We start from the raw sequence: 288,358 nt of genomic DNA, 5'->3' as shown, positions 1-288,358 counted from the left end.
GGGTTAACCTTCTACTTAGGCTTGAGCTTTGTCTCATTATAGGCATCAGTGTTATTGTAATGGTAGAAAGTTAGCAGAGTAGATGTATAGCTAGTGACCAACTGGCATTAACCAAATGCCAGTTGGTCATTACAGCCAAAAGGGAAATATATATATGTAAAAAAACAAAAAAACATTTACCCTTCATTTTCACTTCACAGACTTACGCAAGAAGGAATCAGTCAGTTTTATTTTCCCACTCTCATTCTCCTTTGAAACACTGACACGAAATGTGTCAAACCCTACAAATTACTTTTCATTAATTTCAGATACCAGTCAGCAATTTGACTGACCCTGAGCTAAAACTTGCAAGTCTGGCTTACTCAATTCATCTTATAGATTTTTTTGCATATGTCCTTCGCAAAATTGAAATTGCGCCCCCGATATGAACGTTGGAAATTGGGTAAAGCTTAAAACCATGTGAATAAGAAGTAAGTTGGGAGTTGATTAAACATTTCCTGTTGACAAGAATTATATATCATTCATGAGTCGTACAGTTAATTTAGACTGCTCTGTGAATGCTGACTTCAAGGATTAGATCCACGGGAAGCTTAGATGTGAAAAAGAAGAAAAGCATGGCCAAGTATGTGTGCATCATTGTTAATCCCCCGATTCTGCTTTCAGGTTTTTTAATTAATTAAAGGATGCATGGCAGAAATTGAGCCGTAAGCTCCAACGCTGTGCCTTTTTAATTCCACCTTCATGTTTTATGACCAGTGCCTGAACGCCTGGTGATTCTTTCTTGGGCAGCACCTATCTCTTTCTTCTTGCCTTTCTAAAGTGTGCATTCCTTTCTTTATCACATTTATCACAACAGCTTCACCTCTCACCTGTAGTCACTCCCATCTCCTACTGTATACTCGCACTCCACACCTACTTCATTTGTCACTTCAACGCTATCTATTTATGGTATGATGTATTTATTTTTACTTAGGATGGTGTAATGAGCATTTTTCTGTATCTCTGGAGTCTTTTCATGTCATTAGAAATGAAAAAGAATGATGAATAATAGATCTGATGATGAGATATCTCCAGAAATATGTCACAGAACTCTCAACAGTGAGATGAGAGGAAAGAGACAAGGTGCTTTTCTTCAACAGGACTGAATATCCAACTAGTTAATACCTCATGGCTGATTTCAAATCAATCTGAAGGACACCTGACAAATGTGAGTGCAATTTATTAGCACCCACAACTTTACCATGACTATTATAATTTGTTACTCCCAACTCTGAAGAGGTCCTTTTTCTTTGAGCTGTGTGACGTATCTCACACCCCAGCAGGGTTTGTGAGCGGGCTAAAGTAAGCACAAGCCCCCTATTGGTTCTGTGTGACTCCTGAGGCTCGCATGCCCTGCCAGTTTTTCTCCATACACAGCGCTCTCAGCTCTGTCAGCTTAATTGGCTCGCCTCCCATCAGCTAGATACCCCAACCCCATCCTAATTGGCTCTCTTTTAGCTACCCAGCCAATGCTATTGTTCAGGTACACAGTGTGTCACTATGGATGCGGTGATCATTCACACATGAATTCCAGGACAAGAGGCCCATGGGCTGTCTCTCAACCAGTTTCCTGAACTGCAGTTATATTTCTGCCAACAACAACAACCACAACACCGCTTAAAAAATGCTTCTCCCTTCAGGCTGATACATTAGTCTCTTCCGTGGTTTACTTTATTCACAGTCTGCTTTTCTTTCACATGTAGCACCCCATGCCAGCAGCTATGCCATCCCCGCCGCGGGTATTTAAGTTCATCCCGTGTGATGTTTACCCGTGATGATCGTGACTGAATGCCAGTCAACTCACAGGACAAAGACCGAGAGAAAGCAAAGCCAGTGGAGTGTGTGTGAGTGAAGACAAGAGGGAATGCGACAGAGAGAGGAAGACAGATGAACATTCCCACAGACCGCATAGACTGGAGCCAAGTCTGGTTCTGTCTGAGTAAAGGTAGTCAGTGTTACCCTGATGAGTGCCACTTTGGCCCCAGCTGGGTCAGTTTCTTGCCAGTGTGTAATGAGCCCCAATGAGGGTGAACTCCCTGTTCCCCGGTGCCCTGGCCTGTCTCCACTAATGAGCTTCTGAATAAATCAGTGTTGGTATCCCCTTATCCCACCCATCTCCTGGTCCTACATCCCTTTTCAGTTCATTTATCCCACCGTGCCTGTCTCCACTCGCCTAGCCTTAAGCACTCAAGAGCACCTTACATCCCCAGCCAACATTTCCTCTCTCCTAATTGTGGGTATTTGTTTGTGGGACAGTCTGGCTTTCCCATGTTTGAAGACTGTGATATTTAAATCTCTTCATGTGTGACTGTCACTGTTGTTGCAGCCTGGAGCTCAGACTGATTCTTGTGTTTAAAAAAACAAACAAACAAAAAAACCAAGAAACTGAGTGGTACTCTTCTGCTATTTGTAGCTTCTTTCCTTCTCACCATGGCTACTGGATTTACTATGATAAATAAAGAAATAAAACTGCCTCTTGTTCCTGCATGCACCATTAGTCTGGTCCTAATTTGCTTCCCATTGGAGCGTGGGGGTGTGAATGCCTGTATTTGGCATCTGGTAGACAGACATAGGCTGCTTTATAAAAGGTGATGATGAATATTGCCAGGGATAGATTACTGGACCACAAACCTGCCCACTCTGCCCCATAAATAGTCTGAAACAGTTGGACTCTCACTGGTCAGAGCTGTGTGCGAAATAACCAGGGGACATGCAGAGCTAGATAAAGTAGGCCAAAGCATTTGGTTTTGGTGGTGAAGTCATACTTAGCAGGCTGACTCACAGAATCCACTGGGAATTCAATTTAGAAGATAAAAAAAAAAGACAAGAATATATTAAGCATTTTGTTTGCGAAACATGATCGTTCTAACCAGGGAATACATGGCCAATACATTTCTTGGTCAGAAAATTAACCAACAAGTAAGAACTTGCCGGTAGAAATTAGGCTCTATGCCATGGTGGCCACACTCCAAACAACAGCATTATAATACAAGTAAAACAAAGAAAATCAACATCATTGGCAAGTTATGGGAGAAAAGACAAAACAAAAACACAGAAAGAAAGAAAGCCCTGAGGTAAGAGCAGTTACTTTACAGTACAGTCAGCACTGTTGTTCCCCACAGATTGCCTTTCCAAGGTGACTGACCCCTGAGCAAATGTTACTCGTCAGAGTATTGGCTGCCATGCATCAGGTTCAAACATTGTTTTTCTTTCACCTCAACTGATTCGTTTCTTCACAGATTGCCTACCCCAGAAAACTTATCAGTTGGCTTGGAGAAATCAATCATGGGGTGACACCATCCAGACCAGAGTGTTGTTTGCGAATCTGTTGTCTGTGATGCCTGCAAAACCCCCGTTGTGATTGCCAAGACTCTCGATGTGTTGGTTTTGGAGTTATTTTTCATTGTAGGTCTTTTTCCTGTCTCCTTGGCTCTGATTTTTCCCTGCCTCTCTCCTACCGCCTCTCTCTCTCTCTCTCTCTCGCTCTGTCTCTTTTCTTTTTTCCTTTTTTTTTCTCCACTGTTACACTTGTCTCTCAATACAAACCTTGGAGTGTACTGATGTAAGAAGTGCCAGTGTTTGGGTTTTTTTTTTTGGAGATGCTAACAAACAAGCTTGCCCCACAAAGGTGACTGCCAAGCAGGGATTAATGCGAAACAGAAAATATTAGTGCTCAGAGCCAGCTTCCAGCAGAGACACGGTGCCTAGTCAAGTGGTCTCCCCACTTTGTGAAGTGATTCATCTTTTTTTCCTTCTTTTAGAGTCCATTTTCTGCATTGTTTCATGTCACTTGCCGTCTCTTATTTTAGATATAAGAATCGTCAGTACATGTTAATGATCCTGTCATACTGTAGATAGTATACCTGTAAAAAGCAACCCAAAATTAGAAAAGTAAATGTAATAAAATGAACATTTACTGCAGGCATACCTAATAAAGTGTCAACTTGGTGTAGTAGTTTAGATTTTTATCAAAACCAAAGAAACAGTCGGTGCAAAAATACAGAGACAGGGAGCAAGACAAGAGGCTTTATCCTATTTTTTATTTATTTATTTAAAAAAAAAAGTTGCTGATAAGTGTATCGGTGGGTTTACATCTCTCACACCAATATGTAGACTATACATGTGCATGCGCTGTGAACTGTCAATGCCGTGCCTTACTGCTCTTTAATATTGCCGTTTAAACTGTGGGCTGTAAAAACAAATTTCCTTTTGGAGGGCAACAAAGGATTTGATCATATCTACTGAAGGCTTTTTGAAGACTGTGTTTTAGCTAAACAATGACGATGTAATCCATCATGCACTGGAAAAGAAGAGTAGTGATCCAGGAATAGTTTAAGACAAAAAAAAAAAAAACAGCCTTCACGATAAAGGAAGAAGCATGAAGCCTTAGGCAGCATGCCATTTGAACAATGGCAGCTATATCAGATAATGGATATGCTGGTCAGAGTCTGAGCCTCATGTGTACTTAATGAGAACTGTTGCCTACTGACGTAGAATAAGGGTGCAGTTTGGCATCGTTCCATATAGTTAAATAATTGTAAGCTATTGACTTTATAAACTGTTTTCACATTACACTGCCCTCGCTAATTAATGAGAATGAGACCTGTTCCATTTATCCTTGCTGAACAATTACACAGCAGGTGAATTTATTAACTGTAGTTAGTGGTAGCTCTGCAGAAATGGCTAATAAATGTCTTTTAATTGAATGAAATTTCCTTTTAATCACAATGACAGAAAATTGTGTGGGTTTTTTTCTTTTTATAAAGAAAGCAGATGAGTGTGGGTGAGTTTGCTGTTGAAGCGTATGCCTGTTCTGATTTACATTTGGAAAAATAATGTTCAGATTGTCCACTGTGTATACTTTGCTCCTAACTCATTGGCATTCCCTCACCAGATGCACAGCTATGTTTTGGTTCAGTAAATCCATACCATTACTACAATCTTCATACATACAACATTTGTAATGCATAATAAGTTGCTCCACAAGACGGAGCGCAGCGGCTTGCATGCGGTGCAAATATGTGAGGGAACTGGCACAGAGTTTGACTCACAAAATCGCTTGTAGCCTCAAGATGGACCGTATCGTATGTATTGTATGTAGTGTATCCAGTACTTAAAATATAGATAGATGGCGCATGTATGTATAAATACAATCACAAATAAGTAAACACAGAAAATGAGTACAGCTAACAACCCTGTCTATCTGCACACAATAACACCTGGTGAATGAATTTTGGAGTAAGTTTTCTGCATGAACCCAATAAGTAGAATTAACAGCATGACTACAGCAGGCACTGCAGATATAAAGGATAAAAGCAATGAAAAGAGAAAAAACACACTAACTGATGCTGAAACACACAGTTTAACACACATACAAAATGTTGTGCTGGTAGGCAATGCAGTGATTGTTTACAGTCTCCTCTGGATGGTGAGTTACAACAGGCTGTGAGTATGCACTTGCACTCATCTGTCTCAGCAGCATTCTGTGAGCCTTGGCTCTGTGAAGTACTCCATAATCTGCCCTAGGTTTAACTTCTTTTCTCATTCAGTCTGGATGAAAAGTATAACAAGTCCAGCTTTTTTGTTTCTCTGTTGGTTTTTTCTTTTTTCTTTTTCTTTGTGTTTTTTGAATATGTTCATGATTGCTGGGTGGCTACTACAACTGTAATCTTTCTAAATTGGATCTAATTGGTGTTTTGTTGTGTAACCTTAACACTATTTTAGGCAGCAGGAATGCAGGAATGTCCAATTAAAAACAGTTCCAATTTTGTAACTGCATAATAGTACATTTTCTAAAAAAAACCAAAAAAAAAAACAAATAAAAAGAACAATAGATGATAGCATTACTGGTCTAGAAAAAGCTTATGAGTGTATACACACCTTAATGTTCTTAAAACCAATAAATAAATCATTAATTTCTGATCCAAAGTCTTGGTTAATTACTTTTTGCCACTGAGATGTTAATTGTTCTGCTCTTATCTGATTTGATTTCAATTAATGACAATAAGTATATTAATTTCCTTCACTTCACTTTTGCTTCTATTTCAGGTCAATTAATGTGATGCTTATCAAATTAATTAGCAGACTTTAAATAAATGCAGTACAATCAGCCTTTTTTGTCTTCTGTGTCTGATAGAGTTTTAAGACTAACTTAGAAACTAACACCTTACTGTAATAATCACTTATAATTTAGTATTTTTGTGTTCAGTTGCACATATTCTTCTAATTTCTAGTGCTAGCTTTGATCCCCTTGCCTTTAGAGCTGCCTTTGATTCAACAATGTGCTATAAACATTGCTCAAACATTTCAGTCCGTATTAACATGATAGCACCACACAGTTTCTGCATCACTGTCGTCTCTGCATCCATGACGTGAATCTCCCATTCCACCGCATCCCAAAGTGGGATTGACATTTGGTGACTGTGGAGGTCATTTGTGTACAGCAAAGTCACAGTCATGTTCAAGAAACCAGTTTGAGATGATCTGAGTTTTGTGACATGGGGTGAACGTGGGGACCAACAACAGGTAAGCTGCAGAAACAATGCTCAGCTGGGACTAGGGGACTCAAAGGGGTACAAATAATATCTCCTACACTACTGCATCACCAACAGCAGACTGAACTTTGATACTAGGCAGAATAGATCCATGCTTTCATGTTGTTTACTCCAAATTCCACTAAATTCTGATTGTACCATTCAAATATTACAGGCAGGAGGTCATGAGAAAAATGTGTTCATTTTCTTTAATGTACAAAATTATACCTTTAAAAAAAAAAAAAAATCTGACATCTGAATGGAAAAAAGGAGAACATTTAAGAAGTTACAATATCTGTCCTTTTTCAGAAGGGCCACAAAGATCATTACCATATGATATGTAGTCTGCAGTGTTTTTTGGTGACATTGATACGGAAATGTTTGCTGCCCCATGCATAATGGCATGGATATTTACACCCCCGTAAAATAAAATATAATAGACTGCAACTCAGCTGACTGACTGGATGGAGAGCCCTTGCTGAGGGTGACTCAATCCTATGCAGTGTTCCTACTACCACTACTTGCATCTCTTGTCCTTTCCTCTCCACTTCTAGCTGCAGCCACCACTGCTGCTTCCACCTCTCGGATTGCTATATTTGTGACTGTGTCCACTGACGTGGAAAAAGCCATCATCTGGGCCAGTAGATCTGGAAATAGAGTACTCGTCGAGGTCGGCCAGAGACAAGCCTTGTACTGTGCAGCTCACCCAGCCAAGTGTGCAAGGGGCAATGAGTTCCAGCTTAGGAGAGCCGGGGGTCGCTGCTGGCTATTTTCTCGAAATTCACTCTGGGGCCTGTAGTGGTCTAAAGCTAAGACAACACTTCCAAACTGACTGAATGATGCTTTAGACCTTTGGATATCCATGCTTTGAGAAATACCTAGAAACACATCATATGAGTTGATTACTGCCCTAAAATTTGAATTTCTAAATGGTTAGGTGCACTGGAAGCTGGAGGCACAAATCAATAAAGCTGGCTAGAAGCATGGCAGCTAGCCAGTCAGGCCAACTGAGAGCTTTTGACATTTCAAATTAGAGCATAAAAGGAAATGAGCAAAAATGAAAGGGGTATGGAACAGAAGAAAAAGAAGTAGCATCATATCTGACGACATTGATTAAATATGCAACAATCAGTATGATTAATGCTTTGTTGCTCAATGCAGCAGTGAGGTGACAACACCTGTGGTTCCAGAGTTTAATGATGTGTTTTTTTAATGTGTACATGTCTGTTATTGACTACCTAGATTCTTCAATCAATTATTGCTCAATAACCATTTACATTAACCAATTGTTCGGCGTGGACAAGATTTTTTTTTCTTTTTAGAATTCGAAAGTTACCAATCACTGTTGCTAAACTTAAAAAAAGAAATAGATATAAAGCGTTATGAGTGCCATTTCCTGAAACTGCCAAATAAATACAAAACTTATTGTGCGTGCGATATTCAGTGCACTTTACTATTAATGCCCAAACATCTGATTTTTATTTTTTTCCATTCTCATAATTATAGATATGTTTTTTAGCTCAATAGATTTAAGGGATCACAGCACTTAGCTCTCTGTGGAGTGAGCTAGTCTCTCCTCCATCCCACTCTAAAATGGCCCTCAGGCCAATACTGTGGCATAGTTAATGGAGTGTGCCTACATGAATTATTAACAGTGCTTACATTCCCTTTATACTTGCCATTCTATCGATAGTCAACCCATGGGTATGTGGGCGAATTTTTACACATAAGGATGAATTGCCCTTTTCACATACATGCTGGTCCCTCTCAGATAAATATCTATGATTATGTGGGATGAGCTGAGCAGACAGTATTGAATAAAACATCTGTTTTGGAGAAAATAAAGCTAAATAGAAAAATATCCTTTCCATAGTTACAGTCAGCAGATCTGATTTTAGGTGCTGTGACAATGGTACAGTACATTGGGAAATTACACTGCTCTCAGTCCTCTCATTGTTACACTGTAGGGACACCTTGAGGTGTACATTAGTAAAGCATACTTGGATTTATAGCGTAATATTCCACGGGGAGTAATCCAAGAAGTAAAATCAATGACCAAAAGAAAAAAAAAAACAGCACATACATACACTGTAAAACAGCTCCTGTCTTGCAAAGTGCCTGTAAACCTTTTTGGGCTGCCATTGCTAGACCTGGCAGGATATCTCTGGAGAAACTCACATTAAGAAAAGAAAAAAAGGAAATGCAGCCTCCTTCAATTCTTATAAGGGACATAGGGGGGTAATAAAGAAGCCATTCTCTACTCTTAAGGCAGGAACCACAGTATGACTGGATTGCTCCTTGAGAAATTCTATCCTCCTTTGGGCTAATCATCTTGGTTGCTCAGCTACTGACTGCAAGTGTGTGTGTGCGTGTGTTTGCGAGATATAGAAACTCCAAAGCAAATGGCAACTTATTTACTACAGGCAAACTAGAGAGAAACCCTTTAAGCCATTTCATGTTCAGTGTCTGCTTGTAAATAGTCATGAATTAAAGCGTTTCTGGAGGTGCCAAAGATGCCACTGTATTGATTATGCAATAAATAGAAGAGCAGTGTGGGGGTTTCAGACATATTTAACACATTTTGTTGCTCACAGTCTTCACTGATCCCATACTTACATCATATATTGTTCCTATGCTGGATCCAGCAAACACACAAACATAATATGGTTTCAGTTATAAATCCTTCATTTATGTTTGATGGTTTGGGGTTTATTCTTGGTCTCCCTTATTTTTACTTAACGTTTTATTTTGAAAATACTGTAGTTTTCCATGTCTTTACTTCACTCCTTTATTGTCTTTTTTCTCACCGTGTTAGTGTCTGACTGAGTTCACCTGTTCTTTATTAGGTTCAGGAAGTAGAGTGGGTAGCCTACTAATTGGAATCGGTTTGATCTCCAGTCCACATCATGGTGCGTCTGCGGGCAAAATGCTGAACCCCAGTTTGTTCCTTAATGTAGCTTGATTAGAATAAAAAAAGCACCATATAAATACCAGTCCATACCATTAATACATTATTAACACTGGGCTCAGAAAGGTACTTAATGTGACCTGTATCTAAAGCCAACGTTATATGTGTCAAAAACAGGGCTGGCACAAAGGTAGGTCAGTGCATCTCTAATTAAAATTTTGGTGGGAGAGGTTAAGACAAAAGTCTTTTTGTTGGCAGTTCTTTGACACAAATAGAATGCAGGAAAAATTAAAATAAATGAATCTCCGCAAAGCTAAGAAAATTTATTCACTGCGGGCCCCAAGAAACTAAGAGAGTAATTAGCTCAAATGTATTCCCATATGTAATAATCAAAATTTTGTGATAATTGCTAAAGATTTTCTTCCCCCCTCGTGGAACATTGTGAATCCGGTTGTTTGTGTACAGGAAACAGACATCATAATGATAAAGTATGCTAAATATCCCAGCTTTAATAGCAACCCAAAAGTGATGAATGTGTGAAAAATGTCTGATATTAAAATTAGCTAAAGCAATTTTCTGTCTCCAATAGCTCTGTTGTTCGCTACTATATCCCTTTTTCACCACTGTTTCTTGTTTTATTTATCTCAAAATTCCTCTCTCTCCATCCGCCTCTTACCCTTTCCTCTTGCCTTTCCAAACAGTCTCCTCTTTGTACTGCCAGCCAATGTTTCTCTTTTTCTGACTCAGTCAGCTCATGTCCCCTAAGGGCTCTGGGCATGCAGGTCTTCTGTCTTCTTAGCCTTTGTAGGTCCCCATTTGACTGTATGAAAATAAGTTTCTACAGGCTGTTAATAGACTGCCCACTCTTTTACATCTCATCACTCTGTCATCACGAGCTTGATTGCTCACAGTGAACACATTCGTCTTTGCAGTAACCCCTTCTGCGAGTGATCCCTTTCCCTTCCTTGTTGGATCCGAGACCCTGCAATAAAGGCACAACACACTCAGAATGTCCATTTGTTTCTCCAGGCATGCCTGCACATGTCTATAAATGATTCCATGTACAGTTTGGCTTCCAAGAGCTCTCATAAAATGATTTACACTCCCAGGCAACTTTTTTCTAGTGGCACAAATTCTATGGTAGTCAATATTGACAAGAAAATCACAAGTTCTGCTGTGTTATTCATTTTTCTGTCACCAGTGTAGCTTGAACTATAATACAAAAATGCATTATATTTAAGCCTTCTTTTGACAAAAGGTTGTAGTAGTTGTAGTTCGACTTACAATAAAAGATTGCCACGTTTAGCTTTCTTCATTTTAGTTTTTTTCTTTTTTACATATGGGTTGTGTATTTGGTCCTTTACTTTTTAAATAACTACACAAAATGAATGGTAATAAAATGCATAGAACAGAAAACGTGATACAATGCAATTCTAATAACACATTTCCTCTGGATAGGCCAATGGAAAATATTTTGGTCACTGGGATGTGACAAAGGGGCAGTTCCCTGAAATCCATTGGAGAAAAGCTATTTTTAAATGGAAATTTATGGTTTTCTCTTTATTTTCCAAGCGCACAAACTGAGTTCGTGGCCAAAACTATTCTTATATCTACACCCAGCAGGGCTCATTTGAGCTATTTCTGTTCTTATGCTAATTTGCCAGTAATTGTTGAAGCCACACACTGACATAGTAATTCAAGTGTCCATATTAATGTGCCCTTACAGTAACAATTTCTATTTCCAGCGTGTCAGCACCTCTTGGCAGAGATGGTATCTTTAAAAATATGCTCTCACCCTCATTACAGCGCACAGAAACACTAAAATAGAACAGCTTTTTGTACAGCCAAAAAGAACAGACATACTGACAAAGTTGCTTCGCTGTGATGAAATATTGACACTTTGTACTTAAAATTGTACTGCAAAGTAAATTGCTTTTGTCCAGTATGACGCTTATGGATCTTGACATTCAGCAAATTTAAAATTGACTGTATTTATTAAAAAAAATTCAATAAGAATTTGTTGGATTTTTGTCTTTGCTTCTTGTTGCAAATTCTGAGCAGCACTGATAAGCAGAGGTAAGCAAAAGCAAAGGGAAAATCTCTAGTTCCACACAGCAAGACATAACCCTCATAATCACGAAAATATCTTTTTTAGTGGTTATATAGGAACACCAAGCTGACAACGCAAAGCAAACATGAAAACCAACCTAAAGACACTTCCAGTCGCAAACACGTAGTGACATAATTGTAACTGCGATTATTGAATTTAGTACACCAATGCATTTACTGTGTTACTGACAAATGTGACATGATTTAAATGTGTTACTCCCAGCACTAGTGCAGATGCTAAAAAGCAGAAACAGCAGCAGTATTCAGAATTTATCTAGTACTACAGATGAGGAGTGAGCATAAACTGAGCGTTGTTTTTTTTTTTTGTTTATTCATTTGGGGTTTTTTGAAAGTGCCAGGTAATTTAAATACAACCTTTCAAGAAACTTAACTCAAACTACTTTTCTGCAGTTTGTCACAAAATGTGTCTGCTAGCTAATTTACAGCTGCTTTTATTTCCCAGGCAGAGAAGGAAAAAAAGTGCTCACATGTATTGAGAGGTGGAGAAAATATTTTGAATTTATATTAATAATAAAATATACAAATCTTTTGTCTTTAGAGATTATTTTTAAACACAAGGACTGCTCAAAGAGTTAACTTTTATAACATAATGTCTTGTTAAATTTGATTTTTGTAAAATGCCTTGAAAATTGAAGTACAGGCTACCAATTTAGTTTGCTTTGGTTTTCTGAACTTGAATAAAAAAATACTAGGTACTTTACCAGTGTTTTATTAAGCACACACAAAGTAGCTCTGCTGATAGCCAGTCTCACAAATACAGGGAGTGCAGAATTATCAGGCAAGTTGTATTTTTGAGGAATAATTTTATTATTGAACAACAACCATGTTCTCAATGAACCCAAAAAACTCATTAATATCAAAGCTGAATGTTTTTGGAAGTAGTTTTTAGTTTGTTTTTAGTTTTAGCTATTTTAGGGGGATGTCTGTGTGTGCAGGTGTCCATTACTGTGCATAATTATTAGGCAACTTAACAAAAAACAAATATATACCCATTTCAATTATTTATTTTTACCAGTGAAACCAATATAACATCTTCACATTCACAAATATACATTTCTGACATTCAAAAACAAAACAAAAACAAATCAGCGACCAATATAGCCACCTTTCTTTGCAAGGACACTCAAAAGCCTGCCATCCATGGATTCTGTCAGTGTTTTGATCTGTTCACCATCAACATTGCGTGCAGCAGCAACCACAGCCTCCCAGACACTGTTCAGAGAGGTGTACTGTTTTCCCTCCTTGTAAATCTCACATTTGATGATGGACCACAGGTTCTCAATGGGGTTCAGATCAGGTGAACAAGGTGGCCATGTCATTAGTTTTTCTTCTTTTATACCCTGTCTTGCCAGCCACGCTGTGGAGTACTTGGACACGTGTGGTGGAGCATTGTCCTGCATTAAAATCATGTTTTTCTTGAAGGATGCAGACTTCTTCCTGTACCACTGCTTGAAGAAGGTGTCTTCCAGAAACTGGCAGTAGGACTGGGAGTTGAGCTTGACTCCATCCTCAACCCGAAAAGGCCCCACAAGCTCATCTTTGATGATACCAGCCCAAACCAGTACTCCACCTCCACCTTGCTGGCGTCTGAGTCGGACTGGAGCTCTCTGCCCTTTACCAATCCAGCCACGGGCCCATCAAGACTCACTCTCATTTCATCAGTCCATAAAACCTTAGAAAAATCAGTCTTGAGATATTTCTTGGCCCAGTCTTGACGTTTCAGCTTGTGTGTCTTGTTCAGTGGTGGTCGTCTTTCAGCCTTTCTTACCTTGGCCATGTCTCTGAGTATTGCACACCTTGTGCTTTTGGGCACTCCAGTGATGTTGCAGCTCTGAAATATGGCCAAACTGGTGGCAAGTGGCATCTTGGCAGCTGCACGCTTGACTTTTCTCAGTTCATGGGCAGTTATTTGGCGCCTTGGTTTTTCCACACGCTTCTTGCGACCCTGTTGACTATTTTGAATGAAACGCTTGATTGTTCGATGATCACGCTTCAGAAGCTTTGCAATTTTGAGACTGCTGCATCCCTCTGCAAGATATCTCACTATTTTTGACTTTTCTGAGCCTGTCAAGTCCTTCTTTTGACCCATTTCGCCAAAGGAAAGCACGTTGCCTAATAATTATGCACACCTGATATAGGGTGTTGATGTCATTAGACCACACCCCTTCTCATTACAGAGATGCACATCATCTAATATGCTTAATTGGTAGTAGGCTTTCGAGCCTATACAGCTTGGAGTAAGACAACATGCATGAAGAGGATGATGTGGGCAAAATACTCATTTGCCTAATAATTCTGCACTCCCTGTAAAGCTAAAAAAGGGTCCAACGTATGACGCAAACATGGCAAAGTTCACTTCTGGCCACTAGTTGCAAATTATATTGTTCTGGATGTCAAAACCAAGCAAAACCAGATACAGAACACCGACCAAGGGAATGTTCTAGATAATGAGATTAATGATTTTGCTGTTTTGAGCTTAAAGTCAGTGTTTTTAGTTCCATGAGAGTTTTTAACCTGGCTAAATTCCCATGGTAACGTATGCTCAGCACATAACCTGGACAGGAGCAGTGTTTGTTCAGAGTTTTAGTTTTTAGAAGGAATACGTTTCATGTGTGCAACTTTTTAAGCCATACCTTACTAATGCCACCAAAATGCAGCCAAGTTGAAAACATAGAGCAACACAAACTGTCATGGTTCTCAAGATCTGGAGAGGTCGTGGTGTGTGTATTGTTTGTCTTAACCTCTCCCACCAGGGCGGAACTGGACCTTGGTTCCCCGCCTCTGAACCCACCCTGAACACACACCTGTGGCTCATTCACACTGATCCTGGCAGACTACTTAAGATGGCAAGAGAGGCTGCTTCCTCGCTGGATCATCACATTACCAAGTGTCAGTGTAGTGTAACCTATGAAAATGTTCCTTTGATCCCCTAGAGTTTCCTCCTGACTTTGTTTTTTCCTCTGTGTACAGGCCTTCTAGACTCCCTGCCCGTCTTCCCTGCCGTCTGGATTTCTGTGGATGTGTGTGAGTGAGCGTGAGCTTCTTAGTGTGGACATTTTTGAGTTACGGATCGAGTGGAAGAAGAGCGTGTGTGTACCCCCGTCTTGGACCTTCCCTTCGGACCCCGCCCTACTCCCTGGAGCCCCGTGTTATCTGTTCCACTGTATATATGTATATATTCTCACTTGGTGTCACATTTCAAATAAAACCTCACCCTCTCTCTAAACTTCAGAGTCCTGCGAGTGAGTCCTCTGCCTACTAATCTGTGACAGAACGATCCAGCCAGGATGGACTCAGCGGATTCTGACCCTGTTCAACGGGCTCTCCTCACTCAGGAAGCCCTGCTGGAGCGGCACGAGAAGATGCTCCACCATATCAATAAAGAGCTCTCCGCTCTTACACAGGGTCTCGCCCAGCGCACACCCCTGGTAAGCTCGCCCTCTCCGAGCGTAAACCCATCTCCGCGTGTAAGTCCCTCTCCATCTCCGAATCCCCAGGCCGCTGCTGCACCCCCCGACCCTCCCGCTGCCTGGCTAGAGGCCCCGGGGAGGACGATGCCTAGCCCCGAGCCGTTTACAGGAGAGCTGGAAAAATGTTCGGGTTTTCTTGCCCAAGTCTCCCTGTTTTTCCGTCAGCAGAACAGGACGTATGCCAGCGACGGTGCCCGGATTGCTTTCTTTGTTCAGCTATTACGAGATCGCGCGCTCCAGTGGGCTCAGGCGCTATTGAAAACCCTGCCGAATATCTCCTACCTCGACTTCCTGACTGAATTCAAAAGCGTGTTTGAAAGGGATGGCGGGCCCTCTGCTGCTGCACAGCGTCTACTAAATCTGAAACAAGGTAAACGCACTATGGCTGACTTCTCAGTTGACTTCCGCATTCTCGCTGTAGAAACCGGGTGGAAAGAAGAGGCAGTAAAGGAGGTTCTGCTCAACAATATTGCGGAGGATTTGAAGGATGAGCTCATGACGAGGGAATTACCATCATCTCTCAGCTCATTAATGTCCCTGTGCATTCACGTTGACGAGCGCCTGCGAATGCGCCGTGGGACGCGCCACTCAGTTTCCCAGAGTGCTCCGCTCAGTGTTGGGATGTTTGCCGGTAGTGCTGCTTCACCACAACAGCCGGCCTCGGTGGATGTGAGCCCCGGCGAGGCAGAGCCGATGCAGATTGGACGTGCCCGGCTTACACCAACGGAGAGGCAGCGCCGTTTCATGGCTGGTGAGTGTTTATACTGCGGCCGTCACGGACATTTCATCGCCGTCTGCCCAGCACGAGCAAAAGGGCGTGCCCGCCAGTAGAAACGGGGGTACTGGTGGGCGAAATAAACATCTCTCATTCCCCTCCTCATCTTTTGTTACCAGCTAAGCTCACTGCTCACGCCACCACTCACTCACTCAAGGCTTTGATAGACTCAGGGGCCGAACAGAGTTTTATTGATGCATCACTCGCTAAGAAACTGGGCCTAACTATTGAACCTCTGCCCCATGCTCTTCGAGCCTCATCTCTGAACGGACAGCGTTTGCCTGATGTCACCCATGTTTCTGAACCAGTCACCCTGTGTTTGTCTGGAAATCACACTGAATTAATCAGTCTGTTTGTTTTCAAAGCTCCGCTGACGCCTCTGGTTCTGGGCTATCCATGGCTGTTGCAGCATAACCCACTGATTGATTGGCAGGCGGGCTGTGTGTCTAGATGGGGGGAGGGTTGCCATATGACTTGCTTAAAATCAGCCATTCCATCCATTGGCTCCTCCGCATCACCCCCGCAGACTCCTCCGGACCTAACAGCAGTTCCTTCAGTGTACCATGAACTAGCGGAGGTGTTTAGTAAGGATCGCGCCCGTTCCCTTCCCCCACACCGGCCTTATGATTGTGCCATTGACTTGTTACCAGGAGCTCCGTTGCCTACTAGCCGACTCTATAGCCTGTCACGGCCAGAAAGAGAAGCCATGGAGGAGTACATTACTGATGCTCTGGCTGCGGGACTCATTCGGCCATCTACCTCTCCCTTGGCATCAGGATTTTTCTTCGTGGACAAGAAGGACAAGTCCCTCCGGCCATGCGTTGACTATCGGGGCTTGAATGCAATCACTGTCAAGAATAAATACCCGCTGCCCCTGCTGACCTCAGCGTTTGAGCTTCTCCACGGGATGAAAATGTTCAGTAAACTCGACCTCTGCAGTGCTTACCATTTGGTTCGCATTAGGGCAGGGGATGAGTGGAAGACTGCCTTCAACACCCATCTGGGACATTTTGAATATCTTGTAATGCCTTTTGGATTAACAAATGCCCCGGCAGTCTTCCAAGCCCTCGTAAATGACGTCCTCAGAGACTTCCTCAACCACTTTGTTTTCGTCTACCTGGACGATATACTCATCTTCTCCAGGTCAGTGTCAGAGCACGAAAGACATGTCAAACTGGTGTTACAAAGATTGTTGCAAAACCGCCTTTTTGTCAAAGCGGAGAAGTGTGAGTTTCATGTAACCACTGTTTCTTTCCTTGGATTCATAATTGAGCAGGGAAACTTGAGACCGGATCCTGGAAAGGTCAAAGCGGTTTTGGAGTGGCCCACACCCCCAAACCGCAAACAGCTTCAACGTTTTTTGGGGTTTGCAAATTTCTATCGCCGTTTCATCCGTGACTTCAGCAAAATTGTCTCACCTCTTACTCACCTCACTTCCCCTAAGGTTCCGTTCCAGTGGGGACAGGCAGCCGCGGAGGCGTTCATTCATCTTAAACAACGGTTTGCCTCCGCTCCCATCCTCTCCCAGCCGGATCTCAACCAACCCTTCATCGTGGAGGTGGATGCTTCGGATGTGGGCGTGGGGGCCGTCCTCTCTCAGAATACTGAAGGTAAACTCCATCCATGCGCTTACTTCTCTCGTCAGCTTTCACCCGCAGAGCAAAACTACGATGTTGGCGACAGGGAGCTACTCGCCATCAAACTGGCACTTGAGGAGTGGCGGCATTGGCTAGAGGGGACGGCACAGCCTTTCATTGTGTGGACCGACCACAAGAACCTCGCCTACCTTCAGGCAGCAAAACGCCTCAACGCACGTCAAGCCAGGTGGGTGCTTTTCTTCACCCGTTTCAATTTCTCCATTACTTACAGGCCCGGGTCCCGAAATGTCAAACCAGATGCTTTATCACGTCAGTTTTCATCCTCTGAGGGGGATCGGGGGGTGGCGTCGATCTTTCCTCCGGGCTGTGTCATAGGAGGCCTCACTTGGGAGATTGAGTCAATGGTGCGGCAGGCCCAGCGTACCGAACCTGATCCGGGGACAGGACCCCCGGGGCGGCTCTACATCCCTTCGTCCGTACGATCCCAGGTGCTCCAATGGGCCCACACAGCAAGATTCTCATGTCACCCTGGAATCCAACGCACCATTGCCTTTCTGGAACGCGCCTTCTGGTGGCCATCTTTAGCCCAAGATGCCCGAGAATATGTTAAAGCCTGTACTACCTGCGCCCAAAATAAGTCACAAAACACTCCTCCCGCAGGCTTACTTCATCCACTCCCTACCCCGGGTCGACCGTGGTCACACATTGCCCTCGACTTTGTTACTGGACTTCCACCTTCGGCAGGTAACACAGTAATTCTGTCTATTGTCGATCGCTTCTCTAAAGCAGCACATTTTGTAGCATTACCCAAGCTTCCCACAGCCCTAGAGACCGCCCAGCTGCTTACCAACCACGTGTTTCGCCTTCATGGAATTCCCTCTGACATCGTCTCTGATCGTGGGCCGCAGTTCACATCCAAGGTATGGAAAGAATTCTGCTCATCCATTGGTGCCCAGGTCAGTCTCTCTTCAGGGTACCATCCCCAAACCAATGGGCAGACGGAGAGGCTGAACCAGGAACTGGAAACAGCCCTGCGATGCGTGGCCTCGACAAACCAAAACACCTGGTGCTCGCATCTAGCCTGGATTGAGTACGCTCACAACAGCCACACCTCCTCCGCCACTGGAATGTCGCCTTTCGAGGCCTCGCTTGGATATCAGCCGGCCCTTCTCCCATCTGTGGAAGGTGAGCATCTCGTTCCCTCTGTGCAGCACCACCTCCGCAAATGTCGGCGACTCTGGCGAGCTACCCGTGCCGCCCTCCTTCGAACCAAGGAACAGAATCAACGGCTAGCTGACCGTCGGAGGTTGCCCGCACCCACCTACACACCGGGGCAAAAGGTATGGCTCTCCACGAGGTTCGTCCCTGTCCGCACTGAGTCTAAGAAACTCACACCCACCTTCATTGGACCCTTTACCGTCGAGGCTGTTGTTAACCCAGTCTCGGTCCGTTTGCAGCTCCCGCGTAGCATGCGTGTCCACAACGTGTTCCATGTGTCTCAGTTGAAACCACACCTGTCCAGTCCTCTGTGCCCTCCTTCCAGGCCCCCGCCACCCGCCCGGCTCATTGATGGCCTGCCCGCGTATGCCATTACGCGAATCATGGACTTGCGGCGCCGTGGACGGGGAGTTCAGTATCTGGTGGATTGGGAGGGCTATGGCCCAGAGGAACGCTCTTGGGTCCCTAGGTCGGCCATCCTTCACCCGGGTATGGTCCAGGATTTCCATCGCGCCCATCCGGACAAGCCTGGTGGGTCGCCTGGAGGCTCCCGTTGAGGGGGGGGGGGGGGGGGGGGGGGGGGGGGGGTACTGTCATGGTTCTCAAGATCTGGAGAGGTCGTGGTGTGTGTATTGTTTGTCTTAACCTCTCCCACCAGGGCGGAACTGGACCTTGGTTCCCCGCCTCTGAACCCACCCTGAACACACACCTGTGGCTCATTCACACTGATCCTGGCAGACTACTTAAGATGGCAAGAGAGGCTGCTTCCTCGCTGGATCGTCACATTACCAAGTGTCAGTGTAGTGTAACCTATGAAAATGTTCCTTTGATCCCCTAGAGTTTCCTCCTGACTTTGTTTTTTCCTCTGTGTACAGGCCTTCTAGACTCCCTGCCCGTCTTCCCTGCCGTCTGGATTTCTGTGGATGTGTGTGAGTGAGCGTGAGCTTCTTAGTGTGGACATTTTTGAGTTACGGATCGAGTGGAAGAAGAGCGTGTGTGTACCCCCGTCTTGGACCTTCCCTTCGGACCCCGCCCTACTCCCTGGAGCCCCGTGTTATCTGTTCCACTGTATATATGTATATATTCTCACTTGGTGTCACATTTCAAATAAAACCTCACCCTCTCTCTAAACTTCTGTGACACAAACTGTGTGTTGCATTATCAGATTCACATTCGTTCAGCTGGTGATGCAGAAAATGCTTCAATATTTTATGCTCTCTTCGGATCTGCTGCTAACTCTTTTTTTACACTGAAGGAATTGCAGACACAAAACAGATTAATAAATTTATCAGTTGAATTTGTAGGTTATTTATCAAAAAGAATACCTGTGCAATCAAAAAAATTAATCTGCAGACAAACTACAGTGATTTCCACGTCATTTTTATTAGCCGGCAAGAAAGTGTGAGATAGTAAAACACTGAGTAATTGTTAGATTTGTATTGTTGATTGTCATTTATGCTTAGAAACATTTACCCACATATGCTTAGAAGTGTATAACCATTTGTAGATTGAAAGAATGTCTCATCCTAGGAGGTCTGTAACAGCTCTGTGTAGCATGAAGGGGGAGTGCGTTCACTCCCTCTACAGAGTGTTCTCCTAGGAGAGGTCGTATCTTTTCTTATTGATTTATGGTATAGCAAGCACACGTATATCTGTTTAAGTATAAGAGCCTTTTGTTCAGATGGACCGCTAGACTCCTGGCACCAGCTTTGGGGAGTCTTCACAGGGTCACATCTGGACAACACACACACACACACACACACACACACACACACACACACACACACACACACACACACACACACACACACACACACAGTATTCTTTGTTCACATGTATACCTATGTAAGATGTCATATGTTAATGACCCTATGCATATTCATGTAACCACAATAAAAGGAGTGCTATGGGGAGCCTGGCTGAGAGTCTGACGGAGGTCAAGTGGTGGAACGACACTCGGCTCCAGCCAGCTTTCCCTCATGCATGAGTAAAACCAGCCTGCTTGTGTCTTGCTTTGCAGTGTAACTATATTGTCTTCAACGTTCCAGCGGATAGGTACAAGCTACAAACCTATCATTAATCATTAATGTTTAAAAGTATCAAAAGTTTCAATTTGTGACACTGGAAATTAACAGTAGCACCGTGGGCATACTAAGCAGGAAAAGAAATAAAAGTTGTCCTAATCTTTTCCACTTGAGGTACTTTTGATTATCATGACTTCACATGATTAATGATCTTCTGCAGCATTTCTATCTTGTCTTATTCACAGCACCAGTGTATTTTATTGTTATTTGTTTACTATAACTCTGTTTTTATGTCTTTATGAGCAGAGCAGAAGAAGAATCAAATGACTTGTCAAACATTTTATGTGATTTTATGTGAAGAAAACGGTCTGAGTTAAGATTGAAAGTTGATACCTGTAATCTCTGACTGGGATTTTAGGTTTTGTCAAGCCCATACAGCTTCACACAAAGAAATCCTGACTATTTTAAATTTAAGTTTACAGTCAGGACAGGATTGCAACCTCTCAAACAGTTTATTTACCAAGAGTAACCTTAGGCAGCTTGTGGGTCAGGGCAGTTTGCATAAAGGTTGTAACAAAAAAAAGGTTGGTTGAAGGTGGAGTGGTTGAGGAGTATGGGTCCGACAGGCAGGACTAAAGAAGACAAAAGGAAAGTGGGACTAACCTCCTATTGAGGGAATACTGTGTGAACAGACAATATCTATTTACTGATAGTATTTAGAAAAAATGCTGTGAATACACTAAAGCACTGATGTCCACCATAAGGTCGGGGGGCCAGAACTGACCTGGCAAAGACCCCAATCTGGCCCAGCGGGCACCTTTGAAAAATGCTTACATTTTGAACTTTTAACTGTATTTTCATAAAATTAACCACTAAAATTACACTACTACACTAACCCCCTTCACACACACACACACACACACACACACACACACACACACACACACACACACACACACACACACACTGTTTCATATTACACTAAATTAATATATAAACAATGAAATGACAGAAATGTTTCTGTTTTTTTATTTACACTAAAGAATTCAGTTTTTCACAATGTGTTCCACAGTTAAATAAATAAAATATGACTTTTTTGTGGATGAATAAAAAAATGTTCTGCTTTGTATTATTTATATTACAGTTTTTCTCGATTGCTTAAACACTATAACCAGGCCTCTAAACTAAAATTTCAAAACCGTAACGCTACTGTTCAAAAAGCTCACCCATTTCCCTGAACTATAAACACTATTCCCTGCTTTGACACATGACTCAAATTTGGTGAACTGTTACTGCAAAACTCTACACACAAATCCCTACATTTTACAGTGCTTACACCATGTAGTCATTTAGAAAGCACTAGCATGCAATAATGTTAACTTAAGTCAGCATAGCTTGAGCTCAATTAGCACACAATTAACCAGGTGGAAACACTAGGAGTCAAAATTTAGCACACACCAATCAGAACCTGCGATAGATAGATAAAAGGGCCAAAGTCAGCTCATTCAGGTTTGAAACAATGGATCCAAAGAGATGCAAAGGAAGAGGACGTGGTGGAGAAAGAGGACGTGGTGAAGGAGGTGGAGAACGACGGCGACAAGGAAGGGGAAGAGCAAGGGCAAGAAGACAGTCAGTCTCGGATGAAATTCGAGCCACTTTAGTTCACCATGTCCTTGTCCATGGGATGACTATGAGGGAGGCTGGGCAACGAGTACAACCAAATTTGAGTCGCTTCACTGTTGCCTCCATCATCAGAACCTTCAGGGAGGAAAACAGGTAGGTGTACTTGCAGTAAGACTGCTTTGTACAGTAATGTTTACAGTTTTTGCCCATTGCCTGAACACATTTTGCAAAACTTTGCTCATTGTGCCAAAACCCTAAACACAAGTAAACATGACACAACACTGGGAAATATACCATTCACATCTGCACCAAATTGAAACTCTACTCTCAAAACCTAAACTCTGCTATCAAAACCTAACATTCCTTTGTCAAAATGTAACTCTGTTGACAAAATGACACATACTTGCATCATATGCAAACACCTACAGAGCAGGGGGAACACACTAGTCTTCTTTATATAAAGCACTGCAGTCTTTGATTTCCATTGTTCATTCAGAAGGCATATTTTCAGGAGACACATTTGCAAACAACCAAAAAAGCAAATAGGCCTACTCAATATTGTACATTGCAGTACCATGAATTCAGATAAAGCAAAAAAAACAAAAAAAAAAACAACCCATAATACAGTAATAGAAAAAACACTATACTGTAAACAAAAAATCATGACAATTGTGCATACGTGGGCTCATGGATCCCGCCGTCTGTTGGGGTCTGGCCACAGGACCTCATCAACATCGCAAGCAATGTCTTCTCCCGCTAGGCACCGGGGAAAATATCCTCTTCCATGTCAAAACCATCCATGGATTGCTGTCACCTGAATGTCGCCGCAGGCCTGTTCCATTGCCTGCAGAAGAGGCATGCGGGCATGTAGTTGGCGGTCATATACACGCCATCTCCAAGCCGAAAAAAATTCCTCTATAGGGTTTAAAAATGGTGAGTAAGGGGGCAAGCATACCACTTCAAGTTGACTGTGGTTGGAGAACCAGGCCTGGACCAGAGCAGCCCGATGGAAACTGACATTATCCCATATCACCACAAACCTGGGCTGATCTGGTCTATTCTGTACAACTATATCATGGAGATCTAGAAATGTGAGTATATGTTGGCTATTGTATGGACCTAGTTTTGCATGATGATGCAGAAGCCGTCGAAGGCTTATGGCGGCACACAATGTGATATTTCCCCCGCGCTGCCCTGGAACGTGCACAATTGCCCTTTGGCCAATTACATTACGACCCCGTCGTCTTGTTTTGCACAGGTCGAATCCAGCTTCATCAATGAAAATGAATTCATGAGGCTGTGCAGCTCCATCCATGGCCAAGATTCTCTGTAAAAAAAAAAAAAAAAAAAAAAAAAAAAGAGAGAACATAAGACTGTACTACAGTGCTACACATACACAACCCTCACCCCATCACACGGGTACCTGTGTAGCTCTCAGAATGTATTCATGTGGTACTGATATGGTACATATTCAGCTCGAAGTCCTTTGACCCTGTCACTGTTCCTCTCAAATGGTACTCTTTAGAGTTGCTTCATGGTGATGCTGTGTTTTCCCAAGATGCGTCTGATGGTGGTGATGCTCACATGGTTTATGTTGCTGAACACTTGCCTGTCTGCAAGTATTTGCTTTCGTAGCTGGTGGAGACGGATAGCATTGTCTGCCCTCACTAGGTCCACAACGGCAAGTTCCTGCCATTGTGTGAACAGGCATTGGCGTCCTCCCCCAGAAGGTCTTCGAGTCATTCTAGAGAAATACAACCACATATTGTCATTGGTTTGCTTATTTTTCTTACAGTACTTTACTGTATGTACTGTATCATCCACTGTACAACACTGTACTTCAATATAAGTAATCATGGTATGTTTCACAGAAACTACTACTTTGGCTGCAAAAGGAGCATTAGCACCCTGCAATACCCTGTACACTTGATATGGTAACTGTAGAACAGTACTATAAAAACCATCTGAGTAGAGTAGAAGGCAGTGAGATGAAGACAGACCTGTTTTCTAGTCGGAATTTTCTTATTACAGATGCCACTGTGAAACGGCTTAGATGTGGGTGGACTCTCTGCCCAGCTTCCCTCATAGTCAGGCCGTGGTTGATGACATGGTCCACCAAAGTTGCTCTTATATCATCAGAAATATGGGTCCGTGCATGGCCTCTTTGACCTCCTCCTCCTCTTCCTCTTGCTCTCCCTCCATCCATGCTTGCAAAGTTCTTGAAATGGCTAAACTGAGGGCTTTTTGTGGTTGGCTAATTGGTGTTCAGTTTTGCAAGTAAGTGCCTTCAGGTGTATATTTGAGTGGTTGCAATTACCCGATGTGTTTTGTATTTTGGATACATGTGTTTTCCAAATGGCACCCTGAAATTTCATTTTTGAACGAAGTGTCTTATGTATGAAATAGAGTGTAGTATGCAGGACCATGTGTGTTGCATAAAGGAGTAAGTGTGTTGCATAATTGCAACCAGAGTGCAAAGCAGCACTTTTGTTTAAGGTATGGGTACATGTGTTTGAGGTATGGTAACAAAAGCTTCAAGTTGTGTTACTTTAGTATAAGCATGGGTTTATAGTGTTCAAGCAACGAGCAAAAACTGTAAGTTACTGAACTTATGTGTCTTGAGTTTCAGTATGTTTCCATTAGTTGCCTGTAAAATGAATGTGTGACAGTTACAGTAATGAGTGCTTCTATTTTTGTAGGACACAGAGACGACCACCTGGTGGAGGCAGGTTACAGTTTTTTCTGATTGCTTAAGCACATTTTTTGTAACCATTGGCTAATTTTGCAAAACTCTTCACACAAATAAGAAAACCTGTCACCCAATCATCAAAACATTGTAGTTCTCTTGCAAAAGCAAACACAGCTAGATTAACTCTTCACACCTTCGTAAAAATGGTGTTTCCGTATCAAACAGTACACACACGCCATCATCTCCTAAGCACACAATGCGCCAACTGCACACTGATGGTATGAATACAAAACACATCTGGCTTTTGCTTTCTCTGTGCACAAGGTAGGCTATGTCAGTTTGAGCTCATACTTCTGTCATAGATCCATAAGCATAGAGGGATCCAAACTTCAAGTACTGGTGTTTATTCAAACACATCAAAACAAACACAAGTGTTTATTTCCAAGTATAGGATTATTTGCAATCGCCATAATGACTATATGGGTTACTTGGTCTGCAGTGAACATGCTTCCTCTGCCCCCAGCATCTGGTCATCTAGCAATTCTGTAAAGTAACAATTTCAGTATTTTTACATCAGTGGTATTGGTGTGTTTCTCATTGGCATATGGCAGTGCTACAAATCTTTGTGCGAAGTGACTGTACTAACCGATTCTCATTTCAAGATGTCCTTATGGTACTTGCTACAGTGTAGCGGCTCGAGTTAGGCTGGACCCGTTGGCCAGCTACCCTCAGGGTCATTCCACGGTTGATTACATGGTCCACTATTGTAGCTCTGATGTCATCAGCAATTCTATTTCTTACTCTTCCTACCCTTCCTCTCCCCCCTCCTCATCTTCCTCTCCCCCCTCCTCGTCTTCCTCTTGCTCCTCCTTGTCCTTGTCGTCCTCTTCATCCTACTTCTTCACCTCCACGTCCTCTTCCTCCTCTACTTCTCACTCTTTCTGCTCCCTCCATTGTACTCCGCACACAGAGCTTACCTGTGTTATAGTGCTTAGGCTGATTGCAAAGTGAACTAATTATCTAAGAAAGTTTTGACATGTGAAAGTGTGCCAGACAGTTGGCAAATTAGTGTTAATGATAGCCATACATGTGTATACTTTTGCTAGGAGTGTGTTGGAAATTTGGTAATTGAGTGTTGTGCAGTGAATTGTGCCTACAGTTTTGCAAAGTGTGTGTTACAAAATTGCAAACTGAGTGCAAAGCAGTTTTTGTGCTTTTAGTTTTGCAAACTCAGTGAGTGGTTTTGCTATAAGTCTGAATAGTTTTAGAGATTGTGCTACAGGAATCACAGTTAGGGTTTAAGCATTCAGAAAAAACTGTAAGGCTTTTGTCGGAGGAGCAAGAGAGGGAACTTGTAAACATGGTAATTGCAAATAATGTAATCCGCCTGCAAGAGATTCAAAGGAGAGTGATTGAGGATGATCATCTTTTTCGAGGCATAAATGCCATCAGCCTCTCCACAATTGACCGAAAGAATCAATTCCGGATGAAACAGGCATACCGAGTCCCTTTCGAACGAAACTCTGACAGAGTGAAAAACCAACGTGTGGAATATGTTCAGGTATGAGTTTTGATACTGTATAAAGTATTGTGTACCATCACAGCATGGCAGTTTATGCTGCCATTTCAGCACTCTTGAACTGTGGTTCAGGGTACCGATTGACTCTACTGTGTTATGTGTTTTGCAGAGAATCTTTGAGATTGAAGGACGGCCTGTTCCCCATGAAATAATCTTTGTGGATGAGGCAGGTTTTAACCTGACCAAAAGAAGGAAAAGGGGGAGGAACATAATTGGCCATCGGGCTATTGTAAATGTCCCTGGTCAGCGTGGGGGGAATGTCACTATGTGCGCAGCCACCAGCCAACGAGGGGTACTCCACCGCCATGGCGTACTAGGACCCTATAACACTATGCTTCTCCTTGCTTTTCTTGATGGTTTAAGACAACATATGTTCCAGCTGGACTACAGGGAACCAGCACAGCCAGAGCAGCCTCATTACGTTGTTGTGTGGGATAACGTCAGCTTCCATCGCGCTGCTCTGGTTCATGACTGGTTTACCAATAACCCAAGGTTTTCTAATATCTTTCTGCCTGCATACTCTCCCTTTCTAAACCCGATAGAGGAGTTATTTTCGGCATGGCGGTGGAAAGTGTATGGCCGAGAACCTTATGTCCGTGTTCACCTCCTTCAGGCCATGGAAGAGGCCTGCCTAGACATATCAGTAGATGCATGCCAGGGGTGGATCAGGCATGCAAGAGGATTTTACCCCCGCTGCCTGGCTGGGGCCAATATAGCCTGTGATGTGGATGAGATTCTCTGGCCTGACCCAGACCAAAGACAAGATGCTGAGGTGGGATAATGTTTCTGGTGTGTGTTGTACTGTATAGTACATGAATGACAATGTGCCACTGTACATACATTGGTTGCGTCTTTTGTGTTTATCATGTGACAAGGGTTTTGAAGGGGAGAACCATAAGCAACCTATTTGTTTTGGAACTATTGTTTTGAATTAATTGTACCAGTGTGCAAAACTCTGTTGTAGTGTATGTGTTTTTGAGGGCTTGTGTTTGATGTCTGAGGGCAAAGTTTGGTTTTTCAGCAGGAGTGAATAGTTTTGGGTGTAGAGCTTCATTTTGACCTGGAAATAGGATGTTTGGGAAATTGAGTGAGATGTTATGGATTTGTGTTTACTGTTGTGAGGATATGAGGCGTAGTTTCAAGAAATGTGTTTTAGCAATCGAGAAAAACTGTATTAAAGACAGTCTGGGCAATGAGCTACCAGAGCTTTCTGCTGTACATTTATCTGTAACAATTTAAGGCCAATGGGTCCTGCACACAGAGTCATTTCAATAAACAGAGCAGCATTCCCTCTGCATTAAAGCAACAGCTTTAGAATTTGAAGATATTTGTTCTTTTTTCACTTTGTTGATGTTAGGTAAGTAAGAGCATTGTATAGAATTGTGACACTGGTAACACTGTAACTCTGTTGTATTTTTCAGAGTGACGAAGACAAGAGTGGCTTCATGGGGTCTTGTTCTCACTGTAAGCAAAATAACTCGGCAGCCATCTTAAGATAAGATAAGATAAGATAACTCTTTATTGTCATTGCACAGTCATACATAGTACAGTAGTACAATGAAATTGGAAAAACTGTCCTACGTCGGCACTACATATAACACAACACGACACGATATGACACATCACAACGTAACAACACAACACAGTATATTAACTTAGTATAAAAAAGAAGAATAAGTGTATGTGTATTGCACACTGTTATTATTGCACATTAATTATTATTGCACCTTGTTATAAATATAAATATTATTGTTATCGTTTTAAACATTGTTACCTCCCCCTAAAAAGTCCAGGGAGGTATCCAGTCAGGTCAGCTATTTCCATTGATCAGGGCTATTGCCCTGTTGTAAAAGCTGTCCTTGAGTCTATTTGTTCGGGACCTCAGCAGCCTGAACCTCCTGCCAGACGGCAGCAGCTTAAACACCCGGTGTCCTGGGTGTGTGCAGTCCCGTAGGATGCTGCGTGCCCTCTTGAGACAGCGAGTGCTGTACAGGTCCTTCATGGAGGGAAGAGGATGTCCAATGATTTTTTGGGCCATGTTGATGACCCTCTGGAGTGCCTTTCTGTGTGCTGTGGTGCAGCTGGAGAACCACACACCGATGCAATATGTCAGCACACTTTCAATGGAGCAGCGGTAGAAGACGGTCAGCAGCTCCTTCTTCAGGTCCATTTTTCTGAGGATTCTCAGAAAGTGGAGACGCTGTTGGGCCTTCTTTAAGACCGCAGAGGTGTTAGAGCTCCATTGGAGGTCTGTGTCTATGTGCACACCCAGAAACTTGAAACTGGAGACCCTTTCCACGCACTCCCCGTTGATGCTGACAGGCTGCAGCTCGGACTTCCTCCTTCTGAAGTCAACTACCAGTTCTTTTGTTTTGGTGGTATTGAGGTCCAGGTTGTTGTCTGCACACCAATCTGACAGCCTCTGAACTTCAGCTCTGTATGCAGTCTCATCTCCCCCTGAGATGAGCCCCACCACGGTGGTATCATCTGCAAACTTGATGACTGTGTTGTCTGGGTGGGAACTAACACAGTCATGTGTGTACAGAGTGTACAGTAGGGGACTCAGTACACAGCCTTGTGGAGAGCCGGTGTTGAGGCTGAGGGCTGAGGAAAGATGAGGCCCCACTCTAACTCTCTGTACACGGTCTGAGAGGAAGTCTCTGATCCAGCGGCAGGTGGTGGAAGGAAGTCCAATTTCCAGCAGTTTATCTATTAGTCTGTCCGGGAGTATCGTATTGAAAGCAGAGCTAAAGTCAACAAAGAGCAGCCTGGCGTAACGGCCCTGCACTTCCAGGTGAGAGATGGTGGTGTGGAGCGTTGTAGCAATGGCATCTTCAGTTGATCTGTTAGCTCTGTATGCAAACTGGAGCGGGTCGAGTGTGGGTGGCAGGCAGGACATGATGTGACGTCGGACCAGTTTCTCAAAGCACTTCATTATAACAGGTGTTAGAGCAACTGGTCGGTAGTCGTTGAGGCTGCTAATGTTAGTACGCTTTGGCAGTGGGACAATTGTGGCTGACTTTAGGCACGGCGGGATGCAGGACTGGGACAGTGAAGTGTTGAAGATCTTAGTGAAGACCCCAGCCAGCTGGTCTGCACACTCTTTTAGGACCTTTGCGGTTACCCCATCTGGTCCGGTGGCCTTCCTGGGGTTCACTGCCCTCAGTGTGCGCCTCACCTCATATTCCTGCACTATGAGGCTTGGGCTGCTGCTGTCCGATGTTTTTGCTGCTGCTGCCTCTGGTCCCTTCACCTCAAAGCGTGCGAAGAAGTGGTTCAGCTCCTCTGCAAGCTCCGCGTTACCCTCAGTCAACGTGGTATTGCCAGGTTTGTAGTTGGTTAAGTGCTGAACTCCCTGCCATACCTGTCGTGAGTTGTTGGTGGTGAAGTGGTCTTCGATCCTTCTCTTGTACGCTGCCTTGGCCTCTCTGATGCCTCTTTTCAACTGAGATCTGGCTGCACTGTACTGCATACCATCACCGGATCTAAAAGCGGCGTCACGTTGCTTCAGCAGGACCTGGACCTCTTTAGTCATCCAGGGTTTCTGGTTGGAATACACCCGGAGACGTTTGTCCACAGTGACACTGTTGACACAGAAGTTAATATATGAGAGCACTGATGTTGTGTGCTCTTCAAGGTCCTGATGTTCGAACACGCTCCAGTCCGTGTTTTCAAAACACGGACTGGACATCTTGGTAAAACCCTGCTAATTTCAACAGTTTTAGTTCTTCAGTCCCTTATGCAAGCATTTTGGTCAGTGCCAAAACATCAGTGTCCTGAAGTCTGCATCGAAGATGGTGGATATATGACAGACTTCTCAGATAGATTTCTATTCTAGGTTCTGATTGCTAATAATGCATATGGTGTGAGGTTGCCATGCGACCAATGGAGACCACAGAGTGAGTTTGTCCGCCCAGTAACTTAGTGCATAGCTTGGCATGATGTGTTGCTATCACACTTAAACTTCTACTTTCATATTCTGCCATGTGCTGCAGTACTGTAATTATTTTACAAGTAATTAGGATTGTCAGGTAATTATGATTTTCACAGTACACTATGCTGATAGTGATGGGGATTTGATGATATTTTGCCTGGATAACCCACATTATTTTCTCGTCTTTATTTTACCCACTCTTGATAAGGGAAACTGGTTATAAGCTTCTTTTAACTGATTGCTCCTTAGGCAGAGTGTTAGCAATGCCCCTTCAGAAACCATCCCAATCTAAAAGGGGCATCCCTCTATCTCAGCCTCGCCAAATTGAAATAATAATTCACAACGAATACGCGCAAAAAAGAAATGTGTTATTAATCAGTATCTCCCCACTGGACGAGTACCTGCAGAAATTTTATTAACTATATTTTGAGCACATTGCTCTTCTATCACCTCTTTGGAATACACTATATTCCGAGGTGCAGCTTAATTGCTTCCATATTTCTTTGTTACCACTGAAAGACATTGATGAGGGGATTTTAGTTGGTCTCTTAATAGAACCCTCCTCTGTGCACTCATCATTTCCAGAGATTAACAGATGTGTTTGATACATTTATTACCTTATTAGCTCAGGGAAACACTGGACCTACAATGTTTTGTATGCCAGCTACACCAGACAAAGTTCTGAATATCACTAGGAAAAAAAAAACTGAGGGAAACTGATGTTGTAAGCAAAGCCACTGCTGCCAGATGGCAATAGGGGAATGAAAATCAGTAAGTAAAAGGCTAGTAAAAGCTTCAGGTCATGATTAAGCGAATTGCTGGATAAAGCACACTACTGCAAATGCATGTTGCACGATGATCAACAAATGCTGGAGACCACAGGATATATTAGTTTCTTTCTAACAGGTTTGGGATTATCACATATGAATACAGAGGATTTGCAAGACTCAGTACATGTGTATTTGATGACTGCTGTAACCTACCAGAAGTACAGAAGTAGACTTTAAAGCCATCCTAGTAAATTCTATTAGTAAGCATGCCAGCGGTCCTTACCTTTGACCAGTGTGTTGGTAGCTGTTGGTAGCTGGTAGACGCACTGCAGCTTTATCTCACCTAGTAATACAACACAAACAGAGTTTGGCCTAGAGCAAACTAGAGTCATCCACTGCAAAGATACATGTCTATTATCTTCAGAGATGGAGTGCCTATTTTAGGCAGATGAATGACTGAACACGAATGAAAGGAGACAGATTTTGAGTTTTCTTCTGCAAATATATCATACAGGTCAGCTGCTTCTCATATTGCAATTGTTGCCAGGGAAGGGAAGAAAAGTGGGAAAAGGGAAAGAGGTATTTTAACACTACCAGCATCATTGCCCTCAGGCATTTGGGTAGGTATGTTGGTTAATGCACACATCACAAATGATCACAATTTGTTAGACTGAAGAAGAGGAGGTACGAGATATCCAGCGTGTGTGTCTCAGCATGCCTGTGTGGGTGTGTGGGTGTGTGCATGTGTGCGTGCACACAGATGCTTTGGATGACTCTGACTTTGGAATAGAAGGAGGAGGGGAAAAAAAACCTGCTGGTCTCCTCCCGTTCTTTGCCCTCCCTGCCCACACCAGCCCCCCGAGGAGGTGATCGGACGCGTCTGTTTCCCGGAGATAAAGAGCTGCTCACCACATCCCCAGAGCTGGGAGAAGTTGGCACAGAGCATGCTGGCAGTCTGCTCATGTAACAGACCCTGTCACTGACACTGAGAGAGAAAGACACAGAGAGAGAGAGGGAGGGTTAGACAGAGGGGTGAAAGGGGCTGAATTAGAGTAGAAAGCGTAGGTGAGATGTTAAAAGGGTGCATTCTGGCTCGCTACCAAAAAGATTTAAAAAAAAAGAAGAAGAAGAAAGAAAACAGTGGAAAAAAATCAAGTTCAAAACCTGTATTATAGTACTCCATGTAATATATATATATATGGATGTTTATTTGTTTTACTAGCATCAGAAATAAATAAATACACAAACAGCCTTTTTACCTGGACCTCTGCCAGGTCTGTACAAAATCAATACATCTTCAAGGATAAAGTGTTTCCAAAAGAGAAGGCTGAAGGTTGTCCTCCTGAATCGATTGCTACTTTTACAATGTCCATTAGGTGTCATTTTGGATAATTCACTAAATTTGACAGCACAGCGTGAGCTCAGTAATGTAACAAGTCCTCTCAACTAAACAGCGAAACACATTTTTTGTCTGTGCCCACAAAACGATCCATATTGTGCTCATTAATCACTAATGACTCATCAGAGCGACTGCTGAATTACCACCGCTATGGTAAAGTTCATGTAAAAAGAGAAGTTCAAAAGTTAGCAAATGCAAATTTGCTGTCTTGCTGAGAGTTAAATGAGGAGATTAAACAAAAGCAGACACAGCATCACTGGCTCTCTTTTTAGGATGTTGTATATTATTTATTTAATAAGAACAACACAAAATAAAATAAAATAAAAACCCAACAAGTAGCAATGAGCTGATAACTGCTGATAACAGAACAGAAAATAAACAAGTTGAAAACTAAGGGTGTCTCCTTGGGTAGAGGTGCAACGCTTCAAGCACATCTGCTATTTTTAGATGCTTCTGCGATACTCGCTGGAACTCTCTTCAGTGTGGCAAAAAGGTGAACCCTTCAGCTTGAATTTCATTCTGGAGAAGAAGGTGAAGTTGCAGTGAGGCAAATTTGGTGAATAGGGTAGATGGTGGGCAAGTTGGTGCTGCTCAGAAAAACAAACAAAACAGAAACCGAACAAGTGGATGGCATACTGGCACACACCAGAGTTCATGAAATTTCTGCTGAATTTCCTCCCACACCTCAGGATATTAAAGTAGAACTCTATGTTGGCAGTCTGACCCTAGAGGCCTGAAAAAAAAACCTCAAGCATTCTCCTGATAATGTGCCTAACCTGACTGCTGCGCTGCCTTAGAGCATAGACACTGCAAACCTGTTCCCTAAAAACTCCCGTTTGGTCTCTGGGTCGTACAGACTGAGCTCTCTCCAGTGATGATCCAAAATATAAAAGTTGTTTCAGTTTGACACAGAAGCCGGCTCTCAGTGCGAGCTCAAGGTCTGTGCCGTAATTGGAGGGTACGAAAGTGTAAGTGGTCAGAACAGCAGCAGTGCTGGAAGTGGTCCAGTCGAGCACAAGAGGAGACTGACCAAAAATTTAAAATCCTTTAATGTTTTTATTTGTGTTTTTATTTGCTGAGTCTCACTAATCATGTCTGACCAGTGTTTGATCACACATTTTACTGTCTATGCTATTTAGTTTCAACAATTAGTTAAATGTTTCCGGATAGTGTCGTCTCAAAAAGCTTTAGGCAATGCAGAAAGAACAAAAGGAAAAATCCATGTTGATTATTAAAATGGTGTGTAAATGGCATACGGTACACTCTCGTTAGCTTAATTTCAACATTAATCTTGTATAAAGTTTCCAATCTAAGGGTCCTTTAAACTTTTTTTAAGTGCATTCATAACAAAGATGTAGTTTTATTATCTGCTCTGTAAATAATTCCCATATTTCTCACTTCTCCCATCTCTTTATACATGATTACTTTCTGGGGGCACATGGATCAAGTATAGATGTATGCACACAAACAAACACTTGCACATGGAGATCCATCAAGTCCAAGCTCAATATCAGCTTTCCATCAGAGCCTCTCTGCTTTCATTTCTTCAAATGTAGGCTGTCCCATATGCTCCAGCTGAGGGAATATCAATATACCGACTATAGTGTTCATAAAGATCAATACCATAGAATATGGTCTCTCTCCCTCTCTCTCTCTTTCTGTTTCCTCTTTTTTCCCACAAAGTCACTGTGACACAAGTCATACTGTTTTTCCCAAAACACTAAATTAGAAGTTTTGTGAGCAACGGTCTGTGTAACACGAATGAGGGAAAAATGCCATTGTCATTTAGTTGAAACTGTTGGAGTTTTTTCAGCAATTTAAAAAAATTAATCCCTTTTACAGCTGTACACTAAGTGGCAGCGGGTTAGCAAAGCTTGCTAATTAATTCTTAACAGCTTGACTCTGAGTTTTTGCCTTCTGATTTTCAGCGATCGTCCACCTTAATCGGTTGTTTTCGAAAGAAAGAAAGAAAGAAAGAAAGAAAGAAAGAAAGAAAGAAAGAAAGAAAGAAAGAAAGAAAGAAAGAAAGAAAGGGCAGCTGGATGTGCTGGGTTTAAAGAAAATTATGCACTTGGGAAATGTTTTACTAAAGTTGGTTGTCATTCAAAGTGATCCACTGATTGAAATGGCATTCAATGCATGTTTGAACGTACAGCCATGTGTAAAAGTACTGTAAAGTAGAAATTGTTGTTTTTTATTTGGACGGGCAAATATTTAATTCTCTTTGAAACTGATGAAGATGAAGGTGATATTCTACACCACAAGCAAAAAAATGATCTTTTTTCATAATTCATTCAACAAAAATGTCATTCAATGCAATAATAAAAGCGAGTATACCCTTGGTTTCAGAAGCTAGTATTGTCCAGTCGAATTTCCACCATCAGCTGGAATTTAATGACTGTTTTTGTCATGCAAAGATTCTTCACATTCAAAACATCTCAGGTCTTCTTGCTTCTGCTCTTCTTTTTATCATCCCCCCAATAAAACCAAAAGTATGCACAATTTATTTTTTCTTTTGATGCATTTTTAAGCTCGTACCACAAGTTTCCAATTTTTATCCATTCCTTGTTAAATTTGTTTTTGATTTGAAATAAATATCAGTATGATCCCACCAGGAATAATTATTCTCTTATCCTTTCAGACAGATGGCCCTATATGATGTAGCATTCAGAATTTGAATAAATGAGTGCCATCTGCCCTCACACCATATCGTTTGGGCCTATAGCTGACCACTCTCATGGGACAAATGGGTGTCTGCTGCTAATTACATAACGTAATTTGATGAATCACATAATCTTGTTCGTGTTTACATAATCCATGTCCACCAGATGTAATTTCTGGATCAGATCTCGTTTATTAGCTTAAAGATTGCTGAATGAGAGTCTGCTGAGCAGGTTTCAGTCACCTGCACCCAAAACCAATGCTGATGACAACTGGTGCGATAACTAAACAAATAAGAATGAAATTGCATTGACAACAAGAAAAAAATTTGTTAATTAAAATAAAAATGAAACAAATGTAAATGGGCTGTGACTGGTGTTCTGTGTCTCTTTGACTCTGTTATCTGTGTACAATTAATTTCGAGCATGATCATTTGACACACTGAAGATCAAAGGATCTCTGTGGGGCCTCTGATAGAAGGGATAAATATTTCCAAGCTAATTATTGATTGGTTGCAACGCTCCCTGTAACCAAGTGTTGCTCATGCTGAACAGTGATGATAAGCAAGGCGCTGTTATCAGTATCCATTAATGACGTTGTTATTTCATTTTATGAGTCGGTTTCTCGCTTTTTTGTGCCCCTTGTTAAACATTTCTTTTTAAGTTGTCTGTTGTCCTTAAATCTTTCATGTCACAACTTCCAAATTAACTTGCTGCACCCGTTTCAATCAATACCCAATTATTTGAAGTTCATTAGAAACCTATTATTGCTTGACAGTACACTCATTAAAACTGTGACATAGCTCAATAATTTAACTGCATGACGCATAAGATGCATAGAATAGTATTTATTTATTCATGTTCTGTAGCTGAAATTTAAAAAAAAAAACAAATCTCATCTTCAGTGTTTGTTTTTGTATATAATTTTACATTATAGACAGAGAAAGGTTGTTCTCTGACTATAACTTGAAAAATATATTTTTTAGAATCAGTTAACACCAACCCCCTGCTAAGAAATCGGTTCCATGACAATGTGATGACGTCCCTTCACAATGTGTCAAAAAAGAACAATTTAAAAAAAGAACCATAAATAAAATAAATTAATGAGTGTCAGTTAGTGTGAGAATATCAGTTTAGCTGTTTTTGTAAGGCACAGTTTTCTGCCACAGCTTAACACATTTATTAGTAGTTACTGGTATCAATCTTTTTTAATTTGAAGCTCTTGTAGGGTAGGGTCATAAAGACAACCACACAACCCAATCACACATTTATTGTGCCAGCAAGCTTGATCTTGAGGGAATTCTCTCAAAGTCTCTTCACAGTCAGCTGTGTCTGGAACACCAGTGACCGAAGGTGCTTAGTGGTTCATTCTTCTCTGTAAAAATGGTGAAACCATATACAATTTTTTTTCTAAAATTAAAAGGAGCATTATTGGCTTTGTTACCTGCCTTGAGTCAGAAGATTCCGATCTGTAGATAGATTCTACAGATATTCTATATTATTCTTCTTAATTTATTCTTCTTCATTCAGCCAGTTCCTGCTGGGTAGCTAATGTGGCTATTTGTGCATATGAATTAGCAGGCATACTTTCAGCTTTAAACCTGTCTGTTATCAGAACGGAAAACTGCATTTGCATGTTAAAGTGTTCCCAGACAAGATGCTAAACCATAAAACCTACTGGAACAAGAAGGCATCGGTGGGCAAGAGACGAAAACAGGGCGTTGTTGGAATGCTACTACGCAAGTAACCCTGGCGGAAGGGGCTACATGAATAGATGGCCCCAACTGACCGAGTGCTCAGTGAATACCTCAGGCAGCAGAAACCCAAGAAAGAGGAGGGAAACGAGGAACCATCATGGAAGGACAGGCCCCTGCACGGTATGTACCACCGGCAGATAGAGGAGGTGGCTGATATCCAGAAATCCTACCAGTGGCTGGACAAAGCTGGACTGAAAGACAGCACAGAGGCACTAATCATGGCAGCACAAGAACAAGCTCTGAGCACAAGATCCATAGAGGCTGGGGTCTATCACACCAGGCAAGACCCCAGGTGCAGGCTGTGTAAAGATGCCCCAGAGACAATCCAGCACATAACAGCAGGGCGCAAGATGCTAGCAGGCAAGGCATACATGGAACGCCATAACCAAGTATATATATATATACATATTTAAATATATATATATATATATATATATATATATATATATATATACCCATATATATATATATATATTAGGGGTGCAACGATACACAAAATTCACGGTTCGGTTCGGTTCGATACTTTGGTGTCACGGTTCGATATTTTTTCGATACAAAAAAAATGTTCATGCCTTTTTAATTTGTCATTTATTAAAATTATAAATATATATTTTAACTCAAAAGTACAGTTTTTAAATTTAACCCTAACCCTTGTGCGTGTTTTTTATTTTGACAGCGAATGCGCACCTGCGGACCACTTATGTGCAGCCCTGGTTATTTAGCTCATCATATTGCAGCCACAGAAATTCTTTTGTCCATGAAACCATAAAGCTGCACTTTCTTTTTGCCTTATAGTCTGATTTGTCATAACTTCTCCGTTTTGTGGTAAGCTTTTCTTTGGCTGTCACTTCTTCACCCTGACCTGTCTTATTTGGCTCAGCAGAACTGAAATGCTTTTACACATGCACTCACATAAGCTCAGCGATTCTCTGCGCGATCAACCTCTCACATGTTTAAGCTTGCTGCGGGAGATTTCACTTGTCATGTTTGCATAGTAAGCTAACGATTAATAAGACGATGTCAGAGGAATTGGTGCACAAATTATCATCACTCACAGATCAGTGCTGTCACTCTCTATACACAGTTCGCACGATTGCAAAGTGAAAGCAAAAGAACAAGCGCAAATTCAAACGCGATTTCAATATGTCACATATTGACAGTGGCTCACCGATGCCAATGACATAATTACCCAGCTACATTTCTGAAAGAATGCAAAAGCATTGACCTTTATTTTTCCTACAATAGCCCGACGGGCAGGGAAGAGATAGATTTTGGTAGCCCGACTGAAAAAATCGCTAGCTCCGGGACGTCGGGCTAGCGATATTGCGAGCCCTGTATCTGATTGAGGAATCACTCATCTTTGGAAAAGAGAGTTTATTACAGAGAAATGGCTCTTTCCAAAATAAAAGCTATACTATCCGCTTCTTCTGGGCTATATTCTCAGCAGCATAAGGAGAATCATGTGCTAACAGCTGTCTAAATGACTCGGCTAAAGTTAGTAGCATGCTTGTTGTTTTTGTCTTTGCACTAGGATGATGTCGGCGTAAATGTGCAGTCATATTCGTTGTGTTCCCACTAGTGCTTTCAGGTTAATCTCGTTGAAATGACCTTAACGCCACAACACGGCAAATCTCCGTTAACGAGCTACCGCCGATCGCTCCGTGCATGGGGCTAGACGGCCAACACGTTAACGAGCTAACTGCGCTAACACACTAGTTCACACCAATGTAATTGAGCATTGCATGGCACATCCAACATACTGTTTTACTTTAGTCCATGACTCGCTTACCTTCAGGGTCATACGTCACATGAAAACCAAAATAATTCCAAACGCCAGATCTGAATGATGTTCAATTTGCCTGTTACAAGGAGAGCTTAACTTCTGTCTCGCTAGCTTGCCCTGCGCTCTTCCTTCTGACTATGCTGTCTGTGTTGAGCGCTCAGTGAATCTGCATTCGACTACTCCGCCTAGGCTGCACTGTCGAGCCTAGGCGGAGTAGTTGAATGCAGATTCACTGAGCGCTCAACACAGACAGCATCGTCAGAAGGAAAATTGATAAAATAAATTACAAATGTTGTATTGTTCGATACATATGCGTACCGAACCGAAAGCGCTGTATCGAACGGTTCAATATCGATACGAATATCGTTGCACCCCTAATATATATATATATATATATATATGTCAGCTGGATAGCGTAGTGGTTAGACTACACACCTTTGGAACAGAGGATCGCAAGTTCGATTCCTGCCTGGGGCGTCTGTATCCAGTAAGGGTCCTAAGGCTAGACCCCCTATGCTAAGCAAGCCTACCGCAGACATGAGCGAGACAGATAAATATGAAGGCATGCCGGCTCGGACGTCGCCCGGATCAACAAGGTCCGCGTCAGGTGTTGAGGAACCAGGGCACCCTGACGAAAAGTGGGCTACTGGAACAAGAAGGCATCGGTGGGCAAGAGACGAAAACAGGGCGTTGTTGGAATGCTACTACGCAAGTAACCCCGGCGGAAGGGGCTACATGAATAGGATGAGGGACCTATGGATTCTTCGATACCCAACATCCACAATGACGGCGAAACAACTAGTAGCTCAGTGTTCCAACATTCGAAAGAAGGGACTGCTCTCACAGCTAGAGATTGACGAGGTACAACACAAATGCTACGGCAAGGAGGAGTCAGGACGCCAGGTCAGGGGGGAGATATCATCACCCCCACCCGAGATTGGGTACGTAGCCCCAAGTGCGATAGGAGAAGGATCGTTGAGTGCGAGAGGAACTGACCTGAAAAATAGGATCATGGCCAAGCTGGAAACCTGGATCCCCTGTAGCCGGTTACCAAGATTACGTGAAGTACCCTCAGAAGGTCTGCTAGATGATGTTAATGCAGCACTACGGGCAATACCTACAACCACGATTACCGACACTAACAAGCTGATCTACAATACGGGATCAGTGAGATGCTTGGCTACAAGTTGAACAGCCACAAGGGGCAGTACCCTCCATGGAGAAGGAGGCTAGAGGGCAAGATCAAAGTAGCACGTAGGGAGGTTAGCCAACTAACGGAGTTGCAGAAAGGTGCGACAAATAAGGTGCCTAAGAAATACAGCAAGCTGTCCATACCTGAGGCCTTGGAAACTGCCAAGCAAAGACTCACAGCCTTGGCCAGCCGCTTGAGGAGGTACACCAGAGAGATAGAAGGCAGGAGAATAAACCAGTTCTCCACAGAACCAGCAAAGGTGTACTCTCAGTGGCAAGGGAACAATAAGAGAACAGCACCACCAAGGCTGGAGACGGAGCAATACTGGAAGAGCATATGGGAGAAGGATGCAACCCATAACGGCAATGCTCAGTGGCTAGAGGATCTGAGGGCTGACCACAGTGACCTCCCTGAACAGGGTCCAGTAACCATCACAGTGGCAGATATCCAAGAAAGGGTCTCCAGTATGAAGAGTTGGACAGCACCAGGGCCCGACATGGTTCACGCCTACTGGCTGAAGAAACTGACTGCACTCCACGAGCGTCTGGCAGCACAAATGAACCAGCTGCTAGTTAACGAGAGACACCCGGAATGGCTAACTGAAGGCCGGACGGTCCTGATCCCCAAGGACCCCAAGAAGGGACCGGTCCCCTCCAACTACCGACCAATAACCTGCCTCAGTACTACATGGAAGCTCCTGTCAGGCATCATATCGGCTAAGATGAACAGGCACATGGGTCAATACATGAGCGGGACACAGAAAGGAATTGGCAAGAATACCAGAGGCGCAAAACACCAGCTACTGGTAGACAGAACAATCAGCCGAGACTGCAAGACCAGACTGACCAACCTGTGCACTGCCTGGATTGATTACGAGAAGGCCTATGACTCAATGCCCCACAGCTGGATACTGGAATGCCTAGAATTGTACAAGATCAGGAACTCAATGGGGATGTGGCGTACAACACTAGAGGCCAACTCCAAGCCCATAGCACAAGTCACCATCAAGTGCGGGATCTACCAAGGAGATGCTCTGTCCCCACTGCTGTTCTGCATAGGCCTGAACCCCCTCAGTGAGATCATTAACAAGACTGGCTACGGATACCGACTACGGAACGGAGCAGTTGTCAGCCACCTCCTGTACATGGATGACATCAAGCTGTATGCCAAGAGTGAACGAGACATCGATTCACTGATCCACACTACCAGGCTATACAGCAATGACATTGGAATGTCGTTCGGACTGGAGAAGTGTAGTCGGATGGTAACAAAGAGAGGGAAGGTAGTCAGAACTGAGGGGACTGAACTACCAGAAGGCAACATTGCAGACATAGAGGACAGTTACAAGTACTTGGGGATCCCACAGGCGAATGGGAACCATGAAGAGGCCGCTAGAAAAGCTGCAACCACCAAGTACCTGCAGAGGGTCAGGCAAGTCCTGAGGAGTCAGCTGAATGGTAAGAACAAGATCCGGGCCATCAACACGTACGCCCTGCCCGTGATCAGGTACCCTGCTGGGGTAATAGGCTGGCCAAAGGAGGAGATAGAAGCCACTGACATAAAGACAAGAAAGCTCCTTACCATGCATGGAGGGTTTCACCCCAAGTCCAGCACCCTGAGGCTGTACGCTAAGCGGAAGGAAGGGGGCTGGGGACTGGTGAGTGTCAGCACCACAGTCCAGGATGAGACAACGAACATCCAAGAATACATTGGGAAGATGGCCCCAACTGACCGAGTGCTCAGTGAATACCTCAGGCAGCAGAAACCCAAGAAAGAGGAGGGAGACGAGGAACCATCATGGAAGGACAGAGCCCTGCACGGTATGTACCACCGGCAGATAGAGGAGGTGGCTGATATCCAGAAATCCTACCAGTGGCTGGACAAAGCTGGACTGAAAGACAGCACAGAGGCACTAATCATGGCAGCACAAGAACAAGCTCTGAGCACAAGATCCATAGAGGCTGGGGTCTATCACACCAGGCAAGACCCCAGGTGCAGGCTGTGTAAAGATGCCCCAGAGACAATCCAGCACATAACAGCAGGGTGCAAGATGCTAGCAGGCAAGGCATACATGGAACGCCATAACTAAGTGGCCGGCATAGTGTACAGGAACATCTGTGCGGAGTATAACCTGGAAGTCCCGAGGTCAAAATGGGAGATGCCCCCAAGGGTGGTGGAGAATGACCGAGCTAAGATCCTGTGGGACTTCCAGATACAGACGGACAAAATGGTGGTGGCTAACCAACCGGACATAGTGGTGGTAGACAAACAGAAGAAGACGGCCGTAGTGATCGATGTAGCGGTTCCGAATGACAGCAATATCAGGAAGAAGGAACACGAGAAGCTGGAGAAATACCAAGGGCTCAGAGAAGAGCTCGAGAGGATGTGGAGGGTGAAGGTAACGGTGGTCCCCGTGGTAATCGGAGCACTAGGTGCGGTGACTCCCAAGCTAGGCGAGTGGCTCCAGCAGATCCCGGGAACAACATCGGAGATCTCTGTCCAGAAGAGCGCAGTCCTGGGAACAGCTAAGATACTGCGCAGGACCCTCAAGCTCCCAGGCCTCTGGTAGAGGACCCGAGCTTGAAGGATAAACCGCCCGCAGGGGCGTGCTGGGTGTTTTTTTTTATATATACACACATATATATATTACATATATACACACACACACACACACACACACACATACATATATATATATATACATACATATATATATGGAAAAGTTCATGGGGGCCGAATACTTTTGCAAGCCACTGTAAGTAAAGAATGTACTTTTGCCACCATTGAGATTAAGTTTGTCTCTCGATACTTACCTAAATATTTTAAAACCTGACATTATGACACATATTGATTTTGAGGGATTTGTGATGAGAGGTTCTGTACCAAATCAAATTTCCCAGTTGTTATAAATTGATTACAATCTGTCTTGGGTATTACAAAGAAAAATAATACCACAAATTGCTTATCCTCAATATCAGGGGAATATACTATCACCCTTAACTCAAAGGATTCCACCCCAGGTTTGAAACAGTTTGCAGTGTTCAGAAACTAGTCAAACAAAAAATGTCCAGTCTTGTTCTCTTCTCTAGATGGCATCCTCAAATAACAAGGTGGTTAAGATGTGTTAGAGATAACAATTTCTTGAGGTTGTAGGTTCAGGTAAGTTGGAACTGATTTTACTGTTATTGTCTCAAGTAGGTTCTTAAAGTCTCTTGCAAGTATGGCAACCAAGTGATTCAAGTTTCACAGGTTAGAATCCAAATAGTTTCCTCATGGGCGATGGGTCAGGCAGGCACACTGAGGTTGATTTCTGCAACAAAGGAGAACAAGAGAGATAAGTATGTAGTACATTTCACTGCTAGGTAAACAAGCTTCTGCTACTAAGAGACCTAGGTCTCACTATCACTCAATATAGCTCAACACTCCAGCAAGTAAAGGAGAGGAGGAGTGAGGTTATATACTACAGGTGAAATGTATATGGAACCAGGTGTACCTGTGGAAACTATAGCAGTTATCCCCACACATGTGAGGAATTAAGCACAGTTAACCCATACACACACATAGAAGAAGAGCAAGTGATGAGGCTGTAAGTCTAGTGTCAGACTTGCAGCCTCCATTTCTACCAGCTCATGTTTCTACCTGTGATGTGTTTTATGTGCTACTTAGCGATGGTGGTGACTCTCAAAGCATAGCCAATGAGTACCCAATGAGAATCGAGAAGGAAGGAATCGATAAATCATGTCAATAATGAAATCGGACTCGCTAAATTCGTATTAATTCCCATCCCTAATGAAGATATTATAATGTCTTAATGTTTTTTAGATTGGATGTCCAGTGAAATACGTTTCCTACACATCTCCAAAAATTATTTGTTATTGCTTAATTTTTATGGCTTGCCTTTAAGGTGGGTCAACACATTGTTCCTTTAAAGACCACTATTCAAACCTTTAGAGGTAACAAACTTGTATTTTGTTGCCCTGTTACAACACAGTTTAAATTTTCATTAACTATCGTCCCATGTTTTTGTTCCATGCAGTATTTGCCTTTTATTCAAACAAAATAAAACAACAAACTGTGCCATGGGAACTAGAATAATCCAAAAAACCTCTCCGTCTCACTGCTGCTGAAAGGCTGAAAAAGAAAAAGGAAAGCTAAGGCAAAAAAATGTGAAAATAATAGTAATACTATTTCAGGTTTCAATACCTTTAAGTTAAACTTAAATGGTGTGATCTCAGAACACAAGGAGAGTTTGCATTTGTTTTTCCTTTTCCCTTGTTCCATTTAAATGAATTTAAATTTAAATGAAAGTAGGTTGACCCTCAACATGCATCAAATGTAAAAGCTAAACAATTTCAGATACATCCTCCTGAAACTATCATTTAAATGTACAAGTCTGTTCTGAATTCACATTACAGTGAATCAACCTCGCTAGTTGGTTTGTTTGGATTCACCTATGGTTTTATTACCATCAGCGGGTTCTCTTTAAGGAGTGACCAGATACCCCCAATTGTACTCCCATTTCCAGTGTATGCGAAAAGACCTTTATAAGCAGTTAAGCCTCTTTTCTAAAAGTACCTCAGGTCGACTCGACTCATGTCTACTAGATTTTGGTCGCTTTCCTTTACACTTGAAAATGAAACAGCTACAATCTTTGACATCATTTGTATGTGAAACAAACACAACACAACAATGGAGGATGTAGAGGCAATGGTAATCCTGTTGTTTGTACTGTGGCTTTTTTGTCAGACCTGGGGTCCATGGAGTTGGTTTTCGTGGAGGTTTTTGTGAAGGAGTCATTCTAATGACACATTGAGGGACACCACTGACTGGCCAATTGATGGCATGAAGTCTACTGTCACCCAGACCAAATGGAGAATGAGTGGAGGACTGAGGTGTGGACACTGACGAGGAGAGCAGAGGGGAGCATACAAAAATTAAGCAAACAGGTTGAGACCAGACTAAGAAAACTATGAATGAACTATTACAAGACTAGAGAGACTGTGATAGCTATGAACAGGAAACATTACAAGACGCAGACATGACATGAATTTAACCAGCACCACAGAGACATAAAGCATGACAGGTAGACATGAAGCAGGGAGACTTAGAAAAGGGGAGAAGACGCAAAGGGATCTGCAAAGCAAAGGACTAACACAGCAATTTAGGTATAGTAGCACTTAATAAGGTAAACTAAACTCAAACCAGAACATGAATAGAAAACTAAATACAATAAAACTCAAACACTGAGTCACACGACCCAGTACCATGACAGTCTACCAGGTAACAGGTAATGGGAAACCCCAAAAAACTGGGTCGAGTTGGGTCGAGTCAAGGCAAGTAACAACTACTGTAGTGGAAAAGAGGCATTAGTAGATAGTCAATCATCTCCTACAGGTTGAATATGTTGTTGTCTGAATCTTTCAGCCTCCTGAATGTTACTGAATGAGTGCCTGGCACCATACATCATAAGGATCTGTTTCTGGGGGTGTGAAAAAATCTGTAGGGAATACCGAAGCTTTGTAGCTTGTTTTTCACTTTGTTGAATTGGGTATGTAGTTTACCAACTTCAGATTTCATGTCCCTAAGAATAATTACAGGCGAGCCTTTGTAAGCCAGATGGCCTTTGGTTCTTGCTTTATTCAGAATTTTCTTATTGTGCCTGTAGCAAAGTTGATGAACAGTTAAGACTTGCACATGTTCTCCTTGCTGTGGTTTTGGTCAGTCACTGGTGATCGGCATGGCAAAGTTTTCACTGTCGAGCACTACTAAAAAATTCTGCTGCAGATCCACTGCCCTCTGTAATGCCGATTATGTGCAGGTTTTGTTGACGGATTCTGCTTTCCAGATTGGTGCATTTGGCTTGTAAGTTCTTACGCTCATTAATCAGATTTCCATGTAGCTTTTACGAAGTTGCAGTTTTAATTATCACTTCATAGAGTGCCATCTCCATTACTTTCTGTGTTTTTGCCATCTTTTTCTGTGATGAGTACAGGACTTGTGTTTTCTGAGTGTTCATTTCACACTTTTTAGGGTCTTCCCTGAGTGAGGGTATGACCTTTTGTATCTCTTGATGCAGGCTCTCAATTTGCAACTTTACCCATTAGTCCCTCTAACTGAGCCAAAATACAGAAGCAGTGTGTGAAAAAGTAAGCACATCCTTATTCCTTCTATAGGAATTAAAAGGGTAAGTAGCAGCCAAGTGCTGCTAATCAAATCCACTTAATTAACAGATCATCAGTGGTCTGTGAGCACCTCCATAAAAGCAAAAGTTTGGCCAATTTGCCGGTCTGGAGCATTCAGGTGTGTGTTGACGTAATGCCAAAGAAGGGGTTGTAAGGCCATTTCCAAACAATCTAAACTCTGACATTCTACAGTGAGAAAGATTTTTGTGGAAAACATTCAAGACAGCTGCCAATCTGTCTTGATGTCCCAGCAAATACACACCAAGGTCAAGCTGTGAAATGCTCAGGGAGATTCCAAAAAGCCATAAGATCAACATCTCAGACTCGGAGTCTCTACAGGGCTTAGTTAGCATGTCAAATGTTAAAGTTCACAATAAGGAAAAGACTGGACAAGTTTGTTTATAATGGGTTGCCAAGGAAGAAGATGGCAGCATGACTTTGCAAATGTGCATGTGTTTATACACCTCTCTGCATTTATTATCTACTATTAATCTCTGGCTCTCTTCTACAGCATGTCTTTGTCCTGTCTTCCTCCCTTCACCCCCCACCCCTCATGGCGGATAGCTATGCCTGGTTCTGTTGGAGGTTTCTTCCTGTTAGAGGGGAGTTTTTCCTTCCCACTGTCCCCAAAATCCTTGCTCATAGGGGATCTAATGATTATTGGGTCGTATAATTGGTTTTTTTTGCCCATAAAGTCCAGACAACAACCTGACTGAAATCCTGTGGCAAGACAAACTGTATGTAACATGTGTTGTTAACATGTCTTGCTGTTCATCTAGATTTTATTTACAGAGACTTTGTTTTAGCTGCTGTTAATCCTAATCCTGCCCACATTTGGCTATTATTTAATGTTTCTAGTGTTCCAAAGATACAAAGCAAAGTCAAGATGTTGTACCATCTTAAAGTGCCACCTGAACAGTTTTGATAAGCCTTGGTATTGATTCTTGAGCTCAGCAGCAGAAGTGGAACACCAGTCTTGCAGAAGATATGCCCTTTTTTGATGTTTTGATGATGAAGGTGGAGATGTAGTGAAAGCAAAGCTAGCATATAATTCACCTAATGCTCATACTCAGCAAACAAATCAGTGACCCCGTGAGCCCCCACAGATGGAGGCATTATCCACTGTTTCATCATAAGATTGACCATATCATAAGATATGGTCAATTTGTACACCATAAGATGAAGGCAATCACTCAGAACAACTGTGGATTGCTTTTCAGTCCCTCTTCCCTCTAGGCAGGCAGCTGCAAAAAAACTAAAATCAAAATATCCCTCAAAGTTTAAGAGAGCGAGATGCACCCGATTACAAAGATCAGCAATTAAATGTTTGCTTCAGTTTGTCAACTTTAAGGAATTAGACAATGAAGCCGGCATAAATTTTACAATGGCAGATATTTTGATTTGTCAGCTTGTCCAGATTTCTGGACATTCTTTGTTTGTGAAGAAGGTTTAACTACTTAAATTAGTATGAAATCAAGACATAACTGCACTTTAAAGATCAGAAACACATGGCCATGTATACAGGGTTGTTAATAAGGTTGATTTAACCTGAAAATCAGAGCCTTAGAGGACTTATAAATGGACTCTCAAGAGTCATTTTCATTAAAAATGAGTCAGCTGAAGGCTTCAGCCAGATATTCTTACTGAGAAACTGTGAAATTTATTCAAGTTTACAGCTGCAAGCATGGACCAGCCGTTTGTCAACCGTGTCTGTTGTTCGAGCTTCAAGTGTCCTTTATTTTGAAACCGCTTGTTAAGTCATATGGTATTAGCCCTGCCCACATACTGCACAATCTGAATCCTGTCTCCAGCAAGGAACAACAACAAAATCCTTTTAATCACTTCAACCATTTTAAAGAATGATTCAGTGAAACTGTCGTCGCTTGTAGATGGAAAATCTAGAGACATGACAGATGCCCAACATGGAAAAGCACCTGTTTGATTTGGCGGGGTAAATGTGTGTTGCTCTTCTTAAAGCACACACAACTGGTGCTTCCTAGAACTAATCAGTTCAAATCACAGTGATTGCTCTCAGCAGAAAATTAATCTAATTTTCTGTCAAAGCAGCTGCCAGTTACTTAAGATCTGATCTCTTTCATTCTTTCACTCTCATTTCTCTCCTCTCTCACTTTCCCGCTCTCTCTTTAAGCCTTGGTTAATTAAAATGGAAAGGAAAGGTTCTGCAGTCAGTAATTCGGGACAACTTATAGTGGAAGTTAATTATAGAGGCCAATGAATCATATAAAGAACATTTTCAACTCGTGGCTAAAAGAAAAAAAAAAAGTTTAAGCGGCCGATGTTGACCTAAAATGAAAAGGCAACACTTAAAATTGCTGTTTTAACAGAATACAAGATAAAACAAAAATGCAAATGGAACAACAAAAATGTAATTGTAATTAACAAAACCAAAACAACATTTGGACAGATCTGATTATGTTATGTATTGACATTGTTTTTTAACCTTTCATTAACCAGGAAGTGAAACTCTTGAGATTTTCTGCAAAAGGGTCCAGGGCTGACATAGGCAGCATTAACCTAGCATGTTTACAATGGCAAAAATCCACACAAGCACAGGGATAATGTGCAGATTACACATACAATACTGCAAGATTTTAATAAAGGACTGACACACCAACAGAAACAACAAGTATGCCAATGTTTCTTGGTATAGCTCATCCAGGTCCCTGAAAGTCCAGCAGATGAATGCACATCATTCACCAAAAGATATTTTGTCATTTGGTGTTTTGATATTGAGCAAACAATGTGGCCAAAATATCCTGTATTTATTGTGAAAAAAATTGTTCTGCTACTTAGAGATTCCCAATTTGTTTAGTATGTTGAAGGTTTAAAGCCATTTGTTTTCCACACTGTAGAACTGCCACAAAAAGCTATGATCTTCTTTATTTTATTTTATTTTATTTCATTTTATTTTCATGATATGTTTCCGCTATTCCTTGCTTTCACAGTAGATCCAGGCTTTAAACGCATTGTTCAGTGCATAAAACCCAGTTTGTATTCATTTTTGTACAGCGCTGCACTCACCTTACACCAATCTACCACCATCACTTGGATTATTTTTGCACCTACTGTATGTTCTCGACTTGACATGCAGTGCCGGTCTCTGCTACAATGCCTCTTTCCCACCTTTTTTGGACTGGATGTACTGTACAATAATTGTGATAATTATATCTCTGAGTAAAGGAGTATGAACCAAACACTGCATCGAGTGTTAAGAATTAATTTGTCAACACAACATTTACAATTGGGTCGCCTCACCAGATTGTCATAACAGGACGTCGAACAACTTTTTCTATTAAGAGGGAAACGCAGAAAAGGATGAAATCATGAGTTTGAAAGAGAGAAAAAATATTAGTACAAAAAACATAATTAAATGTCAGTCACACAAATGAAGAAAAAAAAACCCTTTACAATCAAAAGCGTTGAGAGTTTGAAATAGATTTATGAACACTGACAAAATATGATGTTTATCATCCAAATCATTCAAAGAGGCCTAATAAGTTTCAATGAGTTTACTGTAGCATGCCGCTGTTTCAACATCCGTGCACTTGCATTATGTGACATTTCATTATTTGATAACTGAAAGAGCATCTGTACTGTTTTGCCCTATCTTTCAGATAATCAGTGGATGCTCATTCCCTTCTTTGTGAAGTGCTGATTCTACCCCCCAAAATGAGCATGGAAGTCAAGCATGAAAGGAAAGCAGGCACGTGTTTCTCAACTAAAAGGGGAAAAAAAGAAACAGACACGGAGACATGTTTAACATTCATTCATTTGTGTAGTGAGATGAGTGCATGTTTCAGTGTGATGACACAGTCTTTCAGCTTTCATTGATTCACAGAAGAAAAAAAACTGCTTATAGTGGCAGTCGGGGTCCATTAACTGTGATACTCTTCCAGGATGCTTGTTGTGTGGACCATTATTAAACTCCAGTTAACAGCTGCAGTAGACCATATTAGCCGAACAGAGATTCTTTGTTCATGACAGCTTCCCATATCCCAGCACAGCAAGAGCACTAAGACACTTTCTACCATTGTAAGACATCTGCTTTCAAACGTTAAGATTTGCTTCATAGCCTCTAATGGAGTCTCCAGGGTAAACATGTACGCTTCTGAGACTTGTTACATGCTAACCTCTCAACATTTTTTTATTCTTTATTTAATCTGTTTTTAGAGAACTTTAATTCTTTGATTTTTTTTTTTTTTTTTTTTTGTTAACATGGGAATGATTCATCCATTCTTTTAAACTTTCTCATCAAGTTAGCGCATTATGTAAGAACACATTTATTGGCTCGAAGCTGCACTCTCACTTCTGAGTACCCAAATGAGGACAAATGCTCACAGCAAACTGCTGATCATCTGTCTGGTTAAAGTTAGACTGCAATCCTTAACCAGGATATGAAGTGAGAAGCTTCTTTTGAATACAACTTTATTTTGCTATTTTATGTTTATGGCACCTCGGCAGATCGATAAATGGATTGGTGGTGTGGCTGCATGAACCGGATGCTGTACCGGTGCATTGTGGTGAAAAGAGAGCTGAGTGTAAAAGCCGATTTACCGGTCGATCTACGTCCCCACACTCACTATTGGTCACAAGCTCTGGGTAATAATGGAAGAACGAGATCGCGGAGCTTTCTTTGATGGGTGGCTGGCCTCTCCCTTGGAGATAGGGTGAGACTTAAGGGGATCAGAGTAGAGCCGCTACTCCTCCACATTGAAAGGAGCCAGAATGAGCACCTAAATGAGGTGTTCTGGGCATGTCCCACTGGGAAGAGGCCCTGGGGCAGAACCAGGACACGCTGAAGAGATATATCTCTCGTCTAGTCAGGGAACGCTTTGGTGTTCCCCTTGACATGCTAGAGGAGGTGACTGGGAAGAGGGAGGTCTGGGATTCTTTGCTTAGGCTGCTGCCCCCGCGACCAGGCCCCGGATAAGCAGAAGAAAATGGATGGATGGATGTTTATGTCTTACCAAAGGAGCCAGTGCTTCAACAATCAGCCAATAAGTGCAGTCATCTTTATCAAAAAAGCAATGCCAATAGGGAGAAAAGTCAAGTGAGAAATATCAGTATATTATGTGGTATCATAGTGCATGTATGGAAACACTTTGATCTTATGGCTGCCTTTATTGCAGTACCAGCACCTGCTGAATCTGCCTGCAGTAACTAATATAAGATTTTCTCATTACAGGCTTTGTGATCACAAGGCAGAAGCAGGAGCAATAAAAATGAAGGGAAACGCATGCAGCCTAGCAGATAAGGTGGTCTTGATCAATAGCTTCAAATTCTAACAAGACTGACCCCTTGGATATTAGCACTAATCTGAAAGAAGGCTCAGTAAAATTGAAGTGGAAGCAGGGCAATGATTATCCTCACAGTGAATATCACTTTCTAAGCAATCATCAACAGTGGTGCTCACATAGAGTTACTGCTCTGGATTTGTTAGAAATATGCCATAAAGTGTAACATGAACCAGAGAACTTGTGTTCAGTGCAGCCTAATGTAAATATTTAGATAGTTTTTTTTAAACAATTTAATTTAATACACCACATATAAAAAGCCATACCAATATACTTCATTTTAGAAAAGTCAGTGATGCCTTAGTAAATAAAAATTCTCAATGCTACACACAGTTCGTCCAAACTCATCTTGTCAATTGCATGTACAGACAGGAGATAAAAAGAGCATATATGAAGTTATGGTGTTGAGCTAATAACAGACAGAACAAGGTTTTATTACTTCTTTAACTTTTTTATACAAGAGGAAAAACTGCAAGGACTTTCAGGGAGTTATGCATCAATCAAATTCATTGGATACATTTTGAGGCCAACCTTTAAAGTCACCCTGTTCTGCACAGTTAATTACCGAACTGGCAAACTCCAATAGGACCAATAATTCTCAAGATCAGGCCACAGGTCGCTGGCTTCAAATAGCTGAACTGGAATTACGATCATCACTTATGGGTGGTATCTTCAGTTCTTGAGGTATATGTTACTTAGATGACATGATCTATAATACATGATTAAAGTTTGTGTTCAGATAAACACAAACATATTTTGTGACATGACACAGTGCTGTTTCATTTGTTGATATATACTATAAATAGTGGCTAATGAGCAAGTGTGTCTTTCTTCTGTCAGTGTTACTCTTGAAAACATACTCAGCAAAAGTCTTGATCTGCCCCTCATTTCTTTATATTTGTTCTTTCCATGGAAACTTTCATGTAACTTTTAAATTGGCTCTGAGCAACAAACACCATTTTACAAACCACAGGCCTGTCACTTTACTGGAAAACTGTATAACAACTGACCGGAAAAATTTATAGATAAACATAAACTACTCACTGAGAGTCGGCACGGGTTCTGCTTAAGCTTATAAAGATCACTGGCACTTTTAGATTTAATAAAATTCATAGACAAAAAACAATATGTTGTTGGATGATTCACAGACTGAAAAAAAGTCATTTGATACAATACATTAGGATCTATTAATAGGAAAACTGTAAAGTTATGTTGTTGGGAAAGTTGTTATTTAAGAGTCAGGAAGCAGTTTGTGAAATGAATGGTTGTTGGTACTTATGTATGGACATTGCTTGTGGTGTACCCCAGGGGTCAGTTTTGGGCCCTAAATTGTTTAACTTGTACATCAATGACGTTTGTAAAGTGTCCAAAGTATTAAAAATTGTACTATTTTCTGATAATGCAAACATGTTCTGCTCTTGTGATGATCTGCAGCATTTATTGGATGAGATGAGTAATCAAGTACAAATGTAAATATTAACATAAATGGTGCGGATATTGAACGAGTCAATGAAAATAGATTTCCTGGGGTAGTAGTAGATGAGAGTCTAACTGGAGAGCGCATATAAGAAATATGCATTCCAAAGTATCAAAGCAGGTATTAGACTGTACATCACTCCATATTCTCTACTGTTCGCTGGTTTCACCTTACTTAAGCTATTGTGCAAGTCTGGGGTAATAACTATAAAAACACATTAGATTTACTTTTTATTCTTCAAAAAAATAATAATAATAGTTCGCACCATCCATGCAGGATATAGGGATCATACTCACTATTTTTGCAGTCTGAAACAGCAGATCTAGTGGAATTCCAAACAGCACAGTTCTGTTCAGAGCAAAAAAAAAAAAAAAAAAAAAGAATAAACTACCAGGTAATATTCAAAGCATGTTTGTTTTTGAGGGAAGGAAGTTATAAATTAAGAGGTTTGTCTAGAGGCAAAGTTATTGAGTCACAAAAACATAATGATATGATTTGTACTTTATGTGGCAAATATATTGCATTAAAAACATGTTATCATTACTGCAGTTTATATCAGTAGGGAAGCTGAATAAGTATTAACTGATAACTTATGGCGAAGGGTGGGATTAAATAAGTGTGCACTTTTTCCCACTCCTTTTCAAAATGTAACTGAACCAGAACAGGTGAATCTATATAGAAATGCTTTATTTTGTATTGCATCTTCACCTTCTGTCACGATGAGTTGTGTGGCTGTCAGTGGCTGGACCCACGTGCAGGACTCGGAGACAAAACATTAACTTAAACGACGGCTTTATTTGCTGGAGAGTCACCTTTGGACGATGCATAAACAACAACTTAAACTAACTAGACAGGAGATGCTGAAGGAAGACGACCATGGATACACACACAACAAACGTGGAGGACGCAACAACTGGCAGGGAAAAACACAGGGCTTAAATACATACTGAGGTGATTAGGGAATGTGAAACAGGAGGAGAGCACAGCTGGGACTCAGACATGACAAGACAAGGGGAGGCAAAACTCAACACATTGACATAGTACACAGACTTTCAAAGTAAAACAGGAAACTGAACAGACGTGGACTAAACTAGGGGATACAGTGACAGAAATCAAACCCAAGAGAATCAAAACACATCATGAAAACAAAGATAACTAATACAAACAGAAAAACACTGAGTCCACAGACTCAGGACCGTGACAGTACCCCCCCTCAAAGGGCTGGCTCCCGACAGCCCCAAACAAAAAAGGCACAAAGCACCAGGCCAGGGTGGGCGGAGAGGGCCCAGGAAGGAGGGACAGAGACCAAACAAAAAACAAGGAGCACAAGAGACCAGAACAAACCAAAAACAGGTCAACACAAAACAAGACTATCCACGAGTCCATAGCAAAGTCCGGGAGTCGACAACACAAGAGCCGAAACAGTTCAGGGGGCCGACCATGCACACAGCAACGGCGGCGACGGGCAAACAGTTCCGGAGGCCGACCACTCGGAAGGCAGTGGTGGCCACTGAGCAGGTCCGGAGGGCGGCCGCGATGCCAGCGGTGGCGACGAACTCCTTCCGGAGGCCGTCCCTGAAGGCCATGATGCCAACTTAGCGGCCTGGAAAACGGCTGGCAGAGGCGAGGCGGAACAGGTCGAGCTGGCACCGACGGCGGCGTGGCAACCACAGGACCAGACGAGGCAGGACCAGACGAGGCAGGACCAGACGAGGCAGGACCAGACGAAGGCGGAGCTGAAGATGATGAGGATGCGGAGGCCGGACCAGGCGAAGATGAGGATGCGGAGGCCGGACCAGGCGTGGATGACGGCAGCGGGACGGCTGCGGAACCTGACGGCAGCGGGACGGCTGCAGGAGGTGATGTGGAGATGTGCTGGCTGGGTCCTCCAGGACCACCAGCAGATGTGAGGATGTGCTGGCTGGGTCCTCCAGGACCCTCAGCTAACGAGGCGTGGGGCTGGGTGGGCTCCTCGGACCCTCCAGCAGACGTGGCATGAAGCCGGACGGGCTCCTCGGGCCCTCCAGCAGACGTGGCATGAGGCCGGACGGGCTCCTCGGGCCCTCCAGCAGACGTGGCATGAGGCCGGACGGGCTCCTCGGGCCCTCCAGCAGACGTGGCATGAGGCCGGACGGGCTCCTCGGGCCCTCCAGCAGCCGACACTTGAGGCTGGCTGGGTTCTCCTAAACCCCCAGCAGACGAGGCAGGACGCTGGTTGGGTTCACCTGAACCCCCAGCTAACATGACGTGAGACTGGACGGTCGACTGAAACAGAAGTTGTAGTGGTGGTCGCAATGAAGGTCGTGCTGGGTGTAGTGATGGTTGTTGAACATGCAACAGAGCGGGTAACAGACTCTCAGCAACTCCTCTCCGGGGAACAGGGACGGGTACTGGGCCTGGTCGAACCTCAGCCACCGCCACCTGAAGAACAGATACAGGGCCAGGGAAGAGCTGTGTTCTGGCAGCCGTACCCCTGGGGGCCGGTGTGGGTGCAGCAGCTAGCTGGACCGCCGCTGCTCCCACCCGAGGAGCTGAAACGGGTGCAGGAGTCAGCAGGGTCTCAGTTGCCCCCACCCAGGGAACCAGAACAGGCACAGGCAATGACCGGGCGCCCACCATCCCCGCCCGTGGAGCAGACACAGGTGCAGGGATGAACGGAGCCATAGTCTGCCTGGGAACTGGAACCGGATGCGGAGAGCAGAGCAGAGGAGCTGTAACAGTCACTGGGAAAACCAGGTTTATGGCACCAGACATGGTTCTAGAAAACCGAGACTTACGGCAGGCTGACCTTGGTAAAACCGCTATTCTTAAGTTGTCCAGGTTGACGTTAGCAGTCTTAGAAAAAACGAGTTCAGGGGCAGTCACAGGTGCTGGAGGAATTATACAAGCGGTATCGGAAGAAACTGGGTGTGAAGCAACATAAAACACAGTCTTACAAAACGCAGCCTGGGAAGTTGCACACACAGTGTCCAGGGCTACTGGCTGAAAAGCACGGCGCACAGAGTCATACAAACATGATCGTGGATCCGAAACTTTAACTTGAGCAACCACTTCTGCAGTGTCCAAACCAAGTATTTTTGCCAGCTTGGTAACAGCAGATGACACCTGGTTGGTCTTAACCTGGACAGTCACAGGACGTATAGTCTGGAAGAGTTCACAATGAGCAACACAACCAGTCTTTGAATAAGCAGACTCTAGGCTTATGAAATTTAACTCGGGGGAGGTTATGGAAACATGAGGTTTATCATAGGAAGCCTCAGAATGAACTGGCTGGTGAGCCGCGTAAACCATGGGTGAAGCAACACCAACAACAGCCTCATGAGGTGTAGCCTGCACAGCATAGACGGAATGTGGTTGGGAAATTGAACTGTCCCTGTTTAGTTTAGCAGTAAGAGAAATAGTCTTTTGAGCTGCATCTTTAATGTCCTGAGTGAGATCATGATTGTCCAAGTCAGAAAATTTCATAACAGATTCACATATATAATCTACATCTGAAAACTCACTATTAACTGATCCAAAAACAGGTGGCTCGGAATCAACATAACCTGCCTGAGAAGCGAAAACAGAAACCCCAGTCTTTTCAGAATGAAACCCAGAAACACCACCCTCAGTTACAGGACACAAAACCTCTTTTGACTCTGAAATAAGGTCATCTGATTCCTGAATCTTCTCAAACTTTGAAGAAACAAAAGAGGGAAAATTAGAATGCTCAGAGTCCCGAAAGACAGCCTCAGAGTCAGCCATCTTGGGATCATCAGTTTCTGTCTTAGCAGACCCTGAGTTAACAGTCAAAAAATTAACCGACTCCGACTTCACTGGCTCAGAGCTAGAAATTCCCAGCGTGGAAGAAGCTGGGTGACAACTGTTCTGTTCACTCACCACGTCCAGCACTTCAGAGCAGGAATTGGACTCGGGTTGCGGTGAGGGACGGCGACGACGAGAACGTCGCTTTCTCTTAGAAACCGGAGCGACAGAAAAAACGGAGGGTGTCGGAGCAACAGTGACTGGTCCCTCATCCTCCGACCACATTCCTGCCAGGCATGAGGCAGGTGAGGGGTGGTCGGAACCAGACGTGAGGGAGGAAGGAGTCCGATGCTGCGACTTCAGCTGCTGCAGAGGGGCTATAGAATGCTCCGCCCGCTGCGGCGGCATGAGAGGGCTTGCTCGCTGTGACTGAGGCGGTGTGGATGAGGAGATGAGGGTGAATTGGGCCAGCTCCCGGGCTTTGACTGCCTCCTTAGCCTGGGTCAGCGAACGGCTGAACTCCGAGGCAATAGACAGCTGGCGCAGTTGAGGATTTCTGTCAAATATGGTTTGTATTGCATTCAGCCCGACTGAGAACGTCTGCAAATCTGAGGCGTGGCTAATGCGAGTCATCAGTCCGAGGATGTGAGCAAGGTCCACCTCTCTCTCGAGGTGAGCTGAGTCCACTGGGTCCATGTTATGGTTGCGTCCTTCTGTCACGATGAGTTGTGTGGCTGTCAGTGGCTGGACCCACGTGCAGGACTCGGAGACAAAACATTAACTTAAACGACGGCTTTATTTGCTGGAGAGTCACCTTTGGACGATGCATAAACAACAACTTAAACTAACTAGACAGGAGATGCTGAAGGAAGACGACCATGGATACACACACAACAAACGTGGAGGACGCAACAACTGGCAGGGAAAAACACAGGGCTTAAATACATACTGAGGTGATTAGGGAATGTGAAACAGGAGGAGAGCACAGCTGGGACTCAGACATGACAAGACAAGGGGAGGCAAAACTCAACACATTGACATAGTACACAGACTTTCAAAGTAAAACAGGAAACTGAACAGACGTGGACTAAACTAGGGGATACAGTGACAGAAATCAAACCCAAGAGAATCAAAACACATCATGAAAACAAAGATAACTAATACAAACAGAAAAACACTGAGTCCACAGACTCAGGACCGTGACACCTTCTTTCATTTTCAGTCCAGTTCTTGTACCCGAGGAGGAAAAGAAATCTATCAAAGACCTGACACAGGACATGAGAGATGCATCACCCTTTCAGCTGATCCATCTACTGTTTGCAAAAACCTCCTAAGAAATGGTCTCAAATGATGGTTGACTGTTAAGAAGCCATTATTAAGGAAGGGAAACGGGGGGTAAAAAGCCTGAGGTACTTTAAAATACACTAGAATTGGACCTCAGCAAGTGCTAGGGATGTTATGTAAGCATTACATATTATGTTAATTGAAACTTACTACCTGAACATTGCTTACTGAAATGCATTGTCAAATAGTTAAAGTTCCAGACAACAACACAAATTCTTATGTATGAAAATAAAACCAACAATAAATTAAATAATTAACAAAATTACCACAGTTAACACTGAGCGATCGCCACTGCGATTCCACTGTAAAAAGGCTGAAAGCTCATCACTGCCTTTGTGACCTTTGTTTGCTGTTGAGGTTCAGGGTCTGGCAGCTGGGCTGGAGTTTGTATACACACAGTTTTAACATCACTTTGGGATCTTGGCTAGTTTTGAGTTAGCACATTGACTGTGCATATGCTTGCAAAAAGCAAAAGTTTTTTGTTAGCAATACAACCCAGTTGTTTCTGTCATGAACGCAGTTTGTAATTCAACATTGTGCCCTTGTCCTTTTGTGCAATAAAAATAAAAGTAATGTCCATATCCACCCTGCATGCAGGTAACTTAAAAACCTGTGTAATGCAAATATCTGTAAACTAGTAAATAACTGTAAGCTGGAATCACGGAATTTAGTAAAGTAATGCATTACATAATTGCTTTACTGAAAAATGTAATGTGATTACAGTAATGTACACTAATGTGCTACTTTGGAATGTGTTACACACAACACTGCTACCAATTCAGTAAAACCATACTTTATATAAACCTGGATAGAGGAAAACACAATGGAACACTATCATGTCATCAGTCATGGATTAAGTACACAACTCAACATTATTAAATATGTTTGGGATTTTCTTGAAAGACACAATAAAAGGCAGCCAACATCCAATAAAGTCTGGAGAACTGTTCCTGAAGACTAATTAAAGAAATGACAAGAACGCCTGACTAACAGTTCAGCCTGTGTTGAAGAATGATGGTGGCCATACCACACACTGACTTTCAGGTTGGTTGTGATATGTTTGCACATGTTTCAATAATTTGCTGCACCTCTTCACAATTTTCCTGGCAAAAAAAAATTACTTTTTTTCCCCAAATTACTTTTGCACAGCACCATATTTTATTAAGAATTCATTTTGAATGAATATTCTGTATGAATATTCTTTTCTTTTCTCCTGTGTGTTTCAGTGTTTCAGGAATCTCCACTGTAATATAGTTTCATGATAACACATCATGAACCTCAACAGATAACACATCAACAGAGCCTACAATACTGCTTAAACATTCATGCACCATACTTTTTCAATCTCACATATTCCAGTCTTTGACATTTAATATTGGTATAGTGTATAATCTTTTCTAAACAGTTAAAATAAAAAATAAGTATTCAAAGGTGTAAAGTCTCTTGTCCTTGACAAGACAAGATACAACATTTAGGCAACTCATAAAACTGTAGAGCACCGGCTCACTTTATAGTCTTCTCCTGAAAGCACCTTTGAGTGCAGCAGTGCCATAAACAATGACCATTATTTGAGCGATAAGAAAGGATGGCAAGGAAAAAGCAATGTCTCTCAGTGGTTGTGTGCACTTGGGTAATTTATTAATTTATTTTTGTATAGAAGAAAGCCCCAGGGACCTGAATGTTTTTTTTAAAATCCATGATTAATGAAACATTAATCATAAATTTTGTAGAGGGACAGGAAGACTTGTCACTCTCTATTTGGACCCATTAGGAACTAGAGAGGAGGAGGAGGCAGGGAAAGGGAAAAGGGGTGACAGATTGTGTGGTGGAAGAAAATGATTTGGGGGTGGATGTCAAGGCAGGAGAGGAGAGTGGGAGAACAGCAAATGAAAATGATAGGAAAAAGCTTTTTGGAATTCATAACATCGTGACATAGCAAGAAGCTTTCGACAATACCATGAGGCCTTTATTTTAAAATCCCATTAAACCATCCATAAGACTGTGCGTGAAGCACTATTAAGGACAAAAAATGCGATACTGAAGTTTTAGCTTTACATTTCAAATGATAATGATAACACCTACACATTAGCTGAATTTAATGTACATAATGGGCTTAAAATGCCACAGTGTCAATGCAGTTACGTGTTGTCTCAAAACAATGTCATTCAAGGTTGTAGTCAAAAGTCTTCTTGCTTTTAACCAGTTTGAAATTTGTATTAAGCAAACACACTGTACTTTAAATCACCGCCTCCTTGAAATGAATTCATTTTGACACTTGTGCATTTGTGTTCAGTGCGTAATACAGTATATCCTCCCATGTGTATTCAAATCATAAGGCTTATAGAACTACAATAGCACTTGTCAATATTTGTGCCAGGTATAACAATCCCCTCTTTTCTAACTTTCCGCTGAATGCTAAGTGCCCAAATTGAAGTGAGAGGCAGCAGAAACGGGAGACTTTTCAACGGCGATGCCTTTGAGGCAAACATTTCAGCGTAGAATAAATGGGTAGGGATGGGTGGAGTGAAGAAATACAATGAAATAAACATGGCAGCTGCTTCTGTTGTGAACTTTCAGTGATTTCACAGTTCTCGGAATTTGTCAGCAGCAGCACCATTGAGTGACTGCTGATAACAGCAGTGGGGGCTTTGAGTGAACAACAAAACTCAGATATGTTAACTCTGCATACTAATTCAGTCTGCAGACAATATGCCAGATCTGACTTACTCAGGGCTGGATGTAGATGATGTTTATTCCAGAGTTAGATATTTAAATATATTCATGGAGATTAGCTAATTGTATACAGGGGGTCAGCAATATAATGTAAACACCATGTGGAACAGGATTTTTCTGTTAAGTTAAATCACAATAGGTCTGACAATTTCCACTTCGGGAGTCGAAAAGCATCACAAGATTGGCATGCAGTTTTATTCTGTAAAACTGAACACAGAAAACACACAACCTGTACTTATTTGACAGAATATAACACAATCCGGGCAGCAAAGCTTCGACAGGAGCACACTCACACATCCAAACAGGACACATTTCTAGTATTTTATATGAATGGAATCACAGTGGAACTGTGACGTTTAAGGGCTCAACCTCATTTTTGCCGTGAAATTTAAATCTAAGAAAGTAGTCTTGATCTTGCAAATGAAAATGGAATGAGGTTCTGATTCATTACTTTCCCTTGGCCAAGAACATTGGTGGGTGACTGAGAGGACGTGCTGTGCAATGGAACAGGATGGAACTAAGGTGATCTAATGGTCTTGGGTAGCAATCAAGAGGTGCAGAGGGCCACACGGTGAAATAGATGCTGAGGTGGTTGTTGGCATGTACTAGAGCAGAGTTTTCTTTTTTTGTATTCTTGCCATCACTTGCTCCTGGGCCAGGGTACAAAGATATACAGGGGCCAGGAGTGTCAAGTCATTTCCCCCCTCTGCATCAATCCAGCCCTTTGGCATAACTCACTTTTGACACTGATCCCATATTTGTCCGAATCTAAAACCTGCTTGAATTTTGATGGCAAACCCCATGCAGTCCTGACTGGAAACTCCAGCAATCCTGGTGGTTCATACATAACTGAGCCACATCAAAGACATGACAGAGTAGTTTGGTCTATCAAAGTCAATAGAAGGAAAATTATGGGAAAATTATGAATTCCCATTAATGCTGAATTCCCTTTTTTAAAATTGTTTTTCTTTTCGTCATTGTTTACTATGTGTTTTATTCTATTGTTAAGTGTCCTTGGTAGTCTTGAAAGGTGATTTTAAATAAAAATTATTATCATTAATAATAATAATAATAATAAATTATAAAAATAAATTGGACAGTGATTCCTGATGTATAGCAAGTGAAGTGTTACTCCAGCATATCAAAGGCCTTTCTTGTGTTTTATTAGAGGTGTTCACAGCTAGATATATTCCCACTGCTGCCACGTGCAGAGACACTCCATCATGTTGCCCCATTCTTCAAAAGCTGAAATAATGTGGCAGGGATTTATTATCTTACTCAGGAGCCAGGCTTCATTTGCACAACAGAGGCCACAATCCTCAATCTGGCATTGATTTCTTTTGATTTATGTGAAACAAGCAGTGTCAGGAGTGCATATTCATTGAGCCCACTGCCCCTCCAGTCTCCTTTGTTTACAATGACAGTAATGTGGACTGTTGTGACACATCGGATCAAATAAATACGACTGGAAACCATCTTCCATACCAACTCGCTTCCCTCTTTGTAAAAAGCTACGTTTCACTCAGTGCGAGCCCTAAATGAATGAAATATTTGTTGTTTCCAAGAATTCTATGTGTGCATTTGCGTCTGCTGTTGCAAATTGATAATCAAGAGTAAACTTCTGACAATTAAATGAAAAACACCACAGGAGCTGCAATTTGTGATTAAAATTAAGTCAGATATGGCTTGCAATCAAAACAATAAAGAAAGAAAGAAAAATGTGACAATGCCATTTTCCTGTTTGTCTCTTTAGTGTTTTGGCACAACTCAAGCTAATAAGAGATTAAATAAAAGATTTCCAAGGACATTTCCGCTTCAACCCTAACCCTGTTGCTACCCAGTGGACATCAGTGGGACAAGTTGGCAGCCATATGCGTTTTAAAAATAGTTCATCACTATTCAGAGTGATTCTGAATGTCACAGATGAGGCAATTATGTCACCTCTTAGGTTCACTTTAAGGGCGTCCATATTCAGTGAGCCATGTGGAAATCACTGCCCTTTTTATAAACAAAGGGTAAAAAATAAAAAAGCCTTTGACTCCTGAACTGTTTACATTCAGTGGATGTGAACACCTTCTGAAAGTCAGAACTTTAACTCATATACACCGTTTCATTTGAAGTCCAGTGCAGTGGAAGTGAGCCACAACTGTGAGAAAAACATTGTTTTTCCAGCATTGTTGTTGCTCCTGAAACCTTTCAATATTTAGCAGTCTCTCTAGAGTCAGACTTTAAAATCTCCATGTATATTATGTAAAATATATGATGATATCCAGTAAATAACCAGTTACAAACATGTTTTCTCTTCCCTTAGGTAAAACGTAATCAGAACTAGACTACTGTGTCTGTATGACAGTCTATCCCAAATAAAGCTTGTGTAGGCTTGGATAACAGGAGACATTGTTCTGTAACTTTCTATTTCATTGACTAACAGTTGTTTTACTTGTCAAATTCTGTTCCTAATTAGATCCAGTTGTCCTCTCAGTGCATAAGTGGGTGTAGGGAAGTTGTTATACCGTCTGTGAAATGATGGATAATCAAAGTTTGGACCAATGCTCGATTTTCTCCTGGCAGGTCAAGAAGGGTTCTCTTGTCTTACTCCTACTCTCCTCTAGAGAAACAGCTGTGTCTGTACTTGAGAGGTCACACTTAAACACTGGTGCAGTCTGCTATGGTTTTAATCACGACTTGTCACTGTGTTGCTGTTGTTTTGATGCTCGTTTGAAAATTTAAAGGGTATCGACAGCATCTGAAAACCAAATTGTTTCGTGTTATGAATGTTAGAAGCAAAGACACTGTGCTGTGATTTGTACAGGTTTGAAGGTAGTAGAGGTCATAAAAGGTTTTTGCTGTACTCCTATACAATTTTAATAGTCACTGCATCACATGACGCAAGAACGTTACCAACCCAGTACTGACTGAACAATATATTTTTAGATGGTAATAAATGTATTATATATAACACTTGTTTACCATTGATGTAATATATCTTGTGCTAGATGGTATGGCGAGCTCTCCATTTGCAGAAATTAAATAAATTATAAACCCCTAGAATTCAATGAAAACTACATGGTTAAGTATCTTGTTAGTGCTCTGAATATTAATTTGTTCTTAAGAATAGGCACTGCCAAGTCTTCTGAAAAGATTTTTTCCAAACAAGAAAGTCAAGGTAAAATCTTTTTTAAAAAAAAAAAGTCATGATTCATACCTGGAAAGGAATTGAAAGTAGTATACTTGTGGAAAGAAGAAATTTCATGTTCACGACAAGGGATAACAGAGTCTCTAAGACAAAATTAGGTGTTAATTTTATAAGATCAAAATAAATAATTGTACTTGTACTTAAATGACTTGACTCTTTTCCTGCTGCTTTGGATTTTCAATGTCCATGGTTTAAAAAGTCACTGGAACTTAATCATATTTTTAAATGTATCTGCAATCTTTTATGTTTGTACATCCAGTGGAATACATAGCTATTCAACCCTCCACCATTCATTTCCCTCTTGAAGCTGTACCTGACCCTGACATTGTAACTTTTCTTCAAAACGCTCCTTAACCACTTACTTAAATGATATCTTTAATAAATACAAGAAGGGCATGATTGCTTTTTGTATTGCATTGAAACCACTGACATGTCCACTTTAGCAAGTGCATATAAAATTGTCTTGTTTTCAGTAACAGTGCAAAGTTAGCTATCAACAGATACCAATAAAAACTGGTTTTCAACATGAGAACAAAGCTGGCTTTGTTGGCTTAGATTGAAAATTAATTTGAATGTCATTTTCACATCCAGTGTGATGCTATGGATTAATGTCTGAATTTACCTAGGTTTACACTTGTATAAAGCTACACAAAAGTACACCACAAATTTCAATAGTTTATAGAATCACTTTTAGAAGCAATAGGTAATCATTGTTTGTATGACTTTATCACTCTCCCTCATCATTGTAGAAGAATGTCAGACCCTTTTTTCCTTTTTACAGTGCTGCTTCAATTCATTGAGGTTTGCAGACATTCACTTATGCACAGCTCTCCTAAAGTCCTCACATTTGACCCTAGAATAAATGGTAAATGGTCTGTATTTGTATAGCGCTTTACTTGGTCCTAAGGACCCCAAAGCGCTTTACACTATAAACAATCATCCACCCATTCACACACACATTCACACACTGGTGATGGCAAATGACTATAAGGTGCTCTGTTCCTTTGGCTGTAAAACAAGCCCAAAATCTTGTCAGTTAGTATGTGTTTATGATGAGGTGCTGTGTTTGGTTTTTTCCAACTAAAGTCCTGTGCATGTCTCCACTTTGGTCTTGTCTGTCCAAAGAACATTGTTCCAGAAGTCTTATGATCTGTTCACATAAAACTTTTGCAAACCTAAGCCATGCTGCCATGTTCTTTTTCAAGAGAAGAGGCTTTCCTGGCAGCCTTTCCAAACAAATTTCACTTGTTCAGTCTTTTGCTAATTATACTGTTATGAACTTTAACATTTAACATGTTAACTGAAGCTTATAGAGTCTGAGATGTAGCTCAAAAGGGAGGTCTAGGCTTTTCTGCTTAGACTGATGCCTCCACAACCCACCCATGATAAGTTATTCTGATCATGCCTCACCCTTACATAGTGTTCCTCTTCTACACTTTTACAGTATGGTTTGGGACATTGTTGAGACAATATTCCCTTCATAAAGAGGGTTTCAACCTGCAGATGCATTTGGAAAGCATAAACATTGTAAATGGTATTAAAAATTGTGATAGTTATGGCTGTGTATGCTTTGATATTTTGTGTAAATAGGTACAGTGGGGCAAAAAAGTATTTAGTCAGCCACCGATTGTGCAAGTTTCCCCACCTAAAATGATGACAGAGGTCAGTAATTTGCACCAGAGGTACACTTCAACTGTGAGAGACAGAATGTGAAAAAAAAATCCATGAATCCACATGGTAGGATTTGTAAAGAATTTATTCGTAAATCAGGGTGGAAAATAAGTATTTGGTCAATAACAAAAATACAACTCAATACTTTGTAACATAACCTTTGTTGGCAATAACAGAGGTCAAACGTTTACTATAGGTCTTTACCAGGTTTGCACACACAGTAGCTGGTATTTTGGCCCATTCCTCCATGCAGATCTTCTCGAGAGCAGTGATGTTTTGGGGCTGTCGCCGAGCAACACGGACTTTCAACTCCCGCCACAGATTTTCTATGGGGTTGAGGTCTGGAGACTGGCTAGGCCACTCCAGGACTTTCAAATGCTTCTTACGGAGCCACTCCTTTGTTGCCCGGGCGGTGTGTTTTGGATCATTGTCATGTTGGAAGACCCAGCCTCGTTTCATCTTCAAAGTTCTCACTGATGGAAGGAGGTTTTGGCTCAAAATCTCACGATACATGGCCCCATTCATTCTGTCCTTAACACGGATCAGTCGTCCTGTCCCCTTGGCAGAAAAACAGCCCCATAGCATGATGTTTCCACCCCCATGCTTCACAGTAGGTATGGTGTTCTTGGGATGCAACTCAGTATTCTTCTTCCTCCAAACACGACGAGTTGAGTTTATACCAAAAAGTTCTACTTTGGTTTCATCTGACCACATGACATTCTCCCAATCCTCTGCTGTATCATCCATGTGCTCTCTGGCAAACTTCAGACGGGCCTGGACATGCACTGGCTTCAGCAGCGGAACACGTCTGGCACTGCGGGATTTGATTCCCTGCCGTTGTAGTGTGTTACTGATGGTGACCTTTGTTACTTTGGTCCCAGCTCTCTGCAGGTCATTCACCAGGTCCCCCCGTGTGGTTCTCGGATCTTTGCTCACCGTTCTCATGATCATTTTGACCCCACGGGATGAGATCTTGCGTGGAGCCCCAGATCGAGGGAGATTATCAGTGGTCTTGTATGTCTTCCATTTTCTGATGATTGCTCCCGAAGTTGATTTTTTCACACCAAGCTGCTTGCCTATTGTAGATTCACTCTTCCCAGTCTGGTGCAGGTCTACAATACTTTTCCTGGTGTCCTTCGAAAGCTCTTTGGTCTTGGCCATGGCGGCGTTTGGAGTCTGACTGTTTGAAGCTGTGGACAGGTGTCTTTTATACAGATGATGAGTTCAAACAGGTGCCATTCATACAGGTAACGAGTGGGGGACAGAAAAGCTTCTTACAGAATACGTTACAGGTCTGTGAGAGCCAGAGATTTTCCTTGTTTGAGGTGACCAAATACTTATTTTCCACCCTAATTTACGAATAAATTTTTTACAAATCCTACCATGTGGATTCATGGATTTTTTTTTTTCACATTCTGTCTCTCACAGTTGAAGTGTACCTCTGGTGCAAATTATTGACCTCTGTCATCATTTTAAGTGGGGGAACTTGCACAATCGGTGGCTGACTAAATACTTTTTTGCCCCACTGTATATCCCAGCAAAGTTGAACAAAATGTGGCTTCATGGATGAAATACTGCTGTACTCAGAAGTGGGAAGTTTCAAAGTAGCCAATCTGAGAGTGTTATTCATTTCTTGCAGAAGCAGTCCAGGATTTCTGCATCATATCTAATGTGTGTAGCTGTGAGGGACCAAGCAGCCAAAGCAAAGAGGACACAGGCAAAAAATATCTTCAAAAAGGGTTTTCTTTATTTTAACCCTCAAAAAGTCCAAAATTAACAAAATTAAAAATCATACTTAGCAGGCCCATAAAACAGGTCAACTAAATATAACTCTACAAAAAAGTAATTTCCAAAAACTTAAACAACAAAGTGAGACACAACTTAACTCACAAACTGACCTAATTACAAAGACACATGAGGGTAGCTTTTATAATGATTTGGCCAAACCATTTGAACACAATGGGGGGGAAAAACAAAACACACACTAATATTAACTAAGCACAGAATAACCTAACTAAACCTAAAACACCCCTGCTCCTGGTAAGCCCATGGTTGGACCTGCTGAGCAGGCATTTTGTCCCCAGAGTCCTCAGCCACGCCTTTTGCCCAGACAGGAAACAGCCACCGCCCAAACCCAGATAACTCAAAGAAAGAGAAACATAATTAATATAACAAAACATTTTAGAAAAACCACACAATGTTACTATGTGCGCCCCTCATAATACCAGTGTTAGGTTTAACCAAATGATTAATGAAGAAAACTGCAAAGCAAACTAATAAAGTGAAAAATGGACTAAATTACCCCTGTGTGGCTGATGCCATCACAGTAGCTATCTCGAGTGTTTCGATGAATGTGCTCATGTTTTGGTTATTGTTCTTCTTAAAGACCTAGGATGCTGCCCAAATACATATTTAGGGTTTAAACTATAAAACTAGGCATTTACAGGCATTTTTTGCGGCCTTTCATAATTTGAGGGTGCTCTACGGACGTAACCCTGGCAGATTTCGGGGTAGACTGTAGTAGATTTTCCTTGAATGATCCCTGTTTACTGCCCCATCAGTGGGACCAACAGGTGTCTGCCTCTGTGGGAACCTCAGAAAATGTAGTCAGAAAACATGACAATGTCTAGCTTTCCCTTTAATTACATTACCAATGTCCCTTTAAAAAAGGCACACGTATCACATCATGTTATCAAGCTTCCCTGTGTAGGGAGTAAAAGAATGTGATCGCTTTGATTTTGATTCACTGTAGGAAAAGTCATCTAGTTTATAAAATGGCATTTAGAATGTTTTTGCTGCTGTCAGTTGTAAAATCTGACAGGTCACTTGGCAACATTTGGGATTACTTAAATTTGTTTATCGGTACATATGAAAACATCTGCCTGATGTGAATTAAATCGCCCAAAGACAACTAAAGGCACCACAGTGAATACTAACAAAGTAGAAAGATTTGACATTTGCAGCTCCTCCCTTTCACTCCTACACACACAACAGATAAAAGAAGGTATTAAATTTGCTATGCCTTGCAGTGTTAAAATGTACCTAAAGGACACTGTGTGAACTCTCTGCCACACCTCCTAATTCTATTCCTCCTCCTCCTCTTCCTCCACCTCCTATATCTTCAAAGACAGAAAGAAACCACCAAGAACAGGGTTTAGGTCCCAGGAGATCCTCAAAGAATGGGATCTACTGACTGCATGTAATATTTCACAATTTAACCACCTGGGATGATATAGTAGCAGAAGGTGGGTTAGAGCACATTATTATAAGCAAGATAGTAATTTTCGATTTAAATGTAAATCAGTCTCTTTTTTTCAATTACTGTAATGCTGCCCTTCTTTTATTGTGCGACCAGGGATCAATAGGTCTCAAACTTAGAATGAACCCCTAAAATTATGCAAGTGTATGAAGCATCATGTTGGTGATTCACTGAAATCTGCACTGGTGATTTGTACTGATTAATAAAACAGGATTTACTGCCATGAAATCCTCAACTGTCTACTCGGTCTATTTTCCTCCATTATTTCATTTCACTTATACTGCTAATTACAACTTATGGAAATAGGAAAAACTGCCAAACTAATTAAACCATTTTTTTTCTGTCTTATAGCATATACAATTTAAAGAGCTATAATTAGACCATTGTTTCCATTGTATGGCCGATAAATCAGTAAATAATTCTTGTTACAAAAGGAATGGGTGTACAATTCCCTACTAAATTGCTCGCCAAGTGAAATTCTCTGCATTTCACATCTAACATGTGGAAGTGGTTTTTATGGTATTTTCCTTATTAGAGCGGCTCTGCACAGCATCATAGCTGCCATAGCTCTAGGACTCGAATTCTGAACAGAGGCCTACATTCCAGTTGGTTCTTCAGTATTCCTTAAATTTCTGATCTTCTCATATAATCCTTCCTTTCGGCTGTCAGCTTCTGGTCAGTCCCAAACATGTAGTCCTGCAGGATCTTTGTTCCGTTGTTGAAAACCTCTTTCAGTTTTGTGTCTTTGGACTTTCTAACCGATATTCCTGTACAGTGTGAATGGATAGTGAGTTCATGTCCTGTTTACTCTTTATATACAGGTGATGGTGTTGGGAGGTGGTTTCTTCAGTTATGACTCCGTATCCATCCACCCAATGTAATGATCTAGCTCAGGGGTGTTTGACAATACCAATAATCTTAGTATCACCTTGTCACTTTTAGTGTAAAATGTAGAGGGGGTAAGTTTCTTAGATTCAGTCTCTTTAGAGCAGCCCAGGGCCTTCTATTGATCAGCCTAACATCTGTTCTGCTCAGCTGTTCTTAGAAGAACCACACATTCTACTCCTTCCTGCAATGTCAAAAGTGATGTTGAAGGGAAAAAAAACAGCAATCTTCTTTTGCTAAAAAAAAAGAAAAGTGGGAACTTATACCCCAGAGATGCCCTGAATGGGGTGAAGCCCTTAGAGACTGAGGTTATGGTGTCGGGTGAGTGCTTAATCCAAGGCAGCAGTGAATATCAGGCAGACAGATTTGATGCTGAAACACAATGCAGGGCAGGTTCAAATTGTTGATTAGCTTGCACTGTGTGCCTAACCTGAGGATAAGATAATATTCACAGTTTTTTCTTTTTTCTTTTTAAAGACCCTGAAAACACAAGAGACGAACTGTGGACCCCAGTCTGAAAAACTACCACTGGCAAGAAACATGGACCACTGGGAGTTTAGCAGTTTCTAGGACCAAAGGCAATTTTGAAAGGGCAGTGAAATGAGCACCTTTAGAAAATTAGTTGACAGTAGTGAGCATGTGTCAAAGGAGCTTGCAAAGAAAAGCGTCTGGACTTCTTTAAGTTACTTGAAGAAGTGGAGAGTCCCAGATATAAACCTAGTGGGAGTGACCCCCCACAGAGGGACAAAAGGACCCCCTGATGATCCTCTAATAGCCTGAGCCAAGGTGTGAAACTGGGTGTGGGTCCCAATCAGCCAGAGTTTCGGGTGAGTTCATTGTGAAACCTGGCTCCACCTTATCATGCGAATTCCTGAGATCAGATGGCCCAGGATGTGAGTGGGCGTTAAGGCGTCTGGGAAGGGATCTCAAAACTGGATTATAGATGGCAGAGAGTTGGTGTCGTAAACCACCGCCTCTGTTCAAAGATGTTCGCTCACAGTGGACATAGATGGCTTCTTTCACTCCTCTTTCAAACCATCTGTTCTCTCTGTCCAAAATGTGAACATTGGCATCCTCGAAAGAGTGTCCTTTATCCTTAAGATGCAGATGGACTGCTGAGTCTTGTCCTGTGGAAGTGGCTCTTCTTGTGAAGTCTGAGCGTGTTGCTGGGTCTGAAATACACAGTGTATTTCAGACCCAGCAACACGCTCAGACAAAAACTGGTTCACCCGAAAGACAAAACGCCAAAACACAGACTTAACAATGTGGTGTATGCTGTACAGTGCAGCGAGGAATGCCCAGACCTCTACATTGGAGAGACCAAACAGCCACTTCACAAGCGCATGGCACAACACAGAAGAGCCACCTCCACAGGCCAAGACTCAGCAGTCCATCTGCATCTTAAGGATAAAGGTCACTCTTTCGAGGATGCCAATGTTCACATTTTGGACAGAGAGGACAGATGGTTTGAAAGAGGAGTGAAAGAAGCCATCTATGTCCACTGTGAGCGAACATCTTTGAACAGAGGCGGTGGTTTACGACACCAACTCTCTGCCATCTATAATCCAGTTTTGAGATCCCTTCCCAGACGCCTTAACGCCCACTCACATCCTGGGCCATCTGACCTCAGGAATTCGCATGATAAGGTGGGGCCAGGTTTCACAATGAACACACCCGAAACTCTGGCTGATTGGGACCCACACCCAGTTTCACACCTTGGCTCAGGCTATTAGAGGATCATCAGGGGGTCCTTTTGTCCCTCTGTGGGGGGTTACTCCCATTAGGTTTATATCTGGGACTCTCCACCATTTGAACTTAGAACTGAAGAAGCTTCTCGGATGAGAGGTGAAACGTCTTCAAGTAACTTAAAGAAGTCCAGACGCTTTTCTTTGCAAGCTCCTTTGACTATGATGACCTGGATGACTGAGAACCTTCACAGACAGTAGTGAGCATGACTTTCAAATAGAGGAAGTCGAGTAGCAAACTCTAGTATTATGTGCGACTAGGGCCTACCTCCAGCTGGCAGGGCCTAAAGAAGGCCTGATGCAGAACAATAATTAGACTTATTCCTAGTGCAAAAACTATACAAACAATATATTACAGACTGTGAGACATCCCTCCTAAAAAAAAATTCAAGGGGATTTTTTGTAGTTCTGTGTTAAGCCACTTAAATCTGACTTAAAAATCATTCAAACACAAAAAAAAGCAAATAACTCAAGCGCTTAACCAGTTGTCTCTACATATAACAGACAAATTAGCAAAGAGCGAATTTTAAATTTAGTTAACATTTTTAATTAAATATTCAAATTAATTATTGAATGGAATTAAAAATAAAATGTAGGCACATTGTTACTAGTAGCCTGTCACAAAAACAAATAACCTGTCCCATTACATTAACTGAAACTCTGAAAAATGCCAAAGATAACAAAGTTTGACAGGCATAAAATTGCATTTTTGTACCAATGAGATGATTTTTCAAAGTGCTATAGAAACTTGGCACAGCTCAACATGCGGTGTAGTGTGTCCTTAAAAATTACAGGATACTTGTCAAGTTAAAGACAAAAAAAGTGGCAGAACTAAATCACTATCTACTGCAGATGAACAATATCCAAAAGTCATGTCCTTAAGAAACAGGAAAAAAGCAAAGCAAAGACCTGAAACAGGACCTGAGAGATGCATCTACCCTTTCAGTTGATCCATCTACGGTTTACTGAAACCTTATCAGAAATGGTCTCAGTGGTCTCTCAGGGGATCTTTTCAAAACTGATTATTAACACAGAAAAGTACCATCGGCTTTTCATTAAACACTACAATGCCATCTGGAAAACTTCTGATTGGCATGACACTGATATCGAGCACACTGCCAATGCAGTAAAAGAATACCTGGATATGAAAACATACAATGGAATCCAGTTAGCCATGGATTGGCCTCCCAACAGCAAGGATCTGAACATGATCAAATCAGCATGGAATCACCTTGACAGACAATGTAACAAAAGACAAGGAAGATCTAAAGAAGAGTTTTGACTCAAGACTCTTCATAATACTGTACTCACAATGTCAGCAGAAGGGAAACAAAAAGATTGTTACAATGCAAGCAAGAAGGATTTCTTTTTTTCTTTTCAACAAAGAAAACATCTTCCAGAGGTGAGGAAGAGAGGAGGATTATACCTGCTTTCACAAAGTCTCTAAAGAGCCTCTCCATGGCCTGATGTTCTGGATATGCCAGACTGTAGAAGCGGCTCTTAGACATGGAGCTCCTGGAGGTACATCTATTACCCAATTAGAAGGTAAAGCATCTCTAAAGGTAGAGGTTTAGATTCATTATAGGGAGCAAGGACAAAGTGTCTTTCAGAGGACATTTGGACAAACAGAAATGACGGATGATTATTTGTGTTTTTTACCCACGTGTGCCCAACAACTATGGGAGTGTCTTGTGAGCTGAAAAAAAAATGGAATTTCAAGTAATCATCGTGGGTACAGTGTGGTGGATGAAAATCCATTTAAGATCCATTTAAACCTCTGTCAGAGATTTACAGTTAACAAACAGTCAGGTGAATAAACAACAATGAGACACTTGTGTAGGTTAACGTGCTGCACGGGTGAAAAGCTCAGAGCAAATCACACCGAACTGCAGTATTCGTTTATTTTTATAGGTTACATCGTCAATATGCAAATATAATCACATTTCCTGTTACGCAGGTCCTGATGCTGTCTGTGTGCAAGCTGTGTGTAAGCTGTGTGTGTATATATGTCACAAAGTATGTGTGTTGCAGGTCAATTTCTAAGAATAATATAATGCAAGTCAACTTCTGCGGATATGTATTTCTGTGCTGGTCTCTTGTCAGTGTCACAGGGTCAGCTTCCTGTTTTAACAGAAAACTGTGTCTGGTGAAATATGTATAACATAACTTTTGAAGCATAAGCAAATAAAACAATAAAAACTCCCTAACAACCTCCATCCATTTAAACCTGCTACACTCTTGAGAACATAAAAAAAACTCTGCTCTACCCCTGATTCAAACAGAGCGTTTGTCTGAGTAACTTAGAGACTGGATATAAATGTTGCTGGCAGCTGCAGGCAAGGCAGGGACTTCACCTGCTAGTAACTCCACACCCACCGGTGAGTGTCCTCTTTTGGCTTCCCGGGACAGGTGAAGAGAAAATGTTCCATGAAGTCACAATATATACACTCTCACCAACTAAGATCCAACATCAACTTTCCAGAGGTGAAAGACAGGCTCTGCATAGCAGCACAAGTTCATTATTCTACTCACCTGAAGAAGGCAAGTGAAAAGAACTGGGACAGGGCGATTTCCATGGAGCTACTGGCTGCTGATCGAGGCCTGGCTTATGAGTGAAGCTGTGCCCTCTCTTAGGAAATTGTCAGTCTGTGGTGAATCAAAGGTAGTGGTATCATCATGGGATATTCGTGCACATTTCATCAACCATTAGGGAAAATTCCCCAGGAAGTCCAATTTTCACGTTTTTAGCTACCATACTTCCCAGTAGTAATCCTAAAACTGATAGAAAGATATATTTCTTTTCTCAGTGGTGAATGATCGAGCAGCATTAAATACTAGTCAAGATTACAAAAGAAATCTGCAGCAGCCTAACTAACCATTATAGAGCTTGGGGGATGGTATGGTGGTTAGTTCTTGGATCAAAGTTGTTGTGTGAGCTAAATGCTGGTGGGTATTCTGTTTCTTCATCATGGTGTTCAGAGAGCATCTCCTGAATAGCTTTAAAGTCTGAAGAGAAAACACCCAGTTTGTTCTGTCACAATGACTGAAGGCCTTTACACACCCAACATGTAAAATTTGTGTGAATATTTTTTGGGGACTCAAAGAATTTGTGGCACTTATTTTTTCATATAAAACTTAATTTTTCCTTTTTTTTTTAACAGATCTTACCAATCACTCTACTGCATGTGGCAACATTTGCTTTCACAGCTCAAAACATGTACTGGAACTAAAGATACAGCGATATGAAAATAATAAAATAATTTTATTTTACCTCAGGCACATAGCTAGTTGCTGCTTCAGGTCAATCAGCTCTCTGAAATTATTTCTCTGCCTTCTCAGATATGGTCCCAACTCTGCTAACAAGAGCTCAAAGTGCCCCACTGAGATCCTGAAATATGTACGAAAGTGGTCGTAATACAGCTTCTAACTCCTGGATCAAACCATGAAATTCTCCCTGCTGCTGCCTTCTCTTGAAAATTGGATAAACCCAGAATCTCGCTTTCTTTCTTTTCTTAATTAGAAAACATCAGGATGGCCTCATCATCACATTTTTTTTGTAGTGCATTTTTTTAGGGTTTTTTTTTTTTCGTGCCAAAACCTTATGCTTTCTCTGTGTATATACAGTGCATTAGATGACAAGTTTGTATCCTTGTTGTTTTTTCGCAAACCGCTTGGTGCATAAAGGCCATGAGACTACTAAAGGACATATACAGTGGAGTAAATAATTTTTTCATACCCTGCTGAAAGAAAAGAAAGGAAAAAAAGAACAGTCTTTAAATCTTTAAATATCTGTTTAATAATCAAAATAAAGTTTTTATGATAAGATAAAAATATTCTGTATTTAAACACGTGCTGCAGCATGTCAACCAGAAGATAACTGTCGAGTTTTCTTTTCCTGGCATTGACATAAATTGTTAGATAATTTCAACAAATCTCTGGTTATCTGATTACACTGTCATAACGCTGTGCCTACGTAATTTCGTTATCTGGGTCCACAGCAACATCACACTGAAGAGCACTGAACAGAATAGATGAGGGCCTGTGCAAGGGGACTGGCAATTGAAGAAAGAGCAGAACAAAATTAAGGGGGCACATACATTAAGCATTTCTGACACTGGCAAATCAGTTTTCCTTAGCAATTACACCAAGATAGCTTTGATTTCATCTGGGGATGGCAAAGGGGGATTCAGCATTACATCTGTCAGCAAATACAAGCAAAATTTACAGCCTGAAGTGAATCGTGTAAGCTTTTGAGGATATTTTAATGACCTGCCTTGTCCTTTACAGGGTTCGCAATCTGATTATAAGTAGTGAGGACAAGAGGCTAATTGAAGTGTCACTCACCAATAAAGGATCTTTCTTTTCTCCTTTTTATTGTAAGTGAAGAAAATCATCTTTATTTGAATAAATCGTCATCACTTGAAATACACTAAAGCTGATATATAGAACTAAAGAAGCCATTCATTCCTGAAGGCACAGTCCCAAAACAAAAATTTTATATACTTTTAAGTGGAACAGAGGCAAAAGTTATTAATTCCATAAGTACACACTTTAAAATTAATATTTATGTGTACTTTACCTTGTGCTATTTTATGATGTAGCCAACTAAAATGTAACAGATGCTGCCTGCCTAGAAAAATAGACCAAAAGATAAAGAAAGAAAAAAAGAAATCTATGGTGTATCTATGGGGAATCTTTTATCAAAGGTCACAAGGAAATTATTTTGAAAATTGCCCTACCTGAAAAATATAAATTCCTTGTTTCCTCATTTATTCACATGCTAGCATTGCACCTTTAGAGCCTGATGATGGATGCATGGGTATGTTTTAGGCTCCAATCTTTTTGATTCTCATTCATGTAGCATGGGGTAATGTCACATGTCACTGAACTGAATTATGGATTTCTGCTTCACCTAGCTTACATTGGTATTTGTATTTGTGAGAAATTCACTTTCTGAAGTAAAGTCATTAGCCAATCAAATCACATCAAACACTCAAGTTCAGCCAAAGAAGTTGCATTATTCAAATGTCTTGAGAGAACAAAGTTCAGTTTGGCATCCAAATGTGGGAGAAGTGAAGGAGAAGATCACTGCAGCGAATAATCAGCTTGTTATATAAGAACAAAGTTACTAACAGGCAGCTAACTTGGCTAATGCTAGCTGCTAATCAAAGCACAGCAACGTTGCCTGCTGCTATGAGTTAGTGCCAGCAAAAACAGTGCAACCTGAGTGCATTAGTTTTTCTTGTGCTAGTCCATCTATTTATCAAACATTAAATGTTTCATTTTTTAAGTAATAGCTATTAATGTCAGTTTTTTTCGTTTGTTCATTTGAGAGGAGGTGGACAATGCAGTAGCATAAGTAGCCTACTGGACTGTATTGTTTTGAACACCTTCCATCTCAGGTCAGTGTGACATTTTCAGGGCCATTAATCAAGACAGCAGGAGAACAGGAGAGCTAAGAGGGCGTCAAAGGAAAATACATTCTGACCTAGATAAAACTCATTGAATGAAAAAAGTGCCATTATTGCACTTAGGATTCACACGTCCAAAAGAAGTAATAGATAACATCTTGACAGGTACTGGTTTAAACATATAAGGTGGTGCTAATTCTTATAGAATTAGGGCTAGCTGAAAAGGAAGAATATTTTATTCTTATTTTTGCTTTTTCCTTACTTACCTTTGCACAGATAGTTTACTAAGAACCAGCACCCAACCATTAGCAAAAATCATATTTTTACTAATAAGAAATGAATATACTATTTATAATTTAGCCCTCCTTTATTACTTCTATCTCTTCTGCGATAATTCCCTTCTCTCAGTACCTGACTGAAGACAGGCAATATTAGTGTTGCCTCTTCTTAATGTTTTCATATTTTATTACAACCTTCAAGCATTGTATGATGTGTGTGTGTGTTTTATTGCAAGTGGCTGAAAAAGTCAGCTGCAGGCTGCTCTCTGTAAGTTAGAGCTGTGAGTGCTGTTATGTACTCCTTATATACACTATATTGACAAAAAAGAATCCCTTTTAATTAATGAATGTGTTCTATGTTTAAGTAGCAATGAAAAATTAACATGTGTTGTTCAGCTACTGGATTCGGGACTCTTTAACAGAAATAGTATATGGAAGTGAAGACCAACATCAAAGAAAAATGCACAGCAACATGGGCATATATTGAACAGCGAGGTTCAATAATTTATTTCTTGAAACAAAATGAAAGATATGTGGATCCCAAGATAGCACCAGATTGCCCTTTCCTCCAGCTTATGTATTTAAATCTCCTTGGCAGAAAAGCTTCATACTGGGAAGCTCTACAAACAAAAGATAGATTTACTGGAAAAAGAGGTTAAGGTGTAACACAAACACCATCTAACAGGATTGTCCACACCTGCCAAAGAAACCTTTGGCATCCTTCACACTGGAAAGAATGCTTTTACTTTGAAAATATGATTAACCCAGTCACAGCATCAAGACAGACTTAATCCAAAACGTTATGTGCAGTTAAGTTTTAAATACACTTGGCTGCATATAAAGGATATACTACTGCTGGAATAAACAAAAAAGTTTTAAAAAAGATTTGTCATTACACAATCAGAGAGCCTTTGTTTGTTTGCAAAGATAGAATCAACCCAGTTGATGTAAAAGATTGGATCTAAAGAGCTAATATATATACATATATATATATACATATACATATACATATACATATATATGCCCGTGATCAGGTACCCTGCTGGGGTAATAGGCTGGCCAAAGGAGGAGATAGAAGCCACTGACATGAAGACAAGAAAGCTCCTTACCATGCATGGAGGGTTTCACCCCAAGTCCAGCATCCTGAGGCTATACGCTAAGTGGAAGGAAGGGGGCCGGGGACTGGTGAGTGTCAGCACCACAGTCCAGGATGAGACAACGAACATCCACGAATACATCACGAAGATGGCCCCAACTGACAGCGTGCTCAGTGAATATATCAGGCAGCAGAAACCCAAGAAAGTGGAGGAAGGCGAGGAACCATCATGGAAGGACAGCCCCTGCACGGTATGTACCACCGGCAGATAGAGGAGGTGGCTGATATCCAGAAATCCTACCAGTGGCTGGACAAAGTTGGACTGAAAGACAGCACAGAGGCACTAATCATGGCAGAGCAAGAACAAGCTCCGAGTACAAGATCCATAGAGGCTGGGGTCTATCACACCAGGCAAGACCCCAGGTGCAGGCTGTGTAAAGATGCCCCTTGGTAGGGTCTTGGTAGTGGTTATATATATATATATATATATATATATATATATATATATATATATATATATATATATATATATATATATATATATATATATTATACCAGTTTTTAAATTGTGTTGATAGGCCATGTAAAACGAAAGTTATAGTTATAAAAAATATGCAATGTTTGGTTTTCTTTCTGAATACTATTGTTGTTTATATTTACTGCGGGAAGAAACGGTAAAAACTGCGTTTTATAAGGAAAACGCTCGAAAGCCCTCTCCGCCTGTGAGCAAAAACAAAACCAAAACACCCCCCACCCTTTCCAATTGGTTGAAAAATGTACCATGTCGACCATGTAGAGGCGGGGGTTTACGACACCAACTCTCTACCATCTATAATCCAGTTTTGAGATCCCTTCCCAGACGCCTTAATGCCCACTCACATCCTGGGCCATCTGACCTCAGGAATTCGCATGATAAGGTGGGGCCAGGTTTCCGAAACTCTGGCTGATTGGGACCCACACCCAGTTTCACACCTTGGCTCAGGCGATTAGAGGATCATCAAGGGGTCCTTTTGTCCCTCTGTGGGGCGTTACTCCCACTAGGTTATATCTGGGACTCTCCACCATTTGACCTTAGAACTGAAGAAGCTTCTCGGATGAGAGGTGAAACGTCTTCAAGCAACTTAAAGAAGTCCAGACGCTTTTCTTTGCAAGCTCCTTTGACTACGATGACCTGGATGACTGAGAACCTTCACAGACATGTCGACCAATCAAAACATGGCATTTGTTGTTTAGGGAGGGGGGAGGTTTTAGGAGTGACGGCGGTGTTTTGAGATGTGAGAGATTAGCGACGTTTAGCGCAAATCTTGTGTAGTTAGTGTGTAGTGTAGTCAATAGTTTTGTTGTGTGTGTCAGAACAATGAGGCGACTGCTGAATGTTACAGGTGTTACAGGAGTGATACATCTCCTGTTGTCAGGCCTGCAGGTATCAGGCTTTTGATGTTCTCCTTTATCTCATAGTGGACAGAAATAATTTTTTGGAGGGGCACAAATAATTTGTGTGGCATCAAATTTGATGCAGAACAGCTGATTGTTCTGTAAATAGCTTGAAATGTTTGTTTAAAAAAACGCCTTGGCTGCATTTTTAGGTAAACAGCTGCAAAAGACTTTGTTGTTTGCAAAACTCAGTAACTTTTTTGAATAAGTAACTATAATTAATTGCCCAGCATTGGTCATTATATACTGTATTTTGCAGACAGAGAGTTACAGGACTCTCTCCCAGACCACAGACTCATACTCATAATACAAGTCAGAGCTTTATTTAAAAAAAGAAAAAAAAGAAAGAAAGTTGTGTTTTCAAAATTGGAGTTCAAGTTATTTTTACTTCCAATAGTGTTAACATACTACACAGGTCATGAAGAAGATTTTTTACAATTTTCATTGTAAGTGGGCTAAAGCAGTTAATTAAAAGTAGTCGAACATACATGTAAATGCTGTAATATGATTATTTTAATAAACCATGTAACTTGAATGGATTCGATGCTGGCGTGACTACAGTGGACACGTCTGATGTCGCTTACAGTGGTCCAAGGGATCGCTCAGGGAGTTTGTGTGTTCGCTCAGGCACATAAAAAATTAGAGGGAACATTGCACAGGAGGCGCCGCAGGGGTCGGGTGCATTGTGTGCCAGGTGGCGGCCAGGAGCGGAGGTCCTGGCGGACTGATCCCCGGCTACTAAGACTGGCAATTGGGACATGGAATGTCACCTCTCTGGTGGGGAAGGAGCCTGAGTTAGTGCGTGAGGTTGAGAGGTACTGGCTAGATATCTAGGCATGGCTTAGGTTCTGGAACCAGTCTCCTGGAGAGGGGCTGGACTCTGTCGCAGTCTGGAGTTGGCCCTGGTGAGAGGCGGCGGGCTGGGGTGGGTATTCTAATGTCCCCTCGACTTGCTGCCTGTACGTTGGGGTTCTTCCCAGTGGATGAGAGGGTTTGTTCCCTGCGCCTTAAGGTCAGAGAACGGGTCCTGACTGTCATCTGCGCTTATGCGCCGAGTGGCAGTTCAGAGCACCCTGGGTGGGGTTCTGGAAGGTGCTCCACCTGGAGACTCTGTTGTCCTACTGGGAAACTTCAATGCTCACATGGGTAACGACAGCGAGACCTGAAGGGGCGTGATTAGGAGGAACGGCCTCCCTGATCTGAACCCGATCTGTGTTTTGTTATTGGACTTCTGTGCAAATCACAGTTTGGCCATAACGAACACCTTGTTCGAACATAAGAGTGTCCATAAGTGCACGTGGCACCAGGACGATCTAGGCCGCAGGTCGATGATCGATTTTGTAATCGTATCACCAGACCTGCGACCATATGTTATGGACACTCGGGTAAAGAGAGGGGCTGAGCTGTCAACTGATCACCACCTGGTGGTGAGTTGGATCAGGTGGCGGGGGAGGACGCTGGACAGACCCGGTGCACCTAAACACGTTGTGAGGGTGTGCTGGGAATGCCTAGCAGAGGCCCCAGTCCGTGAGATCTTCAACGCACACCTCCGGCAGAGCTTCAACAGCATTCCGAGGGAGACTGGGGACATTGAGTCCGAATGGACCATGTTCAACATTGCCGAAGCTGCTGCATTGAGCTGCGGCTGCAAGGTGGTTGGTGCCTGTCGTGGTGGTAATCCCCAAACCAAATGGTGGACACCAGAGGTGAAGGGAGTCACCAGGCTGAAGAAGCAGTCCTATCGGGCTTGGTTAGCCTGTGGGACTTCGGAGGCAGCTGACAGGTACCGACATGCCAAGCAGAATGCGGCTCGGGCAGTGGCTGAAGCAAAAACTTGGGCGTGGGAGGAGTTTGGAGAGGCCATGGAAAAAGACTTTCAGACTGCCTCGAAGAGATTCTGGTAAACCGTCAGGTGTCTCAGGAGGGGAAAGCGGTGCTCTACCTGCATTGTGTATAGTGCTGGCGGAGCGCTGCTGACTTTGACTGAGAAAATTGTTGGGTGGTGGAAGGACCTCCTTAATCACACTGACATGTCTTCCGAGGAGGAAGCAGAGTCTGGGGATGAGGGGGATGACCCGCCAATTTCTGGGGGCGAGGTCACTGAGGCAGTTAAAGAACTCCTTGGTGGCAGAGCCCCTGGTGTTGATGAGGTCCGCCCCGAGTTCCTGAAGGCTCTGGTCATTGTAGGGCTTTCCTGGTTGACACGCCTCTACAATGTTGCGTGGAGATCAGGGGCAGTACCTGTGGACTGGCAGACCGGGGTGGTGGTCCCCATCTTTAAGAAAGGGGACCGGAGGGTGTGTTCCAACTACATGGGGATCACACTCCTCAGCCTCCCTGGGAAAGTCTATGCCAGGGTGCTGGAAAGAAGAGTTCGTCCGCTAGTCGAACCTCAGATACAGGAGGAACAATGCGGTTTTCGTCCTGGTCGCAGAACACTGGACCAGCTCTTTATCCTCTCAAGGATACTTGAGGGCGCATGGGAGTTTGCCCAGCCAGTCTACATGTGTTTTGTGGACTTGGAAAAGGCATTCAACCGTGTCCCTCGGGGTGTCCTGTGGGAGGTACTACGGGAGTATGGGGTGTCTGGCCCATTGCTACGGGCCATTTGATCCCTATACAACCGTTGCAAGAGCTTGGTTCACATTGCCGGTAATAAGTCGGAGTCGTTCCCGGTGGGTGATGGGCTCTGCCAGAGCTGCCCTTTGTCACCGATTCTGTTCATAATTTTTATGGACATGATTTCTAGGCTCAGCCAAATGGCGGAGGGCTTTCACTTTGGTGGCCTCAGAATCTCATCTCTGCTTTTTGCAGATGATTTGGTTCTGTTGGCTTCATCGGGTGAGGGCCTCCAGCTCGCACTGGAACGGGGTCTTGTTCGCGAGTGATGGGAAAAGGGAGCCGGAGATCGACAGACGGATTGGTGCTCCAAGACACGCTGGAGAGATTATATCTCTCGGCTGGCCTGGGAACGCCTTGGTGTTCCCCCAGATAGGCTAGAGGTGGTGGCTGGGGAGAGGGAGGTCTGGGCTTCTCTGCTTAGGCTGCTGTCCCCGCGACCCGGCCCCAGATAAAGCAGAAGAAGATGGATGGATGGATGGATGGATGGATGGAAGTCATTTCAATTTAAAGAGTTTACGTACTTAAGTGTTATGTTTTTTTTTACAGCACTAATATTGTCTTGTGTGTTGGTAGTTGTTGAGCTTGATTTTATTAGAGCACAGGAGTGTGTCTTTTATACACCCATCTGACATTGAACAACTTTCATAAAGTCTTCAGTTATTTCTTGTTAATTGTGTACAGCTCATCCAATGAACAAAAAACACATCCGTAAGTGTTGTGCCTGTGTGTTATTGTTTTCAAAAATTAGTGATGGGTGTAACTGAGGTTTTCAAAGCTAAATGAAATTTTTAACATCGGGATTAGTGTGCATACCATCAGTATAAAATAAAAAGATATTTATTTAAAAAATGCATAGTTCATTTTGTAGACTCATTAACCATGGTGGCGATTTGAAATAGTGTCTAGCATATTTGAAGGCCTGCATCTTTGTAAGGCTGTCTGAATTACACATTTAAATATACTGTAACACAACCTTCCTTGCATATAATTTTTTTTGGTCGTCACAGAGTAATTTGTGTACGGAGGCAAATGCTTGGCTTCGAGCATCTTGGATGCAAAGACTTTGAGGCTCATTCCGCATTTTCAATTAAGACTGCTGGCAAAACACTTACCTTAGGTTAACTGAATATTATTAGTGCTAGGCTAGTAATCGGCTGATTCGGCATATGTGCTTTTTCTGCACATCAGCATTTTACTTTTTTTAAGAAACACTCCATCTTCATGTTTGTGCTACTCACTTCAGAGTAACATATCCTTTGCTGGGATTACTTCCTTTGGAAATCTACCCCAAGGCATTTTATATTTCTATCTGGAACTCTGAAAAACGAAGAAGAAATAAATGTAGCATTGGGATGAAAAACTCACAATCAAATCCAAATTTTCACAAGGTGAAATTTGGATTTCTTACAATTTCTTATCCTTTTTTCCCCATTTGTTCTCACATTCATTTTTCTGCATGTTAGTTTAAAAACCAGGGAAGACAGTTATCATACCATATTCTGAAAGATACACTGGTTAACCAAATATGATTATAGTAGCATACATACATTTTGTCTTTGGTTAATATTTATCCTTTAGCTGTTGTATTCTCTCCCACTGTCATACGGAGAGTCCAAGCCTGAGGGTAAATCCATAGTTCACCACATTTCTTTTATTTACCACGCAGTGTGTCAGCTATGGGCATGCAATGCATGTCAACAGTTTAGCCATTAGATGTTAAACAACTTGTACCAATTTCCCTCCAAAGAAAGAATCCAACTTGACTTATGCAAAACCCTGTGACCCCTAAGAACCTTTCCTAAGGTGCATAATGCTGACTGCTGCTCTTTACCTACCTTCCAGATGAGCATGGCAAACAAATCTATAGCAGCATTTTGCATGTAAAAACCTAATTTCCACAGTGCAAAGGAGATGAAATTCAAATTGGGAAGAGTCAAATGACCCAACCGCCCTGGAGCTGTAGGAATTTGACTGAGTCAGAGAAGAGCTCCAGGCTAAAGCAGACTGTATACTTTGGTTCAGAAACACCATTTGGTCAGATTACATGAACAAAAGGACATGTTTGCACAGTAAAGCTGCACTGGATGTGATGTGAATGGGCATGTCAACATAGTGGAATTCTGATCACACTGGTTTGCCTAACATGGAGCTAAATATATTCTTAAACAATACTCTTAAGAGCCTGCAAAACACATCCGAATTAATTTCACTAGATAATAGCCAGTTTGGTAGCATAGAAGACATGCTGCATTAAAGCATGTGGAAAACAGCATGAATTTCTTCAGATGCTCATCCTTTTCCTCTTGGGTATATGTGTTCATTTATCAAATTAAGTGTAAGAGTGGCATTAGTTCGGAGGCTTTGGGGTAAACACCTTTTAAGCTTAAGAAGGTTCATAAAATGTATCTACCGTAATAAACAATTTAGCTCCTGAAATGCCATTCGGCATTCAGCAAGGTTAAAAGCTAATGAGCAAAGACCTTAAAGGGAATAGTGTTAATTATAATTTTAAAAGATACTGCAAAACTAATTTCTTGCCCAGTTTTTTTGTTTGTTTGATTTTTCTACTTTGATACAAAATAAAATTTAAATGAACAAAATTCCAGTGGAATTGGTTTTCTCCCAGTAAATGTCCTGTTCAGATGTGCTCTGGAGAAAAATAAGATGTCACCACGCTTTAAGCGTTCTCCCCGCGCCCTGCCGTATTGTTTAATTCCATTTATTTAGACCTCTGTTCTGCTACTTTGGAGGCTTGATTAGAATGAGAATCTTAGCCATCAGGGCTAGAGATGTAGCATCTCTAGGGAATCATCTGACTGACAAAGATTGAGTGGATGTCCTTCCCTGAAAGACAACTGGCTGATTTGTTAATTTCAAAATACAAATTGACGGTAACACACTTACCGTACACATGAACACTAGGATGCACGTACGCTTCTACAGGCAGATGTGCTTCAGACCTTTCAGTGTCTCAACAACGGATATGCAGGCCCAAGAGAAATAAACAGATATGTCACTTTCTATTTAGCTCAAAAACACGGTGGCTGTCTATCATCTCGACGTGTCATTTTTTTGAGTGTGTGAACGAGACTTTGCATTTCATCTGATGTAGAAGTGTGGAAAAGGGCGGGGAGGCAAAAGATTTCATGGGTGGAACAAAAAAGGTAAACAGTATACAGTAGCTTCAACACTTCAAAAATCTCATTTTCTCCATGGCAGCTTTGCAGTTACAAAAATACAGATTAATGCCCTAATCCATAAAGCATTATAATTTTTTTCTCCTTAAACAGTTGATAACCATGAAAATTACTCATAACCTCTAAATTGCATTTTTCTTTCCTATACTCTCAGTTTTGGATTGATTCTCAATCTGCTCCTAGTAATTTTTAAGCCTTCAAGCTTCAAAGGTCACTTTGTAACCAAACCTAATTAATTAAATTAGTTTGGAGCTGCTGCTTTGCTGCGCGGTGTAAGATGAGCTTGAGCTTTGACGAGCAGACATGAAAAAGTTCTGGATAAATATGATTTATTGCCTTTTCTCACTTGAAAGGAAACTGTTGGCTGCCTTGAATAATCCTGTCTCTTGAAAGTCAGAATAACATGAAAATCAGTCCTTTATACTTACAATACTGCAGCATAAGTATTGCAATTTCAATAGAAACCTGTTTTTCTTTGTTGTGCAGCTAAGTTAAATGATAAGGCCTAACTCACAGGCTTCAGATATATTTTATTAGGACTGGCTTTGTGTTATTTTAAACCATACCACAGTTGTAAAATGGCATCTACATAGCTGCATTGATTCCTGTTTTACAGGTTATCAAAGAGACCATGACATGTAAAAGAAAAAAAACCCTCCAATTTGAATATCAGAATAGTGGGAGTTGGGTAGCCTAACTCAGTATGTAAACATTTTGAAGTCCTTGAAGCTTTTAAACTGCTTTGTGGCACTGTTGACATCTGTGTAAAATCTGCTAAACTGAGACAAAGACTAAATTTGAAAGAAGAAAAGAAAAATGCAGGAGCAGTATTACAAATAAGTGAGTTTGACAGAGTTTTGTATGGTCTGCTCATCGTCTCTGCCGTACACTAAAAGCTTGAGGCATTATCTACTGCTAGAATGAGCTATATGGATTTTCATATTTTCTCTGAACTGCCTTTTGCGACTCCAAGAGTGTACCGGTAATAGAGGTGCGGAACTCCTTTAATTACAAATATTTTTAGCGCAGAGATCCAAATGCCATTAAACAGTTACTAGAGGACAAACTATCCTCCTGAATCTAAGGTTATTTGAAGTTATCGCCAATGTGTTACCCTGCTGGAGCTCAGCAGAGCAAAGTAAAAGCGGTTCACCGTGTTTCTCCATTTGTTGTTCAGCGGGAATGACTCTGTGTGCTGAAAACAAGTGAGCGCCGGCAATTTAAAATATCAATGTGGCAGCACACCACTTGACAATCGTTTACAACAGCACGACAATGGCCTTAGTCCCCGCCCATGGGCCTGATGGGCTAATGGTAAGTCCTCCTGTGGCACTCATTGGACAGATCGTTCTCCAACGGAGAAAAGCCTGTTTGATGTCAGTCAGCTCGATCAAGTGGACACAAATGTTTGGGCCCAGACTGGATTTTTAACACGTGCAGTGACTGTGCTCCAGCTGAAGGAAGCAATACCCTTTAATAGATTGCCCACATGACACCCATCAGTCACACAGATTATTTCCTCATGACTACATATGACCCACACATAAACTGCATTATTACCTGAGGACAGAATGACCTTGACTGCTATGATGAAGATGACCTGAAATTAAGAATGTGGGTGATTTACAGGCAGCAACATGCGATTAATGTTATACTTTGTTTCAGCTCACTTTCAGTTCCTTTCAAGCTTGTCCTTTTGACGGGGGATTATGGTCATAGCTGATATAAAGAGACTCTTAAATCCGGAGAAAAAAAGACTTCCCTCTCTCCAGAGTCTTTTAAGATTATGCCCCCTGTGGGTGCACTGTGGGTTTAAGAGCGTAAGAGCCCTTCACTAGACATCACATCTCCGCATGCATCAGCTCTGTGCAGGGACGTCACAAAACAAAGCATGTTGATTTTGTTTTGTTTTGTCTGTAAGAGGGTAGGGGGGCTTTTCTGGTCTGCTTTTAACTACTTGAGAATTTTGGATGTGAATGACACAAGCTGTAAGACTTGGCTAAATAAAAATTAAAGAATGGAAATGTTCCTGCCTCAAAATGAAGTCATAGTCATAATCTCATTTACAGTCTTTGTAATTTGTTTAGATATATTACGTCTGCCCTCCATCATCCTATACAAAAATAATCCAGGTTAAGGTTTGTCCTACAAAATGGAGGATTGTGAGCACTGGAAGTACAAATTTATTTGCCTGTTTACCTCCTTTACCCCCATTGCTCCATTGTTATTCTTTGTCCCTACTCATCATGTTCTTAGGCGGAATGCAAATCTGTTATCCTCTGATTCGGGCCGCAGAGGGGTTGTTTTTATGTGTAGCTGTTAGTTGCACTGATGAAAAGACCACCTGTCATCTGCTGGCCCTTTGATTAGATTAGGAGGTCAGAAGGATGGATTAAATTGATATAAAATAGACTAGGCCCTCATACAGTGCTTACTGTGTCATTACAAGAGCTCTGATCCAGATGTATTAAGCATTTCTCGTACTCATGTGGAGTCCATCCCCGTAGTACGGATTTTAATATCAGTCATTACTAATAAGAAAAAAAATATAGGATATACAATTTATAAAGTGCCAACTTGATTCATATAAATTGTGTTTTCAATAAATCATCCAGGGTCCTAATAGTTAAACACAGGATTCATAAAACCTACATCACCTCAATGATAGAATCACAGGCTGAGATGATAAAGACGTGGGCTGATGGTTTTCTATTCTATTCAATTCAATTCAGTTTTATTTATATAGCACTAAATCACATTAACAGTCACCTGTCAGGTCCTTAATATTGTAAGGTAAAGACCCTATAACAATACAAAGAAAACCCTAACAATCAGATCACCCCTACATGAGCAAACACTTGGCCACTGTGGGGAGGAAAAGCTCAGTTTTAACAGGAAGAAACCTTCGGCATAGCCAACTTTATGCTTCGTTTTAAGTCTAATCTTAATGGTAGAGAGGGTATCTGTGTCCCAAATCCAAACTGGGAGAGTTGGAAGTTCCATATACGAGGGACTTGAAAGCTGAAAGATCTGCCTTCTATTCTACTTTTAAATACCACTTCTTTCTACCTCAAACAGTTATCTCTAACAAACAAAGGCAGCCTGTCAGTCTCTCAATATGCAATAAAAAATTCTAAAAAGCAATATAGTTTATCCAGTATGTATGTGAATTATTTACAGATCTTGCTTACCTGCAGATGACACTGGAGAAATGGTATTTAAATCCATATCAGCTTTACAGGATTATAAGAAAGAAGGAAAGGAAGAAAAGTTTTTGTCTTTTAAAACTGATCATTTTCCTTTATTAGTTTCATGTTTCTTTTCCGGCAATTATCCATTTTTTCCTCTCTCCTCCTTTCCCACCCTTATTCATTATCTGGACATATATAAAGGTTCTGTTTTAAATATCAGACACCGAGCAGTACTCAGACTTGTACAGCGTTAATTACAGTAGCTGTGGATTAACAACTTACTGTGCTGGGAATTTAAACTGAATTAAAAGCAGGAACAAGGCTGATAAATTGACTAGATGGTTCATAACTAACTAACTGCTTTGACAGGTTACTATTTTTGATAAAGACCTGACCCGGTCCCAGACAAAGGGTTTGTTTTCTTTAATTTTAGTTGGTAAGCTGACAGTCGTGCCAAGTTTATACAAATGCGGTGGTGCACACATGGGGTTGCAATGCTGTAAACAAAAAAAGCGATTCAATAATTTGAGTCATGACTCATTTCATATATTTGTTCCTAACATTTTCTCAAGATTACCAGTGTTATGCAAGAATTAGTCACATACAAAATTGCAAACACCAGAGTCATTTGGATTGCACATGAAACAGTTTTTCATTTTTATTCTATCTTTATTGCACTAAGTCAATTTAATATCCATATGTAAGTGTTGGCTATGGTTGAGTGAAATCATTGCCAACAAGTTGGTGTCATGTATGCTGCTGTTAGTCTGTCAGCTCTCTCCCTTTAAAGAGGTCATGAGCCACGTGTGAGAAAGGCCAGCAGCCGGACAATGTCCTGAAATGACTCTCTGGCATTTTCGAGTTTCAAGAGTTCCCATGTGAAAACATCTCTGGAGTAATGGAGATGTTCATGACGCTGAAAACTATTTACCTTAAAATGTTTAAATGAAAAAATAATGTGTACACTTTCTGATGAAAATTGTAGAGCTGTACTATATACTCCATTGTCACACGAAGAGAGAACACAACCGACTAAGACATTTTATATCTATAGACACTCTTGTCCCCTGTTAACTCCATGTTAAATGTTAAATGGTAAAAGGCCTGTATTTGTATAGCACTTTACTTAGTCCCTAGGGACCCCAAAGCGCTTTACACTACATTCAGTCATCCACCCATTCACACACACTGGTGATGGCAAGCTACATGTTAAGTAAAAACATTTGCAGAAACTGGTATATCCCACCTTTCATTTCAGTTTAATTTATATAGTGCCAAATCACAACAACAGGTGCCTCAAGGTGCTTTATATTGTAAGGTAAAAACCCAACAATAATACAGAGAAAACCCAGACAATCAAACCAATGAGTAAGCACTTGGCGAGAGTGGGAAAGAAAAACTCCCTTTTAACAAGAAGAAAACTCCAACAGAACAAGGCTCAGAGCGGGCAGACATCTGATGTGACTGGCTGGGAGGGTCCCAGCTATTATAAGGTGAGAGACGGGGTACACCCTGGACTGGTTGCAGGGCTAACACAGAGACACACAACCGTTCACATCGCATTCACATCTATAGGCAATTTAGAAACACAATTTAGAAGCCAGAGTACTCGGAGGAGACCCGGTGGATATTAAAATGGTTTTTTGAACAGCAACAAAGTCAAGTACAAGATGTGGAATACTGTTACACATGAACCTTGCTTGCCCTGTATGAAAAAAATTCCCCTGTATTAAATATTTAACATGCATAACTAGGAGAACTTGTCAGTAAGCATGCAGTGCATTTGACTATTTTATGGTGCCTTGCATCATATCTCCTTGAATGAGTGACTATGAATCTAATTCCCCCTTAATAAAAACTGGATACTAATGAATCATACGGCTTTGGTGGTGAATGTTAATCTGGTCTTCATTCATTCACAGAGAAAAAGCTACAGATTCCAAAATCCACTTCTAAAGAATCCAAAAAAGGGATGTACAAAAGGACAAAGGTCTTAACGGGGAGGAGGGGCTGAAAGTGCAGTTTTTGTTTGTGAATGTCTGCATAATTTGTAGCTACAGAGGTCTCCTCTTATTCTCATTCTAATTGGAGCTGCACCCTCTCCCATGGCAGCTCTGGTTCCCAGAGTGAAGACCCAAGCCTCCCAGACTCTCACTCAGGCACACAGCCACCCAGACAGCCAGGCTGAGAGAGAGCGATGGAGGGAGGAGTCTAGTAGTGGAGCTCTATCCCCTGACAGGGTCTGCTGTGGTAAAGCAACAGAGAGAGAGCGAGAGAGAGAGAGAGAGAGAGAGCGGGCAAGTGAGGGCTGAAGGCACTCAGAATGGATGGGCAAAGAGAAACCGTGCGAGCGACAGAGGCAGAGTGAGCGAGTGTGTATTCTCAGAGTCAGCGGCGAAGACACAGAAAGTCTACAAGCTCACACCACAAAGAGAGCGCGCAAAGGCAGAGCTGACAACCGGCTACACTCAAGAGTGACACACAGAGGGAAAAGACACAGAGAGACAGGAGAGGGAGAGAGAAGAAGAAGGACCAGAAGAAGAGGAGGACAGAAGACAGACAACCAGCTTTCCTCTGGTAAAACAAGACTCCACTGAGGGACTGTAGCATCCCCCCCCCCCACACACACACACCACCACCACCCCCCAGCAGCACAGAGGAGCACTGTCTCATCTCGTGCATGTGTTTCTGCCTGCCAACTTCAATTTCACACTCGCCTACTGTTTTTCGTAGGTTTTGCCCCTCTCCACTCCGCAGTCATGATCCTCTGGGTCCTTCTGCTGCTCCCGTGGATCTCCGGACATGGTAAGTTTTTTTTCACGTTAAAGTTGCTAATTCATCACATCTCTCGTTCTCATGATTGCTGTGTGTGTGTCTGTGTGTGACTGGCTGGCTGAGAACTGTGTCTTTATACCCATGTCTTGCTGCTGCGACGTCTTTCTTGCGCTTGTTGCTGTGCCATCTGCGTGCTTTTCTTTCTTCCTTTTTAAAAAACAAAAAACTGTTTCTGATATAGCGCTCCCGTGTGCGCTGTGATGTCTGATGCAGAATGAGAAAGGAGAGAATTAAGAGCGAGAGAGAGAAAAAAGAAGAAGGGGAAAAAAAACAAAGTCTGTATGACTGTAGTGGAGGTTAAATAGTGCAGTTTGCACTTTTCTCCGTCAGTTGCTCATAGCTGTTCAGGCAAGACAAGTTAAATACTTCCTATGTGGGCTTGTTATTCCTGTCACACACGCAGACACACACAAACAAAGCCCCCTAAACCCAGTCCAGTTCAGTCGAGCGTTCACTCCTGAGTCACATTGTTTTGAACTGACAGCCCTTTCCACATTGACTTCAGCTAAAGGGAGGAGGGGGTCTTGGTGAAAAGAATGTAGAGAGAGAGAGGAAAGTTAACGGTAAAGTGCTTCAGAAGGCAGACCCATGCGGATAGCTTGGCAACCCCAGCCCTTTGGACAGTATCTGCTGTTTTTATTTTTATTCCTAGACAGTCTGTTTGTGGACAGAATGAGGATGGATTAGTTGTTTCCCCTGCTTGCCACCAGGTGGTTGTCTTTGGAAAACAATAGAAGTGAGTAAAGTAGTGCACAAGTCTGACTCTGTGTAACACCCCTGTGGCGCTGGGAGACGCAGAGACACACAGAGCTGAATCAGACTGTCAGAGTTCCTGCTGGAAGGTTTGCAGCATCATGCCCCCCCCCCCCCCCCGTTAATGAGTGTGCTGGTTTATACTACAGGGAGCAAGAGCCAATAACTCACCACCTCTTTACAGCGGTTTGACCCCCGTCACATTGGGCTGTATTCTAAAGAGGCAGTGGCTGAACAAATGCCTGTCTGTGTGCCTTTAGTTGTTTCCCACGGGGAGTTGTAATTGTGACCTTTTTATTTTATTTTCTGTTTTAAACCACAGCTCAGAAACTGCAAAAAACCCCAATACAAAAAAACAAAAAAACAAAAAAAACCCTGAGATCTCAGTTTGTTGACACATTGTTCGGAAACTGACAGCTCAAAGTTGGTAACATGCTGATAAAACAGCAGCTGTAAATGAAACTTGGTAAACAACATCATTTTCTTCTGCACTGAATTCAGCTGTTTCACATTATGATTTATAGTCTATAGCATAGGGGGGCAAAAAAAATGCACTGCTCGTCAAACGCAGCAATTTGCTGTGATTATATTTCTTTTCAGCTGACTTATTTTTCATGTAGAGGCAAATAGAAAATAATGATATCATAACAGACCTATTTGAAACTGACTGATGGAGCAATTAAGCCCCCTCTCGGCTTCTCTCATGCTTTAACAGGGGGTAGAGCTTTTGCAGATGAAGCGTCTTTATGGTTTGTGCTCTTCACGACAGCATATGTCTCGGGATACGGTAGCGCTAGTTGTGTAAATTGAAACAACGGGCAGTTGGAGCAGTGGAAGCGCTCTCTCTCTCTGTCTTTCTCTCTCTTGGCTTTGGGAATGGAAAGTTGTGGTCCATCAAACACCGTAGACGATGCTATTCCTGATTGTGCTGCTTTGCTGTATTCTTTTCCCCTGATTCCATAAGTGTTTCTGTGCCATCTGTGCTTATTGTGATGCAGAAATACATGATCGTTCATTAGTATCTCCCACTTTGTTATGCATCTGCTAAGTATTTTATCTGCAGTTGACTTAAGCAGTATATTCTGACTGTACTTGATTTCCATGTCTGGTGTAGATAAAACTAAAGCTGTGGAAGACATTCAACACTGAACATTAGAAGATCTCATTTTGTTTTGTTCCTAAATCTCAACATTTTCATTCCCATCATCGCAGGTTTAGCCCCAGTTGTGGGGAACAACTAGCACCAAATCTCATATATACCAATTGGAATGAGACGATTGCTACAACTGGAATGAGATGGGATTGTGCATTTCAGCACAGTTGGTTATTACCATAATATAAAATACCACTTTCCCTGCCAGGTAAACGGGGGATAACAGCCTACCTTCTCTATTCATGCCTCTTGGGAGAAAAAAGTGCTTCCCTGAAGCTTACTGTTGTTGTACAAATTACGGCTCTGTTTATGTGTCGAGCCGGTGTCAGCAGAAAGCTGCGAAAAACAATCTTGTTTTTATGAACATGGGGGACAGTGGGGAGTTGTGGCCATTGCAGGCATACACTTCGACGCAGCTATCCTGTGAGACAGCGAGAAAGAGAGCAAGAGAGAGAGAGGAGTCAGTCCAAAACGAGTGGCGCTGAGCAGTTTTTCCTTTTCTCTCTCTCTCTCTCTCTCTCTCTCTGTCTCTCTCTCTCTCTCAACTTTGAGAAGTAAATGGTCCAAAGCGAACAAGACGGAGAGGGGGAGAATAAGGAGAGAGGGAAAGCTGTTGTGAGCTGCTCTCATTCCTGACTGCACTGTTATCGCATCTAGGGCACCTTTTCTTTCGCTGTCACCTCTTCAGCCAGTGACAGATGACACAGCTCCAGTCAGAAATCTGGGAGACAGTCTCCAGGAACACATTCACCTCAGGCCAAACTCTTCCAGGCCCTAGTCCATCCCTTCATACCACCTCCCCGCTCCTCATTTCTCCTGCCGTCTAATCCACCGTATAGCAACTCTCATATTCTTCAGCCTGTTTGCGATTTCACTCCTCACCTTGCAGTGGCACATTTCCCTGTCATGTACTCACTGAGTGTCCTTCTTTGACTCTTTGTGTTTATTTGAATTTTTTCCCTCTTACTTTGGGTGATTGATTGTCTGTGTAGGGCAAAAGCTGAATATGTTGGAAAGGGGCAGTTCCTCCTATTGAATGTGCTAGACTCCGAAGAAAATGACCAAAAGAAAAACTAAACATTGCTAAGTGTACAGCCTTTTTTATATCCCTCTCATTGCCTGTATTTCCCTGCCCTTTTTCATGTAATTTCCTTTCTCTTCACAATGTGACATCAACATACAAAGTGTCTAATCTTTTGTCTTCTGTTAGGGTATCTTTAATGTGGGTTTTAGCCACTAGGGGTGTTGCTGCTGCACAGGAATGAAAATCCCAATCTTAAAATCTCCTTAAATCTGCTGCCCACCCCCGTCACCTTCATTATCTCCCACCACTTAAATATATCTGGTGTCGGAACTCCTGATTTTGCCACCAAGCCAGACTAAGCTGTTTCTTAGTCCTGGAAAGCACGTCTTAGTACCCCCCCAACAGCCCCCTTTTTCATTTACTACTGTCTATTAACTGCTGTCTGACGACTCTAAATCCGCTTTTCATGGGCGGCAGGCTTTGATACATATTTCTCCACCAAAGTATAATTAAATGTCTTTTCTATGTCATGTTTGGATATGTGGATTTTTTATAGATGGGAAATCACTCTTGCTTCTTCAGAGAGGGGAGGGAAAGAGGGGAAGAAATACAGCTCATGACTCTGCACAACACTACTCAAACAGAAATACCAATTTTCAGCCTCATTATTATGAATAGTTATTTGTAAGCAACACACTCTGCTGTCTAATGCATGGATTATGACTATAATAACTCAGAGGTAATTAATTATTTTACCCCAGTTCTATTGGAATGCTAAAAACGGTGTAAATTTTCCAACATGCTGTTCTAGAAGTCATATGTTCAAGAGCCTCCTGTACTGGTCGTGAGCATTGTCTGTATTTTGAAACGGTACAGGATTACTAAAATGCATGGTACGAGTCGCAAGCACGTCCTTGCCTTGTCCAGGTCATATGACTTTTCCACTAACCGTGACAGTCATGTAGTGAGTGACGGATGATGTCACCAGTTCATGATGGAGCCCAGTGGCATGCAGTCTGTTGCCTTGTTTGTGTTGCATGTCCCATTAAGGCTAGCCAGCTTAAGTCACCTCATCCACTGTGACTCCTGCTCATTTCTATGCCACGATAGATTAAGCCCACTGTAATCCCTCTGAGCCGAATGCCCTGTTGGATATTTATGGTAATAAGTAAACATATGAATAAATAATCTAAGAGGCTGCTGCTGGACAGCTGGAACTTGTAATGCTTCAATGTTAGGAATTACTTTTGGCATTAAAGAGAGATGCTATTTCTAAGAAAGAAAGAAGGAAAAAAGATTAAAAACAGAGTTTTGTTGATTGTTGTTTGAATAGAGAAATGAAGAAAAATATATTAAGATAATATTATATTGACATACATGTTTACAAATATTAAAATGTGAAACCTAAGTGTCGTTTATCCAGTGACTATGGTCTGGATGAAAACCTCATTTCGAGTCTGCCAGGATTCAGGTCAGCCAGGGAAGGGAAAATGATTAGTTCAGAGCCTTCTTGGAAAACCAGGCAATGATCTGCTCCTCTCATGCCGTCAGTCAGTCTGTCAACAAAATCAAGCTGTTTACTGTTGGGCCTCATTATCTATCTAGACGCTCTTCCCAGTTTTCTTTAGTACCAACCAATCAAAACCCCAAGGCCCTCATCTCCTCTCTTTCCGAGTCTCCGCTGCTGGATCCCATTCCTCTGGGATGAATTTATCCAGATTGGAGCACTCAGCAAAAGGGCATTATCCCGGATTACATGTCTGTTGGGCGGCAGTGTTAAGTAATTCAACCAGATGCTGTTGTGATCGCTGGGTCACCTGTGAAGTCAGGGTTAGCAGCTGCACTTCTTCACTCTGCTCTTTCTTGTCATGTCTCCGTCCCTCTGAGACTTTATCCTCGGAGAACAGAGAAGTTTTTTAAATAGACCAGCGCAATAATACCACAATATCAATACTTCACTAATGCTGAAGAAGCATGTGGAAGCCCTCTCTAACCCCAGTCAGGATTTTATTTGGTGACAGATTATGGGTAGGATTACCGGCTTCTAAATTGCAGTTTAATGCACAGGAAACAACAGGCTATGCTTTTTTTTTTTTTTTTTTTTTAAGGCAGCTCTACAGGACTGTGTGTTCAGATGTGGGGGTGCTGTATATAGAGCACTGCTGGATCATACTGTGTTATCTTTCCTTGGAGAGGGTAAACATTGGCATAACTGGGCCTCAAGAAATATATTGATGGGTTTAACGTGACTGTATCCTTCCTCCTTTAATCCGGGTCTTTCCCAGCTGTGGTTTTGATATATTTTTAACTTGCTGCTAGGATCTGTAATTGCTTGCGGAACATAGCTGTTGATAGCTAGACGGGTTCAGACAATGTAGGGATTAGCAGTTTGTTCCTAACTTGTCAGCATACTGCTTTGCAGACCTGAGGCATGAATAAGTCTTTTGTTTAAAACATTCCCACAGAGCGACTGCCTGTGATTAGTGTTTATTTTGGCCTACATTTAACCTTAATATATAATTCACAGTCAATTATGTTTTCTTCCCATCATGGTTCTGCAGATTTACTCTACAAATTTCATTTGAGAAAAAAAATCGATCATCTCACTCATAATGTGAGCACAAAGAATATATGTATGCATGGATTTTAAAATTCTCAACATTAGCATGCCTGGGATTAAACCACTGAGCATGACTTAATAGATAAGAAAAGACCACAAGGCTTTGAGATTATTGTTTAGTCATTTTCCAGATCATCCCTTTGTTCTCACAGACATTTGATCGAACAACACATTGAGTTAAACCTGCGTCCAGTACATTAGTAATAGGAAATTATTAGCTCAATCTTGTCATTTTGTTACTGGCAACTGAGCAGTTTAGTTAGTTCACAGTTAGTTTGCAACATCAACAAAGTGCATGCATGTTGTCTCTGTTGCAGTTTGAATCTGAAGAAAATGACAGATTGCTGCTTTGATATTATGATCAGGTGGGCACAGGATTGGATTTTGCTAAAAATCCAAGCATTCCTCATTTTGAGTGTTAGTCACACAAGATTATTTTTTATTTTTAAATAGTTGACTGTCTTTGCCTAACATTTCTGGCCCATTTTTCCTTAGGGTGGTGCTATCTCTGCAAATCTTCACCTCCAAGTTTAATTAAATTGCATGCAAGCATGATGCAGCACCGTACCTGTGTTGTTTTACTGCTCAGGGAATTTGTTAGCAAACCAGCCTAGCAATACATCGATTTTATGGTGAAAGGCTGTGCTTGGAAGGGGCCCCTAAGATGCATGTGACGCTTCAGCACAGCAGTCACTTGAGGAATTGGGTTGCTGATCCGATAACAACTTCCTAGTGTTTGGCTGGAAGTTTCTGGGACAGCCCAATATTACACTCTGGTGAACTTGCCCTCCTCCCCTCTCTCCCGTTTGTTCCCTATCTCTTTCTCCTTGTAGTCGTTCCGACATTCTCATGCCAAAGATTCATAACAATGGACGCAAGGAAAAGGTTTTCATACCGGACACTTCACATGCATTCTGTGTCCGCCTGTGTATACATGTGAGTACATCAGCGCACTTTTACTGTGCTCCTGCAATTACAGCTGCAAGCCCTGAATGGCAATATAAATGCAAATCAGCCTTTTAACGTGTACAGGCTCTATCTAAGGAAGAAAGAAGCTTCTCACCTGTGGGTGAATGTTGATGTTGATGTGTCTGCCTGGCATTACAACTGCTGCGCATGTTTTAAAAACTGGCAATGGATAGTAATGTATAGTACTTTAATTTGTAAGTAAACCTTGAGGCTGTTGTAGGTGTCTGGACCCCAATATAATAAAGAACACTCACGGGAACTGCTGTAAAGCATCATTGTGTGGGACAGCCTCCGTAGTGAGATGCCTCCTCTGCTTGTGTGCTTCCATTTTCGTAGATACATCTAAATTGTGCTTAACGTTGCTAAATGGATGAGCACAGTGGCTTCTATTTATTAAACGGGGTTGGAAAACAGTTCTCTCTGTGGTACCAGGCACCAGTGGTGAGAGGCATGGCTTTTTGAAAAGCTATTTGATCTGCCACTGATACCAAAAGATGTTTTATTCAGCAAAGCACATCTCACACAATAGCAGCACAAACTTGCTCTTGAGCCAAGCCAAACTTTTGAAATCTACTAGTGGGTGTTGGGGCCTAGGAGTGGGGTGGGGTGGGTGCATGTTTAATGCTGGCACCCACCCCAATACTTTCATACATGATGTAGATGAGCTTTTTTTCCCTTTTCTTTTCTTTTTTTTTTTTACCAGATGCCAAATGGGGCTTTGAGCCACCTGCCTGTCCCACTAAAACAATTAAGCAATTGGGAAGAAAGGACTGTTCGGTAGTGGGGATCTCAGTGTTAGCATACCCTCCCTTTTCCCAAACTCTTTTAGAACCCCTCGGTGTTGGCACTGTGCCATCTTCTTTCATTTCTATTTATCTTTTGGTTTCTGTGAAAGCAAGAGCAGTTGACGACAGCCTGTGTGTGTGTGAGAGAGTTTTTGAGATGGTAAAACACCATCCCTCTATTGGTCTGTTGGTCTCATGAGACACTTTTATGAAGTGCAACTTTTGTGATTGCGCATTTATAAAGCAAATATGTCAAATTTAAATATAGCCCCCATCCATTTGGGGGCTATATTTGACCCTGTGACCCTATGCAGCAATACGTTGCTTCAGGTTCTCCTCCCATGCTAATACATGGGAAAGGTTTGCGTGTAAAGGCACCGTGCAACGCTGTGTTACGGTGGTGACCCTTAAACTTGAATTTGTATTTGAGATCATGGGGTTCAGTGTAGTGCTACTCCTCTGTAATGAAAATCACAAATGTGCTGAAGTGGTCAAAAAAAAATATGCAACATTATGTGGAATCCCAATGAGACCTTTTGATTGCACCTTAAACAGTGGTTTACACAGCAAAGCTTCATCTGTCATAATACTCATATGCAAACACACTAAAGCATATATTTCATTACCTCATTTGCATTATCTGGCTGGCTGAGCACAATAATAGTTAAGAAAACCTTGAGTGTTAAGGAATGACCAGTATTTGTAGATTTCATTACATGCTACTTTATAAATAAAGGTTTGTATTGATCCTTAAATATTAATATATCCTAATATAAAGAAAACGAGCAAAAAACGCCTCTATTGATTTTAGCCTGTGCTTTTGTTGTTTTCTTTTTACATGGCACTGCTAGGATTCACTCTGCCCACTTTAATACTAGTCCTATTTTTATACGCGGCAATAATTTGGTGTTACAGACAGGATCAGCTAAAGGCAATCCTTATATATTTTCCACTGCTGTGGGTCTCTGCGACCGCACACCTCTTAAGGCCGTTGCTCCTCTTTTGTCTTAAGTCCTTTCTCTTTCTGCTGGGTTCTTTGAGTGGATGACAGAAACCTGATAGAGTAAACAAAGTGAATTAAAGTATAATTAATTTTTAGTGGCCACTCCAATATTCACTTTGCTGATTTGGAGGTTGAAGAGCTCTTGTCGCACTCTCTGATTTTTATTTTATTTTATCAAGTGCAATTTAATATTGTGGAGGCTGGCCTGGGCAATGAAAAAAAAATGCTAATGCACATTGGGGAGTTTAAATGATTTGCTATCCTTTCAAATCTGTTGGCAGGGGTTTCAATCTGGCTGGCGTCCTGGGGGAATTCACAGTGGTCATTGCTCAATCCCTGGGGGACATTAGCGCAAATCACAAAGGAGCACAGAAGTCATTTCAGTTTTCCACTTTCCTTTGGCCAATGCCCAATGCTAAATGGCAGAGGACTGGCTCACAGTACTGGGAACGGCAAATGCTTTCCCTCTCTCTATATCTAACCTTTTAAACCTGATTTAATCAAATCAAAATACCACAGTGCAGATCCATTTAAGACAACCTGAAGACAAACAGTTGAAAAGGTACCATAAGGCCTTGGCGTGAACCAAGGGCAAGGCCATCCATTATTTCTTGTGCAACCAAGAGCACAGGGACACGGGAAATGCCTTGCGGTGCATGATGATGGACAGACTCCACATCATAGATTGGATTAGAGTGGCAAGAGAGAGAGCCCTAAAAGCTGTGGCAGTTTATTGAAGCCTTATCTAAAGCGATAATGTTACTACAGAAAGGCCCATGTAATGACGGATGAGTGGACAGCACCCTGTAAAGAACTGACATCAGGCAAGATAGTTATGGCGAATAGGCAAGTCCACTATGGTCAACTCATCTTCCTTTAAGAGCAGGAAATAGGACTAGCGGATAGTCACTATAAAATGGACTGTCAGTTGCTGGCACCCTGGTTACCCTACAGTGTCATCATCACAGGTGTATCCAGTTTAGAGAGGTACAGTGCTCAGTGCAATTTAGATCCCATTACATCACTGATAACCACGAGGCATCTGGGGGGAAAAGTGTTATTGCAGAGATTTGTAGAATCCCTGAAGGCAGTGTTTGGTTTCATGATATATGAAATCTACATTTCAAAATTCCTTGTCTTTACCCGTAACAGTACTTTTCGAACATGCTGTGGAGTGTTGGTGAAGTGGTAAAGTTGTACTTAGGTGAAATTCCTGTTCTTCTTCGTAGCAGTATTGTTCTGGGATGACTAGAGGACATTCTCTCTGCTTTAAGGCAACATTATCCATCTAATAGCAGCCAGATGATAGTAATGACAACACAATGCCTTCCAAGGTAAACAGAGATATCTAGTTCTTAGGAAAGGAAACGAGAGGAGACGACAGAACAACAAAGCCATAAAAAATGGAAATAAATCCATCTCTAAAGGAATGGCCTTCTTGTCAGAAATTAAAACATATCTGTGTCTTGCAGCCCTAATCCCTAATGCCAGCGCATTTGTTGTCTAAGTAGAGTATTTGTGCATATGTGCGAACAAGCACAAATGTGATTATTTTTCACTTTGGCTGTATGCTAATTCTATTACTTTGCATTGTTTGCCTATCTTAGTCTCAACAGCTTTGGTTCAGACTACTTCCAAATGTTTGTTTTCAAAGGATACCGTACTGTTTGCGTTGTGCAAAGTAGCACAGTCATTTAAGTGATTATTCTTTTTCTGAATACCCTTATGTGACTTTTTAGCTCATGTCCCACTATGATCTGGTTGAGAGGAGTCATTGCCCCTGTCCCAAGCCTGTGTGACAGTGGCACAGCAGGACATTAAAAATGCAGCAGGGCAACTAAGGATGATCGTGGCAGCACACAGTTGGATGTTCAGAGTTCTCAACCAAACCCCCCTCCCCATCACCTCCAGTGCGTGGCCCCAAAACTTTCCCCAGGTTACTAGTATGCATTATTAATGCAGCTTTCATTAAAAAAGATGCAATTTGCTCAGACCAGCTGCACAACTGCAACACAGCCTCATTTGAAACATGGAGAAGCCTTCTCATAAATATATGTTGGATCTCCTGCAGCCCAAAGACTCTCTTCCAGATGGGTGTGCTCCACACTGAGGGAAGAGTTAATGGTTTGGATTTGCTGTCAGTCTTCATGAGCAGACTCCTAATGATTTTACATTCCTCCACTAAATGAGATGAGATGTTTAGTATCGGTGCGGCAGGCTGCTTAATAAACGCATTTATTTATTTCAAAACAATCAGTTCCTCTCACTCTTGTTCCTTATTAAATCTTTTTTTTTTTTCCCATAACAGGTTTCTTTCAAATACAGAAATAGTAATACTTGTGTCTGGCATTAGCTAAAGGACAGTACTTAAACCAGAGCCCCATGTGGGTCTGGGGATTGATATGGCTGTTGTTTACTCCAAAGCAGACATCTTTTAGCTTCTCCCTCAGCTCAGATCCTTTTGATCATCACCTCCATATTGGATATAAAATGGAGAATGAACAGCGCTGCTGCACAAGTGACTTTTAGAGTTCTGTGACTCTTTGAAGACTGCCAAACAGTCTTTCATCTCAAAAAACAGCAGCTGCCTCGTACAAAAGAAGTACAGGACGAAATAAGAGAGAAAGGCAGTATCCCGGGCTTGAAAATGAAACAGTAAAGATTGTGGGGTCTCGTTGTGATCGCATTTCCTCTAAGGCCTCCTGTGAGGAAAATGACATGTACTTCACGCAGCATTGATAGCCGGGCATCTGTCAAACAACCGGGGCTTAAGGAAGTGTGTGTGTGGGTATATGTGTGTATGGGGTGGTGGTAGGGGTGGTTGTAAATAAATAAATAAATGAAACAATCTTGACTCAATTTAAAAGGCACAGCAAATGACTGCTTTTGTGAAAGGATCATTTCTTTCGGCTTAAACTGGGCTCAATAGGTAATGCAGAATTTTCAGGCCAAGAGGTCCTGAAGTTTTCCTTCGTGAGAATTTGCAAGTGACTTTCAGTATTATGTTATCGAGCCGATTTGAAGAATGCCAGCAACATAAAAAGAAAAGAAAACAGAGACTACAACTTAAATGAGTTATTCTTGAATTAATGAAGGAACAGGATCTGTAGAGTTCCCCCACTGAGACATGAACCAGATTTCAACCCAGAGCTCCCTCGAGGTGACGGCCAGCATTTCTCTGACAGGACATCTGGTCCCAGAGCATGGTCACCAGTGGGTCGATGTCACCATCTTAATTGTAATGTTTCTCTCTTCCTCTATGAAAGAAAAAAAAAACAAGGAAAAAAGGGGAAAAACTAGGGCGGCTTTCCATAAAAGGAGAAAAGGAAAGGGGGAGCCACTATTTGCTGGGCCGTGTCGGCATGCCACATCATTTAAGCTGACAGCTCTAATAAATTACAGCAACAGATCGCTGTGAACAAACAAAGCTTAATGGAAATAAAGTGAGAATTATCAGCCAAGAAATAAAAGGAAAAAAGAATGAAATTAGTGCAAAGAGAGAGGATTAAGGGATGTCAGGCCTACATAGCACAGGCATTAAATGGGCAAATTGCCACTTTGAAAGATAGGAAATGTTTTGTTCTCATTATTGCTTCCTTTCAAAATGGAGAATAATGAGAGAATCCTGAGCAGACCTAAAATGTCCCTTATCAGACTCCTCAAAATCTGCCTCTCTGCATTGCATTTCTCGTCCCTTTTGTCTTGTTTTGCTGCTGATTTTTCTGCTCTGTAGGACCCTTGCTCCACCAATTCAGCCAAGCCGGAGAAAGCCTGGAAGCCTTTGTCATTAAAAAGCTTAGGCATGTGGAAGAGAACGACAAGAGATGGGAGGTATGTCAGGGGAAACGTTTGTCAGGTACCATCAGTATGAAAGCTGTTGCACATAGAGACCTTTGAAAGAAAGGCAGGTCAGAGAGGGTCCACTTTCAAGACCACTCCATTCTGTCTGAAAAAAATAAATAAAGAGGCAAATTGCACAAATAAGTAAAATGAACCAAACTAAAAATTGCTAAAGGGCTCCAAAATTTTCAGTAACCCCATGAGGATATGATCTGTCAGGTGCACAATTAATGTTATTACAGTTATTTTGACAGGATGAAAGCTCCCGCTTTGGCAAGATGGAGATGTTAACTGGAACAAAGGACAGGAATTAGAGTCAGATAAGCTTGATAGAATAAAGGTAATTGAAGCAGACCTTAATAATTTGCCCCATGAAGAGTTTAGGTCAATCACACAGGTTTGACTCAAGCCTTTGCAAATACCTGTTTTGTTCTTTCATTGTAATTGAGTGGTTTATATTCCCCTGCAGCACTAGATTAAATCCTCTTAAAGACACCCTTTATTTTTTGTATTATTTTCATTTGCTATGACAAAGGTGTGTATAGGGATGGGTATCGTTTAGGTTTTATCCCATACTGGTGCCAAATCGGTACTTTTGAAACGGTGCCGGTGCTCAAACGGTGCTCAAACCGGTGCTTAAACCGGTGCTTAAAGAATGGAGAACACAACATTGGTCCAAAAACCTCTCATGTTCAGCTGGTTTTTTGTAAAAAGATAACAATGTTAGCCTTTTCTGCAGCTATGGGGCATATATGGTATCACTCTTGGCTGGAAGCAGTGCTTAAACAATGGAAAAAACACAAGCTTTGTCCAAAAACCTCTCATGTTTAGCTGTTTCCCTCTTTTTCTTTGGTCATTTTAGCCTTTTTGGCCAGGGTGAAGGGAGTGTCTGCCATCAAACAAGAAGACAGCCGCATGTAGCTATGATGATGTTTGCTAGTTTACCTTACATGCATTAATGTAATAACGTGGTTAGCCTACTCAACGTAAATTACACTCGAACAACATGAAGCTACTCACGCAGAGAAGAACGGCTGCTGCTGCCATCATCATCATCCGTCATCATTTCTGCTACACTGGCAGGGCTAGGGGCCAGGACTCTACTCTTCGGGTTTTTGGGGGATGTTGCTAAATCCGGGTCCAATAACAGGCACCACACCCGCAGTAGATGTGTGAGGTCTTGCAGCAAGTTATCAAATACGGCGCATTTCTCGGCTTTTAAAAAAAAAAAGCTATGCGTCGCCTGGTGTTTCATCGGATTCGAGGTGTTACCTCCTTTGACAGTATCACAGTATCAGCTTAAAGCACTTGTTGCAGGCTGCTGAGTTTGCATATTTTGCTGTGAAGTACAGCCAGACTTTTGACCGCTTCGCCTTGGGCATTTTTGATCTGTAGCTCTGCTCTAAAAGAACGTACATACCTGGCCCCGCCTACTATCCTCGGAAACGTAAAATGATTGGCTAGAAGTGTATCACAGCTCAGGAAAAAAAAGCACCGAAATGTGCGCTGCTTTTCGGTCTGGTTACTACCGTTTATGTGCACCGGACACCGGTACCCATCCCTAGGTGTGTATACATTTTTCTTTCTTTCAGGTGCTCACCTTCAGCAGTCACCTGCCACCATCTCATCCTATCCCTAATATCCTGTTCTGTCACTCCGACAGAATGCACGTCCTCCTTCGTTACATCCATGTATCTTCTCTGTCATCTTCCTCTTTTCCTCCTGCCTGGAAACTCCATCTTTAACATCTTATGTCCTATATCCACTATCCCTCCTCTGCCCATGTCCATACCATCTCAACCTTGCCTCCCTAACTTAATCTCCAAACAGCACAGCCTGAGCTGTCCATCTGATACACTTGTTTCAAATCCTGTCCATCCTGGTCGCTCCCAAAGAAAATCCTAGCATGTTCAGCTCTGGCACCACCAGCTCGGGCTCCTGTCTCTTTGTCAGCACCACTGTCTCCAAACCATATATCATAGCAGGTCTCACTATCATCATGTAAATCTTCCCTTTCACTCTTGCTACTATCGTTCTGTCACAAATCCCCCCTGACACTTGTCTCCAGCCGCTCCACCCTGCCTGCACCCTCTTCTTTACTTTCATAGCTTAGGTTATGATTTTTGAAAAGCCATCGCAAGCTTTGTCAACAGTGGTTTTTGTAGAAGTAGAGAAAATACGTGCTGTCAAAGTTTAAAGAGGTCCCAAAAGATAAGAGGTAGAGGAAGATCATTTAGCTTTTCCCGAAAATAATAATTTTTTTTCTTCTTTTCTCTTTTCTTCTTCTTCTTCGAGTAGAGCGTTGATGCTATGGGGTGTTGTTATGATGCTGAATTAAACAGTAAAGCATTCGAGCCCTGCAGGGACATCCTTAACCACGAGCTAAGGTTTTTGTATTTTGTTTTTTTTCCCCTACTCCACTTTGTTAGCCAGCCAGGCTGGACTTCAGCCAAGGTTTGCCTACATGGTGGACATAGAATCCCATTGCTTTTAAAAAAATACATGAGAGGTCAAACACCACGAGACTCTCATTAAAACTAATTAAGAATGTCATTCAATAACAGTAAAACAGTAATAGGAACTGCTACCTCTCTATGCAAGCTAGCGGCTTTCAGAAGCACTTACGTAGGAATGAGGAGGGCTTTTATGGGAGAGGGGTGTGAGACGTAATATGAGTGCCTTGGGAATAATGTACGTCCCACTTCTTAGCTACATTCTTTGTGTATTTATGTGTTTGTACGGCCTTGTGTTTGTGTGTTCCCCCTTGTACCTGTGTGCATCTATGAATGCTTTGTGTATGGCGTGTACTCTAGAGAGGTTTTGCACTTAGGCTTAGTGTGTGTGTGTGTGTGTGTGTGTGTGTGTGTGTGTGTGTGTGTGTGTGTGTGTGTGTGTGTGTGTGTGTGTGTGTGTGAAGAGACCATGGAGGGCCGTCCAACAGAGAGCACTGCATTTCGAAAGGTGCCAGAATGAGTTTGTCACAGAGCGCGTAAACTTGAGGAGAAAGGGGACTGCAGAGAGAGAGAGACTTTCCCCAGGCACCCAGAGTCTGTCAGACTGATTAAGTCACACGGTTGGAGTGAGAGTTGGGAAACTGAACCAGAGCATGCTAGGGAAGCACAGGATGACAACAGAGAAATAAAGAAATAAATAGAAACATGCAAGTATTAACATGACTGCATATCACGTGTGCACTTACTTATACCTGGCCCCAGAGACTCATGCTGGGACACTGCACACCAGCCCACATCCCATCATGCCATCCTGCAGCTTCCTCACCCCGCGGCGACATAAAGCAGGTCAGGTCCATCTTAAAGTTCACAAAATGCAACATGACAGGACAACTCTAACATATGCCTGTGTGACAGTGAAGCAAATAGATGACTGATGGCAGAGTACTATGTCTTAAGGGGGAAGTGAGAACAGTATAAGGAAAACTGACTTTACATTTGTCTCCCTCTCTGCATTCGGTTTGCTTTCAGACAAGCAGTAGAAAACTGGGGCATGAGCTGCAAGTTTCAGCTTCGAATGCATGGATCTATGGGAACTTTTTGTAACATGAACATAACATACATCAGCCCACGTGCAGGCTCGGCTTGTTTGTTACTGCTGCAGAAATGCCAAGGACTTTTGAACCATCTAAAAGAACGGGCAGAGTACCATACCACATCACCCTGTCATCCACCAGACTAAAAGATGAACTTGTTTTTTTGTTCAGAGGACCCTGGCTGCTCTGAGGTGGCCTATATTTTCTTTCTATCTCATTCAATCAGTCTCTTTCTCCCATACTAACCACAGACCTGTCGGTATTTCGCAGAAGGGCAGCATCCGCAACAATACCAAAGGCTTAAAGTGAAATATTTTCTATTGGACTTCTATTTCTATAAGGTGAAAATGAGTTATGGCATAGAGTATTCTTCTACTATAACTAGATATGTGATAGACACCTAGCTATAGAGGTATTCTACCTCTATAACTAGTTATGTGGTAGGTACTTCTCACTAAATGCTATGCATCTCAACTTCATCCTCCCACGATTCGCCACCCCTGTACTGAAATTAACATTAATCGTCCTTTCTTCCAGAAGCTCTACAGTCTACAGTGCTATACCAAAGCACAATCTATGGCACCTCTAGCATTTAATGCTAATTGCTCGGTATTCAAAGCGAGAAAAAGGCCTCTCTGAATTAAGAGTCATTTAGTGAGAAACTGAGTTCAGCCTAGCACTGCGATGCCTACAAGCTAATTTCTCTGCTATCTTGCATAGAACTCTGGAAGTGTAGTTCTGAGTGCGCTTTTGCTACATTGTAATGCAAATTTAAACCCGGGCTTAGCTTTGCGAGTAATTACAAAGGTAGAGCAAAACAACACAGTTAATAGGTTCAAAGTATTCCATCAAACAAGAAACAAGAAAACTACCTTTGTGAGAAAATATGGCTTTTGACTGTGGACCCCATAATCAATGAGCACAAAGCAACACTTTGGTCTGTGCACAGATTTTAATTTGTCAGACAAGAACTTGATTCAGCTGTGTTTCTTTCAAAGGGAATTGAAACAAATAGATTTCTCTGTATTCAGGAGCACTGCAGGAAGTATTTTTCTTCCTCCTGCATCTGCGGTTCAAACAATGGGGGCAGTGTGTGCCTTTGATCAAGGGGCATGTCGATGTTTATGACAATAAGAAATCTGCAGTCTGTCCCAAAAGTGTTGTAACCCTACCTTCAAAGTGCACTTGCTTTTTTTTCCCTTTTCTTTTTTTTTTTACAGCATCTTCTTCTCTGCAACTTTCTTTACTGTCTTGACATTTTTTAAAGGTTATCAACAACACATCGCTGTGGAATCGAAACTCTGGCATAAAAATAGAAGAAATATACACGTCTTTCATTCATTCATTTTCATCTTTATTTCTATCTATGGATATTTGACTTATTAATTAAGTATGGCTTCATTTGTAAAATGTAGCAACCTGATGAAAACGGTGTCACAGTGAATGTGTGGGTGTGTTTCTGATGGCTGTGTGAGAGGCCAGTTCATCTCTGTTGATTTGTCCCCAGTTTTCTTGGGGCCATGCACTGACACTTCATTGTACCGTCTGTCTGTGCGCTGTATCAGCAAGACAGGCATAAAGAGCAATCCTCTATGACTGGAGCTGACCCCAGTGCTGTGGCCGGGTCAAGGTCTGAGCTAGTAGTAGTAGTACCAGCTGAGGTCCTCTGCCACTTGCAATACATATTTGGATAGGATCATACAAGCGCAGACAGGATTTCAGGGTCACTGTGACAAAAACTTGAACTTCGTTTCTAAGATGAGGATTATGCCTAATCTTGGATCAAAAACTTTTTTTCTGGTGGAGATATTTTAACTCTTCTTCCATTCAAAGACTAAGGGAGGGTTGCCAAACGCAAGGCCTGGGAGCCAGAATCAGCCTACCAAAGACTTCAATCCGGCCCTATGAAGGAGGGCATACGTTTTTGGATTAACTGCATTTTTTATAAGTTTTACAGCTTTTCCTGCTAATAATGGCCTCCTCCATAGCCGTGCTTCTTTAATTTATGCTGTTAAACGTCTTTACACTGACAGAAAGCGAGTTTCACTTGTCCAGCACGCTTAAGATCAAAGTGGATATTTTGAGTGGGTTTGACATCCCTGGACAAGGGTTTAATTTAAGTCCAGGAAGCTGGATGGTAAGGACCCCTGTTTATTTGTTTTTGACTTTGTGTTTATCGTGACGTAACCTCGATCTAATCGACAAAGGTTGATTACTTCAGTCAAGCAGATAATGTGTATGTGTATTTGCCCATATGGAAAAGATATATATAAATCTTATAAAGTTTGTATCTGTCTTGTGTGAAACTTGTATGAAAAGCATATAAGAGTGAAAACGGATACAAGATCCCTTGAAAAATTATATAATGAAACATGTATGTTTTGGATACTTACTAAAACAATGTATGAAAGTAATGAGAAAATGGCCACTTTCATGAGTAATCACATATAAGTTTTTACTATTTCTTTTCCATATGGGTGTCTCACAACTGTGACTTGTTTTATACAAGCTTAATTAGGAGCCTTTCAATGTGCTGGCCTTAAAAAGGCTTTAATTAAGACTTCCATTACACTTCAAGAGCGTTCAAATTAGTAGCTCTTTAAATAGGTTTTTGTTTGTTTGTTTGTTTGCTTGTTTGTATTTTTCTTGTTTTTTGCAGGCTTCACTTATTTGTTAGTTAGTCATTGTGTTAAATGTATATATAATGTGTATGGTTGCCTTATAAAGAAACTAATAAAATAAAATAAAAATGTAGTAATAAAACATATTTAACGGTATCTGCAGAAATGAAAAGAAGTGACCATTTAAACAGTGTGTTTTGCTTTTTAGAAATTGTAATTTTGGCCTGTAGAGACTTTAATATCTAGAGGTGGGAAGTTTGTTACTGTACTTAAGTGCCATTTTCAGGAATCTTTACCTTCCTTTTTTCGTGAATACTGAATACTTTTACCCCCTACATTTAAACAAATATCCTTACTTTGTACTTCTTAATTTTCAAAACAGGCTCGTTACTTTAGCTTTAAAGTACGATCACTGCGAGCCTCCAAACACCAAACATCAAAATTTGAGCCTAAACCGAAACACATGAAATGCGGTGGTGTTCCGTTTAATATTCACCGGGGGATGTCACATAAAAAGAAATGATGTGTGCAAAAGCCAGGGGTTAAAAGTGGAAACTGCGTTTGTTTGTTTTTGCCTTTTTGACACAACGACGGAACAACTGCAGGTGTCTAAAAGTATTTCAGCATCTAGCTAGCCCTACTGAAGAGGAGCTAGCATAGACGGATTAACATTTTTTTAAGTGTCTCACAGCATGTTGCTAGCTAAAAGTCCAGCTGCTGTACTTCACAGGGAGAAAAAAAAAGAGCTAACTTCACTCACAGATGGAGAAAGATAAGAAAGGGGTCAGGAGAGGAATATGAGAGGTTGTATTTAAAGGTAATGACTGCTCATTTAAAACTTACATGTAAGCCGTCATGTTTGGAAGTTAGATCATGGGTCTGTACATGTGACATTATGTTTTTTCATATTTTGAAACATGCAAGTCAAACTGAGGTAGACTAATTGTGTTATTTAAAGGCTGCAGGAAAATGGTCTGCAGGTTAGTGCAGGATAAACGGGTTAGCTGGTGTGATGGATTTACAGCAAAGAACAGTGTGTGACTGGTGCACAGTGGCTGTGGTTTCATGGTCAGACTAAGGATACAAAAAGGGTTGCAGAGATTCACATGACTTTTAGTTGATGATTCTGAGATCCATCGACTGTCAGTGCAGAGGATGGAAATCAGCCAGGACGACTAATGAAACATCTGCTGACATCATGTTGAGTTCAGCTGTGTCCATCCCAAAGAGCAGCAGGTCAGCTGATCACAGCCTGTACACTAAGAAAATCTACTGGAGCTCTCACTATAAATTATTGTGAGTTGTGTTTCCCCACACTGAGCTATTACAACCAGTTTTAGGGCTCCTCCACCTCCAATGCAACTTTAACCCCTGACTGTACTGATTTTCCTGTTTAGATGTAAAGTTGTCCTCAACAATGGCAACACAAAATTTTTATTTTCTTTTTCTTCAGATTCAAGCTGAGTAGAATTATAATAAAACAGTAGAGTTAAAGTTTATATTCCAATCTACTGATATTATTTTGTCATTATTTTAATAAAACACAAGGTTCAGTTAGCTTTGCACAAAAACAGAAACATCCTCCAAAGAGCTGCGTTCTTACTTTGAGTACATTTCAGAACCTGCACTTTTTTACTTATTTGAGTAATGAAGTTGAATCAACTTTTCAACTTTTATTTTGTAATGGTAGTATTTGTACAGAATGTCTGTACTTTTGCCAACTCTGGTAATATCACACAGTATAGTATGGACCACAGAGTATGTAGACCCCCATATCAATGTTCTGATCATATCTGATTCTTTTTCACTGTTGGATTATGCCGTCTGTTGTCTTTCTGTGTTACACTTTTGGCCTGAGGTTGAAAAAGTATCCAGGGGACACCAAAAACACAAGTTTTGCCAGTGGCTGTTGATCTTCACAGTGTTCTTTCGATTGAAGACACAGGACTCTGCAGAAAAATCACACTGTTGTTTCATCTGAGGCAAAAAGGTGTTAATATCCATCTGTATAGCAGGGCTGCGGCATATCATATTGTCCGTGATAATACCGGTATCATTTTTTATGTGATATAAAAATTTCACGGCAGGATGATATTGCTATTTATTTTCTCTAGTACATGGAACAATAAGGCTACGATGAAGGAGATGCTAGCAGCTGGTGATGTGCAAACTAAACCAGTGGAGCACTTGCTAGCTGCACTCCAATTAATTGGAAATGACTAAAATGAAATAGTGGGGAAACAAGAGTTTTAAGCAGTAAGCTCCACCCAAGATAAAGCGTCCCAGGTATCAAATATTTTTTTTAAATTTTTGTTAGTTGACAGTATTATGCAGGCTGCTGAAGAGCCAGTTTGTTTTTTGTTGAGCTACAGTGTTAAGCTGTGATTTTGTGCTCGTACATTTCCAAGGAGAACACTACCTTTGCTACTTTTGTGCTTACATTTAAATTACACTGTGTTACTGGATATACTGCCATGTCACTACTATTGCACTATAATACTGGCACTGCTGCTGGCAGCTTTTGAGTCCCTGTTCAAATTAGGCAGTCTGTCATTAATGACAGCCTGCAAGCTGCAAGCATCAATAAAATGTTCAATATTTTTTATTCTGTATAGCCAGAAATATCATTATTGCAAATTTTCTTAAAATGCTGTGATAGAATTCAAACTGTTCACTATATAGACAGTAGAAAATTTTTGCTGGTCCATTTACCACATTAGACTGATCGCTGCCTGCGTCCTCCATAATAACAAAAGAGGTCGAAACTAACTTACTTACTTACATTTTTGCATATTTATAATAAATTCACAGTTATGCTAATGTGACAAGCCAAAATGCGTTTTTTAAAAGACCTTTGCCAAGCACTTTAATGTATATTCACATGTTCAGTCTCACTGTCAGCCGGTCAATAAAACAATAAAACATAACGGTGCAATGAAAAGAGTATACCCACTGAGCCAGACACAGAGCCACGGAGCCAGCTCAGACTCTTTAATCCAGGCACCACTTTTTCTTTTGCTTCTTCTTGCAGAGTGCTCTGAACCTGCTGCGAAATTGAATTTTCCACCCCTGTGTGTACATGAACCAGCCAAGCACTGCATTGTCAGAGTACTCAATTAGCTCCCAAGGCGGAAGCCAAAATGTTTTCCAACAGCAAATGTATTCTTCACAGGGCAAGCTCTCATTAGCATAATGCTTCTATTCCTATAGCACGGAGTTAGAAACCTTCCCAAGGTTGAAAACAAAAACAGTCTAAAGCTTTAATATCAGTGTCCCTCCATGCCATTCCCCATCATACTTAGGAGTAGAGTAGCCTTCAGTGAAAAGGAATGTTAACCTCTGCTTAAAATGTCTCATTAGCATTAGTAAACACTCTTCTAGTGTGTGGCGCACATAGCAAAGGCAGTCTGTTCTTCTTTCCTTTTTTTTCTTCTTATGCCCAGGTTTTTAAAAAAATCTGAATTTCAATAATACAAGAGAAGTCTCTGACTTTCTTATAACTCATTAAAACAGATGCTTCAGTACTCTTGTTCTATTTTCTCACCAGAAAATCTAAACATACACTATGTGGGTCCACTTAATCTAAAGAACAAAAAAGATTTGAGATTTAAGACCTTATAATGCTTTCTGAAAATTGTATATTTGCAGAAAATGATTCATGTTGTTTACTGAATGTGCTGACATTGAAACAGTTGGCTGAAGCATTAGAGATAATCTGCAGCGACAAGTAGCTAAACAGTTCTCTGACAAAGTGACATTGAAGTCAACACAACTATACAAACTTTTTTCTTTTTTTCCCCCAGCTGAATGGCTGAAAGGAGGCAATAGAAAAGAGAAAAAAAAAACACGAAGACAAAAGCAAGCTTCAACAACTGGAGACAGTTGGTAGCAATGGCACAACTCTTACTCTGAACCCACGCACTCAATTTTTGTGTGACTGAAGTGACAAAGTGGCAGTAATGCACTGAATGGAGAGAAGAAGAAGAGGTCAGGGGGTTGTTGTCTTGCCCCATAGTGTCTCCTCACTCTCCTTACTGATGGTGCCGCAGACTCCAGATTTAGTGCTCCTATGTTTGTTATACGCCCTGGGTCTTGTATGTCGGCCCCAACACCCACACATACACATATACACATACATGACAGCTTCCATCACACAGGAAAAGCACGGATATCAACGTGAGGATTCGTTAATAGGTTGTTGTAGTGGGATTCACACTCACACCCTGTTCTGGTGTAAATTATGCCACCAGTCTTATTCGCAGAGCGCCCTACCACAAAAAATTGGGAAAGAATCAAAAGTCAGATGAGGTGTCACAAACAAAGGTGGCATGGTTTATTATTGTGTCTGTATTTTATTTTGATATATATTTGTTGGTTGACAAAGTTACCTTTGATCCCTACCATTACAAAAACAAAAAAGATTAGCATGAATGGAAGCGGCTGTTTTCTTTTTGCCCTGTGGAAGTTTGACTTGCAATAACACTCAATGCCTTTGAGATGTTGACCGTAAAGAATGAAAGTCAAAAGTCAACAATGTTTGTTTCCCGGAAGGCTGAAACATTGACAGGTTATAAGCACAGGTGTAAGCAGGAGGGGCTTGAGTGTATGCTTGAGCGCATGTTTAGAAAAAAGCGTTATTCTCAATCATCGGGCTTCAAAGCCAACGTTCCTGGGGCTTTTTAATGGAGCGCACAGATTAGTGCACCCTCAATAAGGCAGAGACAGCACCAGGATTAACCTTGTTTTAAATATGCCATGTGAGAAAGATTGGTTGACCTTAGTGCGGCCTATGCTTTGGACATACCATCACACTTGATAGAAACTGGCTGTTAATGGACTTCGCAGTGCCAAGAAACACCCTGATGACATATGCTCATGTTTGAGATTAATATTGTTTGCCTTCCAGCACTCACTACTTGCTATAGCTTCAAATTAATTTCCTTCTTTGGCAAGCCGCTTTGGCCTCTGTTCCATTCTCTGAAGCAGAATGCCTTTTTCTCTGAATGCCTATGATCTAATTCTGTGATCTGCTCTGGTTTCACCTACCTCAGTGAGTCAAAATCTTTACAGCTTCAGCGGTTTCACTGCAACACATGTGTCAATGCCTCTATTTTGAAGGAGGTATTAAAAAATATATATCTTACTTTAATCCAATTCAGAAACTTGCAGATCAGATGTTACATAATGTTTGTACAAGCGGTGATCGTGAGCCAAGGTTAGACTTCATCAGGTCGGGAGAGGAAACAGAGGCATTGCAAATAGCGAGGTACCTTTAATCCTCCCCATTAACAGAGTCCATTGACTGGGATTGGGGCAGTTGGAATCTCTGTTTGAGATGAGCTGTATTTCACGAGAAAATGAAACGGGATGATGGAGATCAGTGACAATATCGGTTGGATAATCATGCCCAAATCACAGCCATCTGCTCTCAATCTCCATCCCGATCTACACGCACTACCATCAATCCCTCCCCAGCAAATCCCTAAATCCTGACAATCTGTAGCACTCAGCTTAGGACCTATTTTAATCCACCTAGCAAGCCCACATTACTGGACAGGAAGGTACAACATCTCTTGGACCCTGTGTCCATCTAGAAACCAAATTTCTTCCTTCATATCCTAATATGTACTCTTTTTTTAATATATTCACGTCACTGTTTTCTTGTAAGCTTTTGTCTCTTAGATGAAAGAGGTGTAAACTCATTTTTATGTGGTCAAATCTAAACTTAACTGCTGTAAGTCAAGGCAAGTGCGGTTTCATGTTGTCTTCATCATCTGCTTATTTAACAACAACAGGAATAATAATTTGAATATCAGCAATGCAGGGGAAAATGCAAAACGAGAAGTCTTACCGATTACAAGGAGATGCCTCGACAGCAAGCCTGATGTGGGTGGAATATGTTATGTCTTTTTGCATATGTGTGTGTGTGTGTGTGTGGTTAGGGGGTGGGTGTACGTGTGTGTGTGTGTGTGTGTGTGTGTGTGTGTGTGTGTGTGTGTGTGTGTGTGTGTGCGCGGTTAGGGGGTGGGTGTATGTGTTTGTGTGTGTGGGTGAGTGGGGGTGGGGGTTCAAATACATACGAAACTGATGGAAAGTGGATGTCAAGAAATATTACAACAGTTCTGATGGCAAAAGAGCCAAACGGGACAGGCCAAAAAAAAAAAAAAAAGAAATATTACAACACAATTTAGTTTTCCTTTATTAACAGTAAGAGAGGATAAAAAGTGCATCCACCAATACCGCACCAAAGAGAGTATGTGTTACTCTGTCTGCACCATTGGAAAGAAAGGGTCCTGGCCTTGTGGCTAAAGGCCAATTTCAGGGACCTGAAATACCAATTGGCTAGCTGTTGAGTTTGATAGGATGAAGAATCCTGATAAATGAAATGCACCTTGACTTTTACTGATGAATCCACTTGGCTGCAAACCTCTACCCCACTACCTATTATTATCTGGAATCTGTGTGTGATTGGTGTGACCGCCATAGAGGTCAGCAACTAATATTTTTCTTTAGCACACCTATAGAGAAAATGTAAGAATGCAAATAATGGACTTTATACTCAATGAAATAACGTAAGTATATATATATATATATATATATATATATATATATATATATATATATATATATATATGTGTGTGTGTGTGTGTGTGTGTGTGTGTGTGTGTGTGTGTAGCGCTATTCTTTTTATAATTGAAATCTCCTGGAGGCTTATTGCAGCTGTATATTTCCTGTCAGTATATGTCTATTCAAAGGACATGGCACAGGACCTCTTCCCACATATTTTATCCTCCTACTTTCAGAATGAAAGAACTAATCAATACTAGCAAACTTTTTCTGCTTTGTTTACAGTTAGTTTAACTTTTTGGATTTTGAAAAAGCAATTGCTGATTTCAAAGCCTTACTTTAAAATGCTTATTTCTTTGAAAACTAAATAGTTCTGACATTGGGAGTTTTTTGATCAGCATCTACATCTTCTTCATCTTTATGTCTATTGTCATGGAGCATCCCAGTGTGCTAAAGTTGTAGTACATAGCTCGTGTCCTTGCTTAACAAAATAAGTGACTGTCTCATTTAGAGGAGCTTAGATTCTTCACATCTTGTTTTGAGACAATGTAGTCTCAAAGAAACTGGCAAGTACCTATGGCTACCTTTCCAACAATAATACTCCATGAGCAATTGAACTTAAGTAGGATTAGACTGCTGAGAGCAGTCACATTTGTTTATGTAATTCCCGTTAATGGAAGTGTGCTTTCTCAATATGAGCCAGGAGCTGTTGTCATACATGAACAGCAGCTGTGAACTTTTACAGACAATCCTTTCCAGAGAATGCAAATGTCCAAATCAGTGAGACATTAAAAAGCCTTTTTCCTGGTAGCCCTCAATTTAACAGTTTGTGATGGCCTGTTGAGCTCATATGATGAAAGACTATGTTATTGTATAGTGACATTAAATAATTTAGCTAGTAAGGACGTGTCCAGTACATTGTGCATGACTTGAGAAAGGTGTGACTGAAAAAATAGTGAGCTGTACATTATAGAACTGAACTGATTGAGGTACAGGCGCTGACTTATGCTATGTTTAAAACAGCCTTTATATAAGTAACAGATTACATATTGAAAAGCCAATCTGCTACTTATGGTTTGCATAATTGCCTAACAAGCGAAAGCCCCCAAGGTTGATCCCATGACTCAAAATCCCTTGGGGTGGCATCAGGAAGGGCATCTGATGTTAAAAAATATGTCAAATCAAATATGTGACACTGATATGTGTATCAATAAAAATACTTTTAAAATGTCATGTTTATCCTGAATCTTTACTTTTGAGACACCAGCTCTTCACTGTGAGTTGGGAGTAGTTAGAGTAATTTGCTATGGCAATAAGTGAAGTAGCAATGTTGTTGGGAGAATTCATTGTGCAGCTCAATATGGATGACTAACGTGCTTTGCTCAACTAGCTATATAGATGCAGTGATCATATCTTTATGCAAGATTGCGGCTTCCTTCATTTAGCATGAGCAGGATTAGATGGAAACGCATACAGAGCCCTCCCCATTTCATGGTACTTGTGGGATGTTGTGGTGAACACATGGAAACAGAGGCTGACGGCATAAATATCTCATTTCTGTCTCAGCATAAATGAGTTCTTTCACAAACTCTCGTAAGCACGATTGAAATTTTAAGTCGACGTCCCAAGGCTGATGCATGCAGCATTTCTTTATTGTCATGCCAAAAGTGTAATCCTCACACACAGTCACACTGAAGTAAGTAAACTGTTACATCATAGGGTCATGGTATGTGTCTTGAATTGTTTATAGGCGTACCGACTGTCATTATGGCTTTTTAGTGGATTTTTACAGGAAACATTCCTGGCATTTTAAAGACAGCAGAATGGTTAAAGCTTTGAACATGTATCTGAAAATGGGTATGAAGACAAAAATGCAGTATAAATGCACCTGAGTTTAGTAAGTAAAGTAAATTTGTATTGCAATGCTACCTACTGACTTACAGGGATTTTGAACATTATCATGTTGGCTGGTTATCAATGTAACAGTTTTATTGCCATCAAGAAATGATTAGTTCTGAATCATAATTTAAAAAGAATAACATCATAGAGCTGCAGCTTTGGCAAAAGATGGATTTTATCATGTTTTCATTAAGAACTTGTCTTCAGGAGACAAGTGTTGGTGTACAGAAATTGTTGCTTAACAAATTGACTGTTTTGCCCATCATACATTACAGCATGGCTACACAGTCATAGGTGAGCATTTGCAACAACAACTGTTCTTCAGAGAAGATTATCTACAGTTAGCCAAAGAGCCATCCATTTAAGTGACTTTATCGTAACGATGCACACAGTACGGATCTTCAGAGCGAAATGGGAAGAGCTGGGAAATTAATAGCACTCGACAGATACGGGTGTTAGATAGAATCCTAATCTTTGTATTATGTGAAGAGAAGGCATTTTCCCAGATCATAATGTGTGGTGGTATGTGCGGGTAGTTGTGGTAGGCGTTATGGTGGGGGAGGTAGGAATAGAGGGTGGTTGGGAGAAAGATATACCAAAGTGGAACAACCCACTTTGTCACTTTCAAACCAGTAATTTGTAATGGTCGGTTAAATGTTACTTGCTGTTCACTCTGAAGCTTCTCTTCTGAGAACAAAAATAGCAGAAAAATTACAATAAACCATTTATACTCTATGCCTGTTTTACTTGAAAGCAATCAATCCTCAGCTACAGTATGTGTGTGTTTATCTCTCTCTATCTCTCTCTCTTTCTATATATATCTATATCTATATATATCTATATATGTATATATCTATATCTATATATATCTATATATGTATATATCTATATCTATATATAAATAGTAAAAACCACAGGAGAATGTGAGACTCCCTTACAACTATGGTTCCAACTCTAAATGTTAATTAGAGTTAGTTATAATTAAATTACACAAGGTAAACGACTAAATCAATCTAAAAGTCATACTCTGTCTCAAGCTACTGACTGAGGCATAGACCTGTAATTATATTATTTAATCTATCTGTCTATCTATCTATCTATCTGGAGAGACAGAGAGAGAGAGAGCAAAGGAGTCTTTCAACATCGTTCAACATCACCTTGTGAGGTAGCTGCTTTGCCATGAATGATGGACCAGAGGAGGAGGAGGGGGGTGTGCCTTCTTTTTTTTCTCTTTCCGATCTGAGACTTGAGTGAGCAGCACCGGAGATTGCATTACCTCCCCATTGGCTGTTTACAAAGCCTAAGTGATAAGAGAAATGAGTTAGTAAATAACTAAGACGTCCCTTTAAGCTCTCTTCCACTGTGCTGGTGTGTGTGTTTGTATGCGTTTGATACACTCATCCACTAAACAGTTCTCAATTAACTGAGTGATTGTTTTCACCAGATTGGCCCCAGTGATTAGCAAGTGCATCCCGAGCCCAAATGTATTTGTGTGTATGCATGCTGTGCTCTTAACAGTTTGATGTCAGAGCACTGATCAAGGTCACATCAGAGGACAGCCTCATTAGAAGTGTATTGTACATCGTACGTTGCATACCGGTATATTTTACGTCTAATGCTTTCAGTGTTGCCTACCGAGCAGTATCTGTTCATTTTGATTCAATAAACCGTTCACTGGGGCTTACTGATCTGACTTGGATATTGCTGATTATACACTAAAAAAGATCATACATCTTGTATCAGCCTATGAGATTAGGTCACTTAACTGAATAGCTGAAGATACTGTGAAACATCCCCATGGAAAAGCATTTTCAGGCTTTCAATGTCTCCATGCATCATGCAGTTTTCCACTGCTACTGCAACCACATATTATTGGCTCTCTAATTTAAAGCTACCAAGACTGATGGTGGGTTCCAGAAAACATTTTTTTAATTTAGCCTGACGGAGTGCTTTTATATCATCTGCAGTAATTGGCATCCATTAGTGGTCTCCTTGCTATCATTGCAATGGTTTTCAGTATCATAACTCTTTCAGCCATATGGTTGGTCTTTTGCGTGCCCTTGAATGGCACAGAGAAATCCCACCCATCATTATCCACTTCCACGTGCTTTGTTTCTTTTTGCATTGAAAAAGCGGTGTAACACAGCTGAAAATCAAAGCGCACCCTTTTCTCCTTGCTGCACAGATAAATCTGAGGCACTCAGCATGAAATTAAGAATTGATTATTGTAAGATGATTCTGCTTGGTTAACTCGATTCAGTGGCATTCGCTCTTACAGACTGACACGTCATCCTGTCCCCCGGGCCGTGGCATTAATTCTTTTAAATCTGTGCAGGTGACCTCACTGTTTAAAGATTTACACTGGCGAGATTTTGCTCCTAATGTCCTTGCCAATAAGAGCCTGGAGCTCACTAGTGGCAGCCACAGCTCTTATTGCCTTAACAGATGAAGAAGAAAGGAATCGGCCAGGCAGGCTCTCATACATCTCTTCTACAATTATGGGTTGCTCCCCCATCGTAAACTCTGTTTTTTGTCCTTCTTCATTTTGTTAAAGCTTTGCTTGAGGCATGGGTAATATGAGGAGAATAAACAACTTGTTTTCTGAGATGCACTGCATTGTGGTGGCAGACAGTCTGTGACAGGTATGACAGCAATGTTCTCATGAGTAAAATTTTAAGGACAAAGCTATTGTATCTTTGATGAGTTGTTGTTCCACCCTCACTGTTATGGACTGAGCTTGGAATTTCTTAACAAAGAAGATGCCTGTGTTGTGATGAATGACTGCAATCAATGTAAAGCCCCCCCCCCCAAAAAAAAAAAAAAAAAAAAAAAAAAATTAACAATCAAAGTTTGTGGTACGAGCATCCAATGCCATGAGCGTTTTAACATTTTCTGACACAGCGGACTAAAAAACGTCCTCACAAAATTATTTCTAAATACATGCACAGTAAACTCACTCAACTATTTCATATGTGTCAGGCTGTGCATGTTTGTTGTCTGCCTGACTCTTAATTTCATATGTCTTCTGGAAACAGATCAGCTCACACCTTGGTCATAATCCTCCACAATGTGTGGTCCAGACAGGAGCTAAAATCTTGAGATAAGGCTCTTGGGGTTACGGACACACACACACACAGAGGCAATCGTGGAGCCTAACTGGTATCCCACCTCTGCCTCTGTCCCCGTTTCCTTCTTCGACATATCCCCTCGTTAAAGAACCATCTTTAAACTAATCTGAAGAAAATCAGATAATCAGGTTCCACTCTTTAATAAGGCAAAGCAGATAAAAGCTGCCATGCTGACAAGCAATGGGGGATCGGGTAAAGGGGGGACAAAAAGAGCTGCATTGATTAAGATTGTTATTATTTTACCTAGCAGTGATGGCTAGAAACAATTTCCATTTAAGAGAACTGGGATGTGTATAACTCGATGACAATGACGATTTAACCTCATGCATTGTTTTCCCCAGGTGCACTCATTTTTCACATTTCCCAGGCCTACGTGCTTTCAACAAAGATCCAGCAGAAATAAAAGAAAGGGAGACTGTCACTCGAGGACTAAAACGGATTCAATCTTCGATTTTCTTTTGTTCCTTATATGTTTTTTTTCTTTCTTTTTAAGTTAAATACTGGGTGGAGTTTAGGGGGTCTCCCACAGAGGCCACAGACAATCAATAGGAGCTGGCTACAAGTGGGTACTTAATTTATTTTCTGCTTTTTTACTGTCTTCTCTTCCCCATAGTGGATATACTTTGAATCACCGTTCTGATTTGTACTGTATTCATTCTTGTGTTTGCGATGTCTGTTGTCCACTACGTCACCTCCCCTGCCTTCTTTCTGTATATTATCGTTTTCCTTTCCTGCAGCTCCACACCTCAGTGCTCCCCAAATTCAGGTTCTGGTTCGCCTGTGGCCAAATGACCACCCATTCACTATGCTCCCTGATACAACAATTCCACCCCATGCATTGCCCTGATATTTGTCTGCTCAAGGGCTATGGAGGGGCTCTGTCTGTCATTTAGTTTGACAGCAGTGCATACTTATTTGCCATTCTATTTTGAGGCTTGATTGACGGGCCGACAGCCTTGACATTCTTGCAGGCGTTGCGGAGCCTGTTATTATGCATACATTAACATTCTGATAAACACATGGTCGGCCATTGAGGAAATAATTACATGCCATCACTCTACTGTCTGGGAAGAGTATGCTTTGTTGTGTGTGTATGCACTCACACACGTTCATCTGCGTGTTTCATCTCGTAAATATGATCTCTGTTCCTCTTGTTCCTCCCCATTCATTAATGAGTTCGACAGCAGGCCCTCTGATCTGGAAAGCTCATTGCGTGCTGCAACACACACATATATACAATAAGGAGATGAGTGAGTTTAACCACCAAATTTTAATGGTTTGGTTAAAGTCTAATCTATTGAAACAACAGTGACTACTGCTAGTAATCCCATGATAGTAATATGAAAGACTAGATATTTATAAATTCATTAACATTTAACATTCAGAAACACAGCAGTGCTAAAGCTGACAGTTGACTCACAATGTTACCTTACCTCACCACAAAGGAGCCACTGGATAATCATAGATTGGCAAGGGACATACTGTTCAACTTCCCAAAGGCTCCAAGTAGCCACCTAAATCAAATTCACAGCTCAGTGACACAAAGTATCAATCAAGCAGCTTGTATCTGCTGACACCTCTGATCTGACTGATGGGTTGTGGCAGTGAATGATCATCGGAGTCTTAGTGGGTTGTCCTAATCTGCAGAGCTCTGACATTAACTTTGGATATGTTGTTTATGTTTTGGAAAATATAAGCAACTCACCTTTTAGAAAGAAGAGAAACAAGGTAATATTTTGCTGTGCATTTAGTGTTAATGCTAACACCATGTGTCACAGTCATTAGAGCCCCCTAGGCCACCCTGGTAGTTGCTTGAGTCTTGACACTTTTTGAAACAATCATGTCAGCAAATGCAGCATATCCAGCAATTGTAGCCCTCTCAACACACCTTTACAAAACTGTGAAGTAAACAATAAAAAAAGGCGAAGAGTGCAACTCTGGCAGTTGGTGTCAGATTTTGCTCAAGTCAGCTAAGCTAATTTAGCGATAACTCTTGAATTTTTTTAATGTACTTGCACCTGCTACCACGTATGTGTGTGTGCGAGTCTTTGCGCATCGATTCATTTATGTGTGTGGTTTGCTGTGCTCGAGAGATTAGGATTTGGCTAGTTGGATTCAGATGAACCGTTCACATGAACCACCGCTTCTATAAGAGACCTGCGACTGCCATGAATTTTGATTTTATTGTCGTGCTGAATATTTCTAAGAAGAAAGTCTTCCATAGTCCCCATAGGGAGGCAAAACCTCCTTGGTAAAAGTGCAAATGGCAATACGTAGCATGTCAAGCTGACAAGTAGGACTCACAGGTCCTAAGGGAGCCTTGTTGGTTAACTGCTGTCTACTAAGCATAGTATTTGGAGCAGTTTGACTCCCAAGCTCCTTTTATCTTATGGGCCCCCCATCAGTAAATCAAAGACTGCAAACACTATCTCCCCTTTGTACCCTGAATAAAGCTCAAGCACTCGTGGGAGAAACAGAGCTTACGTGAAAGAATACCTAATGCCCGTGTGCCGACAGGAGCTGCCCAGCACTAGAGCAGAAAGAAAATGAAAAAGCGAAAGCAACGCGATGTGATCGTCAGGCTCTTTTAACACATAGTTCTAGTGAGAGTGGGGCTTTCAATTATTCAACCCTTTTCTTTGCCCTTGAATAGTACATTCGTCTTGTTTCATTCTCCGTGTGTTAACAAGCAGTGTCTGGCTTGCTCCGGCAAGGATGTGGCTGTCACCACCATTGCACTTCAGTGCTTTTTTTTGGGGTGTGGTGGATAAAAGGCCAAAGTAGAGTGTTGTCGCCAGCTAAAAGCAGCTATGGTGACAAATAAATGGATCTGTTGTTTTTAAAAAATAGTCCTCCAAAACATAATAACAGACCTGAGTATCCAGGCTCTTGAGGTTTGAGACAATGGCTGTGTGTTGTGATAATGGATCTAGCGGGTGGAGTGGGTACACAGATGTAAATCTCAGCGAATGCACGCAAATCGGGCTGTTGAGGTTGGGTAAACATGTGTATTTTATATTTGTTGTGACCATTATTGCTTCATTCTCAAAAAAAAAATGTAGATTTCACGTTTTGTAACAAAGGTGAACAACAGGTACTGTTGCTAGGTCAGTGAGTACTATTTCAGTGACTTACCAGGAACATAATCTGAGGAATTCTGCATATAGCCAAACCTCCGTCTGTGTTTTCAAGTATTAAATCTGACCGTTTTTAGCTAGTATCTCTATATAGTAAATTTTAACGTAAATGTCAATCACACTAAAGCAGTCAGTGTTAACTGCTGTGTATAGCAGAGTATAGAACAGCTTATAGCTTAAAGCAAAGCTTTTTTTTTCTCTTCTGACCTGGTTTTCAACATTGTCTCAAGGCTGGGTCTTGAACATGTGCCAGCCAGCACAGCTTGAGAGCTTATATTTAGACAAGACTGCCGTCTGCCCCAAAATTACTCATGCTGTGGCTCCCCTGGGATTCCTGTTAGCTCATCCAAGGCTCCTTTCTTCAAAAAGGCAAAGGGGCTGTGACCTTTCCTCACTGCCTGTGGTGTTTGTCCTTTGCATGGTGCCATACCTTGACCTTTTCAGTCTTTTTAGATTTCAGCAGGTAATCAATTAGCTGCTACTTAGATTAATAGTCAAAGGTGAATAAGACTGTGTTGTTATGCCTTTTATGAAATATTGTTTTTAATGATTTCTGTGTCTCTCCTCCCTTGGGTATATGAAATGAACTGAGGTATGAAGTCTCTGTCTAGAACTTTCTCCTTGTTTACGAAGAGAATGAAGTATGTTGCGATTGGGTTTGTCCTTGAAACATTAGAAAGATGAGAAAATGCCTAGAGTGATCTTTAGATTCTTAGCAGACAGAGCGAATTGTGTTTTTCTGCACAGCTGAAAGAATTGGGTGAAAATAAGTAAAAGCAGTCTAAGAAAATGATGGGGATTTCTTCAACTCTGCTGCATTAATTAACCAACTACACTAAGAAAGTTGGAGAAGTCAATGTGGCAAGACTTCTCTAATGAGATTTTCTTTTCAACCTTTCGTACAAACACTCAGGGTTTTGAGATTTTTGTAAACACTCAATTAGGTTGTCAGCTTTTCTGCAGGATTAAAACATGCCCTCTGGTTCAGGAAGTGGACCTCCCTGATGACCAAAAAGCCTGTTTGATGGAGCGTCGACCTTCAGCCTGTAAAGGAGTCTAGCACTGTGTTGGGATGATGAAGCATGATGCTTAAGGCTGCCTCCTCTTGGGTGGCTAGGGCGGCTTGAGCGTTTGCCAGTGATAGTCAAGAATGAAAGTTATTTTGCATGAATAATAGTATGTGGAGGAGGAGGAAGCTCTGGGTGAGTCATAAAGATTCAGGTTTGGCAGGAGGTAAAACAAAGGCACTGCTAGAGTTGATGGGAGATGACAGGTAGGGGGAGACATTAAGGAGGAACCAGCCTGTTGCTGTCAGAAATCACAGGGATAAAATGGAAGCTTCTTCAGTTGAAGCCTGTTAAGAGCTGTGACAAGAGCAAGTGGAGAATAATGGCTTGGACCATCATGTCTTGTTTTCCTAATCAATATATGATGTTGATTGAAATTGATGAAATGTACATCTTCACTAGAGTTAATAGTGAACATCTAAACTTGGCATATATATATATATATATATATATATATATATATATATATATATATATATATATATATGTTATTGTTTTCATGTTTGTCCATTTTTTGTGCCACTGAGGACAAAATCTGGTGATAAGTCTGCTATATTAGTTTTTATTCATAATCATTTATTTCAACAGGAACTAGAAAAACAATCAAAATAATGGAATAGCCATCCACCTGAATTGTATTTTGTTTTTTATATTAATAAGCAAGTAGGAATGCACCGACTGAATGGCCAGTTATCGCAATCAGTCCATTTCCAGTCTTCCCAGATATCTCACATATGTCAATTACAAGCTGGTCTGTTTTATGCATATGCCACAGGCACGGGCAACTAACCGTGATCACACTTATAGCCACATGCTAACGTGTAGTTAGCATGGCAGCTCTTCACTATGAGTGAAAACACAAAAGTTTGTCATAGTAAATTGAGAGGGGAACACCATGCAAAAACTCGTAACAACAGCCCTAATCACACACTTAAATCACCTCCACCACTGGACATTTTAAGGAAGCTAACAAAGGCTGAAGCTAAAGCTAATCAGTAGTCAGAGCCAACCACAAGCCAGCAACCTTGAAATAATCATCAAAACAGGTACAGGGAAAAGTATGGAAATGATTGAAGAAAAGAAAAAAGGTCCAACTAAAAGTTAATAGCAGGCCCGTAGCCTCTTTCTCATGCTCCATTCATGCTGGTTGCTGCATTATCTGATAAGATTATCTTACATAAAACTGCTAATATATAACGTTGCAAATCATATCTATATCTATATATCTATATCTATATATAAATATATATGTAGTGAGATGAGCCCCCTTCCTCACTAACTGATAGTTAAGTTTTCTTTTACCACTCTCAGTGCTTCTGTATCTGTCCCTCCTCCCAGTTTCCCAAGGCTTCCTCTAAGGAGTGCACACATCACTTTATCACACTGATGAATCTGGTGGGCTTTTCAAGGAGAGATTGTCTGCCTATAATGCAAAGACAAATGCCCCCTGTCCTTCCTAAGCTGCTTCTTATGTTTAAGGTGATGCAGAGAGACAGGTTGATTAAAAGAAGGTTAAGAGATGCGCTGGGGCCGTCACTCAGCTGTCATGATGGATTGGTGACAAGCAGGTCAAGGGTGTTGCAGCCCAGAGATGGCGGTAGAAGAATGGAAATAGTCCCCCAAGAACACCCACTCACCTACAAACACACATATACACACACACACTGACACACACACACACACGCATATATTGCACACCAACCTTCCTCTCCCACTTTCCTCTCACTCTGACAGCGTCTCCACAGTTCAGCTGAATTTACGATCGTACAGGTGTTCACAGAGAGACATCTCAGCCATATTTTAATTAAGGCAGGCATTTACTCAGGAACAGTGGCAAAGTCACATAGAGGGGAGCGGGACCTGAAGGGATAAGGATGTTGACCTTTTCTCAGATTGTCTTGTCGGATGATTCCAATTCGCTGTGTTCAGTCAGGTTGAGGTTCACTGTACATGTGTGAGGAGAAAGAAAGCTATGCTTTTGTTTCATATGAGGTTGGGCTTTCAGTAAACTGAAAACAGAAAAAAAAACATTTATTTAAAAAAATGATATGCTAGCAAACAGATGTCTCGTTATCATACAGAAGAGCACAGTGAAGAATTTTTTGCACATATTTTGTTTGACCTTGAACATAGCAGTCATAAAAATAGCCCCAGTAAGCAAGAAAGGGAGATCAAGCACTTTCCCCTGTAGCCATTTAACCATGTCTTGACCAGAGATACACACTGTGTGATCACAGTAAAAATTGCAGGTATGCTGAGAACTGCATATGCTGAAAATTTGTTGAAATGCTAGTAAGCATTCTGACAGATTGATTAAATATTAATTTTCATGTAAGTAAAAATACATGCCAAGTGGAATTATTTGATTAACCTAATTAAAAGCAAATAATGTAAAGAAATGATGATACTTTTTGAGTAGTGTCGAGATGAAATATTATTTTACATTCATAATCTATGTTACTATTCATAATCCTTATTATTACTGTTTCATCATTTATGATTTATCATTGTTGTCATTTCATTGACACATTTATTGAAACTGGTGAGGTTATATTAAAGTCTGTATTTCAGGTGTTAGCATAAGCACATAATCTTTCATTGCAGGTGCAACTGTAATCATGTTATACACATATTGCATAATTAAAGGGTTGAAGCTCGGTCAAGTTAATTAATGGTTTGAAGCTACGGGCAGCACGATGTCTGGCCGATCAATGGAGCAAAGTTCAGCTATTGAAAGGTTGCCTACATGTTTACAGTATAATTTATTACATGTTGCCTGTGTGCATTTAGCAGCCTGCTGCACTGGAGTTTGCCTGGTAACAGATGACGTAGAGGGGGGTCATGTACTGAGGTTAACAACACAGACACATAGCCTGTCTGGGTAAACTGATTGCAACTGTTGTGTAAGTCTAGAAAAGTGTAATAACAGGATGCATCTGGGGGAACAGAGGAAGTAGCGGTTCCTTTTTAGAATATGTCCTCGCTGGAGTTACTGGTCATCATAAGTATAAATATTACACCCATCTATTGTCAGGTGGGAGATGGAGCCTGATGTTTTGCAGAGCCCATTTTCACCACATATATGTGCTTTAATAAAATAATTTGTGCTGACCCACTATGGACTTTCAGTCATATGTCTCTTCTTCAAAAATTCGAACCGCGACAGTAGTCAAGCAAAGGGTAACTTTAGCAAGATGTTGTTGTTAGGAAGCTCATAACCATAGTCAGCATTGGAGAGCCAAATTGTTTGGACTAGAAAACCTGGATGGCACATTGGTGGCCTATGGTCGATCCATTCAGTTCAGTTGTATGTTGTTTTCATCAATTATGAAAGAGCTGAAGTAGCAGTGAGAAAGCTGACAGCAAAGCCATGGTTGCTTGGAGGTCTTTTACTTGATCTACATCAACAGATTTTATTTTCATGCAGTAGTTTTTAATTGAACTTCAACCTCACATTAATAATTTTAGAAATTATTTATTTTGATTCTGTTTTTATTTATGACTTTACGTATGAATAGCAGTTTAAGACGTTAGTTTTTTGTATGTATTAGTCACATTGTTTTTATATGAGAGAATGATCCCCAGTGTTTTCCCTACAGTGAGCACAACGCCATATAAAGTTAACACTGGTATCGGCTCTGTGCTCAATATCAACACATACCTTAAGCCAAGCATCCCTTTTCTTTTTCGTAGTACTCTATCACATAGACATGTACTCAGCTGGACTGGTGCTTGCTGGCTGTGAGTTTCAAAGAAGAAAAGTGGAAAATCTTTAGCATGCTAAGTTAAACACTAAGCCAAGGCTACTGTCACTGAGTTGTTTTTCTTTCCAGAGCTAATGTTATTATTGTTGCTGAGGTTCTGCAGTTCTGCTGTTTCCTTCCTGTCTTCATAATGCATGAGACTGACTGTGTGCCTGTTATTATTTTGAAAGTGTTGGCCTTGCAACATCAAACACAGTGACTTAAGGGAGAAAGCAGGCAGCACATCCAGCTAGTATAATCTCAGCAGCCATCTGTCTGTCACAGGGCCTCGGGAGGAAAGAGTCAAACCAGACAAAGATGGATTCTTACTTTTTCTCGATTCTAATTCAGATATGTGAGAGTATGCACTGTCAAATCCTTGATTAGCACCTGAGAATTACACAGCAAAGTCAGTCTATTGACTGGTGAGAGTTTATCTAAGATTTCCATCTTTTCTTTGTCTAATAGTATTTACTATACAGAATTTTTCTCGGCTAGGTTAAATTCAAAGGGAACCTGTGACTGTGTTTAAGAGCTAAGTTTTACATGCGTGAGGGCATAAGAACCGGTCCCCCTCTGTTCACAGCATCTCAAGCGGCCACAACAATGTCACATTGGCCTGGCTATAACACTAGCAACATGAGGCTGAACATCTGTGAATTTCCATGTTTTACTGTGGGCAAAGTTCTATTTCCATTTCATTCTGAAATAGGAAAGGTGAGAAAAAAGATTCATCTTTCCATTTCTTTTTTTCGCCTCTCCCAGTGGCATCTTAGGTATGCTTATCTGAAGCAGCAGATGCACAGAGCTCATGGGACCTCATCAGAAACATTCTGTGAAGGCATACCCACTGCCAGTGAACTGTTGCCTCCTTTCCTGCTCTATTCTTTCGAGCCCTCTAACCTCTAGCCTTCTGGGCCAAGAGACAGGAACACCAATATCCTAAACTCAGGATGAAGCTAATGTCACATGTAGTGAAGTGACAACTTTCCTCATGTGGGAAAGTTCCCATCTCCACTCAATATCCCCCCCCCCCTCCCCCCCCTCAAGAGTAAATGCATAGCAATTGGTACCTCAAGAGATCTTGTCTTTTTCAATGTGTGAGCTTGTGCTCTCAAATAACATATTGGCAAGCTTAAAAAGTCACAGCAGTGTGTATCATGAGTTGGAGGGGTAGTAGAGTTTTAACTCTCATAACTTCCATCCAAAAGACTGGAGTTTACATCCCCTGTAGAAGCTCTATTTACTTTGTATACGGCTTGGTTAGGTTTACATAACCAAATTACAGGAAAATTTTCTTAAGCATGGGTTTGTAGGGAGTTTTATCGCATTTGCAACATGCTTGCTCTCCACTTTATTCGTTATGACAGTGATAACTCCTGATACTGTGACATCAGCAGAGAACATCTGGTTTATGTTTTATCTTTTTCAGATGCTATAGGACTTCTTTAAAACTCTTCCAGACTACCCTGCTTATTGAAAAATGACACTAAAAATGGCATGCTAAGATCATATGCACAAGGGTGTGTTTTAATACATTACACTACAGTTGCTTGACAAATGTGTCTTCAAAGAAAAAACTGTATATATATTCCATCGTACTGCATTAGGTTTAAACTAAACCCACAAAATGTGTTAAATAGGGTTTGGAGTAGGCTTGTTGCCGCATGCTGCTGATTTTTCGTGCCAGGAAGGTCGAAGCTAAATTAGAGCACCAATCTGCTCAGCTACAGCCTTTATTTTTTTTTTTACACTATGAGATATCTTATCTTATTTTATCCTATCGTGGCAGCCTCTGGAAACTATCTTTAGAGTGCTTTGCTCCTAAAACTCATATTAATAATATTATTTTGTTTATTTAATATGTTTGGGCACTGCTATAGCGATAGGACAGATCTTGTGTGTAAACTCTGTAGTCACCAGTGGCCATAAAGAATAAAAGGGAACAAGCAAGTTTAATTCTGGTCTGCCTGGATACAGGATAAGGTATATGCAAATCCACCAACATCTTCTAAAACTTCCCATACAACTAAACAAGTGAAGTCTGATAAAGGAGACAAGTTAGATAGACTTTCACTGACTCTTCTGTAGAATATTTTCACTTCTTTCTATTCTTATACCTGCTCTCATATCTTCACTAGGTTTTATATTTTGGGCATTGCACTGAAGTTTTGTTTACATTTGTTGTTCTCCCTGATTCTTTTGTGAGGTTCTGGCACAAAGGGTTAGGTGTTTTTTTCAACACCTGACACTACTTGATTTGGTTCAGGGCAAACACTTGTGTTTTTAGTATAAAAGGAAAAAAAAATAGACTCTTTACTAACAAAGAATCTGCTCTTCCATTGTCTGGTTAGCCTTGGCGCAAACGTTGCCTCGCCTAATATATAATTGACTGCCTGAAAGGGAGAGACATTAAGAAAGCAAGAAGGTAAATGTAGAAGACAGAAAGTGATTTCGGTCACAAATGCTAAAAGTGTCATTAAAGACAGTTTAGTTATATGGAAACATACAATTTAGGATGTTTTACCCCCAAATTTAGCTCATTGGCTTGGGAGAAATGGTTTTTGTGTTTAACTGACTATGTATTCATGTATATGTTTGCTTTATGTTTAATAAATTTATTCTGTCTCATCTACAGCATTAAGGATGAACTTAAAAAAAGAACTCCAAATGAACTCGCCAAATGTTTCCAACAGATGAAAATGCATTGCCAGATTTCAGATGAGTTCAACTGCTGCTTATTATCTGCGCTTCCTCTTTGGATTTGCATTTTTAATTATCAAATCAAACAAGATCTCCAGATTATGAAACTGCACATATTATTCCAAAAGCTTTAGTTGTGATAGGGAAACATTTTTTATCTCACTGTGAGCCATTGTGTTCAGTAAATCTCTGAACTCTCTCTTCCCTTTATCAGAAAACTGCAGGTATACAGTTCATACTGTATGTCAGTGCAGGCCAGAGAGTATTTAAATGCTCAGGGGTGAGAACATTGTTTGCCGCAATTACGCAGCGCTTCAGCGGGACTTGTCCGATCTCAGCCTACCGGCACAGCGTGGCGGTAATTGTTTAATCGAAAGGCCATTTACTTTTCCATTTCCTTTAACAATGTTGTCTTAAATAAAAAAGAAAGAACCGTGACAACAACCTGAAAACATTTTCACGATCAGGTGCAGAACATAACCACTGGAATAATTTTACCAACGAAGCAAATATTCAGTCAAAAATTCATCACGAACATTATCAAGGTCATCTGAGCATCCACTTTTTTTCTGCAAAATGTCACAGTCATACCTGATTTAAGTGTTTTGCTCTTCTTTTTCTGAATATGTTTGTGTTTCCAGTGACCTTAATGATCTAAACTCACCCTTTAGCCTTTAAGGAGAGAACTGAACCAAAAATTAAGATTTGTACCTGTGATGTGTGTGTTTGCGGTTTAATAAGAAAAACAAAGAAAACTACAAAACCTTGGAATTGGAACCAGGGGGAAAACAAAAGGATGCCAAGGCTGATTTCCAACCTTTAGACACTTGATTACAATTGATCCCAGTGAGGTCTACAGTTGAAACATCTGCAACAGTAATTGTTTACCCACTGTGCGTGTGTGTGCGTGTGTGTGCGTGTGTGTGTATCTGCAAAAGCGTTCCCTAAAGAGCCTTTCCCACTTAGAACAAGCAAGAGTCTTAATTGCTGAAAATGTTGTGCCGCGCTGCACAGGACTTGTTTAGACATTCTGCTTCTCTGGCAGGTGCTAATTGATCCACCTCTGAAAGGTTTCTGACTTAATAAAAAGGAGGAAAGAAAGAAAGCAAAAACTTGTTACTGTTGGAGGCACAAACTTCTTTTAATTGAAATGTGACTTTTCTGGAGTTCTGCCAATACTAAAAACAAATGGTGTTAAATTCTAAGTACTAAATGATGACATTCAGCTCCTTTGATGTTTTTCACCCCTCTGAAACAGGCAGCTCTACTTGCATGCTTTTAAAGCTTTTCCAATACGCACAGGTGGATGTAAAGGCTATAGAAAACAGACCTATTTAATGCAGTTCCACACAATTATCACCTCAGGACTCTTCTGTGTTAAATACATCAAGTTGTCACTCAGGGACATTGTGCAAAACCGAATGTTTAATCTACATGGTATTTGTTGTTTTTTGCAGTTTAACAAGCTCCATTTATATCCCATTCCACTTTCCAATAAGCTTAGAAATTTGTCATTGTGGGTTTTCCATATAATATGTTCCTTTGTATTTCTTATAATAATATAAATTGCAGATTACATGACTCAACAATCCATTCATCCCAAACTTAACCCTGTTAGACTGCCCGGCGACTTCCACATCCACTGCTTAATCCAGTATCAAGTTCATATTTTCAGAAACAACTGGAGGATCAACAAATCCAGTCCACACAAAGCCCTTGGAAGGTGGGCAGCTGTAGAGCTTGTATTTGCAGAAGGTGAAGCTTAATGGAAGCTGGGGAAGGGGAAGTAGGAAAGCTGTACTTGAGATAGGGCCAAGGAGGAGTTGTCAGCTTTGATTTATTAAGTGCAGCTCCTGCTCTGACTGCTGGTAACTTGTCAGTCCCCACATAATGGATGGGGCTCACAGCTCACTGCTCCATGATTGGCTTTTTTTTCCCTTTTTTTTCCTCCTTTCCCTGGACCCTGTCCGTCGGGCCTCTCATCCATCGCTATCTTGCTCCCATTTCTAATTAATTTGTTATTCACAATCTCCGCTACTTTTCCCGTTTGCTCGGGTGCAGAGGACCCAGCAGGCCACTCTTTTTCTCACTGTCTCACTCCACTCTGCATCGCTCATTCAGTATTCTCATTCGTGTTTGACAATGCCTCCCTGCAGTGTCAGAGTTGGCAAATGACTACTTTCCTTCCAATACCATTCTTCTAACACGGTGTCGGTCCACAGCAATACAACTGTGCTCATCATTCACTCACCGGAGATGCCTGGAAGTTTTTGTCTCCATCCTTCAAAAGCCAGTCAGTAAAAGAGCTTTACAGAGCCTGCTCGCTAAACTTATCCCGCGTGGGTTCGGTAGTCTGCAAATACGTGACGGGCCTCTTTAGCTCTTTTGTGTGCTAAATGTACCTAGAGTGAATCATTTTTGGTCATTATGCTAAGAGCTCTCTATAATTTCATACATGGATCCGAGGAATAAAGAACATATTGATGCTGAAGTAGAAAAAAAACACAGTGACAGAAAAAGTGCTTTTGAAATAGATTTTTTTTTCAGTTCTACAACCCTACAATTCAAGAGAACACACTCTTGGGGAAGCTTAAGTTTAGCCTATCATGCAAAATGCAGCGCGCAGCGTTGGCATGCTCGGCCTCACAATTCTTGTCAACTCACGTACCGGATGCGCGTAAACAAATACGAGACATATAAAAATAGATGAGACAATGTAGTCCACTTTATTTGGAATAACATTAAACCAAAGCGATAGCAGCAACTGTCGAGGATGACTAATGTTGTTTGTCTTGTAAACAGTCAGCCACAAAAAATAGGAAGAAAGTATCTTTTTTATGCTCTGCGAAGCAATCACAGCTTGGGGTGGTCTTAGTTTTTAAGACAAAGCTTTCAAATGCATGTGCATAACGCATCCGCGACAAACAAAAGAAGGATGGGGGGGAAAAAGCCACATGCACAAGATGTAGAGTTTGAGGTAAACCTCTGTGATGTTTATGCTATGACCCTTGCACTGAGCTCATGATCAACGTGGCACACACACACGTTGCGCACACACAAACATCACACCCAGCATGAGCCGTGCTGCCCTGCAGTGGACCCGTCCACCGCAATCCCTCACATCGCCGTCTTGTGCGATTAGCTTTGTCTTTGGCCAGATGCAGTGCAGCGGGCCTGGAGGATCTAACACTGTGTGGAGCTATTACTCAAAAACAATCAGTCACAACCCACTCTGATTTCATGTTTTCTCTCTCGTTTGTACTTCAACCGCTTCGCTAGATCTGAGCACAGCGGGATGGCTTCTTCTGAATTTACAAGTGTTTTTTTAAGGATTTTTTTTACGTAATATATATTATACACACAAAGACAAATTCATTACTCTGAATGCTAAATGTCATGCTATGCTTTCGCCCATTTATCAATCTGCCTCCAAGAGTGTGACAGAATTTATTTAAGAAAGTAAGCCTCTTGCAGTGGTAAGCATCTTGGCCTCTCGTGCCTGTTTCCTCTGTGTTTTGGGTTCAGATCACCATTCTGCTCTACCAGTGTAGTGACTGCTTTGCCTGGCTCAGTTCTTTTATTGCGTTGCCATGAGCGACAAAGTAAGACAGACAAACATGTCTTACTTTGTGATTGATAGAAGTCATCTCATATTTCAAACTTTAATTTTAACATTTAATTTTAAGCCAGCCTCTTATCAGTCAACTTAAAATCAAGGGTCCTGGATTTATGTTAAAAATAAATAAATAAAAATAACTGGAGCCAAACAGCTGAGCCAATAAATAAATAAATAATAATGTGATGCTCCATTTAAGTCACTATACTCTGAGGGACTCTTGAGGGACAGTGGGTACAGAACAGCATGAAATGCTTTCATTAAAGTGGTGTGCTACCATTTGAAAAGTTGCGTTTTATGCTCTTTATGCTAAGATTAAATGTTGCACTGGTGTGTCAGCTGAGCTCTCTCCTGGAGTGGGGGGAACAAAATGCTTGGAAAGAACTTAGTTTTGTAGAAGGAAAAATTAAGTTGGGAAAATCCAAGAAATTCGCTTGTTTACGCTTAATGTCTAAGAGTGAAGGATAGAGGTGTAGGGGCATAAACAACAAACAGTGAAAAGCAGCCTCAAAAGACTGCTTGATGGGTCACAGCATAATATGTTGTGCAGGGTTTATTGCAGAAATGTAAAGTGTGTGTGCGGGCGTGCGCGTGTGAGGGGCGGGACAATGTGACGGCGTAAACAAATAGAGGTGTCATTATCTGACAGGTCTGGACCTCAAAGGAAGCGGGTGATTTTATTTATTTCTTTTTTTTTTGTAACAAGACAGAGGTATTGATTTAAATAGCTCTACCCTGCACCTAATGGCTTGTGTCATTTGATGCCACCTCTGCTGCATCCTCAATCTGTCTATTACCTGTCAAGCATGGCGTGAGGGTGCATGCTGTTATTTGTGTGATTTATAAAGAATTTCATTAAAAGGACAGTTTGTCATTCACGAGCACCCGGGAACTACGCTGATGTGTTAAGTTAAAAAAGAAGAGAATGGCGAGGAGGAAATGGAGGAGGGGGAAACGAAACAAGTGATGGGATGGAAATGGTCTAGCATTTATATAGCACTTTTCTATTCTTACCGACCACTTAAAGTGCTTCAGACTACAAGCCACATTTAACCATACATTCATAGGGTACTTTATTCTGTACACTTTAAGTACTTTATCTACATCTGATCTGAATGTAAAATAACTGACTAACCTAAAATTCGTGCATTCGGGCTGTGGGAGGAATCCAGTGTACCTGGATTCACCTCCACTGACACAGGGAGAGCATGCAAACTCCACAGAGAAAGGTCCTAGCTGGGATTTAAAACAGGAGGTGATCTTCAAACCACTGTGCCACCATGATGCACACAGAGAAGTTCATTGATGAAACAAGGAACAAGGAATTAGGAATGTTTTTTTTTATGTTACTGAAGATGAAGGGTTTAAAAAAAAAGTCAGGTATCAGGTACTCATCCCATTCATGTTACTATTAGAACACTCATAGTTCACACAGTATCAACATCCTCTCTCTACAATAACAAAAACTATTATTTCCTCCTCTCACTCTGAATAGACTGCATTTGTTAGTGTATGTTTAATAGTCAATGGCAGCTCCAACCTTAAAACACACACACACAAGACCACACATTCTCACAACCACACACTGACACAAACACAAAGTATGAGTGGTGCAATGCCATTCCCTCTGATGTAGGCCTTTTCTGACTTGTGAAGGTCAGTGTACGAATTGCAAAACACATATTGCTTAGTAGCTTTTTGAGGGCTGCCAGTAACTTATTTGTTTGCTTTCTTTTATCCTCTACAAAAAAAAAAAATAATCTGTGTGAATACGCACATCCACACAAACTCACTTTCCGCACCAGATGTGGCAAAAACACTGCCGGTGTGGGTAGGTGTTAGAAATAAGCCGGTTGAACCAAATTGCACCACTTGAAACATTCACCTTAGCTGACACACACGGCCTCTGGGGCTTTTTGTTCAATTAGCACCAGTTGCCAATTTGGGAAGACTTTGTTGACTTCCATAATCTTCTTTATTCATTAAATGCAGATGCAGATCTTCCACTGGCTTCTGAAAGATGACTTTTTTAGCCATTATGCTGACTTTTCTAGAGACAGACAGAATTTACCCAGCTCTCTACCTCAAAGTATGTGATATCTGATTGAGCCAATCTGGGAATAACACAAGTAATTGCCCAGAGAAGCAGTAGTGAGCGGTACCCTCCACCCATGCCACACAACATGCACAAACAAACCAACCAGAATAATTTCAAATAGTGAGAATGAGCCTGATGCTTACTATCACCTGCTGTGTGCCACGTCTTAGAAATGGCAGCTTTAGGCAATAAATCTCACAAAACTGTCAAGATTTCATCTACGTATTTAGAGTTTTACTGAACTCCTTTGGACAGTATGCATTCCACATATGCATCATACTGCTAACAGCTGCACATCATGCCAGCCTACGCTAGACCATCATCACTGCTTGTAGCCCATTTCCCCAGTCAACCTGTTAGCCAGAACGGCAGCAGCAGTTACAGCCCATGTGGTTTGAACATCCAATATGTTAGAGCCTCAGCTGATAAAAGGGAAATGCAGCGGGGACATCTGCAGAAAAGAGGCAAAGCTGGATTACTTTCAAGATCTGAGCAAAACTCCAACTTGATTAAGTGGGAGAGGTAGGTGCATGCGGAATGGCAGGATGTCTCTTCAAAATCACTGAGATTGGTCAAGTAAAAAAAAAAAAGAACAGAAAAAAGTCAATATATACTTGACGTATAGCCTGCATGGCAAACACTTCCCAGAATATAATATAGTTTCTTTGCGCATTGTGCGCTTTCATTTGCTTGAGATACATATTAAACATATTACAGTGTGAGGTCACAGATCATTTATCATCAGCGGGATGGCCAGATGAAATTGGTGGGCTAAACCTTTGCTTTTCATAAGTCATTGTAAGTTTTACTGGCTTACTGCCAAAAACGGCTCATACAGCATGCTAACTGATGATGCGCCATGCCTTAATGCATTTTAGAGAGACAGTTCCAAAAAACGTAAGCAACAATTTCTTCAGTAAAACTCCAGTGTGCTGCCATCTATCTCATTAAGTTATCGTCCGACCAGTAACTGGTCTAATAAAAAAAAAATGAGCCAGAGTTCCAGGTAATTTCTTTTGCTTTCAGTTGCCTCTTCATGCGTTCAGGGGCCTTATATTTTGATCAGCACTTTCTACTCAAATGATTTCACAGCATATGACATATTTACTTTCTGTTAGTAAGATCTACTGATTGACCTTTTTAAAATAAACTAAAACAGTTCCTTTTCTTAGGATACTGTTTTTTTATAGCTTTTGTTGTATTTCTCCTCCTGCTGCTAGCTTATAGCATATGCAATATCTGTAGCAGGATGTTGGATGACAGCAAACAAATGCCTTTCATGGCCAAGAGGTTAATCTTGGTACACTAACAGCTCTCTATGGGCTAGATTCCTGCAGCCCTGGTGAAACTTCCAATAACATAGAGGTTGCTGATGACACTGTATTCAGTTTACAATACAGAGGTACTGGAATTAATCAGAGGGGGATAAAAGATGTCCCATGTCCTATTGCTCGCCGCTTGTCCTTGACTAGACTTTCTGTTCTCCGTGATTGCCTAGTGTTTTCATCAGGCCACTTTCTATTTATCACAATAATTCGGTGGCATTTTCCTTGTACGGTCAGCAACTATCAGCACCTTGGTGTTGCAAAGCAAATTATCTCCAAGTCCTCTGGAGTTGGGATTTTGCTGCTTTGGTGTTATCTCCAGCATTCAATCTTACGTATTTATGAGGAAATTTATGGGAAAGGGCATTCTGTTGTGTGCTTATTAAACAGTAATGTAGGAGTGGGAAAGTAGAGTTACTTTCTTTTGTTTCTTCATTATTTTATATTAGTATTATATCAGATTTGTTTGTAGTTGTTAGTCAGAAGGCTACATGTGAATCGGATTGATTTCACCATGGTACATCTTAAAAGAAACATCGATTATACTTTCATTTCCTTTTTTATTTCTTTATTATAATTATTTCTTTTTGTCATGACCAAACTCAATGAGTCACACTGACTACCAGCATTTCTATGCTTTTCCCCTCTGTATGCTTTCTGTCTTGGATCCCTTCTCATCTTTCTTCTTCTCTTGCTCACTTGTTTGCCAGCCCTCGTTTATCTCGACAATCCAATAATTTATACTTAGAAGCGACTGGGCCAAGGGAAGCAGCAGAGGGTGAGCCAAAAGAGCTAGCGATAGTGGCTAATTAGCTACAGCTGCTGATGGGACTGCTCCTCGCCGCCTGCCAGAGGAGCCTTGATAAAATTGTTATCAAATGCAATCAGAAAAGTCGAAGCCATTTTTCACCACTGCATTAGGATCTCGGGCAAATTGGAGACAGTGGGTGGTGAGAAGGATGGGATATGAAAGGGAAGTTCTATATGAATGTTTTCTGTATAGGTATGTGGGAGGGTGGGTGTACCAGGAAAGCAGGTATGCTTCATCACAATGTGCAGCATGTAGGGAGAGGGAGACACATGGGACCCGTGTGTGTGTGTGGTGTGAGAGCGCTTATATATATGTTCCTAGTTTCACTGCACAGGTGAACCATTTCTAACTAAATGAGGCGACAGAGTAGGGCAGCGACAAGCACCCAGGAGAACACTTTTCATCTTACCATCTCTGCACTGAGCTTGCTTTTACATTCACCATTGTGTACCTCATCACTGTGTCTAAGTGTTACTACAGCAGATGGAGCATCACTCTATCTGCAGCATGTGTGGGTCGAGTGTATGCTGCACATTATGTCTGTAATGTGTTATTTTATTGTAATCTTTAAACATATACAGTTAATGTCCATAAAGCTGCAATTCTCTAATAGTTAGGAAAAGTTAGTTGTATATATCGCAGCAGGGCTTCTTTCTCTTCAAACACAGCTATAAATAGAGTCACTGCACAGGGAGACACAGGCAGTGAGTGTTGTATCATAGATAGCAGCACGAACAGCATGTTGTTGGTGTATGTTGTGCTCTGAGGTATAACAAGGCAACGCTGCATGTGACAAACTGTATCAGGTAATTTATGCACCTACAGTCGGTAGGCGTGCGCCACTCGTTTGTGGCTTTTGTGCTTTCATTTTGTGTTAACTCTGGTCAAATGGATTCGCTTTGCCGCCGCCTCCGCATTAATGTCTGCATCCTCACTTGTTTTGAAATCAGACTCTGGCTTTTTGGTATAGTTGCAGATTGTTCCAATTCTTGAAGAATATGCGCATGTTTGTATCTATATGCCTGAAAGTGTGTGTATGTCTGTAGGATCTTTCCCAGGTGTTTACCCTGGCTTTAGGTCTTGGTCTAGGGAGGGTTGCAAAGGCCAGCTTGCTGGCAGCAGCTGGAGAGTGTCAGCAGATGTGAATTGTCAAGCGTTCTGTTTGGTTCATTAGCTGCTCTTCCACTTGCACCAAACACAGCTGTTGCCTGGCCCACAGAGCAAAGGGGAATGTTTCTGTGTGTGTGTGTGTGTTTGTGTGTGCATAGATATGTGGGGCTGTGAGTAAAAAAGGGTGGATTAAAAAAAAGGAGACGTAATCAGGTTGAATTTATTTGTATGTAGATGTACATGTGCATTTCGAATCAGTATTGATAGAAAAAGTTTGTTTTTCCATCTCTCAGTCACCTCGGTATATTACAGCATGTCATATTTCCCTCTCTATATTGCTTCAATGTTTTCTCTGCCAACTGTTCCGTCAGCTAACGAGCCAAACTATAGTTTTATAGTTTATCCCCCCACCCCATCTGTCAAGGAAAAAGTTTTGCAGCACAGCAGTATGTTGCTGTGTGTGATCTCTTTCAGTATGATTTGTAATGCAGGAAATTCAATGCACATTATTATTATCTGCAAATGAGAATCTATAGTTTTTTATACAGTAAATTCAGAAAAAATATGGAGTTGATGAGTACTAGAGGGTTATATCCACATTGATTCTTCATATTCTTGTCTGCTCAAGGTATATGAGTGTAAACCCATTAAAGGTGGATTACAAAGAGATGTATATATGTCTGGATTTGGCCATAGGCACTGCAATTTTATGTGTTTTTCTTGATTGGTTTTGCAAAGCTTGCATCTGACAGATAAATTAGTACAAACTGTCCCGTAATTCTTCTGTACCTCTGAGATCAGAAAGAAGCCCTAGCATATTAGCAATTAAAAAAAAGCCTTGATCTGTTCGAGGTTTCTTCCTGTTAAAAGGGACTTTTTCCTTCCCACTTCCACCAGGTGCTTTCTCATAGGGGGTCGTCTTTTCTCTTTATTATTGGAGAGTCTTTATCTTACAATGTAAAACACCAACTGTTGTTGGTGACTTTTTTTTCAATAAAGTCTGTACCTATTACAGATTTAGTCTAACATTTTTCTCGAAAAGGTATTTACATGCTCATAATAACAGCAATAATAAATGTTGGTGCATCTATTTTAACCTTTTTTTTCTTGGTGGTAATTAAAAACAGCATAATGCTAGACCCACACGTCTCTACTTATACAACTATTATTACTCTCATCATTTATTTCTGATATTGTTTAGCTGCAGCACCATTGTCCTGCCTGGCCCAAGCCTGGTCGTGTACAATATGCATGCAGCTTGCTGTATGCTCTGAATAAATATTTATTCAGAGCCAAGGTCTGCTGTAATTAACAGGAAGGCAGCTGGAGAAATTCTATTATGCTTTTCCCTGGAGTCACCAGCAGCTCTGTAAGTCTCAGGTCAGCTGGTCTGGTTATGGAGATGTCTCATTCACACATTTCAACACTGCGTGTGTGATACACGGCCATGAATATGTATGCATCTGAATGCATGTGTGTGCAAATGTTGGCAGAAATCTGATACAGTGCAAGCGGGTTAACAAATGTTATAACTGCATTAGACGGGTATTGTCTCTGCTGCAGTCTAATTGGGAACAGTGCCGTGTTTAGTAGACAATGCTTGAGATATAAAATCAATTATAAACTTAAAGTCTGCCAAAAATATGTAAATAAGAGAGAAAAAAGGTGTGCATGGCACTGGTGAAATAAAACAGGAAGAAATTAGAGCTGAAAATAAAGCAATGATTGTTTTTAAAGAAACATATTTTTAGCACTGTCGACCTTTAAAAATGAAAGGAAAAAAAAGATGTGGCAGTGTTAAGTTGAAAAAGTACAGAGCAGGGGAGGATGGATGAAGTAAGAGCACTAGGTTAGTATCCGGAAAGAGGTACACAGAGGGTCTTCAGTACTGGCGATGCAAAGCTCCCACCTACCCGCCCCACCTTGCCCCTGTTTTAATGAAATCCCTCCAGCTTAATTAGGTGAAAAAGCACAAGATGTTTATGAAGCATTCTAGGCAGCCAGTGACAGCCACTAAAGAGCCATTGACTGCAAAAGCGGTGACAGGGTGGATCGACATGCTCACAGAAGAATACGCCATGAGGGTATTTATCCTGAACCTGCAGAGCTTGCATAGATGACATCTTAATAAGCTGAGCACTATGATACATTTTTAACAGAGCCAGTCAGGCTCTCTGGAGGACTGTGCACCAGTGCCCACATCTAATTGGGTTTTCACCTCCTCCAGCATCATTGTAGCGTTACGTTATTGTTGTATGAAGTTATATGCATATCCCCAACCACTTTACTGAGGATTGTCCAGCCATGAAACCTTACTTTGTTTTTGTTTTTTGCTCTTTACGTCATGCACTTCATTTGACTTGCTTTCACTCAAGTTTCAATGACATCACCTACCAAGAGAAAACTCGAAAAAGGAAAAAATGAAAACTTGCAAGAGCTTCTTTTTGGTGTTTTGTGAAAGTGCATTATAAGAATCTGAAATGAACACTAAATGAAATGAAATCTAATTAAATTGTTTATCTGTTAATTGCTTTGGTGTAGTATGAATGGCAGTTGCGGCAGTCTGTGAAAAAGCTAGAAAACTAATGAAAATACAGTTAAAGTCGATGTAAGCCTTCATATTTTCTGAAGCTGTTTAGTGGAGTCTTTGCCGGGCCGATCCCAGCCCTCAGTACTTATGTTTGACATCCCTGATTTCGATTGTGATTTTCTTTTAGAAGCAAGCGCTATCCAACTGCAGGTAAAGAAGCAATATATCATGAATCTGAATATATGGTTTGAACTTTAAACTTTATACATTTTCTCACCACCTTTACTCTTTCAAAACAAGAAGTGGTTCTGAAAACGACGTATTGGTGCGGCTCAGCGGCATTCTCAAATGTGCCGGACTTGTGCCAGAGCTGGCACTGCTGTCAGTGTCTCTCCCCCCAGCGAGCCACAATGACGAGGAGCACAGCTTTGATGTTTTCATTCACACAGCTTTTGTTTACATGTTTACTATTTCTGGCCGTGCACATCACGTCAAGAGACACTGCTGCGGCAGTGTGCATAAAAACAACAACAACAAAAACCCAGGACAGTGGAACAGAGTCAAGCAAAATAAATAAATAAATAAAAATCAAATAAATAGCTATCATTATTTTATATATTTATCTCCTTCGGGGCTAAACAGCACAATTGTGCTCTCCGTGCTTCCCCAAATTGTACCGTCCTTATGAGAGAGGAGTGTGGGAGTTGGATCTCTGGAGACCTGGTGGTTGAGGCACGAGGGGGAACTATGTTCAGCCTGCATGAGCTGCCAGTGAATCTGTTAATTAAGCATGCTAATGGTTGTAATTGTAGCTGGTGGTGAACCCAGCTGTTGAGGTAAATGCTAGGTTTAGCCCACTGGTTGTCAAGATTCAACTTTATGTGTGCGCGTGCGCGTGTGCGTGCATTAAGTACAGGCACACATATATTTTATGCATGAGCGAAGGAAGGGATAAGGTAGAGAGCGAGAGTAAAAGCAAGAAGGACTGAGCCAGAGGGAGAATGGCCTGGCCGCAGAGCGGGGAGGAGGTGAGAAGTGAGCGAGAGGCACAAAGTCTGTGACGTGATAGAAAGTCAAAGGAGAAAGAAGGGCTTTCTAACCTCTTGGCTTCTCGTGTTCCACTCGGCACTGGATGTCGTTTTTGCAGCTGCTCCCTGCAAAATATCCAATAGGTGCTTGCTCTCTGCCCGTGGTTTAGGGTGCCGAGGTTGTGGCTAATGTCAGGCTAATGCTGATCTAACCCCAGCTGGCAGCAGGTGTGCACTGGCAGCTCAGACAGGTGTAGAGCCAGTCTTTACCCCCGCTCATCTTGTCAAATGTTCATTCCAAGTGCCTGTCTGTGTCCATTTTTTTCTTCTACTTTTTTGGGGGGGGCACATATTGGTGCATCAATTAGGTCGAACATTAAGAAAGCACTTAATGTAATTCATTAGCGATGTGTGCTCAGCTTTCTCTTTGAAATTGCGTAGAATATCAGGAGATTTTTTGGTCTCTGTTGAAAAAACGTGTATACAAAAAAGAAAGATGATAATGGCGCCAAATGCAGAGACATCTCTTGACAGAAGAGTCCTCTCAAGGGTAAAAAAAAAAGGGCCATTTAGCAGGGTGACAGAGCTGAAGTATATAATACTCAAAGTACAAATTAGATTGAAAACAGCAAAAAACAATGTGACATTTCAGACACTGAGATTCATCCTATAGCTGTCAGCGATCATGCTCCTGTATCTTTAACACTAATGCACAAGAATAATACTACGCCAAGTAAAAACTGGAGATTTAATATATCACTACTTAAAGATGAAGACTTTATTAAATACTTTAAAAAGGAATGGACTTCATATTTAGACTTTAATGACACTCCCGGAATATCTGCTTCTGTTCTATGGGAAGCAGGGAAAGCTGTGATGAGAGGTAAAATAATTTCTTTCTCATCACACAAAAAGAAAGAAGAAAACAAAAATATTCAGGAATTAGAAAAAAACATCAAATCACTAGAAGAAGCCTACGCGTCCCACCAAGATCAGGAAACATTGAACAAAATATGCAAAACAAAACTAGAATTAAATGAAACTATTAATAAAAAAACACAATTCCTTATACAAAGACTTCGCTTGCAGAATTTTGAACACAGTAACAAATCAGGTCGATTTCTAGCTAACCAGCTAAAAATAAATAAAGAAAAAATAACTATATGTGCTGCTAAAGATTTATCGGGGAACACAATATATGATCCTGGAAGAATAAACAACATTTTTAGGGACTTCTATGAAACTTTATACTCACCACAAATAAACCCATCTAAAAATGAAATTGATCTGTTTCTTGACAACGTAACTCTTCCAAAATTACTAGACAGTCAAGCAATGGAACTGGATTCGCCACTGACGCCAAGTGAACTCCAGGAAGCCCTGATAAGTATGCCCAATAATAAGGCTCCAGGTCCAGACGGCTTCCCTGCAGAATTCTACAAAGAATTCTGGACAATTTTGGCACCAGTATTCCACAGCATGTTGCAGGAAATCGAGGAAAAGGGCAGACTACCACCAAATATGAATTCTGCCAACATTAGTCTCCTGCTAAAACCAGGCAAAGACCCTTTATTTCCCTCAAGCTATCGTCCAATTTCTCTTTTAAATGTAGACCTTAAAATAATCTGCAAAGCTCTCTCAAAGAGATTAGAGAAAATAACCCCCCTCTTAATTCATCCTGACCAAACTGGTTTCATAAAAGGTCGGCACTCCTCAACAAACACTCGTAGATTACTTAATTTAATAGACTACTCATACGATAAAAACATCGAAACCATAATATTATCTCTAGATGCAGAAAAAGCATTTGACAGAGTTAATTGGAAATTTTTATTCGCAACTTTACACAAATTTGGTTTTGGAAACTCTTTCATAAACTGGATAAGAATATTATACAATTCCCCAACGGCTCGTATCAGAACAAATGACCAGACATCCTCCAGCTTCTGTCTCCTGAGGGGCACCAGACAGGGATGCCCACTCTCCCCTTCACTTTTTGCAATTTTTATCGAACCTCTAGCAGCAGCATTTAGACAGGCTACAACAATTAAGGGCATAAAATGTAAGAACATAGAACATAAAATCAGTCTCTATGCGGATGATGTGTTGCTTTTTCTGCAAAACACACAAGCCAACCTCTCTGAGGTAATTACTTTAATAAACTGGTTTTCAAGAGTTTCAGATTATTCAATTAACTGGCCAAAATCTACAGTTCTCCCCATTAACTGCTCCTTCCATAATTCTTCCTCTGCCCCACTGCAATCCGGAAATATTAAATATTTAGGTATTAATGTCTCTCCTAAGCTTTCAGACTTAACTAAACTAAACCACATCCCACTTCTAAAGAAAGTAGAAGGCGATCTGACTAGATGGAAATCTTTACCCATATCACTCATGGGAAGGGTCGCCACTATAAAAATGATGATCTTGCCAAAAATAAATTACTTATTTTTGATGATCCCTAACAAACCATCACAAGATTGGTTCAGATCTCTGGATTCATATATTTCCAAATTCCTTTGGAAAGATAAACCCCCGCGTATTAGCTTAAAAACGCTACAAAGAACCAAGGATAGAGGAGGATTAGATCTGCCTAATTTTCACCAATACTTCTTAGCCAACAGGCTTCAGTTCATCTCAGAATGGTTAAAACATACCTTCTTAGTTGAGCCCTGGCTAGATGTTGAACAGGCACTATGCAAGGATCTAGAGATTTCAGACCTACCATTTATTAGCTCAAACATCAAAAGACATGAATGCTTTAAAAGTATCAACATCAGCTTTTCTCTAACAGCATGGTGGGAGTTTCTAAAAATAACGGAGTCTTCATTAATCCCATGCAAACGTACACCTATCTGGAATAACCCTGACATATTACAAAACAATAATATGATTAATTTCCCAGAATGGAGTTGTAAAGGAATTAAATACTTAGAACATATATTAGAGGGAACAGAATTTATTCCATTTGACAGACTAGTTGAACAATATGGGATCAACAAGACAAGGTTTTTAGAATATCAACAAATTAAATCCATAGTAAAAAAGAAATTTAACCTCAGTCAAGTTGAATTACAAACACCACTAAGTGCGGCACATTTTCTTACTCTTAAATCCCCCAAATTATTATCTAAAATATACAGAACACTTTCTAAATTAGATGAATCAATATCCCTTCCTACTGCAAAGTGGGAAGCAGATTTATCAGTCAACCTAGACCAAAACTTCTGGTCTCAGATTTGCTTAAAAACTTTTAAATTAATTAAAAATCCCAGTCTGCAATTAATACAATACAAAATACTTCATAGAGTGCACTATACAGGTCATCGGATGTTCAAGATGGGCTTTACATCTTCCAACAACTGCTCACACTGTCAAGGCAATACACCAGACAATTACATCCACACTCTTTGGTTCTGTCCACCAGTGCAAAAGTTTTGGCGCGAGATATGTGAAGACTTATCAAAGTGTCTGAAATGTAACATTCCAACTTCCCCCTTAGTGTGTCTACTGGGCAGCTTAGATAATGTCACTTCAGAAAAGAATATAGCCCATATGATCTTCACTGCCCTATGCATAGCCAAGAAAACAGTCCTCATGAACTGGAAAAATAAAAATAATCTTAATTCTAACCAATATAGAAATTATCTATTAGATTACATTAGTCTTGATACAGCCTCTGCCACCACATTAGATCAATTTGCTCTGGGCCCCTTTTATCAGCTCCATCACCTAGTGGGGGTGGGGGGTCATAGTTTGGTCCCGCCTTCACTGTTGTGATTGGTGAGGGGGTAGGGACAGGCTTAGGGCGTCGGGGGGTTCCCCGGAGGCATCTTCCTTGGGGGGCTCAACCCGGGGTAGCGGTCACGTCCGGTTGGGGGCTCTGTTGGCTCTCAGGTGACTGTTTCCTCGCGGCTGCGTGCAGCGGGGCTAGGGGAGGGTCTGTGCTGACGGACGTGGGTTACTGACCTGGCAACCTGGCTGCCCCTGGGTGGGTCCGGGATGGGCGTGAGGTTCTGGGGGCGCTCCGTCTCTGGGCTGGGCCCGGGCCGGGCCTCGGGGGCTTGGGTCCTGGTTGGTGTGTTGCCGGGGTTGTGGGCGGGTGGGTGCATGGGGGCCCGGCCCTGGAGCAGGGTGCCGCCGGTGCGTCGAGCCGCCTGGGGGGCTCTTCAACTGGTGGGGGGGATGGTCACATCTTGCAGGAGCTTTCTTCTCTTCAGGAACTCTCTGCAGGAGGGGGAGATACAGGAGAGGTGGAGGAAGATCTCAGCCTGGGCGTTTACCGTCTTATGTAGTCTGGAAGATGTGTGGATGGTGGGGTGGGTGCAGTTTTCTCTGTGGTGGGGTTGGGTGGACTGTCCAGGGCTCTGTGGAGCCGGAGGGCGCTACTGCACTGGGCCCCGGTCTGATGGGCCTGGGCCCCCCTTCCCTGGCGGGTCGCGAAGGGTGGGAGTGCCTACTGGGGTCAGCGGGGGAGCTGGCCCCAGGGAGGGGTTACCTGCCCCTCCCTTCCTTCCCTCCCCATCTCCAGCTGCCTCCCTCTTCCCGCTCCTCCACAACCACTCACACATGCAGGGCCTTGGAGTGGGGGTATGTCACCAGGGTGCAGAGGAGGCTACCCCCCCCCCCCCCCCCCCCCCCCTGTCCCCTTCTGGCTGCCTCTGCCTCAATTTTATCCCACAACTTAGACATTCACATTATTCACACTCTCATTACACATACATATAGGATCTTGGGGGTGGGCACAATCACGGAGTCCAAATTACCATCAGGGTGTATACCTCACCCCTGACGTCGTTGCCCACCTCTCAATTTTAAATACACTTAGTCATTGAGGGCTAGCAGGAGGGACTATGCGCTTACCTGCTGCTCCTTGGCAGGTAGCTCCATGCCCTCCTGGGTTTTAATTGCACCTTAGAACACACATGCATCAACACTACAATGAGCGGGTGGAGGGAGGTTTGGAGTCTTCTCCCACCCCCATTCTCTGCGGCCTGCTGGAGCGGGAGGGCTAGTAGGAGGAGTCGGCCGTCCGACTGCGGTCTGGGGTGTGGGGCCTCCCTGCTGCTGCGGAGTCGGGGTGGTCTGCCTCTCCCCACCGCAGGGAAAAGGGTAACACCACCTGGGTCTGGGTGCAATTCCCCCCTCCAGGGGCAAGGGTACCTAGACCCGGTTTGTAGAGTACGCTTGGGGAGTGTGATTGTGTGTACAGCGTCTCTTTATGTCTGTCTCCACGTTGGTTGAGTGTGGAGTGAGTGCATATGAGAGCATGAGGGTGGGAATGGATGTTTGTGTCTGTGTGTGCCCGTATGTCTGTGTCTATATGTCAGGTTGGGTATCAGACGCCACCTCTCTGGGGACACCTCAGGCCCTCCAAGGTTTGGAGGCCTATCTCCACCCACCACCACTTCCCCTGCCGGTGGCGGACTCCCTCAGGTGTCGGTGTGTTGGTGGTTCTTTGTGTCTGGGGGTGGGCGTCCGGGTACACACCGGCTCACTCCTTGGCGGCCGCTTGTCGGGGCCTGGGGCCTGGGGCTCGCTCAGGCCCCTTTGGAGGTGGGGTGCCCCCGGCCTCTCGGCCTGGGGCTCGGTCACTCAGGCACAGCTGGGGGCCGGCGGAGCTCACGGGCGCGTCACTGCAACTCCCCCTGACTTCTGCTCCGCGGCTGCTGGGCGAGCCCTCATCTGGGACTCTCCTCAGCTCTTACTGGAACAGTGGCGCGGCTGCCCCTCTGTTGGTCTTCCATGGTCTCTTGTGTTCTGGGGGCCTCTGGATGTCTGGAGTTTTGATCTCCTCCATACCCACTTCACACCCTGGAGGACGGGGCTGTGGCCCCCCCACACTCCCTAGCAGATCATTACATGGAGAAACCTTTGGAATGCAAGCATGCTGATCCACACAGGTATGCACACATGGGTATTCACAGACGCGGACTAAAGCTTTCTTGGCTGCTGCCTCAAAGCACACTGTGCGCTGTCTATCTTGCGTGCTGCACAATATCGTTTATTATTTAGTAAATATTGATATCTATGACTAGCTAGTTTATTGTGATGGTGCTTTGTTTTCTCTATTATTATGTTGCTCTTTGTTGTTTGCTGTCTCCTCTGTTTGTTTTTTTTGTTTGTTTTTTTTTTTTCTCCATACAGGTGACCCAGGAGTTCTTTTTTTTTTTCCTCTCTCTTCCCCCCCCTTCTCACCGTCTCTTCTCCCCTTTGGTTTTCTTTCTTTCTCTCCCCCTCTTTCTCTCATTCATTCCCCCTGTCCTATTTATTAAAAAAAAAAAAAATGACAAAGGATGAACTGAAGCTCTGCCATCACGTAATGTCGCATACTGCCGTTTCTGATGTCATTTAGAAAAAAAAAAACAAAAAAAAAAAACAGTTCCAATTCGAGATATTCCTTATGTTATTAGTGGACTGGATCTAATCAAGGTGCTGTTGTGGAAAACCTAGTTAAGACTTTGTAATCATTGCATGTCAGCTGATCATGTTTTGTTCAATATTATGACCACAGTGGTATTGTCAACCCATAACTCGGGACGTCTTGAAGGTTTCGTCTGACCAAGTGTCGTCCTTGCAGATAGTCATTCAAATCCATCAACTATTCAGGCTCTTGTGTATTCTTTGTATTCTGTGTATATTTTATCATCAGGACCATTAAGAACGTCTGATGAGGCAGTTATGTAATCTGTATAGGCATTTAGCTACATCGGTAATCCGGGCAACAGTAGGTGAACTCTTTGGTGCTCAGAGGATTTACACATATGGCATTTGACATTTTTCAGCTCTCAGTCCTTAACAGAATAGCCAGAAATCTTTCATCCTGAAGCCAAAAGTGAAGAAAAATAGCCGTTTGTGTTGAACTTTAATTAATCATTAATTGGAAGGCACATTCTCGCCCTTTTTGAACATTGGTCTAAAAGTGAACCTGCCCCACGCTGCATAAAGAAGCATGTTTCATTTATACCCAGTGGTGAGAGGGGTAATCAGTGTGAGCCCAGCTGTCTGGGCTCCAATGTTCACGCTTTGATCGACGAGTTAGTAGATCTATGATAATTTGCCATGGTTATATCAAATGAATGCCGAGTGCGTGGGGTTCGTGGGGACATGCAACTTTTTTTGCAAGCCTGTGATCGCAGTAAGGAGCCGAGTTTAATAGTGTCTGTCAGAAATGTTTCTCGTCATTAATCAGAACTGCAAAGCATTTGCAAGCAGTTCACAAGCAAAGTTCAAGGACAATAATGTTCCTTTAACTTCCTTATAACATGTTGGCAAATGAAGCGTACAGAAGGTGTTTTGCTTTCGGGCAATAAATTTCGGATCAGACGCGAACGACATCAGATTTATCGCTGTTGTGTTTACCCTTGCACTGGTCTCATCTAGAAACTGCATTACTGAGGCATTTTCAGATCCTTAGCTTCTTGCACTTGGATTCTTAAAATTGAAATGGCTTGCACCTTGTTGCATTCAATTCCACAAAAGATGCTCGCTTCTATTGCTGCGCCACTGTGTGCACGCATGCTGTGCATATGCAAAACAGGACGTAATGAAACCTGGCATGTGGTAGCCGATGTTTTTGTTGAAAAACCCCATCCATTGGCTGAAGCATAAAGCTGCCACTCTGCCGTTTCATGTGGAGACCCAAGGAGAGCTAGACAATGATATTAGAAATAACCTTTGTTCAAGTCAATAAGCAATTTTGCATTACTCGTTAATCACAACGCGCTGGCCATAGCAGAGATGTGGGTTTCACGGGGTAGGTGGAACTGTGTGTTCAGGTTTGTGTACGCAAGGTAAGAGAGACAGACATAATCTAGCGTGCAGAGAACGAGAGAGGGCTTTGGTTGAGTTATACATGCACACACATAACACACGCACACAGCATGTCCTTCCGTCGTCCTGTTGTCTGCTGGCCTGTTAGACCCTAATCCTTTTTATCTGTCTGCGCTGTGTCTGTGGGTCTCTGTATTTGTTCGGGCACGTTCGTGTGTGTCTGTTGGTGTGCAGCTGAGCAGCAGTGTGTGCTGGTCGTGATGAAGATGTCAGAGGGAGCTGATTAGCTGCCTGTTACCTTCTCTCTCAGGAGATGGGGTCTTGCCATGGGCAGAAGGTGACAGATGTGGACCCATGTCATTACTGTAGGAAAGAACACTGAGTGAAATTCCTTTTTTCTGAAGTTTTGTTTTTTAGAGATATGAGATTTGTTTAAATTGCTGTTCTTGTTATTGTGTTTGGCTTTTTACTTAGGTACTTCTCTGATGTGGATGCACGCAAGGATTGTTATTTTAGAAGAAAAACATTGAAAACACTGGGCAAATGTGTAGAAAGAGAAGCGGGCAATCACCAAATGAACTCCTGACCTTCGTGGTGCTATAAACCGAAGGTGGTTTATGAGTCTCAAAGGTACTTAGACGGCTACAGAGAGCCAGAGGACACAGCAACAGTATGAGATCAGAATCTGTTTTCTTGGCTTCAGGATAGCTTCTGATATTGAGCTTGGAATTACTTTCATGTAATCCATTCATTCTCATAGCTGATTCCTGGAGGAACCGCATTCTGATGATTACTCCGGTAATCTCTTCCAAAGGCTTTGGTTTATGGAACAGCAAGCAGCGTGCGGCGATGTGGACGTTCCTCTGCGCTGCAAGGAAACAGATGACGTCAGCGCTCGAAGAAAGTCAACGTTTGTCTCACCGTTATACCCACCTGCATGTTTTTACTATCTCTCTCCAGAAATTCTGCCTTTGTTCAAAATTGCTGGGAAAGAGCATCGTTTACTTCCAGTGTTTATCTGAAATCAGCAATTAAAACAATTTCACATCAAAGGTACTTTCTCTGACAGCAGAGAAATACGTATGCATTTTATCCCCCAGTTTAAAATCACACTAAATAAGATTCTGTCGACAGGCTGTGACTGCAAATCGTCAAAACCTAGCTGCCGCCCAAACTGCCCATTTTTTTATTTATTATAAATATGTTCTGGCTGCAGGCGTGTGAGACAGGCACATAAAGACAAAGAAAAAAAATGTTTGCGTGTTGCCCTTCTGACCCCACAGCACACAAACATATGCAAAATCCCCTCACAGCTCCCCAGCTGTGTGTTTTAAATCAGTGTGGAGGACAAAATGCAGGGGAAAGGATGCTTCCCCATCGCTAGAGCATCCTTTGACATCGATTTGTGCTATTACTCCTTTTGACACCTGGTTCCATGTGACTAGATGGCCTACAGGCTGGACAACAAAGACAAGGAACAGGGGCAGCAGATACAAATGACCCCCCTCAGGCCAGTCCTTTCATCCTGTAGGAATGTGTGTGCATGCATCAGTGTGGGGTGCTGCGGAGGGGAGTGGGTGGACGGGCAGAGCGGTCAGTTAGAGGGAGGTGCAGTAGAATTATACTTTTGCACCTACACACCATATAAAGCCAATCCGGCAGAGGTGGGCACTGAGTGTCAATAATGACACTAAGATGCTGCTCTCTACATGATAATGATAGATCTGGGGTGGTTAGGGAATGGTGGTTAAACTAAGGGCTCTACCCACACAGGAATCCAATGATTATAGGAATGCATCCAGCTGTTGGTCCTTTGTCGGGACTTCTTAGCAGCCTGTTCGCCTCTCTCGGTTTAGCAGCTCAATAATAGGACTATCACATACACAGTATGCAGCACAGTGATAATATAAAACGGTTGCTTATTGTCTTGCTGTCATCCTTTTGACTCGGGCTACCATTTGGAAGAAAACTGTGAGATACCAGGTTGAGTGAAGGACATTAATGGAAGAAACTTTGCCACAGGGAAGATTTTTTTCTCATTTCTTTCCTTCTTAAGGTTATTTGCAGTGACATTCTATAGTGGGTAAGAGGCATTATTGATTAGGTTAAGATACAAAGAGTCTTTCATGGAGATCTGGGTTTTCTCACTGCAAGTCTAGCAAACATCATTAGCAAGCTGCAGAGAAAGTAACCAGCCCTGAAAGCCTGAGTGCAGACAAGCCTGTGCAACAAACACAGGTGGCAGCAATAAGAGTAGCGGGCTTTCAAGTGCCAGCGATGGCTGGGCTATCACCATGTCACCTCTGTCCCTAAAAAAAGGAATGGATGGCCAATTTGCTTCTTCTCTCCACCCATGAAAGGTCATTTGTGGAGAGGCAATGCTTTTAAACAAAACGCGACAGGCTTTTTAGTGGCCTTGGTGGAAGTGCACACAGACTTCTGCATAGGTAAAATATTTATGCTGCAATTTAAATTCTCGAGTTATTTTCCATTTTCATTAGACAAAAAACAAAGCAAAAAAAAATCCCTTGCCAGCTTGTATAACTTTTTTTTTTTTTAAATAACAACGTTTGAAATATGTGTTTGTATCGCAGGTGTTCTTGTGCTGAAAACACTCCATCTAGCTCTACAGTGCAGCGAGGGAGGATGAGGACACTGTGCGAGTGGGAGTGAGGAGAACTTGTGTTTTTGCTCTGTGCAATCATGAATGTGGCGACTGGGGCAGGGTACCCTTTAAATGAATAAACAAAACAAAAAAATTAAGGTTATGCAGTGCAAAAGGAGCCAAAATTTCCCTCTGTGCAGTTGCAGTCACACAAAATTATCTCTTTATTCATGCGCTAGAAAGCCCGTGCAGTCCATTATATAAAGATGTTCTGTTAACCCAAAGTTTACAGGCATTATGTTGACACAAAAGCTTTTCATTGAATGGAGTCGTTAGTTTGCTTTATGATGTATACGATGACAATTAGTTGATAAACCAATTAAGCATTTATTAAAGGGTTCTGATCCCTTTCGAGTCTGCTTATACGTGACAAACCTGATGGTAATGTTCTCCCACTGTCTGCTTATGGGTATTCTAATGCCGCATTCAAGTGCCACAGAGAGTCACAAACAGATGCACTGCGGTGGGATGACTAATTACTAATCAACTCATTATGTTGACCTTTGTGTGAGCAACGTACATTTTTTGCTAGCCGTTCCTTCATCTGGTGTTATTCTGCCGAGTGCTCGCTAGTCAAGCAGCTGTAGGAAAATGAAGGAACGTCAGCACGTGTTTTGGTAGCAAAGCAAAGCATAGGCCACTTTACACTTTACACGAGGCCCAAATGTCTTAAAAAATACAAGAGGATGATGAGAGAAGAGGATTTTCGTGGATAGCAAGGATGAGTGATTCAGAGAAAGACGGGGGTGTTTTTAATCCGGTATGTCGCCACTTAAATCCCAGTCACTTAATTTAACCTCCTTTTGTTTAATTAACCTCAGATTTCAGAGCTAATTAGGTTCAGGTATTAAAGACAGATTATTTTTTTCCCAGTCTAGCTGCTGGCAAAAGTACGGATGTGTTCTCGCGCCGCATCAGATGAGATCTCATCCGGGGTAACGCTGAACCTTCGGGGGTGACAGAATCCGGTAACGAGAAGCGAGCTCGCCTGAGAGCGATGCCGAAGGTTCAGCCGTCATGAAAATTCCGTATCGCCATTGTTTTTCCAGTGGACATCCAAAACATTTGTTACACCTTGAGATCTGCTACACAAAGAAGGCTATCAGACATGGAACAATGGTGAGGCAAACAAAACAAAGGCTTATTTTCTACGTACGGGGGAAAAAAAAAAACTAATTAAGAACACCAAAAAAGGATCAAGGATTTTTATTCCGTTTTCTTTTCTTCCCCATGTTCTTTCTTTGTCAAAATGAATTGAAAACTGTCTTTTCAAGCATGTGCCTCCACTAAGTGTATTTTCTTTCATATGACCACACACACAAACCCCCTCAGTCTCCTCAGATTCTCTACCGAAACAGTCCCGCTTTCTTGCGAGTGTACAAATAATATACCATGCCGGTGGCAATCTGTGATTTTAACTAGAACGTCAAAATGCGCCTTAAGAACTGCTGAACATATTGACCCCTCTGTTTTTAATAAGTCCCTATAGTAGAACGACAGCACTGTACTGAAGGGGACTGGCATCAGTATGTACTGCTCAGTGACAGAACACGCCGCGAGCAGCGTCCTCCGTTCACCCAATCACCAAAGCTGTCACGCCGTGCCTCATTAGCCTGATGGGAGATCCGTGGCAAGTGGCCCCACACTAACCTTCCGTGGCCCACAAATCAATGTGATCACAACAGGATGTGTGAGGGAGGGACAACAAGAGCATCTGTCCTGTCTGTCGGACAACAATACTTGGGGTTAATTATTGAGGCGGCGATCGCAAATGGCGGAGCCACTTGTGCGAATGAAGCGTAAACAAAGCAAATTGGAACAGGTATTACGCGGTGTCCATATTAGGCTTCCCTGAGGCCTTTGTCTGATTACAGCAATCACCACATGCCTCTGGGCTACATAAGTGAGGCACATGAAGTGGTTTTAAAGCACAGGCTCGCACATCTATCTTTCCATCCATCTACCCATCCATCGCTCCTGCTTGATCCTCTACCGCCTCTTAGCCATATTTGAAATTACAAAAGCCTCTCTTATGGGTGGCTTATCACCCATGTAATGACAAAGTTCAAATGTGAATCCATCTGCACATCTCAAAAAGCCATTGAAATCCTCTCCCAAAGGTGCTGATGGCCACAGCAACTACTGTCAATTTAGAAAGTATCTGGAGTCTATAAAAAGGATTAAAAATTATGTGGCTCTAGACTAAAAACAAGTTTAGCACTCTTGTGGGCACAGGATCTAAATCCGCTTCAGAACAGGCCTTGTTGAGAGGAGGGATTGATATTTATTTTTCGAGTTTCTGAGAATTTTTAAGCACATTCAGCGGGGTGTTGCCACGTTTCAGCAGCATTAATCTATAGTCCAGACATTTGAACATTTAAAAGAACAGACAAGCTTTCAAAAGATGCACGGTCTGAACGCTACACTTCTTTGGTTCCAGCTCAAAATGGTAAGCATGATACATTTATGAGTCCTCCGAGCTTAGGGAAAATGCCAAAGCATGTGAATCATTTAGCATGCAGCCGGATTCAGGTGACTTTTTATATAAAAGAGTCTTTTGATTTCTCTCGCTTTGCCTTCGCTCATCACAGCAGCACTGTCATTTCCCACGTGCACACAGGGGTCCCAAAAGCTCCTGCAAGCGTGCACGCAGAAAGGTGCTGGAGAATAATTGTGATCGAAGGCTTTTATTTTTTCATGTAGTTTACTTTCATACCAAAGGAAGAAAAGCTTCCGCGCACGCAAACGCACATCTTCCCTTAGAGCTCGGATAAATCACTGGACTTGTAAAAGTGTTGCACTTATCTTACCTAAACTGGAGAATATTTAGTATTATGTGAGTCTCGGTGTAGGATAGCGATGTGATATTGATGTTTCCTTTTAGCCAGACTTTATTTTTTCTCAGTAAAAACCACCAAGGCAAACAGGCACACATGCACAACCAACAAACTTAACACAGCACAACAACAACGGGAACACAATGAAGGGCCTCTCATCCAGGGCCTCGATATAATTAACTGGAGCAGCTGAGTTTAGGGATTACTCCAGGAGGGGCGGTGAATTAAAGCTCTGCTAATGAGTTGAAGTTTCTTAATTTGTTCTCCCCCGTAATTCCAGAATGGATTAGCAGTAGCTTTAGTCACCTCTTTCCACCGATTAGCATGGCTCGCCCGGTTTCAGCATTTAACTGCAGCGTGGAGCGAGGCGATGGAAGCAGCAGGGATGGTTACACAGCTTATGAGTCAACTTGTTCAGCGGTAAATGCTCGGCCGTGTTTAGCAGATAAAGGTATTCACCTACTCGGGAGTAAGAGACAATGAAATAGGAGGCATTGTCTCAATTAAATGATAAGAGCCATTATTTAACCAAAACGACTAAATAAAAAAATAGAAAACATGGAATCATACATTGTGTGTTTGGTTTAATATGCTGATTTGTTGCAAAACACAAAAAAAGCTGTCGCACGTTAGTCCTGTGAAGGTGAAGTATCTTAATTTGATTTGGTTTCACAGAAAATATTTCAGAGTTTCTTCTGCTGTTTTGTTTTTTGAATCTCTGTTTTTCCACTCGCTCATCCTACCTCTCTCCCTTCCCGTGTGTCTGACTCCTCAGCAGCACCAGGATAGTGGACTTAAGACTGTCAATTAGGGTTAAAAGGCTCTGAGGATGGTGGAGAGCAGTCAAGCATGATGACTGGACCTGGCAAAACACCTGATGCCTAATAATGAAAATTGGCAGGGCTTGTTTTTAATTCTCCTGCTACTTGGGGCCATGTTGCTCAGGAGCACAATAATGCCGGAGGGTGGAAAGCCACACCTTCAGGCAGGTTTTTCCATTAGCCCTATGCTCTCTGGCATGCATGCTGGAGTGCAAGTGTGTCGATAATACACACGTTCCGACTACCAGTCAATGCTTTGGACTAAATATGAGCAACAGCAGTGTAGCGTTGTGCTGATTTGTCTTCTTTTTAAATTGAAAAAGAAAAAACAAATGGAAAAAAAAATACATACGAGAATTCAATAAGACAGTGCAGTCATCTTTTATGTGCTTCTCCCTTTCAAATTATGCAGTATCCCCTTTCTGAAACACCTAATCAAAGCTTTATGAGATCAACAATGGTTATGCGGGAAAGCCAAGGAGTATGGCTTTCATATTGCATTTGATGTGTGCAATTCACTTTGCATTGACAACGGCATCCGAGAGACCAACAACAAAAGCTGGAAGAGACAAAATGTGTATACTGAATGATACGGGGGGGTTTAATCGAAGGAATGTCATCAAAAATGATGCATTCAAATGTGCTTTTTTCCTCTCTTAAAGGGCAGTGACCACCACAATCAATGAGAGCTAATATTATCTAATTTTTCTATTACATGGCTTTTATATTATTGATATTAGAGGACGGTCAAAAACTTCCTCCTATAGAATGACAAGGTCATCAAACAAAACATCTGACTGATTACACAGTTAAAATGCGTAAGCTATGTCTCGTACCGTTTGTGACCAAAAGGTGAAATAGTGATAAAAAGAAGAAAAAGAAAACACTTTGCAAGGCTGCTGGCAGTATTTGGGCTCTTACACTGTCAAAACATCCAATAAAGTAGGTGAGAAGGTCCTGTAGCCAATTAGGGAGCAGTAAAAGACTGAGGCTCAGGAGAGGTTTTATTGTGAAACTGCATCACTACAACATCCTCAGATTATTTTTAGATTCAAGCCCCAGAGCAGAGGCTTGCGAAAGGTGTGTGAATATGCCCTTGCCTGGGAAATGTCACACCCGCACAGCAACATCAAGTGTTGAATTCAGTCCTAGCTTAAGGTATAAAGTCAGAACCACTCTCAGTCTAGAGCCAAACACGTGCGCTCTCATTAGGCTCTCTTGTAAGTATAGAAGGCGGGGAAGAAAGGAAATATGCAGTTTCTAAAGCCTACGGCTGACAAATTAGTGAGAAGATTTATTGCTGTAAGCAGGATCAGGCTGCCTGACCGATTAGAGTGACGTATGCATCTCATTGGTGGACAGCTTTCATCAGGCAACTGAATTGCCATGGCGACAGCCAAGTGACTCAGGATGGGAACAGTGGGTGGGCTTGTTACATACTGTGCCATATTTGCAGGCACTTAAATTACTTATGCAGCCACTTAAACTGATATTGCTTTTGTTTATGATAGCTTGATGTTGTTTCATCATGGATGTCTGAGTGAACAGTAGTGAAGTGGAGGGTGGTCATTCAGTAAAATTTGTGAGGCTTTTAGGCATCAGTGCTTCATTAATGGACAATTTCGGACTTTTATCATGTACGTGTTGCCAGACTTTAGAGTCCAGCAAATCTACTTCACTCTTGGTGTGTGTGTGAGAGTATTATGAGTTTGTCCATGCATCTATTAAAGATAGAGGTGGAAAAATTAGTGTAAACCATTGTACGCATCTAAGTCAGCACGGTCGGGATCGTTATTCAGAAGGGAGGATGGAAAGTGAGAGTGATACAGAGACCTTTAATTGAGGAGAACCCATTCCTTAGCCAGAGGGTTCAAGCACTGCTGACCTCTGCTGTGACCACAGTCATGTTGACAGCAGCTGCACTTCACACATACTCCCCCAGGCATGATGTGTCCACTATCCTTAAGTGATGAGACCAGGTTATAGGAAGATTTATAGGGCTCAAGCTGGGCTCTAAAATCATGCCATGGAGTGATGTATCACTCACTAACAAACAGCCGAAGTGGCACAGCCTGCTTTTGACATAAACTTACTCATCCCTGCTGGTTAACTCATGTGAGTGAAGGTTAAAAGCATTTCTGTTGATTCTAACAGGTTTATGTTTGTTGTTGGTTTGTGGGCTTTGGTAGTAAAACAGGTTAGGTAAATGTACATGGAGACTCGTGATGATTTAGTTATATATATAGTGTTATTTTCTACCGAAATGATAAATGTAAAGTAACAAAGAGTTGATTTCCCCATAGTCGGCTTGCCTTTTTCGCCGCATTTCATGAGCAGTTTTGTCATAATTGATCTTTTTTCTGCATGTGTTGCCTAGGTTTTTAGTATTTGACTAGTTTTAGTTCCCATGCATGTATTCCTTATGGTCCAGAGTGAAGTACTACACATTTTACCCACAACGTGTTATTAAGCATTCTGTAAGGCAGTAGATTTTATGGTAATCAAAGCCCCATTTTCCCAAGGTTGCTGTGAAAGTCATGCCTTTGTACTTTTTTTTGGGCTTTACACTGAGTTGAAGTTGTTATCAGGGATATTTCAGGTAATTGCCATAATTCAGTACAGTAAAACTGGCCACAGGTGGGCTGCTAATAGGAACAAAAGGCTGTGTTCATTATGTCCTCAAGTCAGCTCTTTTATGGAGTGAGTGAGGATATCGCGCGGCACATTTGACCACGGGCCTCTATTAGAAGAAAGGTCTTCCACAACTTCCATTATACTGTTCCATAATTCATCAAACATGCTGAATTTTTCAAGAGGGATTCGTCATCAGCTCAGATTTTTATCAACAATGGGCTTCCTTGTAGTTCACTGATTGGTTTCAGACAGGCTGAGCAGCAGATGAGAAATGAACATAAAAAGCTGCGTTAGGATACCTGTCAAATCTGTCAGTTCCCCAAACCTTGTGTTCATGGCCCCTTATAATGAATTAATGATTAATCAGGATTTTGTGAAAAGTCTCGGTGAATGATGGAAGAATAATGAGATTGTCTTTGATCACTTTATGTTAGCTCATGTCAGTAATTTGCGGTAAGTCATCTGAATTCAGCTATTGAACTTCTCTGTACGCCGCGAGCCCATTAAACCAAGTTGTTCCTAGAAATCTTCCACATCAACAAAACCAACAGTGAATCCTGATATCCAGGAAGATTTGAGTTACAGCACTCCCGATTCTGCAGCGGTCTCTCAGGCCGGCTCAGGCTTCCGATCCTCGCTGTGGACAAACCATTATTATGTTCATGATTGGACTCCCTGTGTGGAAATACCGAGTGCTCTCCTCTCTGACTGTATGAGCTTAATACTGTGTGGCAGGTCCGGCACTCCACTGCCTAAACACATCTGTCATGTTTTGTCATTGTGATACAGCAACCAGCTGACTCCCACCTCTGCGGCAGGGCGCGCTCTGTCACCGTGCAGATAGATATGTATATAAGAAAACAGACAAAAGAGAGAGGTTAAGTGTCTGTGGTAATGAGGCTTACCAGTACTTACATTACATAAATAGCAGAGGTTGCGCAAAGGAACAGAAAAGTGAGAAACTGAGCTGAAAAAAAACTTTACACACAAACTCACGGTTTGCATACCTATACCCACACATTACATCATTACATTTCAGACCCAGCCGTCTGATTCATACCAACTTGCTGTACAAGTTTCTAGATTGGAGTCTGAGCAGGATGCTTTATTTGCTCTTAGTTTCTCAGGCCCTCTGCACTATGTTGTCTTATGATCATAAAAAAAAAATACCCAAAACAAGTCTGGCTTGACCTTAATCTCCAATTTGCACCCGCATGACTGCATTACCAAGACTCCAGAGACAGATACTGTACATTGAACCATCTCACCTAGAGCTGCTCTTATACAATACTCTGTGCAAAACTATTCTCTTTGATTCACTTTTCTCTCAAGTTTGCTCAACCAAGTATTGATTGTCAACATGAATTGATTAGATCTAACCTAGAAAAAGTGAAGTGAATCTCTAAGATGTCTGCTGGCTAGCACAGCGTGGTGTGTTCATCTGGGCTTCTGTTTACTCTTTAGCATCCAAGTCTGAAATTGACTTATGGCATTAAGCGATAAACAAGCGTCTAAGGAAAAGTTTAAAGTTTTATGTGTGGGTTCTTTTTCTGAGATCGGTTCCCTTTTTTGTTTTTTCTAGTGCCTTGGAACGATGTATATTACACAACACTCATAATAATATTTGAAATGCAATGGAAATGCGCAATCGATAACTTATGAGAAGCAAATAAACTGGAAAATAACACAAATACAGACAAACTCAGACTGTTAGTGAAATATGGCTCACTTTAATGAATGTAGCTTGACATACAGGGCTACTTTATCACGGTTAACTGGGGGGCTTGGGATTTTGGCTGATAGTATTCTCATGGATTATCTAAGGAGCGGTACTATTAGTGCTGTATCATCTGCAAAGTAAAAAACATTATTAGTGACATGACCAACTCACATACACACATACACAGTGTCAGAAAACACTGCATATGTGTCCACATGCTCTAATTAATCCATCATAATGTAGAGAACAGAGATTCTAATGAGCCAGGATGTAGGATTGGACAGCACAGATGCAGTGCACAGGGGTTCACACTGAAAAACCGAGGGCTAAAATCTGAATACGTTCTTAAATTAAGTTGTTTGTGTCCGCGTGGTGCGGTGTCATTTTCAGTTTTGGTTATGTAGTAATTGTCTTTGTTTTGTTTTGTTTAATGAAAATATTTGTTATTTGGTTTTCTCTTATGTCCTTGGACTTTTCATGTTTTGATTGATTGAAATGCCATTTTCTAATAAAACTATTCTAGAAAATATCTTTTGGAAAAAACGTATCAAGAACTAAAATATATAGTAAACAAGACTGACCCCTGAAACTGTTGCCACGAGTAGCATTTCGGAGAGATTGAGCTCTTGTTGGCACAGTGTGGCAGTAAGAAAACACATCAAAGTGCCACAGGTGCTGTGGCCTCTGTGTTTTGATCGAGGACTTAAAATAACACATTTCAGAGGAGAACAGTAGTCATTTCAGTGGCACTGTTTGGACCACGGGACTTTGCCCTGAAGCTGAAAGAAAACCTGCTGGAAAAAACAAGAACAATCTTTTGTGATCATTGTGTCGTGCGTGAGATTGTTTACTTACTGCTACAGCGGTTTGCAGACTTTTTCCCTTTAAACTCAACATCAGCCAACGGGTCTCTGAGAAATGCACACGAGAAGACATAATTTCTTACTGTCAGTGCCCTGCATTTACAGTACAGACACAACAAGCAAGGTTGAAACTTGTTCCCAGTGGCCAGAATGAGTGACGGGGATGAAGAAATGAAAGCCGCTGTCACTCAAGATTTTCTTGCCTGTCATTAGAAATGTGGTGCCTGTCATCACAGTGAGCTGGCGACGAAGCGCAGGTGGAACTAAAAGTGGGAACGGCTATGAAGAGAGTTAACTGTGACTGACAGGAAGAACAGAGCAATTACAGTGCCTGCCAAGGGCTTTGAGTTCACTAGAGGTGAGGATAATTGAGGAGGCAATATGTAACTTATGTTAGATATTGTTCCTTCAAATCTTTTTAATCGCCACTTTTTTGTCAGACATGATTTTTTAATGGCTCTTAGCCCTGATGTTAAGGGTTTTATTTACCTGGAAATTTCAGAATCTTTTTTTAGTCGGAGCACCGCCCATCTAAAGCGTATATTGCTTTCCAGGCAGAATAGGTGAGCAATGTTTAATAGTACAGCGTCTAATACCTCATGTTGGTCCCTATATGTATATAATATTGCCCATACTTCCTACTTTGCTACTCATTTGACAAAAAAAAAAAAAAAAACAGTTGAGTTGAGAGCAACAGCATCTCCAAGTATAAAAGCTCTCTAACCAGCCAGAGACAAACATGGCCTCTCTCCAGAATCACAAGATGGCAGGGGCAGATGGCCAATTACATCCCATAATGTCTAATTGTAAATGATGAGGCAGGTGTCAAATTAGGCCTACCTACAAATGGAGGGGAATTCATAACACATCACCTGAGACACATACAGTCTGTAGTTTGAAAGAGAAACATTAGATATAAGGGGTTACTCTGGAAATGTATAGACAGTGTTTTACGTGACCTGTTATATAGAAAGATTTGACATTTCAAATACTAGATGTGAGAATCACCAGGCACCCCACGATATTATCCTAATACTTTATGCACGATAAAATGTTATTAAAATTTTGAACATTTTGCAATATGTTGAGTATTTTAATAACGTATATTGCCATTTATTGCCTTTTCAACTGCAGATTATGTCCTCTAAGTCAAACTTTGCCAGTATTGGTTTTAGCTAATAAGGTAAAGTTATCTCACTGCAGTCATTTTATTTTATTTTTTTTGCTGCAAAATTAGGTTTTTAACCATAACAGCACTGTCACTAAAACCTGCTGTAAATGTTGCCATAAGATGAGTCAGTCTGCTGTCAGTCTGTGATGGAATAGGGTCAAGTTGTTGATTACATGCAATCTGTTTCTGATAATACAGCAATTAACTGTAAAAGATTGTCAAAAGTTGCATATCTGTTGTTATTTACATAGGCAGAAATAAACATTTAACAGAATTTTATGTTTAATATTACATCTGTGTTCAGCAGCCTTTGTGTTTTATAGGAAAATAATCACAGTACAACCAGCTGGCGACCAAGTTGGGTCGAGTCCCCTCCAGTTGAGTTCATTGATAAAGGCTCATTCAGACTGATGGCAACATGTTGGCAATCTGTCTGCATTTATAAATTAGACAGCAGTTATTTACAAACCTTTAATGATCTCTCTGAGAGTGACTGCAGTCGATCCAAGTCAGACTGCAACCGTTTGCAGAAAGGATGCTTCCTATCTGGCAACCTGTGCAACCACCTTGCGATTAAAAGTCACTACAATATGCAATTGGTTGCAAAATGTAAAGAAAAAAAATAGTAGAATCACCAGGTAGCTACTGATTTTTTTAAAATAGGACATGCTATCTTATTTTTCTTCATATGACTGAGCCATTAACTTAATATTAACTCTGAATTAGGAGGCGGCTTTGATAAGCTAAATGTGTCCAGTATTTCATTTTTTCACTTGAGCTGTATTGATCTAAGTTTTCTCAGCTAATGATATCTTAGGATGGTGGTGAATGAGATGGGCCCTCTTGTTCTTAGTATTCCTAGAATATTTGATCAACATTTTGTCTCTCAGCATCTCCATGCAAAATATAATACTACCCTGTATTGATTTCCCCTCACTCCAATAAAAAAAGATTAGCATTTCCCGATTAATCCAACTATGTGTGCAAATAGTGCAGACCTCTGAACGAAGACAGACGAGGTTATAGCAGAACTGTAACTAACCCGCAATGAGATCTTCTATGAAGTCATCAGAAAGTAAGTGATCTCTGTCACAAACAAACCACGGAATGCTTTCACTGGAAACTTAACCAGCTCAATTTGACAATACGTCTCGTATCGCATTACTAAAAAGTGAGTGGGCTTGGTTGAAAATCAATACATTTCTAACATACTTACAAAATGAATTTACTTCTATATATTTCAATGCTTTATATTATGTATTATGTTCGATGTTCAACAGAAGCGTTTGCCTTGTTTACAGTGCCTGACATTCACCCGTTTTCTCTTTTTATATTTCCACATTGTAAATGATTTGCGTGATTTATCACCGAGTCTCTTAAATTCTCGGACCACCAATGCAAAGTTAAATTTAGTCATCCAGAAAGCGCCTTATTTGGCTGGGTGAGCTTTCTAAAGTTTGAGTAAACAAATGAAAATGTCATCAGCGTCAGTATATGCTCAGGGACGTAACAGAAGACCTGAGCTACAAAGCAAAGAGCATGAAAAATTACATTGGTGAAATGCAATGCAATACCTTTTAAGTTTTCAATATTTAAAGTCTGACAACAAGTTAGGATATCTCACACACTGTTGGCTTGGGTTTGATCGTTTTTAAAAAATGTTTTTTATCATGCAGCCCCCACGCTTTTTGGATTTGTGCAAGTGAGATTGCTTACATACTATGTTAAATGCTTCTCTTTGTAGAAACAGTACATAACTATGTTTCGAATGAGGTGCAGTGCTGTTACTGTGCAACTATCTCAGACATCCATTTCACTCTCTGAGTAAACAGACCTGTGTGGCTCTGCACTCAAGGTGTTTAGACACCAGAGAGTCACTACAAGGACGTACATTTCTGCAGCCAGTTAACCAAGCCTGCACTGCTCTCTCCTCGTCGCTCTGTTTGCTCATCTCTCCCCCCCCCTTAAGAGGTCACTGCGTCCCCATTCTCCTTCTCGTCTTTCCAAACCTGATTATTGGCTCTCCATCCAGACACAGTCACTTCTGTTAATTAGAACAAACCTTTTAGTCATTGAACATACATCTTCTCTTCTAAGACCGGCCAAGACCGGAGCGGGCTTGCCACGGACCATCATTCATGTGAAGTGTCTGTCCTCTCTGTCTTTTCCCGGCCCCTGCCTCCTCTCTGTGGTGGCAGCACAGCTCCCGTCCAGAAGCCCTGAGCTGCTAAATAGCCACAACCAACCGTCCGGAACGACCCAGCAATGAATATTAAAAATCCATCAGGCTGCAAATCAACAAGCCAGTACATGGCAAACACCATTCTTTTCATTTGGTGTTACTGTCACCCTTGCCCCCCCCCATTAACGCCGAGCGGTTATAAAGAAAGTGAATCAGCGCTATTATGGCATGTAAGAACCAACAACCTATTAGAGACTTTTGACCTTCTGCTTCAACATTTTGTCACGGCCATGTGACAGGAAAATTCAACAAACTTCAGAGGGACACCGAGAGCGAAGCAAAAATAAAGTACAAATAAGAAAAAAAAAAAGGAATTCTTGAGAGCCTAGGACAAAGAAAAGATGCTGATTGTTGATTGCTTGCACTTGTAGCCAAAGGTTGTCCCTGTAAAAGCTTGCCCTTTCCTGAGCAGCCTGGCCTCTCTCTCTTATGAGTATGCTCATATGCTTTTAACGATGCTCTCTAGCATCTCTGCGCTCAGCCATCGCCTCAGGAAGATGCTATTCCATTACCCTCACCCTCAGAGGAAAGCACAAACACATTTGGCGAATCATGTACAGCACGTGGAGATCTGCCGGAGGTTCCTTGCTCAGGCAGGCCTTAGGTGCTGGGTGGGGTCAGTCAGGTGGAGTTCTGGAAATTTAAGTAGCACAGCGCACAGAAAGAGGATGAAAAAAGTGAAACTGAAATAGAAGCAAAGCTGACCGTTTGAGGACCTCAGTGTCAGAATACACTATGAAGCTGCAGAGAGGGAAAGAATGATAGGGATGGATCAAAATGATATCTAAACACATGTTATTGTAGGTTTCTGCTGTGTAACACTACATGCTTGCTGACCGAGTGGGAGAGGTGAGAAGCAAAGTTAGGCTGATTTCAATCTCCAGTGTGACATTGTGTCCGCTCTAACTGATTCCTATGGAGGGGGATGATTCGATTTTTACTAGAGATCAGTGTAATTGCCTGAATCTTACATCACTTTTTGTCAACACCCTGTTATCATGGCAGTTTGTTGTTTTTTGTTTTATCCCTGCATAATAGTGGCACAAGCAAAGCAGAAACAGTTTAGCATCTTTCTGTATTTGTAGCTTGGCAGCCATCCCTTGTGGATGCTGAAAAAAGTAATGGGATCCATCCTTATTCATTTCCTGTGAGCTAATTTGATCAATAAGTGTTTAACTAAAGTGATAAAACAGCTCCTATTTGAGCCACATAAAGAGATTCATATTCATTTGCTTGTACGTATCGCTGGTGTCACTGAACATTTGTTGCATGGCAAGGTCGTCTTCTGTGGGAACTTATTGAATCATAGCAGCAGCTCTAAAAATAAAATAAAAGGAAATGTAAAAGAAGAGGGACTAATATGATGTGTGAATTTCAAAATAGAAGCTTTATTTTATACCCGTGTGGGATATTTTCACATTAGGGTCTAGTCGGGCAACTCTAGCCGCCACATTAGTGATGATTTGTGTCTTTCTAGTATCTCTGTCCACTGTTTGACTAACGTGAGCTCCCATGTTATCAGCATCATCCCAGACCCACGCAGAACAAACACACAAAGACACAGCAAATCCCTAGACAGCCTTGGGCAAAGGACCCTGTCCCCCTGACCCACTCCGCATGGCCAGCTGAGTGTCCCACATTGCCTGCCCACTTCACAGCATATGGAAGCAAAGTGCTGCCAATGCTGCAAATGGTGGTTTAGATCCATCTGAGCCCAACTGTCACACGGTGGCACCTGGGGCGTGAGTCTTCTCGAACTAAACTCTGCTACAATCAGGCCACGGGCGCTTTGAAGAAAAACTGCTGCAATATAAGATGTCTTCTCCCTCCAGCCAGCTTGATAAGTATTTCATCTCTTCCAATCTCTAAAACCATTTGAGCAGACATCTATAAAATGAAAAAAAAAAAACTTGAAATGATAACACTGAATTGCGTGTAAATTCTGGTGTATTGTTGATATATACTTCCAAGTCTCATAAAGGGGCTAAATTGGATTTTGAAATTATTACTGCATATGTGTTTTGACAAAGCGCTCTTTTTTTCTCTCCCTCATGCAAATAAATGAACAGCGGCCGCTGCCTCTAATGCCCCTTCTCTTCCTGCCACAGGGCAGACATTAGTGTCACACTCTCTTCAATAGAGGTCTGTCATAAAAGACACATCAATAACCAGAGACGTCTCAATGTTCTCCATTATTATTATTCTTTAATGCTACCACAGAAACGATTTAATGCCTTGCACATTTTTCTCCTTCCTGCCATTGCTGATCTGCAGAGTTTCATTAGCATACAAAGCCCTGTTTTAGTTGTGGGGGGTTTGTGGTAGATAGCAGCCAGCCAGTTAGCTCATCTTTACTAACCCCCTTTGTGTGTGTTTCTTGCTGCCAGAGCTAAAGATGATGGTTTTGTGGCACATTGGGGAGGCTCTGTCACATTAATCCTTCCCACACACCGCTGTAAACCCAGCAGTGCATAATTCTACTGCAGGGTTGCTGAGATGGCCCCAGATACCATAAGCATGAGGTTTGAAGACAAACAGCATCTGGCAAGAGGAATAAAAAAAAAAAAGAAGTTGGGCAAAGGTAAAAAGTCGTTCAGGCATCTGTGCTTACTCAGCTGAGTTTGTGCGTATGTGAGCGGAGATGTAGCAAGAATATAAACTCTGCTTAGATGGACGGTTTTATTTTTGGGGGGAAAAAATCATTCCATGCCTTTCATAACAGGACTCACATGGCATGTTCTTGTATTCCATCTGGGAAATGGTTCTTGCTTTTTTTTATGTCACGTCTGTCATGCGTTTTGGGGGGGGGGGGTCTGCAGTGCAAACTTGCTGCCAGGCTTGGCCTGAAAAATGCATCTCTGTGCAGAGAGCTTTTGCCTTCAGCAGCATGATTGCTGTCTGCCCCGTCTTTCCAAGTATCTTCAGCATCTTTAAACCCCTCCAGCTTTCTGCTACTTATAAAGAATCTGGAATTTTAGCGGGAGACAGGTGCTGCAGACAGACAGTCAACAAGTTTTTCACTTTCCCCTCATAACTTCTTTTACGTTGTTGTAACAGAAGCTAGACTTCATGTACGCACACAGATTATGAGGTATCACACAGTACGCCCTGTAAAATGCTAACACACATTGAATTAATCACAAATTAGTGTGCATCATTATCTTACACTTTCTGTCTACTCAATAAGCCTCATGCTCATCCCTCTTGGGATGTTACTTTTTTACGTAACTAATGTTTTAACTTAACACTTTTTCTCCCCAGACAAACGCATGGTGACCTAGGGTTACAGGAGCAAATTGGTGTCACTTTAATTTGCCCGTATAGCGCCTCTGGTATCACACTACTCTGAACCTAAAATGTCAGTGTGGACCAGGTGCTAGTATGGCAAGAGGAGTGTGTGTGTGCGTTGTGTCGTGAAGGTGGACATTGTAGATAATGGTTGAATGGGAATAAAAAATGTTATTCATTATAATGTGTTACATAGCTCAGAGGAAGAAGCTACTGTATATGAGGTGTATAATGACATTTAGCGCTCGTGCAGAACACTGGGAATATATCTAATTACCAAGCAAATCACCAAGGAGGCTATTGGGGGGAGGGGTTAAAAAGCTTAGGTAAATGCAGCAAAACACAGAGGTCAGTGAAACTCAGAATGCTCGGTTGTGTGCAGTGCAAATGCTGAATGTTTATGTCACCGCTGTACTTCTCGGATACGAAGAATACGGAGAGCATCAACTCACACAAAAGGTTCCCTTTGGCTAATGTAGATGTTTGCTTTAATAACTTGGAGTAAGCAGATTCCCAGAGGGTACTGCATCTGCAAGATGAGCGCTCCCATCACCCTGCCGTTCACACTGGCAAACAAACACCCAGACATGGAATAATCTACTGTCCCGCATCTTTATGGCCGATCTTATCGCAACAGCGTAAATGTCTTTGACTTTGAAGGCGTGAGGTGAGGGTGCAGGGCCAGAATGCACGTGCGTCTGTGCTGTGTGCAGGCGTGCGTGCACGGAGTAGGGATGGGGTTAGTGGTGGAGGGAGATGGGGGATGGTGGAGTGGTATTTGGTATTTGCAGGATATCTGATAGGCCAGCGTGCCTTTGGATTAGAGATGGCTCCGTTATGGTAGCTGCATAATTAGAACAACCGTGTTGAAGGTGCTGCAAAATGGTCTGATTTTACAATATTGCACCCCCACCCCCCTTCAGAAATTATAAAAATGTGATGAAAGAAAGGATAATAACAATAATAAACACCTCCATGAACAGAGAGCCTTAGCTTCTGCAAATTAATGAGCCCTTATCGCTGTGTAATTTTCATGTACAGTATGTTTAGTTTTCGTTCACTATTCTAATAATGAAGGAAATCACCACTGCCTCTCTGGCTCGCTAAACATTTTACTTGACTGAGATTTGTAGTTCTGCAGAAATGAGAAAACATTTTGTCTCTTCCAGAGTGAACGGTTGTCATTCTTACCATAAAATAAAACAAGTTGTCTAATTGAGCCACATAGCTCAGTGTCATCCCGATGCCAGAACCAGTCAGGAATTGCTCAGCTAAACAGTGAGTGGCAGCCCACGTGGGTGCGTGTGCACGTGGGACACGCTTGGAGAATGTGTGTGTGTGTGTGTGTGTGTGTGCACATACCTCTGTGGGTGGTTGACTGGCTGTAAGACAAGGGATCCTGGCTGTGCTGGAATGCACCATGGCAAGGTCTGCTGGCCTGTTGTGCTCCAGGTAATTGCTGACATTTCTTCATTTGTGCACCTAATTGCTGATTTACACTGCTTCTAATAGCATGTGAAGTCAGATCCAGACGGCGTAATGGGCGAGGGGGAGTCTAGCCAGAGGTGTCCAAATGGTTCACTATCCCTCCCTGTCTTTTTCCCCCCATTCTCTTTCCCTTTCTGTCTATTCCACTCTTCTGTGCCTGCCTGACATCTTCGCTGCATCCTTTATTTATGCACTCTTTCATCAGTACGGCGTTCTCCTGGCAAAATGCCTAGTCAAATTGTCACTTAAGATCAGAGATGAGTTTATCTCTCCCTCACTCACTTGTTTTTCTTCCTTGCTGTCTTCCCATCTTCCCAATCCCTTCATGGGATGACTTGTGCAGTCCCTGCATGGAGAGGCTAACAAACGGTTTAGAGATCAGTTGACTGGAAAGAATGGAAAGCAGGCTGGCAGAAAGCGAGACAGTGGCTCAGCTTAAACTGACACTGAGCAAAATCACATTGTACTCCATCGCTGCGTTTTCCCAATGCATTTAGCGAAGATTATGATTTTTTTGCGCCAAGATGTTTTGTTTATCATTAGGGGAAACAAAACAAAAGGAAGTGATTATTTCCCAACATGATAAAGTTGCAGCAAGACCGCCTGCTACCGTCTTCCCATATTTTTCATATTTATGAGGTGGAGAAAAGGAGATGGAGGAAGTGTTCAACCATTTATTACAGCATAGGGGCCGAGTCATTTCCTAGAAATGAACACACACTGGGGTGTGATATATGGGATCCCCTCTTGCATGTAACGGCAATTTAAGTGTCCTTTATGATTTCATCAAAATCCCCTGTCCTTGTGTGGTGCAACTAAACACATTAAGGCAGAATGACGGATGGCCTCTGTGCGTTTAAGAAACACGGGTGGAGGATACAATATGTATCGGGGATGGAAGGTTTTCTAATTAATTATAATGAAAGAAATTTGCCCCGCTGCATATTGTTCAGGTCCACTGGATGAGAACTGCCATGACTGCATCCATGTGCATGTGTGTCTGTGTGTGTGATGGCTCAAGTGCCCCACTGTGGCATGCCAGTGTTGGACTACATGATGCTGACTTTAATGGCTGCCTTAATGAAAAGCCCAGACCCTAATTAAGCCCTCTCCACATTGGTGGGGACATGCTAGATTTAGTTTTCCTCTCTCTCTCTCTAAGTTCCCTTGAGACCTGTTCTATCACTTCCTGTAGGACATGTTGCCTTGACATCTAAAAGCTTCCTTCTAATGGGTAAATTGTGTCTGGCAACTATGTTTGTCTGTGCCAACATATACTCGAGCAGTGGAACTTTGATAACATAAAAATCTACTGTCAGCTCCTTTATTTTTCTTGAGGCACATAAGCTCTGAACCAGTACACATCTCAGAATTTCTGATCATTGGGGACCTTTACTAATGGAGACTTTCATTGACAAGAAAAATCTTTGGGTTGGTATTTTCTAATTATCTGGTGTAACTGGCTCAGATATGCCTTCTTTGTAAGAAGAAAAAAATGTCCCCAGTAGGCTGGGGGATCTTGTTTTTTGCGACTCTTTAGAAGGTGTGCGTCGCTGATTCATGGGTGCCACTGTTTGATAAGGGTAATGACTTTCCTAAACACTCATCATCGCCAGTATGGAACGCGTGTCGAGTGAGCTGACCGGAATGTTCTTGAGCAAAGTGACACAGAGCGGTGACGGACAAAGTGACTTCTTGGAGACGTTAGAGGTGTGGGAGATGTGCGAACCCAGCAGTGATGGATAGAGCCGCAGACCCAGCTTAGTCATCCTTCCAGTCGTCCTCAGAGACCCACTGGAAAATATTTGTTGCCCGTGTGCTCGTATACACAGCACACCTATAGCGTCAAAGCAAGAACACCTTAATTAAAGTTTTCCAGTACCCAGCTTGTGTAAATCTTCAGCACATATAAAATAGTGTAATAAACAGCTTTTTCTTTGTGAGCAATTGGCAGCTGTGACCTTTAGCTGTGTTCCACCGCCAAGCAAATGCTTGATAAAAATCGGTTCACATATCTAAATGGTCCTGTTTCTTCCTTTCTACCCTCTTTTTCATTTGACTTGCTTTAATCATGTTTCCCTGCTAGCTGTCACAAGTAAATAATGAGTAGACTGAAGATGTCTTTGATTTGCAAGGCCTTAGCTGGGTCACAGCTCAATTGGCACAGACAAGGAAAAAATCAGCCCGTTTGCTGAGGGCTCATTAGGAGCCTTGCCGCGTGAAGCCAGGGTCACTGGATGATATAGAGTCTTTTTATTGAAAACCCCTTGATCCTCAAGATCACGGAAATATGCTCCGCCATGATGGCAAGAGAGAGGGGAACAATTTCTCCAGATGACAAATTATATGCTTTGGGCTCGGAGGAAAAAAGAGAGAGAAAGCGTGAATACAGACAGACAGAAGAAAGAGAAAGAGAAAGAGGGAGAGGACCTGATCTATACCTATGTGACTCCGAAGCCTGCAGATGAAAAGTTGCATCATGTCAGACCCGGTTTTGATGCATGCTGCCTGGAGATGAGACAGCTGGCAGATATACTGCGGGTAAGAAGGCTATTCGATCAACATTTCTGCAGGGTTATCAGCATCAATTTTTAATAGTCTTCCATTAGAAAAAAATGGAAATAAATCATTTCTATTTCTTTGAGCCAACTGTGAGAATAAATGTAAACAGCCATTAGCATCTGTCCTTCGCTCTAGATAAAATTGGTAAAACAACCATCTGCTTGAGCTCAGTTTTAGACTGTAGATGCTATTCTGTGCTATATTTGATATTTCATAGTAAATACATTGATTAAGTTTGGGTGTTTGCTTCCATAATCAATAGCTTCCATCAGTAACTTTAACATTATTTTGGAACTTTTCAATCTGTTGTAGTCCACATGACAACTCAAATAGTTTCTGCTTGAAGAAAAGAAGGGTTTTTTGTGTGTGTGCGTGCATGCATGCGCAACTAAAGCGCAAACTAACAGGATTAATACTTATCAATTAGTACATCTGCAACAGGCTTAATGGTGGTAACATTTGGTATATCATTAGGCATATCATCCAACAGCTGGGTAATAAATCCTGCTGTGCTGACCCAAAACACGCACATATTCACAGAAAAAGTTGCCGTTTTTCCTTTTTTCTCAGTTGCTTTTAGTATTCCACATTACTACTGCGTGTGCTTCGATAGTCAAGAGTATGGGGTTTCTTTTTTCTAAAACATTTTCTGAGATTAGGAGGTATTTTTCAGTTGGAGTGGAACTTAGTTGGCGTTGACTTCTATAACTAATTCTTCCTTTAAGGAGGTTTTCAGTGGCCTCAGCCCCCATTATTCTTGCACATCTCATTCCTCTGATACTTCTCCCTGCTTGTTCTCCCACGTGACGATATCATTACTGCGGAGATGCCGTGATACCAGCAATAATTATTCATAAAAAATACAAACCTGCAAATTAATGGGGAGACATTATGCATACTGGTCTATCGTGGTAATGCATTTGAGGGTATTTTTAACACAGGGTAACGCCGGCGCACAGGTTATCACCTGCAGCCCGTTATTCATATTCAGCACTATTTGAGCCAAGGTTAAACGTGGGTATTAAAGAACGGCAGCCGTAATGGTGTCACTACAGGGATGCATGTTAATGCACTCTGCTTATGTCCTTTATTTCCATCAGAACAGTCGATATTTGGTTTATTATTCCCTTCTGTTACTTATGAGAACATTGGCAGAAACCTTTTTGCTATTTAGTGTCAAACTGTCCCATGCTAAAGCTAAAACTAAACATTAATGGTTTGGGCAACTATGTATGTGAACAGCCATTAATCTTTAGTAATGGATATGAATTTTTTTCTATTGTATTATACTACATATTTATGGTTTTACAGTCCAAGGTTGTCCACGGGTCTGTTCTTTTAATTGGGAACAGTTATGGCACTTGTTATCAACCTCTGCAGAATTAGCCGTGGTTATTCAGTCCCCTCTGGGGCTGCATACAGTATGGCAGCAGCGGTAAGAAACTGTGAAAACTAAGGTCCAGATAGAGAGAAGGATAGAAATGGACACCCAGGGAGCTAGACAGAGCCAGAGGAAGCTCGGGACAGAAGGCTCAGGTTGTGACATGTTAATTGCTCCTCTGCAGCCAGGTGCAGCAGAGAGTTGGCATCTTGTAAGGTCTAAAACTGCCTGGGAGTAGTTGTTTCTCTATTTTTCATTCACACCTGACAGGTAGCACTGACACTCACTGTGCGCACACGCTTACTGCCTGCAAAAGCATAACAGAATCAGATGTTTATCATCCCAAAGGGCATCACGTCACACTGCCAGTCCAACTCACTCCAGCTGATTGCAAACAAACTCACTGACATGTGCTTCTACAGTACTTGGATCCAAACCTCTCCATGCAACTGTCCGTTTATAGCTCCTTTTGAATTGCAGGGAAGGTATTTTCGGTGGTGTGTGTAGGATTAATACAAGCAGATTTTTCCCTCTCAAAAAGAAGGTTTTGCTCCCACACGATGATATTGTTTTTTCACTGTTTCATAAATTTAAGTGTGGGGGAATTCTTATATGTTTGCTGATTTTTTTTTTTTAAACCTTCATGTTTCAAATGATTATGGCACAGTACAAGCCTCTGTAAGTAAAGCATTGACACACAGTTCTGCAGGGCAACAGGAGAGAAGTCACACAGAGAGGACTAGCTTACTAAAGGTCAGACTGTCACTATGTGGCAGCCATTCTAATCTCGCTTAACCCGAACTTTAATAGTGCAACATGATCTCCATTAGTGACTACAGAAAGCGACACTCCATTTGTATAGGCGGTCATCTCTGTGTTTTTCTGAGATCATATATGATTGGGTGCACATCTCATACTGCATCTATGCCTTGTAGAATTTTTCTAGCTTGCGACTGGCTTCTTGCCTAACAGTGGCACAAAAGCTCCGACTACCTAGGCAACGGGAGCCAAGGGGTAAGAGCCGAGGGTAGCTTCTCTTGTGCTGGAGTCATAGAGGCAGTTTGGTGACCGGGCAAAAAGCAAGAGCAGAAGAGCCTATAAGTGGCCCGGTAAAACCTGCAGAAGACCGTGACCACCGCTTGTTAAGAGGGTATCTAATTGGTTTACAACCCATGTCATCACCACTTACAGTAGTTTAAGATACTGGCCTCCAGTAGTCGTGGGCACTAAATGGAGAGATGGAGAGGACCTTACCCTGAATCATGAACAGGTTTAAATGGGAGCTCGTTTGATATAATGACTTATAGCTGGTCTCTGGAGAGAACTCTATGGTAGATGGCCCAGTTTTTATGACTGCTTTTAATGCTTGGCATTCTGGCTGTAACAGTCTACATTCCCAATGAGCTCTCATTAAGTGGAGGCAGTTCAGCATGTTTCCCCACTCTAAAACCCATTCTGGTCATCCAGTTTTGTTTTGTTTTTTTCTCCCACTCTTTCTACCAGCTTATGAGTAACTCTTCCATTTGGAACAGCATAATTATAAACTATTTATCTGTAAATATTTGGTAAATTATAGTGCATTGTTGGCTATATCACACTTATAATAAGTAGATAATAAGTAGGTAACAGCTAGAATAATTTCCACAGTGACCCATCAGCTCAACTAAGTATCGTGTAGTTGCGACTGTTTTAGGTAATGAGATAATAACTCAGATTTAATTACATAGTTGCTAGGAAATTTGGCAGCCTCATAGGAACACCTCCTCTGTAACTCACTGATTCATGTTATGATAGTAGTTATCCAAAGTTTATATTGGTAATCAACACTGTACAATGGAAGCCAAAACTTTTTTAATTCTATATCATCCACAAATTAAGAAACAGCAAATATACCATAGTGTAAGGGTGTTTCTCTGTGCTTACAGTGTGGTAGATCTTCTCCCTGAGCTATAATTTCACTACATACCACTGCAGTTTGGATTTATGGGTAATAGAGGAGGATTTTTTAAGAGACTGGCTACCTACCTCTTCTGTGCAGAATTTATTTAGGCCCATCTGAGTTCTTATAAACCTAAACCAGTCAGGTAATACTGAGGTTTTGCATGTTATTTTAGCTGTGCTTTACTACTGTTGTATAGCTTATTAAAACTTAAAATACATTGATCTGGTAAATCCTTTGTAAATACTTGACTGTTTGAGAGAAACAGTCTGAGTGCTGCATCTTTTCCTACTAGAGCTAAATGTGAGTAAGAGTCACTGGCAGTAACCTGCCTCTTTCCTCTGGTGTTAATGAGACATAAAGTGTGAAAGGAACTATTCAGTCACTCACTTCATCATTGATTGTGGAGCCAGTCTGACTAATTTGGTGAAGTGACACATACAAAAAAAGGGACTTAATCATTTCTGGCCTACACTAAACAGATTGACTACCTCTGTAAAGTCCTTGTCGCACACAGAATCATTAGTCAAATCAAATCAACACCCAGCTAAAAGTTAAAAGCGTGGAAGAGGCAGTGTTTATTCTTTTTTTTTAAAAAGCTACACTTCTTAACGCCTTTAACTGCGCAGAAGGATGAAAACTGGCAAGTGTTAAAGCGGGCATCAAATTAGAAGAACGAGAAAGAGCAAAAGACAGACACAATGCTGGGTGGGGGGGTTGCAGGTAGTGATGAGAGGAACGTGGGGGTTCAAAGCTGTCCTACCACTGGGAGCAGAATTATGCCTCCAGCCAATGCTGTTGGCAAGAAAGTTCAAGAGGTGTGGAAAAAAAATGGGGGGTGGGGGGGTGTAGTTTTAAAAAAAAAAAAAGCTTTCTTGAGACTTCACAGTCTAGTAACCAGGATGCTGAGTTGGATGTGGCAAAGTGCCCCAGGGGAGGCCAGGAGCGCTAAGAGACAGTAACCCGAGATGAGAGGTACCGAGCTTCAGTATCAAACCATTCCTGTGATACAGTGGAGACTACGCTTTCTGGTCACTTGATTTCTCTGTAACAGTGCGAAGGAGCAGTTCTCTTGGCCGGGCTTGCTGTTTGTGGTTAAAATGAGGAGAGAGAGTTTAAAGTTTTTCGGTGTTGTTTTGTACTTCTTCAGTAGAAATGCTTTTTCAGTTGCTGCCCTTGGTAACCATGGTTTGGTTTATGTATTAGAGAACATTTATAGCATGTGTTAAAGCCAGATGGTTTATATATATATATAATATTTAGAGGTGCTAAGTAGAGGTACATAATTTGTTCAGCTGAGTGGTTCTTGCTCTATTGTCTGCAATATTCAGTAACCAGAGTGTTTTGTGAAATCTGGGAACTGGGAATCTATAGTCTAATATAAAGTGGTGCTTGAACATTTGTGAGCCAGTTCGATTTTTATGACCTCAAATGTTTTCAGATTGTCACACAAGCAGTAAAAGTAGATAGAGTGAACCCAATTAAACCAATAGGGAAAAAATAATAAACTTGCTCACTTATTTAAAAGTAACAGCAATAACTACAACAGCCAGAATTATTTTGGTCCATATGGAAACGTTCAAATATCTGAAAGAAAACCCCTTCAGAAAATCCAGTAAAGGTTAGAGTCTGTTGCTATGACGAAGGGTCTGTTGAAATAAATGGGAGTACAGAGTTTTAACTTCCGTTTAAGTGTTTTCATCATCAGCCCTTTAAAGACGTTGAATTGCTTATAATGTTACAATAAAAGTGAAAGTAAAAGAAACTGTTTCCGATGTTTTTTTTCCGCCACAGTTTCCGGTAAACCTCTTTTTCTCTCATCGCCATCACATTTATATTGCTGCCTTAAGTCTCCTAAATTGTTGGACTACTGCATTCTGCACAGCTGTGCAATTTTATGGCATTTGCTAATGTACTGTAAATGACATGAAATACGACTAACTTAGTTTTCTGCCAGCTCTGGCTTTTATATCATTTTTTATACCATTTTGAATTCCCATTTATTTATTTGAAGGCAGATGTGATTTTATGTCCTCACCATAGCTGTAAAGTGCTACTTTGAAATGCAAATTAAGCTTTGATTGAGGGATTTTCATGAAAATGGCGTTGTGTACAAAGTGGCAGTGTGAAAGCAAGTCCAAAGGGAGACGTTTTGTGGTCCCATTTGGGGCTTTGTGACGAAACGGTTGGTTAGGGGACGCTGTAGGACACGAAGTTGAGGCCCCAGCGTGATGAAAGACCTTGCGAACGGTCTTCGTCTTGTCTTCTCACTGCAAATCACCCCTCCTGTAAAAGTGAAATTCCAGTTCAAAACACCCAACAGCTTTCCAGCCACTTTAAAAATGATGCGTCCAGCATGCTGGAAATGAGATTTTTTGTCCATTTAAGGGCAGATTTCAAAGAAAGGCTTTGGGAATCCAAATGAAATTACAGGATAGAGTGTCTGCTTAATGCCTTATATGCACTTAAAGGTAGAGTGTATACTTGAAAGGTAATGGCTTTCTGCAGTTAAGTATTATGGTGGCTCCCACACTGAAATGGATCTCTTTACTCGTGTCTTGACAGAGTTCTCTTAGTGAAGGTGTGGCATAATGTAGTTCCTACTCAGGTCTCTTATCTCGTGTCAGTGTTATCCTGCACACCTTGATAAAGCTTCCTTTCCTCCCTTGTCTTGTAACAACATTCCACTCTGTCTGACAGGTACTGTAGCTAGCTGGATCCTGCCTCTCATCTCTCTGTCTCTCACTACACACAACACACACAAAAGGCAAGGCTTTTTTCACTTTTCCCCAATTTTTTATTTTTTATTTTTTGCTTTTCCTTCCCATTAACGTAGCACACAGTGCTGCAGTATCAGAAATACGTTTGGTTTAACTGATCCCACTCATCCCAATCGCCCTCTTTAATGGTTAGAGCTGCTGACACCGTACATTCTGCTAACAAGATTGGAATTAAGTTGTACACTGTGCAATGGAAAAACTGAGTACGCCAAACAAGCCGGCAGTAGTTGTCCATTCGAAAATCAAACCCACCGAGTTGTTTTCAAATTTGCACAAGGTAGGCACGATGGATAAGAGGGAATATGGATGTTACGAAATATCGGATCCCTCCTTTTCAAACACCTCCTCCTGAAAGTGACACAACAGATCAGCATTCCTCACTTGAACTCTTACCTCACTAAGCTTTGTTATGTGGCGTTGGGGCATTAATGACATGCAGCCTGCTTTGTTAAATAAGTGTCTAAATGTGGTATATCTGTTTTTTAAGCCATAGCCTTTCACTGCCTGCAGTATAAAGACAGACATCCTGCAACTCAGCATTTACCTAAATTAAGATAAAAAAAGATATTGAAAACGTACGACAACCTAATGATAATTAGCATTTATGGGGAAATCATAAACACACAAATTCTGCTATAATAGAATCTCATTTCCATGTACTATAATAATATGATTACAGCTCACTTTAGAATAGACAAGGCAGGGATCATTATTGTAACATTTCCAAGCATTTATGGTAAAGGTAGAATGCCTGTGCTGCCTGTAATGGCCATGGCTGAGCCACTGACGCTGTGATTTAACCTGGCACTTTGGCGGCGGCGAGCCGCTCCTCCAAATCAAGGCTAAGTGGTGGATTCATCAGTGCCCTGTCGAGATGAAACACTCGCCCGGCGGTGACACAGAGATGAGGCCCTGATTGGGACAAATACGTCTCCCTCTGGTGTCAGCTCTCATTCACCAGTCTGAGCGCAGGCTGAAAGAAAGACAAATGTTTTGATTAGGAGTCTCTTTCAATGTCACAGCAGCCAGGGAAGAAGAATGAGATGAGGCTGTCTCCAAGGGAAGCAAATAGTTGAAGACGATGAGAGGAAAATGGATGTCTCCACTGTCTAGAGGGTGTCGAATGGGGATTCTGAGTCAGAGAAAGCTCAGTAAAATTGCCTCTTTTAATGTGACTGCATATTTTTTTCAGAATACCCTTTCAATTCCAGATTGGTGATTGTTAAAATTCAAGTGAAAATAAATACAATCTTTCAGAAAAGTAACAGTGACATCGGCAGTTGTTTATGGCTCTGTCTGCATTCCCTTTAAAAGAGTTTTTCAAAGCCAAGACAACAAAGTTTGTGAAAATCAGTTACCACTAAGCACTGTGACTTACTGCTGCTTATTCCCTCATCCTCAGAGTATTTCTATTATCATCACAGAATTGGGTTGTGGGAGTAGCCACATCTGCCTGCCTGTCTTTACAGGCATCTTTTGTAGATGAAAGATGCGGTTAAAGCACACTTGCTGATCCCATGTTTCCCCATGTTCTTCACATATCACACTCAACCTTTTGCTAATCCTGCGAGCTACCTAACACAGCACCTCGTGTAGCCCGACGTTTCCTCACAAAAAGAACAAAATGTTGGTGCCTGTGTTCCAAAGTTGAGAGGGAACAGTGTGAGTGAAAATATACAACGCAGCATTGCGAGACTTACCTTGACAGATATGGCGTGCATTTCAGTGGGATGCTGAAATGAGTAAACAGCTCAAAGTGCCCTCGCTGTTGTTCTGTGAGAGCTTTATCATGGATGGGAAAAAAAAAATCAGAGTATGGTTTATTTATGGTGCATCTTACCATTTGAAACCCCTCTTCTCAATGCACCTGTTCTGTAAAGATGTCTTTTTTGCTTTGTTTTTTTTTTCTAAACTAGAATAGATGTAAACTAAAAGAAAAAAAAATACATATAGAGAGAGAGCATCATCTACCAATCTGAGGGTCTGTGGATCCATTCCCTGTCTACTGCAGTCTGCATGTCAAAGTACCCTTGGGCAAGATAATCAAACCCCAACTTTCCCCTGACGCATCCTTCAGAGATGCTAGCTAAGGCGCTTAGGTATGCAAAAAGGTGCTTGTATGAATGTGTGTGAATGAGTGTTGTTGTAAAACGTGCTTTGAGTGCTCATTTAGAGTAGCAGTGCATATTTATTTGTTACTGAAGTTGTGCAATTAAAGGTTCTAGCCCTAAATCCTAACCCCTAATCCTTGTTAATAGGGGTTAGGGCCTTGAAGTGGAATGTGTTAACCAACTATAATTTTACAGTTGCTGTTATAAAGTTAAATCTATTTCCCAATTGGCAAGAAATCTGAACTGAATAAATACCATTTTAGGTTTTTGTTTTCATGGATAACATAAATTAAATTAATTGGAAACCTTTCCTATACACCTCCGAGACACACTGTTCCATGCACTTTGGTTATATTTTGAAAGCAATTTGATCCTATCTCTTTATTTAATCACACTCAAAGAAATAAAAATACTAAAATAAGTCTTGAAAGTCTAGGTACACTTTTATCTTGTCAGCCCGACAAAATATGAGTTATGGCTGGACAAAAGACAACTTAATGCAGCTTTCTGTTCCTTTGACATATCGTATAATAGAAAAATGTGGCTCTGCCTCAAAATATAGTGTATGCCCTATTGGACTAAGACCTTCTCTACACCGCATCCATCAAATCAGCCACCTGAGTCTGTTTCAAATACTCATCACTCCTTAATGAATGTGATCAATCCCAATGTACACCTGCTCTGAACACCCTCCACGGTCCCTTCTCCGGAGTATCCTTATGAATCATCAAGTGTGTCGATATCCATATTCCGACATCTTTACGTCAGCAACAAGACAATAACAGGGCTGGCCCTGAGCTCTTAAAGCAAACATTTTAACAAAGACTCTAGTAACAGGAGGGTAGTGAAGAGGCTGGAAGCCATGAAGTGAGGAAAGTGGACACAGAAAGGATATAATGGAGCAGAGAAACAGAAGGGACCCTTCCTGTTCAATCAGGCCCCATCTGAACTCACAAACTCCCTCTCTTCTCCATCTTCCTCACTAATTTGCATCTCTTTTATGTCCCTGCTTTCTATTATGCAAAAGTGCACGCTAAAAAAAGTAGTCCAGTTCACAAAGTGAGTCGCTCCATTTCCCCACACTTTTTAATCAATACCAGTCAGGGTAGGGGGGGTTATGTGGTGTTCAGTTGCATTTATGCTAACTGGAATATTTGAACTGTTCTCTTTGAACTGTAGTTACCTTGGAAACTAGCCCACAGGACTTGTTTTATAACAGTAATTACAATTAGTGGTCAGACGAGGTCTTGAGTTTACAGAACATATAAATACAGAATCTCATATACATCTTACAGGTATAGCACCCTGCTTTGTTAGCTATGCGGCATTTCAGAATGCTCACTGGCTGCTTGGAAGCAGCCTTGACGACCTTTACGACCCCCGGCTTGCTTTACATGGATGACTTTTCTAGCTTATTGTATGCAGACTGCCAGGAAAGATGAAGCCTTGAGAAATTTAACAAGCGGTTTGTCGGCTCTGATACTCCACTTTCTGATGCCCATGAAATCTTACTTCTTCTGGCCATGTAGCTGATGATAAAGCGGGCTCCTGCAAGGCCTTCCCGCTGTTGCCATTTGTAATTTTTAGAAGTCATCACTGGGGGCGATACATCTTGATTGTGCCTTGGCAACTGTCATGCTCCACTAATGCACAGTGTGAGAGGGGGCATAAATGCAGAGTCTTCCGGCAGCACTGATGTTTATCTTCCCTGCTTCATGAATTTGCATTCCCATAGACACAATTTACTCATAATGGCAGGCATCACAGTGTAGATAGGCCCAGTGTATTATCAGTCTGTATACAGTGTTTGTTTTACAAGTGGACAGGCAGGAAAGGGGGATTTGAACATTTTGATGAGGAAGACAGATTGATAGTAATATATGCCTCCTCTAATGGGCTTGATAGAGCTTTATGAAATATTCATCATTGGCTACTATTGTTGTAACGTTGCCAGCTGCGTCTGAGGGATCGCATTTTTATATTAGTAAAGTAGCCCGTGTAGGACAAGCCTAATGACTCTGAGAAATACTGCGTTATTTCATATCATAGTTCGTATAAAAAGGGGGGTTTTCAAAGTTTTCACTACGACACGCCAGTTTACGAGCAGGGGTATGATTGATGGCATTCCACGAACACGTTTAGCTCGTGTTTGTGAAACGTGTGGTTGGAGAATGGTGGTTTGCACTGGCTTTTTTTTTTTCACTAGAGTTGTTCGTTAATGGTGGCATCCTATTACAGTACTACACTTTAATTCAGCCAGCTTTTTAAATTGACCCATTTTTCACTCGAGACGGATCGATCAAGCAAGGTTCTTGATTTTTGTCACTTGTGGCGGTGAATTCAAAGATTATGAAGTTTGGCGCAATGCTGTTGTCCATATAGTGGACATAAGGCGTAGCATGAAGTGTGGATGCTTCATCTTTCCTTCTTGTGCTTGTGAGTCACACAGAATGTCGCGAAGGCTAACCACTGGCCTACAGGTTGCATTTTGTGTAAACCCTGGGTGTAAAACCTTGAAAGAAAGTTGAATTTCAGTTTTCATCTAACAGGGATGAAAAAAAAATCCCATTATTACAGTGAATATCATGTCCCACCCAGAGCAGGCTTATGATAGATACTCAGGCAAATATTTGAGGCCTTGTCATTCCTGCTGCTCCCCTCCTCTCTGAAAGTAGATGTTTGTTCACAGTGTCCTTTCTGCCTTTCAGAACGCAAGGAATGCAATTTCTTTTAGAATGCAGCGAGTTTTAAAAAATTATTGGTGTTGCACTTCTCTTGTTCATTGACTGTAGATGTGACCCTTTTCATTGTATCTGCATACTGCACCTTTCTCGCTACTTTCACACATTTATTTGGAGGGAACTAAAACTATGCATTCTCAGTAACTTTCATCTGCAGAATTAGCACTAAAATTGACGCTAATGTAGTACAGTGTGGTTTGAGGTAGTTTGCACAGGGTGCATTCTGACTGCCAAAATCTATAATGACTTCGTAATTGCCTAATTAAACTCCTACAAAGCCGCTGATCATTTGCAACAAATCAAAAATCACTGGGCAACTTCAGGAATTGTATTGTGAATAAATTTGATTAGAAGCGATTGAACAGTTGATTGACGTGCAACTTTGGTTGGTTATGTTTGATAATTAGCTGGCACTTTTCCTGCCAAGTTTCTGTCACACATTTGCAGCGACATTGCTTTAACACCTCCAAAATTGGGGTGTGTTTTTCTTTTCACAAATGTCAGAATGCTTTCTCAGCCATCATACGGGACTCACTTTTCACCAATCGAACAGTGATTTTCACAAACGTGGAATGGACTCTTGTAGATGCGGGCAAGACGGATGTCATACTATATCAGCACTGTTGAAATAATATTCAAGCTGGAGATAATTATAGTGCAGATACCACTGCCATTAGATTTATGTGGAAAGTGAGAGGAATGGAGCCCAGTTGTGGGTTTATGACTAATCAGTGTCTGATGAAGGAGGACATGGAAGTACATTGTATTTGAATATTTAGGTTTGTTTTTTAAATTCAGTTGCTAGAGCTAAAGATTTCGATAATCAGCATTAATACTGCAGTGGATTTGTGACTCACGACTGCAGCTACAAAGTCTTTTGAAGTGTTCAGCAATAATTCACAGAGCTTTGCGAAAACAGCAAAATGGAAATCCAGTCATGTGCTTAGAAAATGTACTTCTTTTTTTGTGGTCACGGGAATACACTCGATAAGAATCGTTTAATTTAGTCCCGTTTTCGTCACCCTTCTAACAAACAACCTGACTGTAATGGCAGCTACAGCACATGAGAAGAAGATAAAACATATCCTTCAGACGCTCACTCAAACCTTTTCCTCCTTCCAGTGCTCTTCCACTTCCATGCCACCAGAAACTACCAGCAGAATCTGTGGTCAGTGGCGACCAAATAACAACACATATGAGTAACTCACACACTCCCCCATATTCTGAATCTCTCCTGTGCTTCTAAATTGCTAGTATAAAATGCCCAGGCCAGAGGGGTAATAGTTTTTGATAATGATCCTGGGCTAAGCTTTGGTGCTGTGTGGCCACATGCCGCACAGACAGCATGCTGATTATTTCTCTGAAGTGTGTGTGTGTGTGTTTGTGTGCGTGCGTGTGTACACGGATGTGTGTCCGTAATGGTAATTTCCAGGCCTGATTGGCAAAGAGCGATAAAATTGGGGGCAGTTAGCACTGAGGGGAAAATAGTGCTGGAGTGTGTGGAAATGCAGCAGCCGTCCAATGGTAAACAAATTATCTGAAGTGAAATGACAACATTAGGCGATGCAAAGTGCCGGTCCACATTATGAATATGGCTCCATGCTATGTTTTTGACTACCTGTGTTTTTTTACACCATTTGAAGCAACTGAGCAGTCCTTATAAAAGATCTCTGGCCGCCTCACATTCTTAGGCAAGGTATTCAATCACAAGCATGAATCATAATCATTTCATGCGAGTAAACATACACTGTAATTTACTTTGCATCGAATGTATAAAAGATGAATAACAATATGAGGATATGAAAATGCTGAAAACGTTTTTATGTTTCGCCACATGCGTTAAATGCGGATAAATATTGATGAGCTGAGAGGGAATGCTTTGCTTTCTCTGAAACAATCTCAGTTTTTGTTGACAGAGCTGGCTTAGCGAAAGGCGGATGTGAGATAATAGGCGGATAGCTCATGTGAATGATTTGAGCAAACTGCTCAATTTGCCAAAACTAAAGAGCTGTAAAACACTTCTTTATGTGACTTATTGTTTCAGACATTATATGAAAACCAAATAAGTACTTGACTTTTTTTATTCATTTTCTTAAGCTCTATTCATAGTACAGGCTCACCGTTGCTGAGTGAGAAAAACCCATAGGGCTGTCTGTTGTCTCTAGCGACAGACAAAAGGTGTCTGTGTCTGCTCTATGTGCCCACACATTTACAGAACCTAACCCCCGAAGTCAAGACCCATTTGACTCACAGCAAATTGGCATGTCTAGACTCTTTTCCATTTGATTGTATTTAGTTATTTATTTATTCGAGCAAGCTCTCGACTAAACTGTTTTTTTTTTTCTTCTATTAATGTGGATCTCTGGCTCTGTGGGCACCCGAGCCCGGTCCCCCTCCTCCTTTTTTTTCCTGTCAGGAATGAAGAGTTAAGTGAGGGGATTAATTACTAATTGCACTTTTTAGCTATGAAAGCATTCTTCATGAACAAGTGAGGAGAGAAGTTGTTGCTCTGACACGCACATGCCAGGCAAATAAAGACAAAGTAGATTTTGGTGGCTCGGTTTTTTGCCACCACTGTGATTCTCCGGTGATGGATACCTCTGGGAAATGTGACAAAGAGTGTTTTTGGTGCAAAGTGGATGGATGAATGATAAGATGCAGCCACATCAGCCTACCCACACACATCATCCCATGTCACTATTGCTGCTGCTCCCTTATGAAGACACATTAGCTGCAAAACCCAGCCAGGCTTTAAATTGAATGAAGGAGGTCACTTTTTTTTAACTGCTTAAGTGATAGGTACAGGCTGGTGCCGGTTAAGTCCTACGTTCTCTTGATCGCTGGCTTGATGGTCCTCTGAGGACACTAGTTTTGCAGTGGCAGCATTTAAAAGAAAATGTTTTGAAAGAATACCTTCTGAATAAAGACGGATGAAGTCTCGAGTGTCAAGTCCTAATTTAAAATGAGCAAAGCTGAAATTGCATTCAAGTTCCCACGGGTTTGTGGGTTGTTGTTTTTTTTTTTTTAGAATAAAACCATCTGTTCTTCAGTCTTTGCTGGAGAACAGTTTTGTTGTTTAAGGTGTGCTCAAGCTAAAGCCAAGAATAATCACATTCAGGTTAAGGGTTATTTTAGCAATTTAGTATTCCAATGTCAAAGTGTTGTAGATTCATTTTAAGTTAAGACCAAGATCCAAAAGTGGTGCATGTGCTACGTCATGTGTTAGGCCCAGACTGCTAGATAGTATGCATGTTTGCAGCATTGTCCTTTTGAACGGTCTTTACATTGTCATGCAACACATGACACTTCCAGCTTAACTCGACACAGATGAGCCCTGGTTGACACTTTTTAATGTACTGGGTATGCACAGTGATGTTATCCTAGTGCTCCAATTTGTTTTATGTCAGACATTTGCTTTTGAAATGAACTTAAGTTTTTAACTTAAGTTACATTAAATGAAATTCAAATGAACTTTCTGTCACTCTTGGGTCAGGTTATGTCATGGCTATGGTTCAGAAGGCTACTAAACAGAAGGTTGGTGTTTCGTTCCCTGGCTGCTCCAGTCTGCATGTCAAAGTATCCTCGGACAAGATACTGAACCTTCATCAGGGTGTGAATGTGTCCGAATGTTAGATAGAACTAATGTGTGTGCAGTAGAGACATGTTGTACTTTGAGTGCTCAAGGTGAGTACACAAGAACTCATCCAATCACAGTGACCGAAGGTGCTCAGTGCTCGATAGTTTAAGAAACAGTTTTAATCAACTGATAAAGTCTCACAGCGTGCATGCTTTTTATAAAGGGCCTCGTGATCCAGAGAGAAAATGTTGAGTTGAAAGATGATGAAGAACCTATTCTGTTTTTTAAGAAAGAACTCATTAATTATTATTTTTAATCAATCTTCAAATACACAGAGGCAAACAGACAAATATTAAATGCAGAAACACACTGTGAATGTGTCCCCTGGGAAAGTTTCTGGATATTCTAAGTTTCTAAATGTCCCTTTGTAATGTTTTAGGGAATGTCTGGACTTAGAACTCATTTTTCAACACCACTGATGAGTGGTTAGCAACTTCAAAAGTCACCGGCTGGGCCATAACTTATTTGTGTCACCTGGAAACATTTCTGTTAGAAGACAAATTTGTTGCCTAACTGAGAAGTTAGAATTCAACTATGGAGATTTCTCCAATATGCAAGATGATTTTCAGTTTTCTGGGTTATGACTTCTACAACACCGGCAGAGACATTTGATTACAGACTCATGGTGGGAGTCCTCCTGAAGTCTATCTGCATAGATCTTTGACATACCCACATATTCTAAATGAATGGATTACACAGTGTGTTAAAATGTGATGCCGGGAGGCAGACTCTATCAAACAGCCACAGGAGCACATTTAACAACGCATTCTGTTTGTGGAAATTTTCCCAATTAAGCAACACACTAGTACAGTGAGCATATTTTCCGCTACAGCTGATGTTAACACTCAAAATGTGTGGTGTGCTTCAGTGAAGACACAACTTCAAGTAAGTCTACTGGTAATGGGTGGCATATCATACATACCTCATGTGTGGGAGAGAGGTGCGCAGTCACACCTTTGATGACACCTTTAAAGAGACTGTTTTCAGATACAGATGTTTGCATGTAGCAGTTCTAGGAAAACTAGTCCTTAGATTTAAATTCTTTGTACAAAACAAACTGACATGGCTAATCTTTAATCCACATTCTTACATCCACAGATGTGAGACACGAGTGATTATACGGGACGTGTAGAAAGAGTGACTTTATGTGTGCTTCCAGCCTTCCAAAGGTAAATTGATTGACTTGAGTTTGTCGGTTTAACAGTAATGCCATAGCTCATCAGATTCAGTGATGTCCTTTGTTAACAATGGTTTTTCTGAACAAGACAGTAGATCTGTTCAGTTGTGGTCTATATGTTAGAGTCCTTCATCTGTGTGTTCAATGGGTAGCAAAATAACACTAAGATAAGTTCCACACATGGAATGAAGATGTCTTGATCTGAAGGGCAATGCATATGGCTCACATGGCTCACATGGCTTACATGCTTTTTTCAAAGGGCCTCGTGATCCAGAGAGAAAATGTTGAGTCGAAAGATGATGAAAAACCCATTCCGTGTTTTGAGAAAGAATACATTAATTATTATTTTCATTTCTTTTCCGGTTATGGCGCTAGTGATAGATGGATATCGAAAGGCAACCCTGTACTGCATTGTGTATTCCTTGACAGGGTACATAGGCGAGAGCAAGAATGAATATGAAAAAGTACAATTTCAACGAGTTATCCATCATAGAAATTCAGCTCTAAAGTGAAAAGAAAGATTGCAGGATTCCTCAGTTGAATTCAAAATCTGTTTCTTGTACGACAGCAGTCCTCCCTTTGTTTGTGGTTTGAAATCTTGAAGGATAAATAATTCTTTTTGAATATAAAAGCGAGCATAAGAAAGCAGCGCGATGCAGAGATGCGAGATGAAAACGCTCTTTAACGTCCCACACAGTCTTTGCTCTGTTTATCATCGTAATTGACTACATGCTACTCTTCTGTCAGCTTTTTTTATTTGTATGTGACTAACATGTCCTTGTGTGAGTGTGTGTGAGCCCCTTTCGGCGTTAAAACCCCCCAAAAAGCAGCAGTCTGTAAAATATGCCGGCTTTTTGCCAGCACATTCGAAAACCAGGACACTAATGGAGAAAAGGGCTAGAAAAATCAAATCCAAACAATTGAACTCAGAAGTCTGAAAATAAGACAGCGCTGTGAACAAAACTGAGTAAAGCGAGAGAGCAAGTAACACTTTTCAAACCTTTGCTGCGGTTTGTGCTCCCAAAACAGTCTGAGGGCGTCTGTATGAATGTGTGTCAGTGTGTGTAGGCTTAAGTTGATCGGCAGCCTGCCAGTGTTTTGAACTACACATCAGTACCACTTTGTACCCTCCATTCTGACCCCCCCTTTCTACCCCCGTGCGACATACACACACACACAACAGCCTCCCCATTAACACACTCTGCCTCTAATGGAGTTCACTACTCACTACTTTCCGCTTGAACGTGCAGTAGAGGAGTGCATCTAATAGTAGTCGCACACAGTTGGACTACATGGGTGTGAGCTTCAGTTAATATATGCCACTAGAGCCTGTGTTGGCAGACAAGATTGTGTTATCTGCTGTGGTGTGTACGGGCCCAGCCCATCTGTACGGTGACATCCTTCATAAATGAACCAAGCCGAACTGTGACGGCTGTCTCTTAGCCTGTGCTTCAGTCCTGTTGCTGCACTGACACCTCTGATGCATGCGCGGTATCTTGCCTCAGTATCATGAATACTGAAAGGATGTGCCACATTTGTATATCACCCTTTAGGCTTCTTTCAACGTGATTCCGCACGCCTTCCTCTCTCTTCACTCGGTATTTTGCACGCTGAAAGCAGGTGCTTATAAAAACATCTCTCTTTCCTTCTTTTTTTTTTGATGTAAACATTTTCTTGCCCTCTTCACTTTACTAGCTTACATTAAAAATAGCGCAGTGATTTAATCTGCTTACGGTTAAACCATCCCCCTTCTTTTTTGCCTTTCTTTCTTTTGCTTTTTAAGGGACAGTGGCCATGTTTTCCCAGCAGCCACAGGACCTGGTGGTGGTGGCAGGCCAACCTGTGACATTACCGTGCAGTATCCCCGGCTATCACGGCGTCGTCCTGTGGATCAAAAACGGCTTGGCACTGGGTGTGGGCAGAGACCTCTCTGGTAAGCATCTACCTCCCTTGAGCATGTTACCCTGGATTTCTGTGTTGCCCTCTGTTTCATCTATTAATTATACCCTCTAATATAACTGTCATATTCAAATGGATGCTTTTTGTCATCTCAAGTCCACACGTGTCAACAAGTTACCCTTTGTCAAATACATGAATCCACAGAGAGATAAAGCAGGGCCCCTAATAGTGTGTTTCATCAATCAAGAATTGCAAGTGCACTAATTGTATCACTCAACATGAACGAGCAAAAAGAACTCATTTATGTCACTCTGTTACATGCAAAGTTGAATCTTTCATAGTTTCAAACCAACTGCAGCACGAAATGAGTTGTTGCCCTGATCTTTGTTGGTGCTTCAGGCTTCTAAATGGCTTTTTGAAGAGTACCTGGTGTCCTCTAATTACACTGCACCTCGTGCATAATTGTCTTAATTGTTTAATTTAGTGCAAAAGTGACTACTGCACTGTCACTTAGTAGCCTGTTGTCAAACCAATCAAAGCTTTGTGTGCTGGCGACCTTGATGAATTTCAAGGAAACGCATCGCTCCTTTCAATAAACCTGAACAACCTTTTGAAGCGCAAAAGCTGCTGGATAAGAAAACCCTGCAACACCATGTCGCTGTTGCATTATTTATTGAAAGGTTCATAAAATTCTCACGAAACATTCATTTGAATGTTTACGCAGGGCTCCGTACGCAGCGGGATGCATTACTCTTTAAGGGCACAGTCTTTATTTTAGAGCTGTCTAATTTACCTCGTGCACGTCTGCTCTGTGACCACTGAGAAATCGGAGTTAATTGCGATTCGCGGCACAGTGTCACAATATCCAACTGTGGCCATTTTCAAAACACAAATGTCTCTCGTGATCACCGGCGATTAAATATGTATTGCTCTACAGATTTGAGGTCCTCTACCCTCTGACCTTTAGCAAATGCTCTTTAAAGGCCTTTTCCTGTCACCAGCGCAGTTTGTAATTAAACCTCAGTGGCTGACAGAGCCCCAGTAAAGCCATCTTATTCTCTCTTCAGGTCCTTATCAGGCACAGGGGAGGCTGAGAGGTAGCTGTAAACAATAGTCCCACAGTCTTCTTTGGAGGAAAAGGAGGCAGACAGGGAAAGTACTTATGATTGCTGGAGATAGAATGGAAGAGAGAGGGAGTAAGAGGGAGCACAATTTTATTTAGGGTCAGAGTGGAGCAGAGATGTTTATCCTCTTCTATTTTATTGATTTAACAAGACAAGACGATCAAGATGAAATCTCATTTCAAGAATGGGCAAAGTCGGAGTAAGGTGGAGAAAAGAGGAAAGAGAGAACGTCGGGTCGTCACACCGAGGAGAACTGCAGCAGATCACTCTTTAACAACGCATCTGTAAATAATTTCCCAGCCACGGGCAGGATGTAGAAACTCTGACCTTCTCCATCAGCTCTCTTCTTCCTGTTGTTTGGGTGAATGATCAGGCCCGATGTGTAGAGTTTGAGAGTTTAAAAATGTGCACAGTTTCATATAAAGGAGGAATAGATTCCTGTCGGGGGAGGAAAGGTTGCTGAAATCAACCCAGCGATACGGACAGGAGCTGAGTGCCTCCTATTGAAGCAGATGACACTTTTTCAAAATAAAGTACTCCACAGCTGTCCCTTTTTTATTCTTTTTCTTTTTTTTTTGCTGCTCCTGCCTACCTAAACAAGTAACGCATGCAGAAGTAAACGAGTGATGGTACATCATTGCAAGATGTACACAAAGAAAGGAAATTGGCAGCTGTATACATAAAAAGTGCGACGAATCAAATGTTGCATGGAGCATTTCAATAATATAGGTCTGCTTGGGTATTCATAGAAAGAAGCTGCGTTGGCAGCGTGCTCCGCCTGGGACCTGTTTCCATTCACAGGAGCAGTGATTAAACTGAGAGAACTCTTTCACCATTCAGTGCGAGAAATCATAGCACAAAAGCCAATGATTCCTATCTGTCCCTGAATTTCCTCTTCATTCCCTTTTGTGCCATGCTTTTCCACTCTAATTAAAGAAAAGTGAAGTAGCCCCACAGCAGCTCCACACGCCAGTCAATGCCATGAATATGTAACTGCTGCACAATTTGACGGCGACAATGGGCAGAGTGGCTATAAGTGAATTCTCCCGGTGTGCACGCAGAGCGAGATGGACGGGGAAGTGTTTATATTTTGCCATGCACTTGTGGATATACTCCAGGAGGACGCTTTCTTGAGAAGAGACTGATGGCAGACCTTTAGATGCGAGCAGGTGCTACTCCTGCCTCTCATGAGATCAAATTGAACACTCCGGTCATCTGTTCACAGATGCAGCAAAACCTTTCTCTATCCCCCAGTGCTTACACTGTGTGAAATGTGCTCTAGGTAAACGCCATAAATCACTAGGCCACGCCTCAAGTCTCTGTATAGTTACACGCACACACGCACGCGCATGGTCACCATTGATTCGGCCCGAAGACAAATCCATTCTCCTCTGATGGATTCATTACTCCTTAATGGGCCTATTTTACATTGTTTGCTTTGGGTAACGCGCGGTGTCTTTGAAATTCCCCGAGATCTAAGATCAATGACCCGCGTCACATGTGCCGAGGTGATCAGTCTTCATGTGTGTCAGTATAACTTCAGTCACATTGGCAAAATACATGATCAAGGTGCTTATGAGATGACAAAAACACATTTCAGCATGTTTATACTGTTTGGAAATTAGACACATTCTTGTCATTTACTATCCACGGCAAATGCAAATTGTATTCCTTTCGGATTCGGCTGATGCACGGAGATGAAACTGGAACGGAGCCATGTCCTCACATAGCGAAATTATTCTTAGTTTGCCAGAGGCACAGATGAGGTAATTGGCAAGATCATCTGTTTGCGTAACAGAAATTTGCATGCCTCGTACCTTGCCACAATTAAGACCAGCAAAGCGAAGTTGTGAAGTGCATCTTGTTTCCCGGGTGCAGTTAAGGCTCGGCTGTGTAGTCTGCAGTCAACTCAAGGTCACATAATTCAGATTTGCGCAATGATCATTACCCTTGTGATCCAAAATGGCACTATTGCTTTGAATCTCATCAGTGAACATAAAACTGAAGCAAAATGGGTCTCTGGGTGACCTTGTGAACATAATGGTGCATCCTTTCATTTAAGCTTCTGTTTTTTTTACAATTTTTTTCCTGAGTGTGGAAAAGTAGAAAGCGCCTTTTCAGGCATGGTTATTAATACTATTCACGGGAGCTTTTACTTGTGATTGGGCCTGTGTTAACTGTATGTACAGCATTTTTTTTTACTGCCATTCCTCCATATGAAACTGAAAGAAAAAAGACATTTATCAACTGCATTCTAAGTATTCCCTCAGAACAGTAGCTGGTGGCATTTTGGTCATCTTGGTTAGCGTGCCACGTCTTTAAACTTCTCCTGTGTCCTCTGCCTGGTTGTACTGCTTATACTTAGGCATTTCTTTGTCCTTTGTTCTTCCCAGTGTATAGGCCCACAAGATTAAAAGCTACATGTTGGAAGATGAAATGCAGAGAGTAGTTTAATCGGCTGTAACTCACCCCACCAGCATATAATGAGGCCCACTTCATGCTCTATTAAAGGCTACTGGATTCAATGAAGCAACCATCAGTAATTGGACTTTGAGCATACGATGGGCTTTTGCACTAGACAAATTCAAGGACTTAAAAGCTGTTATAAGGCTGCCCAGTCTGTTATGTTCCCTGTTGTTAGTAAAACATATAATCAGAGAGCAAACCCTTTATAGTGATTCTGAGGGATCGCTGAAGTGAACTTAACTTATAAGGTGGTTGTTATCGGAAAATCCATATTTTGTTCCCAAAAATCTTTTGGTAAGAAACCAAAACTTATTTTTTTTGGAACAAAAATTCTGAGTATGTGAGCAGAAAGTGTGAAGTTTCCTGTTGCAATACACAATGTTTGGAGTGCCGTTGTTCCCCTGTAAAACTCTCCAATTCACTCCTCAAGGTTCATCCATGATATTTCTATAAGCGCTACTGGAGGAAAAAGCAGTTCTCAGCTGGAAGTTACTCGCATTTGTGGGAGTTTAATTTGTATAAACACACATTCCCCGTGTTTTCCAAGCACTGTATCCACAGTAATTAAAAATATGGAGCATGAAAAATAAAGAGAATCTATCTTAGGAAACGAGCAAATCCAAAAGCATGCGGAATACCCCACAGAGCCGCCCAGTTAAACTCATTCTTCTTCTTGCTCATCTAACCCCATCGAGGGACGCGTGCCGCTAAAAACTCGCAGTGCACATTTCGATAATAGTTGAGGGCGATTTCTTTGAAACCATCTCTCTTGACTTGTGCAAAATGTCCATGTCTCTTGGATGTTGTTCTCCATTCTTCCCTTATTAAGCTGTAAATCATTTCAGAAAGCTTTGCTGGAACAAGTCAAACTAATTCCTGTTTATAGCTGAAGTAAAAAAAAAGAAAAATCATTATCCTGAATGCTACAGCTACTCCTTAAAATTGGCAGGAGTGCTGTAAAAACATGGACATGTATGAAAATGCATTGTGAGTAAAGTAACAAATTAACATTCAAGCTATGTTCACCTATAAAGTCATTGTAAAATCAGTTTCTCTGTTATCTAAATTACATGCTTTTGCAGCTCAGTTAAAGTTAATATGTAAATGGCTGAACTGTGAAAGGTAACGAAGCAGCATTTTCTTTTTTCTTCCTTTTTTTTACAAAATGATTTTGTTATTAAAAGCTTTAAAAAATAATCATTTTATCATCTTGCTTTTGGCGAGTGCACAGTATTTTCATTTTCAAATGGACAAATGTGTTTGCACTGCAGGCTACCCTCGTTACACAGTGATTGGCGACCATGGTTCAGGGGAGCATCATTTGCGAATCCAGCGTGTTGAACTGACGGATGATGCAGTGTTTGAGTGCCAGGCAGTTCAGGCTGCCATGAGGTCCCGTCCTGCCCGCCTCACTGTTCTGGGTAAGTCAACACTGAGCACACGGCAACTCCAAACAAACCCACTGTACCAGTGCCAGCAGGCTCCAATCACCGGATTGCAAATGGCTTGTGGAAAAAAAGCAAAAAAAAGCACTGGCTTCTCTCTTTTTAATCTGTCAACTATCAGTTCTTAACTTAGGGAAATGTGTAGAACAAAGTAAACACCTTTGTTCCAATTATTTGATACAATAGTGTAATAACAGTATACATGTATTAAATCCCAGTATTCTTGAGCACTGGATAGAAGCACCACCAGAGCTCAAAGCAACACTAACAAATTCAATGCTTAAAAAGGTTTTAGGGTTGTTTTTTTTCTTCCCACTTTCCAGCAACAACTCAAAACTGATATTTCATGTGATGTTTTCCAAAACATGATAAAAAATGATGTTGCAAATCTTGAACAGAAAAGATCCTTTATTTAAGCTTTTGAAAGGGAATCAGGAATCCGTGATAACTTTTTCCCATTTGGCAGACGGTGTCAATATGACGAAACTTTTACAGAACCTTATTTCCACTTTAATTTCCTTCCTCAGCATGCAGCCTTCATTTCCATTATTACCATAAGCTTGAGAGGTGACAGGCTCTTAATTAAACTTTATTGGGTTATCATTCAGTGTTTTCATTTCTGCCTTATTGGGTAGCTCTAGTCCAACCTCTGGCTCACGTCTCTTACCTGGGTCTTTCAAGCGTTCTTCCCTTAACCTTCCTCAGTAGGTGAGTGCTGAATAGATAACTCAAGTCGGTGGCAGAGCAAGAGAGCGAAGGAAGGAATGAGTGAAAAGAGTGGGGAATTTGTGGGATGTCTGACGCCCGCTCCTCACCACTAGCAACTCATCCGCCATATTGATCCAGCCTAATGAAAAGTGAAACTAACGATTTTGTAGGGGAGAAAACAGAAAGAGAAAATGAGAGAGGGGGAGACAAATTGCAGCATAATGTTTCTCTGGCAGCACAAGCCCCCTCCCTGCAAATGGATATAAGTGAATAATTATGGATACTTCTTCAGAGTTTAAAATGTCTGGTGTGACTGCACTTTTCCCATCATCTACTGCTTTCCTTTTTAGGGTGCATGCTTACATCTTTGAAAGTTCAGATGCTCTAACATCGAGACTTTCTTAGAAACTTTGCAATCAGACCTCACACTCAGGGGACATTAGGGGAAAAAGAAAAAAAGCCCGACAGGCAATTCAAGATGTTATTGCTGGACGCAAAACCCATTTTAATGCATGATTCTCCTACATTAAACTTCCACTTTGGCTTTTCAAGCAACTTTATTGAATCATAACACTGGCCTCCCACTGAAAGGTTCTACTGTCACGGACGAGAATGCGGTGGACTCAAGAGCAGACTCAATTTGCTTAGAACTGTGTATAATTTATTGAAAAGAACAAAACGTGAACGGAACTGGGTTTAACAAAAACCATACGCAGAAAACTAAAGGAAATCCGTGGGCGGAGAAACCGGCGTAGAGCACGGGGAGACTTCTAACGGGAACTTCTGTAAACACAGGGGAGAAATGTTACTGAATGGGAAACAAACGAGTAAGGGACAAAGGTACGGAGTGCCAGTGAATAGTCTTGGGCTTACTTGGCGACCCTAGTCATTTAACGGGGAAAAGGCTGCCAGGGGTGTATTCCAAAGAGGTTCAAGAGTGGAGAGTCCGGTCCAGATTTCGAAGAGATGGAGAATACAGACTGAAGGGCAGGCTGAGGAGAAGTGGAGTATATAATCCTCGGGTTCCGAGCAGATGGGAGGACAGGATGGAGACCAAAAACAGCACTACTGGTGAGTGCGATGGGTGGAGAATCTGAAGAATACAGGAAACAAAAACATATTAACCCAAGGTCCAGATATACAGAGTCAGAGCTCAGAGGAGGCCGAGTTTACCACAGATGGTAGCAGGACGAACTGGCGAGGAGTGGCAGGCCGTGCTGGCTTAAAAACCCTCTAGGTGGAGCCCCGGAGATTGACAACAGGTGATGAGCTGGCCAACTCCACTCCCAGGGACAAATGACAGGAACCTGGACCACGCCCAACCAGACACTCCCACAGCATATGACAGTACCTCCCCCTCAAGGGCCGCCACCCGGCGACCCCCCAGACCGGGCCCTGCGAGGGGAGGAACGAAACGCAGCGATCAGAGACGGGTCCAGAACGAGCGACCGGGGAACCCAAGAACACTCCTCAGGCCCATACCCCTCCCAGTCCACCAGGTACTGGACACCACGACCACGGCGGCGCACGTCAACGATCCGCCGGACCGAATAGGCCAGATGACCGTCCACGAGCCGGGCGGGAGGCGGGGGAACAGGCGGTGGACACAGAGGACTGCTACGGACCGGCTTGACCTGAGAGACGTGAAACGTCGGATGGACACGCCAGGAAGCCGGGAGCCTGAGACGGACCGCCGAGGGGCCGACGACAGCAGTGATCTCATAGGGGCCAACATAGCGGGGAGCCAACTTTCGAGAAAGCGACCGCAAGGGAATGTCCTTAGCACAAAGCCACACCCGTTGTCCAGGCCGATACGCCGGAGCGACAGAGCGGCGACGATCCGCATAATCCCGTTGCCGGTCGACAGTTGCAAGGAGAGCCCGCCGGACCCTCCGCCACACCCGCCGGCAGCGTTGAAGGTGATGCTGGACCGAAGGAACAGCCAAATCCGCCCCATCCTCTGGGAACAACGGTGGCTGATATCCCAGCGAGGCCTCAAAGGGCGACAAACCCGTCGCCGAAGACGTGAGAGAATTATGGGCATACTCCACCCAAGGCAACCGAGACGACCAGGCCGCCGGGTTCAGTGACGAGACGCAGCGAAGAGCGGATTCCAACTCCTGGTTCAAACGCTCAGTCTGGCCATTGGTCTGCGGATGGAAACCAGAACTCAAGTTGACCTTGGCACCCAGGGCCGTACAGAAGGCCTTCCACACTCGGGAGACAAACTGAGGCCCCCTGTCAGACACAATCTCCGAGGGTATGCCATGAAGACGGAACACATGGTCTGTAAGGAGCTGGGTGGTCTCTGCAGCCGTCGGCAGCTTGTCCAGGGCCACGAAGTGAGCCGCCTTGGAAAACCGATCAACTATGGACAGAACCACCGTCTTCCCCGAAGAGGCTGGGAGGCCGGTAACAAAATCCAAGGCGATATGAGACCGGCCGCCAGCGAATCCCGGACGTACGTCTCCATAGTCCCCCTCTCCGAACGGGACAGGTTATAGAGACGGCTGGAGGGCAGAGGGGCACCGGGGAGGAGATCAATAGCACAATCATAGGGCCGATGAGGAGGCAGCGACAGAGCCCTGTCTTTACTGAACACTTCTTGTGGATCATGATATTCAGGAGGGACAGAGGAAAGGTCAGGGGGGGAGACAACCACTGGAGGAGAAACAAAAGCCCCCGAGGGCAGAGCTGACTTTAAACAGTTGGCGAGACAAAACAAACTCCAACTCGCTACTTTCTTCCCTGCCCAGTCAATGTGTGGATTGTGCTTCTGCAACCACGGAAAACCAAGGATCACTGGCACGTCAAGGGAAGAGGTGGCAAAGAGAGTTATGTCTTCCTGATGATTACCTGACGTGACTAACTTGACAGGCGCGGTCCGGTGAGTGATCATCGCGAACACCTCATTATTCAGAGCGGCGGCCGGGATCGGAGGCTCGAGCGGAATGAGGGGCAAATCGAACGATTTAGCCACCGCAGCATCTATCAAATTCTGCTCCGACCCGGAGTCAACGAGAGCACGGAGAGAATGAGCCTTAGTACCGGACATCAATGAAACCGAAAGCAAAAAACGGGGTTTATCACTCTTAAAAACACTGCCCACCCGTAACCCCGGACTTACCGGCGGGCCACGCCTTTTGGCCGGACTGGGCAAACAGCGATGCGATGGCCGCTTCCCCCGCAGTAGAAGCACTCTCCGGCTCGGAAACGCCGCTCCCGCTCCTCAGGAGTGAGCCGAGCGCGGCCAATCTGCATAGGCTCAGGGGAAGGAGATCGAGAACGGACGGATGATGTCACCGGAAGCGACGGGGGTAACGCCGAAACGGCCGCGGGTCGAAACAGAGACGGAGAGGGTTTGGACCGCCTCTCAGCGTCTCTCTCCCTCAGTCGACTATCGATCCTGAGAGCAAGAGAGGCAAGCGCTTCAAACGTGGCCGGCTCGTCGTGCACAGCCAGCTGATCCTTCAGTTGTTCAGAAAGGGATGCTAGGAAAATACCCCGCAGCGCAGCATCCGGCCAACCCGCTTCAACAGCAGCGGTGCGGAACTCGATCGCATATTCCGCAACGCTGCGTTTTCCCTGGCGGAGTCCCAACAGCCTCTTAGCTGCAGTACCCTCAGAGATCGGGTGAGCGAACGTAGCCTTGAATTCCTTGAGGAAGTCCTCATAGGAACACGAGGCAATAGGATGAGAAAACAAAAACGCCTCAGCCCACGCAAGCGCCTTACCCCTAAGCAACCCAACAAAATGGGAAATCTTGGCAGCCTCATTAGGAAACGCGTGCGGCGTGCGATTGACGAACAACGACCACTGAAACAGGAACCCCCCACACAGCCCCAGCTCTCCATGAAAAGGCTCCGGTGGAGGAGAAGAGATGCCCCGATAAGCCGATTCAGGACGCGCAACGGCGGGTGCAGGCAACGGTCCCGGCTGACTAGGAAAAACGGGTGGATTAGGCTCCCTGATTTCTGACAACCGGGTAAGTAACTCCTCCTGTTTTTCACTGATAGCATTACACTGGTCCATTAAGGACGTCAAAGTCTGTTCATGCCGTCCTAACACCGCGCCCTGTTTGTTAATGGCGGCGCGAATTGGGTCCGCTGAGTCCATTAGTGGCCAGTTCGTTCTGTCACGGACGAGAATGCGGTGGACTCAAGAGCAGACTCAATTTGCTTAGAACTGTGTATAATTTATTGAAAAGAACAAAACGTGAACGGAACTGGGTTTAACAAAAACCATACGCAGAAAACTAAAGGAAATCCGTGGGCGGAGAAACCGGCGTAGAGCACGGGGAGACTTCTAACGGGAACTTCTGTAAACACAGGGGAGAAATGTTACTGAATGGGAAACAAACGAGTAAGGGACAAAGGTACGGAGTGCCAGTGAATAGTCTTGGGCTTACTTGGCGACCCTAGTCATTTAACGGGGAAAAGGCTGCCAGGGGTGTATTCCAAAGAGGGTCAAGAGTGGAGAGTCCGGTCCAGATTTCGAAGAGATGGAGAATACAGACTGAAGGGCAGGCTGAGGAGAAGTGGAGTATATAATCCTCGGGTTCCGAGCAGATGGGAGGACAGGATGGAGACCAAAAACGGCACTACTGGTGAGTGCGATGGGTGGAGAATCTGAAGAATACAGGAAACAAAAACATATTAACCCAAGGTCCAGATATACAGAGTCAGAGCTCAGAGGAGGCCGAGTTTACCACAGATGGTAGCAGGACGAACTGGCGAGGAGTGGCAGGCCGTGCTGGCTTAAAAACCCTCTAGGTGGAGCCCCGGAGATTGACAACAGGTGATGAGCTGGCCAACTCCACTCCCAGGGACAAATGACAGGAACCTGGACCACGCCCAACCAGACACTCCCACAGCATATGACATCTACAGTCTAGAGCAGGAATCTCAAACTCGTGGCCCGGGGGCCACTTGCGGCCCACATCACAACTAGTGCGGGCCGTATATTGACGTGAAGAAATATAATGCGATTTGGCCCTTGAAGTTACTTTTTTGTTAGGGTAGACGTGTTTGTTGTCGAGTGCAGTGTTAAAATAAGTTCTTTAAAAAGCAACAAATGATTTAATATGAGCAGAGAGTGCAAACATGTTGAGGGATTGGTTGTGTTAGTTAGCTAATGTGTACACTTATGTCTGCATTTTTATTTTGTTAAATACGAACAAAATGATAGCAGAGGTGCTGCCACGTGTCCGGCCAGAAAGAGAGTAACAACTTGTTTATTTGGTAGTTCAATGAAAGGCTTCAGTTAAGAGTGAGGAAAAAAAATTGCGTTCACGTTTGTAGTTTTGTGTTGTTAAACAATAATTGAAATGTAAAAACACAAACAAAACACTACATTTTCAGATATATTTGTGGTTGTTTGTTTGTTTGTTTGTTTGTTTGTTTGTTTGTTTGTTTGTTTGTTTGTTTGTTTGTTTGTTTGTTTGTTTGGTACTACTTGAACACTAAAGAGGGCCTCCAATGAGATGACAGTGCCAGCAGTGGCCCACAGCTCATTTAAGTTTGAGACCCCTGGTCTAGAGTATGGAGAAAAAGGTCTATATTAACTCAGTCACAGTTTTAATCACTCACTCATTAATATATAATAACAATTAGTAATGTTTTGATGCATGCTCAATCATCTAGGTAAGAAAATCCCCAAAAGGTTGATTCAACTTTTTGGAACAATTAGTAATCCACGGCTCTTTTCAACACATTACTGGAACACAGTATTCGGTTGAGGCATAAATTAATCCAAAAACTAATAAATCCCTATTTGTAAAAATGGCACCACTGAAGACCATGCTGGGTAATGCTAGCTAGCTGGCTTGTTAACATCTGGCATGGGCTCTGCTGCACTCAACAACTGGAAAGAAGTAAAAATGCTCCAAAATAACTTGTGACCAATAGAGGAGCTCCATCTGCTGTTTGGCAATTTTTCAGTTGTTTAAATAAAACAAAACAAAAAGAAAAAAAAAAACAGATTTTGCTGTGTTTTATGGTTGTGCTGTTTTGGGCAGTATTTTCACTGTGTGCATGGTTCAGGCAGACGTTCAGCGACGGAGAACCAAGTGAGCCAGGGATAGCATGCTACTCAAGGCTAAAAGTTTTTTTCCCCTCATCATTTTTTCCACAAGCAGGCTTTTAAGGACCGACTCTCCAGCTCTGTGGATTTGTGTTTACAGAGACAAAGTAAAGATGTTTTGGGTGTTTTGGTTTTTCTCGGATTTTTTTGGTTTTTTTTGGGAAGTTGTGTTTTATATTTTATTTCTTTTTTTAGTGGCACCATATGTTAAAATGATCACTGACTTATTCAAAAATAATAATGATAATATCTTAATTACTAATAATTATTAATTATATAAATACAATGCTATAAGTTGAATGTATAAAAAATAATCTCTGACAAATTTCAGCCAAATCACTTTATGTTCACACAAGGCTGGGACCCATGTCTAAACTTCCCTTTCTTCCCTGTGTTTGAAAAAGGTTGTTGCTCTACAATCAAATTGTAACCAAATGAAATCTAGAGGCAGTTATACATGCTAATATTACAATTAAACTATAATACATTTTTATACATGTCTGAATCAACATTGTCAAGCTTGTCCATGCGCAGCAGTCAGACACAAAACTAAAATAAATAAATAAATAGTTTTATTGGTTACCTATTAATATTAACTGATCTTAAGATTTTAATAATGTTTTTCAAGGCCAGCTCTGGGCTCACACCAAAGTATGTCTCAGATCTTCTGACGCTGTGTGCGCCCGGTCGTAACCTGAGGTTCTCAGCCAAGGCTGCGCTGGCCATCCCACAATCTCGGCTGAGGACCAAGGGTGACTGAGCCTTTTCTATCAGGGCATCCACTCTTTGGAACAACCTCAGTGAGGAGATCAGATTGGCGAGCTCTTTATCGCCTTTTAAATCCCTCTAAAGACATATTTTTATACGCTGGCTTTCTCTTTGCTTCCACTTTGAGTTATTTGTTTGGTGTCTTTTATAGTGTTTTATCATTTCTTCCTTCTCTTCCTTTATAATCTTTATTAATTTGTATTTGTTTTTAATTTACCATTTTTTTCTCTTTTTTCTTTTAAAAAAATGCATTACTTTTAATATTCTTGTGCTGCCAGCTTTTCTTTATGATTATGTCTTATTTCTTTAATATGATTCTAAACACCACTTTGTTTAGCCTTAGTGGCCTTGGAAATTTTCTAGGTAAAAGCTGCCTTCAGTGAAAGGATGCTCATATGGGAGCACACAATTGCCATAAGCAGTGGATGCAAATATTTTTCTACTTTCAGTTTTATTTCACCCCCCACTGTACTCCATGTGGTCAAATCTTGGCATATTCCAAGTAAATTAAAGCAATAAAGCACTATTTACTAACCCTGAAATTTCAACCGTAAGCATCACACGGCAACAAGGAAGTGCAGCATTTGGGTGAACTGTATTATCTTAGCTAATAAGCTACGAGAAAGGGAACACCTTTATTCGTATTTGATTTATTGAGAGCGAGAGAGTTTATCATACCTCCCCATGAGCCTGAATGGTAGGTGTTTGTTTAATCCCCTGCCAAGCTCAATGACTCCACAATGCGCTGCCAGGGAGAACTCCAGGCTGATCTACACACAAGGTAATGGAGGAAATATATGCAAGGCCTGTGTCACTGCAAACTCCTAGCTGTCAATTACTTGCCAGCGGTGACAGAGTGTGTCTATCAACTTGGAAAGCAGCTACGGCCACACACATGCCTATATGCGCGCACACAGACACAAATACGGCACATAGGCATATATGCATTATGCTTAAATGCATCCTCACACCCACCAGTGCACACACACACACACGCACACACAAAGTCTTCCATTTCCAAATTGACAGCAGAATAAATCTAAAGCTCTCCTCTCCATCTTTTATAATTCAGTTTCAGCCCATATACATCCATGTGCCATGTCAGAGTAACTTCTCAACACTTAACTTTGATATCTTTGGAAACACAGAACACGAATATTCATGCTGCTAAAGAATAAAGTTGCATGTTTCAAGTTTTCTGTCTTTTTTTCTCTTTTCTTTTCACTGAGTTTGGCCTTGTAAAAAATACACGTGTAAACAACCCACCCATTCACTAGAAAACGGAGCGAAAGCCTTTACTTCACTCTTATTCATTTCAGCCAATAATTAAATGGGGAAGAGTAAGGAAGAGTTAGGAAGTTAAAAAAGACTGACTACATCAACATTTATAAACGGTAATGAAGTCCCTTCATCGAAAAGCTTTGGCAACTAAATGGATAAGAGTTTGCATGGCTTGCAGGCTTACTCTCAGATGCCAAAGGAGAATCAAGGTCTTGTGAATTAGTCATGAAGGAAGAGAATGGAGGGTTTCAGGTCCAAAAAAGACCCCTGAGGCTAATTATATCCCTTGCAGCTAGTTGGCACCTCTCCAGACCTTTGCTCTAATCTTTCTACCTTTGGTTGGGGACCGGTGGAATGAAAGGAAGTGGGATCACTGTTGTTTGATTAAGGTCTTTGGCTGAAAAACTTATCTAAGGTGTTTGGTTGATTTTAAATTAACTGGATTGTGGTAATTCTTTACACAAAAGAAATATGCTTTTAATGAATTGTAGTGCCATTTATTGACAGACATTTTAGTCTTTATTTTAAGTGGGATTTTTTGTCACCATCTGCATTTACTCACTCCTTTTTTCCCCAGTCACTTAATGAATCCTTCCTACTTAATGGACAGCCTTGAATTCCTTTAATTAGTTAGTTCTCTTAATTTTGAATCCTGTCTTAAAAGGACACAGTTAATTTGTAAACTCAAACAGAGAGCTTTTGGTACACTGTTCACTGTTGGCTGTTAATTAAAATTTACTAAAGATAAACTCAAAAGATTAAAAAAAAAAAAAAATGCCTGGCCATTAGGCCCAATATTTTTCATTTATCATCACCGGCTATTCTCTAGTATTTTTTTTGATCATCCATTAACCTTGATGAGATTATTTTTTGGCTTGAAGCATGGATATAAAAACAGGAGATTTTTTTAAGATGTCGACGTTATCTGGAGGAAATAAAAAAGAGTTACAAAGCTTTTTGTGTAGTAGACAATAATCCCCCCCATTCAGAAATGTTGCATCACTTGTTGTGTAACACCGGTGTCTCTGGATATCACAGTTCTTAACTTTTGTTTATTATGTATCATATGTACCGAATAATGTCAAAAAATTGGTACTCAGATGCTAAACGGATACTGAAAAGAACTATGGGATCACATACTCATTTGTAACAGTATTGATACCAGTGCTGCTGCCGTCGCCTCCTCCAGCTGACACACAGCTTCACACAGCAGTGGTGCAGACAGGCAGGCACAGAGCCCCTCCTCTCACTATCAGCTGAGCACTCAAACAGTAGCGCAACAGACTCAGCGAAGCAGCTTCAAGACTGGCACCCCGACCTTTATGAAGAAAGACTGGGGTGCTGTGTTTCTTTTAATGTAACAGATTGAAGCAGAGAATAGTCTACCAGCAGCTAGACAGAAAATGCAACAGCCTACCTTAACAGCTCTATTTGATCGGCAACAAAAACATGGTGGCAAGCCACCAAAAGCACAGGAAATTAACATGGCTATAGAGCCGTGCAAGGATTGGTATTCTTCACATCTGTTTTGCCTTTTCTGTTTTTTGCATGTGTTGATAATAGTACTGAATATCTTTCCAAGTGCTGGTATCAAGTTTGAAATGTGAGTATTGTGGCAACCCTTTATTGTACGGTTTATCTAGTTACGCTTAAATAGTTGTCTGATTGTGCAATAAGATACATTTTTGACCTTTTTTCTCCTAATATAAGCTCTGTTATTAATCTTGCATATTTGCGCATCAGCATTTCAACATTTACATTTACAATTAAACCATATGTGGTTGATTGACTTCTGGAAGAACCAATGTGCAGTTGGTGCAGCGGTTGAAATTCAAAGCCCCCGCAGAAGATCTTTGGAAATGAAAAGCATTCACAAATACAATATTACGCTGGTCGTCTGACAAACATAATTGATAGCACGCCATTTGAATGAACCATTGTGTGCAAGATATTTGTTTTCCCTTTCCTGCATTGTTAATGTTTTGGGCGCATGCTTCAGCAACAATATTCATGTACACAAAAGCCCAAGGGTATCTTTTGTTATTGTTGTTTTCAACTGCCAAAGCTGAATCAGCCATTTCTGTGGATAAGTCTGAATTCATTATTTCTCAAGGATCACACTGCCATCTTTTTAGTAATGGAAATGAACTTTGAGGGCAGGGCTAAAAAAAAGAAAAGAAAAGACAAGAAAGCTACTATAGAATTAGAAGTTTTCGTCCTAAAAAAACACAAATTATCACAAATAGTTTATTAATGTGCATTTTAGCTTCAAGTGCTGCCTTTGAAGTATGTTTCAGTAAGTCCAAGGGCAAGTGAAAGCTTATATAGAAGACCTGTATTTTCTGTATTAGTTGCACGTGATCTTTCTTTTATTAAGATTTTGATTCTTCGTTTTTTCATTAAAGGTTAAAGTTACAGTCACCGAAGTCAGCCATATCAGTATCCTTTTTACCGGATACTGCTGTTTGAGCCACATTTTGAGGAACCCTTATTAAATTCTTTGCAGATTTCCTTGTAAGTAACCAATTTGTCTTTTACAAAAGGTAATTTAAGCCTAGCCAAGCATCTCAGTAGTATAATGAGAGATAAGGTGTCCTAAACGGCAGTCATTCTGGGAGAAAACTTGACTGTAACATTCACATTACACTGCCTTTTCTGCAACATGAGATGGGACAATAACTACATCTATGGTATCAGAGGCAGTGAGCAGGTGTGCGATTATGGCAGACAGGCTGCATGTAGGATGTTTGGTTTTTTTGTTGGGTTTTTTTTTTTTCCTTCTCAGCATTTGAACAGAAGGAGAAGAAATGACATGAATTCGTGTGCCGCGAAACAACAGCACCGACTGTGTACAGGTGCTGAGCTAATTTGAATGCACCGCACTACTCAGTGAGTCAGTTTTCTTCAGTTGACTGTAATTCTTGTCAGCAAACTAATGATTGGCTTAAGAAAATATAACAACAAGGGCTGATAACTGCCAGAAATTTTGAATGAAAAGTTTTTACTTTTAACTGTGAGTTGGAACTTGGATTTTGACCTTGCCTAAACCCCCCCCCCCCCACACACACACACACACACACACACACACACACACACCACACTCCTTAAATTCAAACATACATGCATAATACACACGTAATTATAGAGCACAACTCAGCTGGGTGGTGAGAAGCAATGTCAGCACCCTCCCAATCTGTGGAGAGCAGCTTAGGGCTGCACATGGCTGCGCTGTGACGGAGCAAGCAGTGCACATCTCTGACAGCTCTGGCATCTACCCACTCCTCATCTCATCTTCATCCTTCCTTCCCTCCATTGTATTTGGCAGTGTTCGCAGAGATCATGATGCCGACTCGTGCTGTGTTTCTACACTGTACATATTAAAATTTAGCAAAAATTTTGCACCTTTTGATCATCTCCCCTTACTGTCCCATTGGCGTCCAGCTGCTTTTTTCCTCTACCTCTCTCTTTACTCTCTTTACTCTTCTTTTTCTTTTCTAGCAACTTATTATTTCATATTTCCACCATGGCGCCACGGATTTTCTACAAATCAGTGCTGTGCTGTTGTTTTTGCAACTGCAATCTGCCATTTTGTTTGTTTCTCTTATTTTCCTTTCCATTTCATTTTTATTCACTCTTACTTGTTCTCCTGTCTCATGCATGTGCACAGTCATGGCTGAAGATCTTCTGCTTCCAAACAGATGTACTATGACAGCACTTGAAGAGGGCCGGTGATTTGGGCCAGTGAGCCACACATGTCTCTTGTATCCACCCTGCGCTGGGTATTCCTCCCTTCTACTCTTCTGTTTTTCCTGATCTTTCTTTCACAAACTCTGCAAGCTGTCGCGGCAGGGTGACAGGCAGCCTGTGCAAGTATTCTTCTGGAATAGACAGGAAAGTCAGGAATCACATTGATGTTCAGGACACGTCCGCCGAAGCACAGCTGACACGTTGCCAGCCTTCCCCTCCCCTACATCGTCCAGCCACCTTATGTGGAGCTCTCTCATTCATTTGCCTCCAAATTGCTTTTCCTCCTTGCTCGCACTCCTGGAAAGCTGGGGTGCTCACAAGATTTCATTGGCTGCTTTGGAGGACTTCTCCCAGTGCTGGTTTCCTAAAAACTCAGCAGGATCATCACGAGCTAACTCTAGTGCATGCTATCACATAAATTCAAGCTTTATGTCCAGTGTTTGGATAATTCATATGTTTCATGAGACAAAAGGCAGCTTTATGATCCCCTGGGTTTATTTAAGCCCCTGTTGGAGCTGACAGACTTACTGCTTTTCACTGTTAATTACACATCAATATGCTGTGGTCTAATTGATTATACACTACCAGTAAATGATCTCACTGAATTCTATGTTTTTCTGACATCGTTGTCTGTTTTCACTCACTCTGATAGAAGGTAGGGCATGTAGTCAGACATTTATAGCGACGCGAAGCACATAAATGAATCCTGAGACTTATGAAGCATCAGATGAGGTAAATGAATGTGAGTTTTGACAGAGCAATTTGGATTTATCCCAGAAATAAATAAAAGGCTCCTTAGAACCCACTATGACATTTATGATCTGAAGCCACCGGATCAAAACACACACTCAAATCAGGCCCAAAGAAAGCTTTCAAATGATGAAAGTAATGAACTGGCTATATCTTACAGTTAGTCTTTACCTAAATCTTGAGCTGCAGCCACTGCCAATGCTGCATGTTTGATTAATACATGAGTAAGACAAACCGCTTCGTGGCAATTCAGCAATCAGTCGTCTGCTTATTTGTATTAAACGTGTAATCACCGAAATACCTGCAAAAGTTGATGTCCATGTGAATTCACGCCAGCAAATTTGCACAGACGAATGCAAATTTGAGAAAGCCTTGAAAGGGATTAAATTATTATCCGAGAGAAGAAAAAAGCGGACAGAGTGGAGCAGAGTTTGCAATGAGTCAGCCCTGTAATTAAAGAGGAGTGATCAATCTGTACCACTGACCACACTTATGCCAAGTCCATCGAATGGCTGCAGTAAAGAGCTAATTTAGAACCATTAGGGACTGCCGAGTTTGCAAACAGCCCAGTAATGATGATGGCTGATTCAAGTTCAAGGTTTGGCCTCTGTATAACTGTCAGACCTGGCAGTCATAAGGCGATATCAGTGAAAGATCTTAGATGAAGAGAAAGATCTATTTTAATCCTATTTTTTGGTCATTTATATATTCAATGAATCCTAGGTTATTGGTCAGATGTTCCCAATTCCTCTGCGCCAAGTTTAACTGCATTTCTGTTTTGAATAGAACATTCTTCGTGCTCCTTTAGTGGCGATGATCACAAGTTGTGGCTTTTTTTCATTAACACAACCAACAATTTCAGCCCAGGCTGTCACAAACTGTCTTCATATTGACACACTCTCCATAAGACCTCAAACACTGTGAAGGATAGAAAGATACAAAGGTATGCTGGATGGAGGCAGCCAGGCATGTCCTTCATCTCCTTGTTATATTCCCCATTTACCCTTTGTGTTTTCCTGGCAAGCATCCCTCCAGAGAGACATGACCTGAAACCGTACCCAGAGTGCCGTTTTCGCTGCGACTCCCTCTTCCATGTAACGGCACTATGCATGAAATCATAAACTCCTCTTGCACGGTCCACTTTGCATCTCTCAGAGGAATACGTAAAGCTGAATAATAAACAACTGGGACTATAAAAAGGTCAAAAGGGTCCATACAGTTACTTACTAAAACAACCTGGGAGAGTATAACAACACTCATTACTAGAATCACCCTACGACCCTAGCTGAGCACCTATTTACAGAAAACTGATTTGTTAGAACGTATGCAAGAGAGGAAAGTTTCCTTGAACATTCCTTGAACAAGACTTTTTATGTGAGATTTCAGTCAGTTTAAGCTTTATATCACCTTACATGAATGTGTGGTATTCAAGCCCGAGTCCATGACTTGCAAGAAAGTCCAGATAATGACTTGATCACAGCTTTATGCGAAAACGTAGAGATGTACATCCCCGGGAAAAAAGAACTACATAAATATTTCTAAAGGACCCAAGAGTAATGGAACAGCACATGTTCACTTCAAGGAAAACTCTGAATAGGTGTACTAAGAGAAACACACCACAACTTCAACTAGGCCTTGGTAGCATGTTTTAAACAAACAGCAAAGTCTCTCTGATCGAACTGAAGGAAAGAGGGGCTTTCCTTCATGGGCTCGCTGAAAAAAATGTTTTGACCTGAAGTTTAGGAAAGGTTTGAATGGTGCAAGGGTACAATGGCCGAAAACACAAAAATAAGCCAGCAACAGAATGATTGAATGAGAAGAGAGCCCATTACCAAGTGAGCAGTTTGAACTCAATATAGCCGATTGTTGTGCCATGATTCAAAACATTAAAAAAAAAAAAATAAAGTCAAGGTATCCCTGATATAATCTTGAACTGGGACTATTTTGTATGGGAGAGCGGACCAAAATTTTCCCTCTCATTTTTAAATCAGCTAACATCCTGTCCTGATCGAGGTTGTTACTGCTGCTGTTGTGATGATTAGCGAAAGAATCTTGGCAATTCCTAATAGCTCTTATATCCCCCCTCCATATAAAACCTTCTTGCTTGTCATTTAATTAATGTTTCAGTCATATGTGCAAAGGAACGCTGCCAGCAAACCAGTAGGTTTGTATTTTTGCAATCAACAGTCAAAGTGTCATTACTGAGCCTCACTTTTTTTTTTTATTGACAGATGGCAGAGCTTTCTGGACTAGTCCAGGCTCATAATGCTGCCTTTTTTTCAGTCTCTTACTCTCTCTCGCATTTGCATGCCATGCTGAATTTCTATTCTTAGCAAAAGAATAACATGAAGTGATCTTTTTGACCTTGCTCCAATTGCTGATAAAGAACCAGGTGGTGACCACATTCTCACAAAGATTCTTTCTTACTTGCCTAGATCAGCACACTGTCTTGTCTTATCTGCTTGTGCTGACCTGAGATTCCTCTACCTCTCCCGATCCTCCGCATATTAACGAAGTACAGATGAAAGGGAGCCAGCCAGAATTAACACTGCCTTTCACACTCAAGTACATAATAGGAATCAGTGAGTCTGAACTGTCTGTGAAATAGCAGTTTTCCTGGTCTGATTGGTCAGAGTTAGGTCTAGCCAGAGTACAGACTTCATTGTTCCCACGCTGGTCTGAATAAGCCTTTATTTACTCAAAAAAAGTGGTAGTGATGGTGATGCTTGCAGATTATTTGATTAATAAAGATTTTTCCCATTTCCACATTTTAATCAGTAATGTTATGTAATACAATGATATTAGTCACAGTAGCATAAATCTACCCTTACACTAATCAACCACAGCATGAAGACCAAGATCTGCACGTCTTTGTCACAGGAGTGCTGTGTTACCCTTATGACCAGGCTCTATATGTGTATTCAAACTACAAAGATAGGTGACCATTTTACCAATACAACATCTTAAAATGCAGCAAACACAGCTTGAAGAACTTTTTGTCAACATAGGAATTGGTCTTTGTTTAGTGCAATTTAAAACTCTAAAACTGCATCTGCTCAGTGAATACATGTTTCCAAGCCACAGTACAAGACGAGCGCCGCCTCTTCTTGTTCGATTATTTCCTGCTGTATCTAAAAGGGATCTGCAGACAAAAATCCCAAAATAGTCACCTTATTATTGTGCGCAGTACATTTCTGATAAACAGTATTTACCACTAACCTCAATGAGAACCTGTTTCCTGTAACTGCTTCAAAATGAACAACTGAATACTGAATGTAGTAAGCTCAGTCGGAAGGGTTTGTTTTGCATTATGTCTAATTTAATAGTGTTGAGTGGGAAACAAAAGTGAGTCTAAAATGTGGCGCTGGAAATAAACAGAAATATATGCAGGGAATACAATGTTCTTCTCACTGTAAATGCAGCTCTCTGGGTCTGAGATTTAACTAGCGGTGTTGTTAAAAACACATTTAGCAACGTTGAACTAAAACTAAGTTAAGTTATAACATTTTTTTCAGTTATTTAAAGAGTGAGCAACAGAGCAGCATAGCTGAGTGCACGCCATCCAGCCCTAATGTTGCCATTAAAGAGTGCTTTTATACATATTGTCATTCAATGTCCAGAAAGAACCCAAATTGCATTTTCTCTGGTTTCATTCTTCTCACATCTGTTTGACAGCATAAATCTAACCCATAACAACCTTTCTTCCAATCATGATGCTATTGCACGGGAATATGGCAGCTGCCTGCAGCCTTTGATTTCATCTTGCCCCAGATCTGCATTGTAATGAGCACTCAGGTCAATCAATAATTCACTGCAGTTTCACTTATAAAAAAAAAAGAGTGAGAAAACAGATCAGCTCATGGGTAAAATGGGAATATGACTTTGATCAGTGCCATTAGAGACACATACAACACTGTAGCGCTGCTTTTGTCCTTCTGCTGTATTTGTCAACACAATAAGAAATAAAGAGAGGAAATGTACATCTGTGTGTCTGAATTATGTTTAATGCTGACACATATGTGCTGAGTCTGCAATGAGTGATGATAGAGTTTATTGTTGTTTAGAGAGTCATGCTGGGACTTCAGTCTGCAAAGCTTTCCTTGCTTTGAAACCACACCATTCACTGAGTTTTCCATTAGGTGTGTGGTAAATACATTTTTCTCTGCAGTCATTACCTTTAATGAACACCTAACACTAGTTGCAGGTTTTGTTTTCTGAAGAAACCTAATTTGATACAATGAACTAGCATTTTGTCCCCTGTTGGCATCATAAGTGCACCCATTAAAATGAAACTAACTCTGATATATAGTTAGGGTTTTGCTGTGAATTCGTAGCAGGCATTACTTTTCGGCAGTTTTGTGTTATTTGGGTCATCTGAACTTTTTGGATCATAATGCTATACGGGTGTCAATATACCCGACTTTGCTATCAACATAAATATATCACACATTAAACAATAGCTTGATCTCACGTCTACACATTTTACTAACGGCCTGTCTTTCTTTGCCTCTGTCTCTGATCAATAGTTCCTCCAGAAGACCCAGTCATCAGCGGAGGGCCAGTTGTAAGCCTAAGGGCCGGTGACCCACTCAATCTGACCTGCCATGCTGACAATGCCAAACCTGCGGCCTCAATTATCTGGATCCGCAATGGAGAGGTCCTTAATGGGGCCATGTACTCCAAGGTAAGCATAGAGGTGTGTGTCATTCCAGGTATGCAGACCAGCTGGAAAAGGGCTGTTGATGACGTGATGACGCAAGAGTGGAATTTTTTTTTATATTACTTGATTTGCTATAATTTTTTACAATTATTAACATTTTCTTTCCCTAAATTATACTCTACTCCAATTTTACCCTTCCGCCGAGTGACCGATGGATGGATTGCTTTTAAAAATGCAGTCCCTTGAAAATTCCGATTGCATTTGAATTACTAAAATACGGCTTTTTTTCCTTTCTTTTTTTCCCCTCCAGTATCCGAAGCAACTCAAATAGTGGTGAGATCACAGAGCTATCCATGGCTTTGAGTTTGTCTTCGGTGTTTAGATATTTTCCTTCAGTGGCATTTATCCCACCACCCTAAAAAACTTGACGATGTCCCTTTCGCTGCTGGAATCTGTCTGAACCTTTTCATGCCACAGTATGAGTCTCAATGACAGATCACGCTTTTGATGCTGCGGTACACAACAGTGCCCATTCACACCAGCCCAATGTTTGGATCACCTGATCCCCATAGACTCTTGACTGACATTAGCCCTTAAGGCTAATCGTCCATTCAGCACTGTCATGTTCTATTTCTATTTAAACAAAGGACATAAAGAGACTCGGCACTTTAGAGCACTAACACCTCCCCCGCCTTCCCTCGCTCCCTGTACTGCCTCATCCCATTATCGGCTTTTTTCAAAGAGCATATAAATGCCATTGATTGGACTGTGGTACAGCACCAGGCCGTTTTGAATAAAGTGATTGCTGGAGGTGCCGTTTGCTAATACTGGGCGGGGAGTGCGCTTCCTGCCTTCACTTCCTCTCAGAGCGAAGGCAGATATGGGGACATTCTGTGCTGGTAGCTGATGGATGCTCACATGTCTGTGTTGAGGCGAATGATGTGTGTCTCTCCTCTTTTATCTCTATTGCCTAACATTGTGAAGTGAGCTTGGGGGGGTCAATTAAAAGAACATGACTCCTTTGTGGATCCAAAGAGCAGTGTGGGAGACTACATCATCGTCATCCGATCTGATGGTCTTCTCATTTCCCACAGATGTAGAGGACTAATGTGAGCAGATGTGGTGGAGGATTCACAGAAATAGCTTTCCTGATGATGTCAAAAGTAATGATGGTTCTGACCCGAAGATAATTTTCCACTAAAGGCCTCAAAACCTCATTTCCACGAGCTCTTAGCAAACTATTTACTGGACCAGTGGTTAAAGAGAAAATGTATGATTAACGCCATTGCTTGGCAAAAAATGCGCGTCAGTTCTCACATGGAAGAGAGCAACTTAAATGATGCATTGCTTATCATTAGTGAGGGTAGCTTTCAGTAAATATAAACTGTGGTGTATTACGGAGGAGGCACCCCAAATAATTAGAGAGAAAAGTAAGGTGAGTGGTTCAAATGTCAAGACTTGCTTGGGCTTGAGTAAATTATTGAACAATGCTCAATTCTCAGCTCCCATCTGCTCCAGTGGAGCTGCTCAGCAGAAAACTGCAAAGGGCTGTTTGTAACACGCAGCCTCAAGGTCTGAGCTGTGCTTAGGAGGTGTGCAAATTTGCTCCATGATACATTTGTGTTGGAATGGTGCAACAAATCTTTTGAAGAACATGATGCACTTCCTTACCATAAAGTCATTCTTCACTATGTACTTTGGTAGCAACCTGAGAGTGGGAGATAGAGGATTATCTCAGTGGTAGAAGGGGGAAAAAGAACAAAAAAGGAAGGAATTATATTTTTATGAGCCATTCTTGTTCAGCATTTTGTATACAGTCTCTGCTTTGTCACCTTTTAATGCCAGGTAAAGGTGCTAAAGGTCATATGAAGTTGATAATATCAGTGTTAGCAGGAAACATTTTTTTTTTAGTTTTTGTCTGTTTTTTTTTTCAACCCTCAGAAATATTTAACACAGCTGCTTTTTTTACTGTCCCTTTATTCCATTATGAGTTTTTTTCTCATAAAGCCATGGGAGGTTTGTGTAATTAGAGCACTTTATTGTATTTTAATCATCACACTCACTGCATAATGGGAAGGGAAATACTTACAAATAAAGTAACTAATTAAAATTCGGTCGAGCATTATTGTGTCGCATTTGTTTTTGTTTTGAGACTGGTGAAATGATGTAAGTCAAAGGGCTCCTTAGTTTCAACTGTACACGTAATCACTGGTTCCATTTTAAAAAGATCTCAAAAGATTTTGACAATCCAATTAACCTCATTTATTAAATATTAAAAGTAAAGGTGAAATATAGATCACTTCGATTAATTGCATTCAACAACTTTTGAAAACCATGAGTTGAGTTAAGTAAAAGAAACCTGTTTAACCTCAGTTACCATGTGAAAAAACAAAAGAAATAAAAGTATATATTTCATGTATATATATCGTGCCAAGTTGTGTGCAATTAACTCCAGAGAAGAGGAACATTTTGTGGTGTAGATTAAAAATGGAAAACTGTTTGAATGGAAATAATTTGATCAGGTCAAACTAATTTTGGAAGAATTATTAGAAAAATAACAATTATATATTTTTTTTTTTACACGGTACATTTACCAACATCACTGTGTATGCCTTCAAAGTTTAATTAGGTCATCTTAATGTCAAAAAATGTAATTTAATTTTTCTTATGATTTTACAGATTTTCCAGTTTTAATTAAGTTTATGTTGGTGTTGACAAGTAGCAAATTGCATGTAAATTTTCTTATTAGGCTAAAATTATATATAAATTTATATCTATATACAGTACTATGCAAAGGTTTCGAGACTTCCTTCATTCTCTTATACTTTGCTAGGAAAATGGGTAAAAGATTAAATAATTGATTGAAAAACAAACAAACATACATTGAAATATAGTTTATGAGGCAAAAACAGAGTTTGTACAAAGCTCGAGTTTAAAAGTCAGTATTTGGTATGATCACCTTTACTCTTCAACACAGCCTGAACTCTCTTAAGCAATTTATGTAAGTAGTCTTCGGGATACTTTGTAACGTTGGATGTTGGCTGCCTTTTGTCCTGTGCTATGTCTGTTCTGTTCACTGATGATCTCACTGTTTTAGTAATTTTGAGATCTGGGCTCTGGGAAGGTCAATCCATAATTGATAGTTTTCTGTTGTGTGTTTTTCTATTAACTTGTACTGTTGCTCAGTTTTTTTTCCCTTTTCTTATGTACGTAGCTTTTAGATAGAGATTAGTTTTATCTTAGGCCGGTTGCATCTGCTTATGTCTTCAACTTTCTTCCAATTTCCTCAAATTTTTTGAGGACACACTGCACACCATACTGAGCTACAGTATACCATGGTTTTAACTAATAGCTCCTTGCTGATACAAAAATACTATTTTTTGCCTTTCATACTGTATTATATTTGAGATTTTTTTATAGATTGGACTAAAGAAATGGGAACTAATTATGTGTTTTTATGACATGTACATACTATTTAAAATTGGTTCTTTGCTAAGTTTCATATCTAGACACAACACTGGTTCATTCCTTGAGTACAGAGGAAGAAAAACCAATTTATGCTTGAATGATTCATTCATTATTAACAACCAAACAAAGGTCTGAAAAAGGTCAGGCACAAGAACTGGACTGAAAATGAGTGGAAAAAGTATCCAATGTCCAAAGAGAAACTATGAAAGACCGTCAGAATGTCTGGAGAACTATTGCTCATAACTTCATTAAAAAAATTAGAGGTGGCTATAAACCTTTGCACTTAAATTAACTGTATATTAAATGACATTAAATGACAAAAACATTTTGCTTTTGGCTACATGTATTACAATTTGAGAAAAATACAAATAGAAGAGAGCTTCAGAGTAATCACAGTATTTCGGACTAACAGTAGATGAACTTTTCTGGTATGTATGTCAAGTTTTATTTAATAAATTATTAATTAGGTTCATGTATTTTAATGACTAGTTAACTAAATGGATATTCTTTTTGAAACCACTCACTAAAGAAAAGCTCATAGTTCATTCTTTCTCTTTCTCTCCATTACCCATTTCTTTTTTACATGCAGCCACTTAGGGGAAGATTAGCTTCCAGAATTTTTTATGCTTTATGCTGAGGTGATCTGTCTTCAGTATGGACTGTTACTTTCTTTCCTAGATACATTTGGCTGCTCAGAGTTATGTTTCACTTGGGATATGCATTACTTATAACACTCGTGATTTTGACATGTGTCTGAATTCATTCTAAGTCAGGGTTCTCCCTTGTTATTAATACTGTTTCTGAATAATTTGGTCGACGCACTTTATCCAGACCTTAAAACCTGGTCTCAGTACTGGGGTTGTGCTATTCTATGTTAATGAAGCACCGTAAACCATTGGCATATGATTTTCTTTTATTTGTTTGTTAGTTTGGGTTTTTTACTTCTCCATCAAACAAACATGCTCAGAGCTGTAATCATCAACTTAACACCTCTAGATGAGCCATTATTGGACATCGTTCAGTTCTCAGGCAACCTACTTTAGTAGATTTCTTTTGTTTGCTTGCATGCTTGTTTTCCAAGTCACCTTCATGTTAAGTTAAAGCTTTGATTGGCAGTCACAGCTTTACATTTAGCTTTATGTAGGTATTGCTATATTAGCTGGCCAGGGGCCTATCTAGCTGTGATGCTGTTTTTCTGTGAAAGAAGGCTGTCTGTCTCTTAAATGAAAGCCACAGAAAGCACGGTATACCCCTACTTAAGCCAGACCAAATTAGTCTACAAAGCAAGGAAATATTAGACCCCAGTAAAATGAGAGAAAAAAAGACATACTGAGATGCCCATCTTGAAACTCCAGCTAACATTTATTAATAACCAATTTTTACCTTTTTTGTAACCCTTTGGAGGTCAGAAATTACCTAGTACCTAGTAACTATGGCTTTAAAAAAGCCGACTCATTCCCTCTCAGTCCAGTTATTTTGTCATTCATCTCCTGCCATGGTAAAAATATTCTTCACATGGCTTTAGGAGATGAATATAAAAATTTATCAAATTATAATGTGGCATGGTGTTGAATTCAATGCTGCAGCCAGCTAACCCCTTTTCTAAGATTAATGACTTCAGACAGGTCCAAAGCGACGAGGGAAACAATCCTGATTGTGTCAGAAAGGATATTACATTGACATATCCCGCGTCTGACAGCCAATGTGTTCTGCTTTAGAAGTGACTCATGCACAGTTATGAATTTCATCACATGGTTCTTCACATACAAATGGGCTTCCCACAAGTATGCAAGGGATCTAATATCCCATTACAAGAGAATACTTTTTTTTCTCCGCATCAGTAATACAGAGTTTCTAATCTCAAACACGTTTAGTAGATACTCTTCCCTGACGTATTTTAATTTGATCAGAGTCTTTTCCTGGAAATGCCTAGCCATGAGGTTTTACAACTTCCATGACATTTTAATCATGCTATTTACAATATAGTATGCTTAAGTGAGAAAGACAGCATAAATGTGGATAATTAAAATGTTCACATTAAGTGCAGAAATGAATGGATAATTACCACTGGTTTGTACTTTGGCAATGAATCTCAGTTTGACTCAGGAAAATGATTAATGGGTACTGGTAATGGTAGATGGAATCTATATGTTGCATTTTAGTACAGAGTACTAAAAACTTTTTTTAGTTTTAGTTATGTCATTTAAACAGCATACGTTATAAATCTAAATATACTCAACAGCCTGCAGTAGTTAACTAACGGCTGAGTAGATGTAGGATCTGATCATCAGTATTTTTCTTATTGAATGGTTGGCTACAAAATTATACAAAGTTAAGGGCAAGTACTGGATGTATTTTTGGGAGGTAAAACCAAAGTTACCAGTGCAGTAAAGCAAGTCAACTGAGCTTCTTCTGGTCAACGTAGGAGTAAAATCTTTTGGTGTTCTTCAATAGGAAGGTCTTTTTTGTGTCTTCAAGAAATGCAGAGCAACAGTGAGCCTGCTTTAAAAAGATGGCAGGGAAATGCATCCTGACTTTGTGGTTGACCACACTGTGCCCTGTTGCCCAAGCAATTTGTTCTAGTCAGTGACTTTGTTCTGTCCCGCACTGGTTAACATAGACTCCCAGAGCCCTCCCCTGAGCGTTTGAGGGAGCGTGAGAGCTACTGAGCGCTACCAACTGATTCCAGATGGCTTCCACAATGTAGGGCTCAGAGGATGAACGCTGAAAAGAAGATTGATTTCCTTTGTGGAGTATGACGAGCCATGCACTAGAGCGCAGCTCTCCAGACACACAAAAGCAAACTCAAGAAATATATTTCTACTTTTTTTTTTATATCAATCTGCTTTGCAGTAAAACTACAGGCTAGAGTGTTCTGAGGGTTTGTCTCTGGATCCCCAAGGGAGTAGATTTGTGTATACATAAATTTTCTGCCTTTTTGCAACAATTTTATACCTTTTCCATCAAAGCTTATCCAGCAAAGCGTTTCTTCCGCCTCTTTTCTCTGTTTGTGCGTCACTTAAACAATTTATAATCCCAGGTTGAATTGGGACTATTGAAGATACAATCCAATATCCCTCGGATTCTGCAGCATTTGGAGTTCAGTACTCTGCTCAGCATAAAAATAGCTCAGGTTCTATTTATTGATTATGATAAAGCCAATCCAAGGTCCCACTATGGTAATCCATTAGAACAACAAAACAAACTTGGCATAGATTTAGAGGCTTAAGCATTCATCCACAGAACTGTCTTAACTTTGCTCTGTATTTCTTCCCTCTTTTCAGACCTTGCTCCGGGATGGCAAGAGGGAAAGCACCGTAAGCACACTCTACCTATCGCCTTCCAACATTGAGACAGGTCAGCAGATCACCTGTAAGGCCTCCAACAAGGCAGTCCCCAACGGCAAGGAGACCAGTGTCACAATTGACATTCAGCGTAAGCATACCACTTCTTCTTCTCTCTGTTATTCTCATCTGTGAAGAATATCAGTGGGCAAAGGGTCAGCTTAAAACATGCATTTCTAAATACTGTATATGAGGTATTTCTCACATGTAGAGTCAAGACACTGTCAAATACCTACGTGGCTAACAGTGTGAAAATCAAGCATTCATTTTCGGCTCTGGTGAATATTTATAATTGGTTTCCATTTTTACTTACATATAGTAATCCAGCGTATGGATTGGTGCTGTATTACTGTTTTTCTTTTTTTTCCATTTGTTTGTTCTGATGCAATATCAAAGGCGCCGTCTATCTAAAATGAATGGAGCCTCCTTTTTTTGGTCCATCTACCTACCTGCTGTGGCACTGCCTGTTATGGTACTGTGCAAACTGTATCCACCTCTTTTATTTCCATGCTCATGCCATCAATCTTTTTGATGAGAACATCTACAGTTCCCCTCTAAAATAGGCAAAGTAAGCCCAGCGTGTAAAACACATTCAGCCTCAATTGTCAGGGAATCTTTTTTCGATCAAGAAGCATTCACAGTAAGAGAAGGGCTCTGAACAAAGGGATTTTGCATCACTCACAACCCCTTCAACACCATTAAGTATGACTAATAAAGCAGAAAATGCTATTTAGAGAGCCGTTATGACTGACGGCTCCATTCTTTTCATTATGCACACCACAAGAGGCAAGCATGGCAAGAGCGGGCACGACACGATCAGGCCAACTCAGGCGTGGGGGTAAAAAATGATTAACAATTGTTAGTGTTTGCAACTCTTTCAGTTTGCCTTCTTCATTTTTGTCATGCAGTCAGAGAGGGAAGTCATCCCACATGTAAACTGATTTGTCACCATGTATAATGATGCGTCTGTGATAAATGCTTGCCATCATAGCATCATCCTCGCTTCTGAATGTATGATTTAACCCTGAAAAATGAGTGGAGCAGGTTTCTAATTAGCATTCCAAAATGTGCTCTTTACACAATTAAAGCTCCTGAAAACATTTTTCACAGTGTGAGATCAAACCAAGCGACAGCAGAGACTAATTGTCAAGATTCAAATTGTCTCCCACAAGGCTCTTGTCTCCCTCGTTCTCACCTCCCCCGCCCTCTCCCAGATTTGACAGGTAATGTTCAGCACAGTTCAGCAGAACCTACAGTTTGTGCTGAGATCCGCTTCTAAATTAAGTTGCCACTGAAATAAAACTTGCTTCAGTTGAACTTTGATTCATTTGTGCTCGATATCAATCTGTTTAATTTCAGTGCAGCCTTATTTGGTTGCAAGGGTTCTGGCTTAGCAACAACATCTGTAACACAAGTGCAAAAAGATTATGCTTTAAAGACCTGACTATTCACCAAACATGCTGTAAATATAACGTCTTCAGAAAAGTGTTAAAGACAGGAATGGAACATTATAAGGTGGTGCCGTCACACTAAAGTTCTTTCCTTATACAAGAGGAAATAAACACAAGCTGTGCTCTAATTCAAGAGCTTGATCTTCCTCAAAGCCTAGTCCATAAAGGACAAGTTAATTACCAAGACACTGTCCTCACATGACAAAGTTTCAACAGCAGGAACTGCCAGAATGATAAACATTAATTAGCATCATACAAGTACAGTTGTTGTTTTTATCAGTAACTCATAACCACCTTAGCTGGGTCGATGACTTCACTGTATGATAATTCCTCTATTCCTTTTAATTGTCTCTCGACCTCATGAGTTTCTACTCAGAAACTGCACACATTTGCTCTCTCTCTCTTGCACAGACACACAAATACACCTTCAGCAGTGTATGTGCAGACACGGTAGCGCTATCTTTTGTTACTTTGTTTCTTGAGGGCAAAAAGTCTGCTGGAATGTCATAATGCAGAAAATTGCAGAAGACTTCACTAGTTATGTTCTCCATATGGGTTTCTCGGACACATTTTGCGGGGATTTTAAAATGGATCTGGGATTTGTGTGTTTGTTATTGCTTTGCTGTTTTGTGTAGTACATACTTTGCATGGAGTCCACACCACAAATGAGCAAATAGCAGTTTGTAGTGGGAAGAAAGGTACAGTCGGGCGATGGGTTACAAAGGAAAGACTGAAACGTCTGCCTTCAGTAAGTGTACAGGACTGCTGTACATCGCATCGCATGAAACAAAGTGCAGTGTAGTGGCAGCAAATAAGGAAAAAGTGACAAACAAGAGAGCTAACAGCCAATCCTGAACAAATCTTATGTTTCAGATGTAACCAAATATCCCATGCCCGTGATACCTGAACACAGCAGCCATACAGATATACGATGATCCTTTTGTATTTGCGTGCATGCTTTTTATTTTGATTTTGTTATACTAACAATTAGAGATGGACCGATCCGATATTACGTATCGGTATCGGTCCGATACTGACCTAAATTACTGGATCGGATATCGGAGAAAAATAAAAAATGTAATCCGATCCATTAAATATCACGAAAGCACCTCACAAAACTTGCAACACGCCGTAACTCGCCTCAGAACGTCGGAGCAGTATGCATCACGTGATAGAGCAGCTGTGGCATGCGGGACCTGTCGTGGTCTGGATAGCATTTGGAGCTTCGCTAGCAACCTGGCATTTCATCTCCGACAAAGTTATCCCCGAGAGAAGTAAAGCAAGTGTGTAAGTCCATCTCTGAATGTTTGTAAAGCATTCCCACGTTAAGCTTAACAAGCGACTGCCTCTTCTTGCTGCTACTTCAATCGTGAAACTGCTAATGATCAGCTGATCGGCTTTTCTGTCGCGAGTCCCTCTCTTTTGTTTGTTTTTGGCCCACTTTGCGCCAGAACGAGCAAACCAGCGGCTGAACAACAGCAGCACGTTTAAGCTTGATAAGCTGTTGTTAGAATTTATTTAATATTACTTTCTACACCAGGATCGTTTTCTACGTAGCTGACGGCTGGTAACTGTGCAGGGGCGGATCTAGCAAAGTTTAGCCAGGGGGGCCGATAGGGCATTAACTGGGAAAAGGGGGCACAAAGACATACTTTTCTTTCTTATTCTCATTTAAAATGTCTAGCTTTTAATAAATAATTATCTGACACCCAAAGTTTTAATTTGATGTAAAATGAATAGAAGTCAATTACTGTATATAGTGACTATTAAGTCTAATATATATACCCTAGTAAGCTATAGTACATTTTCCTTTGGGAAGGTACCATCTGTGCAGTCTGCAATTTTGTTGAAGAAAGATGTTGAATCTATTTAATATTTCTTGAAAATAATTGATTTCTGTGCATTTTTTTTCACACTGCATCAAATTAAGGTTGATTACGTTGATTAAGCATCATGAGGTGGAGCGTGAGGGGTGGTTCCCTATTTTTTATTTATTTATTTTTGTTGTTGCTGGGAGTTGGAACCCTATTAGTTAGGTTGCTTAATATTTACGCTAAGTACTCTTTAAAATACCAGAATAGGGAGGATGGTGTAGGTTTAAGTTTATTAGATTGATCAGTATTGCTGAACTATGAAATATTTTTTTTGTATACAGGTATAACAGAATAGCTTTAGTGTAGTTGTTGTTTTAAACTTGAGTATGAACTTGCAGACTTGCAAAATGCAGCAAGATATTTTAAAAAACAGTTTTGTTGATTAAAAAACACTATATCGGATTCATATCGGTATCGGCAGATATCCAAATTTATGATATCGGTATCGGTATCGGACATAAAAAAGTGGTATCGTGCCATCTCTACTAACAATAGTAACTTGGTTTAATGAATCATAATGATGATATGTTCAAACAAGAGAGCATGTTACATCTTATTCAGAGCAAGAGTGATATTAGAAGGCGAACCTATTTCTTTATTCCACGGTAATATTTTTTTAGTGAGACTTTTCTCAGAGAAGCTGAAAGCCATCACCCTACCTATCAAGGCAAGGGTTCCTTCAGGAGCTTCCTGTCACCTTATGAGTTATATGTAACTCTCTGCAGTTTCTGCTTTACAGTTGTTCTTGGGTGTTCTATTTTAGAGGAAAAACCAGGCAAGCGTAAGAATGTAACAATACATGTTCATAATTGTTTCAGAGTTAAGTGTTTGTAGAAAAAATGCAAGGCAGACACTGATGATTCAGAACTGCACCTCTTTAAGCTGAGTATGATCAAGTGTTGCTGCATTTCCTTTGACTTCCATAACTTTGAACTGTATCTGGATTCTACTTTTAAACCAGGGTCATGTGAATGTCACTCAAAATGTAAACAATTAAGCCTATGTGATGTTCTTAAATAATATAAAATTACAATTATTTTTTTGAACTCTGATTACATTGTTACCATTATGCTTTTTTGTACTGATATGCTGTCACTGTTGCTGTATTTTTTTAGGTCCTTTGTGAAATTTGTGTCCAGCATTCGCCCTCTTGAAATTGCTGTGGTTGGGCCGTGTGGAGAGTTAAAGAAGCAGAATAGCAAATTAAGCTACCAATGTGAAGCTCATAACATTTTATTTTCACATAGCATAGTAAGCATTAAGCCTTTGAGTATTAGCACATAAGCTGCTGTTTGTTAAGATGGCCATGACTGCAATGCTAATGTTCTTAGAAAGACAATACAAGTTTTCATTAGCTGGTAACAACCATCTAATGGACTAATATTTGCTGCATATTATGAGAACTTACATTGAGGGGGGGTTGCATGTAAACTCCAGAGCCCCCCTAGTTCATGCCCAGGACCCTGTTGGTGTAAGGCAACAGCACTATCACTGAGCTTCTGTGTTCAAAATAAATAAACAGCCTCAACCTGGAAGCCTGGCTCTCATAGAGAGACCTGTTTACCCAGCTGCCAAGCCAAATATTAGTTCTGCAAGTCCACAAAGAAAACTGTCCCACTGCCTATTGCCTTTAATAAGGTATTTAAAAGTCATTTAAAAATGTAGCAACACTTAATGACATTTTAATGACTTGTCCAAATTGGACCAATTTACTCTCAGGTCAGGGAAACTGTGATTAATAATAGTTTCATAACAGCTTCATGACAGCCAACGTTAGAAGCAACCACATAAGACAAAGTTATGCCAGGTTATGTTGTCTTGGTTGATATCATGTTTCTATAACTGATATGTGAAACAATGCCAGCTTTGCAATGCAAATGAGGTAACTGAATGATATTAATGACAAACCTAATGACAAATATTCATATTTGCTTTACTGTAACTTTATTTTTCTGATCGAAAATAAAAAAAAATAGGAGTGGAATTAAAATAGTCTGGTCTGAAAAAATCTATGATGGGTAAAAAACCCAAAACAAACAGAGGATGGAGTCCAGTTCCCTCTAACTGGAACTGCTGAAAGGTTATTATGGATCTTTTTGTCAAGCGATGCCAAAAAGCCAGAGATATGTTTTTCAATTATTTATCTGACACTTCATGCGATCGCTGTTTATTGAAAGCAGTGAGATAAAACTGATATTGATGCTCTCGACTCGTTGTCAGTAAGACAGCGAATTAACAAATATCCTCAATTAGCAGTGTATTCACCAAAAATGTAGATGTCTCTGTATATACGCTGGTAACCCCTGTTGGATGTCTAGTTGTGAGTAAATACCACAATTAATTAATGAACAGTCTCACTTCTTTTCCCTAATCTAATTGGCCACATTAGTGAGATGATACGAATGACAACAAAAGTAATTAAAGCGTTCTCATTCCCTCTGCCACTCTCAACATTTGCCATTCTGCCGGCTTCTACACTCAGGTACCCTTTTTCACTAATAGCGTAATCGAAACACGACCCAGCGCACTGCTCTACAGCCTAAACCCGTCTAAAACCCAATGCATTTACCAACCTTTCTTTTCTTTTATCATTACTGAAATGATTTACACCCACTTCAGCATTTTTTTTTTTATTCCCTTCAACGTCCATGTGTTATCTGACCCAGGTTTGGACAAATTTGCATCTAAATACAGTGCGCGCTGGTGATGTTGCCAAAATGAGAGGGATTTAGAGCCAACAGAGGCGATTCACAATCCTGGATAGACTGCTGACTACAGTTGTCCATATGAGTCCATTAGCTGACTTTAATTATTTGATAGCAGAAGGGTGGCTACCCCCTGATGCTGTTTTCTACAGCAGCATGACTGAACTTGCAATACAGTCTTTGGACTTAGATCAGTAAACTCCCCTACCCTTCAATCATATCACTGCAGTGAAATACGATTCTGGTGCCACAGTTTCATGTCCCGCTGGTTCCCACTCATCAAACTATTTAAAATATTCCTCAAACATTTTCTAGTCCAGTTGCATACTTTGCAAAGCAGTGCCCCACATAGAAATATGCTTTGAAACACATAGGCTAGTGGGAAATTAATGCACAAGGGACGGGTAAAACCAAGGTTTTCCATGTGTTTGCATTGCAAACAAGCTGAGCCATGTGGGGGAAAAATGAATGCCATTTGTTGAGACTAATTAATAAAGAACATGCAGATGTGCAATTGGGGAGGATTTGTTTTGGTAGCTTGCTCTGCTACATGCTCTCTGTGCTTAATTAAGCAGGTAATGGCAAATTTATCTGAGTTAGAATTTGTAAGTGAGAAGGACTGAGTAAAAAGGTAAAGGGGCACAAAAATGCTATGAATTATGATGCATCCGCACAGAATTATCTTCCTTATATGTTAAGCTGTGTGAAGATATCGTTTCTAAATGTTACATTTTCATTACCCCAAACACATCACAGATGCTATAAAGGATCTCTGGCTCGTACCCTTGCATCAGCAACAAAACTGAGATGGTCAGGAATGTAATTGGCTACAGATGTGCTAGAGGAAGCACACATTTAAGCGCCTGTATGAATTGAATAATAACATCTGCCTTCATTAAACTCACTAAATTCTCAATGAATTTACTCATGTGAACAGCAGATGATCAATGTTAGACCTCAGGTTGTCAGTCAGTCTGTTCCTCTCTGCAGTATGCCACTCAGCCAGCCACATGACAGTGTGCCCATATCGTTAAGGCTAGAAGCCACGAGCGGGCGGCCCACAAACAGCTTTCCCAGCCTTCATAGGCATCTGACGCTACTGGAGTTTGAGGCCGGTCCTACTGGAGAACAGCTGTCTGCAATGACCCAGAGAGACTGGAAATTGAGCTTTAAGAAAGGGAAAAAAAGCATTTTTTTGCTGGCACGATCTCCAGGAAACAGAGAAGTTGGAAGATTGTTCCAAAAACACCATCTGGTCTCCACTTTGAACTAACCGATCAAAAGCTGTCGGCCAACTATAACACCACCCTCCCCAATTCATCCTGTTGTTTTCACAGAAGCTCCGATCAGTCCTACGATTCCCCTTTTCCTCTTTTCATCCGTTCCTCCCCCTTTCTCTCTCTCTCTGTCTCTCTCTCTCCCTTGCTACTACTCTCTTGACAAATGTTGGGAATTAACAGTCTTGCATATTGATGTGCTGTCGCATCATGCCTCAAATGCCCTCGCTCAGCAACTCATGCATTTATACATCATAGCAGCAAATGGACTTTATTAAGTAGATGTCTGTCATATCTAAAAGGTCAGTGGTTAGACAAGCTACAGTCCCTTATCCACACCCAGGGCACTGCTGATAGACTTTTGACGGCTGTTGCTCCCATGACTGTCTTTGCTTCCGGCTTGGGGGATATGGAGCTATCCAGGAAGTTACTGGTGTAACTTATAGATGTAAAATCCTCATGACATTACCACTTGCTGAGAGAAAGTGGGGGGATTTTTTAAGGGAGGGTCAGTTCAATCATTTGAAAAGAACATTAATTTGTAGCCGGGGAGACAGTAATGAGCATTTGTGTCCTTAGAAGTCTCTTGGCGGCCAGAAAGCGGTTGGCATAGTTAAAAAGGACAGTTCAGGAATATTTTTAGTGAAAACGGTTTCTGAATTAGCTTCTACATTACTGTGTCTATCAGCATAGACACATCCGTCAGATCTCTCTTGCTTTCTTTTTATGTATGCCTCTCTCTGTACTCTTGCACATTCTTGCTGAATTTTATTACCATCTCCACCACTGCCACGTCTGTCATTTTACCCCTGAGGTCCCCTCTGCCCACAGTTAAGTCCACGCAATTAACAGCTTGCAACGTTAAGAAAAAAAATGTACTGGGCAGCTAACACTATTGCTCGAGGCATGGATGGCTTTCCTGTTTTATTAGGACATACACCCATGTGCACTTTCATATGCACACAAAACCCCTTGAATGTCTGCCTTCGCTCACAAACACGTGGATGCACACAGTTCGCCGCTCGGTGCCTGGTTGACTGTGGCCTTCGGTTGTTCCATCCGCAGTATTGTTGTTTTCTCTATTGGCCCAGGGAGAGCTGGCACAGGTGGAGCTCGTGGATTTGAAGAGCTCATGGTAGAGTAGTTGGTGGGAGGTGGTTGGAGGTGGGGTAGGGGTGGGAGGGGGGGAGGACTGTTCTGGAGGGAAATGAGTCTGCTGATGGGGAATATGGTGTGCGAGTAGGAAGGAATATGACACCTGGACCACCCCCCTCTCTGGGTTTTTGTGGCAGCTGAGCCAGCCTAGAGCATCTGCACAGCCACAGGGTAAAAAGCAGTTTTCCTGCACTTCATACCCACACACACACACACACACACACACACACACACACACACACACACACACACACACACACACACAGTCGTACAGAATCACACTTCATAACTATACACAAAGTTGTTTGGCTTCATTTCAGTGGCGTTTGGGTGTTTCTTTAATTCTATGTGGAATCTCTTTGCCGACCACACTGCTCTTCATCCACATCCAAACACAGTTCCTGCTTCTTTTTTTTTTTACTGAACATAGAGCAGCTATACCTTTGAAACAGATGGCTACACCAGCAACAAACTCAGATCCAGCGCTTTCCCCTGGTGGCTGCTGCCTTACCAGTATTCCACTAGTATCCCAGAAAAAAGTGCTTCCACATAACACCATGTCTTAGATTACATTTGGTTTTACTAACTTACAGTCAAGGGATAAAAATAGTTGTAATTCAAAACACTTTGTTCACCTGATTTTCCAATAATAATACTAATACACTTGAACAACTACTGGTTATTTATATATTAAATGATAATTTTCTCAACACTGAACAAAATGTGCCCAGCATAATTACAGAAACCCTGCTGAATGAATCTCCGTCTGTGAAACGGTGAGGTAAATAGCTGCTTGTTTCACACGGGACGGGTTTGATATGGAAATGAATGCACATCTTCAAAAAGAATCCCACCTTTGTCAATTAGGACAAATTAAGTTGTTTATTAATTTTGCATAATGTGAATATTTTTAATTGTAACACCCGTTTTAATTGTACCTTATAACATTATTTTAATTGCAGCGTATTGCACTGTGGACTATTCACTGTGTGCAAATTGCCGTTAGCCGAAACTCATTATCAAGTCAAGTTTTCCTTTGATTTGCTCCTTAGAAATAATATTTGAGAATAAAAATAGCATGTTATCCTCCACACCTGTGAAGCACACTACAGCGTTACTTAACAACAGCGCCCAGTCTTCTCATGAGCGGTATGAATATTTCTGAATATTATGTCTTTGGGGACAACACCAACCCCAGCATTAACCCTGCTAATTCTGCACAATGAGAATATGTCATTTGTGTTTTTAACACACTCTTCTGCAAGTCTTGGCAGCGAGGTAATTAAAAATCATTCTATTTGACACACATCAAAGTCTATTTACTTTTTTCCCTAAAAATACAGGGTTAGGGTAAAGTTGGGGTTAGTGTTAGCACTTGTGATGAACTACACCTCACAGGGTTACAATATGGCTTGAAAAACTTAGGAGAACAAACTATGCTAACTTGTCACAACTGCTCTAACTACCACTGTAATCTATTTTAAGACCACCAGATTTAAATGACTTTTACCTGTAGTTTTTATTTTGGAGCATTTTACTTATGGTTAGCATTGTCAACACCCTAACCATAAGTACAGTCTGATTTAAGTTATGGTTAGCGGTGGGGTAGTGAGAGAAGGGTAGGGTTAGGGTAGCAGTTTGCTCATTGACCAAGAGTTTTACAGCAAACATAACCCCGACAAACAGGCTCTGGTGTCCTAAGTTATGTCGTAACATATTTGCTACGAGGTCGTTTTTTTCAGTCAGTGGTATTCTGCACTCGTATTTGTAGTCACTGCACTCGCTCGCCTGGAATTAGGGGAAACTTCCAGTGATTATTTCACCCAGAGATTGTCGTTCATTTTCCATTGGTTTGGGGTTCCCACATTGATGAGAATCACTTCCTCTTTGTATGCAGCTTAAGTAGCTAGCAGCTGTGGCTAATAATAAAATATTAATGTTGACATGGGAGCTAAGCAGCAAGCAGCGCTGGCCCTGACTGTCTGAATGTTAATAATCTAAAATTCAAAATCTAAAATCTAAAAAAGGTTCAGTTTCTGGTAAAGTCCCAGAGTGACGCAAAGAAAAGTCTACCAGCAACTAGACAGAAACAGTGGCAGCCAACCTTACAAGCCACATCTGTTTAACAACAAAAATATGTCGCCAAGCATAGAACTACCTCAAACTGCTGTATTTCTTTTTATACAACAGTATATGTAATACTCACACATACATGTATATGTTTTACCATGTTTATTTCATTTTATAAATGTTTTACAGTATATCATACCGCTTGAAAACACTGTTGTCACTGATGTTATTGTACTTTATTTTTAAGTATTTAAGTATTTTTGAATTTTTTTTTAATTGTAGTATCAAACACCGTGTCAGGTGTTTTTTTTTTTGTTTTGTTTTTTTTGGGGTGGGGGGGGGGGGTTGTTGGGGGTTTTTTTTGTTGTTGGGTTTCAGTTTTCAGTTTGAAATTCTAGCATTTTGTCAACCCTGCACAGCTAAATCAGTTTTTGGGCAAATCTGGGTCTTTCTAAATAAAATTAATTAGTCCTTGTTGTCATGAACCCGACTGCACAGCCAGGACAAAAAGGCAGATTCCCACAGAAGCCAATTAAAAGCTTGTTTGTTTTAAATTAATGAAACAAAGAACAGTCTTAAACTAACTATGGTGTGTGTGGCCAGTGTGATGAGTGGTGTAAGTGAGCGCCTGAGTGATGAAATGGTGTATGCAGTGTTGCATGCTAGTGCAAGAAAGCAAACCATAATCCAAAACGGTGCCTTGGGGAGCCACATAGCAGCTACGCTCTAAGGATATCTGCAGAGCACCGGTCCAGTGAGACCAGGTATTGCCAGCCTTGATGATTGGAAAACAAGCCACACCCCCTCTCCAGCACCTGCCACACCAACAAGCTTAAAGGAAAGCAGGGTGGAGCGGGTCGTCTTGTATTTTGAGGCTGCATGTTTCCCCCCACTATTTATAAGGGTATTTTGTCTCCTTTGCAAAATTAGACATAATTTTCACTTTTCTTGCTGAGTCTTTTTCAGCCACAAACAGTGTTGACAACAAAGTGTTTGTCTCAGGTTTACAGTTCACTGCAGCATGTTTGAGGAGGCTGCCAGTTCGGTAATTGGTTGTCTTTGTGTCTCTATGTTTTTATAGATCTCCCACTTGTAAATCTCTCGGTGGAGCCTCAGCCTGTTCTGGAGGGCAACCTCGTAAAATTCCACTGCTCCGCAAAGGCCAACCCTCCTGTCACACACTACAGGTGAGATCATTAAAGAGTATGAAAACAAGTCATGAATGCTCAAACCATGATAATATAGTGTACAAGAACAACGCACCACGGTAAACTTTAAATGACGTCTTTTCTAATTGACGTTGCCAGCGGATGATACATTTTCACACAGAGTCAGAATTAACGCTTCATTATTGATCACATTCATCATTGTCAGCCAGCTCCTTATGATGTCATGACACCATTATATATGCCCACACTTTAAAATGAAGAGACGAAAAGGAACGTTTCGCCAAAAGATACACCTTAGAAACCTTCATGTTTTACTGAGCTGCAATAAACCAGTGCAGGGCTTTGTTGTAGAGCTGTTCACCTCCCTTGAACTTGAAATGTCTCGTAGTGTTTTCGTGCAGGGCTCGTACATAATTTTTATTTTCGTTGTATTTTTAAATGAGTCACATGTTTGAAAGATTGGATATTATTATCGCGCTTGGATTCAGTGTTTTATTGTGAGGGTCACAGCAAGATGTGTCACAAGATGTAGCAATTTTACTGCCTCACTCGGTTAAATCATCACATTAGAACAGAATAAAGAGCGAAGTTAACAGGTCAGAATGAGCAAACTCTTCATCACGAGGCAGACATTAGTCTAATTAAAAAAGAAACGCAAGTTCTTGTAGACAGATCCCAGCTTATCTTATGTTGTCACCACTGTGAAGCATTGTGACGGGTGCTTCTGAGTGGTGTGGGGCAGAGACATATTTGTGTATTTGGATGCCTTTAAAAGGGACAAAGACCGCAGATTGGGGAAATCTGTGTGTCTGTGCAAGAATGCAAAGGTTCTTCAGCAGCCCGGTGCAGCAAAAGGGACAGATTAGGGTGCCACTGAAAACCACTTGAATGGCTTGAAGACTGATAACATCGCCGGGGCCCGTATATGCTTTCTTTCATCTTCGGGAAGTTTCCTGACAGTTTTCAGAACATGTTTTCAGTTTCAGCTGTTATGTCAAGGTTGTTGACAAAAATCCCTTTCAGTTCATTTTATCTAAAGTACCAAGAGCCAAAAAATGTCCAAAATGTCATGGGATTTCACCGTTTTTGAAGCCGCTGTTCAAATAAGAAGCGTTTGGAGGTTTTTATTTTCCCCTCCCGTTTTTTTTTATTGTACTGCAACTATACAAGCTTAGAAGGCTGTATACTGTGTGTTTACTTCAAATCTGTTCTGTGTATTTGTCAGACATACACATCTCATGCTTCAGCTAAACAAACAAATCTTTTCTTTTTTCTGTTTTTTAAGTAGACTGCCAGACAGAGTATTGATAAAATATCATCAAGCCGCTAGATTACATTAGAGTGCATTAAAATAATGGTAAAGTTCATTCAAGTATCTATTTTAACCGATATGTTGGTGGACACACAACCACTCAACTAACCTGGCAGGTTTAATATCAAAGTAAAAACAGAAACAATTAATTTCTAATGCACTGCTTTTCCTCAGCAGTTGCCCTCTTTGTCTGTTAAATCTTGGCTCGTTCTCAGTTGTACATGTTAGCCTGTGTTTATTTTTTTTTTCTTACATCAGTAATTGTAATGGCACAAGGAAGTGGACATTAATTATTCTCATAAAGCCTTCGCACAGCCTTCCAGAAGTGTAATACTGAAGTGATTTGTCAAGAGATGGTTTTCTGTGTGGGAGGTTTTTAAAACCCGGCAAAAAATAAATGGAGTGAAATCGATAGCAAAGGGAATTGGCTGGCTCAGAATCTTGTAATGGTACTGGGAAATGAAATGGATGTACAACATACTCACAGGTGGCAAAACAGAGATGTTGCCTTTTGATGGATCCTGCCCTTTTGAAAAAGAAAAGGGGAGGAAGGGCAGTGATATTGTGGAAAACAAGGTTTGTATTTGATTGTGTAGGTGCACAGCAGAGACAGAACGTCTATCTTACCTGCAAAAGGGATTTCACCTCTATTGTTATAAGACTGGATCAATGCGAGAGCCAGACTTCTCCCCGGGGTATCGAGAGCTAAAATTCAATGGCAGTTGAGATAACTTTTTCTTCTAGTTTGACAAACTAAAAAAGGAAAAATGGTTCGGAAGCTATGCTTAAAGCTTGAGAGAAAAGAGACTAAAGAGACCCTCTTTTAAATCTTATTATTTCTTTTCCTTTCTCTCTCCTCGCCCCACTGTTATTGGCACAATCCACAGTGGGATTTAGAAACCATAATCAGACTAATAATTGCCATTATTTAAAATTTTACTCTTTTTGACAGTTACACAGTTTCATAGTCCCTCATTCAGATTTATCTGCAATTTGTACAAGCACTTTAGGACTTCCATGGACCGTTGCCGTTCAGGTCACGGTAGACTGAGAAAATTTGGGAATCATATCGCTTTCCTGATAGGCTTTGACTAGGGAGAGACCCTCACAAATTTCCCCTCTAGAGAACAATATCACAGAGGAGAGCAGGAAGCTGGTCAAGCAGTGTGGGGCCATTATTCAGTACTAATACACTCTGTCTACCCCAGATCAGATATAGTACAAGGACACAAGAGTTCTTAGATGGATGGTTTCTTTTCCATTCCCGGGAGTGCCATCCATTCCCAGTGTGCACTGCACCACTTTGCCATCCTCCAGTTCAATAGACTCCTGAGACACAGACCCAAGATAGTGGGGGCACTAGTCAAAGGAATGGTGCCTTCTGCTGTTCATAACCTCTCGTGCTTAAACATAGCAACGGTAATAAGACATATTTCCATACCTGAAATGCATGAACTTGTGCCAGATCACAGTTCAAGAGCAAAGAGGAAAGAAGGAGACTGTTGGAAGTGAAGATAAATGCAATGCTCAAAAGAGTGAAATAAGAGTAACTGGCATGTGTTTCCGCTGGCAGTCAGGGAATCAACATACTCCAGGAGGGGAAGACGAGTGGGTTGGAACATCTTCATTACTGTTTATAATGGTTGGGAGAGATAACTGGCAAACATCAGAATCACGCAGCTAGCACACAAGGTTTTCTCGGATCCAAACAAGAAGCCACCAGAGAGAAGAGAAAGAATAACAAACAAAGCAAATCAGGTCCCTCATCTGCCGATACAGCATAGCTGTGCACAGAGCAACTGCAAAACCCATTCCTTTGCATGACACTGTAACAAATAACATCCCAGTCCTCCCAACACTTAAGCGCTGTTGTTGTTGCTACTGCTGGATGGATCGCTTGCATGGCTTACGCTGCTGTGACCATACCCAAAATCAATACAAGCTTGGGACATGGCAAATTTTTACATTCATCATAATCCTCATTGAAATAAGAGAAAAGAAAAAATGTTATGTACAAAAATGCCAAAAAGAATTGTCTCTGTAATTCAGAGCATATTTGCAAACGCACCATCGTGCACCATTTCTGCAAATATACAAGTCAAGGTGAGGGAAGTAAAAAAGCTCAGACTAAACTAAACTGTTTTAATAGCCCCCACCTAAAGCTTGGCATAAATCTAAATGAGTAAACTGCTAGACAAATAAAGATTGTGTGGGGAAAAAAGTCCCTGACTGCACCTTGGAAAGGTTGGTTGGTCTAAAATATTCCTAACTTTTTTGAGGTTATCCTAAACTTTTAAGGACCCACAAAACACTTTTATTATTTGTCAAATCGATATCTGTAGAACCTGCTTCGGTTTCTCCGTAGATCAAAAAATAGCTCTATAATTTATGTCCATGTCAAAATGGCTCTACGCTATTACTAAACCTGCATATTTATTTTACGTTCTTCTGAGAGTAGTCATCACTTTCAATATGCATGGAAGGCAGAATAGAACGGCGCTGTGCCGTGCTTAACCATGCTGATAATAACTGTAGGGCCTGATTTACTGTGAGTCTCAATGCTGATGGCACAGATACCTGCCTAATTTAATTGTTATTGTTTTATTGCCTTAATCACATTCAGCAAATACACCCCCCTCCCCCAACTCCACGTCACTTTCACCCTCAGCTTCCATTAACGGCAGACCTTTTATCTGTATAACACTATTAACTTACACACCCATGAACATTACAAACACACGCACACATTGTACAAACCTGCGCGTTCACACGTAGACACATGCCCATGCACAGAGACACTCAGGCACACAGGATTCACACCCTTTGTCTGAATCAAATCCCTGACTAGAACACAGCAGTGTAAAGTGAGTCAGCTACTGAGTAAGCTCGCACTGGCCCTTCTAACCTCCCAAAGGGAATGCAGGTGTTTGTGTTAGCCTGTTCCAGCTATGTTTAGACATGAGCCTTGGACAAGGCCCAGCACACCAACAGAGCTTCCATGCTCCCCGCGGACGACGGCGTTCTGTCTCTGCTCCCTCTAACACTGTCAAAGGCTCCCAAACCTGGCAGCCGCAGCCTCCACTCGGGAGCAGCCGGCTGCCTGAACATCTGTGCTTACCCCATTACGACTCCTACAGTATGCCCTGGTAAAGTGAAACGGTGGCATAGTGTTATGTAAATGCAGATGTCATAGCATCACTGTTTGTGTTGTTTTTGCTCTTTATCTTCAGTCATGAACCATCTACTGAGTCACTTTACTTGTTTCAAAGCTTTCGGATCAAATAATCTTCGTGGTTTATAACTTGTGAAATTTACTTAAACTGTTGCACTTTATCCTCTTATGCTCTTTTTTGCTCTTGAATTTCATGCTTTCTTCTGAATTTCAAGAACACATTAAAGAAAATTTAATTTATTTAATGACCTCAACCCTTGAAAATTTGGCGACTATGTTGAAAAGCAGGGTGTGTGCCAAATAACCAACTAAGTTAAATGAACTCGACCAATTCTGCCAAGAGGGGCGATGAAATATCCAGCCAGAATTATGCCAGAAGCTTGCTGATGGCTACTAAAAGCTTCTGGTCGAGGTGCAACTTGCTAACGGACATTAACCAAGGGTCAAACCATACTTTTTACCCTGTGTGGATTAGAGAAAATAAATCATTTAATAAATGAAATAAATAATGCACCCAATCCTAGCTTTGAAAATCTTTAAAGGTATATGCTGTTAATATTATTATTACAACCTGATAAGAGAAAAGTTTAAAGCAATCATTAAAAGGCCAAAGTTACCATGAAATTCATCCACATGATGAGTGTACGCAAACTGTTTTTAGAAAGACTGGCTTACCGCCTTAGTTACTTATTTCTTTCTGCTGTTTAAAATGAAGTTCTATGGGGATTTACTCAATCGTGGAGCAAACATCAAGTGGCCAGCCACTTGACCCACTTTAGTTTCATTTTTCTTCAGTGCTGGAAGTTGCTGCTTGGTTTTGTCAGTAGCTGCTTCCAAGAGCAAGAGTAAACTGGGAACCGTTTGCCAGTCTAATTCCTGTACTTCATCCTCCTTCATCGTGCTCTTTGTTCAGTAATCAGTGTCATCATCGACATCATCATTGTCATCATCCTAATCATCATTATTATTGTCTTCATCCTGATTACCAGAACATCGCAAGTGTAATTAATAACGTCTTCGCCATCAACATCTGTATCATCCAAGTCATCTAAACAGCAGCTGAAAAAATAATAATCATATTCAGAATGATGGGAACATCAGCAGTCATCATCATTAACATAATGGTTTTCACATTATTTTTATCTGGAAATGTATAGAATCTACATCCTAAGTATCATTGTGGGTAATGCTCTGCTACTCGAATGATTGGACTTTGCAGATTTACAGCCATACTGTGTTATATTCCGTTTGTGTGTTGTAATCCTCCCACGAGCTGACCAGTTCGCAAACATCAATACTACTTGATTAGACAGGCCTAAAACACCTGTCTGCCCTAATTTCATTATTTTTGGAAGCGCAGGTGTTGCAGTGCTCTCAGCTGTATTGTTGTCACACAAAAACACGGCTCGGAAAAGATCTACTGCCTAAAATAAGCGAGCATGGGAAAGAAAAAAAAATCCCATGAAGCCCAATTAGAATTCTGCTTCAATTCACTTACTGATTGAATGAGGTAATCTGTTCTCATTTAAATGATTTTTAGTCAAGCATGGGGCCAGCTTAGCCATGGAAAACAAATGAGTTCCCTATCCCATGAAAACTCTTCTCGGTACTGGCAGGAATATAAAATGGAGACAAGCACTGGCGCCGCTGTCATTGTTTTCATTTGCCACATCAGCATGCAGCCACATATTTACTGTGGAAGATATCAGCGTGCATGATGCATTGCATGCCCCACAGCACTGTCTAAATTTTTCCAGAGCGATCCGGCACATCCACATGCGCCTTTGCTTCATTTTTATAAATGGACCTTGTCTGTCGCGGCAGCAGTGAGCCATCCGCGCCACGCCGAGTGAGACGCCACTGCCCGTGACATCATAAAAGTCTCACCTGAACATGTCGGGGGAGGGGGGTCTGTGTCATCGTCACACCGGCTATCATTCACAAACACAAACAGATGCTTTTTAATGCGATCCCATGCCAATTTATTAACGTCAGCTGTTGTGTTTAATACAGTACGTGTCAAGCAATGTCTTCAAAGGTGGAGGAGCTAACCACTTGTCATTCTGTAGTGCTCTGGCACTCTCTGTCTGGCGTAATGAGGAACGTGCTGTCTGCTCCGAGTTGCCAGGGAGCTTGTCACTGCATGGAGGGCTGCCACAAAAATATGCTGAAGCCAGCACAGAAAACCAGCCCCAGAATGATGATTTATTTACACAAAAGGAACACCACCGACACAAGAAGGTGTGAGAAACCTGTCTTAATGTGTTTTCTCCTTTTCCTTAATTTTCCTCACACCCGTCCCGACATCTATCCTAACACCAGGTGGGCCAAAGGGGGAAGTATAATTAAGGAGGTCTCCGGGGACACATACGAGGTCATCGTGGATCATTCCTTCTTTACGGAGCCTGTGTCATGCGAGGTTACCAACCCTCTCGGCAGCACCAACATCAGTCGCAATGTTGATGTCTACTGTGAGTTTCTCCTTCAGTAATCCTACATGCATTCCTTTAATGCCAGCAGCGGAATAATGCATTGCTGCGTTACATGTTGTGACACTGAGCTCAAAGAACTCGGGTCTTTATTTATGGATCTATGGATGTTTTTCTTGTTTTGTTTTTTTCCCAATAGTTGGCCCTCGCATGGCTGCAGAGCCTCAGTCCTTGCAGGTTGACCTTGGATCTGATGCTGTGTTCAACTGTGCCTGGACAGGAAATCCCTCTCTTACCATCGTGTGGATGAAAAGAGGCTCTGGGGTGGTGAGTATTTCAGTTTGCATTGATAAAGGCTAACTTAAACCTTATATAATCACATAATACAGCCGAGAGCAAACTTTCTTGTAATTATTCCTGAACTTGTTTCTGCAAAGTACTTTGGGTTATTTTTTTCTATCATAGCTCAGTGGTTTGTAAAGTTCCATTAGACCTAATTTTTTTTGTCCCAGCCTCCTGGTGACCTGCTCTCAAGTGAGATCCATTGATTTGATCCTCAAATTCAGTCTCATTCCACCTTTTCTTTTGTCAACATTAAAGGCCAAAGCTTTACTCGCCTGAGCTCAGACCCTAAATTGGATTTTAATAATTGAGAAGAGGTGACCTTTAAGGTATTAAATGGTTCGTGTGCTGCCTTGTTTTTTTTTTTTTTCTTCTGTTAGCGCTGCTTTGCTGCCATCACAAATGCAAAGGTGACTTTGGAGTCGCTACATTTGATGATCTTTGACTTCTTTGCCGCAGGTTCTTAGCAACGAGAACCTCCTGACACTGAAATCCGTGAGACAGGAGGACGCTGGGAAATACGTTTGCCGTGCCGTCGTGCCACGTGTTGGAGCAGGGGAGAAGGAGGTTTCTCTTACCGTCAATGGTAAGCTGCAATATTTGCATGTCTTACACAAAAACGGGTATTGATACACCTCCACGAAGCTGTGAAGTGCATGCAAATAGAAGTGTGAGTGTTCAGGTCTGAGGTCAATGGCAGCAGGAAGACAGCAACTTGTCACAAGATTCTGTATCCAGCTTCCTTTGTAGTTTATATAAATCTTCCTCTGTGCAGCTTCCAACAGAATATATAACTGCATTTCTCTTCTCGAGTCTTTTTCATTGAATGTATCTGTTTCTTAGAGACAGCTAATTTTATCAGGCAAGCATAGTAACAAAACACAAACCAGCATACACGGCAAAGGAGCGTTCCATAAAATGATGCTCATGCAAATGAATTTTGCTAACAAAGGTAACGTGATAAAAACCCAGTTCGTTTCGTTAGCTATCATTACTGTGGCAGCTGATGAAACAGGAAAAAAAAAAAAAACAGACTTTGTGTTTTCACGATCTGGCGCACGTTTCATAAACAGGTGAAATGTACTTAAATGCTAATTATATTCTGCGTGAGTCACAGGGAAGCTGTGTTTTCTGAGGCACTGACTGACTAATGAATACCAGCCTTGGTGGGAGACCTGGCAACTCTCAAACAAATGACTTCATTACCAGTGCTTGATATTCATGGCGCATGCTTCGGTGTGGCAGAGGTTCTTAGTTGTGGGATTTACATGTTTCTTATTTTCCCTCTTGTCCATCTGAAAGAAACCTGTGCAAAACCAAAGGGGGAAAAAAGAAACAAGAAAAAACCCCAAACAAAACAATCCAGCTTTACAATGCCGGCAACGAGATGATGTTGAGTTAATTCTCACAGTGTGTCAATGCACATTTTGAAAGCTAACAAAAGAGTTTGCCTGTAAGCAACACTGGTGCTCATTTGGGGATGAAGATACATCAAGTAGCAAACAGTGTGTTTTAAGATTTTCTTTTCAAAATCCAGACGCTAGTTTTGCATATCAGAAAGAATGGGATACCAGTATTCCCTCCAGCACAAGATCAGAACCATGACTTTCTATGAACTGCAATGAACCCCCCTCATTTTCAGCCAGGAATTCAGCTGGAATCAAGGCAGAGAAGAGGAAAATTCATGTGTAATTCTTTTCTCTCCCATCCTTTTGAACATATACTGGCATCTTTTCTGCAGCCTTAATATGTAAACAGAATCCACCATATCCAGTGTGCTGGCGTATCTTGATGCATCTCGTTTCTGCTCATGCATCTGTGGAGATTGTGTTCTTTGTGAAAATGCTGCCACGAGAGAAAGAAGACGGATTGTTTTAATAAAGATTACAACACAACTCAGAGCACACTGGGAAACATGGAACAAAGCTGAAATAGCATGTTTATTCAGTCCCTGCAGACTTAATTCAAGTAAGTTTCCAATGTCTTCTAGTCTTTTATTTGTTCATATTCTTCATCTCTCTTCCTCTCTCTCACACTCTCTCTCTTGTTTTTTTTGTTGTTGTTGTTTTTCTTACCCACCACCTCTTTGCCCGAATTGTTATTTGACATTCAAAGCCTCCTTCCTTTTTACCTTTCTGAATAATTGAAATTCATCTCTTTTTCAAAACCACACGAGAAATCCCGAGTCATTTCTTACCCAGACCTTGAGGCGAATCAGATTGTCAATCTCGCGAAAGCGCAAACACTGTGGTTGAAGAGGTGGCGTGTGCCAAGTTGTCTCCCGAGGTTCCTTGATTGTCCCACGACAACGACTCGACTGCTGATACATAAGGTCTCCTTCCCTCTTATCATCCTGCCATCGAACAGCAATGAAAGCGTACGCGCCGCACGGCCGGTTCTCACGATGAATAAACGAACGAATTAGCACTATTTTTGTACAACTTTTTTTTCTGTTTGTTTAGTTTGTTTGTCTTGCACAGACGGCCACAATATATATATATATACAAATAAACCCCCCAAAAAAGGAGCAATGCTGTGAATGTTTACAGTATTCATGATGCGACAGTGTCTGCTGCACATTCGAATGTTTCTCTGCAGTTTGTTTTCCCTGCAGTTATCTCCTGATTCCTTAACGGCATCGTTTAAATTACATGTGTTTATAATTTGTCATTCCCTCTGTCTCTCCCTCTGTCGCTTTGTGTCACCGGCTCCCACTGTGGCATACCACATAGACATGAGGATTTTGCTTTCCCTGGGGAAGAATGTAATTTAATTATAATCAAACAGCTAGCAGGGGAGGCAGTTTCTGTTTAAGTCACTAATGGATACATATTGCTTACTCTAGACAAACGTTTTTAGAATACATAAGTCCTCAGCTTTTCATACATGGTCGTCAGGTAGATGGGAATACGAGGAAGAGTAGAAGACACGTCCATGTGTGTAGTTACAGTATTTGCATGATATTTTTGACCATTCTGCAGAAACTGGAAGGAGGTGACTTATCTGACATGCTTGAAAGGATTTAGCTTAACTTTTAAGTGCTATATACTCAGGCAGTACATATTAATTAATATATATCCACGTATATGTGTGGTCTGTGTTTGTGTTTGTGGGCATGTGTGCGCCTTTGGGCTATTAATATGTATAACAACACACATACAGTACTTGGGCAGCCCAGGGAGAGAAAACCCATTACCACAGTGAGGGAGAGAGAGAGGGACGGAGAATCCCTCAATATCCCACAGAGCAATGGGTTGTTATAGATCTTTTTTTTCTGCCGTTTCTCTTCCTAGACAGTCTTTATGTGCCAAGTTAATTAGCATTCCTACCTTCTTTTAACTAGCTGTGACACCACATAAGAAAGAAAAGTGCAAGTTAACGAAGAGGAAAACATTTAAGATGCGGCATATTTTATCTGACCGGCTACATTTAAGCTTGGCGAGATATGATCTGCAAGTCTTCCTGCAAGACTTTGAACTCATTTTTTTCCCATTATGTGTACCCCTGATGTGCACTCACTCTGCTCAGCTCAGACATTATTTTTCATATCTAGGGGGAAAAAAACTTTTATACCCTCACTGTGAGGTTTACTGTACAAGCAGGAATGTTCATTCAAAAGTTCAAGCTAGTTCTTGCGGGCTTTTATGATTTTTAGAGCATAACAGTTTTGAAGTCACTAGCTCAAATGTGTCAATTATGTGCAGGGAGGGGACAATTGTTAAGACATCTTGCTCTGAAGATTCAGTAAAGTGAGAAGCAAGGATAGGAGTAGAGTAACAAATGGAAGGAAGTGTGGTTATATTGTGTGGTTATTGACTGCTTGTGGCCATCTTGCAATGCTTTTAGTAACTATGTGACCTGTTTTAGAATATAATGTGCAGCAATATCTATTTTCTATAGTAGTTAACTTTTTATATGGAGAGCACTAATTTGGTCAGGTCTTCTGCTGGTCACTAGGATCAGTTTGTTGTTTCTGGTACTGAGTAAAAAACTGGGACACTTATCTGCGTTATCCTACTTGTATTGCAAAAACATAGCTTAGCTTGCATGTTTGCATGGGTTTCCTCCATTTCTATGGTCTCTTTTCAGAGTCCAAACACATGCGTGTGTGTAATTAGTGTTGATTCATGTGAGTGGGAATGGTTGTATGTGTCTCTGTGTCAGTGTGGTGACAAACTTGTGACCTTTTCAAGGTACAGTACTGTCTAAAAGTCTTGACCGACCCCTCAAGATTCCTCAAGACCCCGCGTGCAAATGACTGCCAATAGAACCTACAGTCCAAAAACTGAGTTTGTACAATGCCAGTAATCTTGAAAGTCAATTTTTGGTATCTTTATTCTTCAGCGCAGCCTGAACTCTCTTAGGAAAGCTTTCTTGTCATTTCTTAAGTAATCTTTAGGAATAGTTCTCCAGGCTCCTTAATGGACATTCAAGGCTCTTCTGCTGCCTTTTCTTATGTTCTCTGTCAAAATAATCCCTCTCTGCTTTAATAACGTTGAGGTCCGGACTTTGGGGAGGCCAATCCACAACTGAGAGTGTTTTAATGAATTGGCAGTTTGTTTGTCATTCTAAAAATGAAGAATAAAATCAATTTTAACAAGATCCCCAATTTCACTGTTTGACATGCAGCCCCATACCCTGACAGAGGCTCAGCTGTGTTTAACAGATTCGTGTAGAGACCTTTCTTTCGATGTCTTCTGTACATATTGTTGATGATTCGAACCAAAAGTTCATCAAACCATAAAACATGCTGTCACTTGTGTAATTTGGCTTACTTCAGCCTTTTCTCCCCGTTTCATTTCCTTAAGAATGGCTTCTTGACAGCCACTGAGACCATTTTTGATGAGGCTTCAGTGAACAGTTGATGGATTAAATGAAGGAGCAGGTGCATTTCCCAGGTTCTGTGGCAGGTCTTTGCTTTATTTTCTTTCCTATTTCTTAAGGATACGTCTTTCAGATACTGTTCATCTGCTTTTTAGACTTGCCACTTCTTCTGTTGTTCTCTACTTTTCTGGTTTTCACAGCTCTTTTTAAGGACACCTTGCATTCAGTACAGAAACATACAAAATGTGGAGCTATACCAGGCTTTCAGCTGGAGCACAATAATCTTGTTGGTCCAAAAATACTATTTTATCTTTGGCATTTTTAATGGATTTAATTAAAGAAATGAGAACATATGATGTGTATTTGCAACCGGCTCTTAATAACAGTTTACCTAAAGATACCATTTAAAATCGGTTCTTGGCTAAGTTATCTGTTATGTGAACCACATAACTGGTTCATCCCTTGAGTTAGGTACATTTAGGTACATTTCTTATGCTTGAATGATTCAATTTGATGATGACGATAGGTGGCTTCATCATCAAACAAAATAACATTGCTCTTAAAATGGTCAGGTACAAGGACTGGACTGAAAATGAGTGAAAAAGCAGCCAGTGTAGAAGGAAGAGAAAAACTTGTTCACCACCTCTGTGAATCTTCCCTGTAGTCTTTCTCTTGTCCTTCTTCTTCTCAGCTCCATAGGATGGGTGGATGGAAAGTGGAACTTGCATAGGCAAGTTGAAAGTTGAATTTTAATTCACATTAAAGCTGTTTCAGGTTAAGTGATCATTTGTTCAAATAATGTTATAAACCTATTAAAAACAGCTGCGGTTAGATAAATTAAGCGTCAGAACTCTTTGAAACACTTTTCAATTAAACGATCAGCGCAGTACTCACGTCCTGCTGCAACTCACAGTTTGCTGAAATTGTTAGCAGTGTATGTACTGAAAGTGTGTGTGTGCCCATGTGATAGCTGGAGCTGATGTGGTTGTGCCAGATTATAAACTTATTAGGACGATGACTTTTAAAATTACTTCAACAAAGCCATCGACGGTAACTTTAGGTTAAAACCGTAAAGAAAAACTAGGTCTTTGTCAGCGTCGTGGAGTGCTCGTTTCCTTCACTGTGTGTCCATTCAGTACAAATAAGATGCATCGTCAAACAATCCCATCCTCATTCTTGACGTGTTTTTTCACTCTTCAAAAGTGTTTTCCATAAGAACAGTAAGTGTTACTGTTGACTGATCGTTTCAAGATTGTTGTTTTCATTCAAAATAAATGCTTATGTGCACAAGGCAAGCAAGATGCTCTCGAGTGTAGAATTGTAATCTGTTTTGGGGGTGTTTTTTTAGGCTGAACCAGATTTTTTATGTTGATGTTTAAAGATTCTCTTAGCGCATACTGATTGTAGTTGCAGTTGTCGTTAATGCACTGTTTGTAGCCAGAAAATAAAACAAGCGCCCGTGGCCTGTGGTGGTGATGCTGAGTTATTACTGTAAATGTGTGTTCACAGCAGAGTGTGGAGACAGTATAGATCATGCTGCATGCAGGAATAGAAAGGAGAATATACAGTCTGGTCCCTGTCGTAAAGATGTATTCAAGCAGGGCAGGCTAATGTGGTGAAGCTGTCAGATGATTCAGGCCAGGAAAATTTGTATTTCAGCAGAAGTTACATATGATGGTTACCTCAGCCAATCAGGGATGAAGATGAAATCATTTGTGACCTATCTTTCCTACACTGCACTACACTATGATATAGTGCAGTTGGAGGTGGAACAGCAGAAGGATTATTCTAAGCACAGTCACTCCCAGTAATAACCAGCTTAATAACAATATTTAGTCAATATATAACAATATAGTCACTTTCTCTTCACAACCGTGTCTGATTACTGTCTTCTGTGTTGTCACACTGCAGTGTGTGACGCAGCTCTTACAAGTATGACTTCTTCGCATAATGTCTATAAGAGCTGACTTCGCGACAGCTGGAAAATATAGACAGGCTCCCTCCAGTGGGGAATCATCAGCCATCAGTGACCATATCAGATAGTTTTCCTCTGTTTCACTTGCCCTGCAGCTGTTTGTGCTCTCTTTCATCACAAAAGAAAACAGAGAAATCAGAAGAGCTGCGCTGAGGTAGAGAGGAAATGTCAAGCTGTTGTTCAAAGCGGATGCCTCAGTTTTGGAAGGAAATGGAAGCCCTGGCATTTTGACACCCACACCGACATTGTGTAATCAGATTGCAATGTCCACTCTAGAGTTAACACCTCCTCAAATGAATGAGTGAAACATTGTGCCCAACATTTTGATTACCTCCCCTGCTGCTACCATTGATGTTGTAGTGCCACCCACCTCTCAGCTACTAGCGTGTTTTTGCTCTGATCTCACAGTGCAAGCAGCAAACACGTTTTTTTACGCACACGCTCTGGCATACACACACACACACACACACACACACCCACATACTTTCAGCCCCGGCTGAGCCAGTGAGATAAAGCTATCTAATTATAATTCTCATTTGCAGCTCTGATCCATAGAATAGATCCTCCCCAGTCACTACCACCACCCTTTTGCAGCCTGCAAGCAATTGATCTTGCTGTGCGTTGACAGTTGGAGTCCATGCTAACCACATACTTATTTCCATCTTGTAATAACAGGTTAGTACATATAGATCATGCATATAAACCCCCTTATTATGACTGTGAAACACACATCCCGCATTCATACTATCATTCCATGTTGGCAAAGCAGTGAAAGAAGAGGAGCAGCTCTCAATCCATTTTTCTTAAAGTGTCTGCATCATTCAGCGTGCAGCAGTAGCAGCCTTCCAGCATCCTCCAGTAGCATACCAAGACACCATCTGGCAAAGTCTCATTAAAATGCTAATTCATTTTAATAAGAGACAGGTAATAAACTGCAATTATGTATCGTCAGAGAGATGGCTGAGAGCGGGAGTTTGAGGGAAGTCGGCGGGGATGTGAGTTGTCTCACTAATCAAGAAGCTACCTCACTTGCCACACCCTCAAACTCAAACCCATGTTTTTAACCTTAGCCATCACAAGAGAGTCACAAAACGCTTGATTTTAACAGCTTTTTAAAAGCTTTTTTTTTTTTTAAATCAAATATAAAGGATGGAAGCCTTTACCAGTGCTATTTATGCAGAAGCATCTCTGTAATAACCCAGCTTTTAAAAGCAAGGAAGCAGAGGTGGATGTAAGCAATTATGCAGTTTGTAATGATGTGATCATGTTTATTTTTTGCTGTTTTGTTTTGGGGGGTTTTAAGTGAATTATGTCCACTCTATGAAAAGAAAATTCACTATAAAAATAAATAAAGTACTATAGAGGACTATAAAGTGAAATTAATTCAAAGAATTTCAGGGATGTTGGGAATTTTTTCCCCCAGTAACATGATTAAAGTCAAGGATGATGATTTTAGTGAATGTGATTTTTTTTTTCTCAGACATGCCCCGTTATTTCAGTCAGGTTGGATTTCTGTCTTTTGAAGATATTCAAATTTGAAATATCAGACTGAAGGTGGGAGCAGCTAATTAAGAGGAGAGAAAAGTGTTATCAGCACCTCACATTCAAACAGCATTATGAAGGTTTGAATTTGTGAAAGAAGCTATTACCAGCTGCCATCATACTACTCTTAGTTTACTGTAAAAGAATTTATGTGGAAATTAATGTGTATGGCGTGCTTGAAACAAACATATATTCCCTCCACAGGTTGATTTAGTCTTTAAATATCACACTGTAAGTGTAAAACATAGGCTCGGTACCTTGCCTTTCTACCAATTTTACTCACTGTGAGTTCAGGGCAAAAGGAGGGGGAAATATCACATGAGTGATGGAATTGGGTTATGTGTGACAGCTTGTCTTCATATTAGTGCTGTCACCTGGTGTGAGCAGCCTCAAGACCAGATGGCAAGCAGACCAGTCGTTTAGGCTGAGCTGCCCTTGTCAGGCAAGATTTTGTAGCCTGACCAAGGTTTAGCATATGCTGGCTTGAAGTCCAGTAGCCCCAGCACTTGTTGAATGAACTTGCCTTGCCTGGGTAGTTTGTAATGCTAATAAAGCCATTCCATTTGATCAGGCTCAATTTGAGAAAATCAGATTATACAGAATGTCAGCTGATGGTTATAAAATTGACTGCAATAATAAGGCCGTAATACAGTTCGATATAATAAAATGTTGGATATTGTTTTACAATATCTTGATCGATACTGTGATTAGTTCAGTTATAGAGGTCATTCTGGGCAACTATAGCGAGCTTTGGCTTTAAATGTTTATTTGATGACTTATTGGTTCAGGGGTCAACTCTGCTGCAAGCACATTGATTGAGGTGAAACACTGTGACAAGGGGTGTTATCTCCCCACAATGGCATTTTCTCTTTCCATCTGTGCAGTCCTGATTACACTCGAAGAACAACGTTTATCTCAGCGGGAGAAATCAAGCCAGCCATAAATCAACAGTTTCTCTATCCAGAATGAAGTCTAAGCTGCCACTTATGCCCTTTGTTCAGTCCTGGTGTGCCCTTGGCTAGATTGTACTAAGGGATGAGGCAAGTTCATATCTCACAGCAATATAATCTTCCTCAGGAGTCCCAAATTACAGAACACTTCAGGTGTTACCGCTTATAATAGGAGACATTTAGAATATAATCTTCCACCAAGAATTCAGTTGAGAGGATTTGTCACATGACCTGAAACTAAATTTAATTATTCATGTTTCAATTTCTGTGGCTCATCTTCTAACTTTTTTTTTTTAATGGTTGTTCTTTTTCAGGGCCGCCTACTATCTCAAGCACACAGACTCAGCAAGCTTTACATGGAGAGAAAGGACAAATCAAATGTTTCATCCGAAGCACACCTCCGCCGGACCGCATTGTAAGTGCATCCGGACTGTCTAGCTCACATACTTGAGATTCTGAGTATTTTGCCATAAAAGAGGATCCTAAAAATATACTCTTGATCCTACGGTTCTCATTTAATGCACGCATGTGAGCAGTGTTGCGCTGATCATGTTAAGATTTATGGCGCTCGTACAATGTAAACACACTTAATAAGCGCGCTTTGCATGAGTATCCATATTGTGCATGCATGTATGAGCGTGGTTAATTGCCGTACTTTGTCATCTGATGTGTATTTTGTTATACTAATGCTCAACATTAACCAGCAGTGTTATTAATACCGCGTTTATTTCAGGTGGGCCTATTAAAAACTGTGAGATAACTCAATAACGTCACTGTTGATTTAGTTATATTAGTGATTTTGTTTTCATTTAAACAAAAATTCAGTACAGTTTTATTTCATAACCATCAATCAGTTCACGGCTTGCAAGGTAAAGAAGGTAAAATCAGACAACCTCTTATGAGCAAGCAATTGGCGACAGTGGGAAGAAAAAAAACCTTTTTGTCAGGAAGAAACCTCAAATAGAACCAGGCAAGGAGATGTCCATATTGTATACCGTGCAAAACTGCTGGTTTTACACTGTGCAGTCATTCAAACACATTGATTTGAGTCTTTTTAGAATAAAGTCTTGAAGCTTAAACCTCAAAGTTTGAATACTGTGATGGTGGACTTTGACTTTCACACCTGTTTCCCCCATTGTATGTTTCTCAAGGCTCCGAGTTAAAGGTGTTGCTTTTGTTAAAATAGAAATCTCTCTTCCCTACTCTGCATCCAGCATAAATAAATATGCTTTATACTTCAAAATAAACATCTAAATATTACCTCAAAAACCAATACACTCTGTATTAAGACCCCCTGAAAAAATATTGATTATTTTGTATATGTATGTTAAATTTTCATAGAAATAAATGCATTAAATCAACATGAGAACCTCTATAATGATTTTAAATATCATGTCGGAGCTGTTTAAAACTGTTTCTTAATGCCATCGTTTTTTATTGAGAGCATATTGATATATAGGGAATGATATAGGGTGATTCTAAATATCATGTTACTTTGGACCTACGACCTCTTCTTCAAGATCAAATAGGGTCAAACGTACTTAAAATGTCTTTTATCTTTAAAATTATACTTAAAATTCTGCTGCCTTTGTGTGCAATCGCAACATTCAGGAAATGATATATATTGTATATGGGGATTCGAGTATCCCATTATAATTTTCATCCAAATATCATGTCACATTTGACCTCTGACCTCATGTATACATTTAACGCCTGCCTTTCTTTCAAGTTGACCCCAACATATGTTATATCTTCAAAGAAAGTATTGGCGCTACAAACTTCTTGAAAAACAAAGAAAGCAAAATGAATATATAGAAATATACAAAAATATTCCTTGAAAAGAATGAAAAAACCGAGTGAACACTCTCGGAGGAGGTTTGAGTTCTCCGAGTGCTTCTCGCTTAAAAATGTATTTTTCATCAGTTCACATATTATCGGCTCAAAATATGTTTCAATGTGTATTTTATTTTATGTTTTCACGAGGCTACAGTTACAATTAAAATAATCAAGGTCTAAAGAGTAAACTCGACTTAACCACATCTTACATGATGCAGGTTTTGCATTTCTATCCACAGAACAGACTCAGAATTGGACTTTTTTTCTCCATTGAATAAAAAAGAAAGTTATTTCAATACTGGCTTTTCACAGAACCAAGACAAGGAATTCACTTATATTTCAAATATTTTTGTTTTGCATGCAAAATGTGCTAAAGGACGCAAGAATTCCAGCATTTTTGCACTCCATCTTCTATAAAGAAAAAAATATGTTATTTTTCAGACCTGATCCAAGTTTTTTTTAATGGAGAATTCTTCAGACTGTTTTGTTGTTCTTTGTACTCGGATTTATTTACTGTACTGAAAATATCCACAGTACCTCTTTGCAGATTCTTCTGTTTCACAGCACGCACCTCTGTGTAAGTGGCTGCATGCTGTCTCCCAATAGTCAAATGCAAAAAGGACTGTGATTCAAACACTGCGATGAAAAGAAAACTGCTTAGACATTAGCTCGGTCTACAGATCCAGGAGAAATTTCACTGAGCACTCAACAGCAACAAATGGGCAGTTAACAGGCACATTTTTAACCTTAACACAGCATTCAGAAGAGTTTTAACCAGCCACAGAAGCATTGAATATCCTGAATGGATTCCCATTTATTCATGCCTCTTCTAGACTTCTGTGGATCACTGAGCTATTCACCAGACAAAATGAGCTAACATTCTACGCTGATATCAGTAATTCATACCACCTTGTAACAGAACAAAACATCCCAAACGCTCCCCGTATCATCGTAGAGCACTAGGTTGATCTTTTCATGGTCATTATGTTTCTCTATTGAGAAGCGTGCTGACATAGCATAAAGAGCTTGCCGTGAACATACGGGTGGAATGACAAAACGACTAGGCCCACATTGCAATACCTTCCTGTGAATCCAGGCATCGACCAGCAGGATTCAAATCAACTGTGTGAAGTGTTCTGTGGTTGATTGGTCACCTTTAATAATTGGACTGTGTACCAGACCAAAGATCCACACACCTGGAGTAAAATTACCTGCTCCACAGTAAATAATAATAATAATAATAATCATGAGTAACATTGTACATACACCTTTTTTATTTTTCTGTTTTACAGGCCTGGTCTTGGAAGGAAACGGTGTTAGAGTCTGGAACATCCGGCCGCTACACCGTAGAAACTGTGAACACAGAGGAGGGCGTCATCTCCACGCTGACCATGAGCAACATTGTCCCAGCAGACTTTCAGACTATCTACAACTGCACCGCGTGGAACAGCTTTGGCTCTGACACCGAGATCATACGCCTTAAGGAACAAGGTGGGAGCCAAGGTTCGACAGGTTCCACCTTCCTCTTATTCAAATCACGTGGCTGTGGTTTTTTAGAGAGTGACCATGTGGCGTTTTATGTACATTGTTGCAGGTGACCAAATCCAGTGTCGTCGACTGTGTTGCGTGTGAGGTTGCGCATGCGTGTTTTAGTGCAAATGCATTTTTGCATACATGTTAAATTGAGCACGAATCCCGATTTTTATCATTCTTAGGTCATAGTGAGCATCCTAAACAATAGCACTGTAAATTCCTGCAATTAAATCCCTGTAAAAGTCATGATTACATAAATTCCAGAAAAACTGGTATTAAGTGAATGTCTTCTAATTCTTGTCTCTTAGCATAGACCCCAATATAAAATTTAATATGGAACTTGGTTTCCTTCAGTTAAAAAACAGCGAACAAACAAAAAAAAAGACACTCTTTCCTTTCTTTAAATATGAATACTTTGTATCTGTGACCTTTCCACCTCTACCGTCGGGGAAGCTGTGTTTTCTATCCACTTATCGCAAATGATAAATTATAAGCTGCTTATGTGAAAGTGACATTGATCAATGAAGACATTAAATGGGCTTTAATGGAAGAGCACTTGGTTGTTTGCGTTTGTTTAAAATACGGCAAGGTCAGAAATGTGGGCTGGAAACTTGGGTTCTCATTAAAGTGTATTTTAATGAGGAGCTTTTCTACTGGAAGAGCATATAGATATATGCCCGCTGGTTTAGTCTCTTCCTACTTGCAAACAAGGAACACACGGGGACGATTACGCTTCACAAATGCACACACACTCCTGTGTTCGACAATGGAAATAAAAGCCCTCAGTTAAATGCGTCTATTAGTCTAAATGAGTGTAAATTAAAAGTTATCAAACAGTGTGATAATGAGACAATATTACTGTGTGTATAATGTTTACCTCCACATATAGCAAAAGGGTTTGGTAATTAGTTTTTGTTTGAATTATTGTTTCGACATAGAGGGTTTTTTTCTTTTCCTGTACCGCTGTACTTATTTAAATTATCTGGTTTTGTGCCCAGTGAATAATGTCTAGGTAGTAAAAAATCCGACTTAAAGAGGACGACGGGAGGAGAAGAGAGTGTGAATGTGTGTGTGTTTGAAAAAGAAAGGTGGCTTTTACATTATAACTGTATGTTGTTGTGTCCTCACCTGTAACATGTCATACATTGAATTCACTGAATACACTGAAGTGCATATAAAATGTTGTTGTTAAGTCATTGTAGAAGAACATGTTTGTTTTTTGTTGTTGTTGCTCTATACAGAATCTCTCCCAGTGGCGGTGATCATCGGCATTGCCGTGGGAGCTTTCGTGGCCGTCATTGTCCTCATGGGCACCATCGGAGCGTTCTGCTGCACCCGCTCCCAGAGAAGTACGTCTCCTTTCCAGTGTTGCCTCTGAAGCATGCATGCTAAAGCACTGCATTTTTTTCCCACAAGCACATAAAAAAATGTCCATCTATGTAGTTTTAATTTTAATGTTTTACAAATTGGATCATTCGCAAATTGTGACTTGAGGTGTCTTAAAAATGGGCCATCTACATAAAAATAAAACACACGGAGGCATCGCCAGCCAGAAATTACCGATGCAAGTTATCTTCAGGAACGTAGTGTCACATTTAATAGGAGATGAAATCAGTGGTTGTGATGGACATCTTTTTTTTTTTTTGGTGCCGAGATAGACAGATTGTGATAAGGGCTCATTTCATGCACTCTCAGTCTGGCTGCATTCATTTAAAGCTATTTACATCATGCGCCATGTTCATTGCCACCCACCCATATACAGTACCAAGTGACTCAGGTTAGAGGCACTCAGCCACTATCTCTATCCAAGAACCACACTGTGCTACTGGTCCCTTCAGCATGTCTATTGTCTGTACACTACAGAGGAAGCGCACCTGGTTATGCCCTCACTGCCCGTCTCCATCTGTGCTCACCAGAGAGAACTTGCAAGCAAAATTAAGACAGAAAGTAAGACTTTGTTATATGACAGTATAACACCAGCTTTGTCCCAAACAGAATGAGCCACCGAGGAAAGCTATGTGAGATTGCATATATATGCAGAAAAAAAACAAACATAATCCTGTGTTGGCAGGAAACAAGTGATTAATAACGCTTTGTGTTGTCTTCGGGAAGTGGGAGAGCTCTAACAAAACAAACCCAGGGATCTCTGTTAAATTCTGTAACACTGCAAACTGCACTGGGGGGAAATTATAATGTCAACAAATACAGAATAGTGTTTATCCGTCTTATTAAGATATATGTGGCGTCTGCTTATGCTAGATCTGAAAGGAGTTGTGTCGGCAAAAAATGACATCCGGGTGGAGATTGTGCACAAGGACCACAATGCAGCCCGAGAAAATGAAGAGCACACCTCCATGAAACAACTGATGGTGAGTGTGAGTGTCACAAAATACTACTTTCCACTTTACTTCTTCTCATGTTCTTTTGCAAATATTGAATCTCGGCCCTGTTGTTGCATGTTCTCTTTGGCGGACAGGTAATGAATGCGGTCTGCAATTAGTATGGGGATTTTCTGTGGAATACTTCACTTCATGAGTAATGGAAGAACAGAAAGGCATGCGGGTTGTATATGTGCTGTCAAGGCGTAGGGTGTATATATATCATCATGATAACAACGACGCTGTGAGGAGAACAGACCCCGATACATTTTAACTATGGGGATGCTGATGTATACTGGGTAATCCTACAGTGGGTGTACTTTCTGCATCCACATGCCTGCTAGACACAAAAAAGAACAGCTTCCTCTTTTGAGCTCTACCAGTGTTTTGGCTTTAATGCAGTTTGCTCCAGGGCTGGTCTATTTGTAGTTAAAGCTCTTGGATTAAAATTTTCCTTCAAAATAATGATTTCTTTTCAAATTACAAAATACGGTCGACACTTGATGTTAGAGCGAGAAAATGAGCGTATCTACTTCACAAATCTGCATTTTGTAAAGATAAATAAAAGATATTCATGGATAAATTATTAATGGTGCCTGCAAGCCCAGAGTTAAGGTGAAGCATGTCTGAGTGATTTTTTTTTTTTAAAGAACAAGTGATAAAAGTTGAACCCATCCATCTCAAAATGTCTCTTTTTGTGGGAGAGCTTGGGAAGCTACACAGATTCTTAGATGCTTTTGCTTGATTTCTACGTAGGTTGAACGAGAAGAGTTCCAGCAGGAATCTGTTCTGAAGCAGCTGGAGGTGTTGCAAGAGGAAGAGAAGGAGTATCAGCACATAAAGGTACGGCTTGTGAATGATGACAGCGTGAAGGCGCGAACGTAGGAGAACAAAAGTGGAAAGACAAAAAAAAAAAAAAAAGAAGTGGTGAGAGGAAGAGAGAGAATGCCTTTGGGGCAGATGGTGGTCTTCAACTCTGGAACTAAAATAGCTGAAAAGCATTAATCCCTCTTCTGCTACACATGAGTTTTCCAAAGTAAGTCCAGAGGCAAATTATTCCTGTTATGGGTTTGATTTTAATAATTAGCTTCTCAGCCAAAGTGGCTCATGAAATCAGAGAGCGGTTGAACTTAGAGACACTAGTGGATGGGGGTCGTGTTGTTTCAAAGAAATCTATCAGAAAATCACAAAAACACTTAACAGGTGGTGACACCATGAGCAGGTGAGTCTTACTCCATGTTCACAGTGGCAAAGAACAGGAGACAAATGCTCTATTTAGAAAATATGAGCCTCTTAACCTCGGGGAGATGTTTCTTCTTCATTTAATTTTCATAATTATTTGGAGCTCTACAGCAGACTCGTTGGCAAATATGTCATTGCAATTGCGTCTAATGAAATGTTTGTTAATCAATATGTCAGTGGACGTAATAAAGTTTTGGAATGATGCACCTTTGGACCAGGTGTCCTTTGAAGAAGAGATTTTAATCTTAAGGGATTTTCTGGTTAAAATGCACTTAAAACAATTCCACCTTCCCATTTACATGGCAGTAAAACAGATGTGAGGCACTTTACCTAGGGTCACTTTAGTTCTCCTATCGCACGTAAAGAGACTTAACCGCTTGTAATAAATGATTCATGCTGAGTTTTGCAGCTCTCGAAACCCTTTTAAGCACCATCAAGTGAAGGATGGCCACCATCTGTTCTACATGTTTCAGTTTTTCTAGTCTTGGTCAATATTAATACTGCAGTTTAAAACCATTGGATTTTCACTTGGTCACCAATTCAATATAAACTATCACAGGTTATGTACGGTAAACACACATTGTATGAATATTTAAATTTTATTTATACTGCGCCAAATCACAACAGCAGTCGCCTCAAGGCGCTTTATATTGTAAGGTAGACCCTACAATAAAACATATGGAGAAAAACCCGACAATCATATGACCTCTTATGAGAAGCACTTTGGGAAGGAAAAACTCCCTGCCATCTGCTGTGATCAGTTGGGGAGAGAGAAGGAATACAGGATAGAATATAGGTGTAGTCCTCTAGTTGTTGGTATTAGGTGTATCCCTCCACTTAAGCAAAATTTTCAAGAAGAAATTTTCTGCTTCACAAAAGGATTTCTTAGGTCTCTTCTGTTCAAAACAACTGCATGACCCGAGATCTGCTACCAGTAAGTCAACTTTTTCTTTATCACAAAGAAGCAACACAGGCCAAGTCAGTGGGACCTGCATCTTATAGCGCTATGCCAATATTGACAGAGCATCTCCCAGAGTCTCTCGTTAAATAATAAGATAAGAACATAGCTGGTTGTAGCCAATGCCCCACTGCTGACAGCAATGTCTACACACAGCAAAAGGACATGAGATTGCAGCTGTGTGTGAAGTGCGTTAAAGCGTTCTGGTGTTCTTCATTTACCATGGATCTCTGTGTGGAAAACACTCCCTTAAAAAACAATGATGGGATTAGTGGAACACCTCATGGCACGTGCATGAAAAGGCTAGATCTGACAACGCGTCATCAACTGTCTAGCATGCTTAAAAGGGATTGAGTCTGTCAGGACTCAGATACAGTGTGCAGATAGAAACGCATGAAGGGGCATGGAAAGATGCACATGGTCTTGTGCAGATGTGCGACACTTCCATCCCTCGGAGAAAGACTGTGGATGAGGATAAAGTTCTTGCAGCGTGCACACGGAAGCCATATGTGTGCCAGAAGGTCTGCTCCTGCTGCTGCATGTATGTAGACTTGCGTGGCAGCATCATACAGACTGTGAGAAAACCAGCGCTAAACAGTAAGTGTCCTCTGTGGTGGACAAGCAGCTGTTGTGTCTGTCTACTAGCCATGGGCAAAACATAATGAGACCGAGTGTGCACCAGGCAGAGCCATTGAAACACCTCTTCTACATTACTGTGGAGAAAAAAGGCCTGTAGTAAGATAGCCTCTGACCTAAAAAAGTAGTTCTTGCTCTTAGGTGTAAAAGAGGGATTTGGCTGTAAAGTAGCCCTGCCCTAGACATCCCTATTAGAGAACAAAGATAGTGAGACTGATAACCTGCGTGAGGTCACTAATTCTCTCAGTGAAAGTAAGGATAAAGCAGAGGAAGACCGCATTTCCAGACAGATTTCACCTGGCTTGAACTGGGGTTTTCCAGCAGGTGAGGCACTGGGGTAAATGCCAGCTAGTTGACAAGGGAACACAATCTCTGATCCTTTCAGATAGCACTTAAACAAGGGATCTCTTGCTGAATCCTGTGTAACAAGATGTGATGGCAGTAGCATAAAATAGATCGGGCTAGCACCTTATCTAAAAAACATCTGCAGATAGGTCAGTAAAACAGACAGCGACAATGTGCTGTCTGATCCTCTCTTTATGCACCAGCACTGAAATAGTACCATTTACCTTCTTTCCCTTTCCACTGTCTCAGCAGCCTTGTGCATATGAGCAGCAGCGCTCCGGTTGAATGATCCTAATAGTCCATTGGGGATACGGGACCACCTTACAGCTCTGGACTGATTCAAGAGTGAGGCTTCATTATGTTGCCCTGTAAAACAGGATGGAAGCTAGGCTATGCCATAACAGCGGTGGCTGTTGGTCATCAATGTACCTGTCATCAGCATCTAAGATCTGACACATTTTTAATGATGGCCAGCAGGTCCTGAAAGAGTGTTTTAGCTGTGGACATATTGCTAGCAGGGAGTGAGATGGCCACCGCTGTGGGGCACAGTGGGCACAGACCTGCCAGATGGCCTGTGGAGTGAGCACCACTCCAGCCTGTTTAGGCAAGCCTCACAGCAGGGATGAAGGTCTGATGGGAGAATGTAGGCGGTCTGGCAGCCAGTGTGCAAGTAGATGCCTCTATACTACTTTTTTTTCTCTTTAGTAGAGCTGACTACTTGATTAGCAAAAAAAACCATGGAAGCACATCGCAGGTCAAGCAGGTGCAGAGGTCATGTGCAGAGCATAAGCGCTAAAATATTCTTCAGGACTGAGCATTCATGAAGGGATAATGCCAGTAGTGACAGATTTTAGAGGGCATCGCCTGTTTGAAATGCAGTAATTATTTTTTTGTGTTATTCCATACAGATTGATACAGATTAATTATAAAAAGCTAAATGATGTTTCTTCACCCACCCGATAATGTATAATGTTATACCCTATCAATACTTTGATAGGTTAAAGCATTCAGGGGCCCAAAGTATGCCAAGAAAATATCAGCCCACACCATTAAATCAAGAAAAACCAGCCTAAACACTTGACACAGATTGGGTTGGATCCATTCTTTATGCCAAATTCTAACCCTGCCATCTGAATGGTGCAGCCAATTGGCTATAGAAAATTGTTCTTTCCAATTGTCTATAGCCCGTAGGAATTGTAGCCTCAGTCTCTTGTTCTTAGCTGACAGGAGTGACAATCGGTGTGCTCTTCTGCTGCTGTAGCCTGTCTGCTCTAGAGATGCTCCTCTGCAGATCTTATTTCTAATGAGTGTTACTGTGGCCTTCCTAACAACTCGAAGCAACGTGGCCATTCTCCTCCGACCTCTGACATCAACAAAGCATTTTTTCCAAGAGTACTGCTACTCACTGGCTATTTTCTTTTTTGGGGGTGATTCTTTGTAAAACTCATGCAAGTGCCATATTCAGACCAGCCTGTCTATCACATTCATAGTCATTTAAATCATCTTTCTTCGCCGTTCTGATACTTGGTTTGAACTTAAGCAGGTCATCTTGTGAAGATCTTGCCTCTTCACGCTCAACTTGCTGGAGACAACAAGCCTCACACAAACGTTTTTGTTTAGTCCAAATTACGGCTGACATTATCGTTCGCGAGTGCACTTCTTTTTTTTTCGCCTTCTTACCTGCTCTCTCTGTCATGCTTGATTTTTTTTTTTTTGATCCCGGCTAATGACACCTTGCATGAGGCAAGAGCAAAAGGGGACTGAACAAGTGATAAAGGGCAGGCACAAACAATCTCCCTGTCTGCTTTCTGGTAATGACAAGCATAACGAGCATCCTCTCAGGTCGTCTCTCTCATTTCCCCATTATGAGCATTCTTCTTTTGGGATTTGCCACCATGCTCACTATGCTTGACATTTACATCTGTTCACACAAGGACATGAAAAAAAGAGAAGCAGAAAAAAAACCTGACACATACCCTAACTGGACCCTTAGCAACAGCACAGTGCCTGCAGCCAAGCAGACAAACAAGTGGCACAGCTCTGGTCTCAGAAGCCATTTAGGTGCATACATGAAATTATAAACACTACAATCCATTTAGGTCCAATTAAAGCCAGTATGAGAGTGAACTTTGCTATGACACATTGGATGCCAAACTATGAATCATCAAGGCCTGCCTAATTAGCAAGAGACATGATTTTAAGGTCTGTGTGGGGGCTAACTAAATCCTACCCCTAAGCCTCACCAGTGTTGTTTTTTCTTGTCTTTCTTTCTTAAAGTTATTTAATTTTTTTCCTACACAGACCGCAGACTCTTTCCTTATTTATTTCAGCAGTTTGAATGTTAATTATTGTCAGTTTGACCTTGACTTCTGTTGCGCTTTGAGGATAGAGGTACATTCACATATAAACAAATAAGATTTGTTTGTTTTTCTTCCCTTTCTTCTTTTTCCTTTGTGTGCATATGTAATATATAGATGTATAGCTCTAAAGAATCTTTCCTTCGTGTGTTTTCAATAGGACCCTACAAATGGCTACTACAGTGTAAATACCTTCAAAGAGCATCACACACCTACCATGACAGGGAACCCTACCACTGAGGTGAGGAACCCCACCAACACAGGTACCCTGGGAAAGCAGCGGGTACCGACGGGCATGTCCTTCACCAACATCTATTCCACTCTTGGAGCTGGTCCCAACCGACTGTATGACTACAGCCAACGCTTCGTGCTGGGCATGGGCAGCAGCTCCATTGAGCTTTGCGAGCGGGAGTTCCAGCGCGGCTCGCTCAGCGACTCCAGCTCTTTTATCGACACGCAGTGTGACAGCAGCGTCAGCAGCTACAGTAAGCCAGACGGCTATGTGCAGTTCGACAAAGACAGCAAGGCCTCCGCCTCCTCCTCATCCCACTATTCCCAATCCTCCTCACAGAACTCAGACCTCACCCGACCCCTCCAGAAGCGCATGCAGACCCATGTCTGACCTCTTGGGAGGGAAGGGCTTGTGGAAAGGGGTGAAACAAACCAGCTAGGATTGTAAAACTGAAAGAACCAGCTCCGAGGAGCGCCTAAAAAGAACAATGTCAGTAGGTGTTTTCTGTGGATGCCTGAAGACACTGGGGCTTTAATGCACCATGTGACTTGTTTAGACTTCCCAGTGTCCCCAAAAAAAGAAAATATTTCGCTCATGCTCAACTCATCAATTCCCTGCTTTGTGCCACAGAGAGGTTATTTGCCAACACAAACACTGCACGAGTACAGCGTTTAAACTTTTGGGTTTTGCAGTGACACTGTTGACCGATCAGAGGGCAGGAAAACAAGGCTTCTGTGACAATCAGCACCCTTGGGATGGACCACTTTCGCTTTTTTGAAGACGAAAAACTGGAAGTGTTGTCATGAGTGTTTTGGCACTCAGCACAAACTGTCTGCTAATGAGCGCAAGCCAGTGTCCTGCTGCTCTCTTGTAGTTTGAAGCACAAAATTCAATGTGCATGTGGTTTTAAGTTGTTAAAACAACACCTTTTTTTCTCTCCTTCACTCCCACTTTCCCTTTAAACACTGTACGTTAAGCTCGGCTTGTTCAAACTCGTCTCCTGTGTAGGTGTAAGAAAACTTCCTCCATATGCCCACAGACGTTTCAAGCGCTGAAAACAGCGGTTGTTTTTCCTCTCCGCAGCTGTATCTGGGCCACAGAGCTGAGCAGATAAAGAAGGGCCGAGATCTCATTTTAAATCCCTGAGTCATTATTTTACTTTGAGACTCTGCGATAAAAGAATATCAGTGTACATACGCGACTGTAATTTCTTTTCTAGCGTCTAATTTCTGACTCTGATTTCCCTCATGGATGACTATAAATGAGACATGGGCGCCTCTTCTTGTCCACATCTACTTGCCTTGAGGGTCTGTTTGAACTGCTTGAACTGGGTCAATACAAACTTTGACGAAGCCAGATTGATGTACCCCATCAGTTCTTCAGGTGGGGGAGCTGCATCCACCGTGGTGTCACTGCGCCAAAATCCAGCTCCGAAACTGCAGCAGGAAAGCCAAAATGAGTTGTACTTGTGAATTTCTCCTTGTAACACCACAGACCATCAACCATGTACTTGAGGTTCCCTGCTAAAGGAAATGTAAACATGATATTTTAGCTTCTTATTGTGTGGTTATCCTATTGCTTTTGTCGATATCACTGTTGACGCTGGAGCTTAGTGCATCCTGACTGTATACCCATGTGTGATTGTGCTGCTCATCAAGGGACATAACAAGCAAATTTAGAGAAAAAAATGGTTTTATTTTGATGTCTGCTATTCAATCAGAGCTGCTGTGGGGGCTGATGGTGGCTTGTTGGGTGCATTCTTAGTTTTTGTTATCCACGCTCGTGTGACATGTATGGATCGGCTTTATTTTTCAATCACTGGCACTGTAATTGTTTTAGTTGAGAGTATAATCAGAGTAGTGATTTAACTTGCACCAGAAACACTCGTACTTTGTGTAAAATGCTTAAGGTGAACCTGTCATAGTTCACCTGGTGTCATAGTCCAACACTGCACATGCTTTGATCAAAAAGGGTTTGCAAGGAACACTGCAGATGCCGTGTAGCTAAAGAGCCAACGTATTTTAGTCTTAATGCTACAACACGTGGATGCTACCGTAGATTGCTGTTGACCTTAAGCTGTGTTAACAGGCTTTGATAAGAGCATCGCTTCACAGTAAACACAGATCCTTTTTTTTTGCAATAGCTGCAGTTACGTATTGCACCCACATCACATTTAATTATAGCATTCAGTAGCCTCATATGTCTGTGCACTTTCAAGGTCTTACTTTCAAGCCATACTGTTTGTTATTTTATCAGATCTGTAAAATATAGCGGACTTCCTGAAAAATTACTGTAAAAAAAGAAAAAAAAACGACTTAAAAAGGGTGGCTCACAATGTCATTGTCATCTTTGTTTTGTCAAATCAAACACAAACATCACACAAAACATTTATAGTTTTGTGTGATGAAAACCTAATAAGGTAGTTGTTCCATATGTAGTGCAGCAGTCAATTGGAACGAACCTGTGTGAACCTGAAACTACAAAATCTGCCTCTCAACCCATGAAAAAACAAGCACCGTGTTTCCAACAAAAGCAAGTTGTTGTTGTAACCACTTTACATATGATTATATTCAAGGCATTTGAATGGGGTTTTCCACTTGAGTGGCGGCGGTTTGGACTCTAATTTTACAAATGGATTGGTGCCCATTGTACAGCTTAAGACAAAAAGCTCTGTTTCAACGCTGATAATCCAGCTTGGCACTTAGCAGACTGTATATAAATCTCTAATGCTGTCTTTCTCTGTATATAATTTTTTTCCGGGCTTTCTTTCTCATTCAGATTCCACTATTCCAGAGCTCAACAAACACCACATGGCATCAGAACTGTAAAGACAGACGATGTTTCCTTTCTTTGTTTCCTGTCCTGAACAAAACAAAAAATCATCAACCTCGCCGTTTCACACAAACTACATGAAAGGCTCGTGCGAGCAGTTTTCTCCTCCCCCAGATCTCACAGGGAAAACTTACTCATACCGAGCACACACGAGGCTATAGGATGAGAAGCTAAGCATAGCCAGGACAGCTTTGAAGTGAAATACAGTAAGAGGCGATTATTCTTGCAGCCCCTCTGAGAGATGCCCAGATGTCCAGCAATATATTGCATTTGGCACCACCATGACTGTCAAGTACGGGTGTCGCAGGTTTTCATTCATTTCCGCATTTATGAGGGTAGAATTAAATTATTTCACTGATATCATCAACATTCAATTACAGTGCAATCTACTTTGGGGGATTAAAAAAAATACAGAATAAAGTGTCCATATGTTATGCATTACTTTACATTCACATGATCGGAATTCTAAAAATGTGCCAGTTTGAAACTTGCCATACAGACTTTTAGCAACTCTCTTCATGAAAACAAAACAAATTTGCTGTCCTTCTAAAAATGGATCGTTTCCTCTATCTGATGCAGCTTTTGCACTGATCCAAACATAATGCATTTTCCCAGTCCAGAGAATCTGCACACTGCACAGCAAACAGATAAATATTTGATAGGCCAGCCTTCTGTCCCACCTCCCCCCACCCTCCAGAATGGCAACAGCTACAGTGGGCATGAGAGTACTAGAGGATGTGAGTGCCATGTCAGTCTTTGGGAATCAAAGCCCATGTGGGGACGGAGTCTGCCCTGCTCACCTGTGGACGCCTCGCCGGCTGGTGCTGGCGGTGCCTGTTTGCCTGGCTACAAGCACTGCACAGATGCCAGGGCATAACAGATGAATAAACACAAAGACCCGGAACAATTACAAGGGGTTGCTGCCCTTTCCTGATAAAACAGAGCAACCGCTTTCAGAGCAGAGCATGGAGCGTAGACTGTTTTTCAGAGATGCTAAAGACTAGCCTGTAAAACACTGGATAAGAATGTTTCTAAGGTGAGAGACAGAGCTTAGGAGCAGTGTGAAGGAAAGACACTGGCTGGAATTTATAATGGCTTTTTCTGTTCATTGCCAATGTTATGTTTGTTTATTGCAAAAAGTATGTTGCTTGGTTTGAAATAACTTGGAAAAAATAGATAAAGAAATACTCAGCATTAGTACTTTCAAGGTTTTGTCATGCTTGCAAAGGGACTTTGCAAGTGTGGGTTATTTGAAATCTACATCAGTGTATGATAGGTGTCACTGTGCATGACGGAGCACATTAGCGAAGGTGCCATTTGAACCTCTGAACTGATCATAATAAGCCTTTTTTTTCAACCGTGTAAATGCTTTCTGTCACTGAGTTTCTCTCTTTTTCTCTCACTTTCTTTTTTCTTTCCTACCAAATCAATACCTTGTTAGTAATTTAATAAAGTCCAAGTGTAAGACCTGTACAAAATAGCATCTGGAAACGACTCTCAGAGTTTCCTTTGTCTCGCAGGGTGCATTGGTAATCAGTGCGGGTTGGTTTGCAGCAGACAGTTTGCAGCAAGTCACATAAGCAAATGGGAAGTATAATAGGAATGCCTTTGGAAGTCAAATGAGTACCCTTCAACGTCATTGGTTGATTCGCTCTGTACTCCAAATAACGCAAACTACTTGCAAATGCTACACGAGGCTCAGAAGGTACTTTAAATGGTCATTGCAAGAATTTGTATAAATAGTGAACCATAACCATACAGTAATTGTAATAAAAAGGCAACGTGTAAATGCTCTTTTGGGTGAACCACTATTTTCAGGAGGTGGCCCTCTGTATCTAAGAAAAAAATGAAAAAGATGTATTTTAACTGTACCGGTCTGTGAATCTATGATGCTTTTGCTCTGTATATTTGGAGAATAAAACTGATGTTTGAGTTGGTGTTTATGTTTACACTGGTCTGTCAGTGAGAATGAGATTCGTGAGTTACTGCTTTGTCTGCACAGAAATCTTCACCATTAGTTTTGTTCTCGCAGATTTCAAAAGTTCTTTCATTCCTATTAATGCTAGACAGTGAGCAGCTTTTATGAAAACTCTTATGCTACGGTGCCCACTGGGAAATATTAATCATTAATGGCCCAAGTCAGGCCTTCCGATGTAGACGAGAAGAGTGCAGGAAATGTGCAGTCACTTCACAAACATGCACACAGTATATACATTTTGACTAATGTAAGATCCAGTTGCTGTATGCAGGCAAACTCGAGTATAATGAACACCCTTGTGATGTTTCAATAGTTTGTCAATGAGGTCCAGATTCAAGCAGACGCTACGTGCAGCTTCAGGCTGGGCAGCAATTTGTGTTTTGCTTATATCACAAAATGAGAAACGAGAAAAGGGTTGTAGAAATAACACCAACGCAATCCTGTTTAAAGCAACGTTTTGCAGGTGTGGCAGCACAAGAACAGAGACAATCACATTCGTGTCCCTAATCGACCTGCACAGTGGCTCTTGTTGGACAGTCAGCCAGCAATAAGCTATCGAGAGTGTTTTGTGGCTGGCTTAAGTGTACTTTGACGGCATTTGTTAAAAGCAGGCACGCTACTGTTTATTCGCTTTGTCCTCTGTTTTCCTAGGCAGTCAGCAGATTCACACCATTACATTTACATGCAGCCCTTTAATCCATTAATAGGACCATTGCAGTCTTACTCCAAATTAAATGAACTCACATAAACACCTTAACTTGCCTGAAGTACTGGCTCCAATCCTACAGAACTGAAACTTAAAAGTGATTTGAATTCCTTCATGCACAGAGTCAATACAATGCAAGGGCAATTACTCTTTAGCTGATTAATCCTCTTGCAGCCAAGGCGGGAATGTAGTATTCTTGAAGTCGGAATCAGAAACAATTCTCTTATTTGAGAAGCCTAGAAGAGAAAAAGTAAGCATTTCTTTGCTGCACACCAAGCCCAGACAGAGAAAGGACTCGCTGCTGTGTGTATAAGCTTACCTCTGAGCGAGTGCTATAACCAGTCTGGTCTTAATATTGAGAATTCATCTGCCAACAACATTATTTCCCTTGAAAAGTTTCCCGTGGTGAATAAAAATGGCCATGTTTTTCCAAACATTATACAAATTGTGCCATTTGTGATGGATTTGTCTAATCATAGAGCTCCAACTCATTACTGAACAGATCTAGGCCAGACATTTGCTTGCATTATGGCTTTAAACACTCTCCTTGGAACTAGGGATTGGAAGGAGCTAATCATTCATTCTTTCCTTCCCGCAAAATGTAGAAAGCTTGTCGAGTTCCCCATGGGCCTCACCTATTCGGAGAGATACAGTATTGTTACAAAATGACTCATAAATGACTCTGCATCCCTTCAAATGAGCCGTTGTGACGGGCTACTGTGTCATGAATTACCTTGGCAGATAATTGCATTTGGAATCCAATTTAACAAAGGCACAAATTTAGAGCAAATGGCAGAGTAAGCGTTTGCAATGTCAACGCACTCCATTAGAAAATTATCTACAGACAGGTACAGTATTTACATGGTGTGGAAGGGGAGAAAAAGTCGGGGTGGTGAAGAAGCTGAACTATACATGGCTAAATCTCCCCCGCCGCCGTCACCGCCACGATAAAACTAGCATGTTCTTGATATCATTATCGTGCTGTGTGTTAGCCGCCGTTTAAATTGTGAAAATTGTCAGGTTTTTTTTCTAAGCAGACAGCCTGATTAGATTGTCAGTCAAACTCATTTGTAGTCTCCTAACTGTAAACCATATGGTCTTACAAGCGAGCTAAAAAGAAGAGATGAGTGACACATTGAAGCAAATCTCCATACTGCTGCTTCCTTGATGCAATTGCCTATGAAATGCTTTCTTTATAGTCATTTGTTTGCCAAGGACAGCTGGTTGAGCGCACACACACACACACACACACACACACCAAAAAACTCAACCAACATCTGTCTCTTGGAGAAACATTAAATGACAAGAGCATCCTAAAAGTCACTGTTTAATATTTTAACCACTTACTGCGCATTAGGTAGGAGGTGTTGAATATGCAAACAAACAAGTCTGTTTAAAGTAAATTTCCTATTAACATAATTGTATTTTTCTTTGCAAGAACACCCAATATTGTGGAAAATTATCCACTTGTGGTCACGACAACACCGTCGCGCTTTTTGTGGTCATGTTAAAGCACTGGAAGCTTTTAGTTAAGGTCAGAGAAAGACCATGGTCACAATACATTTATCTGCAGTCTGATCCAACCTTAACCTTTAAGATGCCACCTCTGATTCCCTCATGCATTTTATATGCTTAAACTGCTGATTAATATATAGTAGTCTATAAAAGTGGCCCTTCATTTATTCAGGAAACAAAACTGCACCTGATATAATACAGCCTCATCTGGAAAGCAACATTGTTACCTGTTGTTGAGAAATTCGAGGTACTGCATTTTGCAAAATCCTGTTTCTTCACCCCACCTGGACATGGGCTTTGAGAGTCGACTCAGTAAATCTTTTGTAACCAGGCAGGTTTGTAGCATTTGAGCCAACATAGCCTCTCGTATCCCCCCGCGAGTCAGCAGAGCTGCATTATTTAAATCAGAGGAGGTGTCTTTCTCTGTGAATCCCAAATCTAGTCCCGCGAAGCTGCATGTGTAAAATAGCCTGCTTATTAGATAATATTTGAAAACACTGCAAAATACATTCTTTTCCAGGCACATTTAGTTATAATAAACCATGACTCGGGTGTTATTTAATATTATCACTCCTTTATCCTATCCAGTAGACGCATAATACTGCGTAGCTCAAAATAGATTAAGCACAATTTCCCATTCATTATTGTTGCATGCTGTTACTGTACAACTCTACAACTACAAGGTGATTCCCTGCATTCGAATCCTTGGATTTGTCCTTATCCTTGACTTTTCTCTGTTGCCCTTTCTTCCCCTAAACTTTCTTTAACAGATGCTTAGTCCACAGCTGAAGTACTATTAAAGAGTTCAACCTTGCCAGGTGGTGGGTGGTAAATAAAACAGAAAAACCGGTGGCCTTGCGAGGGCAGTGAAAATCGACCGACTTGGCACAATGTTTTTCCACCTTAGGAATGCACATTTAATGCTGGTTAAGATAAATAAATCTCCTCTCCTGATTACAAGCTGACTGAGAGTCAATCCCAAGGAGCTTCTTAAATGAATTATTGATCCTATGACCTTTCCCTGTTTTAAAGGCTCGCTTTTGTTTGTTCCAGCTTTGTTGACTGGAGCCACACTATGGGCAATTTGGATTGATCAAACATCATCTTTCCATATTAGACTGTTAATTATTCCGGATGTATTTGCACTGTATTATAACAGGTGAAGCGTGAGGCTGTGGGCACACATTATTAAGCATGCCTCAGCACACACAGATATGTGTGCGCAGCTTCTGACCTGCGGTCAACCTGACAGAAAGGACATTTTCGACAATATGATCCCACCGCTTCCTTGACGTACGAGCGCAAACAAAACACGTAAAAACTTAAAGAGTTCTTTGGGGAAGAAAAAAAGAACAGATATTTGACTTAATTATATTCTCCATCATGCACTTTGTGTGTTTGACAGGGCTCGTTGATAGAGAATCTTCTGGATAAGGTCCCATAGTGCCGGTTTAGTGGAGACAAATGTCAACCAGTTAATCTTGTGTCAGGATTGATATGATAGATGTGTCTTCTTTACATAGACCTGCTTTAATTTAATCTTTGGCATGTTGACATTTTGCAAATGTAGACAGGCTGAAGTATATAAATTGTCAGAGGGTGGTATAAGGAAAGGGGCTGGCTAATTGTAAAGCAAAATGAGCGCACGCACTGAACAATCATCATTTTCCTAATTAAGGTTTAGTTTGCACTTCAATGGTGAGGGCTCTTTTTAATGGTTGAAGCTCTTAAATTGCTTTTCATTTGGAGTGCATTCAAAACAAATGGAACAGCATGCAGACGTGACATTTGGAGTGCAAGCCTTCAATTGCAAGTCCATTTGTTAGACTCAGCCCTTTGAGTTGGAAGCATTCAAGAAACTGTTAGCGTGAATGAATATTAATGATGCATGGACAGTGGACACAGGGAGAGAATAACACGAGCAGTTGTTTTGGCAGCTTGAGACGTGGCTGTTTGAAACCCAAGCTTATCTACTTAATTCCTGTAAATGACGATGAAACATTATTTACCGCAGTCTGATGAAAGGCAGCGATGACCTTTATTTCAGTTAATCCACTGGAAAAAATCTTTCCCAAAAATAAAATGCTGGAAAAAACCACACACAAAAAAAACAAGACCTTGGTCTCTGATGTTATCAAGAGAGGGGGACTGGAGTTGCTTCAGTGATAAAGAATAAAGGGATGTGGTTTTGTTCAGCAGTTGATCAGCTTGCGGGGGAACAAATTGCACAAATATTGACTCAGGTCCCATGGTTTATCGCATAGATAAACCAGCTTAGAGTACATAAAATTTTTGAGCTAACAAGTCGTGCTCTCACAACTTTTAGATTTGATACAGAGTACAACAAATGCCACGGCCAGAGAAGGGCCAGACATCAGAAGTAGGAAATTTCTAACAAACAGCATCCCCACCTGTATGACACAGCAGCACGTTGAGGCGGTGAAGACTGGAGGTGCAAAGCCATAAAACAGCTGAAATTGAAAATAAGAGATACGGGGGAAAGTGGAGAAGTCAAAGATGGTCAGCATGGTTTCATCTTGTGTGTAAGGAAAGAAGTGGGTGGGTGACAGACAAGCTCAAAGTGCAAAGTGTCACAGACTCTCTCGCAGCCATAGATGACTGGCAGCAGGCAGATGGCTTCCTTCATGCAGAGGCATGAAATGGGAAGAGTAAAAAAGAAAGAGACAGAGGGAAGGTGGCACCCTTCAACTCCTAACGATGCTCACACCGCCCCCCATCTCACTGCTTGGCCGGACGAGTGCCCCACATGGCGCCCGTTGCACAGCTGCTGGCTTTGGTGTGACTCGTGATGCCATGCTTCTGCCTGCTGGGTGGAGACAACTGAGAGGGGGGGGGGGGGGGGGGGGGGGGTAAATATGTGTGTGCGTAGGAGAGCCGTGAAGGACTGTTTGTGTGCCGTGTAAAAGCGGGGCACATGGGGAGTGTAAAATGGGTCAGTGATAAGAGTAGCCAAGGCTTCACAGTGGGGCTAGGACTGACGGAATAGGGGTCAGGAATGGCCCCCACAATTCACCCCGGAGCATGAGGTCCAGTGAAGGGTGTAATAATGCCTTAATTGTGCCATGGATGGGATTTATTGAGTTATTCACACAAGCGTGGAAGAAGGGGGTTAGGCCCAGGGGTTGTGACCAAACTTGTAGTCAAGGAAGGACAGAAAACAGTGAGTCATTTCTCTAATGAGCTGAACATTCCCTCTAAGTGTCTCTTGGTAAGTCAGATGTAAACCATTCAAATGACACAACAACCCCTTTGATGAGATTATGTGAACCGAAAGTTACTAATTAGGCACACAAAGCAAAAAAACCCCCACAAGGATTCATAATGTGTCATGCCACTGGGCATCAATACAAGCTGGATTTTTTAAATTATTATTTAATTTTATTCTTTATTTATTTTCCTCCTTCCTTTCTTCTTTTCCTTCTTTCTTCGTCTTTTTCATTTTTTCATTCTGTCGAGAAGTTAGAAAAGTCTAAACATCTGAAGAGAACACCAGGTAGGAGTGAAAATGGCAAATTGGAGAATATAGCAGAGATCAAACATTTTGGATCAGATATCAAACATACACGACTTGCAGATACGCTGCTTAGAAAGCCTGCTCGTTTGTGAGAGCTTTTCACTCGGGGATTCTGATTCCATACTGCCCCCTTGTGTTCACAAGTTAAACAGCATGTTTTTTTCACTTTATGCCATCTACAGCCTGTCAATACCATCCATATTGTGTGCATCGGTTAAAGCAGAGAAGAATTGTTGCTCACTCACTGTAACTCACAAGAAACACGGTTACTCTGACTCTTCATCCACACACATTTGTATTATTAATCTTTGTACCCTTCTAATCATTAATTATTATACATGTTGTTGAATCAAATGAGTCATAGGCTCTGAATGTTTATCCCAGAGTTTCCGAAATGTTACCAACCTCATCTGCATAATGAAGAATTTCTGAACTCATTTACACATATGGAGAACAGTTTTGACACTTGGCATTAAAATGTCAAACGTAATCAGGGAGCAGAATTAGGTGAGTGAAGAGCACCTCCCACTGTGACAATAATTAGAAGTCTATGGATAGAAGAAAACTGATGAGGAAGTCAACCTAAAACCTTTCAGGTGCCCTGAAAGTGCTCCATCCACAAGGAGAAATTTTCATCTAAGGAGCCACTTATTTAATTATCTCTCGTTTAATTAACCTTTTATGCCCTAAGTCAAGTGTATTATTTATCCTGCATAATCTTTTTTTTTAAGTCTTTTTCACATTCAAGGGCATCTTTTTAAATAATAAAAAACAAAAAGAGTCATGCGAAATATGTTTTTGGTGGTGTACAATCAACCTGATGTTATTGTTAACCTTAGGATGAGCCCTTCAGATCTACACAGGAGGTTTTGTTGCGAGTCGGTCATCCTACAGTAGCCCAGAACAGATACGTATAATACTTTATTATTGTTACTTTAAAACATAGAAAATGCAAATTTCTTTGCTTCAAAGGGGAGATCTGAGTTGGGTTCACTATGGAACGTTACCAGTACATTGTGCTAAATGCTACAAAGGCTTGCACACAGTGATCCTTTAGCATTTATGCAAAAACTTTTATTTATGTACAAAAGCCATGCGGAGGAGCATTGGAATGCCATTTTTAATAGCCAAGAATAAAGAATAAGAGGAATGTGAACGCATGTCAAATGGAACCAAAACCACTTTACCTTTATACACTAAAACCTGTCAGAGTTACATGGTGGGTTGAAATTTGGTGGTTTTTTTTAGTTTTTTTCCAGCATTTTTTATTCTGTGCAACCAAATCAATTTTACAGAAACTCCAAATGTCACAATATAAAACATCTTTGTCTGAAAAACCTTTTTTTTCTATTACCAACTTTGCACATCAGTATCCTTGGATACATCACTGCTACAGTCTCTTTATTTAATGTGTATGACATTAAGGAACAACATCAAATGTTGTTACTAGTTATCTGTTAAATCTCTTTTCATTGGACAAAACTTGAAACATATAAGATACAAAAAAAAGTTTCCTTTTACCTATATTTTGATAGCACTTTCATCTGCTATCAATGATTCTTTTTGGTCAAAAATATTTTTATTATATTCATTTCTTCAGACTCACTGACTATTAGAACAGATTCTGTTTACTGGTAGGATTAAAAACATGGCAATGCATTAGTGACCGCTATACAGCATGCAAAATGTGTGGTTTAGTAAGTTTAACTTCAGCCCTTTGCTGATATGTTAAAAATCATGATGTTGAGTGGGTGAAGCTCAGCTTCCATATGAGAATTACTTTATAGCACAATAAACAATGTGGCAAAACATCATAGATCTAGATACTTGCACATTTTATTCACAAACAATATGTGCCACAAGACAGTGTATTGCAAAAATCAGCCATGGGAATAGCTTATATGATGGAACAGCTGGAATAAATAAACCCCTCGCAGCCAGAACCAACCGTCACCAAACTAAAAAAAGGAAATCAAAGGAAATCTTTAAATGGTGTAAATCACATTTGTCTGGAATAAATTGGTTCTGGGTTTCAGGCAGCAAAGTAGATTTGACAGTTTTTTTATTCTGACCCTTAACTATTTAACTTAACTGCATTTTTCAAGTTTGCTTGTTTTTGTTTTTGCTGATTTATAGATCTCGTGATACTGATGCCCAATATTGACATGATAGTATCAGAACACTGCTGCAGATTTGTCAGCTGCACATTCTTTATGCAAATTTCCAATTTCACTACGTCCCAGAGGTGCTTTATTGGAGCATCAATAACTGGAGCACTGCTGGGTACAGCGAAGTCACTGTCATGTTCAAGAAAACTAGTTTGAGACTATTTGACTGCTTTATCCTGCTGGAAGCAGCCATCAGAAGATGGGTACACCATGGTCATTAAAGGGATGGAAACAGTCAGGAGCAATGCTCAGGTAGGCTGTGGCATTTAAACAATACTCAATTGGTAATACGGACCCTACAAAAACATCCCCCAAGCCATTACAATACCACCACAAAGTAACACTCAGTACAATCTTGTGCTGCTCTAGTCTTAGTTCTGCTGCAAACCCTGGAAATGGTTGTGTGGGAAAATCCTAGTGTATCAGCAGTTTCTGAAAGCAGCCCAGCCCATCTGTTACTGACAACCATGACACGTTGGAAGTTCCTTAAATCACCTTTCGTCCCTGTGAACTTCGGCAGGTCATCTTGCCTACAGGTATTGATTTTCTGCCATGTGACTGGCTGAATAGATGTTTGATTTAAAAGCCAGTTGAGCAGCTGTACCTAAGGAAGTGGTGAGTATATGGCATTCTTGTGGATTTCTCCACACTGTGGCCAGTAGGTAATTTTCAGACTTCAAGCTTTCCGATGCATTGATGCCGTCTTCAATCACGGATTGCTTTTGCCAAGCTACTTTCTGAAAATGTCTTACTTCTCTGACCTTTCAGAAATGAATTTGTTTTGTGGCCTTGTTGACAAGCATTTCAATAGGCCTGCAAAAAAGAATGGAAGAGTTATGTCACTAGAAGCAACGCTGCATTCCTTATTTAACCCACACAAACAACAAGTGAAGCAAGAGCCAGTAAACTCAAAAGCTGTCGAATTTACTGTTAGGTAAGTGCAGCAGGCAAATTGGACCATGATCAAATACAGCATTATTGATTGGATTTGTGCGTGGGCCAAGATCCTGACTTTATTTGCACACTGACATGGTGAGCAATATCATGGTGAGCGTTCCATTACGCAAACAAACACATGTTCATACACGCACATGCACACATGGTGCCCCGAGGCAATTCTCTGTTATATTTCAGATGTAAGATGTGAAATTTGAGAGAGAAAATCCAATACCTACAGTAAAGGGGGACAGTATCAAACCTGAAGAGCATCCACTAATTTAAACCAGAGTGCAGTAGGTGCGAGGTAAAGGCAGGCCGTCTGAGAGCGATACCTGTTGAGCCCAAAGGTCTAAAACTCAATACTGCCAGAGGAGTTCTTGCCATCCTATAAAAAAGAAATAAGGGCTGCTGGAGAGCAAGAAAAAGAGGCAGAAAATGGAATCTGGCTGAATCTGAACAAAAAAAAAATCTGCAGCACAATACTTCACAGTAAACAGAAAGAAGTCAGTAGAGACTGACCGAGACCGAAGGATATTCAATAGATTTGTATCTCAGCAAGAAACTTACATGATTTAAGTTTCCCAGAGCATGTGGAAAAAATGCTGTTCTTACAGAGAAAGGGCAATTTTTTGGGAAAATTATGCCTTCTGACTTAAATGCATACATATTTAGTTTTTTGGGGCATCACATCTCTGGAGCTTCTGTCAACTTGGCTAAGAGTATCTCCTTGATATTAAAGATTATTATTAGCACCTACAGAGGTAGTGATACTTTTCTCTATTTCTCGTTCTCACCCTTATTCTTGCATATCAAATGCTGAAAACACTGCTGCTTCCACACTTTAAAACAATCTTAAGTGCCTTATTAAGTTTTCATTTATCAATTCATTGCCTGGCTCGCTGGCTATGTTTTTTTATGTTCCTCTGTCATTTTGACAAAATGCATGTTTACTTTCATTATGAGCCTCCATGGAAAAGTTGCATATTGGTGCGATAACTAAAATCGCATCGATATTTGTTATTTTTATTAAATAATAGTCATGAGAATTAGTATCTACAGGTAGATGATGAAACCTCATCAGTTGAATCTCTTGGGACTGTTAATGGTGCAGATGTGGGATGGGTAGTTGTATTGTCCCAACTACTGAAGGATACAATATTTCTTAAGGCACCATCTGTGATCAAACTCTAAACAGCTGGGCAGTCTGGCTAAAGAAAAAAAACCTTTAAAACATGAAAGTACTGAAATGTCTTTATTTAAAACAAAATCTTCTAGATTGATAGCCAATATCTTTAATAAAAACTTTTAATTTGACTTCTGTATTCTGTTGTAATAGTTAAAATATGTAATGTGAGTAACCTACGCAAATGGTCATCAAATCTGGAATAATTTAACATTGGAAAAACCTGATCTAATGAGTCTCAACTTTGGCTGTGACATTCTGATTGTATGGTCAAAATCTGGCATAAATGTCACCCTGTCTTGTTTCTGCAGTTGAATCTGCTGCTGGTGGTTAAATTTTGTGGGGTATATTTTCTTGACACCTTTCACATCGTTTAAACACCACAACCTACCTGAATATTGTTGCTATCCCTTTATAATCACAGCGCACCCATCTTCTGATGGCTACACGGAGACATCGAAGTGGAAGGGATGTGCAGCAGGTCAAGGTGATGAAGAACAGAGACGAAAATGTGCTAAAAGATTTAAGAGAGAGTGTTGAAAAGAGGGAGACAGTACTATTCAATGACACAAAGCTCAAATCATCTCAAACTGGTTTCCTGAACATGACAATGGGATTTTAATATCCTCAAATTGCTTCCACATTCATTAAATCTCAATCCAACGGTGAAATAGGAGTTTTGCAGATAGAGATTTCATGGATGGGCAGAAACTGTAGTTCTGAAGGTAAAGATGGGGTCCAACCCAGTACCAGCAAGGTGTACCCGACAAAGTGTCCAGTGAGTTTAAGTACAAACACGTGAAACAAAACTCTTTCTTATTTTTTTCTCCCTCAAATATTCCAAGTTAGCGTGCAGTCCCTGTTCAGCACCAAAATGAAAAAGACATTATCAGTCACTATGATTATAAAACGTGACATGGCGGTGATTCTATTATCCCTAGTTTTCTTCATTTCAAAGTGGCTTAAATATAAACATTTAAGGAACATGAATTTACTTTAATTAAATCCAGGTGTTTTTCTGTAATTTAAAAGGTTAAGCAAATGAGCTAAGTCACAAAGTTTTAACATTAAACTCCATCAGCAACTGAGGAAAACCTTTCTCCAGCTTTCTGACAATCCTTTAGGAGCAACTTACACTTACAGCTCTTTCAAGTCGATCTTTGTTTGCTAGAAATATGCAACTAAACCTTTCAGGTTGTAACTTCAGTGGAGGTCATTGTGATTCAAAGGATTAGGTTCATGTGATCAAGTTCTCTTCTGTACAAGCAAACACTTCTTGATATCATCCATATTCATTTCTTCTATACGCTGCACATTTTCCATTCTTTTCCATTCCAGCTCTATCTATAGCTATATTATCACCTTCTAAAAGGTGGGGAACATTCTTCACTCAAAGCCTCCAGGTAAACCATTCCAATACTCCCAGATGGTATATTACACATCATGAACATGATGGCATGAGTTCTAATGAGCTGAATACATTACTAATACATTGGTTTTATATATTCATTCAACACAGTTTCCACTGTATAACCTATAAAGAATGTAAATTACAGTTTTTCTTTTACTGCATTAAAACACCTTTTCAGTATGTAAATGACATGAAGCAATGCTATATCACAGCAAAGCATAAGCTTTGATTCCTGCAGCCTCTGGTCAGGAGATGCCAGAAGCATGTGAGACGCAGCATCTGTAATTTGACAGATAAATATCAGTATAATTGGATAAAATTGTCAGTCAAATCTGTGGTGTGGAAAGCCACCCGTGATGTTAAAATACTCAAAATGTGGAAAATCTACAGAGAGATTTATATATTGGTAGTGAACATACTTGTATATGCATCACTAGAGTGGTTTCTGGCATCATTCCAACATGAAGAGAATGACAAACTGATCTATTCGCTTCCTTCTTCGAAGAGGAGGGCTAGTGAAATTGAAAGTTCCAGCGCCAACTCATTCTGGGCTTCCACACATCTATGCAAAGATAACAGAAAATACTTTCTGGGAGCGAAGTGACCTCATTTTGGGTGAAAATGTCAAAAGAGGAGAATTCTGCCAGTCTGAGACTTGGCCTGACGGCCATGGTGTTAGCTGAGTGGACTGAAACATATGAAACCGAAGCTGTCTCGCGCAGACAGACTGGAGAGTGGAGTGGAAAAATAAAATGCATGCTAGGGCGAGAGAAAGTGAGCCCACTCCCTCTGTGCTTGTAATTAAATGCTAGAATGTCATGTAGACTGGCAGATATTGTCCGTATATTTGCAGGTGCTCAGTGTGGCACTGCCACTGTGTTTCTACAGCAGAGCTCCAAGGTTAATTAAAAGAGCCACTATCTGCTGGTCGACTCTGCCAGGTTCCAACAAGAGGACACATAATTAAAGTGACACCTGTTCATCCCCATTTGTGGGCCCTTCACAGCACATTGCTGGGCTGCAACACAGAGGTAAGGCCTGGCAGAGAACATGCAGCTGTAGAGCATGAGAGGGATCATTTTTATTGTTCAGTGGGATCTTCAGGATTTAGTCATTTAGCAGTGGTGATGTGGGCAGTTGCTGGGTAGACAGCACAAGTCACCTGTATTCACCCTAAAGAAACAGTCTGAGCTTAATATTTTTTGAATAAATCAAAGGAGCTGAATGTATTAACAAATTCATTTAGATAGTAAAAACAAAATTAATGCGTGGCTGTATTTTGAGAAGGAGAAAATTATGAATATATATTAAGTTAGAAACTATATTGGTGACAGACAATTCTCCACTCATGACAACGGGAAGGAAAAAGCTCTTATGAAAATAAGCATCAAACACTTGGAGAGTCTTTTAGCCTCTTCTTTGGGTTATCATAGTGTTGCCGTTGATCACAAACTGTCAGCTATAATCTCTATCGTGTCATTTAGTGTAGCAGTCTTTTAGTTGAATATAAATAGCGTGGGTATTTTCCATTCAGCATTCTGAGAACCTTTAAAATCTGTCTTTTTCCGCTGCTTTTCCTGACCCTTCCTGCAATTCTTTAACCTCTCACAGCAGATTGCTCACTGGAAGACAACTTAATATTATGCACAAATTGTCAAGTTGCTGCTGAAAACATCCCCGATGTTAAGGCACATTATTCCTGTGTCATTTCCTACATGATAGTTCTTGCGTGCTACAAGGGATTGTCTGGTGCTGGCAAAGGAAAGCTGGGACTCACGCTGTGCTGTCATTTCTCTCCAGTCCCCAGTGTGCAATATACCACTGTACTGTGTGCCGATTCAGTGACCCAGGCTGACAAATAGAAGCCCAGTGGGAGTCTGTGCCCTACTCGCTGCACAACAGGTAATTATCACCACTATCACCCAATAAGTGGTGTATTCAAATGAGGAAAATTGATATGTATATTAGTTGCTGTGCTTCTCGCTACGTCTGCCACACGCATAACGATCAGTGGGCACGTATGAAAGTTTGTGCTCGTACACAAACCACAACACATACACGTTCCTTTGAGCTGCCACAGTTGTCAAGAAGACCCCACAGCACAGAAATGTGGAGTATCTCTCTCGCACACACACACACACACACACACACACACGAACACACTAGAATTTCATCTTCACACCAGCAGATTAGGATGCAGAAGACACCATGCAGTTCTTTTTATTAACATATGCCATCACACCAGGAGGTCAACGTTGATTCGTAAAGCATCACCAGCCCTGCAAAAATTATTTATCAAATCAACACTGCCTTTTTCAGCTCTCATTACTCTCTGCTCTGCCATTCTGCCTGCTGCAAGTTTCTACACAACACAACAGGGATACCAATTTAACAGGTTGTGTTGCTCAAGAGTAGCAACTAAAGGTTGTGTCAGGCTCAGTATAGGTCTGACAGAACAGTGAGTTGCTTCAGCTTCACATTCACAACAGCATAGCTCATTTATATGGCTCTTTTCAGATAATAATTTCTTTCTGGTCAAGCTGTAAAGCCTGATATAATATTTTGTAATCATGGCTGATTGGCCTTAAAAAGCAGTTGCTGTGGATTTAAATATATAGCATGCACTATTATAATAAGAGTATTGTCAACATCTCAGCTCATCTATATTCGTTATTATGTTCATGTTAAATAAAAAGCCGACTACAGTTGAGAGGTGAGATTGTTTTCTTTGAGCAGAAAGGTATGCTGTTAGTATAACGCAGTGGGTGAATAAAGCATGTAACACTACCGACAGTCGCCATCAGCTTTTGCTACCCAGGACTTTATAAACCACAGTAAATATAACAAAGTCATTTAGTTGCCTAAACATAACCATATAATGGTGGCAGATCACACAGGGCTCATGTGAGTCACTTTTTGAATCTCTACACATGGTTAAGGGATTTGGGGTAATCCTGTGGCCAGAGGCAAACAGTGCAAATACAACGCTCTGGGACTTAGCTGTGGCAGAAACATAGACAATGCAGACAGCATCTGCTCTTTGGGCTGTTTATAATTGTCGATACCTTTAATCATTTTATCCCAGTGATTTTTAACACCTGTTTTAATCATAACTGTAATTTTTGCTTGGCTTTCACTTTTACCTCGTTGGCTTAAATGACTTTTGTGTTTTTTAATTATGTTTTTGGAGACCTGGAATGTAAATGCGTCGGCCTTGGAAGAAACCTGAGCCCAATCAACCAAATGGTGGCACTTTGTCAGATGGAGATAAAAACCTTTTAAAGAAATGAACAACATCAGTGCAAAAGAAATGGCTGGCATTAATCACAAATCTTCACAAAGAGACGGGCAGGTCTATAACTCATGCAGTCTTAGAGTAAATAAACTCACTTAAGACGTATTATGGAGTATCTAATGTATATACTGCACATGGGGATTTTTCCTGACTTTAAGGCAATTTCGCACAGGCTTTATGTTTCCTATGGACATGGGTCGAAACGATGAACTTGTATCAAAGTGACATTAAATTCCTACACAATTAATGTAATACTTTTGTTGAACCCCACGAATTAAAGCCAAATGTCTGAACTTCACTCACATCTCGACAGTTTCATTTAAAATACACTCTGTTGTTAAATAAGCCATTGCCGACCTTTAAGTAACACAGTTAATCTACCTCAGTTTGTTTGCAGCGCATTTCAAAATATGAAAAAGCATAATGTCACAAGTACAGTGCCAGTATTAGATTTATAAACGTGAGGGCTTACATGCAAGTTTTAAATTTCCTCTTTATCCAATCCCACTGAGCAGTCCTTATCTTTAAATCTAACCTCTCTTCTTCCTTTCCTGCTGCGTCTTTCTTATCTTTCTCCATGTCTGAGTGAAGTTAGCTCTCTTTCTTTTCTCTCCCTGTGAAATACTGCAGTTGTACTTTTAGCTAGCAACGCACTGTGCGACAAACTCCACACAAACAGTTTGTGTGTTTGCTGATGTTTGTTGAGCTGACAGAATTTTGCATTTGAAATTACCCGTGTATAGGAATTTCTTTTATTTATGTATTGTAACGATGGTTAAGTGTTATTGTACAGTGACATGTTGGTTATCTCTGCACACTGTTGTTGTTCCTTTAGGATTCATGTTTGGTTGTGCTGCAGGAAGTAGGGAGGGTGGTGTTCAGGAAGGGGAGGGGGGACCTGGTTGTTCTGTGTGTAAGTGTGTGCCAGGCTGAAGAGAGGTGTAGTACGAGGGCGCTCTCCCCTGAGTTAGCAATCCTCTTGCTTATGTGCCGAATAAACGGACAAACTGAGACCCAACCGTCTGGTTCTTGTGAATGTTACAGTATTAATCACATTATTTTATTGTATAATGCCTTGGTGCCACTGGATTTAAACATGTTCCACACCCAAACTGTAAGACAAATGATGGGGTTCTAGTAAGGAAGTGTTCGAGAGAGAGAGATAGGGGAATCTGTCCGACAGATAGCAAGGATGTATCAATATCGCCCCCCAACGGCACGTATCAAACAACAAGTAAGGAAGTTGGGGGAAGCAGACAACTCCACAGGAAGAATCTTTTGTCTCTTTGAGGACCCTGGGAGGTAGCAAGGGAGTGTGAACCTTAAGGTGTGAAACAGCTGTGTACTGCCTTTTGTTCCTGAAGAAGGTATTTAACTGAGAGTCATGCTAGGCTCAGGGAGACTCTGCTGACCATCTGCCCCGCGGTCATGTAGGCTCTCCACAAGCTTGGTTTTCTGTTATTTGTGTGTTTGGATTAAAGAATGTTAGCTACCGCTCACCGCTCGTCTGCAGGCTTTATTTAAATGGAAAACTTCCACAACACCCGCCACCAAAGCAATATTACTCCCTTTATGCTCGCGCCTCTTCTATAGGACTAGCTAGATGATGAAGTACCACGACCACAACTTATGGACACCTGCAGTTGTTTGGTGTTCTGCCAACCCCCCCCCCCCAAAAAAAAAACACAGACCCACTTTAAACCCCTGACTATGGCGATGGCTATTAATACGTGAACAGGATTGTCTTTCATGCGTCTCAAATTGGTTTGAAGTTTGAAGGCCTGCAGTGATGTGAAATAATAACTCCCCTCATATGCGTCAGACCGAAAGTAACGAGCCTGTTTTGAAAATGTAAAGAGTAGAAAGTACATATATCTGTTTAAAAAAGTAGGGAACAAAAGTGAAATGCTGCCAGAAAAATAACTACTCAAGTAAAGTACAGATACCTGAAAACTTTACTTAAGAACATTATGGAAGCATTTGTACTCTGTTACGTCTCACCTCTGTGTTTAGGTCATGTCTCAGAGCTATAAAATCTCCTGGTAGTATTCAGACTTCTTTCTTGTTTACAAGGTTAGAGCTCATGGCCAACATTGAGCTCAGGCAACTCAGAGCTTTTTGTTATTGAAAGTTGGATCAATATTATTGGGTGTTTCACATATAGAATAATTAGCTAATGGAGAACAAAATGAATCCATGGAACCTGCGAAATTAAGCAGAGAGAAAATTGTTGGCCGATCACTAACGACTACTGCTCCTTCTCCTGCACAACACAAATGTAGAATCTGTGGCTTTTCATGTTACTTATGTATCACCCTAAGCAAAATTGGGTATATCACTAAATAGTTACCAAACCAATCTACTCAACAGGGGCTGGTTCCTAAATGGGAACGATGTACACTTACCAGGCACTTGGTTAGAAATAGCTTGTTAATGCTTCTAAGCACTAACTCAATGCGTTTAGGCATATAGACATGGTTAAGACAATCCGTTGAAGATCAAACTGAGCACCAGAATGAGGAAGAAGGGTGACAATGATTACAGCAAGTATGGTGCCAGATGGGCTGATCTACTGGTAGTTTCCCACGCAATCATCTCTTGGGTATTAAGAAAGTGGTCAAAATAAAAGAAATATACAGTGAGCTGCAGTTCTCTGGGAGAAAGTACTTTTTTGATGTCAGAGGTGAGACGAGAATAGGAAGACTGCTTAGAGCTGAAAGGAAGCTGACAGGAACTCAAATGGCCACTCTTTAACACAACGCATTAAATCTTCAATTAGATGGCCAACAGCAGCCACACCAGATGCCGCATCTGTCAGTTAAGAACAACAAACTGAGGCAACGGTTTGCACAGGCTCAATCATGGCGTTTCTGAACCCAAAGAGTAGACAACAGCAACTATGAGATAGTTTAAAAGTTTTATTGTTGACTGAAGAATTTAGCAGGAGCAAAGCAAAGAAGCACTGGGCAGGAGCTATCACTCGGCAGTGGTCAGGGAAGGTCTGTGGAATTGGAGAGAGATTGTTAAAGAGAGTGGATGTTGGGGATGAATGGAAACAGATGTAGGTGTAAATCTCTTACTTGGGATCTGAAGGTGAGCTCTTTGTGAGAGAGAGAGAGGACAGTCAGTGGGGACGTTGGAATCCAGTTTTAGTTAGGAGGCTGCAGTGGAAAGTGGGCAGACAGACCAGAATCAAAAGAGGGGCATTTATCAGAGTGATGCAAGAGGTTGGGAGGATGGCAGGGATTGAATTTAATGGTGAAATGAGATTTCCAAAGGCAAAACAGGTAGGTTTGATAGTTGAGTACTGTGAAGTTTGGAGTGAGGAACTGAGAAGGACATGAGAAAAAGATATCATTGGGAAGCAAGAACAAAATGCTGATAAATAACATGGAAGCTGGTTTTACCACTAGCAGCTGAGACAAACTGGCTGAGAATCACAGTTTGGTCCTACATATGCAGCCTTCAATAAGCTGATGACAACCAGGTGTGCAAAGGGCAACTTGGAAATGAGCAGTTCCACCTAAGGCTAGCCACCAATCCACCTGAAGAGGGAAGCAAAAGTGAAAACACCACAATCTGCCCAGACCCTGACAGGCTCACCAAAACTGGACAACAGAAGATTGGGAAACAATTTCCTGGAAAAAGACCAGGAAAAATAAGAATTTCTGCATCATTCGGATGGCAGGCTCAGAATTTGGGATCAACAACATGAAAGCATTGATCTGTCAACAACTGAATCTGTGGTGTAATGGTGTGGGGGATATTTTACTTTGGTACCTTTAGTACACTTCCAGCTGACCATTGTTTAAACACCACAGTCTTCATGAGTTTTGTTGCAGACCACGTCCATTTCTTTATGACCACAGGGTGCAGACCTTCTGATGGCTGCTTCCAGCTGGATAATGTGCCATGTCACAAATATCAAATCATTTCAAACTGGTTTACTGATGATGACAATGCACTGTACTGAAATGCCCTCCACCGTCATCGCCTCAATTGAATAGAGCACCTGTGGGGATGTGGTGGAATGGGCTATCCACATCACTGATGTTTAGTCTCTAAATCTGCCACTTTTTGATGCTATCAAAATGGACTAAAATCTATCTGAGAGATGTTTCCAGTATCTTTTTGAATCTATGACATGAAAAATTAAGGTTTTTCTGAAAGCAAAGTGGGCTCCAACCCCGTACCAGCACAGTGGACCTAATAAAGTGAGTGTACATATTAAACAGTATGTTAGGTTTGATATTTGTGTAATTACAGATTTGATCCCTATTTTGTTTCATCATTCTCATCTGAGGTGAAATTTATCCCGAAAGGTTGCAGTGACTATGATTAGTGAACCAAAGTGTAAATGTTTTTCACAGCATGATGAACTGAAGATTAACATTCCTGTTTTGTCATTTTATTTTAGAACATTTAGTTTTACGTGTAGGCCTCGTTTCATTCACTAATTCATGTTCTGTCAGAGTCGCTCTATTTAGTTTTAGTGCACTATCCCACTGCTCTGTACAAAATACATCAGATTAATCAGCCACCAACTGTCTTTTTAACCATTTTAGAAAGTTCCCAGCTGCCCCTCAAGTTGTTACAGAGCCACGATCGATACGAGCACAGTGAAGAGTCGTCTCTTTGAGGTGTTCTTGGGAATCAGTCTATTTAATTTGTTATATGATGGAGAAAAAGTATTGTAAAAGATTGTCATCCTACACAACAGCCACTGAATTTAGAGGCGCACAATACGTCTAGTTTGTACAAGCCTAATAAGGACTACAGAGACTTATTAGTCAGGCATGAGGCTTTAGTGATGGTTCAGCTAAAGGTCTAATGCTTTCGGTCCAGTCCAGAAATATCAGTTACAGACAGAGTAGTCAGACACATTTAAGTAGAATAATGTTCTGCCAGAGCAATGCTCTTCCTAGGTTTCTGACTATGGCAATACTATTAATACGTAATAATTAGTTTTTTTCTTCTGCTCACAGAGAAAACAGATATTTAACAAAGAGCAAAATAAACATTCCTCTTTCCTCACTCTGAAAATTTGTAATAAATCCAGGTATCGAGGAAGTAAACTCAGGATAGCCTCATTCAACTGGTTTGAAGATGTCTCCATGGAGACCAAGTTGACCATATTCCCTGTCGTCTTCTTGTCACTGGCAGGCACAAAATTAATTAAAGCAGGGCTTCTCTCTGGAGCATATTCTCTAATAAGTAGCTCATTGCCCTTTATGACATCTGCGCATGTGTGTGTGTTCTTGGTGTGGGTGTGCATCCAGGATCTTTTTATAAATAGCTAAAGAGTGGGTTTTCTTCTTTTTTTCACTGTCGCCAAGATTTAAGAAAGGCAAATAAAGTTTGGTACAAAATGTATGTGCTTGACATCCATTTATCATTACAGCAGGAAGAAGGCATAGTGATTTTATGGTCCTGGGCAAACACCAGCGTGAGGCCTCTCTTCATTTTTGCCTTCAATTACTACTGTAATCATAAAAATATATCTTATGAATATGGACTTGAAAACAAGAAATATGTTGGCCTTTCTTAAAATACAGCTTTTGTTTTATAGCAGAATTTATTTTATTGAAAATTACTGAGGCATTTTATTGAACACCACTCTCATCTGTGGCTTAGTTACATAAAGGTAATGTTGATGTCCACACACTGTCAAAATATCCAGTATAGCCAGCTGTGTTCATGCCCCTTTGGTGCTGTCCCCACAGGAGCTCCCATAGACTTTACAGTTCAGTGGTCAGGGCTTGTTCATTGACTCGTGTCCTCTGCCATGCTGACACAAACTAGAGGCACAGAAGATGTCATATGATGTCACATGGAAGTGTTTCGGAGACGGCGAGTCGAGAAGACAGAGATGAGCTCTACTGCGGCGAAGTAGAACACCAGAGGAGGTGAAGGGGCATGATGTGAACATTTGGGTGAGCATGATTTTGCTGCAGCTGGGAGTAAATGTAGTTTAGAGTAAACTTTTGAATACAGTCTGAGTCTTTATGCATTTTCACAGCATTTCGTGTTGAAACATTTATACGAGTTGAAATATCTGTGATAGACCTTCCATGGTGTACCCTGCTTTTTGACCAATGATGACCTAGAGATGGTTGAAAGATAGTGATTAAAAATTTCAGTCAGTTTGTACCTTGACATTTCTTGACACTTTTAACTAACCATATTCATTTTTTGTATGATTTTACAGTTATGCTTCCATAAATACACAATATCTTATCTCTTAAACACATTTTCATCTTCAGGTGTAATTACAGCTCAATAAGCATATTTAAAGATTAAATGTAATATTCTGCAGGGGTGCAGCTTCATCATCCATTAATCAAATGGTGTTTTTGTTTGTTTTTGATTCCTTTCTTCACTCTTGTTATTTAACATAAATGTCAAGGTCCATATTGGCAGGCATTCATATTTCTAGCTTCACTGGATTTAAATAAGGCTCTGCTCTCTATTTACCCGTTGCCATGGGGAATCATCAACGTTCTGTTGCCGATGACTTTTTTTCATTACCCACGCGTTTGCTTAACTCAGGGTGAAAATACTTGGAGTCAACTGAACTAACTCTGATCAGCTGTTCTGGAACTGGAAACTCTTTCATCTCAGGGTTAATCAACCCAGAGTTCAGGATTAAAGTCAGATTTTCTTAAAGCCGGTTTCTGAAAGTGGCCCG

The 288,358-nt window shown here is 41.2% G+C and overlaps 1 protein-coding gene across 10 annotated transcripts; it reads left to right on the top strand.

The window, feature by feature from the left end:
- The first annotated feature begins 91,118 nt into the window (after positions 1–91,118).
- On the top strand, positions 91,119–262,692 carry kirrel3b (kirre like nephrin family adhesion molecule 3b). Of its 10 annotated transcripts, none has more exons than XM_076892344.1 (17): positions 91,119–91,438; positions 91,595–91,666; positions 192,387–192,536; positions 197,364–197,513; positions 215,399–215,568; positions 222,285–222,435; positions 233,958–234,063; positions 240,852–241,000; positions 241,158–241,285; positions 241,760–241,886; positions 250,906–251,006; positions 253,720–253,930; positions 255,202–255,309; positions 255,824–255,907; positions 256,220–256,335; positions 257,095–257,181; positions 262,037–262,692. In XM_076892344.1, the coding sequence occupies exons 1-17, from the start codon at positions 91,189–91,191 to the stop codon at positions 262,496–262,498; spliced, it is 2,622 nt and encodes an 873-aa protein (XP_076748459.1). In that variant the 5' UTR covers positions 91,119–91,188; the 3' UTR covers positions 262,499–262,692. The 10 variants fall into 10 exon arrangements, with proteins under 10 accessions (XP_076748459.1, XP_076748460.1, XP_076748462.1 ...); XM_076892345.1 differs by having other exon boundaries at positions 91,120–91,438; positions 256,220–256,329; XM_076892346.1 differs by having other exon boundaries at positions 91,121–91,438; positions 253,720–253,918.
- Positions 262,693–288,358: the final 25,666 nt, after the last annotated feature.

This window comes from Maylandia zebra, linkage group LG14, assembly GCF_041146795.1.
Source record: "Maylandia zebra isolate NMK-2024a linkage group LG14, Mzebra_GT3a, whole genome shotgun sequence".
In the NCBI taxonomy this organism is placed as follows: domain Eukaryota; kingdom Metazoa; phylum Chordata; class Actinopteri; order Cichliformes; family Cichlidae; genus Maylandia; species Maylandia zebra.
The sequence above is the reverse complement of the archived record's forward strand: the minus strand, read 5'-3'. Positions and strand labels throughout refer to the sequence as shown.

Coding starts and splice junctions, on each gene's coding strand:
- kirrel3b (XM_076892344.1), top strand. CDS start 91,189: ATGGGCAAAGAGAAACCGTGCGAGCGACAGAGGCAGAGTGAGCGAGTG. Junction 91,439..91,594: donor AGACAACCAGCTTTCCTCTG/GTAAAACAAGAC, acceptor TGTTTTTCGTAG/GTTTTGCCCCTCTCCACTCC. Junction 215,569..222,284: donor ACTCCAAGGTAAGCATAGAG/GTGTGTGTCATT, acceptor CCCTCTTTTCAG/ACCTTGCTCCGGGATGGCAA.